This window comes from Aythya ferina (genome assembly GCF_964211825.1).
Source record: "Aythya ferina genome assembly, chromosome: 2".
Classification (NCBI taxonomy): Eukaryota; Metazoa; Chordata; class Aves; order Anseriformes; family Anatidae; genus Aythya; species Aythya ferina.
Genome location: NC_140297.1, coordinates 125,406,088 through 125,653,555, shown reverse-complemented (window position 1 = coordinate 125,653,555; position 247,468 = coordinate 125,406,088). Strand labels below are relative to the sequence as shown.

At 37.2% G+C, this 247,468-nt stretch overlaps 1 protein-coding gene and 2 long non-coding RNA genes across 3 annotated transcripts in view; 1 reads left to right on the top strand and 2 right to left on the bottom strand.

Moving 5' to 3' along the window:
• Positions 1 to 1,741: 1,741 nt before the first annotated feature.
• On the bottom strand, positions 1,742 to 6,789 carry LOC311432260. The gene is made up of 3 exons (XR_014689921.1): positions 6,286 to 6,789; positions 2,603 to 2,684; positions 1,742 to 2,516 (listed from the first exon to the last, which is right to left on the bottom strand). It is a non-coding gene; the product is annotated as an uncharacterized lncRNA (long non-coding RNA).
• Positions 6,790 to 17,062: 10,273 nt separating this feature from the next.
• Positions 17,063 to 200,243, bottom strand: PREX2 (phosphatidylinositol-3,4,5-trisphosphate dependent Rac exchange factor 2). Its single transcript, XM_084512072.1, has 41 exons — positions 200,087 to 200,243; positions 199,792 to 199,990; positions 152,471 to 152,542; positions 152,276 to 152,398; positions 151,121 to 151,225; positions 148,091 to 148,192; positions 146,178 to 146,339; positions 137,334 to 137,467; positions 135,545 to 135,648; positions 128,186 to 128,335; positions 124,770 to 124,914; positions 123,157 to 123,257; positions 118,685 to 118,788; positions 117,303 to 117,352; positions 116,646 to 116,721; positions 116,012 to 116,084; positions 114,684 to 114,826; positions 114,427 to 114,519; positions 112,882 to 113,030; positions 110,486 to 110,571; positions 108,558 to 108,694; positions 105,297 to 105,414; positions 104,252 to 104,436; positions 100,995 to 101,156; positions 97,863 to 98,085; positions 97,311 to 97,518; positions 91,038 to 91,217; positions 87,752 to 87,846; positions 85,661 to 85,743; positions 85,203 to 85,293; positions 83,530 to 83,658; positions 77,079 to 77,120; positions 74,158 to 74,375; positions 71,056 to 71,158; positions 68,693 to 68,836; positions 59,383 to 59,497; positions 47,054 to 47,120; positions 44,842 to 45,032; positions 32,554 to 32,656; positions 27,607 to 27,674; positions 17,063 to 22,164 (listed from the first exon to the last, which is right to left on the bottom strand). Exons 2-41 carry the CDS (start codon positions 199,930 to 199,932, stop codon positions 22,119 to 22,121), a joined length of 4,821 nt encoding a protein of 1,606 aa, XP_084368198.1. The 5' UTR covers positions 199,933 to 199,990; positions 200,087 to 200,243; the 3' UTR covers positions 17,063 to 22,118.
• Positions 200,244 to 245,059: 44,816 nt separating this feature from the next.
• LOC311432436 overlaps positions 245,060 to 247,468 on the top strand; it is a 3,216-nt gene continuing 807 nt past the window's right edge. The window contains exons 1-2 of the long non-coding RNA XR_014690066.1: positions 245,060 to 245,126; positions 247,432 to 247,468. The exon at positions 247,432 to 247,468 is cut by the window's right edge and continues 79 nt beyond it. This is a non-coding gene — a long non-coding RNA (uncharacterized lncRNA). The remainder of the gene's footprint in view (positions 245,127 to 247,431) is intronic.

Below are 247,468 nucleotides of genomic sequence, written 5' to 3'. Positions count from 1 at the left end.
TATGTTTTCTCACATACATGGCCTACTGAACAATAAGATAAGAGACCATTTTGGATATAGTCCAAGGAGCATGCCAAGCAGAGAGAAAAAAAAAAAAAAAAAAAAAAAAAAAAAGATATGAGCTGACAGAACATTAGGAAGTGAGTGATTGTGGTAAAATCAGACATAAGGTCTGTACAAAACACATGCTGCAAGAAGAGTTAGTATGCTTTTAAAAAGTGGATTGCAACTAGAGTTTCGGGAGCTCGTCCCCATCTACTCTGCCCTTGTGTGGCCCCATTTGGAGTACTGCATCCAGGTCAGGGGCACAAAGGAGAATGTAGATGTGTTAAAGCAGGTCCAGAGTTATTCAAAGTTTCTCAGAGGGCTGGAGCACCTCTTCTATGAAGAAAGTCTGAGAGAGCTGGGCATGCTCAGCCTAGGAAGACCTCATTGCAGCTTTTCAAAGGGGGCTTGTAAAAAAAGATGGAGAGCAACTTTTTGCTCAGGTAGTGATAGGACAAGGGGAATGATTTTAAACTAAACAAGGGGAGATTTAGAATAGATGTTAGGAGGAAATTTTTCACTCAGAGGATGGTAAGGCACAGAAAGAGGTTGCCCAGAGAAGCTGTGGATGCCGAGTCCCTTAATGTGTTAAAGACCAGTTTGGATGGGGCCCTCGGCTACCCGACTGAGTGGTTGGCATCCCTGCCTATGGCAGGGGGGTTGGAACCATGTGATCTTTAAGGTCCTGTCCTGGTTTCAGTTAGGACAGAGTTAATTTTCTTCCTAGTAGCTGGTAGAATGCTGTGTTTTGGCTTAGGATGAGAAGAGTGCTGATAACACCCCAATGTTTTAATTGTTGCAGAGCAGTGCTTACACCAAGCCAAGGACGTCTCAGCTTCTTGCTCTGTCCTGCCAACGGGCAGGCTGGGGGTGCAGCAAGAGCTGGGAGGGGACAGACTCAGGACAGGTGACCCAAACTAGCTAAAGGGGTATTCCATACCATCTGACATAATGCTAAATGATATATAGGGGTGGCTAGCTGTGGGAGGGGGGGCCGGACTGCTCGGGGTTAGGCTGGGTGGGCATCGGTCAGTGGGTGGTGAGCAATTGCATTGTGCATCACTTGTTTGTACACATTAGTAGTAGTAGTAGTATTATCATCATTATTGTTATTATTATTGTTGTTATTATTATTTTCCTGTCTTAACAAACTGTCTTTATCTCAACTCACGGGCTTCACTTTCCCATTTCTCTCCCCCATCCCAGAGAGGGAGCGGGGAGGGTGAGCGAATGGCTGTATGGTGTTTAGCTGCCAGCTGGGTTAAACCATGATAGGTCCCTTCCAATCCAAGCCATCTTCCTATTTTGCATTAGACTAGGCCACAAGACTGCCAGGCATCTAGTCTTTCAGTTATGAAGTGAAAGAAAAGCTTCTCCATACAAATTTCTACCAGCAGTTGAGAATGCATTCTCTATTCCAGTTCAGAATTTCTAGCATATTAGAAATCTTCCAATAAAGCTATATATATATATATATATATAAAAAAAAAAAAAAAAAAAAGAATGTTAGAACTTCAAACATTACAAAGAGGTATGTAATCATTATACATACCTCAAAGTTTTAGCCCATCATATAAGTTAATATAGCAAATACTTAAATACTTGCAATAGAAATATGCAAAACAAAATAGAGCAAAACAAAAAAAAATAATAATTAATTAAATCTTCATTTAGAGGAAGCCTAAAAATCCAAGACTTTTCAAGCAATACACCTTTATTAAAAGGCAATAACCTTTTTTGTCTACCCATGAAGACATTTATGGGTAGAGAAAGTGTCTTAGAAACTAAGGAGCATGGAAGAAAGTGCTTGCCTTTCACAGGTGTGATTATTACTGGAGAAAAACCTACTCTCTGCCTTATTTTCCCTTGTCTCTCTCTCCAGCTGGCAGTTAGTATGAACTTCCATCTTCACAGTGAACAGTTATACCAACAATTCATCAAACTTTCCTATTCCAAATGAGTGCCTTATTTTACAGCCTTTACCTTGTTAGATAATTATGCATATTTTAATATTTAATTAATACCTGTAATTAACAAGTCCTTATGGCTCTGCTTTGTATAAGATGATCATTCTATTCACTTTTTTTTTTTTTTTTTTTTTTTAAATGATGGCAGAAATGAACAGTAGTAATCATTGTTCTGTAATCTCATCAGCTCATCCAAACTAATTCAGGTCAGGCTGCACCAGGTTATGCTCTTCCAAAATACAAAGAGGGGCTATTGTAGGTTAAATTACTGACTTGCAACTTGACGATTCATCTGGTAGATGAGCTAGAGGACACTAGATTGTTGCAGACATTACTTGCGAGATAAAAAGTGAATTCCAGTTTCTGACCAAATTTTCCTTCCTCAGAAGTGTTTGTGTTTTGTTTTGTTTTCAAATTAATACCACTGTCTTTAACAAATGTAATAAAAATCCAGTATTTCCAAAAGTCCAAAAGTATTTCCAGTCCCGTAGAGATCCAAAATATCTGTTGAGAAAGATGCTGCCTGAAATAAGTAACGGTAGCAGAATTTGTTCCAGAAATGTAGTAAGATCTCTCTTTTAACCACTTACCTGAAGTACTGGCTGTGAGACTCAAATACTGAGTAATAACCCCTCAAGTCTGCTCTGTACACATGAAAGTCAGTTCCAGAACCTAAAAAGCAAGGAAAAAGAATAGGGAGGCCATATTTTGCCCCAAATCCTCAGTTCTCCTTTCTATTTCTGTAATGACTTAAATTTTCTATTTCACTGAAGTATTCTGAACTGCTGTAATGTCTGAACTTTTTTTTTTTTTTTGCTGCCTTTGTTTTGCTTAGGATTTTTTTTTCCCACCAGCTAAAACTGATCTTAAAAACAGAGCTTACTTCTTTGTTTGTTTGGAGGGGTGTTTGTTTTCTAAAGAGAAGTCTATTATTTCTGTAGGAAACAGGTCCTCAAATGTGAAATTTGCTCCCTAGCTGCAGCAGTCCATAATCATAACTGATATATTGAATGGATATAATATCACAACAAGGAACAAGTACATTTTTTTAATAGAATTGCAAATTGCAGCCCATCTATAAGACGTACAGCTCTACAGATCGTGTAAACATTGTTGAAGAATGGCTAAAAAAAAAATGTGATTGCTATTAGGAATTTCAGGATAATGTCAGAAAATACAATATAAAATTTTAAACAAAACAAGAACTAGCATATGAACTTGGATGAGCAGATTATAAGCATTATAAAATATAAATGCACACATGATAAATTTTAACAGAACTAATGTTATTAATGGCAGGTAGATTTCGTTTTGGTGGGTTTGCTACATAGTCAAGCCAAAAAACTGCTGAATTCTGAGGGCAAGTAATGCTTAGAAAAATAAAAACAAGTAAATAAATGAATAAAAACAGGAATCACAGAACATAGTAAAATCCTAAATGTATGTAGGTGAGAGGGAAAAGTCAGTAATTACTAACTGTGATTAAGACGGGAACAAGTTTTATTGGTCAGATAGAGATTTACTTCAGAATTCAGCATAGCTACAAACTCCTAGAGAAAGAGGGACAAATCATTAAGGCACACAGGTAGAAATTGCTTACTGCAATTCATTGACAATCTGCAAAGACTGAAAATGTACTGTGTAAGTATTCCCGATATCTAATAAGGGAACAGTAGGAGCACATAGGCAATTAGGTTAGCCTGGTTATAATAGAAGTCATAGAAACTATAAACTCAGTTAGATGCACTAGTCAGACATTTTTATTATTCACTTAATAATTTCATGAGTTTGGAGTCAGCAGGACCTGATTGGTCTGCTGCTCAGGAAACACGAGATCAGTTCACAGAGGCAGATGATTTGGAAAGCGGGGGCAAATACAAGTAAAAAGAACAGATTTATACATATTCATACATGCACACACATAGCATATACACATAGACATATAAATTAATGCCCAAGCAATGAAGGAAAAGAAGTAAGGAAGTACAAGATTATATGCCTGGTTATATGTGCCTTGAAAAGATAACAACAAAGTACTGTTGGAAGCTGTGGATATTCCAGAGGCTAGGCTCAGATGTAACAATCACTAATGTTTGCTATAGAGTGCAGGATACCAATACCCTTTCCAGTTCCTTTGGGTCCTGATTCCATTTTTTTTTTTCCCCACAGGTAGACCTCCCATATTTCTGTTTTAATCTACATTTTAGATTTATATATTTCATGCTACCCAATTTATTCAGAATAAAGTCCTGGTAAGTAGGTAGGATAATAAGAATCTTCCCCAAATCCATGGAAGCCAACAATTTTTACTTCTCTAATGTACACCCAGTTGTATAGTTAAGTGCTTATGAGTAGATAACCCTTCGGAGCAAACAGCAATGGTTTAATTGATCTCAATAATTTTGATTTGTACCAGTTGAAAGTGGGCATCTTCATGCTTAATTTCTGTTTTGCATAACTTTACATTATCACAAAGCAACTTAGCTCAAGTCTAAAATAGAAATTTTATGGTAATGGTTGCTTTTGAAGTAGTTTTATGTTTCTTCTAATTGACCAGATACTATCAGTTCCAAAATGTGACTTTGACCATTCAAACTAAAGAAAGAACTGTTTTCTGTTGGTGCCAGCAGATGTGCAAAACCGCAAGTGATGTAAAATAAATATTGGCTGTGTTTCATTATCAGCCTGTGGGTCAGGGCAAGCTCAGGTTCATACTAGAATGTCATTGAAACATTGAAAAATAGGGACAGTAAGGATTTTAAGAAGTCTTTTATGCTATTCTGTAGTCAAAAGGCAAAATCAACTACATCTATATCACTTGTGACATAGATTCGTTAAATATATTCCTAAAGACCTTCAGTGTGAGAGATTGCACACTTCTCCTATTCCAGCTCTTCACATTATGACAGAAAGCATTTCCTAATTTTCATTTGTTTTTTTCCCTGCTATTTTAGATCTCTCACATGAAAAACATAGAGGGGAAAAAATTATCCTCTGCAGCAGCTTTTGATATATATGAAACTCAGGTCTAGTTGAGGAAGAAAAACAAAAACAAACAAACAAACAAAAAACACTGTGAAAAAGATTTAACATAAAAACGTATCTAGAGTAAACCAACATCTCCCCCCAAATTTCCAGCTTTCTATAGAAAATCCAGATGGCTAATAGAAAAAAAAAAAAATGCTGTTTCATTGCAGGAAAGCACAAATTCACTCTTTGCTTTTTCTTTCTCTAATGATTCTTGGCTCTCTGAATCTCATTGAATCATTGTGCTGTCACCACTTGCTACACTAAAAGGATGAAAGCATGTATCCTTTATCATCACTATCTCTGCATTCTGTTATTAATTTTTCAATAGGTAACCAAGACCATTCCAAAAAGGGAGGAAGCAGAGTCTTCTCCCTTATGGGGAGACTATATTTTAACCAGATTTCCATCTCTGCATTATAATTCCATTGAGGGATCCCATTCACTGTTTTTATTGGCAGCAAAGAGAACCAAATATTCAAACATCTCTCCTTTTTATATTTATATGCATATGTTATCTTTTTTAAAACTCTATTTTAGGACTCTGTTCTCCATCTCACATCTAGGCCCTAAAACTTAAAAGATCAAGTCATAACTTTATATGCTCTTGGATTTATTTATTTATTTTTAATTATAGTATATATGTTCTGAATTAGTCAAAAAATCATGTTGTGTTCATGGTTTACTTACATTTTACTTTCAGTAACTGCCATAAGGTAACTGTTTGCTGGTATTGACTGTAGTTAGCAGTCTAGGACTTTTCGTTCCTCCTGCTTTTGCTTTTTCTAATGCTTTTTCTAACTCATTTCACTACAGGAAATGAAATTTCAACTCCAATGCAGGTGTCCGGGTTTATTTGAGAATGGTTGGAAGCGTGTTATCAATTTCAAGATGGCATTCACCCTTCTACTGTTTTGCTTCTTAGAAGAGTTTTATCTAGAAGTGATGAAGCATTTGTATTTCTTTGCCTTTCACCCAACAGTCTAGTGAAATTGTTGATATGCCCAACAGACATTTGAAGTGAATAGTTATAATCAGGAAAGTGTTATATAATCATGTTCTTTGTATGTAAAGAACAATAAATACATTATCTCATTATCTCCAAGATCCTTAGAAGTGAGAGGACCTTGTCATAAGAACCTCTGGCCATTATTTCAAGGTCAAACTCAAGACTAGTGTTTTCTTGAGCACACTGACTTTCACACTGCAAAGCAGCTAGACTGCAGCTTGGCAGGATTGCACTTACCTTGCATCTATTCATGCCTGCACAGAGATCTCTTTTGTAACATCATGCAGTAGACAACCAGAGGTATCCACTTATGCTTGAGTTCAGCAGTAATTACTACCTGCTGTTGCTGCTCTTGCTTCTCATGCTCAATAGCAGTGTATGCCAGGTGAAGCACATCTGGCTTTCCTTATCCTCCAGAACGACAAAACATGAAGCACTGATAGTCAATAGATAGTATATAGTCAATGCAGTGCAAAACCTGATGACTGAAACTGGCAGCACACAGAGGAATTATTTCAACAAATAACTCAAGCCTCTGACCACTGGACTTGGACTGTTCTAGCCAGGCTCCCTTATTAAAAGGAAGTTTCTGTCCAAGAGGTCAATATTATTTGGTGAGGACACATTGTTCAGTACTCCTGGCATGACCAGGCAGCCTGTCCAAAGGCAGGCAACTGTATCCAAGGATGCGGCTCACAACACCCAGAACCTTCAGGAAGCCTGTAGAGGCTACAGCCCTTATTTGTGCTGATCAGCTGGCAGTCAGCCTGGGTTCAGCATGCTTGTGGTTGAGATATACAGCTGGTAGCTGATTGATTCATCAGTCAGAGTAATTTAGGTCAAAGGGGATCTGAAAGCCATGCTAACTTCAAAGGTAGATCAGGTTGTTTAGGGTGATCTGATGATCACTGAAAATCTTTAAGGCCTAGAGTGGATTTCACAGCCTTCCTGGGCAAATTGTCCCAGTGTTTAAGGCTGAGGTAAAAAGAATGTTCTTTCCCTCAATGCTGGTCATGCTGCATTTCCCTTATTTTAACTTGTGATCATCACAACTCGTGATTCAGCTCTGCATTTCTGAGAAGAATTCTTGTTTTGTTAATGCAACCTCCTTTTTTTCCTGGCCAAGCAAACTCAGATCCTTCACCTTGTGCACCATGTGCTCTAGCCCCCTGAGTTCTCTGTGCTGCACTGAAGTTTGAGCTCTGAAACATCCTTCCGAGAATTGAATTTGCAGGAACCAGAATGTCTGACAATTTTGAAAACAGCGCAAAAAGGAAAGAGGATCTTAATTTTTTTTTCCTAGTTCCCTAAGAGGGGTGACCCCTGCAACTTTAAATGCTTCGTTGAAAATATAGGAACTCACTCCAAATGGTCACCAACAGCCCTACATACAATTTTAGTGATTTCAGTCCCAGCTACTTACCAAATCAAGTCTTTCAGTAGTCAAGTCCCTCTCTAATAAGGAAATTCTTAATGTATTCTTTATCACAGAAATATATATATATATATATATATATATAATTTTTCCAAAGGAGACAAAGCTATTTGGTGTTGCATAAACTCCAGTAGGAAAAAGATTTAAAAAAATAAATAATGTTGCAGTAAAGCAGAATCCTCCTCTTCCTGAAATTAAAGTTCTGTTCGCTATGTAATAACTCCCTGTTCTTCACATTTCTGTGGTGCTTAGTTTACTTCTACTTATTGCAGTCAAACCATACTGAATTTTCTACTTAAGTGTTCAGGTTGTTTCTTGTTAAAGTTTTACAGATATGTTGTTTCCTTCTGCACATTCTTCTACCACACTTTTCTCTTTGCAAATTCTGAAAAATTGTTTAAAATTAATTTTAACAAGTTTTTGGATACCAGGCAACCACAGCAAGGAAATCTCTGAAGGAATGAAAATAAACAGATCAAAGAAGATCAAATTTAGAGTCTGTGTATTAAATATATATATATATTTCAGAAATTCTGCACATAACTAAGAGGTAACTAATGCATTAATGAGTGTTTTTTTTTTTTTTTTCAAAAAAAAAAAAAAAACTATTTCACAACTTTTATACACACAAGCAGCAGTATCTAAAGCTCTCTAAATATCTAAAAAGTAGAAAGAATACTTTGTTACGTGTACAGATCATAGAGAGTGTTGTTTTTTTTTTCCAAACAAATTAAAGCTATTATGCACTTTAAGGTTCAGTCAAATCTACATGCCAACCACCATCAGCTTGGCCATCTGAGCCTGGAAGATGCTTCTGCACATTGATCATCCTCAAGAACTCTACAAAATATTCTCCAACAACAGAAAATGGTAGATAATTCCCACACTAGTTTTCTTCTCCTATGATTGTACGGGTAAGCCTGTTCCCAGAATTCCCTTCAGCATAGACAACACTACAGAAATCATGTAAGTTTAATACAGCCTCTGAGCAATATGAATGGCCAAATCCTCAATATCCTTCTTTGGAGAATTACAAATTTCAATTTATAGCTTACTCAGCCCAAGTCATAGTAAGACAACAAAGTTATATCAAAGTTACATAAGGAAATTTCACAAAGAAAATGGAAAAATATCACCCTGAATGCAATCCAAAACATTTTCAAATCTATGGAGAAGTGAATCAGTTGTTCCAATTTTTCCATAACTGTTTTTCATCCATGTAACAGTGATTTATGTCATGTATTAGAGTCTGTTTTTCCTGAATATACAATGTTCTATGTTCCTTTCCATCATCAAGTCCCCACCTGCTCTGAGATCTCAAGTTTGAAAAAATGTATATTGCCATTCTCATTATCCTTTTAGTTTCATATGTAAAAGAATGAGAGCTTCATCTGCATCTTCCCATTCAAATAAAGGCTCCTTCAAAGCCACCTGAGGTCAAAAAGAGCTTTTGTCATTAATGTTAATTGGTTTTAAGCATTGCCTCTATCTAAAGAGCTTACTTGTCTTATCAGCTTACTTATCTCCCCTTTCTTAGCTGCTCTCTCCTCTCTCACTAATTTAGGCAATTTGGAGGCACTTGGAAAAAAAATAAAAATAAAAAAATGTTTTGTATGCCCAGACTATGAGGACATGTTAAATAACGAATATACTCCTATAAATCTTGCTCACTATGTAGACAGAATACAGAAATATCACTGAACATGTTTTGTTGCAAATGACCCATTTCTTTTAATGGTTAGGGCAAAACAGAGCTAATTATCACCAGCAGAATTATAGACTCAGCAAATTGTATAGCTTCTCTTTTGATAGGTTTAGAATAAATACCATCCTAATAGTTAGCCTGAACAGTATTGACAAGGGCCTGACTGGGCTTGTCTTGTCTATGTAAGCCTTTATTATAGGAATAATTTATAGCAATGTGGTGAAATAATTAGGGTTCAGCTGTTCATGGAAGGGTCTGTTGGAAGAACCGAATCATTCAGTGCACCCAACTCACTCAGATGGTACTTCTGAAAAGGCATCCACTCTCCAGAAATTCCAGACATGAATCTTCCTCTTCCACTTCCACATAACTCTATGTAGTGCTTTGCTACTAGTCACATAATAAACACAAGTAGTCAACTTCCATTGGCTGGCTATACCACCTCACTCCCAAGGTTGTGTGAGCTCTGATCTGACATTCTAAGAAAACTCCTGCTCATAAGACGTGGGAGAATATCTACTTTGTTTTTCCCACAGAGTTAAATTATTTAATAGGTAATGAACTACTTGCTCAGTTTTGGAGATGCCAAAAAAAGCAGACAATTGACTGTGGAATTTTACAGGTGCAAATACCATGACTATAGAGGTTGGATGGTATTAAGAGGATCAAAAACTTGGATAATACAGATGCTTGTAAGCAGCAGTTATATCCTTTTATATTGAGAAAGAGAGAATAGAAAAAGAAGGATCTTAAAGGTTGAAGGTATAGTATTGTTCACATTTTACAGAAAAACAAACAAGATTCTATTCAGTACCTTTAATAAGTGCACGTTTGTGATTGCAAGCCAACTGTTGGAGTTCTTAATTCCTCACCATGGTCACAAAATGTCCTTCTTTCCTTACTTAGGTACAATCCTGCAGCAGGGCAGACGAGCTAAATATAACATTTCCATATGCATCTTAGAACAATGTAATATCTAAAGGACTGAACAGCACAAATATGATGACTGCGATGTGATAGCGATACTTTAAGGTTGTTATGGTGCCTGTCAGTTTCTTTAGGGAATACTTGTTGGAGATTAGTCCTATCCATACTGTTTCAACACTGATTTGCTCAAGTCCTGACCTTCCAGATTATGCACATTAAATATATATATATATATGTATCTGTGGATAGCTGAGGTACCTGGGAGTCCTTTGGTGGGACAAATGCGAGTCATGAGGTTAGCTGTTGGTGGGAGCTAGACAGAGAGCCTGTCATTATGTGTTTAGCTGAGACATTTTTATATTTAAGGACATTTGGAAAGAAGGTTAGGGAAGAGGAAGCTCTGAATAAAATCCAGGATTTCTGAATAACTGATCATTTTGCCAGCAAGGATTTAAATATAACTTGCCATGCACTGGAACTGGCAGTTACAGGGAAAGGTCTCTCTACAGCAGTGACTCAAGACAAATTAGACAAATAGTGAATTGAACTGCAGGTAAAAGTTTCTTGTTTTGGTAATATTAAATACTGGAGTTTCGTGTGAGTATGACTGGAAAATCATGAAGGAAACATCTGGATTTTTTATAAGAATTTGTATTTCATTTCTGTTCTAAAGAAAGTTTATCACACTCTGAAAATTCTTTTCTTCATCTTATATTTTGCCTGTGTCTAGATGAGCCTTTTAGAGCTACCTTATTACAAATGGTGCGGATAGCTTTGTGGGATTTACTAAAGCATTTTGATGCCTAACTGTCATGGAAATAATTTGGACTGGACTTTAGAAAGCTTAAGAAGTGGTTGTCTTCATGATTAGGTATCCAAATGTCTCTCACCCTTCAGTGACATTGGTTTACAAAGATATGTTTTTACAAGTGCCCCATAAAAAGGATTTCAGACATGCATGTCAGAAGAATTGTGTATTCATTGTAAAATTAACAGAGCTGGCTAAGGGAATGGGAGCATTAGTTCTATTTTCAGAAGTGATCAATATACCTAGACATTTAGCATTTGTTGCCAACAGTGATTAAATGAAGAGAAGCCAGGTTGCACATCAGAATTTAACTCCAAAGCTGGGATAAATCTATTGATCTAGATCTTAACCCCTGTTAAATATATGGATTCTGAAAACCCAACAACTTTGTGTCACTTTTGAAATATATTACTCAGTTTGTGATTTCACTATCTTAGATAATGATGTACTCAGTACCTATACCAGGACATAGAATCGTAGAACAGTTTGGGTTGGAAGAGACATTAAAGATCATCTAGTTCCTACCCCCCTGCATCAGGTTGCTCATGGTCCCATCTCACCTGGCCTTGAACACCTTCAGGGATGGGGCATCCACAACTTCTCTGGGCAATCTGTTCCAGTGCCTCACCAACCTCTGAGTGAAAAGTTTCCTCCTGACATCTATTCTAAACCTCCCCTCTTTTACTTTAAAACCATTCCCCCTTGTCCTATCACTATCTGCCTGAGGAAAAAGTTGCTCTCCATCTGTTTTATAAGTATTTTAAGTATTGAAAAGCTGCAATGAGGTCACCCCAGAGCCTTCTCCAGGCTGACTATCCCCAGTTCTCTTAGCTTTTCATCATAGGAGAGGTGCTACAATCCTCTGATCATCTTTGGGGAAGAAGATCAGAGGTAACATCAATGATGTAAATCATTGAGAAGATCAGAAGTACATCAGTGGTAAAGCCTGAAGATGTTATGCAAAATGGTTCATGAGTCTGCCTAAGCCCTCCTGATGACTCCCTTCTGGCTAAACCCTTCTTAAATGACTGTAGCTGTGCTGTGGTATGCCTAGGGGAGACAGGGAAATAGCTTGGTGCCTAACTCTCAATTGTGTCCCTCCAGAATGTGGAAACAAAGCATGCCTGGTCTCAGGTGAACACACTTATAACATTTAACACACACAAGACTGGGCCATATGCTGAAGGGATATCAATTCTTCTTAAGAGTTTTTGGCCTGGCAACCCAAAATTTTTAGTCCAGAATAAATATTTGATTCTCCTTTGCCTGGTTATCCCAAGGCCACCCTAGTGGCCTGGCTGTGCTCTAAAAGAGGATCAGTTCCCTATCCCTCCTGCTGAAGCTATACACAATGAGCTGGGGGGCTAACAGGGTACAAGCCAGAGGAGCCTTGGCATCATCTCTATTCTGTCCTCCCACATCTTCCTGCTACTATCCAGTTGCTGAAACACTACACACTGTCACTTCAGGATGCAGATAGCAGAATATTTTTCAGCAGACTGACCATTTAGACTCAGACTGACAAAAAGTCTTATTTCCCAGTGCAGCATATATGAATAGTCCTGGATGTAATCCAAACACCAAGTTTAACAAACGGAGAAATCACTTTTCTTCCATTTCATCCCACCTCATTCAGAACAGACCTGCTTCTGTGTATCACAACTTTGAAACAATCTGGCACAACTTGAATTTCTGTACTGCAACAGCAGACCTGCTCAGTGAAGTACATCAGCCCAATGCTGCATGAAACAGAAAATGGTTGTGGCTCGGCGCATTTGAAAAGCCTTTGGCACCTATGATTTTCTTTCCTTTGAACATGAGCAGAGTCCATTTTCCATGCTGTTTTATTCTTTGGCCTCCCTACTGAGTCTGCTGTGAGTTACATTCACAGGGATTATTGGTGTTTGGAAATAAGGAAATAGGACTTGGAGAGTGGAAGACCAGTAGAATGAGTTCCCCTGTTTAGATCAAGTTTTCTATTTGTAGAAATTTTTGTACTGTTCTGAACTTTACTGAAACTCTGTAATCAGGGATAAACCCTCATTCTTTTGATCTAATATGTCCTAAAGCAAATTTAAATATTAAGGTTACATAGGGACAAACTAGAAATTTCCACTTTTTTCTTTTTTTAATCCCCTTGTCATTACAAACTTTATTATTACTGTCCTAAAATGTGATATAAGAAGTTGCTCCACTTTTATTCTAACTGGTACAGAAGGTCTGTTTCTATTTCATTTAGATCATAGCTCAATTCCAACAGAAACGGTGTGCATTTTTACCCACGATTTTCACAAATCTTCAGGGTCCTCTGCGTGACTGTTCACCACAAGGCCAAGTGCATGTAGAGGAAGCTCCATATGAACTCTAACCTTCAAGAGAGATTCTGAAAGCACAACATGCCCAAAACATCAATGTGACTGGACTCATAATTTCCACTGTTCCTCTATGAGGCACTTCACCTGTCATGAACAAATCAGCTTAGTAAATGAGACAGGGGAATAAAAAAGGGGGGAGGTGGGAGGGGGGAGTCTTAGACTCCTGTTTAACACATTGTTTTTTAGCTGACAGTATAGACACTGGTTATTTCCCATGTTACAAATGAAAATAAGAGCTATGATTAAATATGGAATTTGTGGTTCTTTAAAGATAATTATGAAGACTACAAGAGACTCTCTTTCTTGTCATGACTGTTGTGTGATGAGCAACCAAAGACACTGTCGTTTAGTCCCATGCTACAGTTTCAAATATTAATGCTTTTACTCAAAGTCATGGGATGTAGTCCAGAAATGAAAGCCTACTATCTGTTCTGTTTGCATTGGGCCCACAAATGTACTTTAAAATTGGCACAATTATACTTATTTCCCTGTGTTTCCCAAGCTACCAGTTTTCCAGGGTGTGCTGTCAAAACTCCAAACACCTACTTTATTTCTTAACGTATAAAAACTTTATGGTTTCCCCTATTTCAGAACAGCATCTAGTATATTGCTAAACACCCATTCAAGTTTCACTCTGTCTTGAAATTGAATTCAACTATCCCTCAGTGTATCCTGAAAAGTACTACAGTACAAGGAAGCAGCACTGATCAAAATCAGGCAGAATTTCTCTCTCAATCTGTGTGATACTGTCATTAACTTTTGTGATGATGCAATGACTTTAGTTAATACAATACTGATGTTCATTTCTATTGGTTTAATCAGACCCACTGTAAGGCTGGTTGATGACAAAAAAACATTGATCACACGTGGTCTGCTTCTCATTTCCAGTCAAGCTTTCTGTATTGAGACATGAATAGTTTCATTAATTAGGTGATCTAAACACATTGACAAGCATTCAAGCTAGTCAGGTTCTGGCATAATAGTCCAAATATTATGGATTCATTCTTTGTAGTCGATGAAAATTTGGTTATTCATTTAAATGAAAGCAGAATCAAAACCTATTCATGTTCCTTATATTTGATTATGCTCCCAGAATATATATACAGCACAATTTCCTCCTACTTTTAGAGGCTGTTATGCTTCAAAAGGAAAGACACCAATTATTTAGCCCAGATGTTAAAAAGCCCGTTACATAAGGAAAATCCCTCCTTCTCTGATAAAGGAATCTAAACAACAAGAACAAAACATGACTAGTTAAACATAGATCTTTCTATAAAAATTTCTGGCTGTAAGTCACAATCGTAAGAATTCACATTGAGTTTTCAATAAAGGATGCAGTTGTTCAGCAACATATCAACTGTGCTAAAAACTTGGAAAAAAAAATGAAGCTGAATATTCAGGAGATATCATTGCTCTGTTGACATCATTGACACTGCATTTATCTATCTTGCATTACTTCTCAGCCACTAACCTTTTCTTTTCTGTCCTGTCAGGTTCTAGAGATGCATTTGCAAATCTTTTCACCAAATTTGTGCTATAGATCATTTTTGGATGCTACTACTCCTAGGTCCAATACTAAAATCAGTGGAAGAGGCTTCCCACCAGTCTTGTGACTGGAAATGGGCATTTTTTTTGGAATGGGCCCCCAGCAGCACTCTAATCTGCAGCAGCATGCCAACTGTGGCAGAGCCTGTACCAGCAGCAGGTGTTCTCATGGGAGCAGCAAGAGCAGAGCTGCTCCTCGGGGGAGAAGGAGACAAGAGCTGGGGGTGACCACAGTGTGATAGCCAGCCTGGGCAGAGCCAAGGTGATGACAAGCTCTGACAACAGCACAAGGCTCATTAGAGAAGTTGAAATATTCAATCACGTGTGGGGTACATCCAGAAAGTCCTGGCAGAAACATCAGAAGATGAGACTAGAGATAAGGCTACCCATAGTGCAGGTTTCAAGGATATTCCAAGGAATTTTGTGTAGAAATGTGTGTGTGGGGAAAAAAAAATCAAATAGCATCTGAGAAAGCAGTTTTAGAGAATTAAGACTTCTACAAACAAGAATGAAATAATTGTTAGCAATTTCACCTCGTTAGTATAAGCAAAGTGTATGCATAATCTATCCTGTTTGTGCATGACATAATGGGACACAGGAATACTCCCACTCCAATAACAATTAAATACGTAGTAAAAGTAAGTTTATGAGTAACATTTAAAAGGAAATAACTTTCAAGGATTAGCTGAAAAATATTTTGAAGTAATGCAAACATGCGTTATCTTTGAATTGTGGACTCACACTGTGCCTCATCAGACCTCTGACATGGAAGTATAGCAAGTCCCTTTGCAGATACTTTCAAAGTCTTTCACCTCATGATAATAATACTCTCACATGAAATCTGGGAAATTACTGGATACCCAAGTGCTACCCTACAATAACTGGTATCTGTCTCAGTTATGCCCATCCTCACTGACTATGAACATAATTCATGATTGGATTTTATTTCTGATGTAGACATGGTGGCAGGTGAAGACCACAGAAATGAGGAGCACTGAAATAAACAAACAAAACAACAACAACAAAAACTTGTATAAGATGGTAGAAAAGCAGGCCATATTTGAAATCATCTGGTCATTTCTGCTTCTTAATACTTCTCTGACATCCTGTGCTTCCATCCCCCAGGGAGTTACAGGGAAAGATTTTTTTTCTCCTGTCCTAAGTTTTCTTATTTTTTGAAGCCTAACCTCTCCCCAGGATCTTAATAGTAGCTAGGAGCTAGTTCCCAATCCATTTAAAGGATCAATCATTTTGTAAGTGTTTAATTAGCCTAGGGAGGGCAACACTCCATGATATGCATGTCAGGTTTTCCTTGTGCACATCCATAAACAGATGGTAACTATTTCAGTCCTCAGACCTGTCTTGGTTTGGGCTGGGTTAGAGTTAATTTTCTTCCTAGTAGCTGGAATGGTGCTGTTTTGGATTTAGGATGAGGATAATGTTGACACACCGATGTTTTAGTTGTTGCAGAGCAGGGCTTACACAGAGTGAAGGACTTTTCAGCTGCTTGTGCTGTCCTGCCAGCAAGGAGACTGGAGGTGCACCAGGAGCTGGGAGGGGACACAGCCAGGACAGGTGACCCAGTGACCAAAGGGATGTTCCACACCATCTGACAGAACATGGAGAACAATAAAAGTGGGGGCAGTTGTCAGGGGGCTGCCAGTGCTCAGGGACTGACGGGGCATTTGTTGTCTGGTAGGGAGCAATTTTGTTGGGCACCATGCCCTTTTATTCCTTCCTCCTTTCCTATTAAATTGTCTTGATCTCAACCCATGAGTTCTCTCCCCATCCCACTGGGGGCAGGGAGACTGAAGAGCTTTGTGGTGCTGAGCTCCCTGACAGGTAAAACCATGACACACGTGAATCCCAGAAACTGTGGCTGCTTTGGATCTTGGTGGAACCACTGGGCCAGAAAAACATTTTTCATACCTGTCTCCCTTCTTTCAGCCTTCACAAAATACAGCTCCCCAAAGCCAGGGACTACTGCTCATGGAGGCTTCAGCTCTCTACAGGGTTGTAAAGATACACTTCAGTTGTCAGCAATAAACCTAGATTAGGCTTGGACTGTTATTATAAACATATATTTCTAGAAGTTTTATTTCTATTCTCCTGCAGGAGAATTTCAAGAGCAGTTACACCAAAGGGGTTAAAGACTACCAAAAACAAACAAACAAACAAACTTTTTACTTGCTTAGAAATAAAGAAATGTGCAGTGGCCGTATTATGAATTGTTTTATTGCCATTTGACATTTTGTAATACATTGCTACCATTCCAGTCTTTAATATGTAGACTAAAAAAATAAATGTAGACTAAAAAATAAAGATCTAAAAGTACACAGTATTAGTTTAACCCATAATCAATAAAGCAATTGACTCAAAGTATGCTACATAGGCACTTTACAAAACAGGAAAAAGTATTTTAAATCCATGTTTCAAGGATAGTTAAATTCCAAAGGTTACTTCCAACAAATTCAACTACCCATAAGAACTGCTAGTTTGACTGTTTTCAAACGTAAGTTCACTGAGAGATTCTGTGTATGGATGTACTTACATATAATATTTCAAAGCAATAATGCTCTCTTGTGCTTGTTGAGACATTACAAATAATATATTCTTTGTTTGAAGAAGATGTGTGCAATACTCAATGCAAAAATTTTTTGTTTTCTTTTGTTTTTGTCTAACATAAGTATAACCAAATACGTACACTATTTACAGGGTGTTACAAAGTTAATAAGGCTGGTTATTTTTCAAAGTCTGACCCATTGTACAAACAGGACACACACAGAAAAAAGAAAATTGTGGATATTCCCATAGAAGTCCCTATCTAAGTATTTTGCAAAAATGTCCTAGTTAATTGAACACTCCATTGAACTTCCAAACTGAAGCAGAAGTTACTTTTAAAGTTGTTCCACTCTAGCCACAGAGGATTTCTAGCATGGAGCTGTGTCTGGAGAAGAAACAAGTATTTGACTGGCCTCTGGACAATCTGAAATTTCCCATGGGTGTTAACATCTGCATGACTGTGCACGCTGTATATTCATCTACACATACATAATGAGAGAACATCTTTTAGCAAGAAAAAGGAAACATTTCTAATAATGTATTTTCTTTAGGAAAACTAAAGGATATATACAGTGTGTGTGTGTGTGTGTGTATACATATACAAACCCAACAACAAAACAAATGTCAGCATACACAAATATGAGTTCAGTATCGTTTTAGACCTCAAAACCTAATGAAAAATCCAGGTATCCTGAGACAGGTATGTACTGTGCATCTAGTTTACCAACACCAGTGTACTGCTGGAGTACAATTAGAAAAGCACTACCTGTATTTATCAACAGTTACAGAGATAAAATACATATAGCAATGCATTAACTTGAGAAACTCTGGTTTTCATAACACTAAACAATAACGGTGCAAAATATGCATACAATGCTGGCAGACATACCCATAAAGTAGATGTAAATAAGAAGTACAGTAACAATATGTAAAAGTTACTGATTTCACTATTTAAATGAAAATAAATGAAAGATACTTTCCTTTCTCAAATATCATGCTTAATCATGATTTGTATACTCACTTTCAAGCAATTGTCTTACACACGTACATATATATATTACATTGACAATGAATTAATAAAAGAAAAAAAAAAACACTATTTTCTTATGAATTTCTCTGGCTAAAAGCAGATAAATGAAACTGGGTTGATTTCTCCCCCCCCCCCCCCCCCCCCATTAGGGTATTCTTATAAATGAAATATGATTACTATAAATTCTTGTTAACATGTTTACTTTTTGCCGCTAAAAGAATAGCAGTTCTGGTAGCTGCTGACTTCATTAAAAACAAACAAACAAAGAAACAACCTCAAAACTTGATGCATTTACTAAAACCCAGGAAAAACTACCCAAAAAGACACAGAAGATAGCAACTTTCTCAGTGGACATACAATTAGGTGATTGGTTCAACTGAAAGAAGAATATTTATTTTAAAGTGGATTCCTAAACAACAACAAAAGTTTGACATTTAGAAACTGGAATATATATATATATATATTATTTATTTACAATCTACAGAGATGATAAGCATTATGAAATACATAATTATGGGAACAAGACAGAATCAATACTCATTTCTTAAAATAAAATAAAATAAAGATTGTTTAGTGATGATGCTTACAAAGGTAGGCCAAAGATTGAGGCTCTACTTTCAAATTAAAATGTCAATTTTCTTCCAGGATGAACACTATGGCAACTTAAATGTTACTTGGCCCTTAACCCTCCTTTTCTAGTTGTTAAATCTCCTATAGACTACCCAGAATTACAGCAGTCAGCATTTGGTAACATACGTTAACATCCTTGAATTTATTCCCAGATCCTTTAATTTATTCCCAGAAGAATTACACTTGTCTTGGGTGAAAAAGCAAAAATTACATATAGAATGCTTTCCCTAAACCAAGCCAGTGCAACACATTCTCATAAAAATGGGCTGCATAATCTGTTGCAGCAGAGGTAAAGATTTCACAAGCTATGGGTGTTACACTTCTTGTAAATCACCACTCTTGGCCATCTCTTCCCATCATCTCTAAGTCTAAGAGTTTATAAAAGGATAAACATAGTGTGGACAATTGTGTTGTTTATTTTTTTTTTTTTTAAGTTTGCGCATTGCATAAAGAATATATACACCTTATTACCACCTTGTTACCAATCAGGAGAAATAGCTGTAGTCATGAACGTATGTACATTTACAATTTATGAATGAGCTTCTTATATGCCCATCCAATGTTATTAGAGGCCAAGATTTCTGTCTGATGCACACTCATGAATCAATAGGTGAAAAATCTGGTCCAGGGAGTGGCTCATAACTATTTGTCCCTCAGTAGTTGCCAACGTCAATTACCTCCAGCTTTCAAGAGCAAAACAAAGTAGACAATTGCCATGTTATACAGGAGATTGTTTTGGCATATTTGTATTTGTACAATTGCCAATGAGATAAAAAAAAGTGATACAGCCAATTACAGTAATGTGTGCATGCAGCAACTTTTATCCTCTAGGTTGTGTAATTTGTTCTATTATACAGGATTAGTAGCTCTATTCAGCCAAGAGCTGACTTGCATCATAGTAAAGAAATAAAATAAAATAATAATAAATATTCATGTGGGCAAATCTCACATCAAGATCTGAGCTCACAGCAGTGAATGACAGCACAGTTCAGACCACATCACCATCACACGGGGTCTGTGGCACCAACCTAGGCATCACCAGGTTATGGCTTCTGTGTACTTCTGATGTCTGAACAAGCAGAAACTGAAACATTTTTGGCACTTCTGCCTGGAGCAGGAGTTACCCTAGCCAATACTGCCTGTCTGAATAAAACACATTGAAAACTATGAGATTCTGACTGGAATAGCAATTCTATAAATCATGACTCATTCTTATGCATTAGGTCATCCTAGACAGAAAGGTTAAGTTATATTTTTTTTTATTTCTACACAAAAAGATTAAAGTCCCACTGCTTCCAACAAATACTAAGGAGTGTAAACTTCAAAGCACAAAGGAGAAATTGTTACTGAAGTGTTCATTATTGCATGTTTTTGTCACAGTTTAAGGAAAACATTCTATATTTGTGATTTGAATGGTAATTTATATGATTACATATGACTACATATACACATCTTAAAACTAAAATATATGTGCAGACATATATTTCTGTGGATATATAAAAATACTTATTTTCTTAGCAAAGTTAAAGTCTGTGTAAAAACATTAAGAATACTGAAAAAGGTAGGAGCCCTAATTCCTCCTTTGGAGAAAAGTTACAAGTCCCCTAGATTTCCTATGTAAAGAACACTCTTTGCAAGAGTACATCTTCTTCTGAATCATCACTTCATTGTGGATTAATATATTTCTTGAAAATTTCATAAATAATTAGACAATATGCAAAAATTTGGCTGTGAAGTGATTGCTATAGCATAACTATAGATGGTTGTTATACAAAAAATAAATTTTACTCAGGCAGTATATGCCCTGCTCTAATGGAATGTGTAGCTAGCTACTGCTACAAGTAAAACTATTTCAGAATATATTTTTTGCTTTAATATGTTCACACATGAAACCTCATTTAGGGGCATTTCCTCTGAAAATACTTGGGCTGAAAGAACAGCCAAATGCATATATGTATTTTTATGGGCCCTCTAAAACTCAGTACAGTTTTAAAAAATATATCTGTAACACTTATGGCCACCTCACAAGAAAGAACTGAAATGCTATACAGACCAGTATGACCAAAAGAAGGGAAATGGTGGACAAAGACATTAAAACCCCAAACCATATTTCAACTTAAAATACAGACATTTCCAGTTAAACATAACAACATTGTCTCATCCTCACACTATGTAGACCTGCTAGTATAATACTGTACAAGAACATACACAGCTTTGAAAAACTCTGAAATGCAGAGGTGCAATAATGTGAAACATCCACTAGACAATCTGAAATTCAATCTAAATATAATGGCAACTGAAAAAGGGTAAAACATCACCTCATATGCCATACATGTACTCCCTCCAAAAGAATATGACAATGGACTACTTAAGATGTGGCTGAGTTTACTGTGATTACAAGCAAACGTTTATAGATGCAGTCTGTAGCCATTAGGCACAGTTCAGAGATGAGTTTTAATCCTTCAACCTCGCTTACATTATATCCTTGAAACAATAATGTCATTGTTCTCAGAAGTTATGATGTTGACAGGAAAGAAAAAAAAAAAAAAAAAAGTATTATCAGTGCAAAGAGCCCCATATGAAGTGCATGCTCATTATAAAGCCTAGTTTATCCAGGCTTTTATTCCTTCCACAAGAACATATCCCATGTAGTGTACAAGTGAAGCCATTCTCTCTGAACAAGACATTCGTTTTGAAGCTGCTGGCTGTGTATGCCTATTGTGTGGCCGAAAAAGACAAATCAAAATGAACCTGATTCCAGTGTAAAATTCCCAAGGAAGACTCCTGTTCTACTAGCATAAGGCTGGAGTGCACAGATTCCAGAAATGCTTTTCGGAAGTCATTTTGCAATGGCAATAGAGAATATATATAGGGTATTTCTTTTTTTTTTTTCTTGTATCCTGAGTAAAGTTCTTTTTTTTTTTTTTTAATATATATATATATATATTTATTTATTTTTCATTTATCAAAGGCCCAGGCACATACTGCTATAGTGCAGTTAGACTTTGTCACACAGTCCCAGTGTTCTAAAAGCCATTATTTGATTGTTTTCCTCATTCTTCTCCAGCTGCTGGTGGTGGTTGGCAGAGCTTGTATAATCTGACAAAAAAAAAAAAGCAGTCATTACTCTGGGAGCTTGGTCATTATTAAAAGGAAGGAAAATGTAAGGAATATGAAGGTAAATTTAAGGAATACAAATTGGAATACAAATTAAGTCTTCTGCAAAACAAAATGTACTGAATTTAGTTTAGTAACATTGTTATAAAAACCAGTAAAATTTTATTCATGAGCATGAAATTGACATTGACAGTGATATTATTAAAACACACATCTATAAGTAATCTTATAAAGATATCCCAGTTTAGTCAAGTTTTCATAATACTACACCATAAGACCCCTGAAAGCCAAATTTCACTAATCCAATTACCAGTTGTTGCTGTGAATCTGTAATTTGGAAAAGCTGCATGGTTAATGCAATTGCCTCCACTTTGGTGTTGTGTTGGCATTGAATCTGAACTCAGTCTAACACAGTTTCCTATAAAAATTTTGTTATTCAGTCTTGATGCCCAAGAACCCAAGACAGTTCTCAGACACACAACGTCATTGTGAAGACTTTGTGCTCTTACCAATGCATTTATAAAGGCTTCTGAATTTCTATTAAAGCCCGTTTCATGGACTTAGTTGTTAGCAAGTGTTAGAAATGGTATACTTATGTTAGGAATACTGAAAGTGGCAGTCTTTCTGATCTCAGGCTCATTAAAAGAGGCATCTCTGTTCTATAAGTATAACCAGCATACAGTATCTCCCCTACAATAACAGCAATTAAAACCAGCAGTAGACATGATCTCCTTTGGAGCTTATATATTTTCCTCATGGAAAGGAATATCACCAAAGGCGTATCACGGAAGTATCACAAAGTAAAGAGACTGAGTTCAGTGTGGCAAGCAGAAAAAAAAAAAAAGCATCAGAAACCAAATGAAGAGACAATGATACAGCATGTGCATTAATACTTACCATGAAAAGTACTTGATACGGAAATGCTAACACAAAATAAATAACAGACTTGGTAGGTCTGGCTACAAGCAGGGTTATGAATCATCATCCACTGTCCTGGTGGCTAGAGATATTTAAGATGTTTGGCATACCTGAGTTTTCCAAGCATATTTTGCCAATTTGCCTCCTAAACATCACATTAATTTATATCACCAGATTTTAACTAATCGGGAATTTCAAAATCATACCACAAATCAAAGAAAACAAAAACCTGGTCATGTGGCTGAGCTCCACAAACAATTCAAGATCAACAGGCTGGTGCTTTCTTGGCATGACACTGCCACTGAAGGTATTTGAAGCACTGTCTGTATGGCTACCCTTTGAGAGTTGCAGGTCGTTTCAATATCGAGACACATCTTGTCAGATAAAGCATCTTGTGGCTATGCAAAAGCAGGGCAGGATAGCTGCTGTTCTCTGATTTCATTTTCCATGCAAGCTAAAACCCTTGGGACACTGACAACACACCACTGTGGTGGGCTACATAACTTTTATCTGAAGTCTCACTGGAAGCGATTAGCAATAAGTACTGTTTCTGGATAGTAAGAATGGGGAGCACCACTTCTGCCAGACAGCAATTGCAAACCTGCTTTCAAATCTCCAGCATAATGCATTCTGAAGATCTTTGGATTCTTCCCCACTGTCATATGGAAGATTCAGAAACATGGTTATTTAAGGTCACATAAGTGTTGATGCAGATGCCAATATATTTGTTAGGGGCTATATATAAGCCAACAGACATCACTCCTGTTTGTACACCAAGGAGAAAATGAGACGCCCTGATCTTTATGCAGCCAGGTACACAGAGAAAGGTAAAACAAGGCTTATTTGCGTTATTTGTTTCTATCAGCATAATAAAGTAGTAAAACTCAAAGCTAACGAAAGACAGATAGAACGACTGTCAGAATCTTATAAAGTCAGTAATTGTGACAGGGTTAGCTCCTGATGAGGTTTTTGCAAAATCTAACTTCTGTGGTACAGTGTGCAGAAAAGCTCAGCCTCAGGTACCAAGGTCTGTGCCTTCTTCAGGTTAAATGGTAATCATTAAGGTCACCTGCCTTCAGAGCAGGTAACACGGGAATTCTGAAGCAAACCAGAAATGATGCTGCATAAATCCCTAAAGATGGTATTGATCACAGACTGTTCTGGGTCAATATATATGGAGCAACTGTCTGAGATGGTATAAACAGATCAGCTGAGAAAAGACAGAAAAGTGGCAACTTCAGAGGACTGAGAACACTGTCAAGAACACTTAAATGAAGTGTTCTTGACACTTCACTTTAATGTGAAATGTCACCACACTTTAATGGCCAGCCTATAGGCAGAGTATCAAAGAATTGCAAAACACAGTATTATTGTGCTAATGACTATTCTGACATACTTGACTTCTCTCTTTATTAATACATTAAATGTCACAAGCCCTGAGGCCAGTGAGATATTCCAATGACATCGCTGTTGCTGCTTACTTGTGTGTTGGATTCATCCATCTGTTCTATGTTCTTGGAGCCATCTCATAATTTTCCTTCAACTTTTCATTGCTATATTGTGAGAGCATCAACCAGAAAGTGGTGATCTTTTCTCAACTGATGCAAAGCCAATAAATGTCTCACGGCCAACTGCTTCTATTTTTCCTTTTTTAGAACATAGATTTTCCCTTAATGACAAAAAGCTCTGTATCTTGATATATGCTTTCTCATTTATAGGTGAGAAAAGAATGAAACCTGATTTGAGATAACTCTCTCCAGAATTTTGTCATGAAGAAGGAGTATCATTAAAGCCAAAATCGTGTTGTTCAAAGAAAAGACTACAAGCAGCTTTTACTGCATAAAATACTATTTTACTGCCTTAGGTTCCCCCAGTGCAAGACAGTTGGTCAGACACCTGTGGTCCTGGATTACCTCCAAGCTAATTACTACCATGAAAAGGGATTCCCTCATCTACCAGTAAGGTCAATGACTTTATTGCTGACGATTTTGATCTAGAATCAGTACTTTTGTTGGACCTTATTTCATCTACCTGCCTGTAGATTTTGATGGAGAGCTGTCTTTTTGCAGCAGATTGCTGCAAATGCTGTTTTTCAGCATTGAGCTTGCTGGTTGAAACTACTGAAATTTTTATAATGGCATAAATGGACAAAAAGTGCTGGTACTGGTGCTAACGTTATTTGTTGACTCAGCGAAACATTAAAAGTGTTCTTGATATTTATTAATACCCATGGTCACTGCCAAAGTTTTGGTGGCCAGTGTGACTGGTTGCCTTGGTCTATCTTCTGTGGTTTGCATGGAAGTAGAGCATTAGTCCTGTTTGAATAAGCCTTTATATTATTGGTTTGTTTGTTTGTTTTCTAGCCATTGTTAATTACAGTCACTCAAGCCCAAGATAACCTGTACTGCTATTACATGTTTTCCTTTTCTTAACATGGATCACAAATATGGATCATCTACCCTATCTGAAGGTTAAATCTAAATTGGATCTGTTTGAAAAATGTCTGTAAATAAATACATGTATGTACAGCTTGAATTCTTAGAGTTTATATGAGAATTAGATTTCCTTCAATGATTTGTGAGGCTCAAAATACTTTTCAGAAAGCAGCTGTAATGGGTTTATATGGCAAGATTTTAGTGGCAGGGGGCTGCAGGGGTGGCCTCTGTGAGGAGAGTCCAGCAGCTGCCCCATCTTAGATATGGGCCAGTTTCAGCTGGCTCCAAAGGGACTCGCCACTGGCCAGAGCCAAGCCAGTAAGTGATGTTGTGTGTGCCTCTGTGAGAGCAGATATAAAAAAATGAAAAGAACGGCTGTGAAATAGCAGGTGGGAGAGTGAGGAATGAGAACCAGTCCTACAGACCCCCAGGTCAGTGCAGCAGGAGGGCAGGAGGTGCTCCAGGCAAGCAGCAGCAGTTGGAGGTGGAGTAGGCTTTCCCCCTGCAGCCCATGGGTCCCACATGGAGCAGATCTCCATGCTGCAGCCCATGAAGGGGCCCCCGGTGGAGCAGGCGGATGTGGTCTGGAGGAGGCTGCGCCCATGGAGAGCCCCCGCAGGAGCAGGCCCCAGGACATAGAAGAGGGTGGATGGGGGTGTTTTTGTGTTTTTGTTTGTTTTTGTCATTACTTTAATTAAATTTATTACCTATTATTAACAAACTAGTCTCCCTATGTTGAGTCTTTGTTGCCCATGACAATAACTGTTGAGTGATCTCCCTGTGCTTATCTTTCCCCTCGAACCCTTTGTATTGTATTTTCTACCCCTTTCCCTTTGAGGAGGGGAGTGAGAGAGTATTTGTGGTGGAGCTCAGCTGCCCAGCTGAGTAAAACCACCACAGCAGTTAAAACACGAATAAATATTTCCTAGAAGACTACTTAGCCCCTCAACTGTCAGGTTCTGTCTCACTGCCGTAGGTGCCAGAGGGAGTTGGAGGAGTCCATCTACTCTATTCTTTATGGGGCAAGCACGACACATATATGCCCTAACAAATGCTGCTATGCAGATTTTACTCATTATTTACTTGCACACTTTCACTTTAGGTATGCTCCCTTTCTAGAATCAGATCCAGCATGGTCAAGGCACAATGTGCAGTTACTTGTTATAAACAAATTATGAACAGTTGTCTGATTCTCTACTGGAAGAAACAGGGACATCTCAGAAAAGGGAAGCAAAGTGCATGAGAAAAAAAGTTCCCAAGTACTACTGGTCAGAATCCAGAAGACAGTCTCTCTGTGAGGTTTTGGATAGTACATACATTCATTCAAATGGTTATCTGTATAAGGTATTACTAATTCACTGTTTCCTTACTGAAATTTTAGTACCACAGTGAGTCTATAATGTATTCCGCATATCTGTTTAGTTCATTCAATGTGCTATCATTAGTCAACAACAAAAAAGTTTTAAATTGGTAGAATAAAAAGTTTAAATTGGATTAATAAAATCACTAAGATAAAATTCAAAACATTGTTTTGTTATTTTTATTTAAAAGTATCATGCTTGTTAAGAAACATTTCAGGTACCTACAATCCATCACAGAATTAAAAAGATGGATAAATATAGAACACACGCATTTTTCATTCTAATGGATGTTTCAGAAAGTGACAAAGAAAGATTACATCATCTGTAAAAGCAACTATAACATGGTTTTGCTGAGATATTGCAGTACAGTATTACATTAAAATAGTGTAATGGATTTCGTTTGAATATTTCCACAAAAACCACTAAATATCACAAATGATGAAGGACTTAACCCAGTGTTTTCATAATTAACATGAACCAGATTTCATTTTTTTTTCTAAAATGCACAGGTTTCAAAATGCTACATAGCCTAAACTTCTGCAACTAATTACTTTAATTAAAACTATATGTCTGAGAATGTAATTGACTCTATGTACATTAAAAGCAAAATCTTACAATTTACTACACAATGTAGTAAATAGTTATTGTCTGTCCTCTTTGAAGCTGAATTTGGCACAAACTAGGTCATGATCTAGTATACAATCAGTTACCTTGGAACAGATTGTGGCGTTCGATCCCTCACTCCTAAATTCTTGGCTGTGTTTTGTACTCTTGCACCCTGTGGAAAAAAAAAAAAAAAAAAAAAAAAAAAAAAAAAAAAAAAAGTAACAAGTTTGTTTAATTAATTGCAGCTCAAGTTGGAAAGTTCTCTGAACTCTCTAGATGAATTTAACACTTGATTATAACTAATCAATACATATTGTCAATGTCCCAGAATAACTCTCCTCTTTGGAAGTGACTATCAAGTTATGTCATTACTTAAAAATATATACAAACAAAAATGCGTGAAACCAATAATTTGCATCCAAAACTGAGCTGCACTGGTAACATGATTTTTCCCTAGTTTAATAGGGAAAAGACCATCAAATACCAAAAGTCTACAGCTAAAGAGGGAGCTAAATCCAGTCTCTAAATTCTCAGCATACAGGACAGAAAACAGGAGGTGTAAACTGTAGGAGAAGAAAAAAAAAAATACTTAAATGAGGCACCAAGTAAGAATACAAAGGATAAAAAAAAAAAAACAACAACACTGGAATAGATGGCTTGGAAAGCACTGTTCATCTCTTCCCTCCAGCATGTCAACCACACCACACAGCTTGGTGTCATCAGCAAACTTGCTGACTGTGTGCCCAATCCCATTGTTCATGTAACCAACAAAGACGTTAAGCAGCACCAGTCCGAATACTGACCCCGTAGGGACACCACTTCTCACTGATCTCCACTTGGATATTGAACATTGACTGCAACTATTTGAGTGTGTCCATCCAGCCAACTCCTTACTCACCAAACAGTCCATCTGTCAAATCCATGTTTCTCCAACTTAGAGACAAGGATATCATGCAGGACAGTGACAAATACTTTATATAAGTAAAGCTGATGGTTAAAAAGTTGGACAGGATGAGTTCAGACCCTCATCACCTTCAATGTCCTTTCCTCAGTCCCATAATGTAAAATTTTATCATAATAAAAAAAAATACCATGACAGACTGCTAGTGGCTGAGATTGGTATACGATTAACATAACTGAGAGCAAAAATATACATATAAATGGGAAAACTATCAAAATTAATCACAAGTTGATCCTGAACTTCAGTGCTGTGACTACCTCTAAGAAAAAAAAAAAAAAAAAAAAAGCCCGTTTTTACTTACATCACTCACTAGATAAATTTTAGTATCTTGCTCACATAATAAATCAAATGTGTTGATTTAAAAAGGAGCCTAGCTTTATACAACCATGTAATTTATAGTTTAGCAGGAGTACAAATCAGACCTTCCTTACAACCATCAGATTCTTACTTCTTTTGAAGAAAAGCACACAAGAATTTCTATCAACTTCCTACATGCCATCTCCTAGTTTCTATTGAGCACTATTACACCATTTTTATTTCAATATACTGCTAATTTATAGTCCTCCCCTATTATTCTAATACCTGTAACAATGTAAATATTGACACTGTTTGTCTCATGTATGTATAAAAGACTGTTCTGTTTCGTGGCAGAATGCTTTTCTCTGTGTACCAGTACTGCCAGACCGCTCATGAAAGATGTCATTAGCTCTGGGGAAATGCTACCATTAATCTGGACTCTTTTATAGGAACAAGTATTCTTATTGCCATGAGAAAAAAATAATAGGTTTATTTTCAAGCTACACACTAATTTAAGGATGGCAAAAACCAGTAACATAAAGAAAATAGATTCTCTTTATGGCACACTCAAAGAGCTCTAAATCAGCATCATTCTGATGAGAACTATTCAAAATGCGGTGCTATTATCATACTTCTGAGGAAAGTAATCTGGAGAGGCATGGAAAAATTCCTCACTCACTTAAAAGATAACACAATTTCTGCTAGCCTTTTCTGCTCATCAGCTTTTTAGTTACCTTTCTTTCCTATACCCCTGTGCCCTCCTGCAGTTCCTTTTCTAGGCCTCTCCATCTTTGACACTTTTTGGTGTATCCTGAAGACACACTTATGTCAGTGTGCTTTATGTAGTGTTTTATAGGTACAGGTGTTTATGTGAATACACATACATGAGTAAATAAAGTTTGTAAATGGTGGTTGTGATGTTAAAAATAAATTTTTTTGACAAAACATCAATTTAGACTGAATCAGCAAATGAAAAAGAGGAAGTCACTTAACTAAAACCATCCCACACACCCAAGCACATACCAACTCTCATAAGTTGGTCTCTTTTCTTTAGTTCTTGCAGAACAGGTGCTTGCAAATACCTAATTATAACTGACAAGGGCAATTACTTCAAAAATTGTTCCAATACAGTCAGGGCTATTACAAGTCTTTTTAAACATGACCATGACCTCATTCAATTTAAAAGAAAAACACACTTCTTGAGGTCATCCATTCAATTGGGTGTCTCCAGTTATTCAGTACTAGTGCCCCAAACTGGAAAAGATACCACTTTCTGGAAGAGAGAATATGCCTATGTGTAAAGTTGATGCTGCTAGGAACTAACGTTATTGGCTTCTCCAGAATACCAGATGAAATAGATGTCCTTTCATTTGTACCCCCATCTGGTTAGTCTCTCTTTATTCAAAAAATAAAATAAAATAAAATAAAATAAAATAAAATAAAATAAAATAAAATAAAATAAAATAAAATAAAATAAAATAAAATAAAATAAAATAAAATAAAATAAAATAAAATAAAATAAAATAAAATAAAAAAAAAATCAGGTTGTAAATGGGATATCAAAAGTCTTTCATAGATATATACACGCTAAGACAAGATACATGCATTGTCTTTACCTAGATGTTCCACAACAAACCCCAAGAAGTTTTTTTGTTATTGTTTCTTTTTTCCGTCTCCAAGTTTTATGGTCTGCATTACACTCCTGACAGCTAAATCCTACAGATGCTTTAAGCATTAAATCCAGAACGTTTCTAGAAAACACAATGGAGTGCTGTTGGAATTACTCCAAAACATTTAGAATTTAATGGAGGGTTATATTTCTACTACAGAACTCCAAGACTGATTTAAAATTACAACAGAAGATTATTACTCTATTAAATGCCATAGCAGTTTCCTGCAAGAGGAAGGATGTGTGAACAAATTCTGGCTTGATATACCAGCAGACTTTTACAGTGTCTGTGGGTGGTATTGAGATATTGGTATCTTTAACAGCTATTGATCACCTGCTGTTTTACTTCAGAGAATGTAGGCCCACTACAGGCTTTTTTCTACATCTCTTTTTGAGCAAGTCTTAGTACAGCTATAGCAGCTCTGAACCATTAGCAAGTTGCTTACATTTTGTCTTTCATTTTCATTTAGTGGGTTGCAGAATACCCACATATGAATCAGCATTTCTGATAACTTTCTAGAACTGTACATTGAAAATGTGCTGTTTGACAGAACACAAGCAGACATAATCACAACTCTATGTCCAGGTTCTTTCATTGTAAAATACCCAAACCTGATTTTTGTTTAGAACTTCAGGGGTAAACACATCAACATATAAATGCATGTTTATCCTTGTACAGCATTAGCTTCTTTTAATGTCGAGTTAAAGGTACAATTCCTAACAGACCTACATGACTCAAGAACCTTGAGGGTATTTATACACTTCAAAACTTAGTTTATGTACTAAATAAAGTGAAAGCCAGATACAAACAAGAATGTGTCTAATTATTCAGATGTACCCACGTTAGGCAGCAAATCTTACATATAAGATAAAAAAAAAAAAAAAATCTATGGCTTGAGATTTATCTCAACTAATATAGAAATATCTACATGATTGCTTTAACAAACCAAAGGTGTGGCCAGGAATACATATTCTTCTATGATGAGTTAGAAATACCATACAGTTGTTTAATCATTTCCATAACTAAACTGTGATTTCTGCACAGAATATATATCAGAACTTATGAAAATAATGAAACTAGATACAAATTAAAAGCCAGATATAATTAATCTTGTTTTATCTGTGATTAATTATTCCAGTATTATATTATCTTTTTTCCTTTTAATTCAATGTTGAATTTGTCTCTCTTTGACTTCTGCATCCTCTGTCTTGCTATGCCTTTGTCATACAGTTGAAAGTTACCACAGGCTGAGATATATGTTCCACATGCACACATACTGATTAAGCCCCCACCCACTCAACCTCTCTTTGATCAACTGAATAGGTTGAGCTCTTTAATCTTCACTTCATAAGGCTTGTCTAACAACCTCTGGACCATTCATGCTCCTCCTCTGAACTCTTTCCAAGACTCCAATCATGCTTTTGAAAGCATTTATCTGATAACAAGATATTCTAGGAGCTGTTCCATTATAGGGTAGAGTGTAATCTCCATGTGCAGTTGATATTTCCTTTAAATCCAGCATTTTTTGGTCATGCCTTTGCACTAAGAGGTCACGTTGAGCTGGTTATCCATTCACAACAGCTTCTAAATCCTAATATTCTCTTATGACAAACATGAAATACACAATTTGAAACAAGCACAATGTCCTTGGAAATCTTGCCTGCAAAGTTAAGAACCGCAGTATTTATCTTCCACTCCCATCCTGCCCTTTCCCTTCATTCAGAATAAGTAATTTTATTAACGATAGCTAATGGTCTTACGTTATTTTTATGGATGATAATTATTATAATAAAGATTCTCAGACTACTCTGAGTAACCATATCAGTTACTATACAAAAACCTTCAGTAAAATCATAACCCTGTAAAAATTATTAACCATTTACACATGCACAGAAAGCAAGCATCTGGTTAAAAACAGCCTGTTCCATCATGAAAAAACAAACAAACAAAAAACCTTTGAGTCAAAATTCAAAGAAGAGAATAAAACAAAATCAAAACACAGCAAAAATACCAAGCTAAGAAAACTCACACAGACAGTAACATAATGATAAGATGGGGGTTATAGTTGTTTGGTCAAGGATTGCTAGGAAACAGCAAAGTATTACCCACAGAGAGTGCCTTACCTGTTTGCGCATGACATCTGTAGCTTGCATGATATAGCGAGGTGGGAGCCCATGGCTCCGGGCCAGAATGATTGCCTGCTCCAGGGTAACGCTCAGGGTGCAGCTGCAAGAGAAAACTGAGGTCAGCCATCTGCTAGTAATAGTGTACTACAAATAATTGCCATACACTAATATAATTTAAGAATAATTTTATTTTTAAAAAAGTTATAAATAAAAAGAATAGACAGTAGACCTGCCCCCTAGTACTCCCAAATACTCTAAACCTTGCAAGTATTAGCCTGGACACAAAAAGTTTATTAAATGCAAAGATTTTGAGCATAATGTTACTGCTGAGTTTCAACCAAAGGCATTTGCATTTTTTGTTTATTAAAAAAATAAAATAAAAAAATCCCACAACGCTAACTATGGCTTGGCAAGCACATGATAGAGTGACAACCCAAATAGAAGAAAATTTTTTAATTGCAGAAATCCTTTTCCAGTTGACTCTCACGGAAGTTCTCTCAGCATCTGCTGCAGACCCCAGCTTTGGTGCCAGGGTCCTGATCTGTTGCCATGAACTGAGCTTGGGTATTCTCATGGCATGTTGTTACAGTGTAGTTTAAATAAAGAGATATTTACGCTTTCAGAAAAGAAAAGAAATGAATTCCTTCAAATAAATTGTCCTCTCCTACTTTGCCATCTTTTTCAAGTAAACACTTGAGGACAAAAACCTCTCCTGGGTACCACATCCTAGTGAAAAGGCTGTAATTGCTTTGTCAGAGCAACCAGGAAACTTTCAGAGCCAAAGATCTTTGCTGTAGGAAAACCTGTCATTGCGGCAGACAAGAAGGAGTAAGGAAAGTCACTTTGGACATGCCAACTGCCTTCAGTTGTCATGGTGAGAACAAGGAAGGATAGGCAGCTTCTCACACAATCAAACCAAAGCTATAGAAGACTTCAAGATAAAGGCAACAACACTGAGTAGGAATAGTCAGGTACTTTGTGAAAAGCACAACACGTCTGAGGGCTGCTACCATCCAAGTGCTGAGAATGGCTGCGTTTTGTACCAGTAAGCAGCTTGATGATTTTTCTCTTCACAGCCAAACAACAAGAATCAAATCCCTTTGAGCAGAAATATGAGGTGCATAGAAAATGATCCCACCTCAGCAGAACCTGACAAAAGCTGCATACTTCAAGTTCAAGTAATAAAAACTAAGACACATGGTTCAAACATACTTTTGAGCAGCCTTTTGGCAAAATCCTGACTAAAAGATTCTGCATAGCTTATATTATGCACACAGAACAGACAATATGTTTCAATCAAACACTCGTTTTGCTGAGCAGAAGATCTGTAGGAGGAAAAATGTGTCTGCACTTATTTTCTTACTGAAAAAAAAAGTCCACCATCCTGACATGTTTTAAAAACCAATAAGCAAATTTATGGACTGTAAAAAAAGTTTCCCAGTGTTTAGTGCAAAAGATATTTAATTTGATCTTTATCTTTATTAATGGTCTTTTGTTTAAAAAAAAAAAAAAGTATAAACTAAATGAGTTTCTTTGGTAATGCAATATTTTTTATTCCCTGGTTTCTTGTATATACTTACACCAAAGTTAACTCAGAGCAAAAGTCTATTGATCTTTTCTGTTATATGTTTGATTAAGGTGCATAACAGTTAAACATTAGACTAGGAATTCTCCATGTCATGTTTTCATCTTGTCTTTGAAAGGTTAAGTATTGCATAAATAAAGTACATGCCCATAATACTTACAGCACTAAAATCTGAAACATCTAACTTTCAAGAACAGACTGCAAAGGAAGCTTTGTCCTATTTAAAACTGGAAAAAGCAAAAGTAGCTGAAAACTAATTTGACAGATGTAATCTATGCCAGGCAAAAGTCTCTCTGTAGGTGTAATGGAGGTTAATGGGCTCAAAGTACAGCTTTCAACCAAACAATTATTGCCAACTTTCCCATAAATCCCATCTTCCTGGAACCCAAAAGACTGAAAGAACAAAAAAATCATGTTCTCCATGCATGAATCAAAACTAACAAAGGAACACTGTGAATTCTATGGATTATAATGAAGGTCAGCTAGAAGAATTAGACACAAACACTAATCTTGTAATTGGAAAAGACTGCCAAACTGTTCCCTATCCCAAACCTGAAGAAATGGCCACTGATCATGGATATTATGAGTTACCTATATTTTGATAATGCCAACCACAATTCAGAAACAAGGTTGCCAAACGTGCAAAGACATAACGAAAGTGAGGAAAAACATGGACAAATTATTGTAATGAAGATTTCTTTAATATGCTACTCTGATAGTCTGTTTATGTTTCATGATTATACTGTAGTTATTGCCAAACGCTGAAGAGCTCACCTCAAGGCACAAAAATAATAATTCTAAAAATAATATTAGCGTGTTATTAGAAATTAGCAGTGAAGACACTTAAGATGACAGCAATGATGTTAACTATTAGCACACCTCTTTAATAAAAGATTTTATATTCAAGGTTAAATTCTACAGTAATGCTGGTTAGATACATCCACTATATCTTTTAAAAACATTTTAATATACTTTAAAAAGTAAAAATGTCAAAATAAGACCAGTGGCATGATTTCATTTCATTATAATATTTCATCAGAGATTGATAGATTTTGTTTCTCTTGAAGCATGTAAAAGGTCTGAGGAATGGCAGCCCTAAAACCAGAATTTAAATAAAAATGATTGTGTATGGCTTTTGTCCTGTAGTTATGACATAAGTATACTACTTTCTAAATACAACAAAAACAACACTGAAATAGCTTTGTTTTGGTTGTAAAGTAAATCAATAAAACATTGTCCTCCTATAAAACGGATCATAAACCTTTCCACAGGGTTATGCTGAACTGACTCATGAGTAGATGAACATTTACATGCTGGTGCTTTCTCCAAGCTTTTAAAGTATAGTTTTTGAGTCACTACATATTCATTATCACAAATCATACTGTTCTGGAAACCAGCTGTAGAAGAAACTAATCCACACACAAAACATCAGATGGTAAGATGGAAGAGTCATAACTGGAGGTACCTCAGGAATAAGACTGCCAAGCACACAGAGATTATCCAAATGTAAATTTAAACCAATACAACTTGTACAATTTTATGAAAAAGTTTGAAAGCTGGGAATTCCTAATATGGTAAGACTGTCCTGGTAGTCTAGGCAAGGTTCAGTATCAAGGACTATCAGCAAATACATGCAATGTATAGTAATTCACCCTTCTCCCCCATTTCGAGAGCTAATAAGGAGATGGCATTAAAGTTTACAAAACAATTTGGAAGCATTTCTGACCATCACAAGTATCTGGTCATTTGCATGCACTCAGCCCAGCCAAACCAAACAAGGAAAATATCAGTTTAAGAAAAAAGAAAAAGAAAAAAAAACTAACTCCTTCCAATGCTCTCCTAACATTCTGTTACAGAAAGCATAAATTCCAAATCCATACCTATTTACACTGTAAACAAATCAAAATCTGCTTTCACTCCCTCTTTTTTCCTATTATCCCTTCTTTTATGTCAGAAAAAAAAAAAAAAAAAAAAAAAAGACCCAAATTCATTATCTCAGAATTCATGTCAGTCAGAATCAGAAATTCCCTGCCTTGACAGATCACAGCAGCATCACAGCACAGGCATTTGGCTTTTCCAGTGCAACTGGGCTGAGAGTTCCTCATTTCACCCATTTGGTTTCCAAGGGGGAACAGAAGGGGCTGCAGCTGCTCCCAGCCCCTGTCTGCTATCTCCTGTCTCTCTTCAGTCATAGTAATATTGATTTGAAGATTGCATACAAACTTTCAAGTATCTTCTGTATCAGACCATTCTGAATAAAAGATGTTAAACCATTTTCTATCACCAATAGTCCCCAGCAGAAGAATTCATTTGTGGTGTGTTTTTTTTTTTTCTTTTTTTTCTTTTTTTTTTTTTTTTTGGTTGGTTGTTTATGGGATTTGATTTTTACAAAAGCAAATCTACTGGATAGACATACACTGAAAAACTGAGTCGTAAAAGAGGAAAACAGAAAAATTTAGAGAAATGGATTATTTCATGACAGATTATTTAATGTCACCTGAAAGGAAAAATACTCAGTTCATTTATACCACCTACAGAGCTGCCACCAAGTGAAGTGTATATCTATGTTACCAGAGTTGAAAGAATTTAAATCATTCAGTTCATTCTCAGGTTTCAAATAGGATTCCAGCCATCCCACATCCAAAGATGCATCAGAGCATCTCTCAGAAAAATGCCTAAACAGAAAAGATGAAGTAAAATGAACTGGTTTAGTAGTTACCACATCAGTTACTGCAGAGATGTCAAAATGAATTATGCTCTGGCTATGTGAACAGAAAAGGAAAAGGATGCATGTGTGCTTAGTCTAATTAAAATTTAAAGCTCCTACTCAACATGTAATTTAATGTCATTGTTATACTTTTAATTAATTTTCTTTCTATACATCATAAGCTAATTACACCCACCTTTTAAGCCAGTTACACTATTAAGTATGGACTTGTTTCCGTTGTCATTTAAATTAATGCTTATATAGCAGCTATTATTTTAGGGATAATTCTCTATAATTACTAATGATGGCTGGGTAATGTATACTAATTTTGATGAGGAACCCAAAGAAGGAAATAGACCATGATAAACTAAAAAGGAAGGGAAATGCTCAGGATTATCGGTAATAAGCATAAAATCTGTAGATATGTCTAGCTGAAGACTCTTTATTTATTATCTTAGACTCAGATTTCTAAGCTGGTGTTATTGTGGGACTATGACTCCATACAGGCAAAATTTGAAGTTTCAGTTTTCTATGCCCATACACTGAAACTCTGGTGAACAGAAATTTATTTTTCTCACAGGGAGAGGAAAGTTCAGCCAGCCAATAGGCATTAGAGATAAAATGTGCATGAAGTTCTGTACAATAAACTATGATACTGCAATTTACAATTACAATAAAACTTTACTGGAGTTCAGGACTTATGTTCAGTCCCTTTATGAACCTTATAATGAAGCTGAGATGTTCCCAGCGTGGATAGATCACTGCTCCAAAATCAGGCTTGGACTGAGAGCATCCAATGAAGGTTTGTTCAAAACTTCTCATATTCTGCCAACATATAGCAAGACATTACCCTGTATGTGAAATATATTTGTTCCATTATGATGGCTCAGTAATAATAAACAATGCTTCAAAAAGTGACTCTGCGGAAAATACTACTATGCCAAAAAGAAATGAATAGTTCATAATTAAAGGAATGTCTGCCTCTTAGCTATTAAGCATCAGCATGTACAAGGTTCCTTCACGAGAGGCACCACTGTGATTAAGCAGTTGTGCAAACCTCAAAATAAATATATCCCAACTCCTTTGTTGGGCATACATCAACCATACCACAAGAAGATAATCAAAACCAGCTCTAACAGGTATTTTCAAACACAATTTATCAACAAAGTCCTGACTTGCTGAAGTAGATCACACAGGCTTAATCAAGCCAAGGAATCAGTCCTGGGAGGTAAGTATACATCAGCCATGTTTTAGACCTAATCATGGTTAATGGCTTCTTTTGTAGTTTACAAATATAGTTTTAATCAGGTTTACTAAATTCAACATTAGTCTTAATCCTGAAGCATGAAACATGCAGTAAGTAATGATGACTTTTTCTGTAGTTTATTTGGGAGATCACTATCTTCCAGTACATTTCGAGGAGTAACATGAGACTGTTCTACCGTTAAGATAGAGAGCTTTCTGAACAATAATGAAAAAAAAAGCACTCCTTTTCACCACACATCTGTCAGATTTTAAAAGCTACACAGAACATCTTTTCAGAAACACTCTTCATCTAAGGTCTTGCTACCTTTAATCAACTGGAAATGTTGCAAGAGGTCAATTATACCATTAATTACGTTTTTGTTTAATGAAAGAACAGCATTTCCAGAAGATTCAAAGTATCCCATGCCTTTTGGTTGCTTATTCTTAGTGATAATTCAAAAAAAAATAAAAAATAAAAAATAATCTAAAAACAAATGAAAACCAAACTTCAGACATTTCTCTTGTTCTGTACAGAACATCTTTCACTTTAAAGGTTTCTTCCTAAGTAGGCAAGTAAACCAATTTGCTGGAAAATTTGAATTTATTTCTTGTCTTGTAAGATTTTGGGTTATTCAGTTAACTCTTCCACCTCAGAATTAAAATAATAAAATAATAGTAATAATAGTAATAATAGTAATAATAGTAATAATAGTAATAATAGTAATAATAGTAATAATAGTAATAATAAATATTTGGATTATTTTGATTAAGTTTTTAATGCTAGATTGTTCTAGACAATTTGTTCAACTTTTGCTGTAATATTTTTTTTGTATGGAAGAATGAGATTCTCCCAAAGACCTGGATTGCAAGTAAGGCAATACTGCAGTAACTGAAGAGCAAGAGGATGTTTCTACATAGCAAAGTGATCATGTTGTGTATCAGCTCTATTGTTAAATGTCTATCCTGGTCTATAACATTACAAGGAATCCAAAAAGAAAAAAGAACACATTGAAATCCATATTAGTAACAAGTTAGATCCATCTATCTGTCTCATTGCATTTCTCTGCATTTTCAGATTGCATTTTAAACAGAATTTAAAATATGTAAGTGAACCCATAACTATAGTCCTTCACATACATATTAGAGATGAACAAAGCAAAAACATATAAGGTTGCCTATGAAAGGCATATACGGATCAAAATAAAATGATTATCACTGTAGAAACAATTTATTTGTGCTAAATGTCTTGTCTATATTATCTTAAGATAAATTTCTGCATATTGATCACACGAACTGTTTGCAAATATTAACCAGCATGATGAAATACTCTACTATCGTAAACAATTTTAGGAAAACAGAAATTTTGTTTATGTTTAAGTAGGCAAAGTATCACAAACATACACTAATTGCAGACAGGCATAATAAAACTGCAGTTAAAAAAAAAAAAATCTTTGCTAAATGGAAAGTTAGCAGGACTAAAAGCAAAAGATGGAGAGAAGCAAGAATTAGTTCATCAGCTCACGCTGACAGACACCTAAAAGTATCCTATTGGTCCCCGAAAACCTTCTTACTGTGGAGCTCAGGAGTTATATCTGCAAAACTTCAAGTAGATTTCTTTTTTCTGGCACAGAGTCATTTAGCTCAGAACTAAATTCCTACTAAAACTAACTAAATAAATAAATAAAAATCTGAAATAATCTAAAAGAAAGAATTCTTATCATAGAATGTCTACAATATGAAGTCAGCGTCCAGGGTTCCTATTTTTCACCATGTTTTATCTGATTCAAAAAAAGGCAGCTGGCCACAATGGACAGCTTATGGTGTTACTCTGCTTCACTGCGTGGAAGATGGAGCCAGTTTAGCTGGTTTTTGGGATCTGTGTCAGCTGCAAGAGACAGCATAATCAACGCTTGGCAAAACCTGCCTCATCATTCAGCTGAGTGCCTGCCAGCCAGAACCCCACCGCTTGAAGGATGGCAACGCTAAGAGACTTTCTGAAGGGGAAATTAAAATTCAGAGAAAATAAGACAGTGATTTTTCTGGTGGTTCATCAAGATTATAAAAGACTTCTCTCAATCCTTCAGGAAATGCAAAATTTTAAACAAGCATGGGATTTGTTTCATTTGGATGCTTTAAATGATTCCTTTGAGCCTGTAAGGCCTATGGTCCCTGAATAGGCTTCTGCAGCTGCTGCACCTAATTTCATTTTGGCATGGAAAGAGGCTAGGGCATGTCTGTGCTCTATAGTCTGCTCTTCTCCTTCAAGCAGGAGCTAACATCATGATTCAATAAAATTTAAAAGTGCCTTTCATCACCTACATTTGTACACAGTGATTACAACTTCAAACAGAATGAATACAAGACAGCAGAGCATTGTTTATGGGGCGGCAGCTGACTGGCAGGCAGAAATATAACTATGGATGACAGAAAAAAAAAAAAAAGGAAAAACAGAAATAAAAACTATTGATTTCTTAGACTACTTTAGAGTTCTCCTCCTAATGTTGAGTAACAAGGCATGTTCACTTATGACAATCCAAAAGGAGTTTGTAGTACTTACATCACTTTGGACAGAGAAGGTTAAAGAGACTTATTTTTTTCTCATCCTTGTTTATCTGGTGATTGAAATATATTTGAAAAGAAATGCTGTCTGAAATAGATATAGGATTTCAGACTCTCATATAAATTGGTAAACATATTGACATAGTAAAAATCAAAGCAAAGCAATCACTGGCAATTCAAAATCTCCAGTGTTATCTTGGATACAGGGATGAACGTGTGAACTCTGTCAAGATGTTTTAGCCTAGTGCAGTGTGAAAAGCAATTTAATATGGATCACAGAGAAGTTAGAAACCAAGAAACTGCTGATCCAGAGATCAGCAATCACTGTCAAAGCAGACAAAGCTGCTGTTTCATAGTGCTTGGCCTCTTCTGCATTGGGACAGCTAGCCAGCACTTCCCTTCAAGCTTTCTGGGATTTGCTTCCAGTTAGGAGAGGAAAGGTGACATCAACCCCCATTGTCAATCCATGACACCTAAGTTAAGAAAACACTGAAAAGGCTCTCCAATCAGTTCAGTAGCTGACAGATAAACTGAGTGAGGGAGTTCAGGTTTAAAGTATATTAAATAATGTAAACTGACAGATGAATGGTTTGCTCAGTTCCCACTCTCCAAGAGCAAAAGATGCTGACCAGCAGAGAGCCCTGAACTCCTCCACACTCAGAGATTCCCTTTCATTAGCAACCAACTACAGAAATTAGGCTGTGTTGGATTTTTTATTTTTATTTTCTTTTGGAAGCAACCTTGCAAGGAGTTCATTATTATTCACTTTTAAGCTGTCAAGAAGACTGATACATGAAGAACATACTTTAAAAGTTAACCTGAAAGCACTATTCACATCTTTCCAACATCTGCTTGCCTAGCAGTATCAGTAGATAATAACAGTTTTCAGTTCATTAAATACCTGTAGCATAGTGCTAAAAACTTCAGTTGTGAGCTCATTGGACCTACAGAACATGGATTTCTGCAATTGGTTGCATTCCAGAACTTCATAGCATTTAGTTTCTAAGACACAGAAGGCCAGATGTATTGCTGAATACAACCAGGAAAATATATCCTCTCTTACTAAAAACAGTAACATCAACTCTAAAAAGTTAACTTACAATTTAAAGAACTTTACTTTGTATGATTATCTGCTCTGATTAAATAATATTCCGTTAAAAAAGCAGAATTAAGCCTCAGAGACTGCAGGCAACAGGCAAAATCTTCTGTGTCTATGGGACTGGATCGCATCCAGCTTTTTATTCTTCTTTTTGTCCTCCTCACAGGACTTCATGATGCTGCAAGACAGTTTCACTCTACAAAGCAGCAGCAAGGGGAGTAGGTTCAGAAAAACACAGCACAATTTAGCAGCAGAAATTTCAGGAACAAAATTCACAAGCATGCGTGCAAGTTGGAGACAAAACAAGCTTTCTATCTGGGCAAAGGCAATTTCAGAGTGCCAAAAAGCAGAGGATATTTAGAACTGGACTGCAGAGATATGGCCTAGGGAGGCCAAAAAGACAAAACAACAATGTTGAATACAATTTGAAATGCTAAGGAAAGACTTTTCCATTCATCCTGTTTGTACGTACAACAGTAATTTCAGGAAATTGTTATTTCTTGAAAAGAAAAAAATAGCTTCTTCAAAATCTGTCACTTCAAATAAAAGCACAAGAGTCCCTTCCAATCTCTAAATATATGAGTTTTCTCCAGAACTTTCAAAAATTCAAAGCAAAAACTCTTTGAGTACCTATAAAATCTTAAGGAATACCTTCCTTAAGGAAGGCCTATCTTAAAATGTCTGTGATAATGTCAAGAGTTGATGGTTTTTTCCTCTGAACAGATGGTAGCCACAAAGGTAATATTATTGCACAAATGAAGTAATGGTATCTTGTACAAAAGCTCAAACAGACTCTTCTGTAAAGCAAAACTAGTCATGTTTTACAGAAAAGTGTTTTCCACATTTACTTTACGTAAATGGTGATCTTGAGCCCTTTAACATTGACATGGAAAGCCACACGTAAAATATTTAAACTCCATTCCCATTGCTTGTAATAGTGTCTTGAAATCCAGTGTGTGTTGGCTTTCTAATATTTTGTGTTTTTTAAATACACTTAACTAGACATCTAAAAGTTTTAACCTTTGAATTAGCCCTAGTTTTGAGCAGAAATCTCATGAATAATTCCTTCTCATCTAAGAATTGCTCATTTTTTCAATCAAGCATGCCACCAGTTATTCAGCTACTAAATAATTCTGAATGATTGTGATCCATGCACTGCAGATTAATACTTTATTGGGACTATTAAAATTGCTCTGACTTTATTCTTAAATAGTAAGAATTTTTGCCACGACTATATTGGCAGGTTCAGGATCCATGAAATCAAAAGAAAACTCAGAGGTAGGGTTCCTCAGTTTTATGCAAAATGGCAGAATCAAACCCATAGTCTTTTCTGATCATGTGAAATTTCTTTTATTATAATATAAAGGGAAGTCTTTGGAAGGATACTTGGGAATAAGGAATCTGTTCTTAAAAGCACAGGGCTTTGAGGAAATGGTAAAAATGGTAACTCATAGTAACTAACTGACATGAGGTCAGTCTAATTATTAATGACTTTTTTTTTTTCATTCTTAAGAGCTAATATAGCTTTCTCTTGTATGCCTTACAAAAGGCTGATTTCCCATCCCCCTTCATCAAATCTTATTCACTCTCAGAGCAATGTTTATAAGCAAAAATGAATTTAGAAATCTGAAGGTCTGACACATGTAGAGGGACTATCTGTATCAGAAAAACTTCTTGTGAAGCTGTATAAACAGAGATACAGAGACAGAGAAAAGCTATCTTTATAGTCTTCTGAAATGACAACTTCATGCCAATCTATGCCATAAAGTATTCCCATCTTCATTGGCTAGTATTCCCAGACAGTATTCCCACCTATTGTCTAGTGTTAAATAGTAGACTTATTTAGCAATTGCCTAAAGCCAAGTACAGTAAACAGCATGCTACATTCTCTTGTATCAATGATAAAGAGTAATACAAATAGTCTGTTGCAATATAACACTATTAAAATCTCTGCTAAGAGAAATGGCAAGCACTGTTTTTATATAATTTAATTGTGTTGACTGTATACAGAGCTTTTCCTGGTTCTCGTGCCCAATAGCATTGTGGTTATACTGCATTTTTTTTCCCTAAGCCTCTTTTAAAGAAAAGACATTAGTTAAAATTAGGAGAAAGCAACACTCATTTTAATACAAAGTATTAAATCAAGTCTGCTAAAATAAGGATTCGGATAGGTCATATCATCACAGAACATCCCTAGCTGATAGGGACTCAGAAGGATGATGGAGAGCAACTCCCAAGGAGGGTATTTTTAACATATTGCTAGCTGCAATGCACAGTTTGGAAATTTTATAGAGTCGTTATTTAACATCAGATTTTCGGTAATAGCTTGTTTTTGATGTTGTTTTCCCGCTCTCCAATTCAGTCTTTGTTTTTTTTTTGGTGTTACGTAGATAGAATTGTATTCTGTCCAAGTGGAATATAAATAATGCTGCCTTTGATAAATATCATTAAATACTAGTGAGCTCAATAATGATGTTACTGACTTCTTTATATATATAGACACACATGTGTGTCTATATATATAAATGTGTGTGTATATCTATAATAGACACATGCGTGTGTGTGTCTATTAAAATCTCAGAGTTGATGACAACAAAGCTCAGTTGATCACAGTCCAGTTCATTTTCTGGTATTGTGTTAATCATACCAGCTGTTCTACAGACAGAACTTCTCGTTATCATATGGTACACCTGCAGAAATGTATACCTCTTATGTCTCATTTATCTTTTCCTTGAAATAAGCTCTACCCAGCATACAAAGCAAATGCAAATTTCAGCATTTCTTGTCTGTATCAAGAATTTAACACAGTGTGTTATTCACCTAGGAAACATTCCTTTTTCTGCCTTAGCAATTAAGACTCCTGCATTTTACTGACTCGAATAAGGAACAATCCATCACAACTGCACAAAACAGAATCATACTACTCATTTCTGCCTATCACTGCAAAAATAGTTCTACTATTTCACCATAGATTTTTTAAGTGTATTAGATACTTAGCCACATATATGGAAAGACAGTACAAGAACTTTCTCCAAACTGCAATGTCTGAATGACTGACTAAAACAAAGGGAGGAAAATAAATTGCCATACCGGTGAACTCCACTGTTGCACATAATGACGTGACAAGCTCCAAGCCTGTTACAGAGTTCAGAAGAAACTGATAGCAATCCAACTCCAGAAGCACTGCAAGCAGTGTATGCACAGGCAGCGGTGCGCTTGGAACGGATAAAGGACCCTATGAGTCGGTAAAGTTCATCCAAGCAATTGAGAGGCCTCATCAGCTGCAAAAGGGAAAGAGAAATTTAAATATTTGCTACTGAGAACATGTGAAATGCTCTCCTGGAGTAGGTCTTCACAACTACGGGTTGGAACAGCAGGGCTGTCTAGGACAGTTAAAAGCCAGATTCTTTAACATGCATACAGATCACACAGTCTTCTGTTATGACTGAGGACAACTTTTTCAAACTTTTAAATTCTTACGGTCACTGACTTTCATTCCCAGTCCTGCCTACAGAGCTGTTTTTCACTTCATTAAACTGAACAGTTCCATCAGTGCCATTTCCATTAATGGTATTTCCAAAGAAGGGAAACCACAAAGAGACAACCTACAACCGTACACATATACAGGAGGGATGCCAAGCCTGGTTAATTGACTCACTGAGACAATCAGCTTATAATTAAGACACATTATCCTTTATTAATGCAAATGGCTGGTTCCTAACCCTGACTAACAACATGGAAAAAGAAAAATGAACAGGAATCGCAAAACATACTACAAAACTCAACATTACTGCATGGAAAATAAATAATCAACCTAGAAAAGGCAGCTTCAAGTAGAAGGCTGCTCTCAGAAGAAGAGCCTTCAAGAGAAATCTGGCATTGAAAAGTAACATCTCATGGTGCTTTGTGTAAAGGAGAGGTTCACAACATAGTTTTGCAAAGACCATAGTTCTAAATTCCCTTTATCTTTATTCCAGAGGCACTTTGAGATTCCAGCAAAACTCTTAACCAAAGGTTAAGTCTTTTGAAAAAGAGATTCATTCCCTAGAGACATCTTTAACTAAGTAAGGAAACATTAGCCTCACTTGCCCATTTATGGAGGTAACTTCACTCAAAAAAAAGCATACAGGTCAAGTAAATCAATTATAACAACCAGCATATTTAAATCTGGGCACAAATAAATTTAACCTGGTTTACCTCCTATTGATTTAACTTGCATCCATTTAAATTGATTTTACTTGGTGCCATTTACAAATGCAGAGCTATGAAGAACATAACAGAAGTCACGCCCACAAGCTAAGACCATGCACTAACTCTTAGCTTGCTCCAACTGCAAAATAAATGCACTATGTTAAATTAACATCCCTTGGTTACCTCTGGATTATGAGATGATTTTAACTTGCCCTTGGTCTTTTTACTAAAATAGACAGGGAACAGGTTTGAGGGTAACAAGCACTCTACATGTAGCTAATTTATCCTGTTGCATCTGTGACTGTTTAGAAAATTAAATTTCCTGACTCACCATGGAAGGAGAGGAACAGGCTCATCCTCCTCCCCTTCCAAGCGGTCCAGCACAGAGCCAAGAAACAGGAGCTATCTGTCCGTTAATGATTGTGCTAGATGATACGGTCATAAAATTTTAGTCTGTCATAAAGCTCAGCTGATGATTACTATATTTCTCAAGCCACAGTAACTCAATCACTTTTGCTTGTAAGTCAGTACAGACAAGACCTTAGGAATTTCTGTATTTTTCCTTATTGGTCTACAGTAGGGGTATTAACTATCCAACAGTAGGAGAGATCATTAAATGAATTTTCATAGCCCCTGGGATCTCTCAGTCACAGAGATTTAAAGACTGATGAAGGTATTTGGAGAAAGCTGAAATTAGGAGGTTCAGAAGGAAGCCTGAGCAGGCTGAAGGACTATTTAATTTTTAACAGCAATTCCAATTTTTGGAACAAAAAAATTCTGCCTGCATCTGCTCCCCCCTCACCCCTTGCATGCTCCTGGTGTGATTACATTGCTTTGACAACGTGGCGAAAAAGAAAAGCTATGGTTCTCTTTCTGAGACATGTTGGTGCCCTTCAGCCTCACCTGCGGATAAAGAACCACATGGCACCACATACCCCTAAAAGCAAGGTGCAACAGAAAGATTGAAAAGATTTCCTCCTTTCCTTATATCCAAAGTCCCTATAGCTTTGAATTCCATTTTTTGAATGGAATAAAGAACACCTCAAGAAAGGATTATAATAGCAGTGTGTAACATACAGAGTTTAATTATGCACTTAACATTTTTATTTACCTTATCTATGTAAGCTGCTTTAGATGTTGAATTTGCAGGCAGGTTTGACTTGTCCAGGTAGAATGCTCTGGGAAAACAAACAAAACAATGCAAAGGCTGTTAATTGTTTTAATTCTGAAACAAAATGTATGCAGGTGACTATTCTTAGACATCATCCAAAAATGTGTTGGTTTTAGTTTGTTTGTTTTGTTTTGTTCTATTTCCATGATAAGAGAGGATCAAGAATTAGTACAAGGGTAAATAGGCACTAACACCCTTTCTTTAAAGTAATGAGGACCATTTTTCTTGTCCTGGAGACAAACATTACCTCTGTCCTTTGACAGTACAGTGCAAAACTTTAATCCCTAGTTAGTACAAAAACTAGTTCTGAAAGTGATTTTCACCAAAACATTCATTTTCATCAATGAAAGGTTTGTGGCAACTGTCTAGATTTCAACAGTGACTTTGGGTAACTTAGCACGTAAACTGCACCTGAAATTCATGCACTGCAATGTTTTGTTTGTTTGTTTGTTTTTGTTTAGTTGGTTTGGTTTGGCTTTTTAATATTAGTTGTATATATCTGCAATAATATCAGAACAGAATCCCAAATATGAAACATAGTACTGATGTTGAGGAATACACATTCAAGCTCACAATAAAAAAAACAAACAAACAAACAAACAAGAACAACAAAAAGCCCTATAAGTGGTAAATATACATCATACAAGCAAAATGGTATTTGCAATGTGTGCACTCAGGCATGCATGTGTAAATTTAAAAAATAATAATAATAAAATAAATAAATAAAACAAACTGCCTTCCTATACAATTTCTGCATACTTCTTTGCAAAGGCATTGGTGCATGAAAGAAGAAGCTAAAGAAAAATGTCATTTACCTACAGAACACAAATGTGACAAACAAGGCATTCTTGCTGTATCAGATTTATGTACTTTGTAGTAAAGCTCTTCAGCCCATATTCCCCCAGTTTCTTCTATAACCTTTCACTTATCAATGAATGGTACCATTAAAAGTTTCCATAAAATAGACAAATGCTACGTGCACTGTTTTAAAAGACAAAGGTGGCTGATATTTTGTGCAGAGGACTTCCATGCTTCCATCCTTCTCTCCTAAAACAGGAAAAGTTCTCTTTTTCAACACCAGGAAGAACTTTAACAAAGCTACAGCATGGAAAGCAAGGAGCTCTTTACCCATCTCCTTTAACTCAGAAACCTTAGAGGCTTTTTATTTTTGCTGTTTGCCTTACAAGCAAATTAATTGCTCACTATTGATGAATTAACATTAAATGTTCGATAGGCAGAGGAAATATCTTACATATCACAGTCACAAGACCTCAAGACTCATTGTGTTGGTTGAAAAACTCCTGAAACTGCTGGGGCCACTGCTAACAGAAACATTGACTGGGATTCCCTGACTAGATGAAGCCTCCAGGGAGAATCATGCAACACCTACCCCTGCAGCAATTCTGGACAAGGTTAAAAACAAAACACAAATACGCACACACAGAACCAAAAACACTGAATATGGAGCCTTTCTAGATTTTCTGGTGGAAGCCTCAAGGTATGATCTGGCTCTAGTGCCTGTGAACAAGGAGTAGACCTGGCTAAAGGTCACAGCCAAGTCTTGACCCAGGCTGGAACTGAACTCCAGCTGCCCCATGGAATGTTAACCAAATTTTAATTGCAATAAAAAATGAAAATGTTTTTATCCACGAGCAAAGTTATTCACATGGTTTCATATCTGCAAAACAGAGGTGCAGACTGCAAATTTGCATAGCCTTTTACTATTCAACAATCTGAAATAACTGTACTGATTAAAAAAATTAAATCCATTCACCTTTAATTCTAGTAGATTTTGCTGCCCATTGTTTTGTACTTTTGAAACCATCTTCCCCCAAACTTAAGGTATGAATTAATCCCCTTTCAAAGCACAGTAAAGAAAACTAATCTAGTTCTGTTATTCCATTAAGCCTGTGCACAATCCAGACTGTACTCTGTGTCAGAGGAAGCTGGAGACTATTGGGAGGAAAAGAGGTTTGCAGAGAAAATTACTCATAAATCACTACGAGTGGCCACAGCACATAAAAGCTACCTCAGCAGCAACAGGCTAACCTTTTTCTTTGTTAACAAAGCTAAAACCAAAGCATCATCCTGCCATCCACTGAACATTATCAGACTAAAAGCCTCTACTGTTTTTTCCTGCTATGCTACAGGAAAATGTGCTTCATTCAGAGTCTGTTCAGCACTCCCATTCTCTTTGTGCTATTATTTCAGCAAATTCAGCTGCATTAAATGAAACCAAAAACCAAATACAGAACAGTACACACATTAATAGAGTACATGGAGAATAATCAACTCAGGGTACAAAATGAAGCAACACGGACACTAGAATAGTATATACAATTATAGAAATTACTATATTAATTCAGTCAGTTATTCATTAACCTAAAGAACAAACAAAAATCAACTATACACAACATTAATTTTATATATCAAAATATCCTGTTACCAATGAAACTATTCCCCCCACACAATCAGATAGCACTCCCAGATGTTTCTCAAGTGCTTTATTTTTATTGCTTTTCATAAAAACTGTCTTCAATATTTTACAGAACATGACAAACTGTGGACAGCATATAAATTTCCAGAGCACTTCACTTAATTACTAAATGCTTGTTAAGGTCCTTAATCATATTTTATGGGAAAAGTTAATGGCAATATTGGCATGGTGCCCAATTTGGACAATATTTTCTAATCCATTTGAAATGATCAAGAATGAAATCATAGTTCTTTGTCTGCAATTGTGATGCTGGTTTTGCTACTAAAAGCCTTACAATTTCTCTAAGTTGTAGTATAAAAACCTTTTTTCTACTACAAAGAAAAAAAAAATTCTACTAAAAAAAAAAGTAAAAAAGGTAAAAACAAGCAAACAAAAAGGTAAAAACAAGCAAACAACAACAACAAAAAAAAAAAGGCATTAGAACAACAGGGGATTATTGCTATGTTCAAATTTTAAAGACACGTCCCAATTTTCCTATGCAAAAATGTCAAATTAAGGGACAGAGATCTCAGAGAAAACTTACTATGGATTGAGGTACTAAACATCTTAGGGTTCAAGAAGAAAAACACTATCAACAAAAGGATTATTCTCTCTCTCTTTTTTTCCCCAGAAATTCTCCTGGAACCAACATACAAAGGAGATACTGAAGTTTTGATGTTTTTCTTAGTCAAGCATTTTACCTAGTTATCCTATCTGTCAATCATCCTTTATTTGAAATGTAAGAATAGCAAAGAATAATTGGGGGCAGAGGGGAGATAATTGGATTAAATAGCATTAAATAAAGGCAAGTTGGGCTGCTTTGCTGCTTTTCCAAAAAAAAAAGAAAAAAAGAAAAAAAAAAAACTATCTTTTATATTGTCTTCATAACTGTGGCATACATATGAAGAAATTCAAAATGCCTTGAAAAAGTAGAATGGAAATATCAGAGAATCACAGAATTGTAGGGGTTGGAAGGGACCTCCAGAGATCATCGGGTCCAACTCCCCAAAATATATTTGAATGCTACTTGATTTTCAGTCCCTTAGTCACAAGTTATTCAAGAAGCATGGTCAACAACATGGCAAAGGATACATCAATACAGAGGTGCAGACTTGGGGAGTGTTGGAATTAGTGTCTGTAATTTTCTTCTGCAGTTCTATACATATGTCTATGATATATTTAGTATCTCTGTATATGCACATAAATACACACATACTTATCTTTTTCTTTAATAAAAAGCTATATTCTGTCATCTCATTGTTAACTATAGATGCATCCAGGTGTACAGCATGCATATATATGTCTTCAAACATTTAGAAGCATATCTATTTTTATATATACATGTGTGTTTGTGTGTATATATATACATGCTTCCAAATTCAACTTTCTGTTGTATCAAGTACCCACTGCAGAAAACAATCTGCTGCCAGAGCAAACAAATGGCAATTGTAAATCTCAAAACGGTAAATCTCAATAAATAATAAATTACCAAGTATATCTACACTCTAAACCCACACAAAGAGGTGGTGATTTTAAGTCATTTACTTGACACCATGCATCTGAAAATATATTTTAAAAATTTTCAGCTTGCAACAGTTGATACCTTGCAATGATGGAGACCATTTAAACTGACAGTTACTTCAACACAGCATGATTCCTCTAAATTTTATTAGTGTTTTTACACTACTTTGCAGTATTTCTGTATCTCTATTCATGCTACAAGTCCAGAAGAAAGAAAACTGTAATATTCTATCACTATTTAGGTGCATAAGACAGGAATGGTTTTCATACAGAGATAATACGTTTAGATAAATCTACCAATTAAAGTCTCAGCATACTGCGTTACTCCACAGAAGTATGCACATATGAATTATCAGACGGCATAACACAAAGGACTTCCCACCTTCTGCATTACATATGCCTGGAAAAATACGTACATCAGCAAAAAGGGCAATTTAATGGGGCTTTGGTCTCATCATAAAATAGGATCATGGGATCTTATAAAGGGGATTCTAACCCTAACATCTTAATGATACAATCATATGTACAGTATTATTAGAGGTTTTGAGAAAGGTTTAATTATTAGAAAAAATCTTTGCAACTGTTTCACAATTTTAAATTCTGAAACAGCATACGTAGCAGTATTCTCACCATTCACAACTACTACTACGCAACCTGAAACACAGAACAGAAAATTTTAACACCGTATGGCTCTGAAATTACCTTGGGTAACTCATATATTTGATGTGTAAGCCCTTCCTGGGTAACCCAGTATGCCAAGCCTCCTGCCATCTACCTACTTCCCAGATCACTTGAAACCATCCTGTTTTACTAAGTGAAAGGGAATTTCTTGGGCCACAAACCACTTACAGCTGCCTTTCTGCCTCTCCCAACTGCCAATTATCCTAACTGCCAATTCCACACTGAACACATTAGTACTTACTAATTGTTTCCACATTTGCCTATCACAGAGTATATTTCCCCTTATTGGCTCACAATATTCCAGACATGGAATATACTGTTAAAATGATAACAGGACACATAGTCATAGGATGGTCAGCATTTCTATTACAGCTGTAGGCTTGGATTCATATCAGTAACCAGAAGTGAAAGAAAAAGCTTCACCTCTGACCACTGCAGATACACTTTCTCTACTTTTGCAGAGGATAAAGAAAACAGAATGAACAAGATGTCCACCTCAGTGAGCAAAGACTCAGTGTATGTGGTCATTGTGTTTTTTTACTGTAATCTGTCAAGATGCATAATTTTCAATTTCAGAACATTACATATAATAAATACTGATCATACTTTGTAAAAAGTCTGAAGATACAATGAATTTACACTCACACAAAGAGTATATATCTGGAAGAGAAAAAAAACACATATCTAAATTCAAGCCAGCTGAGTGTATCTTTTAAAACAGCAAGACAATTTAATTTACTTTGTCCAGCATCTTTCTATTCACTCTGGTCTTGCTTCACTTAGATGCAATGAATCTCAATTTCTGTTCTACCTAAAATGTTTCTCATTATGTTTGTCAGGAGACAAATTTAGCTATTATTTCCTTGTTATGTCCTTCAGAGTGAATGCTTAATTTTCAATCTTTCCTTCATAACGATTTTGCATTTAGAGAGAGCTCAGCCACAAACATCTAGTTCATTTAGAACCACATCTTAAAATTCTAAGAGGCATCAGTTTTCCACTTTTTATAGTCATATAAACTACATGATAAATTAGTGTATATAGCATTGCACTCTAGTTTTACTGTTGCATTTTTAAACACAATGCAATATACCAAATACCTAGTATTAAAATCCAGAAAATAGTATTTCACCTACTTCATAAATATCCCACTGAACTAAAAAGAGAATATTTTAATGCAGTCACTCTCTGAAACATGTAAATCTTCTCAGGTTACTATTTTCTGAATTTGATGGCTATAACTAAAATTGTAAATGAGCAAACCAGATAAACATTGGCAAAAGGAGAGAAAGACTAAAATCAAAGGACAATAGTGGGATGACAACAAAGCTTCCTAACAACATAAGCTTCCTAACTGCATGAGCAATTTGGTTTGGAGAAGCTCTCCACTGGAAACAGGGGGTGAAGAAATCTGCCAGTTTTGTGATGGGTTTTAATGCATTACCTACAGGGTTTGATATATGATCTTGTCTTTGTGATAATGCAGGCATGGTCTTGAGAATCTGTAAGCTCGTTCCAGAAACAAACCCTTTCTCTCACTGTAATTAACTGTCTCTAATTGGGTATGTCCTTTTTGTCATTTTTACCAAAGTAACTATTAGAGAATTTTAGTTCAGCCTGAAGCCATGAGCACCATCACGTCTATTTTCTGCCTTGACTAAATTATACAGCATACAGAAAACATCATCTTGCCAAGAACCCTGCAGCTTGAGAAGCTGCTGAGTGCATATACTCAGCATATATGCACATATAAATAAAAAGAAGTTATGTTCCACAGACATATTTTGTTCCATGTCCACAGAAATTCTAGGGGCAGAAATAGTTTCTTTGTCTTTAGAAAATAATTAAATATATATATATTAAAATCTTATGGATTATAACAAGATATCCCTGAATAAAGGATTAAATTAAATTTGCCGTCATTCGGTGGAAGGCAATTTATGCCATAAAATAGGTACAGGAGGCTTTAGAAAAAGAAATTGTTTGAAGTTACATTGTAAATGAAACACTTTAAAATGACAAATATTACGCTCAATGTAATCAGATGTTCAATGTAATGAGGGTAGTTAGCTAAATCATTTGTCATTAGATTCACTGATTATAATTGCTTCCTTAGCGTAAGACTTTCATTTACCTCCTAAAATTATATCAAAGAGAGCAGTAACATAGGATAAAGAAGAAAAAAAGGTCTTTTCCCTTTACTGCTTGCTTTAACTTTTTCTTCTGTTACGGCTGTACAGCAGGCCACAAAAGTAACTGCCAATAATGCTGGACACAGCTGACTTCAAAGAATAGTTCCAAATCACACAAAATGGTAGGCAGGAAGGAAAGAATGCTTTTTTTCACGCCTTTTTTGTCTATTGATGCACAGGCAAGTTAATTACTACACAGTGGTAATTATCACCCACACCAGTGGTGAGGATGGATAGCAATCCTCAGCTGCCTTTCCTGCAGCACGGTCTTATCTTTGGAGTGAAGAACTGGGTCATCATATAGTCAGTGATGTCACGAGAAAGTGCCATGCTGGGCATAAAAGAAAGGATAAAATAAAAGAAGGCAGAACGTCACCTTCATATATTCCCTTGATCATTCCTCTCTCAATCTTCCCAATTCAAGCCACCACATTATTGGGAACCAAATCTTAAAAGTGGTTAGATATCTAAATGTAAGTATAGGCGCTAAAGATTAATAGACATTTTAATGTGTCTAACAGCCAATGATTGCACTAATTTCTCATCAGCTAAAAATTAGCTGCATAGACAGTTCAGAACCCAAATGAGTATAGTGACAAGGCACATAAATTCCACTATGGTTTGCTCTTGGTATCAACATCATGCAGTGGAGCATACTGCAGCCATCTAACGTACTTGGTATAGCCACAGCCCTGCACCCCCCTGAACGATTTGTGCCCGCAGCATCCCTTCCATCTTTTATACACATCACTCGTGTGCACAGACCTGGCCCAGAAAAAGCTCTTAAGAACAGATGTTCCTGGACTTCTCTGATTAAGAAGCTGACCAAGAGTACCTGTGGAAAGGTACATTTTAATGGAAAGTTGAAGGAGGGACATACATTTTTCTCAGAAAATCATTTACAATGAAAGAAAAAATAAATCTGATCTGCCTGATAAAAAATGTTAAATATTTATGAAAAAGGAAAGACTGGAAGAGCAAGCTTCCTTACTATTGGAAGGCCCATCCTAGGCCATCAAGCTCAAACCTCTGACACCTCAAACAAACATTTTCTCAGTTCTCATTCCTATACTCATCAATGTCCATTCTAAAACCATCTTACTTACTCTAGTAAGGTAATCTAAAACCTGATTCTTACAAGGGTAAAAACAGTTCTCCTATCCAACTAAGGGTTATATCTTAAAGTCACTACTCAGTCCAAAGATTGGCTGAGTTATGGCCATTCAGCTGACCTCTATGTCAGGTTTGTCCCAGCTTCTAACAGGTCTGCATTGTAACCAAACCTTTGGTCCCAGTAATGACTATATGATTTATTTCTATGCAATGTAGTAATAAATACCATAATGAATCATACCATGCAGGAAAGAGACCTTTACCAAAAATAAAAATCATATTCATAGGACATAATGTATTTTAATTAAATAATTCTTAAAAGAGTAATATTTCAAAAATGATAAATTAAGCTTTCCCTCATGCTTTTACAGTCATGTATGATTCAAGATGTGCATTGGAAGATTTAACCCAACCAAGCAGTCCAAGTAATTATATTGCACTCATGAATTATCGTTATTCCTATCAGCATTTGTTGTAGTTATGAATTCAAATACCATTGTTCATTGTTCCCTGCTGAAGAGAAATGGTCTCTCATATCTGTAAAAGCAAAATGACTTATTCAAGATGGAAAAAAAAAAAAAAAAAAAAAAAAGCTATCTGAATGACAGGTAGTAGCAAAGGAGAAAGATGAAGGACAGCAAGAGAAGGTGGGAGAATGCAGAACACAGCCAGTTAACGTCAGCCTCTGTACAGGTCAGATGCACAGGTTCTTTCCAGTCCTCTTCTAAATTAGAAGACAACTGTAGAGCTATCAAACACACAGTAATAAAGATCTTTAAAAATCTTTGCTGACTTAATTACTTTCACTTGGTTGTACTGCATGTTTCCCCATTAGCAAACGGTTTAATAAGGTTAAATTTACAATGTTGGCACTTACCAGCATCAGCATAACTTGCAAATACAATTTGAGTATAGCCTTTTTTTCCTTATGAGTGTCAGAGAAGCAGAAAAGGTGAAATATAAAAATAAATGCAATCTAGCTGACCGTGAAAAAGAAATCCAGCACCATTAAGAATAATCATGGGCCAGATGCTGAAAATTTCCCTGCAGTTTCAGAAATTTCATAAACTGTTTTGTTTCTAATATAACATCATATTCAGAAAAAGGACTTCCTACATATTGCAGGGGCCTCAGGAACTGTAGAAAAAATCAACTCTTAGCTGTCCTTAGAATGAAAATTCCCCTATATAATTGATTAGATTCAAGTAGCTAGGGTTAAGTAAGTTAAAGAAGATGGAAGAATGTTCTCTTCATTCTGTATGTATCAAATTCCAAAACTGGTTTTCAACTTTCATGCATTTTCATAAAAATGATAACCTTACAATTAATATTTTGTAGTTCAGGTAGTACTTTCAAAAGCCCCAAAGCAAGAACCACGAAGAGAAGTTCTTATGACTGCTCAAGTGGGTGTCAAGGAGGACAACTTTGCACCTGGATTTATTATTTCACTTCTGATACTGTGGAAAAGCTGGTCGCAGTTCCTTAGTAAATAATGATTTTTACAAGAATAGCTAAGATTCAGGGGTTTTTTACTTAAAGGATAAAGGCTATCCTTTTTCCACTACTACTTCCATCTACTACTGTATCTCTTAATTCATTCAAATAAATAATTTGTAAATGAATTCTAATGTGTTCATTAGTATAAATTCCACCCCCCCACACACCAAAAAAAAAAAAGCATTGCACTCCTCAAAAATGTTTTATGTACTCATTCTTAACAAGTCTTGACTTACAATTTAAGAATTATCTAAGCAAGGGTACCTCACATTTATTAATTTTGTTGTCCCACTTGAAGCCATCACAAGTCAGGCTAACGTTTCATTGCCAGTGGGACCATACACAACTAAAATGGTCTCCTCTGGTTCACATTATGAGAATACTATTATTCAAACGTGTCTGTGGTAAGAGAAGCTGAACTTGCATTAAGAATTCTCATCAATGGATGATTCTGCTGCAGTGTCATGACCAACCAGTGGCTTCATTCCCACTCCCTCCTCTTCTCCCACTGACTACTTTTTCCTCTGTTGTTGCTCCCCATTTGCTTTCTGCTGCTGTATCAATGAAGATTGTAAAATGGTCATCAGGTGATCATTTCAGAAGCAGCAGTCTATTCCTTTTCTACAGAGAAAGAATGGTTTATGGATTGTGTGTGTCTTGAATGACTTGTTTTATTACTGATTAGGTGGTTCTACATAGAGGATTTCTTCCACATGAAGAGTTTAATCCAGTGTTATTACATATGCGTATGTTTCCAGGGAGTATTCAATTTCACTTTTATGTTTTTCTTTGGAGCAATTATCCAAATGTTAATAGCTTTTGCTGCTGTAGTTACTTTATTAGATTCTCCTGTCCAAACACCTACACAGGCTAGCAAATGGCAGAACAAGAACAAAGCATCTGCTTTTCTGTTTTTCCTCTTTTCTTCACATTATGTCAGTGAATTCCTGAAGCTGCTTGTGCCTCATTTAAGCAACTGGTAGAGCTCACCAGAACACAAATGCAAAGATCAATTACTGAATGCTCTCATCAGACATTAGAAGGCTGGAACAAATCCGTATTTTTCCTATTCTTTAGTCTGGACAGAGCAACCATTGGTAATTTTTGTTGAACGCTAACTTTTTCATAGTATCTTTTAGCAAAACTAGTCCTTGGAGGTTAGCAACTGGTCATACCTGTGAGTCAAAATACCAGTGCTATATCTCATTAGATCCACAGAATGAATGAAGGTCCTAACCAGAACACGTGATGGTAAATAGGATCAAGGAACACTGAAACAATGTCAGGAAGAATTTTAGGATTTTTATGGGGGCCAAATCAGACCTATTCATTTACTTAAAAAATGGCAAAAAGTTTCGCCTTGCACATCTGAGAGAAAACTCGTTCCAATGCTAGTTCATCTACGCCAAACACTGCCATGACCAGCTTTCAAAAACCTATTTGTCATATTTTCATATAAGATTTGTGAAAAAAATACTTAGGAGGAACTTTTTTTTTTCCTAAACATTAAGTGCTAACCAAAAAAAAAAAAAAAAAAAAAAAAACAACTTGGAAAACAGAATAAACAAATAAATACATAAATAAATACTACATTTGCCATTGGATAGAATTCCAGTGGCACAGATGAAACAAAGAAAGTAAATATACAGTACTCACTGAATACAACTGGCTTTAAAATTGTTTTTGCTAAAATATTGTTTGGATTAAAGCAGAATTTAGGAAATCCACTGCTCTGATAAAATATTAGAGAAATATATTTGCAAGATCCATGAAGAAAATATCCCAAAGACAGGAGTAGATCAACAGGTAAAGCAATTGGAAAAATAATATTGAGACTTTCACTTGTATGCTTGTCTCCACCTAGATACACTTAGGATACTTAAATATCCTCCTTCCTACTCTTTCATTTTCTTTGCTGTCCTTCATCTCTTTTTAGCTCCAATTCTCTGTCGTTTTTAACATGTCTAGCCAAATGGTACTATTTCCATCCAATTCAGGGATTTAAAAAGTGAAAAGATGTGATGTTACTCTTTTTTTGTTCTATTTGTTTATATAAATATATTTAAACAGGTGTTTTCCACAGATACAAGGAGGTGCAAGAGTGGTCTAGGTATTTTATCATCATTAGATATATCTAGGTATTATTAGGTATATCTAGGTATATCATCATTTTACTTTGTAACTAATAGATCAGTACACCAGAAATTCTGTCTTTATGTGCAACTTCTTTATTAATTATTTACTAAAATACACACCTGCATAATCGTTACTTATACTGGGAAGTACATACTCTGTAATCCACACATGAAGCTGATGCAAGTACCCAGAAATGTTCTTATTCCCATTAGTACTGGAAAAAAAACTACATTCACCTTTGAGGAAAACAGCACTATTTTATAAGCCCTATTCTGTAGAAATCACGTAAATATGATCTAAAAAATCAGATCATAATATTTAGAGATTCTGGTACACCAATTGTGATCATGTAGACAATTCTGTTACTATATGCATTAGTAAAGCAACTCTGAGGCATTTGCAGCTATAATTTTCACATGAAAATGATTTAGGAAAGAATATAATTTTACTTTTTTTTTTTTTTCCAATGTAATCTTAATAGTGCAGAAATCAAAAAAAAAAAAAAGTCAGAACCATGAGTCTTGGATCTTTTTCAATCAAGCAACAAAAACAACCACCATACAATACACTTTAGTTTAAATATGTGTCATAGAAACTGAGTCAAAAAGCCGAACTTGCTAAGGTAATCTCAGGAAAGTTGGTTTATTACCCACCGTAGTTTCTGGTTATACTGCTTTACTTTTTCTAGTGATGCTGCATTTATCTGAGCTTGAAATTCTTCTACTGAAACACTGTCTCTGTAGTAGTATCCTTCCATGCTTTCCAATGCTATGAAAAGAGAAAGAAGAACATAGAAGAGAAAAATCAGTATTAAATATTTAGTATTCACATTCTTTGTAGCTTTGTTCACAGACTATTGTATTACTTTTAAACCTTGAAGCTGAGATCCCTGTGGATTGCTGAGCTGTTTCTGTATGTCATTGAATTCATACAGATCTTTTTAAGATTTCATTCACAACAAAAATTATATTTCTGGCCCCATGGAAAATATAGCGTGAGTTCTGTTGCTCTAATTAAAGTATTCCTGCCCCTTGCATGTAAATGTGTTTTTTAGTTCTATTATATATACTGGGGGGGGGCGGGAGCAGTAGAGGAAAGAAAGGATTAATGTACACTTTCACAGAGGGAGACCTAAAAACTTCTTATGAAGTCTGATTAGGGGATATGGAACACTTCAGACTCTAGATATTTCCACTGATAATCTGAATGCCTTCTTCTGGATTAAGTAAAGCAAAATTCTCTGGATCTCTGAAAATGCCCTATATGCTGCTTTGCAGGGATCAGGTATGTCTCTATAGATGGACTCCTTGTCCATCTTTGTTGTATTCACTTGACAAGGATGAATGTTGCTACAAGAATTCAGGAACCAAAAGAAGATTTCCAGTACAGGTCACTGTCCTACTCATACAATCATCACACAGAAATTAAAAGGAGCATAAAAGGAATGCACAACCTTCCATTTTAGCATGTTTTTCAATACTTTTCAAACACAAACAAAAACACCCCACCCCTCCTTTAAATTAGATACTCAGCAAAGTTCAATCTTTTCTTTAGCTAAGCCACATCAAATGTTTGAAAAGTCTCAAACAAATTTGAACCTCAAAAATCACGATCTCTACATAACAAGAGCTTGTTAAGAGATTAACTTTATTATAACACAAAACACAGTCTCCTAGTGATATACATTTTTGGGAGAAGAGCATTAAAGATTTTACAGTTAGGAACATTGCTACTTTAATAATCCATACTCATTCTAAGAATTCATCACCCTATCAGAAAATGCATGCAATAAGCAGATCTCTGATGAAAGCATGCTGTAGTCTTACAGCTTCAGCTGCACACAGAATATTAATTCTGCTTGTACTGCTTAATATGACCAGCTAATAAATAATTCATTCAGTGTGAAAGAACATGCAAATTGCACTCCCCTTCGGTGTTTTCAAAGCTTGTAATTCTGCTTCTGTGCAAAAATATTAAATTTCAACAGAAAGACTTCTTAACTTCCTTGATGCTTTATCCCACCAAAAAAATAATAATAATAATAATGCAGAAATATCCACAGAACTCTCTAATACCAGGTTAGTGCACACATAGAGCTGACTATCTGTATGTCTTGTTTTACCTGAATAAACTTCAATTTATCCAGTTAGATCACCCACGTGAGAAAACAGTTGCTTCTCAGGACTGACTGGGGCACACAGTTCTGCTTCTACCAGCGCTATGGGGACCATGCTACTGGTTGTTGGCAGGGAATATCATAGTGTACACTTTAACTCTCCAATTTTTTTAAAGGATTTCATGTATTTCTAGCTATTCAATGTATTAGAAAGCTCTCTTGTAAGGCAAGCTTTCCTTACAAAGTGAAACATCTTCCATAGTATTCGTGAATCAATATTAGGATTTTATGGTCTGGATGAACAGATGAATGGAAAAAAAAATGGGTGGATGGGAAGGCTCAGAGTGTAGTAGGCAACAGGACACAGTCTGCATCAAGAGGCCCATTAAAAAGCAGGACACCATAATGATGTACATTGTTCATTATCTTCACTGACCTGGAGGAGGTGACAAATGCACTTCTGTCAAGTTTTTAGCTGAAACCAAAGTGGGGGACGCAGTGTAACATGCAATTGCAGGGCCACCTAGAAGGAGACCTAGACAGGATGGAGGAGTTGCCCAACAGGAACAATGTGAAACAGAACAAGACAAATGTCAAGTCCTGCATGGAGCCTCAGAAGAACCTGGGAGTCAGCAAACTCAACATGAGTCTGCAGTGTGCCCTGGCAAAAAAAGAAGGCCAAGAGCATCCTGAATTGTATTAACAGAAGCACAGTCAGTAGATTGACAGAAGTGCTTATCCTTCCTTCCTTCCTTACTTACTTACTTACATTCATTAGATAGCATCTCGAATACTGCATCCAATTTTGGGCCCCATCATACAAGAAAGCTGTTGATCAACTGGAGAGAGTTCAATAGAGTGTCACCAAGGTGGTCATGGCCTGAAACATTATGAGGAGAGGCTAGGGAACCTCAGCTTGTTCAGCCTGTAATTGATGGCTTTGGTGACCTACATGCCACCTAACTAGACTTAGTTAACAGGAGGTCAAGAAGAAGACAGTGACTAGTCACTAAAGACACCTCTTTACAAAGGTTCAAGGTTGCAGAACAAGAGGCTACGGACATAAATTGGAACAAAAGAGGCTGTAACTGGATAGAAAGGAAACACTTTTCCATGACAAGGGCAAATAGAGGAACACGTTCCCCAAGTGGCTGCTCAATCTCTGTTCTTGTTTAGAGATCTTACTTGAAAAAACCCTGCGCAACCCGGTCTGACCTCACAGCTGACCCTTCTGTGAGCAGGTTCTCCAGGACCTCAGGAACTCCCAAGGTCCCTTTCAACCTGAATTATTCAATTATTCTATGAAAACATAAAAAAAGAGCTTATATTATTAAAAGACTAAAGAGAAACTTTCAATAAATTGAATTTCAATTTTAAATAAAGTATCTTTTAATTAAGCTTATTTATTGCTGAGATCACAATTCTGATGTAGTAAATAGAGAATTCCGAATGCCAAGAGCTGTCAACATTAAATCATAGAATCATAGAATATCCTGAGTTGGAAGGGACCCTCAAGGATCATCAAGTCCAACTCTTGACACCGCACAGGTCTACCCAAAAGTTCAGACCATGTGACTAAGTGCACAGTCCAATCTCTTCTTAAATTCAGACAGGCTCGGTGCAGTGACCACTTCCCTGGGGAGCCTGTTCCAGTGTGCAACCACCCTCTCTGTGAAGAACCCCCTCCTGATGTCAAGCCTAAATTTCCCCTGCCTCAGCTTAACCCCGTTCCCGCGGGTCCTGTCACTGGTGTTAATGGAGAAAAGGTCTCCTGCCTCTCGACACCCCCTTACGAGGAAGTTGTAGACTGTGATGAGGTCTCCCCTCAGCCTCCTCTTCTCCAGGCTGAACAGGCCCAGTGACCTCAGCCGTTCTTCATACGTCTTTCCCTCCAGGCCTTTCACCATCTTCGTAGCCCTCCTCTGGACACTCTCCAAGAGTTTCATGTCCTTTTTATACTGTGGTGCCCAGAACTGCACACAGTACTCAAGGTGAGGCCGCACCAGCGCAGAGTAGAGCGGGACAATCACCTCCCTTGACCTACTACCGATGCCGTGCTTGATGCACCCCAGGACACGGTTGGCCCTCCTGGCTGCCAGGGCACACTGCTGGCTCATATTGAACTTGCTGTCTACCACGACCCCCAGATCCCTCTCTTCTAGGCTGCTCTCCAGTGTCTCATCGCCCAGTCTGTACATGCAGCCAGGGTTTCCCCGTCCCAGGTGCAGGACCCGGCACTTGCTCTTATTGAACTTCATGCGGTTGGTGATCGCCCAGCTCTCCAACCTGTCCAGATCCCTCTGTAAGGCCTTTACGCCCTCATTCGAGTCCACAACTCCTCCAAGTTTGGTGTCATCAGCAAACTTGCTCAAAATACCTTCTATTCCTACATCCAGATCGTTTATAAAAATATTGAAAAGTACCGGCCCTAAAATGGAGCCTTGAGGGACCCCACTGGTGACTGCCCGCCAGCCTGACGCAGCCCCATTTACCATAACCCTTTGGGCCCTGCCCGTTAGCCAATTGCTCACCCATCGTATGATGTTTTTATTTAACTGTAGGGTGGACATTTTGTCCAGTAGAATCCTATGGGAAACCGTGTCAAAAGCCTTGCTGAAGTCCAAAAAAATCACATCAGCTGGTTTTCCTTGGTCCACCATACGGGTGATCTTATCATAAAAGGAAATCAGGTTAGTTAGGCAGGACCTACCCTTCACAAACCCATGCTGGCTGGGACCAATGACTGCTTTGTCCCCCAGGTGCGCCTCAATAAGTTCGAGAACCATCTTCTCCATGATTTTACCAGGCACTGACGTGAGACTGACAGGCCTGTAATTGCTAGGGTCTTCTTTCTGACCCTTCTTGAAAATCAGCACAACATTTGCCAGCTTCCAGTCTACCGGGACCTCTCCCAATTCCCAGGATCATTGAAAAATAATTGAGAGAGGTTCCACGATGACGTCCGCCAGCTCTTTCAGCACCCGGGGATGAATCCCATCCGGACCCATGGACTTGTAGGGATCCAGGTGGAGTAGCAAATCCCGCACACGTTCAGGGTCGGTTGGGAGTTTGTCATCCCCACCGCCCCGGTCCTCCAGCTCAGGGCACCCTGGGTCCCGAAGCCCATCATCAGCATTAAAGACAGAGGCAAAGAAGGCACTAAGCATCTCTGCTTTGTCTATGTCATTGTCTGTGAGGAGACCTTCCCTATCAAGGAGCAGCCCTATGTATTCTTTAGTTTTCCTTTTTCCATTCACATATCTAAAAAAACCCTTTTTATTTTCTCTCACAGACACAGCCAGCTTCAACTCTAGGTGTGCTTTGGCCACACGAACTTTCTCCCTACAAACACGAACAGCATCCCTGTATTCTTTCCATGACACCTGGCCCTCCTTCCAGTAGCGAAACACTCTCTGTTTCCGCTTAATCTCCATTAGAATGTTCCTGGTCAGCCACGCCAGCCTCCTGCCCTGCCTGCCTGACTTGCGATATTTAGGAATTGCCTGATCTTGTGCTTCTAGGAGGCATCGCTTAAAGAATGACCAGCACTGGTGGACATCGAGGCCTTCAAGAGCAGTTTCCCAGGGGACCTTGCTGACTGGTTCCCCGAGCAGCCTGAAGTCTGCTTTCCCCATATCTAGGGATGAGGTTTTGGTGGCACTTTTCCTTCTGTCACCGTAAATTTTGAACTCACCCACTTCATGGTCGCTATGACCGAGGCGGCCACCAATCACCACATCTCCCACCAGACCCTCTCTGTTTTCTAGCAACAGGTCTAGGAGGGCACCTTTCCTAGTTGGCTCCGTTAGCACCTGCACCAAGAAGTTATCATCTAGGTGCTTCATGAACCTCCTGGACTTGCTCGTGTCAGCTGTGTGGCACTCCCAGTTAACGTCTGGCAAGTTGAAGTCCCCCATAAGGACAAGGGGAGTTAATCTCGAGGCCTCTCTTAGTTCTGTAAAGAATAATTTATCGGCGCTATCGTCCTGGCCAGGCGGTCTGTAATAGACTCCCACAACGACATCCCCTTTATTCGTTCGTCCCTTGATCCTTACCCAGAGGCTCTCAACTTTGCCATTGCCGACCTGAAGTTCCACACAGTCCAGCCCCTGCTTCACATACATCGCCACCCCACCACCTTGCCTACCCTGCCTGTCCCTCCTGAAGAGCCTGTAACCATCTATCGCAACACCCCAGTCACAGGACTCATCCCACCAGGTTTCGCTTATGCCGATGATGTCGTAGTTGCGGGACTGGGCCAGGACTTCTAGATCATCCATTTTATTCCTCATACTGCATGCATTCGTGTAAAAGCACTTCAGGTGCGTCTCCTTACACTCAGCACCTTGTGGATCTGACCGAAGGACCTCACTGGCACACAGCCCCTCTGATTCTAGCGTACCATCCCTTAGGTCTTCACCGGCGTGCCTGGTTTTAGCCCCTTCCCCCTTCGACTCTAGTTTAAAGCCCTATCTATCAGCCCTGCCAACTCCTGACCAAAGATCCTTACTCCTCTCTGAGAGAGGCGCATCCCATCCGGTGCCATCAGGCCCGGTATAGCATAGACCTTCCCGTGATCAAAGAACCCAAAGTTCTGCCGGTCACACCAGTCTCGAAGCCACGAGTTTATGTGAACAGCACGCCTTTCAGCTTCGATCCCCCCTATCGGAAGGACAGAGGCAAACACAACCTGCGCCCCTGATCCTCTAAGTAGTCACCCCAAATCCCTAAAGTCTCTTTTGATCGCCTTCGGACTTCTCGTTGCTACTTCATCGCTACCAGCCTGAAAGGCCAGTAGCGGGTAGTAGTCAGTGGGCCGTACCAGGCGCTTGACTTTCTTGGCAAAGTCTCTCACCCGAGCCCCAGGGAGGCAACAGACTTCTCTGCGGGTTGGGTCCGGTCGGCATATCGGTCCCTCTGTCCCTTTCAGAAGGGAGCCCCCCATAACAATAGCCCTTCTTTCTTTTTTGAAGGATGATGTGGCAATGCGACGTGTAGGTCGCCTTGTCTTAGGCGCCCCCTCCAACTGGGACGAGTTTTTATGTACTTTGTCATTCAGATTGTCTTGTTCTAGTCCTTCATATCGATTATTTAAGGGTAGATGAGAAGGTGAGGTGGGCAGAGAGAGGGCTCGCCTACCACCCCGAATAGGCACCTGCCTCCATTCCCCCCCTTGATCTAGGTCTCCTCCCGCTGCCTGGCAGGAGGAGGGAACCTCCGTCTTCTGCATAACAGGAGACGCCCGTGCTGTGGCAGGCTCGTGAGCCTGCCCCAGAGAGGGTAGAGTGCACCTCCACCAGTCAATTTCCCTCTCTGATTCCCTGATGCTCCCGAGCCTGTTCACCTCCTCCCGGAGCTCCGCTACCTGGCTGAGCAGTTCTTCAACCTGGGCACACCTCCCGCAGGCATACCCACCACTGCTGTCGGAGACCGACAGAAGGCTGGGGCACACTCTGCAGCCCAGGACCTGGACAGCTGCGTGTTTCCCCGAGCCCTCCGTCTGAGTAGCCACACTGGTGACCGTGGCTGGAGATGCCGCACGAGATGCGGAGGCCACGTTTTTCTGCCTGGTCGATATCATGGTCAGGTTCTACGCAAGCAGGTTACAAGCACCGAAGGGAGAGGCAGCTGCAACAGAGCGACGATGGGCCCCCCGCTCGCCCTGCCCGCGCGAACTGCCGCGCAAACTGCCGTGCCACGCCCTGTTTGCCCATCCTGTTTGCCACGCTCCTGGTCGCTCGCGCTCCCTAGGGGCAACTTTTAAACAGCCTGGGAGGGGGCGTTGCTGGCTCCGCCCGCGCCTCGTCAGCCTCCCTCGCAAGGAGTGCCGGGTCCCGGCGGCTTCCCCGAGTGGCCTCGATGCTGGACAAAAAGCCCTGCCCGCCTCGGTCCCCTGCTCCGCTGCAGAACATGTCTGCCCCGGAGCCGATCGCCTCAGCAAATGGCTGAGACCATCCATTCTCAGACCCCAATACTGTAAATCAGGACCCTTTGAATGTATGTATTTAAGCATATGTTTGTCCAAAACTATTCTTACAAGTGGAAAGATACATAATATAGCCTGCATAAACACTTTAAAACTATAAAAATGCCTGCAATCCCAATCCTGCAAATATATAGGCATGATTAATTTTAGGCATGGAACTATGCAACACAGAATAGAACAACACAGAGACTAGCTTGTTCTGTTGACAAACTATTCCATGAACACTATTTTCTAAATGTTCAATTGAAAGCATCATAAACCATTGTATTTTTTAGGCAGAAAATAGCTTAGCTGTGTTAAGGTTGGAAAGCAAGAATTTACTTCACAGAGGAACTTGCAAAAGATTTCTCTTCTCAAAGCTAATAAATTTCAGTTAAACATGGGGATCTACTGAGTTAGTTTGATGGCAGCTCATCCAAACCTTACAGGAATGAAGTAAAAACTGTAATCTCAATACATTCATTAGTAAGGGAAATATATATGGGAAATACATATATATATATATATATATTTAAACAGTGGGATTTAATTTCTTATCCAGGACTTCTAATTCTTGGATTCTAATGGACTATTTTGATGGAAGACAGTTGATAATTAAAGAAAATTGGTATCAGAAAGAAAGAAGACTTTCCCATTACTGAAAATTATTAAACAGATGTGACACTTCAATGAATCTTTGCCCTTTTGCTTTAGCTCACTGCAAAGGTTCTAATACTAGGACACAAATATTTGGGGCACTCTAGAAACAAAGGAAAAAAATTCTGCAGAAGAAAGTCTCAAGCACACTGAATCCCTGTCCACAGTCCTGTGAATCTAAAAGAACAGGTATTTCCAAGATTTTGTCTGAACCAAGGTATTTTTTATTCTCTTCCATATGCGTCTTTGTCTGCTTTCCGGAAATGATTATGATGCTCATTTTTCTCATTTCCCTCTATGACTGAACTCAATCCCTTCAAAATAAATCCAGTGAAGTTTCCTTTTTTAGTTTATTTAAAAGTCAGGCTCCAGGGATCTTATTAAAAAAAAAGAAGAAAAAAGTGTGGGTTAGATTTACAGTAAATTCTGTTATCTCTTCATGTATCTTACTGTTCATGATTTCCTTTTACATCCTCCTAACTTATCAACCCTCCTTGAAATCTTCATTTGTATGTCTTCTGCCTGTTCCTTATGGACCCTGGAAGCCTTTTGCAAGTTACAGAGTACTGTCAGCTCCTTCTGAAATGAAAGGTAGCTCAAGACAATCAGCACCTCGCATTTACCATTTCAGTGAATCAAATTCCGTGTTCCTGATGACTGTAATGACACTGCAGCTAATGCAGGCTGCCTGCAATTTATGAACAGTCTGAGCATCAGTGCCACCATGCATCATTTCAGTAATGTTTGCAGTCTCATAACTACAAAAGCCTGAAAAAGTTATTTAAGTCTTCATTAAAGAGACATAATTCTCAGGGGATAACAATTTAATCTGTACATTTGAAGTAACAGGAAAAGGTTACTATAGTATTAGGATTGCAAAATACTTCAAAAAGCAAGTTTCATGATCTGACTATCATCCACTAATAACCGAAAGAACAAAACAACATTGATGAAAGAGCATTCATTTTTTGGTGTTGGAATCACATAACAAGTATAAAATTAGAAATACATACCTGTATGTCTATTTTTCACCACAACACTCAGCATTTCTTAAATTCAGTTTAATTCTAAATTCTCAGTAAATGCCCATATTAAACAACTCAGTTAAATACAAGAATTATGTGCTTAGAGTTACAAAGGATTAAAGTTAGAGCGAGTAAGATGTGCTTTAGAGATTTAATTATTATTTGAAAGAATTGGAAAAAAAAAAAAAAAATCAAGTTACCTTGTGAAAAAAGTACTGGGTGGATTTTAAACCCCCCTCCATTCTTCAGTCTTTGAGGAAGCTGTTCAAAATGGTAACTATCAAGGTAGAAATAAACCTTCAGAGTTTGCCGGCTTCCTTCTGCTTGGTATGTGATTGGAACATCTAAGAATAAAGTCAGTGTTACTATTTCATTAAAATCAATGACATGTCCTTTCCCAGAAACTGCTGCACCCAAAATTCACATGATTAGATAAAATCTCCCCAGTCATAAAATGAATATGTGCAGTATTTTACATTTTACTCAGTGTTGCTGCGGTTACTATTGGCCTACCCATTTTCGGGAGGTAGAAAAACAACATAAATCAGTGGCTGTCACCTTTGCCTGTCAATGACAGCAAAAATATTAAGAAAATAATGTAAGCTGGCAACATCCTACATTGATTTCTCTGTAAATCTGAAGAAACATCTGTGTGCAGCACATGGTTTGAAACCACTGGAAGGATGGCTAGAGCCATATTTCATATGCCTTCCTGGGGTGCATGATGTATAAGGTCAGTGTGACATATACCGCTATCCTTTCCACAGAGTCAGCATCTCTTCAGATTTGTGTAGGATAGAGCACAAGTTTGTAATTGTAATTTGATAGAATATAAGAAACTGTAAGAACGCACTACATTACACTTTGTGAAACTAAATGTCATAATATGTCAATTTCTGTAGAGTTCAGTGCAACCAACAGTATCATTTTGAAGTTACATGGAATCCCCAGCACACATTTTGTGTATTATGCAAAGTGCTTAATGTGGAATGATCATTAACAAAAGTTGATGGAAATTTTCCATTTAGCTAAATCTCTCAGAGGAAGTCCATTTAATTCAGTTTATGTCTTTTTCCATATTTCCTGTTTAAGTATCATTTCCATGAATAAGTCTCCAAGATGAAAACAGTAAAACATTTAGCAATTTGCATTAATAATCTTATGTAGTTTTTATAGTGTGCATAAATTACTTTGCACCTAAATGGAAAATATTTTATAGGAACATTTTTCACTATCTTTGGTAATAAAATACATTTTGTATTGCAATCATTATACAGAATCATAAATGAAAAAAAAAAGTCTTTGGAAGTTCCTTGTCTTCTGAAACCACAGTCAGGATGACTGTGGCAGCAGCACTTAAGCTAAAAGGAAACACAGTTTATCACAATCCTAGAACACACGGGCTTTCCATTTATCTCTATTTTAGCACAGACACTTCAGTCAAGAGACACGGCAATTTGAACAGTTTATGACACAAGTATATGGTTAACTCCCCATCAGAAAGTTCTCCCATAACTCCAGTTCCATGTTGTTACCCAGCTTGGCATGGCTTCCTTTTAAAACAAACAGGCTGAACAGGATCCTTACTTGACTTACAAACGGTCTCATATAGGCCAGTTTCTAGCTGACCAGCAGCCTTCCATGTGCAAATTTGTCAGCACCCTATGGGTATGGGTGTGCTTATGAATGCCCCAGAACACAGGCAACCTCTCACTAGTAGTTTTGTGGAGGAGCTTTGTTTCTTCTGGTCTTGTTTATTGCATAAGTGCTCTTATGTGTGGTCTTGATCCAGCAAGGGAATTGTTTTAGAAAAGCTTGATGTTAAGCAGACGTGCTTTCCTCCCTTCCCAGGGGAGTTCCAAGACTTGAGAAAAAATGTGTTTGTTTTTTTCTCACTACACAAAATTCACTGCAGAAAAATCTCTACTGGCTGAAAACATACAATAAAGAAGTGGCTGGAAGAGAGTGAAGGGTATAGTGTAAACAGCAGACTGTGAAGACAGTTCCTTCCTACTAGTTGGACAAGTATTAGAAGGTGGAGTTCATGTCCCTGACTGTCTCCACCACCAGGTCTCAGAGGAACGTTCTTCTACAATTAAAGCTACCCTAACAGTGTTTGCTACCTCTTTTTAAGGAACTCTTCAAAGATATACTTTTTCATTCAGAAGGGATAAGTAACATTAAAAAGAAATGGTTTTAATATTTCTCCACCTTATCTCAGTTGCATTTCTTTATTATGGCCTTCAATCCTCTTTTATATGCAACTCTTCAATAGTAACTTGATCTTCCAAGGACTTATGCAGTCATATAACCCCAATGGAAACTTCAGTTAAGCAGACACTTTTCCCTGCTGGGTTGCTAACACCACCAGATAATGATTCTACATCATGGCTGATGTTAGCTGCATTTCAGGAAATCTTGGAATATTAGGAGAGTTAATTCTCTATAATCCCAAATTACATAACAGTTCCTACGGGATGTAGTGTTCTAAAAGACAAACATATTAGAAATACAGAGAATGTTTCTGAACAGTAAAACCCAGATATTAATTATTATTACTCACTTGCAACTAGTGGTTCTGGCTCTGATTGTCTGAAGTAAAAAGTAACTTTTTCCAAGTCAAACAGTGCAACCAGTGTATCTTCTAGCATGGCTTGCTCATCAGCCTAAAAAAAGCAAAATTAAAAAAAAAAATGGAATGTCCTTTCAGCCAGATGTTTTCCCTACCAGAAGTAACATGAGACCAGGATATGAAAATAAAATAAATAAAATAAAATAAAATAAAATAAAATAAAATAAAATAATAAAAAACTACAGAACATTGCACAAAGTTTCACTGATGCAGTGTATAATGTAATTAACTCCTGCATAACATAACTATATTTGAGCCTATAGGCACTTTCCCTTACATTACTAGTCCAAGATTATTAAAATAATGGTATCATTTCACATAGTAAAATAACGGGTAATTTATAGCTACCACTACTTCTCATGGCTTTTAAACAAACAATATTGTAATTATTCTTTATGTGAGATGCCAGGCTTCAACATCTTGTCCTTGAGACCAGGCCTAGCTTGCAAATTAACACAGGGCAAATTTGAAAAACAAATTCCTCTTTTTAGCAATTTTCCTTTAAAAATGCCCTAAGTTCAGTATTTAAAACAAACAAACAAACAAACAAAAACACACAAAAGTTCTTCTTGTCCACTCTAGGCATCAATAACTGAACCAGTAGCTCAGAATGAGTACAACTCAGAGTCATTTGTACCTCCACCTACAAAAACCTAGATGCAAATAAAGTACATACATGTAGATACTGCAATGTTGGAATTTGCACCAGTGGTTCACTCTCTGTGCTCCTGAACTAAAGAAATGGAATATCCAGTATCAAAAAAGCTTCAGGAAGTAAATTACTAACTTCTCAGGACAGCATACTCAAGCTTTAAAAAGAGAAATAGTAATCTGCAAGAATCTTGAGTTAAATATGCAAGTAATTATAGGACAAATCAATAATCACTCAAAGTAACTTTATTCTTTATACAACCCTCTCCTAGCTTCATTAAGCTAAATGTAAATCTGAGGCATGTATTTTTCTCCTTTAAGAAGTGAAAGGCAAAGAATAATCAACTAGCTGCCTAAAAAATGAGAACTACACCTTACTGAGTTATAGAAAGAAAAAAAAAAAAAAAAAAAAAAAAAACAAACACCATGGTTTTCCTTGATCTAAACAGTGAAATAGTATTCCCACTTGTATTTATGAAAAAGCACCTGTGCTTGAAATATTTTGTCTCCTGGTTCAATTTATGAAGTCTCTCCGGAGAAAGCAATGTTTTATCAGCAGAATAGTCTGAAAACCATTCAGTGACATGGGAAATCTTTGCACAACTATTCATTCTTTATTGAACTCTGGCCATAATAATTTCTTTCAAATGCCCTTGTTTAACATAACATGGACCATTTGTAAGCAAAATGGTCCTGAGAAGGTATTAAGAAAGTTGCCTTTAAATACTTTTCTCTTAGTTAAGAACAGTTATCACTGAACTCATTCAGAATTTCTGTGCAAATACATATACAGAAGAGACTAAACTTGGTAGAATTTGTTTGTTTTGTTTGTAACTCAGCAATGGATAGTGCTGGTATCAGACTACAATTCATGCTAAGTAGCATGGTTTTTCATTACAAAGGAAGTCTCCACAATCTTGAAAGAAAAAAACAAAAACAAAAACAACCAAAACAAAAACAAAAACAAAAACAAACACAGAAGTATTCTGTTTTGTGAAGACAAAAGTTATCTTGTGATAATACAACTAAGTGCATGTTAAAACATAAGACAAGATTCAACTGAATTTGCTCTTGAACTCTGAGGACTCCAGCACCAGAGCAGTCTGGTGCTGAATCATGCAATTACATATCCTAGAGACAACATGAGCAGGAGATCCCCTGTCCATGCTTTCTTCACATGCATCTCATGTGGATAAACAGACCTGACTTGAGTTGCTTTCAAGCTGCATACCTTGTCCTGACATACCCTGTCCCACACAGGCCCATGCTAGTAGCTCAACTGCTGGTAAGGTTGCTGTTCACACTAGCTCATGACAATGGTCTCAAACAACACCACAGACTTTATGACTACAATTTTAAAATATCTTTATTTTTATTGATATCTTCTGCTTTAAAAGTTGATCAGGACAACTCATCAGCAAATTGCTGCTGAGACAGTCAAGGAAAGATAACTTCTGATCATAATCTGTCATTGTGTGGGCTTCTATTCAATAAGATGTACAATTCTAGTTTGTGATGCTTGATCCCATGTCCAAGCTTAGTCAAGTAATGAAATGTTCACAAACATGGTATTAAATGGCCCTAAAGCTTAACAGTAAGAACACTAGCTCAAGAAAACCATGTGCCTATTATAACAAATGAGTTAATTTCATTGAGGAAATCTAGAGTTTGAGAAGACTGCCACAGAGCAGACTCTGCAGACTGCTTTACTCTTCTTCAGGTTAGCAGGAACAAGTCCAGTGTGAGAACTGTGAGAATCTCTTAAACAGCTGAAGAGATGCTTTGGATAGCTGGGGATTAGAGGACTATAAAGCTATATCCTTTTCTAAATTGTTTTGTAAGCCACGGCTCTTTTCCAAGCCTTATGAAGAAAGGAGCTAATTTCCTATTACTCCAACAGGCTACAAGGATTTGCCTTATGCCAGAAGAAAAGCAGACTAGCATATCTAGTCCTCCAATTAGTACAAACCTAGTTTTAGAGGGAAGGGATAATAAAAAACAAGTATCCAAACCAGGTATTTTATTTTACTTGCATTGCTGCTTATTGCTAACTCAAACTCTGGTTATCATCTAATTCACTACATTCACTCCTAGAGAACAACTATGATAATGGTGGGGAATCAGTATCTGCTAACTTAAAACAAATACTATCTTTTGTGGATAACTTATTTCTCATACCACAAACAAACATCTCCTATATCTGCAATTATCTGAACTGCAAACTTCCCTAATAGCAGCTAATTAAGTAACAAGCTAAGCACAAAGGACATAGAAAATACCATTTACAACAAAGACTGTTTAACCACACTCCTGGTTTGGGGAACAAACATGGGCTGTTCCCCCACGAACAGTCTGGAGGTTATATTACATGAAGGTTCTTACCAGGTTAGGCGACAGCAGTGACTGGAAATGAAGGAGAACACCCGCACTAGCTATCTGTTCCAACCACCTTCTGCTGGCTTCCATCGTCTCCATTTCATATTCTTTGTTGTTGTCAAACATCTGATTTAAGGCCACCATTAGCTGCTCTGAAAAAGCACAGACTGTGGCCACTAGACTTTGACAGAAGACCATGTCTCGCCTCAGTTGTATCTCGCTGTCTGTGATGGGTAAAAGCCAAAAGAGGAGAAGCAAAGCAGAGATGGAGCAGGAGATTAATTAACAGTACAGTAACTGGGATATAATTTTTTTCTTTAATTTAAAATAACTTGTTTCCTAGTCCAACTAAATCACAAGTTTACAGCTTAATGTTATTCAAGTAAGTAGCACTCTACAACCCAAACTGCCATTTTCCACTCCAAAAATTATTCTATAATTCTAAAATTATATAGAAATGTGTTTAAAATCTGGAATTTAAAGTACTTCTACATAAACAATGTATATTTATACTTCAGATTTTAATGTATATGCCATCAATTCCATGTACTTTTGGTATTAAAAGGTGATGTGTTTCAGATTTCTTTGCTGCAATGTAAGAACAAACTAGGCACAAAAACATTTACTTTCGATGAGAAAGCAAGGACAGGCAGAAGCTCTTAATATGACCATGTCATCTGGTCAATTTTACAGCTACCAGCTGGGTAGGGCAGATGAAGATTGCCTGCTACAAACTGCAGACAAGTGTGGCTAGCAGAACACAATCTATCCAAATACCATATACATGAATATGAAATCTACAGAGTAAGCTCAGAGCAGCAACACATATCCAGGAAGCAGTAGAGATTTATGGAGTCAGGAAAGCCCAAGACAGGTCCCTAGCTAGTCTATGAAACCGTTAGCAACAGATTTAAAATAGGGACTAGCTAACCTATCAATTTATTCTGGAGGGCACAGACATCTGATTAGCTAAAGGTCAAAACAGTTGGAAAAGGAAACGTGTTCTCAATAAAGCACAAAATCCTGGTGTAAAATATTCAGTGCTTCCTACTTCTCCCCATTTCTGAAGGTCTTCAAGTTGTTTTTTTTTTTTTTTTTTTTTTTTTTTTATCATTATGAGCTGTTAGGCAAATGTCAATCACAGATGGTACAGGTAGACAACATTTCTCAGTCGTGTCATCCATGACTGGATGACATTGAGGTCTTTTGAAAACCTAAACTCTGTCCCTTTGTCCTCAATTTAGATTCATTTGCCTCTAGGAAGATTAGCTTCTTTACCACATTTATATGGGGCTAGCAAGACTTTAGATGTTGGTTAAAATAATCCTGTACTTACAGAATTAATGTTAACTTTAAAACTATGTTTTTCTTGGACACCAAGTATTTGTGAAAGTTATTCTGTTCATTTTCCTTCTGAGATCTTCAAACCTTTTCTCAAACTATTCGTAACTCTAACCACTCTTTTACTGTTCCATTTGACAGCCTCTCAGGACCTCAAGAATATTTTTCTTAAATGGTCTAATTACTAATGCTTCTATACTGTGATTCATCCCTTGTTATTTTGATTATTAAAATTTCACTCTGTCTCCAGTCTCTCAAGTTATGCAGAATCCAGTGCAGACAGAATTTTCGTCTTGAAAAACTCCACCCACCTTCCGCTTCAGAAATCCCACTGGCTTCTACATGGTCACAATCTTTCCAATATCATAGCAGTACTCAGGGATTTGGGCCCAAAATGCATTCTTTTGTCTTGCCTTGCTCAATTTTATCTCTATTTGTCCAACAGCAGCTGATTTCAGTACCTTCCTCTGTATTGCCTGCTTCTGAAGCAGTTCTCTTATGTCACTGACACCTCATTTCCAAATCTCATCTAATACTACTTGAACATCAGATACTGCATACAAGAGCACTTTGGGCTTTTTCACAAAAAGATTTTTATACAAAATAAATTACTTTTTTTTTATTTATACAGAATAAATTACAGAAGATTTTTAAACAAAATAAATTACAGAACTTAAGAAATCATGCAAATAGGGAAAACAGCCAAAAGGGGGGGGGGAGGGGAAATCAAGCCTGGGTTATTTTGTGAGGTCACTTCTTATTTTAACTGTCCTGAGGAATTATTAAAATATTTTTAAAGTGTGGATGAAATTTGACAACGAAGAAACATTACACTCTCTTTTATAAAATTGTTGCTATGTGTCATAACAAAATCACTAAATAACACATTCTTATGGTGCTGTCGGATGGTTACAATAATCAGCTTTTATAGTGAAATACGACTGCTTACTTGGTCACTCATGCATCTACAAAACATGTACAGAATCTTCAACTATAATAGTTATTTTCTAAATACTGATTTAGTGACATTTATTTCACAGACATACATATTCTGTGCATTTGAGGCTGTATGAGGTGACGGTAAAGTGATACACAGAATACCCCTTCCAAAAAGCAAGTATTTAAAAATAAATAAATGAATTTATTTTAGCACTAAATTATGCTGCCTTAGGTAACACAATAAGGATAAAAGGAAAGATATGGGTTAGAAAAGCAAGGCAAGGCAAGAAAGATGGGGATAAGATGGGAAGAAAATATTGTAATTGGGGAAGATTACAAAAGAAGGAAGACAGAAGTACTTTGCACAAGCTCAGAGATTTGGCAGCTACTTCATCTGCCAACATCCAAAGTAAATAACCAGAGAAGGCATTTTGCGTTAAAAAAGTAGAACATTTGCTTTAAATGTAAATGTCTTTGGAACTGTGTCTTTCAGGAATCCTCACTGTAAACACAGGGGTAAAGTTACTGATTATTGGATTATCATGGTTGAGTTTTTACACCTTTCTCTGTTCTGGCCAAAATAAAACAAAAAGCAAAACAAAACAAAACAAAAGTTCAATCCCACTTATAAAAATAAGCAAAATTACCTGTATACTCAAGAAGTGCCAAGAGTATCCGTGCCTTCACCTCTTAAAAAAAAAAAAAGAAAATATATTGAGATCACCATTGTTAAAAGTGTTTTTACCAACATAATAATGCATTAGCACTTCTGTATAAAATCAGCTTCACTCTAAGTTTTTGTGTATGCCATCCTGACTTATATCTTCAAAACAGTAATGAATCTCAACTTCACTAAATTTTATATTTGACTTGATAAAAATTATGATTATCAAAAGTACCAACAATAAGAAGAACCCATCAAGAGGCTGCCTCAGAGTACCAGCTGGCCAATGCAAGTCCACATATGAACTCCAACCTTAAAGCTTTGTAAAACAAGACCTGTTTTCACTAACCCACACCACACCAATTCTTTTCTCCGCCCACCCCCCCCCCTTGTCCCATACTTAAAAATATCCAGTTATTTTCATTGTTCATGCATACCAAAGTATCCAGGAAAAAAAAAAAAAAAAAAAAAAAAAAAAAAAAAGATTTTGTATGTCTTTACACTGTTTTAATAATGGCAAAAACAAAGAAAAAAAAAAAACTAACACAGGATATTATATGTAAAATATCCCCCTCCTCTTTTTTTTTTCTTTTGCCTTCTCTAAGTTTTAGTGATAAATGAAGTGATTCTTCCCCTCTGCTTGGTACCAGAGGACAAATTTAAATGTGTAAACCATCACTGGAAGGAGCAGGCAGATAAAAAAACTGCCATAACCTCAGAATGTGTCAAACCTCCAGCACATCAGTTGTTCTACAGTAACTGCTTGTAGGAACACACCACTTCTCTTGCTTTCACATCGTGACAGCCTTTCTTTCACACATCAAATTTTTTGCGTAGTCATATTCCAGGAACAGGAATATAAGGGTTGTTGTGGAGTATATGGGACAAAGGACAGTTTGGGAATGTGTCATCTCCTACTGAAACTAATCTAATAGGTTCAAAATTCAAAACATTACATACATCTCAGATGATGGAGTACAAGAACCAAAATTAATGGTTACTCTTTAAAATTGCCTGGTGAAAAGTCTTTGCCTTCACCTTCTGTCATTTGAGAAAAACTTAGAGATTAATAACTTGGGATCTTGGAGACTAAACATTTGGCTTAGTAACTGAATACAATAAAGGGAAATATATTTTCTATCTGAAGAATTTAGACACATTGAGGCTATTACTTGCAGCTTGTTTTATATGAGATTTGTCAGATCTCTGAATTCAAAAGCATTTGAGGTATCTATAAATAATGATTTCCTCCTTATGGGAAAATTACAGGACACAGCAACTTGCCTTTGTCATTGCTAGAAGTCTTCTCCATTTCAAAATATACCCTCAGGCAAGAGAGTATTTTTAGGTTTTGTATAAGAAGAGACATACCTGGGGTTAGAAGAGAACCTTGGATGTCAATCATCTGTTTTTAAATAAATTCCAAATGTTACCGAAGTTTTCACCCCTTCTTGATACATGGCATATGGAAGGAAATAACTCCCTAGCAATTTCTCCTTAGATCATATGCTTTATAAAATGCTTTCAACTTTTTTTTTTTATTCTTAAGTATTCTTTTGTACTTTTTTTCCCCAACACAATATTCTGTTTTTTCCCAGTAACACTTTTCACTCTAAGGACAGATTTTAGATTTATTATGTTTCTCACATCTGAAGATACTTTTGAAATAACACTAAAGACTGAGATTTGTACTGCATATTTCATTATTTAAGTTGAAATACATTTTTGATGTCTTTAATGACTGAAGGCTCTTTCACTCCTTACTCATAAGTTAAATTAAAATAAGTGTGGAATTTCTCAAATGCATAGTATTTCCTGTTGATACTTAATATTATTGTGTTAGCAAAACAAATGCTCTTCCTCATCAAGTTTGCTGCCTATAAATTTGACATGCAAAACATTATTTTCTCTCTATATATATTTTAAGGAAGGTGGAGAGGGAAAGTGGGGAGAAGGAACATGAGAGATTTGCTGTGCTTACATCTTTCTGCTGTTACACCATCATATTGTGATTTTACTTTCCTTACGAAGGTTCTCTTTCTTTCCATCTGTCTGGCTAATTTTCCTGGTTCCTACTCTAGTCATCATTCATTTTTTCTTCCTGTGCTTTCTGTTTCTCATCACACATCTCACATACATTCAAAATCCTGTAGCTACATCATTCTTTCTTATCTATTTATTCTCTATTCATTATTCTCTATTCATCAGCTGTTCTGAATTCTTGCCCTGGCTACTGCTTTCTCCTGCAAGAAAATCAAACACTCTATCCTCGAACATCTGCCTCTGCCAAGAACTTTTCTTCATCTTTATTGGTCTAACAATCTAGTAGGCCCAGTCACTCCAAGAAATAACTTTCATCTTTTCTTTAGCTACTTAGCTGAAGATAAATCCTCCCAGAATCTGTATGCTATTTCATCAGAACTCTTCAAGTCCATCATCATGATTAGCCTTCTAGGGCTCACTTTCACTGTAACGATAGTAAACTTCTCTTTCTTTCTCTTTCTCTAGTGATATGGTAGGACAAATGAAATGAGACAAAGCAGTCTCCACATATGTTTTAAATTACTGCCAAGGAAGGCTTTTTTTTTTAATTGTGTAAAAAACCTTCATAGCTTTTTGTTGTTGTTCTCGCAATTCGTATACTAATAAAAAGAAAACTGATAGTTCAGAACAATCATCTTCTCATCCTCCAAGCATTCTGTGTTTTCCCATTTCTTCATACTTATTAAACAAATAAAATAAAAATAATCTAAGATCTAGGAATTAAACATTTCATTTGCGAGGCTTCCATGTCTCCGTCTTCATTAAGTTGCTAATCAGTCTGATCCTAATACAGCACGTTCTACAAGACAACAGAGGAGTAAATAAAAATTACAGTAGCCTGTGGTATATTTTTGAAAATAAAAATGAGTCAGTTTTCAATAAGGAGATGCATTCACTGAGAGCATTCGTCTTTATTTTAGCATTCACCAATAATGGGTAAATATTTATATAAATACTGGAAATTTTATTCACTTTTTTTTTTTCCATGGTGAACATAGTTCTATCTGCAGTTTCCTTTGCCTACTTCCTATAGAATCTGATGTAAAAGACAAATATATCTGCTTAATTGTTAAAACATTGCCTTTTGGTGGGAAAAAAAAAAAAAAAGAGAGAATTCTTCTAACGGCTTTGTATATGCCAAGACTTTGATCAACTTGCTAAGAAAGTCTTATGCCCAACCAAGCAAATTAGGGCACATATTTTGTTTTCTCTGCATTAGGCAAATAAGGAGGAAAACATGAAGGTAAATCATTGTACCATGTGTTAGGCTTTCAGCTAGAAACGGCTCAGGGCAGTACTCATGGTTCTTCTAGGTATCCTCACCATATGTGAGGACAATACAAAATGGCAAAAGTAAAAAGAAAACAAGAAGTGCAGATATGTAGGGAAAACTTAGCTGTTACAGTATTTTATCCATGCTTTGTGCTCATCTGATTTTAGTTAGATCCAGCTGCTGGTTTTGTCTCAAGTTTAATTTATACAAGCCTAAGCCTGTTTAAATGACAGCAGTCTCCCAAAACTGCCTGAGGGGTGCGTTTCTGCTCTGAATCTTTTCAACACTGAATTAAATATACCTGTCCAGACATGCCTTGTAAACTAAGGCTTGAGAAGCAATTATTCACTTCCACTGTCCTAATTCTCCTTCACGCTATTTTTGCCAGGGAAACTACAAGAACCTTGGCTTTCAGGTATCTTTCTATCACATGAACATCTTCGTCGCACAGGTAGATCAAAATGATAATGAAGATGTGTACCATGTTCCTCTAGATTCTCAGGAACAATATTAGTGATATCACTTTGGGGAGTGGAATAGGAATCAACTTAAAGAAAGAAAAAATGCCTACAATAGAGCAAAAAGCTGTGGAGACCATTAATGGTGAATAAACAGCTTCAGATGATAACTTTAAATGTAAAACTACTTATTTGGTTAAGAAGGTAGCACAGAAGCCAGTTGTTGGAAATCTCTGACAAATGCTTAGATGCCATGAATGGAAAGAGAGTCCAAGAATATTTAAAATTGGCAGATAAATTCCAAGACACAGTGATGAGTGAAGGTAAGTCAGATCACGTGTTCTCCTTGAACAGCACAGGAGTAATGCCTTTTACTGTTCAGGTCTCTGAACCACCATCATTTACAAGCACAACAGTTCCGGTAACATTAGCTACTGTAATTTATTAACAGAAAAAAAACTTTATTTATCCTAGTTTCTGAACCACAAGAAAAATGTTCCGTAAACATCAAGATTCTTTCTAACAAAGCATTATTACATTAGAGCAGTATTGTAAAAAGAGAAGCTTTGTATTGTGGAGAGGTGGTGAGACATTTGTATCTTGCTAAACTTTCCCTTGAAACTGCATGTTAGGTTTAAACAAATTCCTTCAAATAACCTTAGCCCAATATTAAAGGTGTAAAACCAATGTTGAAATAAGTTATTAATACTCTTTATGGGTGAATGAAGTATTATTGAATCATAGAACTATTTGGGCTGGAAGGGATCTTAAAGACCATCTAGTTCCAAGCCCCCTGCCATGGGCAGGGACACCTCCCACTAGATCAGGTTGCCCAAAGCCCCTTCCAACCTGGCCTTGAACTCTTTCACGATTGGGGCTTCCACAGCTTCTCTGGGCAACCTGTGCCACTGCCTCACCACCCTTTGAGTAAAGATTTTCTTCCTTATATCTAATCTAAATCCACCCTCTTTTAGTTTAAAGCCATTCCTTAGCATAGTTTCCAGGAGGTTCTACTCCATGATCTTGCTGGGCACAGAGGTAAGACTGATTGACCTTTAGTTCCCCAGGTCTTCCTTTTTTCTCTTTTAAAAAATGGGCTTACGTTTTCCCTTCCTTTCCCAGTCAGTAGGAACTTAACCAGACTGGACACAGGGGGAAACATGACTACTAAGGATAAAGAAAAGGCTGAGGATCTTAATGCCTTCTTTGCATCTGCCTTTACTAGCCAGACCACTTATCCTCGGGGTACTCAGCCTCCTGACCTGGAAGTCAGGGACAGGGAGCAGAACGCCCCCACAATTCAGGTGGAAACAGAGACCTGCTGCTCCACCTGGACTGTTAAAAGTCCATGGGGCCAGATGGGATCCACCCGAGGGTGCTGAGGGAGCTCACAGATATGGTTGCTGGGCTGCTTTCCATGATCTATCAGCAGTCATGGTCATCCAGAAAGGATGACTGGAGACTTGCTAATGTGATGCCCATCTAGAAGAGTCGTAAGGGGGACCCGGGGAACTACAGGCCTGTCAGCCTGACCTCGGTGCCAGGAAAGGTGATGGAACAGGTCATCTTGAATGCAATCACACAATGTATGTGGGACCACCGGGGGACCAGGCCCAGCCAGCATGGGTTCACGAAAGGCAAGCCCTGCCTTTTAAAGAAGCTAAAATGAAATGAATGCCAAATGGAAGAAGCTAAACACAGAGAAACCATTTAGAACTAAACCTGACAGACTAAAGGTTTTTGTTCCCACATAGACTGCTAGTACAAGTAGTTCTGTAAAGATTATTTTGCTCATTATTTCTGTTTCACTATCAAACAGTACAAGAAATAAAGCTTTCTTACAGAAGAAAGAGAGTGGGAGAGCAAGACAGCATGAGAGAAAGAATGAGAAAGAGCAAGAGAGAAAAAAAGATGGAAGGAAGGGAGGGAGGGAGGAAGGCAGGAAGGAAGGAAGACTTTCTTATGAAGCCAAGGAGCAAAGCAGAAACACCAGCCCAACCTGTCACTTGGTGGTGAGGAAAAGCAGAGTACTAAGTGACTATTAGACAATGGTGGGAGGAAGGTATAGGATGAAGACAGATATGGCATCAGTTGTGATGGAATGAGTGACTGAAAATCAGTGGAAGAGGTTTGACTTCGTGGCAGTAGAAGAAGAATGATTTCAGAAAGATAATGATTCCAGATCAATGACGCATAAGAACAGGAAATGGGACAGAAGTTGTCCTGCAGAGTCTTCATCTTTCCATTAAAGATAGTACAAAAAAAAAAAAAAAAGTGTTTAATTTAAAGGAAAGTCAAATTTTGGTGTATCTGTTCCATGAAGTTCTGTGATAAATAAGTCAAGCTCACTAGACTTCAGCAGTACCTGAAATTACCTAGCACATGCAACATATGGTTCATCTGGTTTAACTTGTCAGGAGAAACTATTTTCTCTTCAATACCTGAAGTCTATAGAGTGAGCATCAAGCAGCTTAGGTGTACTCTACTAACCTTGTTACTACAAACACAAACAAGTCCTCAAATTCAGGTATTTCCCATGGACATAATGGTGTTCTGCAAACCTTGCCTAGCAGCAACATGAAGCAGTTGTGTCTTTCCCTGTTCTCTTCCCAGGTTCTTATCATAAACTGTTTGTTTACAGCCATGTTGTACCTACTAACCTTCAACAAATTTTCTGATATTCTGGGCAAGACTGCGGACACTGCTGGGAAGGTTCCAAGGGTCTTGTTTGATGTGGAGTCGTAGCCTCTTTGGACAGCTAAGCTTCGGTTCCATTTCCTGCTGAAACTCTATGCAAAGACAAAAAATATATATATTTTTTTTTCTGTTTAAACCTCCTGAGAAAGTCACAGGAAGACTATTTCTTTCTAAATGTTTTCACAACTCATATAGGTTTCATCTTTTTTAACTCTAAAAAAGTTAAAGTTAGGATGAAGAGTCTAACAATTGTCTGAGCTCCCTACTTTATCAAAGGAGAGAGAGAGCAGCACTCCCAAACTCCCGATTCTTTCTGAATGAAGTATGTAAGATAGAAGGTGCCAGTCTCTCCATGGAGTAAGAGAGAGCCTAGAACTTTTAGAAGGAAATGTAGGCAAAATTAATCCAATCAGAAAACTAATTAAATTTTACTTGAGAAAAATTCAATTATTCCTTAACCTAGTCTCAAATCATCTGATGTTCCTCATACTGTTCCTGAAGATAGTGAAGACCAAGAGTAAAACATCCAACTTGTCCATATCTTGTATCTAATTGAATATTTATTAAATCGCTGAAAGGTTAACATTCTGTTTTGTAAGTCTGTCATGTACTTAACATGAAACAATGAGAGACTTAAGTAAGCAAGCACAAATGTTCTAGGTTCATTCTGATTATCTTGGTCCCAAAATTGGAAACAAAAGAAAGACAAGAAGAGGGAAATAGGAAGAGGAAGAAATTATGCTGACTTCCACACAAACTCACTGAAGGGTGAGGCTTCATAAGACCAGGTAATATGTATACCATAATTATGTTCTATTGACTTCAACGGGATTTTGGTGATCTATAAAAGTCATCTATAATAGATCCACCCTCTGGCCATCTACAATTAGTTTTCTTTGCCAAAAGATATATATGTGGGCTCAATAAAATCATAATAAAGTCTACTACACAATTATGCATACTAATACAAGTCTGTCTTCTCCTGTTGACTTTTTTTTTTTTTTAAACTCAGTTCACTAAGAGAAGTCCTTTGCATTTTTCATCACAATCTTATGGCTATCACCATTTGTTTATTTATACCCTTAGACTCTAGCAACAGTGTTAGCAGAGTATGTGAAATTACATACCGAATTTCTTTAAATAATCACTAACACTTAAATAAGTACGTATTTGATATAAATATGACTGTGACTATAAATTTACATTTTCAAATTATTTATAAATCAGCTTCAAGAATAAAACATCTACAAAAAATACTAAAAAATACTAAAACACTGGCATTAATATTAGAATAGATTGGAAATTGCTTTCTAAGTTGAGACAAAAATGTAATAAAGTATCTGAAAAAAAAAATAAAAATTCTGCTTCTTACTTGGGAAACCTCAGCAATTCTATAGTCAGTTTAGAGTCTACAATTTAAAGCTGACTTTCCAAGAAACCTGAAATTTTTTTATATGTTGTGCACGTTTTCCACTAAGAATATAACCTACTTGACAAAAAATCCAAAAATCTATTATTGTAGAATATGGCAAGAATAAGCAAAATCAGTTTTTTAATACGCAGCTCAAGGAATACATAGCCATACCTGTATACCTTTAAAGCTTCCTTTTGATTCTAATGACAAAATTAATTTTACCTTGTAGGCCTCGGCCTGGTGTGAAGTATTTTGTCTGTTCAAAGGCCCTCACCACAGCTGGTCCTTTCAGAAGATTGACAATTGAATCGACCTGTTGGGATTAAAGTTCTGTGAGAAGAATATTTTCTATAGCAAAAATTTGCAATTCTTTCTTTAAGAAACATGGACTAGAGAAAAGCAGCTTTGGATGCTTTCTTGGATGCTATAGTTAAAGCTCAAGGCTAGATAATGTTACTAAATCTAAGGGCCTGTTTTATATGAAATTTTGAACTATTTACAGAAAACAGAAGTAGAAGGAGTAAATACATACCATCCCAATAAACAGTGGAAAGCAAAAGTAAAAAAAAAAAAAAAAAAAAAAAAAAAAAAAAAAAAGTATCACAGAATTGCTATTTGCTAAAGACATCTTAGCTCAAACATGGACATTAGTATTAAAGCCAAGAAAAATCATCTCATACTTGACCAAAAAGATGTTCCAAACAGCTATGGAGCTTGTCTTGTTTATCATGAGAGATTCGAACACTTATGGGAAGCTCATCGCCTGAAAAATATTTTAAAATTAAAAATTGTTTAGAAGTTTCAGCATATTTTCCAAAATCTTTATAGCTTGGATAATCTGCTTTGCACACACACTTTTACTTAGGATTATACCCACTACGGTTCTAGGCACAGAAACACAAGTCTACAGTGTTCAGAATCCTACAGCATACAACTGTTCTCCCTATGTAATTTGCATTAAGCAGTCACTGAAGTAGACTCTTAGAGCTCTTATTCAAAACCCAGCTGGACATGGATCTGGGGAACATGGCTCTAGATTATTGCTTGAGCAGGGGATTAGATTTGATGATCTCAAGCAGTCCCTTCCATCTTCAGCAATTCTATGACCAGAACACAGGATTCTTCTGTGCTGGACAACACCCTAAACACCAGACTAAACATCTAAGGAGTGTGAAACTGTAATAATACATGAGACCACAAAGTCACTGAAATGCATTCATCATGAAATTTTTATAGGGATTGTACTGACACTTCACAATCTTAATACTCTTACTATTGAAATCGTTCTAATATTTTGGAATTAAAACAACAGTACAGTATCCAAATCTTGTATTTGATACAAAGATTTTAGTGGTACAGAGAAAACTATTTCCCAAGACAATACAAAGGAGAAGGACTCTCCTAGGTCACTGCCCTCAGTCACTTGCACTCTCAGACAACAGGTGATGCAAGTTGAACTTCTTCAAAAACTGTGAAAAATTGAGCTTAAAACTCGTTTTCCTCCTTGCTGTTGCAGTGACAGATAACAAGTAGCCACTTGATAATTTATAACCCGAATTTATTCATGGTCAACCTAGACTCATTTTTCTTATGTCACTGAAACACTTAAATAGCACTTTTATCTCCTTGCTTATTTTTTATTTTTTATTTTTTAGCTCCATTAAATGTCCTTACAGACAGCAGTTATAACCCTACACAGGATTTTAATTGTAACAGATGGAGCACAGTGACAAAGAGCCCTGATCTGGAGTTAGCCAGGCTAGTTTTGGAACTAGGAGAAAATTCTGTCATTGGGAGAGTGGGAGTTTCACTGAGTGACAAAATTAATCAATGTGAATGCTGTATTTGGACTTGGCTAGCAGAGATATACTTTTAGGCATCCCAGTACCTCATCTTGTTGCTGCATTAGGACATACTAATTCATTCATATCCTAAGTTAAAGACCCTGTGTTTCCTACGTTATTAACAGTTGTTTATGTCCTTCATCCTTTTCCTCTGTGTCTGCTCCAGTCTTTCCAATTCTTGAAAGTAGCTGACTAGAATTACATTATTCAGAAGGTATCTCAGATACCTTGGATAATGTCATTAATACTTTCCTATCCCAACTGAAAATTGATGTGACCAGTAATAAAATTTGCCTTCTTTATGGCCAAGTCTCAGTGGTGGCTCAAATTCAACTAATATGCCCTGTTCTTTCTGTTCCTAAATCATTCCCAAATGATAAACTCCCAGCTTGGAGCAAACATTTTTATTATTAGTCCCTGAGTATATGACCTTGTACTCTATGCAGTGAAATCCCATCTCAGTCCTAATAGCAGCTGCATTTATTTAAATTCAATTTGTCATGGCATAAACAAGAATGTGCTTCTATGTGGTCTCACATTCCTTCCTACAAACATACACAGCCGTATCCTGCATTCTGAGCACTGACGCAGGCTGGGAGAGCATTCTAGACTCACCTAAAATGCTCCTTACTCTGTGCAACATAATGCACTGTCAAGGTCAGGGCATGAAAGCGGTTAAAAGCAGCCACTCTAAGAGCTCTAACTAATTCAGTCTATTTACAGAGATGCTGGAATGTTGGCTGTCTTTCACAGAAGGAGTCTTAAGTGCAGCACTAGCTAGGCAGAAACAAAATGATACACTTCTATTACCAAGGAGGAAGCAATTTTTAAAACAAAAGCAGCAACAAAACTGCCAGGCAAATGAAAAGAATATAACTGAGTAAAAGGAACTGATGACAGGTTCATAGCTGACTTTTCTAGACATACCTGAATCCATTTCATCACTGTGAAAGTAAGAACTGCATTGACTGCTACAAATGCTGGTAAAGGAAGCAATGGAGTTCCTGTTGCTGTTGCAATCACTTGGAAAACGAAACGAAAAAAAAAAAAAAAAAAAGTCATGTCTTTTTACACAGGCTTTATATCAATGTTATGAACATTCTCTCCCTTTTCTCATTTTTACTTTAATAATGAGATGGTCTTTACAATCATTTATCAACAATAAAGATCCCTATACTTCAGCTATCATGTAATTTTCAATCCTAGTAGAACTCAGAGGGCAAGGTTTCCGGAATAGATGATTCAGTTGTCTCCCTTCGCCTTGCATGTGAACAAGTACTTGCAGACTGAAAATATACACTTTCAATTCAAACAACCAAATTTTCTTTCATGAGGGACAGTTTTTAATACCGTGGACTCCAACTGTTTAGTAACTCCACATTTAAAAAGTGTACTCCTAGTCCATAACTAATACAACATGATGAAGTACTCTGGTTTATGACTTGCAAACTACAATCCATAACAGATTTAGAACAGATTTAATCAATTTCAAATCCATCAAACTCAAATTACAAACTACTTTTCCTTGCCAGCCAAAATATAGTTTATAATCCCATTTTTTTTTTTTTTACAACTGTTCATTCTATGAAAGACGTATAGAATCATAGAATCATAGAATATCCTGAGTTGGAAGGGACCCTCAAGGATCATCAAGTCCAACTCTTGACACTGCACAGGTCTACCCAAAAGTTCAGACCATGTGACTAAGTGCACAGTCCAATCTCTTCTTAAATTCAGACAGGCTCAGTGCAGTGACCACTTCCCTGGGGAGCCTGTTCCAGTGTGCAACCACCCTCTCTGAGAAGAAACCCCTCCTGATGTCAAGCCTAAATTTCCCCTGCCTCAGCTTAACCCCGTTCCCGCGGGTCCTGTCACTGGTGTTAATGGAGAAAAGGTCTCCTGCCTCTCGACACCCCCTTACGAGGAAGTTGTAAACTGTGATGAGGTCTCCCCTCAGCCTCCTCTTCTCCAGGCTGAACAGGCCCAGTGACCTCAGCCGTTCTTCGTACATTTATGTCTATGACTTCAGTGCAAATTTTTAGGCATACAAAGTTTCACCCGTATTGCTCTACTAAGGAGATATGGGGATTAAAACTTGTCTGTTTTTCTGCTATTTTGTCTGCTGTAGATATTCTATTCATTCATCTCATCCTCTCAAAAATGCCCAGAGGGGTTGTGGATGTCCCATCCCTGGAGTGTTCAAGACCAGGTTGAATGAGGCCCTGAGGCCCTCATTTTAATTCAAATTCAACAGTGGATGATATATTCAATTCATGAAGACCATTTAGTTTCACTGCAGGAAATGCTAGCATAATTATCCAGCAGAGGGAGTCTTTAAAACCCTAGTGAACCCAAGATAATGTATAAATGTACCTAAAGTATATTTACATGTAATGATCTGGTTTTATGAATCAGGTGTACTATACTCCAAGGTATACATATATACACATATATATATTGCTGCAGTTATTCATGCATCCACAAATTCCCTACTTTTTTTTTTTTTTTTTTTTTTTTCAATAGAAGTTGTCTTTTATTAGCTTTGACTTACATTTTGGCCTTGTAGCCAGCTAGGTAAGTGAGTGGAAAAAATGTTTAATTGAAGCAATATAGCATTATTACAATCAGATCCAATAAATAGGTGAAAAGACATCAGTAACAGCATGTTCCTAACAGAGGGTGATCAGTCCCAAGGAGTATTAAGAATTTCTGGCTGGATATTAAGAATGTTTTCTAACTAACTCTATTCACATATTAAAATCTCCAAAGGGAAGATGAAGGTTATTTAAAACTGGATTGTGCCAAGCATGAGAAAATAAAACATGAAAATTAGAAACAGATTAGACATAACTACTTAGCTATATCATTTTGCATTTTTACCATGTTGTACTGCAAGGTTTAGAATGAGGCCCTACAACAGAGAATTAGGGCATTCTAACAGTTGAGATTAGCATACAAGTTCTTATAATGTTACTATGGCATAATGGGATCTCTAAATTTTAAATATTGTCTGATGTGGTTCCTAAACAAACAAACAAATCCAATCTCATTCTACCAAATATTCTAAACTCACAGATTTTGTGATTATTCTCCATATGAAATCCTAGATTTTATCATTCCTAAATAGCCAAAGCAGACTACAAATGACTACTATCAGAATAAATAAAATATTCTAAACAATTAGCTGTCATGTCCTAACTCACATGTTTTTTTCTCTACATGTAAACTCAGTGTCAACTGTGGTACTGCCCACTCAAGCAAGTGCAGGAGACTAGAGTTTGACATATCCCAGACATGCAGAAACCCCTAAAAATACTTCAGATGCAACTGTACTTTGCTTGTGGTTTCCCCATCCTTAGAATGAGATGGACTTGAGCTGTGTAAATTACCTCTACATTTATTTCTGTTTAAATTTATACCTATATTTCTATTTCTACTCTGACAAAGAGTTCCTATCAACTACTCTGCAGTAATCAAATATTAGCTTATGAAAGAGCAACACAGAGAAGATCTCAGCAACACAGCGTTCTGTAGAAAAACTATGACCCTAGTGAGATTCTACTTCACAAGCATAATAATGAACCATGATAATGAACACATAATAAAGCTTTATTTTACTTGCAGCTAAAATTTTAATTTAGATTTTATATCAAGTGTAATTAACCAATTCTCTCTAAGCATCAGAAGGTGGTGTTTATAAAGACCTATGCTTGCTATAATTACTCCTTCCTTTTCAAAATTCTTTGCATTTTAATTCACAGATTGTGATGTATTATGAATTCTAGATGTGGGATGATTCTACAATACTGAGTGGAAGAAGATAATGAAATATGTTGAGAATTATTTTTTTTTCCTTAAGATAAGCAAGAGCGATGGCTGTGGCATCTAGCTTTCTATGGCAGATATTTGGCTTATTGTTGGGGAGCATCATAACCATTTCTGTATGTTATGAAATGAGTAATCTAAAGAAAAGCCCTACAGCTCTGGCTGTGATATCCTATTAAGGTAAAGGATACTGAGATCTAATAACTAAATTGTGATCAAAAAAGAGTTTATTTTACACACCTTGTAACACATCTTGATGACAGTTATTCTTCTGTTAGAAATGTCAGAATCATTATATTTTGATATTCTTCATAGTCACTTGACAGTATACAAACCCACAGGCTTGACTTGGTTGACAGATGAACAAAAGTATTATTGGTAAAGTTACCTGTAAGAATCCCTGTTGCTGATGGTATCATGACCAGAATCTTCTTGTTCATCACCTGTCACACTGAAACAGACTTTCTTCCCATTCCTTTCTCCCTTTTCATTATCACTGTCTGCTGGTATTAAAGGCTCAGGCGTTTTACGTTCTGATTTGGGAGAATATGTTATTGAAGAAAGAAGGCTGTGAGACACACACACCAAAAAAAAAAAATCAAGATATGTTAATATTTTTCAGAAGTGAGATACCAACAGGCTATTTCTCATCAACATCCTTCAAATATTATTCTAAGATATGTGAAGGGAGTATCTTAATTCAGTCCATATCTATTTGAAACGAGGAAAGAAAGTGGAACATTCTGCTATTGAAAATTGTAATAGTTTATTCAATCACAGTTTAATCAACGAAACCCATCAGCATTACTAAATATTCAATCCTGTATGAAGGCAATATTCCACTTGGGGAAGAAATACAGTCTATTCTTGAATACTTGGAGTCACATTTTATATTAAAGGAACTGTTTTTAAGAATGAACTATGTACTTGTCAGCATAAATCAAGAAAACAAACCAAAGAACATATATTTCTTTGTGAAAAACATGTATTTTCTTAATTAATACTGTAGCAGATATGACAGCCTACATCACAAGCTATTTTACTATGGCGTATTACATGTAAGAATCGTTACTAACATGCCTGTGTATTTCCTCACATTCAAAGTGTCTAAGTCACAATCACTAGTAAAAGTGATGATTAATCTACAAGCTTATGTGAAAAGCACAAAAATGACATCCAGTCAAGAACAGCGAACATTACAAACTGCTGCATTTGGAATATTCACAGACATTGGAAGCAAAAGGTTCATATTCTTGAATGGCTAATTCATACTGGTAATGAGATGCTCTAATTTACTTTCAAGTTCAGAACAGCTAATACAGACACCTCTGCTTTAATTTCTATCACTCCAACACTGTTAGAATAACATTTTCAAACTAGTATTTGTATGGCAACATTTTTCTTGCTAAAACTACTTTCTAAATTGTAATTTTTATTTTTTTTTTTTGCTGAAATCAGAAGACATTGATTTATGCTTTTTTTTTTTTTCTGTTAAGTACTTAAACACAGTAGCAGGGTTTTAACTTAGGAGCTGTCAGAATGATCAACACTGCCAAATTCAGACCAAATGCATAGACGATATTGTTACACATTTTTACTTCTGAAGGGAAACTACAGGAGATGCATATTTTTGTGAATAAAAATGCTGCTTTTATTTTTATTAAAAGGTAGCATTCAGAATTCCTTCCTCTACACTAATTTCTCACAATCCATTATGAAAGGTGGGGAACTCACCCATTCTTAATCCTAACAAAATGACAATTTACTTAACTTTGTTCAGCTACAGTTACACTAGTAACAAACTATTGTCTTCTCCACTACTTTCACAAAGAATCTACCAGAAAACAACATGACTCTAAGCTGCTCTTGAAAGCTTCAGTTTCTGGACTCAGACAAGTGAATTTTTGCATACAAAACATGGACATTTTCTACAGTGTTCAACCACAACAGTTTTGAGAACACACAGTTTTCTGACTCACAGAGTCAGGGCAAGAAATTAAGAAATCATACACCTTGGAAATGCAATAGGGTAGACTATACCCAAAATGCTGTTTGTGTAATGTATAGCGATGAACACATAGCTCAAACAGCATATCAAGCTCTGTCTCACTGAAATCATGACGTGACAGATGTTAACATAGGGTTTGACATTCACTTGAAGGAAACAAGGATGGGAAACAAAGCTTTCTAGCAAAGTCTGTCATCATTTTTGTATAGCTCGCTTTTACTAAAAGCTAACCAGAGACAATTTATCCTACATAGGATAAATTATCTCCTTTCTTAGGAGGAAATTCTTCACTCAGAGGGTGGTGAGGCACAGGTACATGTTGCCCAGAGAAGCTGTTTATGCCCCGTCCCTCGAGGTATTCAAGGCCAGTTTGGACGAGGCCCTGGGCACCCTGATCTACTGGGTGGCATCCCTGCCCATGGCAAGGGGGTTGGAACTAGATGATCTTTGAGGTCCCTTCCAATCCAAGTCATTCATTTGGTCGCACACTGGAACAGGCTCTCCAGTGAACAGCCTGCACCAAGCATGTCTGAATTTAAGAAGCAATTGGACTATGTGCACTTAGTCACATTGTTTACATTTTTGGATAGACCTGTGCGGTGCCAGGAGTTGGATTTGATGATCCTAATGGGTCCCTTCCAACTCAGGATATTCTATCATTCTGTAATACATATAGGAAAAGGTACTGATCTGAACTGTAACTAAAATGTAGATAAATTATCTACAAAAAAAAAAAACAAACCATAATTCTACTGGATTTTAAATCCACGCATCCACTAGAGAGACTTATTTTGGGTCAGTTCTTCATACTTGTAAAACTGATTAGTACAGAATTTTCTGAATACCAAAATACGACAAGGGTTCAAAAAGGGATTAAATAAATTCGTGGCAGATCATTCTAACCATGCCTTTAAAATAAAAGGTCAATTCCAATAAGACCATATAGCACTGTCTATTAGAAGATGAGGTGAGATAAGAATGATTAATATATGCTTCTCTTTTTTTCTTATGTTCCTCTTATCATCCATTTCTAGGAAAACAAAATGGTCATTGGGTAGATACATTCTAGTAACTTCTTGTGGATTTTGTTGTTGCAAGAAAGTAAGCGAGAGTAAGAAACAAACAACAAGCATAATGAATTGCAATTTCAGCTCGTGAAAATATCTTCCCCTGAGTAATTATTTGTCAAGACACAGACAGACTATTATATCCTGTTCTTTTATGTGACTGTTTAGGCACTGCTGCCAAGATCTCAGTAAAAGACTGATGAAAGTAGCTGGAGCTTTTCCTAAGGGAGCTTTTCACTTTCTCCCAGCAGGCAAGCTCCATTTCTAAGGAAACTTTTTTCCTGAACTACCATGAACGAAAGCTGGAACTTCGGATAACAGTTCTGGATAACAGTTCTGGTGCTGGTAGCTCCTGAGGTCAATGAAGTGCTTTTAGAAACCCAGTACAGGGTGTCTAAAACACGCAAACCCAAACCTGGTCTCTTAAAAAAAAAAAAAAAAAAAAAAAAAAGTAATCATGCTTAAATAGACTTTTATTTTCTAAAGCGTTTCTTTTTTTTGAAGTATAGAATATGAACTTTATACTTTCTTTGGAGATGGGCTACCCCAAAAAAAATTATCTTAGACACATCTTAGAGAAGAAGCATGTGTATGAGCAGTAATTAGCAGTAACCAGAAAGTCCCTTTAACCATGAATAAAATTTCCATTAAATCAAGACATTTAAAACTTCACCAAAAAATCCTCATATGTGGAAGTAATCTTATATGAAACTCAACACAATTCTAAAAGTATGTCAGAAACAAACTAAAACCCATTATGGACTGTCTATGCATTAAAAATAGATATCCACACGCAGTAACAAAAAAAAATATGCAACCTCTCCTGAGTGGAAAATGAGGAAACATTGGAAAATGTTCAAGCATCTTGTATATTCCCAATGGACATCTTTCAAAAAAACACCTGGGATCGTGGGAGCATGTTGGTCCATGTGAACCAACAACACAACAAAGTCACAATATAAGAGAGCAACCGGAAGAAGCACTGATTCCTGCATAACACCTCCTGTTAATGGTGGGCATCTGGCAACAGTACTAAAGAAATATTGTGATAATATTAAGCTACTTGAATGAAGTCAGTAGAGCTTTGAGAGGCTGTGGGAAGGGAACAAATGTCTTTTTATGTGTACTTCTCTTTTTCTCTCCATCAGTACTTATTCAAGGAGCCATGATGGATGTTATGAAGATAATGCTAGCAGTACGCAATAGTCTCTTACATATCCTCTTCCATAATCCACAAGCCCTTAAAGACCTGCTCTTCAGGTGAAACACACTTCTTTTTTTAGTTCTCTTTCTTTCAGTAACAGATAGGAGAGGTTGGACAGATAACATTAATAAACACCTAGATTTTGGGGGTAGAGAAACAGCCCATTGCTGACCTCAGCACAGTGCAGAGACATCTAGTAACATGAAGGAGCAATAGTTTCTCAATGCCACTATTATGAAAGGTACAAAATAGTCTTTTAGTAGCCCAATTTCTATCATTTAAATTTAGAATTGTGCTACTGTGTTCTTATTTCCTTTTCTGAGAAAACTATAGGAATGAGCATTGCTTATAATAGGCAATTCAGGAAATAAAGACATGAATTTCATTGTTGTCCATGTTGCAAGAGAAAACAGATGTTCTACAGTCTATGTAAAGTTCACAGATCATTATGTTTAAGCATATGCTCTTAGCTGTTGAAGTATGAATATTTCTAATCAAACCACAGCTATTCCATTATTCTACCTTGATACTCTGTCTTTTGTTCTTAGTAATCCTAACAGTTCTCTCAGAAGTTAATTAGTAGCTATAACTGTGTTCTGATACAATACGCTATGTACTGCTTAACTGCTCACACCCAGATATTCCTGGCTTCCCTCTTTCCTGTTCAGCACTTTCAAGTAGGTCCCTTGGCTATCCCATTGCCTGTATAGAACTGCTTTCCCCCACAACAATTATACACTAGCAGTCCACTCAAAGTCTGTGAGGAATAAAGCATGAGAAGGCTAATCTTACAAATAGTAAAAAGTAAATTTGCTAAATAACTTTGTGTACCCTACTCACGCTCCACTCACTGTAAGTTCACTGTATTGGAACTTTATGAAAGAAGAAAATGTGAATCCTTGTGTTTACTTTCACAACTGTGTGACTCACAGAATGAATATGTATAGATATATGCTATACATGTACACACAATATGCGTGCGTGTCTGTAGACATATGTATGTCTGTAGATATACATGAGTACAAAGGAAAGGCTAATAAATTAATGTGCTTTTACATTACTAGCTCAAGGGAGTGGAAAGGAAAGGCGTGACAAACTGGTAGCTGGAGCTTCCTGAAATATTGACTGAACTTCCACATATATATATCTACTGACTTCCCTGAGGAGTAGTGACAATACAGGCTTTGTAGACAGTCATTTTCTTAGCACACGCAAACACTGAAATCACATTAAATTTAATTAACTAACTTCATCATGATAGTTAGCAGAACTACTTAAAGGCACATAAAGCAACTCTTTCTTTAAAAAGAAATAAAAATAATCAGACTATGCTTACTTTCATTCCTATTAAAGTATAGCCATACATTACATTTACTTATTACTGTGTAACTATTACATTACTACTACGGAAATAAAATAAAATAAAATAAAATAAAATAAAATAAAATAAAATAAAATAAAATAAAATAAAATAAAATAAAATAAAATAAAATAAAATAATAAAATAAAATAATAAAATAAAATAAAATAAAATAACTATGAAAGGACAAATTGTTTTAAAGTCATCAAAACAACAGGAGAGGCAATGACATACCACTTGTTTAAATTTATGACATTTAATGACATTAATTTAATTTAATGTCATTAATTAATTTAATGACATTAAATTTATGAAAGATGACTTTTAAACTCAAAAATGTATGTAATTTATATTTTCAAAAGAAATCATTTCTGATATTTACATAAGGGATCTTTCAAAACTGAAACACCTATTATCCTCCTTCATCCCAAGCAGTCAACTCACTTATCTCAAAACTGGAAGAGTAAGTTTAAAATCTTTGTCCTGAATTAGAACAAACTGTGATGTGACTCTGGGTGTCCCTTCAAGACAAGTGTCCTAATCACTCAAGAGTGGCTTTCTCTAGACCTAGAGTCCTTCATTAAGGCTAATTTGTTTTTGAAAAATGTCTATTAAATTATCTTCCTAAGGATGAAAAATACTTTGCCTATAAATTCATCTTCAGGACTATTTAACAATATCTGATGAGTTACGTAGGAGTTATTTTTGTACCTCTGGCCTTTGTTTCCACTCTGAGTGAAATTTTAGTTGACATGTGGGCCTCATATTTCTCTCACCTCAAAATTATTAGTCCATTCTATAGAAAAGCTATAAACTAATGTGGAAAAAAAAAAATAGGTGCACTGGAAAAAAAGCAAAAAATATATATATATATAAAATTAGCTACGCTTAAGTATTTTGCTATATCACAATTTTGTCTGTAGTCAATATTAATCCCATACTACAAAAAAAGGGATACCAAGATTTATCTGTATCTTCAATGGAAAAATTAAAGGCAAGTCCAGATGGTAACATTCACTTACTCATCTATCTGACAGACACATGTTTCCACCTCTTTCAGTGCAGTCTGTAATTTGAACAGCAATTTCTGATAGACATCTTGTGTTTCTAAATCTTCTTCTTTTAAGAGGTACCTCAGACCATGGCCCTCTTGCTGGCCAAGAGACTGTCCTGAAGGGGCAGCCATAGTAGTAATGGTATGTTGAACATAAACCATGGGATTCAGTTTACCTGGGAATAATACAAAGAAGTTACATTGATACCTTTTTAACATAAATTTTGAAGTTTGCAAAATGTAATAAAATTTGAAATATTCCTGCTTGAAACTTCGTGTAATTACTTAATTTTGCATTTTATTTTGCATATGAAAGTCAAGCTATTTAAGGAAAAAGTTGGTGTGAAATTATGACTAGCCCTTATTATGTTTCAAAACAAATCTAAGTCTTGAAAACAGGAGGATTTCATAAAGGCTTGTCCTTAATTTTAATATTTGAAACATCAACCTAAAACACTTAGATTTTAATATTCTGTATCAGAAGTACTAGAATTAGTTCCTTTATTCTCAACTGGCTTACCTTGATCAGTGTTTTTATTTTCTTTTTCATGAGAAGAATGTTTTCTGCTGTCTAACTGTACACCAAAGGCACTCCCAACAGAAGTTGAAGTTTTAGGGTAAGACACTTCCATCACATTGATATGGCAATTGGTCGGACAGAAATCACTGCTGTGAAGTGGTGAAATCTTTGACTTAGCTTGCTTGAAGGTAGGCCAAGCTCTGTTTTTTAATACTCTTGAAAACTAGACGTGAGAAAGAAAATAAAATTTTGATTAGCAGCTTTTGATATGTCAGCACTTAACTGTAAAAACTTGAGTATGTGACTAGAAAACAAAAGTTTACAATACTTCAGTCATCCTGGCTAGATTAAATCATAATTTCCATCTTTCTCTACATAGGAAAGATAAAATATTTTTCATTTTATATTTCTGAGGGGTAGATTTATTTATTTATTTATTTAAGTAAACAGTACCTTTTATGAATGTAAATAGCCTTGTAACAAGGAGATAGAATTTATTTTCCTGGGAACATAACAAAATATTAACAGTGTTACTGGAGAAGAAGTCTAGAACTGCTCTATGATCCAGTGCTGTACTTCACATAACATTTATAAACATCTGCTGTCACAGACATATTCAAGTGAATGTCTTGCAAGAACTTCTAAAATTTTAGCTCTAAACTATAATAGAAACAGATACTGTCTTACAATATGTCTTACAGCACAATTGTAAGCTATAAATTATGAATTTCATATACAGAAAGGATGTACCCTGATGGTATCCTGGGCTGCACTAGGAGCACTGCCAGCAGGTTCAGGGACGCGGCCCTTTCTCCTTGCTCAGCACTGGTGAGCCCTGAGAAGTACTGTGTCCAGTTCTGGGCTTTCCAGTACAAGGAAGGCCTGGACATAGTGGAGAAGTACAGAAAAGGGCCACAAAGATAAAGAAGAGACTGCAGAATCTGCTGTGAGGAAAGGCTGAGAGAGCTGGGACTGCTCAGCCTAGAGAAGGATCAGGGGGGATCTCATCAATTTACTCCAAGGGAAGGCACAGAGCCAGGCACTTTTCAGCAGTGCCCAGTGACAAGGCAAGGAGCAAAGAAAAGACAGAATATCACACAGGTCTTTGATGCTACCTCATGGAGCATAGCTCATGCATAAAAAAAAAATTTCAAAGTTAGGTAGAGGGTCCTTTTCTACTAAACAGCAGTACCAATTCAATTAGTCAGGCTTTGGCTAACACTTCAGATGAACAAAGTTATGTCCCCTGAGTAATAACATTACTTTTCTGCTGGGATTAAATTTCTGTTTATTTTGGTGTCCTATTACTTCAATCTGATGAACACTTTATTGATAAATTACATTCAAATCTTCATATTAGAACACGATTGGGAAGGTTTGAAGAAATCCAATTATGGAATTGTTGAAAGGCTGAAGAATGTACAAATAGTTAAGAAGGGCACTGAGGACATTCAACGATGAAAATGTTTCTGCAAGCAGTACATATTTCACATCTCAATCTCCCACACATCCTGCTCCAGAGAGACCAAATGCCTGGCTAAGATTTAATCAGATCATAAGTCAGGCCCAATTTTTTTTTTTTTCATACATGTGTTGAGAAACATCTGGGACTCATGGCACTGGACTCCAAGTTTATTATGAGCAAAATGTTCTGATAATAATAATAGTAGGAACTGCAGAAATCTATGGGATTTCTATTTATAGAAATCGAACTTTCACAGTGAAACCAGAAGCCAAGCCAGGCTCAGGCATTCTGAAAGTCTTCAGTAACCATGGTTACCTTTACCTTGCCAAGAAAACAACTTATCTACCCCTGCAATTCATCGCATTATTGATTGTCATTAAAAGCTGTAACTGTGAAACTATTAATTTTTGAACGAATAAGCTTAAAAGTGCAGTTTGTATCAGCAATGTCTGCTTCTAGACAGCATAAGCACAATGAAAACTTCCCTGTGGCTGTTCAATTCATATGCAGAATAACACAATAAAATTTAACTTACTGTCTTCTTGGCCCCCTGTAAAGGGACTGTACATTATTATCTCTCTCTTTTTTTTTTGTTTTGTTTTGTTTTGTTACAAAAAGGTATAAAATACTTCATGCTATTCAAACTCTAAATATGCTATTATTAATGTTCCAACTAAGGAATTTGCTTTCAAAATGATATATTCATTTTGAATCAGTTTTGAAAACATGGAAGTCAGGCAAACAACTGAAAGCCTGGATGTTAAATAATGCAGTAGCAGAATCCTATTAATGTCTTCTTCTATGACCCAGCTCCTGAGTTTATTCCATTTCTTAGCAGAGACCACCCTGAGAAGCCTCTGGAAACCAGCTTTTTGGCTTTCACGCCTTACTGAATTACCCTTACAGGTTTCCCTCCTTTTCCTTTGGAGAACAAAAAAAAAATATCATCTGCTCTTTTCCATTTAGGACAGTGTGAAGCTTCTACACTAAACCTCTCTCTTACTTGTTTAATTTTTGGACTGCTTAGCTAAACGACTATAGGAAAATGGGGGTAGCTAGAGACCATATACTTTAGTTTATTTGTTCATTTCTATCTCCTTAATCTAGTTCTCAGATGTATGAAAGTCAGAAACTTTCTGCTTATTTTGTGCTATAAAGTTTTATTAACACAAGTTAATCTAACAATTCACAGCACTCTTAATAGGCATGCTAGAAAACCTCATACCAATTTGAAGGGCAAACGAGATGAATAAAAGGATAACAATTTGGTATTTAAAATTAAGACAATTAAGAAGGAAAAAGTAATTTTGATGTTATTGCTTCATTTTTGGTTAACATCAGCAAATTCACAGTATTGGTCTAAAGCATTTAAAAGAATGCTAGACCTTTTGCAGGAAATACATAGTTGACTGTATCTACAACTGAACACCACAAAGGAGAAAGGATATGATTTAACCAGTGTTTAAAAAAGGGATGATAGAAAGCACAGTTTAAAAACTATTTATGCAATTACTTAATTTGGTCATTCACACCTCACTATAGCTAATCTTTCAGCCATATTTTGCCACCGCAATAAACATTTTGAAGAATGATTCAAACTATGCCGTTTTAACCTATTTTTCTCTTAAAAGAGAAATATCACAAAGCTTAAGACATGTTGGTCATACCTTTTTGTAACTAGAGATTCTTCGGTAGATATGCTCAATTTTCTCACTGCAAATGACACTGAATTTACTTTGAAGCTCAGTGGGGATCACTTCATTTAAGGAATTGAGGCTGTTACAGTTCTGCACAAAATGCTCATCACTTTTTGCCAGTGCTTCCAGAATCTAAAACAAAAACAAGACCATTACTTTACAAAATGAGGTGACTAAAATAATCCCTTACTTACCATCTCATATAATTAAAGCTGAACAGTCAGATAATCAGTTGCCTTTTAACATTACAGGCAATGCTGCTTCACAAAAATTAATGCAACCTGGGAAGCAATAATGGTTTCTTTAAATTTATCCCTGGCATAAGTTATACCCATAACAAGTACCTTCACTTGGCACCTATTATGAAAAGCAAGACAAAAAAAAAAAAAAAAAAAAGCATTCAAGAAAAACGAGTGTTATCCTTTTGTGTATTCTTTATATATAAAACAGGAAATAGTGAGCAGAATAAGCTATACCAGCCAGCAAAGACTGAAGATCCCTGGAGGTGTACAAGACCAGGTTGGATAGAGCTTTGAGAAACCCAATCTAGTGGATGGTATCCCTGCCTATGGCAGGGGGGTTGGAACTAGATGGTCTTTAAGGTCTCTTCCAACCCATGCCATTCTATGATATGATTCTGGTATAAGTCCTGTTATTACAGAAATAGCACTAGCAAATGATGGTGCCAGAAAATTGAAGAAGTAAAAAAAAAAAAAAAAAAAAAAAAAAAAAGTGTGTTAAACAGATGAGGGCAGTATATATCCCTTTTTGGAGTAAAATATTTATTTCAGGAACTGAAATTCACTGTGTCATGTAACATGGTATATCCCTATCATTGGTTGTGTCCAACTCTGAAGATATGTTTGAAAAGCACACTCAAAATAATATTATAACAAAGGCACCCAAAATCCAGATTAATGCTCCTAAATAGAAAAGGCTTGCACTTTAGAGATACTGAACTTTTCTTAAGCAGGTAATTTCTTTTAGGTGCCTACACTATCTCAAAGCAGTATTTCTTAAAAACTGGAAAAATTTTCATTACTGCAGTAGCTTAAATTTCTTCAGTGACCTAATATAAGAGATGTCTTTTTTAGCTGATACCAGACTGCTTCAGCCAGTCAGTCTATACAGCAATTTGACAAAAGTAATCCCATAGTACTAATATTACACCAGCTTGCAAAGAACTATGAACAAACAACACACACAGAATTAATCCATCATGAGAATTACATCTACAATTCACTTCTGCTACAGTTCATTATTCTTCTATCCATCACTGCAGCTGTAATATATGACTTACAAACCTGACTGATTTGGAAGAGTTTAGGAAAAAAAATGACAATCTACAGAAATTTTGGAGTGCAAAATCTCAAGTTTTTAAGAAGTCACAAACTATGCACGACAAGCTCCTGAGAGAAATTTTTCTCAGGTCTCCAGCAGGATGAAAAGAGGAAAACTCTTTGCTACAACGTTTTAGTATGGCATTAAAACAACAGAGTAACATTGGTTACACTTATAATTTTCAGGTTTAATTAACAATATGAATTCAACGATTCAAGACTTTTTTCATCTGTCCATTAAATTAAATGTGTTCAAAACTAGTAACTTTTGCAATACAACTTTGGTTACTTCTCATGGTAACACAGTAAAGCTTTGCATAGTACAGGAAAGCAATCCAAGATTACTTCCTTCACCTACTACATATGATGCAGAATAAATATGTTTAAAAATTCAAAGCAACAATAAATACACAGCAAGATGAGAGAGGAGGATATGGAGAGAAGCAAATTCATTATTGAAAGTGCTTGAAAGTGCAGAAAAGTTTATGTTTAGGGTATTGAAAACCATTTGCAGACAACTATAGTTGATAAAACATTACTACAGTTTTTATTATTGCCTTTGAGCAAAGGGTCCTGTTTTTTGGTTTTGTTTTTTTCCACTGGACCCTTTGTTGTATAGTATAGTCACTACTATACTTTTCTAACAAAGTCACATTATTAAAAAACAATACAGAGATGTAATCTTTAATTAATTAACCAACCTAAACCCTAAGGGTGATGACACAGCATTATTTATGGCCGCAATCTATATGCTGAAAGTACTTCTCTTCTTAACTTCTACTCCATATACAACAAGGGAAAAAGATTTCTTCAGCAGTCAGTAATTGATACCTCTAATATTTTATATGAAATTGTAATTAGAGCAAGAATTAACAACTTTAAAGACAGTGACTTTTGGCATTAACTTGACCAGTTCTTGCAAAGCTTGTCATGTTGTCATGTTGGTGCAAGAAGTTATTCCCTTGTTTGTCAAACTGGTCTGCTCCAAAGAGAAGTTAGGGAAAGGAAATATTTAGCTTCAGTAAAATACCAGTATTTTAGCTTACACTTCTGATGGAAAGGAAATAGAATAAGAAATTTGCAGATATAAATACACTTCCCCAAAGTATGGCTTTTCATACTTACATATTTTTAATACCCATATACGCATGAAAAGATAAAGAATACTTAATAAAAGGAGCTGTATTATTGTATTATTTGTCAATCTGACCCAGAGAACACCAGCTATATGCAAAAAACATTTATGAACACTTTCATAACAACTGCAGATTTTACCATTTGGAAATATTCACCAAGAAAAAAGCTCAAACTCTAAAGTAGCACTTGCTTTTTTTCTTCATCGGTGATTTTGCCAGTGTTTGCCTCCCATACATACAGAGCTTTATTTTACTTTAAAACATACACACACACACAAAAAAAAAAAAAAAAAAAAAAAAAAAAAAAAAACACAATTAAAAAAAACAGATATGATGCCACTTCCAGTACTCTCACTAAAAAAAAGAAAAAAAAAAAAGTTACACAGGCAATTTTGATGAGATAAAATAACGTTTGGAAACTACAGCCTGCCTTCACAAAGTTTTGACATTTCATTGAATCTTTGACTTTCTTTGCAACTTTATTTGATGATTAAGAAAAAAGAGAGAGAGGTAGGGAGAATGGAAGACTAAATTTCTTTGTTTGTTCAGTTTAGAAGCTCAATTTATTACTACACCATAATTTACTTTGCTTCCTGAGTACACAATCATCCTTCAAAATGTCAGAGGGATAAAGGTGACCAATTACAAGATATTAAATGAAATACACATAATCTCAAGAATAAGCAGAAGAAAGATGTTGCTACATTGGTATTCAGCCAAGTAAGAATTAACACATATGATTGTTTAGTACCTTTGCAGTCAAGCTGAAAAATCCCTTTGGTTCAATCATTTTTTCTAACACATGGCACTTTATTCCAGCTGTGCTGTCATACTCGTAAACCACTCCATACTCCAGGTGAACATTGTCAACAGTCAGGCTTACGTGATCTTTCTTCCCATCAATTATTGCCATAGTATTAAACTTGTCAATCACCTCTAGAATAAAGAGAGTAATACAGATCAGTTGAGGAGGGTTGGCCACTGAAAAATGAATTATAAAAGGGGGTGAAGGGGGGGGGACATAGGCAAACATTCTAGAAATACAAATGGTCTGCTCATTCTACTTGAACATGTACAGCACATAACCGAGCTACCAGTGGCTTTATGAATGCTAAAATACAAAATTGCTAAAGAAGCATGAATAGACAAGCCACAACAGTCTCTCTTTAGAAACAGTCATTGTTGAAAGGGACTAATTCAATTTCATTTAAAATCTAGACAGGTAAAATACAGTATCAACAAAAATATGAAAACTGAGAAATTCTAAATAAACCAGAAGAAAATTATCAGAAATGAAACCACTATGTCACCATTTACCCAGAGAACACAAATACAGTTCACATGCAAACCACCTCTTTAATTATCATCTTTGTACAAGCACACGAATCTAGATTTATCTAAATGTCAATTGCCTGAAAATAATCTGAAGGATAGCTGATTTGTTATTTCTCATGCAGTAGTCACTAACTCATCTAATTTAACTTTAAATGATTACTGGTGGTGAAAATAATTCAGGTAATTCCTAGGATTTCATATCCTATGAATGAAAATTGAAAAGATTTTCCCTGAAGCGTTCACAGAAGCTTTTTCTTGAAATGAGAAATGCAATAATTTTCAAGGAACAGCATGTTAAATTTACCTCCTTACAATACATAAAAAAGCAAATCCTTACATAAAGAACAACTTACTGTCTGCCTGCAATTTCATCTCTGAAAACAAAGCCACTGCCTGTATTTTCCTTGCTACTTACACCAACATTCTGAGCAACAACAAAATCAAAACAAGCTATCACATACCTTCCACTTTGCAGTCAAAGGCATCTCCTCCATCATCTCCAGAGGGCTTGGCATTTGTTTTCTGAAGATCTTCCTGTGCACTTTCAATGCTGTTGTAAATCCACTGTATAGAATCTTGCTAAAAAAAGTTAAAAAAAAAAAAAAAAAGGAAATCTTTACAAGCACAATTGATAGCAACTTATCCCACTGCTCTCAAACACATAATAGTTGCTTTAATTCCCTGAATATCATATCTACTGCCTTCTGAGCTTTGAGTTCAAAATAATGTTTTGAAAATTACAGAGAATTTTGGCTTTGGCTAGAATCATCTGAAGCATTTAACCTTTTTTTTTTTTTTTTTTTACTTTTTTTTTTTTTTTTAAATCTATCACGAGACAGTAGGAAATCTGTGGCAGTATGACATCCATCAGTTTCGTGTCTCTGCCAAAAATAATCTAAGACATTTCAAATCAAACTGCAGGCTGAAAAATATTTGAGACAAGAAATTGTGAAAAAATCAAGAGAACAGTTCTTGTCTTGCTAAATATGCTATGTGTCCACAAAGCTGGGAAGATTGCAGAATGCTAACTGATAGCATGGTAGTATGTCCACCTAATCTATCACCCATGTGTCACTGGCAAAAAATTTATACACCACAGCCTTCATTATTTGTATTTGTCTTTTTGATAGTTATTTTATTAGATCTGCTTTATTACACAGATTAGCAAAAGATGCTAAAAGGACAGAATCTCAGGCAAGTCCAGCATTTTATGTGACTGACAGACACGTGCATACAGGAATGGTAGCTTGGTCATACAGCCTATGAAGGAACCACCTGTAAGCCTTACACCTCATTTTCCCCCCTCACTTGTTTAGACATGTGTCCATCACATCCTCTTCGAAGGGCTATCAAATATGGCATCTACAGAATGTTCTTCTCTTCCTCATACATTTCAAAAGAAGCTTGACACTTCATTAATCACTCCCTCTCTAACTGCTACAGCAGAACAAATGGCACAATCATAATCATAAAATCATTCAGGTTGTAAAAGACCTCTAAGATCATCTAGTCCAGCCTTTAACTCAGTACTGACAAGTCCACTACTAAACCATGCTACTCAGTTCTAAATCAACACATTTCTTGAAGACCTCCAGGGATGGTGGAGGTCCTCTCAACCTCTTCCCTGGGCAGCCTATTCCAATACCACAGAACCCTTTCAGTAAAGAAATTTCTCGTAATATCCAACCTAAACCTCCCCTGGCATAACTTGAGGCCATTTCCCCTTGTCTTATTACTTGGTGCTTGGGAGAAAGGGTTCTCTTGCTTCATGATTTGAACTTAAGATGGCCTAATAGAAGGGCTACTTACTTCAACTGGAAGTCACTTGTTCAAAAGCTAACATAAGATATAATACTATATGATTTGGAACCATATTCTCCAAATGCATTACAGAGGGACACACTAAGCATAAATCTGTCGCATCATGATTAGTATCACTGCAAAGAAATTACATGGAATATCAGAAAGCAAAATCTGCTTTCAGTTTTAATTTTTCCAGACAAGACAACAAATACAGACATTGTCCAACAGAAGTTGCACAGTTATTCCCATTGCAACAAATTGAAATGAAGCTTCATACTCCAGGCAAACAGGAAGACTCCTCGCACTGAGAAGTGGAATATTCAGAACGCAGAAAAAGATCCCCTTTCAATTATGCAATTGCCAACCACAGGAGAGACTGACTGCAATAATTGTGTTAATTAAATGATACGCTAATTACTTACAAAATAGGAGAAATCCATAGTCATCTTACAAATAATTAAAAACCCACATTTCTGAATAGGAAGTGAAATTTTAGCTGTCTTGACAGCAGTGGGAATACTGTCATCAGTCTAGACTGTTATCTCATACCATTTGATAGCAGGTTTTCTAAGAGATTCTTGTCAACCCGGGGGTTAGTTATATGGGATTTGCGGAACATGATTAGCTACTTTTTTAGACTGAAATAATCTGCACAAGAAAAACAGGTATGTATTCCAAGATATTACACAAGTAGATGGAAATAAAACCAAAACAGTAAATTTGCATGTGAAGGCATTCATGCCAGCCAACATCAATCAATCCTTCAATTACATCTATAGAGAACTCCATGCTTAGAAAAGAGAGAAAACATGCCTGGTACAATTTTTTTTTTTTAAAAAAAGTAATCAATCTTTTACTCCATGCATTACTTGCTCATAGAGTACCCTTTCTTTACCAGAGCCCGTATTCCTTTAAAGAATAGGTGAGCTCTACCTTGATATGTTATGTAACAACATCAACTCCATACTGCAGTTAAAAAATAAACAAAAAAAAACAAACAAACAAACAAAAAAAAAACATCCAGACATTTTCATGAAGACAGTATTTGCATAACAGTTTTAATTCTTATAATTCTTATCTCATATCTATGCAGTAGGTATGAGGGAAGGATTTCACTCCTGATTTTAATTGGATTCTTCTTCTCAATTAACATGCACTGGAAGAGTCTGTACAGTTAATTAATGATACCAGTTCACAGTTTATGAAAAATTTGCAGGAACTTGGAAACATTACATTATATAATCCAGCTGGTTTTGGTTTTCTTCCATACAATTTATATCTTGCGAGCCATTAGATTTTCTCCTAAACTAACGTGAGAAAGATAACAAAACTTGGATGCTTATATTAAAAAAAGGCAAATTTTGAGCCCTTAAATTTATGTTGATTTCCAAGACTGGAATGCAATGGGAACAAAAAGAATGAACACGAAGACTTTTATAGGCAAAATATGTGCACTCTGCTCTCTATGTGCTGAAGTGTTACAAAATTCTGGAAGAGGGTCAGCTTTTTGAATTACATTCTCATGCTGATGAGAAAGCAGTGAACTGTGTAAATCCCTCTCCATCATGATGAGAATATACCTCAAAATGCTTTCTGCATAGAACTGCAGAAAAACTTGAAATAAAACTTTAAAAATACCATATTAAGAACTTAGCTATAAGCCTATATTTTTTAATGCAGAAATTAAAGAGACCTCAAACATCAGCAGTATATTGAGGAATGTTCGCCTTTTGTAATTCAACTGGCTTTCTTCCACTTTTATTCACCACTTGTATCCCTTTACCACACTCAATCGCAACAGGTGCATGGACAGAGATACATACCACACTGTTTACTTTGGTTGAAGAGAACATTTTACCAAAAAAAAAAAATAAAAAATTTAGTCAGAAAAATCTGCAAGAGTAACAAGTTAAGTGTACCTGCATTGGACGCCTATACTTCCTGCATGCCGTGACATGAGCAATAACACTTGCATGAGTCTCTTTGCTGACATTAATTCCATTCACTTTGATTATGCATTGGCCAGGGTGGAGACCAGCTGCAGCTGCCACTGTTCCTGTTAAAAAAAATAAAAATCACATAGTTGACAGGCTTCCTTTCCTAACCATTTCCTTTAAAGCTTACCGTCCAAAAACCCAAAAGCCTCTGACCACAGAGTGCTTCTGAAGTCAGTGGACTCCAAGAAAATAGAGTTCCAAAGACATTTCTGAGGATCCTATCCATGTTTTCATCTATTTTCCATTTCATTCATAACAGAGTGCCTTACAGTTTTAATTGAAATATCCAAAAATAACAGAGTAGAAGATCTAAGCAACTTTAACAATAATAACAATAATCTTGAGTAATATATATGTATATTGTACGTGCAACATAAAACACATGCTTCAGCATTTTCTTTCCACAACAGAGTAACCACCTTGGGAAAATCCTCTATCTACTGAAAAGGTACTATAAAAATACCAGCTGTCTCCAGGTCTTTTCAGTATGATTCAAGACTATTCCTGAAAGACAGCCTGCTGGACTATAACCATCTACCTGAACACTCACCTCCTTATGTCTCTCTTCCTATTGCTACAGAGGTGCTGGTGAAGTCAAAATCTGTTGCTTAGAGAATGCAACACTGAGATGAAGAAGTCAACTGTTAGAAAAGTTTAAACTGAATTTGCAGGGCTGACAAAAAGAAAGCCATGTTATGACTTCCAGGTGAGCATATTTGAAAAAGAAATAACAAACTATATATGTTTTTCAGTATTAAACAATATAAAATAAGGGTTTCCTTTATTTTAGGCACTATCAGGCGTTGGTGTTACTTAAAAAATATAAAAACTGCAACAATAGTTGCATTTTAAATCTAAAGCCAAAGATAGTCTTTGGAAATGATACCATTGCCAGCTATTGCAATTCACAAAAGTCTGGATTTAAAAACAGAAATAAGCCTTATTAAATATCTCTCAAAAAATATTTTTTTGTACTTCATGAAAAAAAAAAAAGGGTTCCAATTCGGCAGAGTATTTAAGCATATGCCTACAATCTTTCAGGTTTAGCAAACCACACAAGCAAGATGTACCTACTATTGAGGCTAATTGGAATAAAGTATGTGCTTAATGAATTAGGATAGGCAGTTGAATTGAGATCCAGGTGCAGAAATAATTATCACATCAGCTCAACAGTCTAGTTTATTAGACTTTCTCTCGAAAATCTAATTTCTGGCACCACAGCCAAGAAAAAAAAAAAAAGTTATGAAGCTCTGTTCAAATCTGTCTGCTTTGCAGATCAGTTCACTTTAAATTCCTCAATTACAACAGAAGGAGGAGGGGAAAGGACACAACTGCCCCACAATAGCTGAAATACAGTGGTATCTGGCTTTACCATTAACAGCATGCAACAGCAACAAAAAATGTTTGAACTATTTTTGTTGCCAGTGCAGCAACCCAGAATTTATCAAGTTAGGGATGGCAAGCATTTGAATAATATGTCACAAAACAGAAAAACAAACCAACCAAACAAACAAAATGGTATTTAGACAAGACATCTGCAATTACTGTGACAAAATAGGTGACCAGCACCACTGAAAAGGTTTGTGAAAACCAGACTCTCTGGAGAACATTTTCAGAACATTGCAGAACTACATGGAGACCTAACAAATAAACTTTCAGGAAAAAATTCCCAGCACCCATTCACTGGAGAAAGGAATTTTGCTTCTGTCAACTATTCCTCAATCTGTGAAGAAGTCACAGCCTTAACTTACCTTACCTGCTCACTGGAGCTCATTTTGATTTGTCTCAGCCAGGCTATTTAAATATGAAATGTATGAAGACCACTTGTGTTGACAGCTCTTATGACTTACCTCTCCCAACAGCATGGACAACTGATGGGCCAAAGCCCCGGATTTGGAATCCAAGTCCATCTGCAGAGTCAGGAATCTTCACTGTCCTGGTACAAGCAAAAATCCAATATGAACATAGCAAAAGGTAGCATATTGTTATTTAGCATAAAATTGAACAGCAATAAGTAGTGTGCTTTTTATACCAGGGTGTAAAACTTCACACTGTTAGTCAATTCACAATTTCAGATTCAGCATCATATTCCCAATACTTTGAACAGCTTACATCAGAATTAAGAGCAAGTGGAGATACTAAAACTAACCAGGGGAAGGCAAAACTATTTCACATAGAATTTCAGCATGCTAATTAAGATCAAAGCAGCACTGCAGCTTTCAAATTCCTCCCAAAGGGACTGCAATTCAGGTAAGTTGTTGTAAAATAGCAATGGAAGGTAGGCAGTCTATCAGGCAAGAGCACAGAGTCTCAGGATCACAGATCATGACAGGCCTTGTCATACGAGCTGCAGAACACCGTGGAGACAAGATCTATGTTAGAATTTGTCAACATTTAGTGAATAAAAAAAATTTGGCTGCAGCTTTTCTGAGCAGCTATGCAAAGCAATGAGTTCTGTAAGGAACTGCATACTACCGTTTATGCAGTTTATAAGCCCATCATGTTATGTTCTTGCTTGGTCTAAGTGCAACAGTAATATGAAATACTGACAACCATAACCAACAAAAACACTGTTCTGGTTATCAAAATTCACATCTACTCCTTAAAATGAAGCCCTGATCTTGCCCAAAGTAAGCTAACAGGATGTCAGCTCAGGTTCCAGAAAAAGCAACACAGCTGCATTAGCCCTTATCAAAGCTAGTTAGGTCATGAATAACACAGCACTGATCTAACTTTGCCGTCTTTACTTCCAGAGTCAGTTCCATTATTATTTAAGGGATCTTTGCGCTGGACTTCATGTGCTAGTGCAAAAGCAGACAAATCTAAATTGATGGTGAAAAGTGAATTTAAAATACATTTGAACTGTAATAAGTTGGATTTACAGATAGATTTGAACAGTATCATTGTTTCATCTCTTGTACTTTCAGTTTTTTTCTGGTATACAGAATGTTTAGCATTTGGAGACAATTAGAAGCACACATGAGATCCAAATCCCATTGGGGCCTATAAATTTGTACAGATTTGTACAAAAATGCATTGTGAACATGTTAATGAATAAACTATAACAGAACATCACTGGCAGTTTCAGCTAAGAAATTATGAGAGAATAGTTGTCTTCAGCCAACACAGTTGTGCTAGTAGCAGCTTCTGACAAAATGCAGGTAGTACAGGAAACAAGTTCTTAAACTCCTCTGAACTCCTCATTCACTAGATAATCTCTGTCATCCTTGAAATTCACCCACGTCTTCACTGGTGAGTTGTGAAGAAAATGTGATCAGAAATTGATCCAAGATCTGCATTAAAGAAATGCTAGGATATGCTTTTTATGTTTGCTACAATACTATCACCTACTGTGTTCTTGCTGCTGTTTGGTTTGGTTGTTGTTCTTTTTTGTATTATCAGTCCAGTTGATCAACTTTATGCCGTATTTCTTTCTTTGCTCTTTTTCCTGTTCTGGTTGCCTCTGCATTTCTCAAGCGATCTCTGCTTATTGACAGGAGAAATACATCTCTGTTCTGCTGCTTCAGTGGAGCCATTTCCAAGGCCCTCTCTCTGTGTGTTATCTAGCATCAGGATGGGTTCCTCCTTTCACTGCAAAACCTGATCAGAATTTCTCCCTACTGCTGTTTCTTATTCTCCTCTTTCTTTGTTACACAGAAACCATTAACAACTTTACTGATAGACCAATGTTCGTTAACATATCTACTGAACCCAGGCATTAGGCCTCACTTTGTATTTCTTTTATGTAACAAAATTCTACTCAGATTGCAGTGGTCAAATCATTGTGTAGAAATACAGCTGTTACAGAAAGATCTGGAGTTGTTTACTTGCTACTGTTGTTTACACAACCAGCACACATACCAAAGAGGCCCATTAGATCACAAAGTCCAACTTCTGCCAAACCAGGAACTAATCCCCAGACAGAGGACCTTGTTTAATAAACATAAGTAAGAGATAAGTGATCAAAACTGTCCATGTATTCAAAGAAACCTCATCTACACTTGCGGTTTCTTCATGTACTTAACGTGGCAGACCTGATGATCTAAGCACTTGTGTTTTGTTTTTGCTGACTGACAAATTTAATAAAACAAAATCAAAGCAGATCAAATTGCTTGACTTTACAAAGTGAGATTCGGCAAAGCATTTAAAATAACTTTACAATAGCGCTGTTTGAAGTTCCACTTGTCTTTTTAAATTCACTTCAATTGTAGTTTCTAAAAATTCCCGCAAAGGAATGACAACTTACTCCCGTGGTTTAGTGCTCACAAGAACCCGCAGGGGCTTTCTGCTGTTTAAACACGTTTTCAGGAAGCAATCCACTTCACTAAAGGGTCGCAGAAAAACCAGGTCACCATTAATGGCGAAGATTTTTTTCCCAACCTCCAAGCCTGCCATCTAGAAAACAATAACAGTTGTGTAGATGTTTGCCTTTTATAACCACCAACGTTATGTTTTCTTCTGCTTGCATGCAACCCCAATAGGAATAATGACACACACACTTACAGAAAATTCTTTATGCCTCCTTCACGAACTACACTCAAAAGACACACAAAAAATTGGTTCTGGAATTGGTTATAGTGACCTCAAGTGTACTGTAAACTCTCCTTCTGAAGAGACCTAATGACAAGTCCTACTGTCAGTCAAGATTTTATTGAAGTATTACAATATTAGTTAATATCTGTAATAATTAACACAATAGCCTTCACTGATCCAGTTGTTGGCTTTTTTTTTTTTTTTTTGCTATTATTGTTGTTATTATATTATTGATGTTACCTCATTTGCCCACATGTCATTCTCCAAAGGAGCTAATGCTTCTTTTGACAAGGAAGGACCTGATGACTATTTTAATAAGAGAATACCTATTAAGCTCCAAAATGGAATGGTATCCTTGAAAGTTTTATGGCCATACTTTTGAGCCAATGGTACAGCAACCAAATTGCATACAATCTTTAAAGAAGTCTAACAAGAAAGAAAACATTCCCAGCTAGGATGGCAGGAGTATACAGAACTGCTCAAGGCACATGCAAAGTCTTAGTGCCACCTGAGATCATGACAGAACCTAACTGCTGAAAAAGACCATATGGGATTATGCAAAGCCAACAGCAAAATATCTCTGGATATAGTTCTGCGGTTGTATTGTACTGTTTTTCTGTCGTATCTATTTTTATCACAATTTTTATCCCACAATGAGATGTGGGGCTTAGAAATAGAAGGGCTTGAAGTCCAAGTCTTTTTTTTTCCTGTCATAGAAGATATTATTTCTGTATATTTACACTTATAGAGACTCCCATACAATTCACTAGAACAATATTAAATTACCCAAATAACAACTAAAGCAATACTAACAAACTGAAAGGCTATGATTTATTTATTCAGATTTTTAAATTCTAGAATTGCTTGATACATCCTTTATTATGAAATACATCAAGTGCAACCTACAGACTAGAGTACTGTTCTATATTCATTTCATATTCTACTGAAGGATGTTTATTCCATTCATGAGTAGTGTAATCATAGGAATATTTTTTAAAGCATTAAAATAAAACCATTACTTTTTCAAAACTCATAACAAATTATCTCTGTATAAAATAAATGTTGCTAATGGTCATAGCTCAATTTTAAACAAACAAAGCAAAACAAAACAAAAAAGCATAATAATCATAGCTAACTTGAAAAGTTCTCAAATTATTGTATTATCATCTACTATCACACATTTTCTTAACTGATATATAAATCATACACCTGTGAGAAAGTCAATAAAACAAGAAAGATAATTTATAATGTTTAATACCTCAGCATTGGATCCTTTCTCCACCACTTTAATAATTGGCACCTTATTTCTATCTTCTAAACCAAAACCATAGGTGCCTTCATTAGATTTAATCTGAAAAATAGAATTGTTCAAAATTGTTCAAAAGATTGTTCAGGAAGGCATTTAGTAAATATAGCTCCATTAAAAAAAAAAACAATACACAGTGCTAATTTACTGTCACTAATACCAATTTGGTTTTAACTCATCAAAACATATGATAATTTGGTTTAACTCACCAATAATGACTTAGCTATGACATTTTCCACTACTTTCAAATCATGTTTCATCAGTCTGTGCTTCATATTTGACCCTTCCATTTCTTCATCCGCATAAAAACGGAACAACAGTGGTTCATCTTTAAATTCACTTTTCTCTAACACTGTATGACACAGAAACACAAACATTAATCCTGTTCTTCTTTTAAATTCTTGAATAGCATATTTTTTATTACCCATAATGTACTGAACATGTACAAATTAAATGCTAGCAAACTACTTTTTGTGTGAAGCTAAGGAAAACTTAATTTTTAACATTAGTAACTCTCTTTTTCCTGGATCCATTATAGGTAGGTATCACTAAGTTTATTTTCAGCTACTGTATTTAGATTTCACCAAGGTTAGGAAGACTAGCTTAGCCTCGTTTTAGTGAAAATGCCAAGCTTGTGCTTCCTGAAATTGGTTTAAGAACATGATTTTGAAAAGTTCTGTTGGACAGCTATTGGAAATGCTCACTAACAAGTTCTGGCACTCTTCAAGTGCATGAATGATGTACACCACGTTCAGTATTAGAAATGGGTTTGCTGGGGATGTGGAAGCAACTAGAACAGCAGACAGATGCAGTCTGTATGTTCAAAAATCAAAGGCAAAAGTGAACACTGTCTGAGAAAAAGTTAATTCTTCCTCCTTATCTAAACAAGCTGATGAGAAAATGATTTCTTTTTCTTTATTCCAGTAAATGACCCACTGCTTCAATCATTTCACTGAAATCTTCCCTCTGATGGTATTAAATGCAACCTGTTCTCATTTTTTGTACTCCATGTATCTCTGCTCTCCTCTCCCTTCTTCTTTGTTCCATGCTGTCTTTATTATTTTTTCTACATTTCTACATTTTCTATCATTTTTGTACAGTCCACTTTCTCTGGCTGTCACCACTTCACATATTTAAAGTCATGCTCCACAACACTTAATTCATTCCTCCAAAAATTATTCCTTTATTTTCCTACATATTTCCTCAAGGTCTATCTTCAGGCTCACCTACACAAACATGTATTGCCTGCTTAAGAATTTTCTTTCAATGTGGTTCACCAAAATTCCACCCCTAAATCCTTCGAAAGATGAAACCCTCAGTATATGCTTTAAAATTGACTGAAAATAATTTTTAGAGTATACAATACATATTTTTCTTCTTCTTCTTCAAGATTGTAGCATAGGTTTCTCCAGTGATATAATGAATGAATTTCCTATACTGTCTGTAATATCTTTAACAGTGCCTGCATTTCCTTCCTACTATGTAGATGGCATTAAACAAGAGGTATGTATACCTTGTATAGAATGTATTTACTTACCATGGTGCATAAACCCATTATCACAAAGAGCTACACCAAAGATCATAGCTTCCTCCCTGGTCCGGCAATCCCCCTGTTAAACCATAGCATATTTTCTTTATATTTTAATATATAAGTAAAATGGATTCTATTCACAGTGGTATAACCTCACTGGGCAAGTATAAAAGTATTGAGAATTTTTACTTCTATTTTATAAAGCTGGTACATGTTGACTGAATGAACAGGTTACCCCATTCTTGTTCCTGGTTTGCTTAAAATAAAACAGAATCATAACAGCAAATTGGTACTGACTTCCAGTTAGTAATTTAGGGTTTTCAGGGCCTATGCATTTCATTTTAAGCCTTGAAAAATATCACATGCTGAATTACAAAGCTAAGTCTCATTAAAACATTTAAAGTTCAATTGCAAATAAGGAAGATAAGTACAAAAGGGATGAATAGCATGGCTGTTGACAGCTGATTTCTGTTACTTTACTGGTTAAGAGGATTACACACAAATATGCGTGCACGCACACACGCACACACTGTTCTTATACAAAGTGTATGTTATTCCACCTAATACATCACTACCTTTCAAATCATAATTTAAATGCAATATTTAGAAAAGCACATAAATCCAAAAGGTATACACTTGCCTGTGCAATCAACCAGTCTATGAGTTTGTTAGCCATGACTACAGATTTGTAGGTTCTCAAGTGATAATCTTTATCCCTGTCCAAAACAAAAATATATATGTAGGTATATATATGAAGCAGAAGGTCAAAAGAGCCTAAACTAAAAACAACAAACAAAAAACACTTATTTTCTTTACAAGTTAGTATAAGCATGAATTGACCATTTTGTAGTGGTTCAGAAACAGAGCTTCAGAAGCTGCCTCTGGAGTAAAGCAAGTCAAACCTTTCAGTGTAGACAGAAAGGGGAAGGCTGACCATATCTTACTTTGTCACTGCAACATAAAGACAGTTGCCTTCTTGCAGCTGAGATTCTACAAATGAGTAATGGAACGTTACTAAAGAAGTGAGTATATTAATATCTACAGTAAGCATATAAGCACATCTATCAGGACCTAGATGGCTCTAAAAGTCTGGAAAAAAAAGATAATCTTGGATTGAGTTTGCACTCATTTTATGATGCAGTTACACTTTTTGTCTTTATAGCCCTTCAATCTTTTTTGATTTCTCCCCAAAGACCACTCTTAGAAAGGTGGGTTAGGTTCCTACATTCAAACACAGTATCTTCAGAATACATACTTCTCTTGAATGAGTCTCTAAGGATTTCCTAACTAGACTCACCTAATTACTGGGGTGAAGAGACTGTGAAGGCGACAGTACAGTCGTACACCCTGTAAAAGAGAAAGATGAGGTTACTTACGTGGATTATAATGTTGTTACATATTCACACCCCAGAGAACATGAGAGGAACGGACACAGTAAAAAAGCTAGATGTTTCACTTAGCTAGCAAAACAAAACTATTCAAATTTCTTTATGTGCCAAAACTTACTATTTCCAGATAACAATATTGACATAAAAATCATGAGACATAAATCATTTATAACCAACTGATACACATGAAATAAGGATCAGCTTTAAGGTAGAATTAAAAAAATAATAATTAAGGTATAGTATTTTGAAAAAAAAAAAAAAAAAGTACACAAAACTTGAAAGATAAAGTAATGGTCTATGCATTAAGGTTTTCCAAATCACTGATTGGTGCTCTACACACAAAGCAAGCAATTAAAGTAAAAAAAAAAAAAATAAAAATAAATATTACACGCATAAGTACCTTTTATATATATATACAAAGTAAAATTACAACTAAACAGCATAAAAATAAAAATGATTCAAAGATGTGAAAAGATGTAATACATTTTCAATTGAAAACAAAAATAGAATGCTTGAAGGAATTTAAGATACTACCATCAGAAAATAGCATTAAGAAAAACAAATCACATAAGCATTCCTTAGCAGACTATCAAAAAAATAATAATAATCTTTATAACGTGCACGACAAAACATATATAACAATAAAAAATTGTGTCAAAACAGGTTTCATTCTACATTGTTGTGCCTGCTAGAATTTGGTATTGAAGATTCTCCTACATATAGCTTACATTAACAATGCCAGCAGAAAGTGAGTGCCATTGTAATGCAATATCCAAGATACTGCAGTTTTCTATGTCAAAATCATGAGATGAGTTTAAAGGCAACTTTGTTCAATAGAAGTGTTACACCTAGTAGTGTAGATGGATACTAATACCCATGTTTAAACATCTATGTGACTCTTGATTTACTGCTTTGTTAAGACACTAATACAAGACACTCTGAATTTTATTTTTATTTAATCTATATGTAAGTTCAAATCTATTAAGATGGATTGAAAAATGCAATGGACTGAAATGCCAGCCTCAGAATTACCCAGAAACACAGGCAATGCATCCCACATATGAAATCATGAAGTAATTAAAATACATTTTTAATTCCATATTTAAAATATGTAACAACAAGGCAAGATCTTCCCTTACAAATGGAAAATTAAGTTTGATTCACATAAATATAAAGTCAGGCAAGCGTGAAGGAATGTTGTGTTCTAGCACAATATTTTATTTTATTTCTCAAGCAGAATCTCAATTTCTGGTGCATTCTTCCTAATAATAGCAAATGTTCCATTATGTACCTTAGAAATCACTTCCTGCATCTCGTTTCTTGGATAGTATGTTCCATCATCATATCGGAATCTGTACAGCATGTGTTCAGGTTTGAATTGGTGCTTATCTGTAACTAAATTAAAAAACAAACAAACAAACAAAAAACACCACATGTATAGCCAGGTTACTTTCTACAGAAATACACAAAAAGAAGGGCAAAGTCATTCCTTCAAATAATAGTCCATTACATGATAGATTTCAGACAGGGAGGGTAGGAGGCATGAATAAATCATCTGCCCTAAGTTCCTTTATGTCACTGATGATGATATTTCTCACAACATTTAAGTAGCCCACAGGAAACAAAACAATTTTAAGTAATGGGCAAAGAATAAGAACAACAAACAGCCTGGAACAGCCTAGAACATCAGGCATTTAAGTGTGTTCAGTGCATTTGCAACCTTTATCAATCAAATAGCCAAAAAGACAGCTTCTTTTGCAATTATCAATGTATTGTTTCACATTATTTCCTGTCCTAATTCTTGCTAAGGCCAATCTCAGATGAATCAATAAAGAACCCTTCATAACATATTTGAATAGTCCTGCACTTGAGAGCAAAGAAGGCCTGTCTTCCTCTATATATAGCCAGCTGAAGGTCTTCAGTGCAAGAGACTTGCAATCATCTGTTAAGTCAATATACATGGTCCTCGTCACCAAAGACCCCTGAAAAAGGATCTTAGCAGGTGGGTTTCCATTCAGCAGTTTTAAAAGATTTCAACAACAAACCTCACAACTTCAAATATTTCTTCAAAAGTCACATCATATGATACAAAACTTCTCATAGAAACAGGACTACAGTAAGGCCTTCTGAAAAAAAGCTGATTCAATTGATGGCTGAGGACAGCAGAAAGCACTGGCACCATCCTGGGATACTGTATTTATTATTGGTTTGCTTGAAAATTTAAGCTTTAATTTGAAAGGAAATTTGCATGCCATCTACTATTAAAGGAGGCTATCATAAGTTGAGTCTTATGAGGAGTGGCTGAGGGAACTGGGATTGTTTAGCCTGAAGAAGAGGAGGCTCAAAGGAGACCTTATTACTCTCTACAACTACCTGAAAGGAAAATGTGGGGAAGGAAAAAATTCCTTCTCAGAAAGAGTGGTTAGGCATTGGAACAGGTTGCCCAGGGAAGTCACACCTGAAGGTGTTTAAGACAGATGTGGGGACATGGTTTAGTGGGTAATATTGGTGGTAGGTGGACAGTTGGACTAGATGATTTTAGAGATCTTTTCCAACCCTAATGATTCTGTAATTCTTTAATGTCTTTGTTTATCAGAGTAACAAGCCTGATAGTGTTAGGTAATTCTTCATCCCTTCCTATACCAAGGAAGGAAGATATCTATTCCTATACCTACAATATCAATCCATTATCCTCTTCAAAAATGTAGTTGAGCACCACAGACTTTACATAGTAAGGTGTCTTCTCTAACCACTGCATCATTTTTCACACACTGTCAAGCTCTTCAGTATATCCACCAATCATCTGATACATGGACATAAAATCAGGACATCATATATACAGTGTTTTCACCAGTGTCATGCAAAAGAAAATAACTTCGCTACCTGCACTTGATATATCTACTGATTGTAAAGCCCAGGACATTACTCTGATTGCCTTGAACTCATGGTATGTGCTGAGGTGATTTATCTACAATGACCCCTTAGCTTTTTACATATCATTAGCTCCCAGTACATCAGATACAGACTACAAAATTCTCATATATAATGCCTAGCATAAGTATTGAAATTGATTTTACTGAACTGTGACCATTTAACTCAGGAATAAAAGATACCTTCTAGTTCTGTAATTGAAAATAATTTGTTACTGTTGGAGAAAAGATATATTCCAGTAGATGAATGTACATTAAGAGTTTTTAAAACCAGCAACTACAGAAGATAGAAGAAAAAAAAAAAAAAAAAAAAAAAAAAACACTGCCAGGATCATATTGCTTAAGGTCAAACTGTTCCTTGCTGTTACAGAGATGCACAGAGAAGGAACCATGACTGCAAAGCACCTTTCCATTCTTGCATGTCCATGAAGAACAGAACAGGTTCTGCACTCTGAAGAGCATTGCTTTGTAGCATTTGTAGTCATTTGTAGGAAACCAAACAAGGATGCTCCTGACTCAACTGCATTGTGTTACCTACTAAATATATTGAGGGAAGCTGTGAGAGAAGCTGTAAATCACTATTCATTGGGCACAAGGAGAGGCAGGTTGTTTTAGCATTCTATGATATAGATGTGATTTGGCTCAAGAGGAAGAATAGATTATCTATCAGCCACTAGTATCAACTAGTATGAGCTGTACATTTGCAAGTCCATAGTTTCAAACAGTTAAGTATGCTAAAATGCTCATTACTACATAAGGAACACCAAATTGTTTTGTGTGTCACTACCAACCATCTATGTGTACTTTGTTTGGAGATAAGTATTTTATAGGGCATATGCCAAGAAAAGAGAACTGATCAGGTTTAAACTGGTCTTTAATTTTTGCTTTTCTGCCACGGTAATATTTACTCAGATCAGTACACCAATCCAGGAACTGCGCAACCATGTAAATACGTTTTTATTTTAAATCATCTGATATTTAAAATAAGCTGATATTAAGATATTTTTGTAGCTACAAAGCTCCTTATTGCCTTGAGAGGAAGCTTCCACCTCTAACCATCAGCAACAGGTGACCAGACAAAGTATCTCAGTATATTGGCTGATTAATTTTAAGCTGTTTCAGATATAAGAGAATGCCACCAGGTGGATTTAGGATAGCAACATATAAACTGTTTTTTCCTTTTGCAAAACTGGAAAAAAAAAAAAAAAAAAAAAAAAAAAAAAAAAAAAAAAAAAAAACACGGAACAGCCATAACTTGCCAGAGTTCACACACCAGGAAGTAAAACAATGTCCATCACAGTGTGGGTCTTGCATGGCTAGAATGAAGCATATGCTAGAATATGCTAAATCTAACAAAGCCCCCTACAGCATTTGCAATGTGAGTAACAGCCAAACTTTCTTTCTCCCTTGCTCCCTCTATGAAAACAGATGGTTCATTCAACTTTATTTTAAGAGTTCTATTTTCACTGAACCACAGCTGGATCCACTATTCAAAGTAGCATGTCTGGCTCAAATTTCTATGCTCTAATATAATTACCCTTTTATCTCATGAAATTACACAATATTCATTTAACTCTGTATTGAGAAAGTCTATCAGTGTATTTGGGATGTAAATTACAAGATCAGGAGAAGAATCTTTGGCAACAGAATCATTCCATTGAAAACAATTCTGTGTGTGTAGTAAACATAATAGCATCTGACATTTGAATGATGGTTGAAGAAAATCATGTAGACTGACATTAAAGCATTAAAGACTACATGACTACTGATGAATAACTTCAATGTTTTTCCTCCTACTCAGTGTATATTCAAAATGCACATAGCCAAGTGGCACTCAGTTACTCCCGCTTTCCTTTCAGCCAAGAACACTGAAACCATGGTGGCAAAGAACGTACAAAGTAAGTATTGAATTAATTACTGGTTTAAGTATTTATGTATCAAAATGTAAATTATCAGTGATTCCTTCTAAATTTACACCCTGGATCTATGCCAGAACAGCACCTAACTTTGCAACTCTTTCACTAACTGATTTTTAAAGTTACTGAATCTAAGTCAAACATGCCTTAAAAAGTGGAAGCATCTTCACTTTGCTTATAATCCTGATGGATTATAACTTCCAAAAGGAAAAGAGACAAGAACCTGCTGTGGTAAGAAGGCTTGATATGAAAAATGCTGCCAATTCAAATTACCTCAAGAAATCAAACCTTTTTGGCTCAAAAACTAAACCATTTCAGTGATGCTTCTCTCCAGAATGAGCTTAGCACAAATAGTTGACTGAAAATTTAAGCATAAAAATTTGAATTTTAGCAACTCTACAAACCAGAGACAAACAGGGCCTGAAAATTCAAATGTTTAAACTTTTGTGTTCTAGGTTGGTTTTACCTGCTAAACTTGTAATTCCTAACAGAGGATCAGGCATATTTATCAGCAGCCAGCTGTAACATTTTTTGCTATCTACAATGCTAATTCAAATATGTGTCCCTAAAAGGCCTAGCCTAACTAAAAAGCTTAAATCCTTAAAAAAAAACTCTGCCCTCCTTTCTTCACCTCAAATTTATTTTTGGTTATAACAGAATAGCAATGTCTCTGTAGGTCCCTGTTTGCAACGTTGTGATCCCAACAGCACAGATCTAATCTAGTTATATCCATGGAGGTTATGCAGTAAATCTTCTAGGCATGGGCAAGGGCCCCATGAGGTCCCTGTAAGGATATAATGCAGATTCAACAAGCTGCCTTGCATTAATGAGACCATCATTTTATAAAACAAAATTAAGTCCACTCTAATTACAACAATTACCTTGAAAACAAGTAAGTTAAAACTAATTATATTTACCATGATGGATAATGCCATTCTCTAATAAAGCTTGGCCAAGATGAACGCCTTCTTCAGATTTGTGTATCTCTCCAATTTCCAATAACCAGGACACAAATTCACTGAATTAAAACAGATACAAAAAAAGAAAAATTGAAATGTCATTCCACTACATCTACTACATTTTCTTCTTAGTTGCAAGACAAGCAAGGTTCCTTACTTAGTAAGTGCTTCTTAAGCCTTTAGAATGACCTTTAGAATGTCATATCATCTTTTAAAAAATGATTTCCACTTTTTATCATTTAGATATAATACATAAAGGTTTCCCTTGACATGTCTTTTCTTTTCTGTTCAGAAGTTTTATCTAGCACATGACAAATATGCCTTTGTTTTCCATGATTTTCTAAAGTAGAATAGACATATTTGACTAGACAGTCAAATATAAGAAAATCCCAGGCACACCTACTGCACCTACACAGGGAAGATATCCTCTGAAGGCAGACCATAATTGCAGCATGACAGAACAGTAGGCCTGTTATTTCTGAGACGTCCTGAGCACATAAACAAAGCATATAGTGCACATCCAAGAAATACCAAGTTTATTTCACAGTAAATCTGATGCAGTTCAGAGATATCAATTTTATGGTACATAAAATATTTCCATGTCTGTTAAAAATCAAAATAGCAGTTTAGTGAGGCAGTGCAACATCCACATTAATGGGTTTTAACTATTGACCCACAGACAAGCAAAAGCATAGTTTGGAAGGATCCACTTCAAAGATGGAACAGAAAAGCAAACTTTTGACAGTCAGTTTAAATGTTTTACATGGCTCCATACCAGGAGCGTGTTGTTTATCTCCTTCCAACAGTCGCTCTAAGGAGATGATTCAATCACAACTCAATAATTAATCTTAATCCTCATTTCAACTCTCACCAGCTACATGACTTTGGACAGTACCTGAAAATCTCTTATTTCGTTTCCTCTTTTGAACACAGCAGTGAGGATCTTCATCACAATGTGCTTGTGTAAAACAATCACTGTACTATAGAAAAATACTCCATGCTAATCTGCCTTACAGTCAGATGAAATAAGGGATAAACTTTCTGCCCCAAAAAATGTTTTTCTGTAACGTATGTAATATCATGCTACCTATTGCTTTCTCCTCCTTGTGCATTCAGTCTCCTTAAGCCATAGGTACATTATGACATTCTAAAGATTCTCCTCTTAACAGGGTTTAATTTTTAAGCATATAAATTGCCTTTAATAACTCGATACCTGATATTCAGACAAGAGGAGAAGGGAACAGTTTTAGAGTCAGATTTTTAAAGTGGATTAAAGCAAATTTGACACTCTAAAATGCATCAAAAACAGTTGAGAATTATTTACCTAAAGAAACAATTTTATTTGATGCATTTTCTATGTTCAACATGCCTTTGCAGCCTTGGCCCTTTAAAAAGGTATTTTGGGATTTGAGTACATATCCATAAATTTCAGGCAGAACAATTTACATTTTGGCTAAATTCTGGGAGGCAAATAGTCCTAACAGACATTACAAATAAAGTGTGGTTTTCATAAAATCCCAAAGAAGATATAAAAGCTGCTTAAAAATCATGCTATAAAATGCATGTAATACCTTCCAAGAAAGCACTTGGGGAAAGTGGTTAATTTCCTCTTCCTGTCTTTGATGAGATTCCCTTGTTTGCACATCATTTTGTATAGTCTTTCTCCTTGCTCAGAGATCATCACCCAAGTGTCTTGTTCCATGCCCAATTTTAAACCTGTCAAAAATACAATAAAATTTTATGAAGTGATACCGTCATTATATTTCAGTCTTCAACAGAATAGACAATACTAATATTCTACATATAAAAAAGTAAAAGGAGGTTTTTCCATTATTTTGCTCAGAATCAAGATCTATTTATGAACATCTAACCTTCATAAAGCATAATCAAATGATATCTATAAATTCCTCACAGTGAAGTCAAATTGTTACTGAAAATGTACACCTATACTAACATCACTTTTGATATTGCAGTAATAAATATTAATGCTGTGATTTTCAATGACTTCAGCATATGAATGTTCAGAAAGAAGGAGTCTTCACAAATTTAAAGTAAAAGGTCCATATTTTACTCTTGTCATCTGATAATAAAAATTCTCACATTTTCACAAAAATTTTCACAAACATTTTTCAGTTTTTCAATGAACTGTAACTAATTATCTCTTGTATACTTGTTAGTTTCATAGAGGATTAATTTAGCCCTTTTCCACAAAATCACATGCACAACTTGATTTTTATTTTTGGGGGGACTTTCTCAACAACCAAAATCTATCGAGGGGGTTAGTTAAACATTTCTTCTTATTTTTTCCTGTTTTTCTTCTCAGGAAAATCATTACATTTTCTGAATAACAGATGATTGAAAACAGTTCTTGTTGAATTATGTATCATATTGGCCCCTCACAGAAGCTTGTTCTCCCAATGAATACCACAGACCTTCATAACCCATGTATTTTCTCTATAAACCATCTTAATTCAGGATAAAACCACACATTTCAGGAATGTCTTATATATATGTTCTCAGCTTCTCTCTAGATTTGCACATTTCTAAAATTTTAGCTATATATAATCAATATGAGTAGTAGTCTGCCACTTCTATAATTCTGAAGAAAAAAAAAAACATGGCGTAAGAAAAAGATAACAAATTGGTCTCGGATACAGAAGTGTCTCTCATTACCCACGAACTGGTTAGTGGTAATGCCATACAAACATAAAACCTGACTTATTCCCAGGAAAAGAAAATCTAGCCAGTATACTTCTTTTGGAGCTAATAGGACATTGATGTTTTTATTTGTACTGACTGTTTGAATCATCAGCAGCATCACAGCACCATCAGCCTTGAAAATGTTCACCAATTTAAAAAAAATCTAACCTTTTGAATGCTTCAGATGGTTACATGAAAGCCCCTAAACTGAAAGAAATACTTCCCAGCAAAAAGTTTCCAATTTGGCTTGATTTCTCTTAGCAAAGAAATAAAATCTATAAAGCGGTCCTAGTTATTAATTCAATTACCACTGAAATTTCTGTTAAAGTATTTCACCTGGGGCATCCTCTCCCTTCTGTTCAGCTTCTGCTTTATGAACTCCAAATAACGGCATAGGTTGAGCTTCCCTAAGTACATTGAATCTCCAAATCTCCCAGTACTAATGGTCCAGAAAGCTCCAGCTACATGGCATACTCAAGCTGTATTTCCATGATCCATATTCTTTATTTATCTGGTCTGGTGATAACTGCTATCCATGGTTCTGCCTGAGATGTGGGGTCCACGGCACTGCTGTGAAGGAATGTGTGGGCAGGTCCTGCCACACCATGCAGTAAGGGGGCAGTGACTCAAACAACACCCGCTCATAGCCCAAGAGATTTGTAAAGTGTGTACATTTGACTTAGCTGGTGTCTCACTTGCAAAGGAGACAAAGCACTGTTCTCACATGTGCAGTCACTTAGACCTCAGTGTAATTGTCTATAAATACATACTTGCATGAACAGGCTCCACGCCTTATTAAGTAAATATACAATTTAAGCATCTTTATGTTCACAGTAAATAGGAAAATGCTTATAGCTACATTCAGATACAATATTTGAATTCCAAAAATGTATCTGTTTAGTTCCTGAGTAATTTGGCAACTTGCCTGCAATTAAGTTGATACATCCTGCATTGTTTATACAGATGTTTTGAAAAATGGTGTCAAGCTGAGGCAGGGAAGGTTTAGGCTAGACATCAGGAAGAGGTTCTTCACTAAGAGGGTGGTTGCGTACTGGAACAGGCTCCCCAGTGAAGTAGTCACTGCACCAAGCCTGCCTGAATTTAAGAAACATTTGGACTGTGCACTTACTCACGTGGTCTAAAACTTTGGGTAGACCTGTGCGGTTCCAGGAGTTGGACTCGATGATCCTTACGGGTCCCTTCCAACTTGGGATATTCTGTGATTCTATGAAATCTGTTTGTTGTTGTTGTTGTATTTGACATCATCTCTAGCACATTGGTTTTCATTTTTTATTCTAAAATGTTGAGCTTTTAGACCTCTAAAGCAACTTTTTAGCTTTTCCACTATTAATTCTTGAAGGCACTGTTAATTAGCCAGGGCTCAGACATTCTAGTTGAAACTCTGGTCCTACAGCAGATGTTATACAAACATCCAGTATTCAACTTGAAAAGACCAAAGAAAGTACTCTTATCCTCCATTTACAACAGAGGCACAAAACAATGGCTACTGAAACAGGACACAGAAAATCTACACTAACCAGGAACAGAAACACAGATCTGACACCAAGGTCATATTTTCTTTCAGTACTGAGGCTCCATACATCCTCACTGATTAGGATATTTTAGCTTGCAAATGAAATTAGCTCCAGAAGATGATGATGCGTCATCTATTCTGTGCTGGGTTCACCTTCAATACACAAGGTTATTTGTGGTCACATTAGAGATCAGGATTATATTTCAGCCAAGTATTCTTCCACCTTAATTCAGTGATTCAAAAGACAGTTGTTTGCAATGGTGATTTGTTACTTTCTTGGATGGGGAGAATGGATCAAAGATGTGGTTGTGGGTGTATTCTGTACCATTTCATGTTGAATCATCTGTATGAACTTAGAAAATCTGTTTATTTCAGCGCTTCAAATTTCCATTCACAAAATGTATACAGACCCCAAAAGGCATTTAGGATAGACCCTCATTTACCACAAGCCACAACATTTCACAGGCCTCAGTAAAATTATGATAATATTTTCTGGTTGAGGATAAGCTGAAAAATCTTAGATGAAATCATCTTCCCATTTACAAAATGACATTCGCTACCAACACACATGATTCAAGTCATTATGTCCTTCCCAGTACTAGTTTGATTTATTTTTTTCCAAGCTGTTATTCATAAACCTTCAGTTGAACCTGATACCACAAGTTTGCCTAGCAGCTGTTTTGCTTTACATCTCAACATAAAAATACAGCATGGCTTTCTGGCACAGCAACATAAGGAAGTTTATTAACCTACCTTTTCGTCTCTCTCGCTCTTTCAAAATAGCTTCCAGCCATTCTTGCTTCTCTTCAGGTGTTTTTGCCATGCACACAAACCATTTGTTCTTTGCTGTGTTGTGGATCTTCCAGCCATTAATGACAGTGTGGCCACTGCTGTGATAGTCAGCTGGGAATAGATAAATTGGCTTAAAGAACAAAAACTCTTAAAAAAGAAATAGGTAATATATTTTAAGAACACCTTCTATTGTTATGCATAAAACTCATGAAATACAGAATAAAATAGAAAGGAAAACAGAACAAATATAAAGAATGTAAAATTATCTGTGCTGATTGTGAACTGTTATAACTTAATGAGCTATATTTTTTACTTCTAGTAAACTTAATGTGTTTTTTATAATGTGAAAGGGAATTGCCTGGCATATGGGAGCCATCAACCCTGAAGGTATTCAAAAGATGTGTAGATGTGGTGCTTAGTGATATGGTTTAGTGATAGACTCAGCAGTGCTAGGTTAATGGTTGGACTTTATGGTCTTAGAGGTCTTTTCCAACCTAAGTGATTCTATCGAAGAAGGTATGAATTCAGTACTAAAACAAGCTGAGCCCTCCTAAAAGAAAAGATCACTGTATTTAGAGTACTTTTGTTTGTGTTAAATAAATAATTCAATAAAAACCAGCATTGTGGTTTTGTACCTAAAATTATTCAGAGCTGCTCTGCTGATTGAATGATTTACTACTAAGTTTATAAACGGACCAAATACACAGTTACAGAAATGCAATTTTGGTTTGAAGAGTAAGCAAATCATAAATATTTGATACATTTTCACTGATATTTGATGCATTTTTACTTGCTATCTGAATAAAGAAATATATATATACTTAGTGATTACACAAGCTGAAATATTAAAAAAAAAAAAAAAAACAACTATGACTTCAAAAATATGCATAACCAAATGTGTAATTTTTGAAATATGTTCCTAACAACCCTAATTTCAGTGTGCATATAGTGAGAGAGAGGTAACAATTGCTGCTGATGTTCTTAAACTTAATTAAACAAAAAATCTTGAACTTCTGCCTCTTAGCATGTAAACTGCTATGCTATAAAAAGCAGACCATTTACTGCTTTTTACTCCTTCTTGACTTACATGACATTTGATTTTAACATGCTAGTCTATAAATCTTATTCAGAAATTAGCTAAGCAGACTTCCTCTCTGAAACTGACACCCCTGCGTGAATATCCTTCAATAGGATTAGATGCAACTCCTGGGGGAAAATTCATGAGGCATAAATGGCCTATGAAGCAAATACATTTTTTTGCATAAAAGACAGATTAAAACTAGAACTAGCAACTATTGTACAAATTATTACAAAAATCAGAAGGTCAGCATTCTCTCACCAAAAACTTTCATTATGAGGCAAGAAAGTCCTGGGGCCAGCCCTGAACTACTGTAATAGCTGCAGACCTCTTTACTTTGTAAATACAGCTTCATAATTCAGCCCTGTTTTGTATAATGAGATGGGATTTTCTGAAACTGAAACCCTTGCTGAAATGCCTGCTACAATTTATCATAAATCTCAGCAGACATGCTAGTATCCTTTCAATAACTCTGCATTTTAATAAGATGGAAAGCAGCCAAGTTTTGTACAGTGAGCTGGGAAATGTCAGGAACTACTAGAAAATCATGAGACTGATGGCTGATTTCTAAACCAACAAAATTTTCTCATACTCACAAGAATATAAGCACAAGCAAGTGTAAACTACCCATCATATCCTTCATGCACCCTCAGAAAACCAAAAAAAGTCAGTGAAAAGAAAGAAGCCTCAGACAGAAGCTATCAGCTGACAGATTGCAGCCTTCTGGAGATCAGAGGCAGGAGGGCTGCTGGAGGAAGGAAAGTTAAGGTCCCTCTGTATTATTTATGCATGGACTTAAAAACCTGGCAATAAAGCATTAGCTGTGCCTTTTTGTTTACTCATTTTTAAGTTGCAGGTTAATATGTATTAAAAATAAAATCCCGTGGTCTTTGTTTCTATGCATCTGTCATCATAACACCCTTGTTTGGCAGGGAAACATTATGATCACTAATGCAGAGAACCATGGCAGTTATAATTGTGGCAAAAGATGTATGTCAAAAAGTACAGCTCAGACTCATACATGGCTTTAGACACAGATATTTCATTCTGGACAGAATTTTGGTACTAACTTAGTTTTTCTCCAAAATTGGCTCATCTAGCCACTTGAATATCCCAGTGTACAGATGGCTTTTCAAACACATAGCTCGCTTGGCTGCCGAGGTTCTGTAACTGCATGACCCTGAGCACTGACAGTGTGATAACACGTTTATCTCGTGCCATTACAAACTCATGGAATTCTCTGAAAAGCCCGATTAGCTGGGTGCTAAGACTGCTGAATGTTACACAGATGGCAATGAGTTAAGGTGGATGAAAACTGGTAGCTGTCAGCAAATTTTGCAGTAGTAACCCACTATTGTGATGCCCCGGCTTGACTCAGCCTTTAACTACAACACCCCTGCTTTCTCTTCTGCTCACTGTGTTCCCCAAGATTACAATGCCTCAAGCAGTACGTCCTGCCCAATACTGCTGGCACAGTCATTTTCTGCTCAGCATTCCAGCATTCTGCTGCCATCCCATATGATCTCACACCACTTTTGGACTGGCTACTGGACAAAATCTGATCAAAATCTGCACAGATGTTGTCTGGCTGGCCAGCCAGGAGGTGTGCATGGGCCAGCTGCACAGGAAACACACACACTCTTCACAGAAAGGCGATCACATCTGCCAGTCAGGCTAAGGGAAGGATTTGCAAACCTGACTTTATGGTTAGAGCTGAAAGAAGAACATGAGACTTTGAGATGTTCCATGTAAAGCCTAAACAAGCATGCTTAACAAATCATCAAACTTCTAACTTCCCAAGAAAAGGTGATGAAAGATGACATCATCTTCTAATGATATTCTGTAATACATTAAAGCTTGCAATTTGAACTTTACTATGTTGTTCAAAATTCAAGACTCAAAGCTTTGAGGGATGCATACCAAGCAATTGGTTACAGCCATATGCAATAGAATTTGTTTCTCCACTTAAAATAAATAAATAAATAAATAAAAATAAAAATAAATCCATATTTAAGGACTTCTAAGTTTCAGAGACTCTGGGTTCTTAGGAGCACCAATGCTCAGGAACATCAAGCACACAAGCACATAGTTGCTGCATAATCTCAGTTCCTTTCCAACTCCTTACATTTTTTCATTCAGTTCCTGGTTGTTACTATTATGTTGTGTTTTTTTTCTGTTTCATGCTTCATTTCAAGACAACAGGGAGCAGAATTAAAATAGTATAAAATACAATAAATCTGGTATTTCCTAAGTCTCAAGTGCTTGTCTTCATAAACTTGATAACACTCATCTAATGACTGATTAATGCCTTCAGCAATACACTTTTCTCTCAAAATTAAATTTTAAAAACTGAATAAAGAAAAAAAAAAGATACCTAACAATACCATCAGAATATATGCACCTTTCTAATAATCACAAGTGGTTGTATAGCCACGTTGGCTTAAGAACACAAATAGTCTGCCCTGGTAATTAATATGCAATTCACTTTAATCAATGCAGTTGAAAAAGCAAAGTGCTTCATGATGTTGGGAAAAAAAAAAAAAAAGTTTTCACCAATTCACCAATTTACTGCTCCGACAAAGCTTGAGCATCAAAGCTTCTCCACCACAGAAATATTTCTTTTTAGAAAAACTTTATTAATTTTTGTATGCATGTCATTAGCATGACAATAAACCACACTAGGAATCTGTTTTCCTATCTCTACCTCTATCTCTTTTCCTAGCTCTACTTACTAGCTGCAGAGATTACATTCCTAGATCTATCAATGCTGACAGCAAACATACTCAGTTACCCAGACACCTGAAGTTCTGAGGTTCCTTATACCTAAAGAGCAGATGATCCCAAAAGTTACAGTAAACAACTTTAATGCTTACAAAAGCCCCATGAATAATACATGACAAAGGGTCATGCATAGCTATGAAAATATAAGCACTATGCCCCTAAGAGCTTGCACTCTAAATTAAGAATTATGGAAAATGATAGATAATTAAGGAGAGGAAAATACCAAAAAAGCACATGCAAAGCTAACATGAATGAGGCTCAGAACAGATTGCTACACTTGGGAATGAAATAAGGCAAAAAGAATGCAGCAGACTATTACTGGGTTACAGTTCAAATGTGAATGATTACATGAGATGAGAAACGACATCTGGGTGCCCCAAATGAGAACAGTACAGAAACCAAGACACAAGAAGGTTAAAAACGAGTATCATGGTATGGGTGAAAGAAGTATCAGCATAGAAGTATGAAGAGTGAATTTCTGGCTAAAAGGAAGGAAAACAGGTGAAAAGGGGGGGGGAGGGGAGGTATACCAGAAAAGCAAAGAAGGCTGCCACATACCAGTGAAATGACACAAATATTTCCATATTTTAAAAAGAACCACAGAAAGCAGAGACGAAGCAGCAATAATTACAATAAAATATTATTTTAGAATATTGGACAAACAGAAAATGAGAAAGCAGGAAACCTGGAGATGGGGAAAAAGAAGAGGTAAGAATAATACACAAAACAAAATAATAATAAAAAAAAATGAATTAATGTCTTGCAAGTGTGGAAAGTGTGGATTTTAGAAATGTTGCAAAAATCAAAGTGACAAGATTTGATATGATGCAGAAGAGGAAGTGGGAAGGAAGGAAGATGGCTTTCAGTATTGTTTTCAAGGCTGTAGGAAATGGGAAGGGTTGCTAAATTTCATTTTGCTGGAGGAAATTAGACTACTGGTTTAGAGTGAAGAAGGAGATAATTTGTGTTCAGCTAAATTTTACTTGAATATTCACTGAGGATGAAGATGAATGGGCAGGAATAAAAATGGACAAAGTAAACAAGACCAAGGAATGGAAAGCTAGAACAACCAACTGAAGAAAGTTACAGCAAACTTGAGAAATACAAGTGAAATGGAGGATGGAAGCAATATTTGCTAAAGACAATACTTAAAGCATGCCAATACGTGGAATTGGAAACAATAAAAGAAAATGCCATAAAGTCCTTCATTCATCAGGAAGATGGTCACTGCAAGTTTCTGTGGCCACAGTAACATCACCAGTTTTAAGTAAAGAGACAGCTGATTGGTTTTCTATGAAAAAGAATTTTCAAAGCCATAGAAAATTGGAAAGAAAAATCTGTTTTCCAGAAAAGATATATGAAAATCAAACAAGAATGGAAAAAAGTGGAAAATACATACTTATACATACATACTACACTATACTTATTCAAATACATACAACAAGTGGAAATGCATACTTATTGTCAAGTCTGAGAGAAGACCACATGCATATAACAACAAAATCAGAAAACCTAGGTCACATGGTAACGGAAACATGAAAACTATCTTTTATTTCTAATGTGCATACAAGGAAGCTGAAGGAAAATAAATGGATGGTAGTAAATAACAGGTGATATAAAAGACCAAAATATTCAACTGTCTTTTTTACATAAGCAAAATGCTAACTGAGGTTTCATATTTCTCACAAATAAGACTAACAACTAGATGGGAATACAAACTAGAAAATGGAAATAGCAGGCTAAATTATGTTCAAGTCAGTGAGGCCTGATGAAATTCAATATAGTCCATTTACAGAAACCTCTACTAACAATTTGGCCTGGTGAAGGACATAGCCCAAGCAGATGTCAAAGAATTACTGTGAAATTTGTTCTATAAAACAAGGAAAACCTATCAAGCGTGACCCTTGCTATACCTTTTATTTACCATTTTCCAGTAGTTTTATCGAGAAATCAAATGGTTTGTTTATGGAACCAAAGCAAGGAGAATTGCAAGAACTCCAGGGAACAAAGTATGAATTCCAAATTCCTAAGAAATTGTAGAAAGAGTTGGTCTTCAGTAAAATAAAATTTAGTAGAGGTAAGAAAGCAATTATTAGTAATTACCCATATACACTAATACAGTATAGAATATGATGGGATAGATAGCAGTACTGCACAAAAGGATCTGGTGGTACACTAGATCAATAAAGTATTAAAAAAAAAAAAAAAAGTGAAGCCAAGCCGTTGTGGGATTACTAATAGACAATCCATGTACAGCAACAATTATTCTGTAATTATTCTGTTCTACTTGGCACCAGCAAAGTTTCAGCTCTGGACACCATTTAATACAAAAGAGGCAGACAAACTGGGGGAAAAAATCACCAAAAGACACAAAAAATAATAAAAATGTAGAAAACATGGCACATGAGGCACATGACAAAAGGTTGAAAGACTTACAAAGAAGAGATGGAAGACAGACCTAAGAGCCTTCCAATAAATAGAATGGTATTCAGACTGTTCTCTATACAGTAGAGTAAGTGAACTATTTTGAAAACAAATAAACACAAAATTACTAGAAAAAAAAAATCCTCACTTGTAAGAAATATTTAACTTCTGTGAAGAACTGAAGCAGCTTATTTAAGCTGTACAATACTTGTTATTTCGGTTCATTTTTAAATAGAAGTTACTTTCATAAATGCTTGGGATCTACAGTAGGGAAAATGCTTGGGATCCACATATGGGGAAAATCTAATGCTGTTTTAAAATCAGGACAAGTAATAGATAACTTGCTGAAATTTCCTTCAGACATATATCTGCAACGCCATTACAAGTTTATTTTTCATTTTGTTTTACATTAAACAGCCCCAAATATTTCAGGCTTTCTTTAGTAATTATGAGGAAATAATAATCAGGAGGAAAAAAAGTTTCAGAAAACTCAAGATTATAAAATAAAAAGTAACATTTATAGAAATATTTGGGGTTTTCATTTCTCTAATGTTTGTCAAGACAATTTCAAGCAATCATATGGATTATATCCCTACAGCTACTTTGAAAAACTTCCTTTTTCTTAAATACTTTTATTACAATTTCAGCATTTGTAGTGTTTGAGGTTTCATTCCAACAGAGGTAACTTTCCCATCTGCTTGTACAAATACATCACATTCCTAGGGATAACCTATCTAGCAGTGCTGTAATGCTGTAAAGTGAAGTTAAATATACAATTTCAGTTCAGCAATAAATGTCACCTTATTTTATTACTCTGTTTATGTTGGTGTAAAACGGTCATCTATGACTGCCCAGCTAGTAAAGTATGGAAGCAGTGAAGTGTCACAGAAGCAGAGTTTTGATAAGAGCACTTTTAAAGTAGCATTTTATAATTTCAAAGTACTAGAAGCCTCCATCCTCAAAGAAACCATGAAGCTTCATCTGACTTATCACCCTGAAAGACTACTTTAGTAAATTAGCAGCTAAAATATACTCACCTGTTCCATCATCTACATTCTCTACTTCCATCACTTCTGTGTTTATTCTGCCCCGAAAAAGGTAACGATGGCCATCAGTAGATGCTTTGCTGTTCTTCAGTCGCCTGATAAGAGAAAGAGATGATGAGCAAGTCACCCACAACATTGTGTTATGTTTCTGTATTGCTACTTGTACATGTAGCATCTAAAGGAAACTGTCAAGGTCACAATTCATTTATACATGTCTAATCAAATTGTACCACTCCTGAATGGGCCACTGCTGATGCTAAAGCAAAGATGCCAACTCTGGCAAGACTAAGCTTCAAACTGGTAGATGACAAGAGTTTATCAGCAAAGCCTCGCTCTAAATGTCCTGTTCCAACACTTTGATACTTACATGCCACACTCTGTCATTAAAGACAAAATAATGCACTGGGAGGATGTGTCCTCCTAGCTGGTTTAGCCTCCTTATATTTATAAAGAAATTCAATACAAGATTAGCATGACTGAAAAAATGAAATAACACTTTTGGATGTAAATCTTGCCCTACACACACGTACATGTATGTTAGCCTCATATGTGGCACTTATGCATGGAAGAACTATGAACACATTTTTTCTTCCACACATAAAAGTTAACCAAAAATTGTACTTAAGAATTTCTGGTATTTTGGAGGCAGTCAAGGCCTTTTGAGACTCCCAGTCCTAAGCAGCTTTTCTCACATAAGATAAACCAGAGATGATTTTCTGTCCATTTCAGCCCATAATGATAATTAATACTGTATTTCAAACAAAAGTCAGTTCCTGAGAATTAATGATCATCTGAGTTCTGACCTTCCCTCACTCCAGAGAGATACTAATCTTCAGAAAACGACCTGCCTCTCAATCATTACTGTCTGAGTAACTCCATTATATTATAAGCTGCTTATTCAAAAACTGAATGATATATTTAAAAAAAATAGCAGCAAATATAAAGGTTCAGTATATTTTTTCTTTCCAAAGTGAGTTAAATCCAGTAATCCTAGAGAACATTTTATCCATGAAACCAAAGCTTAGTGATCCATGTTTATACATGTTATACAACTCTGCAGCAAAAGGATGTTTAAAAATTACATAAAATGTATTTTATTTTGGCAGGGGTATTAGAGAACATTTCCAAGGTCTATTATGTTTCCAGGAATCTACCAAGGATCTAGCAATATGCGTATTCAGTGGCTACTGAAAGCAGTTTCTGGATCAAAGAAAGAAACTCAAGCAGTTTAAAAAGGGACACCTGTACACAGAATCCTTATTCCTCAGAAGCGTAAGAGCACTGAATGAACATTAACTGCAGAAGGTTGTTGCTGACCTACAGAATTACTCCCTGCAATGCAGCAAGAAGCAGCATTCTGGCTCTTTTCCCTGATTAGAAATACAAAGACTTGAAACACTTGAAACTTTAGAGACTAATTTTACAGCATAAGCTACAATCCTAATGTGTTTAACTAAAAATTCAGTCTGTTTACCCTTCCTAGAAGAGCGTGAGACCACCACATAGTACCTGTTGTGGAAGTCTGATGAAACAGATTCCTTCTCCCTCTATTTCACCATTTGGTTTCTGCATTCCTACAAATTTTTTCCAATGTTTGAATTAAATGCAATTCTTACTGGATGAAGGGTTTCCTCTGAAAATACTTAGGTTTATATTGCAATTAACTACAGTAAACACTTTTGTATTGTTCAAATGTTGTTAAGAAAAAGCATACAGAGAACTAGTTCTACTGTAAGAAAAAAACACAAATGATTTTTCAAAGTATAAATGGACCATTTACCTATGCTTTTTTTTGCAGTAGACCAAAAGGTTATCAAACAGAAAAAATATCCGCTCTTGAATATTTCCTGCTGAGATTTTCAGAAGTAGTCCACTCCGCAGCATTTCTGTGCATGTGTCAGTGATGTTGGACCCCTAAAATTAATGGGAAAGTGATCAATCATTTTTGTTTTGTGTTAACTGAAGGATTCTGTAGTAAGAAAGGACAGAATTTCTTACGCAAACACAATTCTCTGAAAACACCAAGACTAAAACTTATGGTAATTTCTTACATTTTAACTAAATAATAATTTCTAATGTTTACTTAATAATGTTTAACACCAGCTTTGTATTCACCAGGTATCATAATTAACTAGGAGAAGGGTTTGTTGCTTTATTGGATGTTTAAGATTCATCATTAAAGTTTCCAAATTATGTCACTTCTGTGCACGAGATCTCTCATGACAAATCAGGCCAACTTTATAAAACAAGTCTTATCCTTTGTGATTTTAATATTTAGTAAGAAAAGTCTGCAAATGAGGCTTTGAAACACATAATCTATGCCAAAATTAATTTGGAAGCTGAGGTAACCTCAAACTTGAAAGTCATTTAATGTATGCTTCCATACTAAATTGAGCTAGACAGAATCAAACCAAAAAAAGTAAGGTTTAAAATTTAGGAAAAAATAATAGCGGCATCTACAAGTAAGACTAGCATACTTCTCCTTAACGTACTCTGAAGACCTCAGAATTTTGTTAATCTTTATATGTTTGGAATGAAATTTCCCATGCCTCATTATTGCTTGAAGCAGATTTATTTATTTTTTTTTTATGAAAACAAGGCAGGCATTTTCAACAAACTTAATCAAAAAAAAAGCAACTTTAACAAAGAATAACATTTTCCCAAAAATATTCCTATGACAAATTCCTAGCATTTCAATGCCTTACAAAGATGAATGAACCTCTCAAAGAATCCTGCCTTTAAATCAAGGTGCACTATTTATGAAAATCATAGAATCATTGAATCATTTAGGTTGGAAAAGACCATTAAGACTTAAGATCATCAAGTCCAAATGTCAACCTTACATTACGAAGTCCATAACTAAACCATGTCCCTAAGCACCACATCTAGACATCTCTTAAATACCCCCAGGGATTACTCAACCACTTCCCAGGGCAGCCTGTTCTAATGACTGTTCGAACCATTTCTTCACCCTTTCCATAAAGAAATTCGTCCTGATATCCAATTTAAACCTCCCCTGGTGCAACTTAGGGTCATTTCCTCATGTGCTATCACTTGTCACCTGGGAAAACTGACCAACACCTACCTCACTGCAATGTCCTTTCAGGTAGTTGTAGAAAGCTATGAGCTTCAGCCTCCTTTTCTCCAGACTGAACAACCCCAGTTCCATCGGCCACCCCTCTTGTCTTGTTTCCTAGTCCCTTCACCAGCTTTGTTCTTCTGTGAACACATTCCAGCAGCCCAGTATCTGTCTTACAGTAAGGGGCCCAAAGCTGAACACAGTACTTGAACACCAGAGGAAGATTACCTCCCAAGTCCTGCTGGCCACACTATTTCTGACAGAAGCCAGGATGCTTTCTTGGCCACATGAGCACATTGATGTTCCTGGTCCTTTTCTGCCAGGCAACTTTCCAGCCACCCTTCCCCAAGCCTGTATCACTGCAGAGGTTGTTATGACCCAAGTGCAGCACCCAGCATTTAGCTGTGCTTGTGCCATACAAGTCCATGCTCCTGTGGGACAGTGACCTTCTGTACTTGTTCTATATGAGTCAAGCCATGAAATCCTATTGATAATTATGCATACACCCATGGCTCAAGGAGCTTCCTAATTTCAGACAGTCAACATTCAACCTGCAAAACCTGCAAAAGGCAGGGCTTTCCTTTCATCTACACATGTTCTGAATGACTTTTACTTGCAGTCGCTGTAGTTACTTCCTCTTCTTGATCTAATCACAGCAGCCCAAAGAAAAATGTATTCAATTAAGAGCCAAGAAGCAATCTTGGGTTCCGTTCTCAGCTCTTCATCTTACCATACATCCTTTGTACGTCACAGTCCTGAATATTGAGCAATAGCTCAGACTCTGCTCTAAGGGGAAAGCAGGCTGTTTACAGAGATGATAAGAGAGATTGTACAACTATAACAGTGGAGCATAATTTGGGTCTCTAAATCAAGCAACTTCAGTATCAGTGCTAACTAACCATTCTTGTTTCCACTTAGGATCAAATGAGGCAAAAATGAATGTCATCTCTAGCCACTAAGACAGAATAAACACCAGAAGCTGGTATATTAATTTACAGTTTTATTTGAAACCAAACACTGAAACACCTTAGCACATTCTGTAATATAAATTAAGCATAAATTAGAACTGAATTTAATTCTTGCTGACTACTACAGAAAAGCAAGTTGTTTCTTTCCATTCCATTTCATAGCTTCTGTACATTAAAAAGAGTAATCAATGTTATGCTGCTTTTAAAATTTGTTGGCATTTACTTTTAAAAGGCTGGATTTTTAAAAGGTTTTATTTATTTCCTTGTTTTTACAGAAAAAAAAAATCAGCTGGAAAATTATAATTTTTCTATGTACACCAAATATTTCAGCTTAAGGCTTCAAAACTGTTTCAGCAGTTTCAGTTTTCAACAAAAGGGTGTATTTTTTCATAGAAAGCATTTCATGAAATCATTTCATCTCTTCTTATTGAAATAAAAAAATCATTTTCACTGTAGAAAAGTATAACCTTTTCCCAACAGTCCTATCGAGTTCTGCTAGTATGCCAGAATCATGTCTTAAAATATCATGTTCTATACATATGTTAAATGTATGTAATTCAGGTTACTTGAATTCCTAAGATTTACCTAAGTCATTATTTAAGTTCAGCATTGCAATATCACAGTAAGTATTATCTGTGTCACATTACTACCCTCTGCTATTGTTTTGTTCTTCATTTTCCTCCTGTTCTAATGCAAACTGCTAGATGATGAAAAAACCATTCTAAATATACTTTTTTTCCCTCAGAGACCTCCCTTCCAAACACTCAACAATGTTAACTTCAGTTATCCTATACCTTCTGACAAGATCACAACCCATGGTGGTATGGCCGCAGGCCAGTGAATTTTGTTATTGCTGTTGTATTTACTGAAGTCCAAGGGAATAAGATAACAGGATCAGAAGTCACATCTGGCTGTCCTACATAACACTGCCAGTGCCAAAATTTTTTTTCTTCTGGTCCCCCCACCATGCCTTATGTATTTAACACCGTGAGTGTCAGCCTGCTCTGCTCCTACAGTTTGGATAGGCATGGAGCTGAAAGGGACAAAAGAGGAAGGGTGTATTATATGGAAGTACTGCTGTCCCTACACCTGGGGTTAAGCACTCCACTGCATCCCCAAGAGGTTAAAAAAAAAAAAAAAGAATGACGAAGCAGTTAGGATGAAAGACCACCATATCCTATACAGTTCAAAGGAGAAATGAAAACTATAAGAACTTTTTAATGAAGGATGCATCCACACTTTGAACGTGGCTTTACAGCAGGAACACCCAAGCTACAGTTTATACCCAGAGCATTAGGATAACTCATTAATCCAGCAGCTGGAGGACATTCTCATGGGGAAGGTTCAAGGCTGCAATAACGAATGAGAGGATACTCTTATCCCTGAAGCAGGAGAGGCTACTGGCTCCACAGCTAAAAATGAACTACAATACCTACAAGCAATATTTTAGAACAAATATTATCAAAACCTTCTGAGACAAACAAGTTTTCATTAAATGCTTAAACTCAAACTACCAAGGAAATCTCAAATGTAAGCAATTTGAATCTGAAATGTAATTCACTTTTTTAAAGTTTTCATGAATACACACATTTATACTCATTGCTTTCACATGAAGATCATATAGTTGCTTAACCTAAATGTAAAAGTCAGTGCTACCAGGCTACAACTCATGTTTCTATACATTTAAAGTACCTGCAATTATAGCGGATGGGATATTATCAGTGAAACCAGAATTTATGTAATATGTTGATTTAAAAATTAACAATAATCAATAATTCTACAATAATTATTGTAGAAACAAAATGTTCCAACAAAACATACGGATTCAGTTGGAAAAAAAAAAAAAAAAAAAAAAGACCTGAAAAGCAGACTTCTACCATGAATTTAGACTTGTTTGTCCTCCATCTTTCCTACTGAGTCACTGAAGACTCCAAATGTCTAACTTTAGAGCAGTCCTTATCACAAAATAAATACATTTAAAATGCATTGGAGAGAGAAAATAATATCCCCTTCATCCTTAAGTCATTAAATACCCATCTCAGACAGTAAAAAAATGTTCTTCATTACCATGCAGTTAAAAGCAGTTATTTGTTCATTTCAGCTGTTAGAAAAATTACTTTTCCACATATTTTGGGCAAATTTCAGTCAAACATGGAGGTCCAAGTGTACTGATTCACTGGCCACCACTCTAACAGTAATAAAGGTTAGAAATTGCAGATATTAACTTACTTTTTAACTTACTCATGAACACCTTCATGTGTTTGTGAGACATAGACATAAACAGGGGAAAGGGCTAAAAATTCTGGAGTTTAAAATAGAAATCTGTATTAAAATACCATTTGATGATATGGTGGAATAGAAAGAGATGGAATACTCGATGCTACAGTTATTAAGTTGGCCTGTGACTCAACCTGGGTTGTTCTGTTTTCAGCTTACAACAAATGCAATAATTTTATTTTTTCTTCTCTCACTGAAACATCTACGCAAATTTTACTGACAGGCTCCTTCAGCTGCTGAGCCATTCTCCAGCTGAGACAGCCACCTACACAAGTTCTGAATTCAGGCCAATAAATTTAACCACTTAGGAAATTAAATAAGAAAGTCATTATATTCAAAATTTTCTTTCGTGAAGCAGATGTTCCATTTTTCCATGAATCTGTATTTTTATCATAACAAATGCAAGCTTCATTTTATGACACTTATGTACAGGAATTCAAGTCATGCTTTGAACAGATTCTAAAAATAGTCTTTTCTTTTTCCCCCTTTCCTCCTTCTAGTTGGGGCCAAGCAATGTGCTAAGCATTTCCTTCTGGAAGGAAATCTCCAACAAGTTTGTCTCTTTATTTTTAGGCTATGCAGAAAACCAGATGTTTATTTAATTAAATCCACTCCCATGCATCGCATTCAGAGATTTTTTTGTAGTTGTTGTTAGGATTCATTCAAAATATTGTTAGCTCTCACAAATGCTCTGGAATTCTTACCATTTCAAAGATGCATATATTAAGATCAGGGCAATTTTGCCAGATTGGGTACCCTGTGTCTGCCATATGATAACATCAAACCTGATCAGCTCAGCTACAATAAACACCACATAACTCTACTGAAAACAGACTATTTTAAGACAATGGCACTATTTCAGAGTTCAAGCACAAGTGAAATCCTAAAATTAAATCTAGGAAAAAAAATCAATATTGGAAGGAAATTACTATGTTATGGTTCACAGAACACATACAGAGCAGAGAGAGAATAAGTCTACGTCTTGCATGTTTCTGTCCATATTGGTTCCTTTGTCCCCCATTAATACATCTTCAACAGCATACATATTTTACTAGTGGATGTCTTCTTAAGGAGTCAGAGGAAGCTTAAAGCAGGAAAGTGGATTCCCTTTTCAGGGTTAGAACTTTGAGAACAGTCAGTTCTTAACCAAGTTACATGACTAATAATGTACTGAGTTAATCATACTGTAACTTTATACTTGAGTGTGTTCATTAAGATGTATTTGACATATGTATAAAACTCAAGGCACTGAAAGCAAGTAGAAAAATTTAATCACTGCAGCAGACTTAATTGAAAATCTGAAAGTAACAGAAGGAATAAAATCTGTGATAGGCAATAAGGATTATTTAACAAGTTTCCCTTGCCTTAAAATATTAGTAACATAATGGTTTTACTTGTTATTGCTTCTTCCATGAAGGTGTTGCACAAGCAACAACATGCATTTTAATGTTTACATGCCCTAATCTTTCCGAGATATAGATGATGGCCACAAGTTCAAGGTAATTATAAAAAAGAAACTTATTTTTACGTAGTCTAAACAAGCAGCTGTTAAGATATTTGCTTCTTTTGGAAGGTGTTAGGTCAAGTAGACTTCTCAACGATAACATTTAAAGCTTTATTTTATCCAAGTTCTTTCTTTTTAAAAATTCTGCAAACAATATCCTGGCATGACTACACACTCTATGTCATTTATTATTTGTCTTTAATGGCTTATTTTGAGACTGAGGATTATAACTAAAGGCAGAAAGGTTTGCCTGAATACAGACCAGCAATTATAGAGTTTTTGTACTTGCTAAGATTCCTCATCTTGAGGCACAGTGAATTTTCATGGAATGTATTGTATCAACAGTCCTAGAACAAGACTACTATGCTCTGAGTTCTGGAATAAGCAGATTTCTCCATTCTAAATTATACCTACCCCAATTACAGAAATGGAAGAGCAGTTCTTGAAAATGTTGTCACACAGGAAAAGGAAAAATACTGTAAGTATTTCATACAATGGATAAGATGTATTTCAAATACTACAAGTGTACTGAAGAAGCACGGAAAAAAATGATTAAAGTAAAATTAGTTATTTAATCCACATTTAGAATGAATCAGATCTTCCCATACTACTCAATTAATAATAAATGAAAGGTTTATTCCACAGATCATCAGATTACACATGGAGCAGATAGGAAAGCATCATGGACAGTATTTAGGGAGTTCTTTGTTTACAGTAATTTTTATTCTCCTTTCAGATAGTGGCTCTTCATTGAACCCTTCTGGAAGGCAGGGGGAGACTGAATCCTCTGCTGGACAAGCAGAGGGCAACCTTAGGCAGAGTAAGTTCAAGAAGCTGCAGGTGTAAGCACATGTACAATGTGAAATTGGGAAGCCAGAGCACAAGGACAGGGTACAGGGAAACAGAAGAGGAAGTTTCTGGGGAAGACCAGCAGGTCCTGTACAAAGTTTACTGCCACTGAGAAAACACTGTTTAGGATCATAAACCCACAGTCTTAGCAACAGCAGGGAGGGAACAGAGTTATGTATAAACTATTTTTCCTCTCTGGTGTCTCTATTACTATGAATGCTTAGTTAACAGCTGACTATTCTTGCCTATATTCTATTTTCTGTAGTTATACTTACTTTGGAACTCTGTCAGTTAAAGTTCAGGCAGGTCCATCTCAAAGTCTCCTCTGACTCAGGGTCCCACCAGTGTCGCTAACCCTTTCTTTCCTCTGCACTGTATGAAGCCATTTCCCACTACATAGCCGAAAATCAGATCTCAGTCTAACAGACTAGCATGCAAAAAAATAACAGTAATTTTTTCTTTCTATCTTCTCCAGCCAGTAAACCTTCAGCAAAGCAAAGAGTCATTGCCTATACACATCAGAATTAGCACAGGACTGGAGGGGAGAGCTTCGGAGGTTGCATTAGTCCTTACTTTACAATGAGGAGCACATGATCCACTCACTATAGTTTGCCAGCCTTCAGACTGGTCACCAATCTTGTAGACAGCAGTCAAGTTGTTAAAGCTTGGCAGGTAGCCAGCGTGAGTGATTAACTGAAGGTCAATTATCAGACTGGACAGAGATACAGAGGCATTAGGAGATGGAGTTACTCACTGGACCAAATGTAGATGCCAATCAATGAGGTTCTCTCATTATCAGTGGAGAGAAGCAGGGACATCCAGGATGAAACTCATCTCAGCTAAGTACTGCTCAAAAGTACGTCAGGTAGATCTTATCACCAAATAGCCTGTTTCTCTCTATTGTTTGAAAAGGACTCAAATTCAGACAAGATAAAACACCACTGGTGTTTGGTACTACTAAGATAAAATCCCTTCCCCTATTTCTTAAGCAGCTCTCCTAGAAAGAGGAGTAGAACATTTGAGTACAGTTTTCAGAAAAGCAAAGTACTTCCATGTTGAAATTAGTGTTAAAAAATCCTGTGGATAATATTCAAAAATGACCAAAAAAAAAAATGTTAACACTGCTTGCTTTACATTTATTTTACTGGGACTTCACTTGTGTTTACCTCAATCTGTGCAGGTCAAACATTTGGATACAAAACACCCAAAGCAACTTGAAGAAATACCTGTATCTGTATCTATATTTCTGTAGAAAATAATCATAGCACTCAATATAATGCAAAAGAAAGGTTTTGGCAGCACAACTACTTGATCATGTTGCTATTTAGGGGAAAGGTTGCCTCTTCTTTTTACTATTAAGATGTCTAACTCATGAGCAGACTTACTGTCTCTTCACAAAAATAAAATATTAAAACCATAATATTTGCTAACCATTTAAAAATGAACAAAACCAAACAAAACAAGACTTCTTACATAGAGTCTGCTTAACACATTTATGTCACCTTAGCTCAGCTATGTAGACTAGCTACAAGCTGTGTCTACGTACAAGCTGACAAAAAATAGAGATTCTTACAGAATGATCAACAATCAAAACATTTTTCTACCAGATAAACATTCTTAAGCAGGTATTGACAACAGTAGAGTCAGAGCAGCAGTTAGGATTGGGATTTATATAATGTATACATGTGCACACATATATGTTGATGTAAATGACCAAGACTTCAAATAAAACACTGAGCATTTGCCATCTTTCCTGAAAGCCTGCTATACAGCAGTGCTCGGTCATGGAGCAACACTTAATTTAGAGAACAGATACTAAATAAAAGCTGTAATTTCACAGAAGAGTGGATTTCACAGTACCTCGGGATCACAAAAACAGTGCAATACAGGCTTGTTGAAAACTGTTACTTCCTCCTTCATAAAAAGCAACACATCTTGTGACATTACCTCCCATCCTTCAACATGAGACTGCCATTCTTCCAGAAACTCTAATTTTTCCATTTGTCTCTTGGCCTCATTTATGTTGGAACAGACAGCTTTCATGGCCTGGAGGGCTTCCATAAGTGCTGCATAGTCACTGTGCTTCCTTGGAGTCCGCTTCAGTAACTCCTATGTAGACATTAAAAGAAAAAACAACTTGTCTTTGATCTCTAAATGAACATTACAAGAGGCTTAAATTAACTAGAATATAAAATCAAAACATGGGCAGACTTCTCTTTTACTATGTGGAAAAGAAAATAAACCCTCTAGTGCTGTGTTCTAGTAGGACACTAAAACTCAGAGAAATAAATTGCTATTAATAAAAATTATCACTACGTAGGAAAAAGTTGGCATTTCTGCTACTTTTCTTTCCCCGACAATGTTTCTTCATATTCACATTTGTGTTTTTTGTTTTTTTTTATTATTATTATTCCATGAGATGGAATTGTTCAACAACAAAGATAACAACTCTGCTTTAAAATGTTAGTTTACTGACGTCAAAATCCACACCTGCCTTTCCTGCAACTTAGGACCAAAAAAAAGTTTCTTTAGCCCCAGTCTATTGTTTAGTCTACTGCAATACACCAGAGAAGTGAACAATAGCTTAGGTGACTCACTGATTTTGGATGGTTATTGGTAATGGCAGCAATACTGAAAACCAAAAGCAGAGTTGCCAGTATTCATTGGAGATTTCCCATCTCAAACTACTAACTCCACTTTTACAGCTGGACTGACTAAATGCAGCCTTCAGTGAATATCCTGATGGAGGCTTGGGTACATTCTTTCTGGAGGCTTAGCAAGAAGCCTTAACCCTGTTGACACTACACCCTGTATTGATTTTTTTTGTACATAAATATCTTCATTTCAATGTGTCCCTGGTGTAATTCATTAGTCAATTTCCCCTGCTTTGTCTGTAGATCCTCTATTCAAAAAATAGAATATTAAAAAAAAATAATAATTGGCCAAGTGAACTATAAAACCACAGGTATCTGGGATGACTCAAACCTCATTGCAACTGTATCCTTTAACTTGTTTAAAAAAATCTTTATTTTAACATATTTACTTTTATGTTTTTATGTCAGTGCAATGAAATGTATATGCCTCATAACTGGCAATGTTTCAGATCTAAACTCACACATGCATTGTGAAAAATACAGTCTAACAATCATATTTCAAGTTGCTTCTAAAGCAGGATGTGCTCTTGCTTTTCTCTCTGTTTGAAACAATAAACAAGATTAAATTCAAATTTGTTACGCATAAATGCATTTTAAATATTTACTTTCCTGATCATTGTATTATTTTATTTCCTAACATTAGAAAATTTCAGTAACTTGGAGATTTGAATATGTAATGCTTTTTAGTACATTTAACACATTATATTATTTTAAGCCATAACAGTAAGATAAGCATAAACGTGCAAACATGCATAAAACCACATACAGCATCTTACTGTTATTCTGAAGTGTTTCTTTAAAAACATCTTCGTAAATATTTTTTATTTACACTTTGCTGATGGCAGATTAGACTCAGCAAAGCATGTTGGCAACAAGCTCTGCTATCCCAAGCCTTTTAGGCAAGGACATGGCCAAACCTAGTCTCATTAAACTCACTTAAATGGTTCACTTCAACTCAACAATCAGGAGGCAACCTCACCACTAGATGCAGAAGGGACCTAATAATCTTAATTGAGCCAGACTCCTCAGTCCTTTTGATACTGAAGTCAGAAGAGTTGACACTACCTTTAATAGAGCAAGTCTGGGTCCAGTATCTAACAGAGATTATTCACTGCATAGGGAGATTGTTCCAGCTGTTCTGAAATATTCTTAGTGACCAGTTTTACATAGCGATTATGAAATCCTGGATAAAAAACTCTTAAGTACCTTCAAAAGAAGAGGATACTTGCATATTCTTTGTATTGGCGTTACTAGATACCCCTCCAACGGCACATCTGTGTTCTTACGTCCTCCAAGGAGCATGCAATTCTAGAGTGCAAAAGTTCAACAAATGATTTAAAAACCCTGAGAAAATTACGCTTTCTCAAATCATGAATTATGCAAGAATTCAAGAGAGGAGTCTGTTACTGGTTTTAATCTCCATTAGATACCGAGTTTCTGTAACGTAAGCAGTTGCCATTGAAAATTATCAGAAATAAAGTGCATACACACACAGAAAAAATGGCTAACCTGTGTATGGATTACATGCATCTGTGTTAACTATGTGATGATGGAGGTTTGCAAGAACAAACTTGATCTACATGCACAGACAGGTACATTGGCTATCATCCGTGACAAAAAAACTGCAACGATATTATGCAGGCATCATGATGCAGGTACCCCTTCTTCATCCAATCTAACTAACAGTTGCCTTTTATTTAAATGCTGACAATAAAAGGCAATAAATAAAATGCTAAAAATATGCTTTTACACTTCAATAACAACAAGAACTCAGAGTGATCAGTACATATGTTGTTTGAGATAAAAAGTAGTATTAAAAATGGTTTAACCTTGGTTTCAGCAAGGCCATCTGAATACAATAAAGGTCTTCTGCTTACATGCTTCTATATTTAAACATGATGTGCAATGAATAAAATATACTTAGTCATGTACTAAAGAATATGTGAGTTTAGACAAGACTTTCAACCATCAAAGCAAGTAATACACTAAATTAAATGTATTATAATATAATTAAATGGTGGAAGCATCCATGAAAAAGCAGCTGTGAGAGAAAATAAGGGCTATTTGAAATAACCAAGTATGCAAGGGACATCACAGCAAATATTTGGAATTGCTGGAATTAAAGTGTAAGTACATAAAGACCTATGGTAATGATGGAAATTATTTTATCAAGAGATGAGAAGGAATTGTGATGCAATGGCATGAGATAAACTAAGGCTTCATAGATCAAGATATCTAAACCAAGAACATTAAACAAAAGTATTTTAACAAAGCCAGATAGTATCTTGACATGAGCCACAAATCTGGATGCAGACACGTTGTTGATGGAACAGAGGCTACAAAAGTGCCTGACCACTCTGCCCAGTGCTGAACACACAAAGCACATGCCCCATACACAGTGCTGCTGTGGGAGTCTGTACTCTCACCTTTAAGTGTCTGCTCTGTATTCCTGGTCAATAACTTTCTGTCCTATCCTAAAGGATCCTGTATCCTAAAAGATCTCATTTAACCTGCCAATCAAAAGCTTTACTAAAAAATGACTGACTAACTTGAACAGGATAATGGAAATGTGTGCTATACGTTCGTGTAATATTTGTCTTTATACTTAAAGGCTCAAAAATCTACTTTCAACTCCCAGCTATTTATAGATAACCACATCTCTAATGATCTCGACTGTTCTGTCTGGCTAGAAGGCTTCAATTTTGCTTTCAAATTGAAGAGTAAACCTGGAGAACCTCCTGTTCTCTACATTAGACTGCTGCCACTTATTCTACAGACACATCCCAAATCTATGAGGAACACAAAGCTGATATGGAAGCCCTATACCTGCTCCTGGGAATACATGACACCAACATATCATGAACTGCCACAGCTGCACACTTGGGTTCCTTTATCAGAAAGCAAGCTCTGTGAAATCTATCTCCAGAATATTTTGCTTTTTGTCTCTGTAGTCACCATTCACTCCTTCCTCTTAAGTCCAGCCATACTGCTTCCAAAGCTCCCAAAACAAGAACCATGTATGTGCCCATCCTCAAGTCTGTGTCAACTGCTGAGAAAAGATCAACTTTGAAGCTGTTTTTCACTATGAATGGAACACTGCTGAACAAGAAACAGTAAAAAAAAAAAAAGCAGATGGAGCTTTATGTCACCCAGTACAACCCCGCAATGAGGAAATTCCCACACTGCTATTAATTTGGCTGTAAGTTAATGGAGTTTCATATCCCCCAACTCGGCTGTATGTTAAGGGAGTCAAAACCAGTATCCTTCCAAAATTTAGTAAGATGCACTAGGATAATTTCACCAAGAACTGTGTCAACAGCAGTACTGAAAGCCTACTGCATGCTAAAAATTAATAAATAAATAAAACGTGACATTTTCAACCACATTTGTGATGTTTTGATGATAGTGACATTTGCTTAAGTTCACTCTTAGTCCCAAAATGCAATAATCAGACCTGATCACTCCAAACTTCAGTATCGTATCTGAGGGCACCTTCTCAAGTGTGTAAGTTCCAACACAGAAGGCCATGCATTTCAAAGCTGACCTTGTTATCACAGAATGCCATGAAGGAAAACACAAAAATCATTCCATACTAAAATCTTCTTTTAACAAATAATTTCAGCTATTAGGAAACTCAGTATTTGCACGGATTTTTTTTTTTTTTGCTGTAGAAAAACAATGAGGACTGTCATACTCAATATTTTAAAACTCCTCCTTAATTGTCTTGCAAAGTGAAGACTAATTGTGTAGCTGTTTTCTTTGACCTCGGCTTAAGCCAGTGTCTAAGATCAGGATGGCTACTCTACAATCCATAACAAAACATTTTTCTGTTTGGCACAGCTTTCACTACAGTACCAGTATGTGTACCATGTCTTCAGAAGCTCTGCCTAAACTTTCAGCTTCCTTTCTCTAATTTCTTTCCCCTACCACTCCTAACATATCTTATTCTATTCTTTTTTTCTTCCTACAGACACAGCTGGATTTACACCCTTATTTCTTGGCCAGCAAGATCTAGGCATAGTGCCTAATGCTGTGATAATGCAGGGGTCCAAAGGCAGCAGTGAAAATTCGATATACATAACCCTTCCTCTGAAAATATCGCCCCCAGCTGAAACGCCCACTGCCCACTACAAGCAGGTGTGCTCATTATTGTTGCATGGTGAAGACAACAGTGCTAACCATTCACTGCCCAGTCAAAAAATACCAAGCTAGAACACCAATTCAAAGTTTATTTACCAAAAGAAATGTCCGTACTGTTCTTATTTTGTTAAGGTCAAGCAGAACTTTCTGTGCCTTCTCGTGGTTACTGCAGTATTCATCGTAGATACGAAATTTCTCTTTCTGCAAAAACAAAGAAATAGATTGTTCTTCAGTTGCCATTTGGACTTTTTTTTAATTAAAAAAAAGAAAAAAAAAAACATGGAAAGCACAGTTTTGAAAGCTGAACAGTTAATATAGTCTTCATTTTGGAAGGCCAGCTATTCCTCCTACATTTATTATATGAGCTCCAGCCTTTCTTCTACTTTCTATTTCTGTTTTTAATTAGAATTATGAAGTTGAACAGTCTGGAAGCATCACTTGAGAATTTTCTGAAAAATTTCAGAGGTTGGGCTATCACCAAAACATGGGATGAAAAAAAATAAAAAGGGAAGAAAACAATTGGTATCTTATTTGCTGACTCATCAGCACTCCTGCGGGCCACCATCAGACACCGGTGGCCCAGTACAGGGTCCCTTCCTCTCCCACAGCCCCACATGCCAGCAGCACCCTAGCTACCACTCAGCTCTCTGGTGGCTTTCAGCAGGCCTCAGCAAGTGCAAGACCTTTGTCATTCCTTTTGCTATTCAGAAGGAGTCATAGGAAATGTTCGAGTTTCTGGCAGCCAAAACATTTAAGGCTATGCTTAGTTTTAAGAAAATACTTTTGACTCGCTGGCTGCAAGGGTCCTAAAGATGGGTTTATGTGAAGCCTCTGACAGCAGATACAAACTTACACGTTTGTTTGAAGGAAAATGCTATCACCAACAGGTTTAGTTTTTGTTGCATTTAAAATAAAAGAAGTCAGTATTTTGTGAAAAAGTATCCCAATTCATAGCTACAAAAGACATTACAGGCTACTTTGTTGAATATAAAAATGAGTAAATAGCAAAAGCTTGCCAATCTTACATGTTCTTTCTTTATTCTCACCCACCCCCCCTTTTTCTGGGCAATGGCAGTAACCAACAGATGACCTCAAAGTACTCTACATTATGCAATCAAGTCATATTTTGTCCTCATGACTATGTACCGTCATCATCATGACAGTAATTAGTAAAGACAATCAGAAAAGGAAAAAAAAAAGAAAAAAGAAAAAAGTGAAAGTGAAATAAGGCTGTAAGAGAAGATATCATACATAATGAAGAAAGCAAGTTCCAACTTCATGCTGCGCACTCGGTTCTGGCTGCAAGCACTCCTCCACGAGGGACAGGAAGTTTTTGTGAACTGCAAGAATATCTTCAATATTTGAAAACAACATCTGCAAAAGAATAAAACAGATAAATAAAACAACAGAAACAAAATAAAACACATATGCAATTAGCTGACTAACCTTAACTGTCTCTTCTGTAACATTTTTATCCACTTTGGCTGTAGCACATTGGATCATTCGGTGAAGGAAAGCCTGCATGAAACAAGACAAATAGGGGAACAGTTAATTCAGGAATACTTGAATAGCTTTTGGCATTTTATGCTTATAACTTGTTTCCCAAAACAACTTGTTTCTTATGCTCTGGATGCAGAGTCACATTAGAATATTATTCTGTGTCTAAAATAAGTACTTTATTTATAAAGCATTTAGGGGCTCTGTTATCCTAACATGATATAAAAGCTTATCTGCACAGAGTACAGAAAGAGTTAAACAATGAAATCTTGAAGCTGAGAAACTGAATGTTCTCTCAAATACAGCTTCCACCCTGCACTCATATTACAATCAAGCAAGAGCAAAATGAGTCACTTTCAAAATATAGTCCTAACACTTTACAAATTTACTACAAGAAAAGCCAAAATGAACCCCTAATTTCTAAATTAAAATTAGTCTGAAGATACTATTATGAAGTGCAACTTTTACCATAGCAACCACAAGTAAGATTTCTGATGTATTAATAATCAAATCTATTGTAAAGTAAATTGGTTTAAACAATGCAGTCAGCTGCACCTGGTTTTGCTTAATGACAGTGTTCACTCTCCCCTTCTCAGGAAAATCACCCTTGGGGATCAAATAAGAAGTAAGTAATATCACTAATGAAATTTAAAAAAAAAAAAAAAAAAAAAAAAAAAAAAAAAAAGAGTAAGTTCTGTTATGTTTCACATTCAAGAACTGGAAACGAGAAAAGATGTACAGTAAGTCATTCCCAAAAGAAAGAAATCACATTCAAGGTCCAAAGGCTATCAATAATTTTTATGAATTCATTCCATTGCAAAGACTTAGACACATTCTGAAAATATCCGCATACTGCAGACTAAAATCTTACACTAATAATCCTTCATACAGGCACACATATTCTTCAGTCATTAAAAACTGGCACCTCGAGAGCACAAATGTCATGTCTTTCACAACTGTTTAGCTCCAAGACACTGTGCATTGTACACTGTACACGAACTCATCTAAATTCTGGCGTGGTGCAAATTCCATAAAAGAGGCAATAAATAACCCCTGTGTGGAAGGATAGCCATCACAGCATGCCTTTTTTTTCTCTCTTCTGGGACTTAAATATTTTCATTCCCAAGCAGGGATCCTTTCTCTGCTGAAGAGGACTATGTAACAGGGAACATTTTTATTACTGACGAAACAAATCTAGTTATCCAAGACATAAACAGAATTAAGTTTGGATTATTGCCAGTATATTGCATGTTTCATATCACTTTCTACAATGATGTAGACCTTCAGCATTATTAAATCCCTCTTTTTCCTGACGATTTGTGCTTTCTTTCTAATGTTTTATTGATATCAAAATAGTCCATTAATTCATTTGTTAACTGTTGGTGGACAACAGCCCTTTATATCCTTCCTTGCTATGAATATCCACAGGGGTTATGGCAAATTTGTTGCATGTATTGCCTGTACAGTGCATAAACAATCCCACATATAGTGAAAGCCTGTTAAGCTCTTTGACTTGAAATTCATTTCTGAAAGCTCTCACTAAACCAATGCACGGTTTTAAATATAGTTCCACATTGAAAGGGGGAAAAAAAATCACAAGAACTACCTCTAAAAATCATGTCTACTTTTACTATCTGTAATCTCTCTCTGCTTGCATTATTTCCCCATAGACCAAACATACTGCTCATCAGCATTTATGTTATCCCAGAAGATGTTCATTTCCCGTAACCCTGAAGGTAGGTGAGTATTCAGCTGGCTGAAGAAGGTGAAACAGAAAACGAGCTGGGAGCTGGGGCATTAGTTATTCTTGAGCTATTCAAGATACTAGCTGAGAGTCATGAGGTCAACAAGAGTATACATCAACTGCAATAAACAGATTCCTCACTCATCCAAGCAGAACTGTCTCAGACCTCTCATCTGCAGAGGTTATCAGAAACTGCATCCAGGAAAATCCAAGCTCTCGCAGAACCCAGCCACAGGTCACTAAGGCAGGCATGGGCTAGGGTGACTTTAGCCCTTTCCAGCCACTTGGCAGAAGTCAACATGTTATGTTGCTGTCCTCATATGGCAGGGGTAGTGTAGCCACGACGCTAGTTTTTCCTAAAGATTTGCCAGCTCTTGTTCCCATCAATGCATCTTTGCTTCTTGAAAAAGTTTTAACACTATGTCCCACAAAGCACTGAATCTCTCTAAGCACTTACATGAAAGTACTAGGAAACCATACATATCTCAAAGCTATATGAATTATTGCACCGTTCCCAGAAGAGTGGTGAGATAGAATTCAGGGTACATCGAGTAGGAGACCTCCACCCATCCATCCATCCATCGGTCATCACTCATAATACAAAGCCTTGGAACCTCTGGCTTTGCCCCATTGATGCCAAATGCCCCCTTGATGCCAAATGCCCTTACCAACCTCCTGCCTGTAATGCAGAGACACCACTGACACTAAACCCTCTGCTCCATGATTCTGCTAGGGAGCACAGACAGCTCTCATCAGGTGGGAGGATGGAGAAGTAATTGCTTTTTGTTACAGTATAAAATAACCTTAAGCCCACTGTGTCCGTAGAAGGTAGTCAGTCCACCGTGACTATGGAAAAGTGCCTCTGAACTTGCATGATCACACAGTGGGTCTGAGAGAGAGATGACTATTCAAAAGACTCCAGCATTATTTGAACATCAAGTGAGGACAGCCAGGAACAGTTCTTCGAGATCAGTAAACAAATAAAAAGCAGGCCATTTGCAGACACAGCTTAAAGGAGGAACCCGGCATAGAAATAACAGACATGAAAAGAAAAATATACAGTGATGCCCAGAAACTACTAAGGAGTTGACAGCTGCCAAGCTAACTGAAAAGAAATAAAATTATAGACGCTTTTGAAGATACCCTACATAACACATTAGCAACCACTAAAAAAGCATGGGTAAAAAAAAATAAAGCAGAGTAAAATGGAGATCTCACCCAATTTATGACTCACTAAAGAATCAAGCACATAAGAAAAAAAGTCAGAAACTCCTGTGAGATAGTATTAACGTCCTGCCACAACTCAGGAGCTGCTGCTCAACGTCCAGACTCATTACTGAGCACCATGAAGGAGCAAAGCATTACAAATCGGGAGGACACAGCTGAATAGCTCCTGGACTGACCCAGCAACTGTAGCAACTGGAATACATGATCTCTATGCTTATAAAATAAAATCATCTCAAACAATGCAGTTCCATTTATCATGCACACGTCAGTAAATCATGACTCATCTTTGTTTCCTGGAGAATGCTGCGCAGCTTGCTGAGCTCACTTCAACACTCGTCAACATTAGTGTAGGTCTCAGCCCAACACCAAGCAGAGAACAACATATTAGAGCACATAAAGACTGAAAACTCAAATTCAAAGAAATAGAAAAGAATTTCTTTATTGTACCAAACAACCACTGATGTGTTTTTGCCTGTTTGTTGATCTGCTGCCATTTTGTGAAGAAGCGTGTCGCATACAGACCGCACAATGAGTTCCTGTTACGGGGATTTCACTTCTAGTCCTATCAAAATAAGAGTAGGGTGGTTGTTTTTTTTGTTTTGTTTTTTGTTTTCTGTTTTTTTTTGTTTGTTTGTTTGTTTGTTTTTCCCCTCCATAGCTGCTCTGTGTATTGTTGAAGGAAAAAAAAAAGAAAAAAAAAAAAGAAAAAAAAAAAAGAAAAGCACCACCACTACAGCTTGTGCAAGAAGCTGCCAACAGCACAAATGACTTCCCTGACATCTGGAATGGAATCAGGGAAGACAAAGAAGTCTGCTTGCAGAAGATTCCCAGGGCATGAAGAGGTTTTGCCTTCCTGACAGATAAGAAATTAAGTCCTAAAATTATGTCAGCGCACCTGGATCACAAAATATAAAACTGTTTTTCTAAGAGCAATCATTCTTCTTTTGTCAGGTTAAGAAGAAATATTCTTTTCCACTTGGACGAAGAATTAAAGAAAAAGTCACTTTTCCCTCAAACTGTTTTTAATATTGTTATAATTCTTAAATTTATATTATCACAGCAAAAATATACAAATATTTTCAGTAAGGTCATTTCCTGTATATTTTTACTTTAGGAAAACCAGCCCAACTGAAGCACCCAATCTACCACATCAAAGCCTGCTGAATAAAGCTAGCAAGATGTTTTGTACACTGAAGCTGAATAAAACTTTATTTTTCATACTGTCAAAGAAGAAACCCTAAAAGAAAGACACAACAAGGAAACTGTTCATATATTACAATTTATCCATGTCTGTGATAATTGGCTTCCCATCATAAATTCAAAAACACAAGGCTGAAATACTCGTGTTTTCTCTTTACGTGCTTAACATATCTATAAGCATGCTGGATGGTGGGCAGTATTTTGCTCTTTTTGTAATATTCAGAGTGATCCTGGGCAGAACACTGACACCCATACTTGGGAAGAGAAATGCACATGATTATAGCTGACTAGCCTATTTTCATATCATGCCTCATTCAGTTCACAAACATCGAGGTGGTATTTTCCCCATCAGTTCGAGTTAATTAACATGTGTCATATTCCTGGTCCCAGAAGAACACCATGCAGGTTTTGTTGAAGCACTTTTGCTTGATTTTGCCACAAAAATAAATAAGTTAATTAATTAATTAATTAAAAACAAGCAAAAAAAAAAATCAGTAGAGAAGACTCCAGCAGCAATAGCAGTTGTGGCAAGCGCCGTGTGCATTTCCCCTCCTCTTCCCATTAACCTGTGCCAGAAACAGTGGCAACAGCTCATCAGGCTGGCTGCTGCTGCCAAACAAAAGACTCTTCTTCTCTCTCCAGTAATTCACCAGCTGAGGCACCACCTGTTTCTCCCAACTTGCCTGCAGGACTGGATGAATCACAAGCAGTGCAGGGAACATCAGCCAAGGTCAGATAAACTGTTTCTCCCTCCTGTACCTACAGCTACTTTCAAAGCTGGCTTCAGATCCTACAAAGACAGAGAAATAGATGGACCACATCTGCAATACTTCCCACTCTAGTGCTAATTGCCTTCTCACAGCTGACCAAACTATTCCCTTCCCCATTCATACAACCAAAAGGGGCATCAATCTGCCTGAAAGAGCAACCCTGGCTCACTTCCTTAAGTAAACATGAATTCTTAGAAATATTTACATACACACACACGCAAATGTGATTGCATTGAAGAAACACAGATCTTCCTAACTAGGTCATACATGATGAATATGTTACCACATTTTGGGGTAATCTTTCTCTTTCATGTATAATATTTGGCTTTCTGCTAAAGTTGCTTTCTGTCATAGCAGAAAACTTCCTCCAAGAGCAAGAAAAGCTTTCCTCACTTTGTCCTGTATCTTGATCACCTTTTCTGCATTTCCCTTGTCACTGACATTTTTCAGCTTCTTTTTGCTGCCTATCTTCATCCTTTCACACCCACTGAGACTCCTAACTCAGTTTCCTCCCTTGACAAGGAAATGCCCCCTCAACTGATCTCCCTCACCTTTAAAATCTAAGCTATGACCGTGCCTTCAATTTTGATCCCCTCCTTCCCTTCAGCTCTAGAGCAGATGAAAGCACGAGATTTACAGTCTAAGTCCAGTTCTCCTCAGCCAACCCGGACATCAGATATCTCCACCCTCTTCCTTGTACTGAATCTCAACAAGATTTAGTGCATCATTTTCCTGGACCAAATCAGAAGATATTTGCTCCCTTTTCTTCCCAGATGTCAAGAATCCTGTCTGATATCTAATAGCTTCATCTTTGGAAAATGGTCTTCTGAGGACTAGCTATGGTCACGCTGTTCAGTACAAGTTTGTCTGAGGTATAACGATGGAGTTACTCACATGTTTGCAGTTCAGAACATGCCTACGGGAATTGCTAGATCAGAGGCTGGACATCAGGCTGGCTCACACATGCTGCTACGAACTGAAGCCACATGTAAAAAGCTGCTAGAAGATCATCTGATTTTTTTCTTGATTAAAGCACAGCTTAACTAGAACTTTAGAGAAATGCTATACACTGGCAGACATGATGAATGCCCAATCTGCAAGCTGAGCATAAGGCAGAGTCTAATATTTTTGGCAAATGTCGTATACAATGTGGGTATTTGGTAACTGGGCCTTTATCCCAGTAAAAATGCAAATAGGTTAGATTCCAATCTTAGCATCACTGAGTTTTTGGGAGGGCAAACAGACTGTTGGTATTTCAACAGATAAATAAACAAGAGGGGTCCATATGGATAAAGACTTCACTGGGTCCATATGGATAGAGACTTCACAGTTTGGCTCTGTCATTCAAATGGACCTTCCTCAAGCAGTGATAAGACATCATTTAAAAAGGAAAAAAAAAAAAAAAAGAGAGAGAGAGAGAGAGAGAGAAGGAAAAAAGAGAAAGTTTCCAGCATGTTTGAGAAGCATAAGATTAATTTTTATTGTATTTTGCAGATTTCCTGATGCAGAAAAAGGTACTCTAGATTGAAAAAGGTTCGCATGTGAGGAATTCCCTTTGACATACATTATATTGTCCTGTTGGTGGATTTTACAAAGGGACTAACATACTGCTAATCATGCAACTGATCTTGTGATACCCAAGTGGGAATGGAAAAGAAATGACGTCTACAAAGTTTACCTCTCATAAAAATTAGCAGTTTCCTGAATTTACAGAACACTCGGTTCTTATTGGTAAATCTCCACAAATTCAGCTGTGTTCATTACCAGCAAATCAAAACAAAAAACTAGGAAACCCCAGAGAATTGTAGGTCTCAAAGTAACAGTATGTTCCTATTAAATTGCAATCATAATTAGAAAAGAATCTAAATTTTAAACCTTTATACTTCACAGATTTGTGTTTTACTCCGTTTATGCAGTCGTGTCTGTTCATTATAATCAACTAAATGTTCATTTAACTTCTACTCCCAAAATGACGATTCTTTTAAACTTTTTTTTTTTTTTTTGTAGGTGAAGACCAGTTAGGAAGAGGTCAACAATTCCAAAAATATTTTGGAGACAGCTTCTAAGTTCTAGACAATGAATTATATTTCTTTTAGCTTAAAGCAACTCACTACGTGCAGAAAGTGTAAAATGGTCAAGATGAGAAATCCATATCACAAATGATCCATTTGGAGTCTTTAAGATTTTCTGATTCTATTTGAAGTGAAATCATTAGAAATCATGAAATAATACAAGACATAAAAGCCATTTTTGCTAATGTTCTCCCTTCTTTATCTTTCCAAAGTTCATAAAGATGTTTGAAAACAAGTTTGAGTCTTTTCTGACTCATAAATGACCTCCAGAATCAACAACCATAATCTTTATCAAAAATTATGACAAAGAAACCAGAAACAGCTTTCAGAATTAAAATTTAAAGCTTAGTTCTGAATGCCTTTGAATGGGGGAGAAGAACAGATTCAGCACCAACAAAAAGCAACTATTAAATCCTTAATAATTAAGACAAGCAGATAAATAAAAAAGCAATGTTTTAACCTAAAAACTGAGAAAACTTGAATCTAATGTGAGGCAATCATAATGAAAGCCCACCAAATCCTTATTACATGTTCAGTTTTCAACACATAACACACTTTTTCTAATACTGGATTGCTGAGTCCTTAATTGTGAATTTGTTTAATGTGGTCAGATGCTAATTAGGAATTAGAGTGTGTAGAAGTTCTACAACTTTTATTACCAACATTGCATAAATAAAGCATTCTTCTCAAACTATTCATTGTCAAGTCTGGCTACAAGTCCCTATTTGCAGACTTAGGTAAAGAAAAATGTGATGCAAGGAAGAGTGTGAAACAGCTGTTTTCCACAACAATTTCAATTCTTTGTAAAGCCTACAGGGAAGTCTCAGTACAGTATTTATAAAAAGCACCTTCCTGACTACAGAACAAAGAGCAGGTAAATCCAATTTAAACTCTTTTTCTAACCAGAGGAAATCAGAACACTTCCTTGCATAATGAAACCCATCTTATACGTGGGATACAAACCCCTAATTCCTATCATTTGTCATTCACATGTGTGTGCTAGCATGGTCAAATGGTACAAAATTAACAGAATCGTTAATGCCTTATTTCATGCAACCATCATTTGTAGCACTTCCAAGTCAACAGGCAACAGTCTTATTTCCAAAAAACTCCACAATAATGGTATCTACTCTGGTCTCTCCTAAAAACATACCAAACTCAGAAATGGCATAATCAAAGACTGTACGACCTATGATGAGGCTGGTAATTAAATGCTTTGTGAAACTACTTTTGTCTTTAAGGCAAGAAGAAAACAAAAAGAAAGAAGCAATAAGAAAACAGAATTCATTTAAATTATCTTTTGCACAGAGAATTAAGACACTTTTGGCTTCTGAACAGATTTCAGCCATTGGCTTAGCAACATACACAGTAGTGCATAATACAAACTGTAAGTCACATAAAGTCCTTGAAAGCATAGCAAATAATCCCCAACCAAAAGCAAGGCTTTACTATTGTCAACAAAGCTAGGGAAAACAAAATAAAACAAAAAAGAATAATGGAGCTCCCAAGAAATACGAGAAAAAATTAAAGTCATTTCACACTTAGTTATCCCAAACACATCACTGGTCACTAACGACAATTTATGTGTCTAATAATGTTGCTATCTAAGAATACTAACATTAGCATTCCCTGATTCATTTGAAATTATTTCACTAGAGAACTTCAAGTATCTCGACTTCATTCGTGTGCTTTAATCTTCTTTAAATCGTGAAAAAAAGCCTTACAACTACAGGTACAATAAACAAATGTCTCGCAACTCCAAGAAAATACTAACCTGCAAACTCTCCACTGACTTTAGATGCATAGCATTAACTATAAATCATTTGAATTACAATTTAGAAGTGATATATCAGAAACGCCAGAGCAGCCAGAGCAGCCAGAATAGTCATTGAAGTGGGCTTCAATGATAGCCCCTATGAGCAAAGTGGCTGAAGCATCTCTGTGAATGTGATCCTCAATTTGAAATCCAAGATTATATACACCACACTTTGGATCAGAATGATTCTGAGAGCAGATTATCTTAGCAGCAGTCTTCCTTCTACACAAACAGGTAAAGCAGTTATTTTCTGATGGAAATGTTCAAGGGCATATTTAAACTCATGCAGATAAAGAAAGCAGAAGCCCTGTACACCCACTCTGGTAAAATTAAAGGGTTTTGCACTTTTAAACCATTTTTTTAACTTGCTTTTGTAAGAAGGAGAACTTCTTAAAATTTCAATGGAAAACTGGATATTCTTCAGAAGAGAATTCAAACAGGCAGCAGGATCTCTTTGTAAATAGGTCAGAAAGCAGTTTTAGCTGCAATGTATCCTGCAGTAAATTTCCTGACAGGCTACTTTTGAAGATACTATTGTGACAGTGGTGGGTGTTTGAAAAAAACACAGAAACACACATGCCTACTAATACATTAAAAACAAATAGAGAGAGAATTATACTTATTTTTGCTGTACCATCACACGGTAGAAAATGTCATCATTAGACAAATATGGTCCTATCGTATACATTTTAAAAAACTTCAAATCTTTAATATTTGTTTAAATTCAAAGCTCCTGCTCTCTCTCCTAGTTTTAACACTTTAAAATTTTAAATAAAATGGAGTCCTGTCATATGAATGTCCCTCCACCCCAAATGAGGAAATGCCTCGTCTACAAAAGCCAAGCTACATTAACTGCTTCTGCTGCTTATGCCGCACTTGCACCTTTACCGTTTCTGTGAGATGCTGGAAATGAAACCAAGTGAAAGGATTTTCATTGACAGTGGAATCTTCTTGCCTACTGGTACACAAACTCTTCCCAGGGCAGCAAACAACACTGAACTCACAATAGCTGGTAAACAAGGCTGACCAGAGCAATTATTTCCAGCAAGGCTGACCAAAGCAGTTATTTCCTTATGGTAATTACTTAAGGCATGAAGGTCTGAAAAAAATGGTTTAAAAGGCTGAAACACAGTACTTTTTTCTGTAAGAAGCTGGCAAACTCTACTTTTCCTCTTTGAATATTTTGCCTCAATTTCACCCTCTTTTTCTCAGTCATGAGTAGACACAGATTGAACAAAGTAAACCAAACAACTGGCCTACTCTGAAATATGTAAACTGGCTGAAGCAGTAAACTGAGTTCTTTTAATTTTTGTATACTGGCACAGATCCAGCTCTCAGATTTGCAGGGACAGATCCCCAGCACTTCTGAATCGGGGTCCCACTGGAATCAATGACATTCAGTGAAAGTACAGGACTTTGATCCACTGGATATGACGGCACAGTTAAAAGATGAAATTCAAGCTAGTATTGATGCTCTATCAAATATATCCTGGTGGCAAGAAACGGACTTACAATTCACCTTGAAAAACCTGAAGTACTTTAATTAAAGTACTTTTGCTGAAGAAAAAAAAAAAAAAGGTATTTAATAAACACAGCAGTGGTACATATACACTTACATGATTTGTGACTTTAAACATTTCTGAACAAATATTTTCAAGTGTTAAAAGAAACTAATTCTTGTATCAACCAAGGAAAAAAAAAAAGCACAATTATACCTATGGGTATAATAATGGGTATAACCTGGCTTAAAAAACATATTTTTGACTTCATACCAGGACTTAAAGAATAAGATCAGTAAATGAGGAAACTACTGGCTTCTGAAGATTAGATGTTAATGTTAGTTGTTTTAACTCCATTCCAACAAGAATACAACCATACCAAAATTTAAATTACTTTCATCTTACACACAGCTTCATACAAACACATGATTGTTACATGCCCCTATTGCCTGTAATGAACTGGCTTTGCCAATTTCCATTTGCTTGCATGGTTATGAGGTAATTTCCATGGAAATGCAATCATTAATATTTTTCTGTCTTATATTTGACTCACGAATTGCTTCAAGTGTGTAAATGCCGAGAATATTTCATCTTTTATTACTTTATTGACTTGACAACTATCTGAAAGAATAATGATAAAAAATGCTTAGCTCTGACTTTTTATCTTTATGCTACTATCTAAACATCTGCTGAACATTAACTATATCACAGGATATTTACATGCTAATCTCAGTTTACATCCATTAAAAAGGTTTCATTTCTTGAAGGTTACAATGATCACGAAAGACAATTTTACAACAATAAAAGGAGAATCAGTAAAAGGATCATCTCAAATAGAGCTGCAGGAATAAAGCCATCCCATTTGAATCTGTCCACATTAGCTGGATTGCCCTAAAGCCAAATAAACTAATAATTTCACAAAATATGATCCTGGATTCTACATGCATGCATAACCCCCTCCCCACTCACAGACTTCCTTCTCTCACTGTTCCTTTCTTTTCCCCTTTCCCTATTCAAGTACAGACTCTTAGACTCTTTTTTTTTTTTTTTTTTTGTAGGTCTTATGTAGGTCTCCAGCCTGTCTTCAGTTTTGACGAGTTCCCAGTGTAATTGCACAATTTCATTGAACTGTCTGTGAAGCATGTGTTCTTCGGGAGCACAAAGAATGCATGACTTTTCTTTTCCCCTTTCATTAATTTTTCATAAAGGAACAGAAGACAGAAACCTGACTGCAGTACAATTTTAGTTGTTTTAATGCAACTGTTTGTTCGAATGCTGGGATCTTAAGACGAGAGAGCTTGTTATTACTTTTTCCTGAAATAAAGCCTCATTTTTTTTAGGCTATAATCCAAAGACTTACAACCATCTTCTGCTTGAAGCCGGGAAGATTTGGGGATTTTTTTAGCTATTAAGTCTGCAAAAAGTAGAAGAAGAAAAACTGCCACTCCCAATCAGTCCACGGGGACAGTAAGAGTGCTACTTCACTTGAAAAAGGCGTCAGCTTCACAGCATCACACAAACCACCCTCTTCACCCAGCTACCTGCAGTGTTAAGGCAGAGCATGCTGGTGGCAAGTGCCATCTGGTAACGCTCAGCCGGAGCTTGACAGCGCTGCATACTGTTCGTACCGGGACACGCTGCAGCTTACCAAGACACCCACATCGATTACACAAACAAACTGGAGCCTCCCAGAGTCTTTCCACACAAGGTTACCCAAGGATATGGAAGGCTAGTTGGGGATTTCTATTTTTTTCTTTCATTCATCAGTTTGCTGGAAGGAAGGTACTTTTGAAGCCTATTTTCTAAAGAAAAAAAGTGGTCTAAAATATTCAAAACTTCAGACATCAGACTTCTAGGAACACCACAAAGGAACAATGGTGCTGGTGGGATGAGGAAATCAAGAAACCATAAATAAATATGAAGTATTGTTTTCCAGCATCTTCAATACTTTTGAATCCTGCATTCCTTCCTCTGTGGGGGAGGAAATGACGCCACTTTAAGTTTCCCTCACATCCATAACAGACCACTATAGTTTGCTTTCCCTGCGTCTGAAGGCATTGAAACTCCAGCCAGTGAACCGTGTGCAGGCCCGTCCGCTGGGCAAAAAAAGCCACTGAGACCACAGGGACATTTCTAGACTTTTGCGAAGTGCCATTTTACTGATTTTTCCATTTTAAGGAGCAGGGTAAGGCTATGTCAGAGGACTGATCTATCCGTGGCACGTGACTGCATGAACATACTGGCAGAGACACCTTTGAAAATACAGGCAAAGTAGCTTTAGGAGAAATACCAGGGCTAGGGAACAGCTTTGGGAGGAGAGCTGACATCAAGAGCAAATCTGAACACCTTCAGGTCTATACATGACCCTCTTAAGAAAGCTCTTCATCTTCCATCTTCCCTTAGGCCCTGCCTGGAGGAAGGACCAGTGGCTGGCAGGCACGTGAGGCAGTGAGGCCAGGGCCGGATGTTCTCCATGAATCCAGGCTTGCGGCGTTCCCAATTTACCAAAAGTGAAGATAAAAAGAAAGAAAACTTCTGAAAAGACAGGTTCACTTTAAATTAGGAAGCACAAGCACAGAGGAGAATTAATACTTCACACACAAATGAAGCAGGCACTACCCTAACAAGCTGAAACTCCACCAGAAGGAAGCAAAAATAAAAGTAGATTGCTTGGTTTTCAGGCTTAATCTTCTTTTCATCAAACGGACCATTAAAAAGTTACTAATTGCTAGACTTTGATTTTTCCACTGGCATTTGAAAGAAAGTGGGATAAGTGCAGAGGAAAAGATGCCAAATCCACAGTTAGAAAATTTCCATGTTGTTGTTTTTTGTGTTTGTGTGTGTGTGTGTGTGTGTGTGTTTTGTTGTGTATTTGCTTTTGGTTTTTTGTTTTTTGCAAGTGTTGGAGTTTCATTTTAAAATATTTTTCTGGCCTCTTCTGCTGTGAAGACTGCAGTGCAATGATTTACAGAATGGATGCTATCTCTATAGACAAAAAGAAAAAACATCACTCCCAAGAGATTTGACCTTCACCTTCTATCCTAAAATAGTATTGCCAATTACATAGCAACAGCAGCCCACATCCTTAAAATATTTTTAACTGAATTATGACACTACGTGCTAGTCTAGACTTCTCAAGCTTTCTAGAGACTTAAACTAACTAGAAAAATATACCTCCAAAACAAACAATTATACTAGTCACAAAAAATTCCAGCGAGTAAATGGTCATTCAGTGGTATTTACTGCTGCATTTGTTGTTCTTGTCAAAAAATAGAGATCAAAAATGCACAAACCATCTTATCGTTACATCAACTTGAGCAGTAAACTACAAGCTTCCAGGAAGTTTATCATCCTGTTTGCTGACTATAATCTGGTTGTTGTGTTTTGATATCACGTTCCTGTTCCTTCTACTCATGTCCTCCAAACAGGGCAAGCCCTGGAGTTTCGCAGCCTGTATACCAAAACTTACCCTGCCCATAAACCTTCTCACACCAATGATGCTGCAAAGTGCTGTAGGGCAGAAACAGCTTCAGATCTTCCCTCAAATCTGAGGGAAAGAGCATGTTTAGCTAGAGAAAGGTAACAAAAAAAGCACCTGTGTGAAAAGTATCCTGAAAATACTGGATACTTACTAATGAAATACAGTGCAAATATGTAGATAACAGGATGCTCATCTGTTCATTTGTCACTTAAAGAAAAAAACACTGTAGGTCCCGTAAATAAAAAGATTTAAAGTTCACAATTAGGCCTCTATTTGATGGATGTTTTGTTGCATTTTTGTACTATTTTAACACTATTTTAATGGAATTCCCTTTGTATTAATACAGTACTTCTCCAGAATTACCATCAACAAATCATCTGCACCAAAAAAAAAAAAAAAAAGCAAATCCAGAATACAGACTCAGCCCTAAAATTGCCACTATCATTTCAACTTACTTTGCCACAAGAAACTTTTAATGACCAACATGGGATGCTGGTCACTACACAACTGGTACTGTTAAATGGTTTTCTGCAAATTCTGTGCCAAGACTGGAATAATGGTACTAACTCTACCACACAAGAGCTAAAAAGAAAAACTAAATCCTTATCAGTGATTCTGTAAGCCCTCTCTCAATGATGAACTCAAAAGCAACAACTTTCAATATACAATAGTAATCACAAAAAAAACAGAGCTCCCTTATTAATAAGATAAATCAGCTAAACAACATGAATTCACAAACTAGCATGACAGAAAAAGTGATTTCATATTAGGGAACATTTCCTTGTTTCTTCTGTATTCTATGCCACTATCTACAAAGCACAATAAGTGCACATCACATTTTACTCTGTCTAAAGAAACTTGGCATCCAGAACTAAGAAGACTGAATAGAAATCAAATTCCAAGGGAGTTTGGTAACACAGCAAATATCTTCAAGCTCTCCTACCAAACCCTGAATGAACAGGCATACCGGTCAGATATAGTAGAAAAAGGCAGAGAAACAACATCAATTATAATAGAAAACACTTTGAAAGATGCTTCCTTTTGGTATTAAGGACGATCTGGCAAGGTTTATTGCATAGAGCTGTCATACAGCAGGGTGGAAATTTCCAGATGCAGCGAGCTGCAGGGAGTTCACAGACACAGAGCTCCTGCTGGAAGCACCACAAGGCCCGTCTCATTTTCCAAAGGGATGGGTGACATCCAGATATTGTTTTTTCAACTATCCTTTTAGACGGCAACCACACTTCTTTTTCGTTGTCATCCAAAGAAACAGACCAGAGGAAAAGAGCATAATTTCCTGCCTATTTTGAAAAATCAGAGTTCACCTAAGGAACAAAGGAGGGTGGAGGCCCCACCACTACCAAATCCTTCTGAAACAGGGTAAGTGCTCGGAAACAGGCAACACTCACAGCGTGCTCACTTACAGCAACCAGATCACTGTCCAATAAACAAGCTTAACAGACAAATTATAGGGAAAAAAGATGTCTCCATGTGCAGAAAAGGTGGACCAAGATGAAGCCAAAGCCCCAGTGAAAACAGGGCTGTTCTTGGCTGAGCTGCACCCAAGCAGCTCAATACCTCAGCACGCCTTTCAAGGCAAATGCAGAGAAGATTTAGTGGCCAAATTGAAATCAGTGGCTAGATCTGAGTAAGAAGTCAAGTGAAGGTACATACCTGCCTGTCACACAGCTCGAGGGTGAGCAGGTACCAGCGACTAGCACTGCTTTACAAAAGTATCTACCTACACAACAATTCATGTTCCAGAAAACAGGACTAAGTCATTCTGTAAATACCCCACAACACTCTGTATTTTTATTTTCTCTTTCAAAGCAGGACATTGATCTGAAAAGACTTTATAACATGTCCCCATTCGTCAAATGGGTAAGAATATCACAAGCACAGACAGTTTATCCCACAGCACCTGAGTGTTTGTGTCAAATCTCTTCTTCATGTGAAAAAGTCCAGAAGCCAAGATCTGGATTTCAGCACTTTGAGAATCTGCTATGATGTGTAGACAAGTAGGTTGCCAAGTCCTGGCTTATTTAAAACTTTTTTAGAGTAGGAAATAGAATTTGTATGATTCAAAGTAACTGAGTCTGAAGGAGCTTAGCCCATTGTACTAGACCAGTGGGAGCAATGTTCCTGTGAAAGTTCCCACCAGAAGAAAACCACCAGCAGTTCCTTCAGGCCACTTGATCTCATGATTCCCAAAACTGTATGAATCTGCACCAGTGTATTTTTTTGTCTTGTTTTGGAGCTTCCTGGGCACTGGAGACAAGCCAAGCAGACACAACCCTCCTAGCTCTCATGTATATACTATATATATGCTTTGCAACCTCCACAAATACCAATGGATTAATTTTCAACCATGGAAAAAGTTATCCATGTTTACTGCTTGCCTCTGGTTGGATTGAGTGCAAAACTGCAACAACTTTGATAGGAAGAAGAAGCAACACCCATCCACTTTTGCCTCACTTCCATGAACCATCTCTTGCTTTTCAACAAGTACTACGTGCCAAGTCACTGATTTCAGTGAAAAAATGACTGTGAAAAGATTAACATTTTGTCACCTATTTTCAATGTTTATCTCGAGTTGACAGGTTCATTTATCGACCACTTTATGAATAACTAGAATCAGATTTTGCTAAAAGATGACTTTTCATTATGCCTCAGATTATGAGTACAAGACACACTCCACCGTGGTTTGCTAGCAGTCATCACACTCACAGATACAAAGCCAAATACATCAGCTGCTATCAGATCCACCGCCATGGTAAATAAAATCAACACATTCTATGTACAAAATAACACCAGTGTTTCTAGCAATTTAAAAGTGACCTGGGGTATGGCAGAAAAGCAACTATCTGGGTTAAGAATTACTAGTTTCAGAATTAAGCACTTTCTTAGAATTCCTTTAACTCTGTATAATGCATAAACACTACCTAAACAATCAGTTTGAATGAGCTTTCTAAAGAAGTAAATAGTACTGAGAGCATACGCAAAGGCTGATGTGTGGGACATTAGGTTGTGAATATAAAACCCTCTGTTATGTATTTTGAAATATCAAATTTGTTACTAAGTGGAGTAACTTCTCACCAGCAAAGCCACCTTACACAGAGGCTAGCCTGGCACATTATACAGATTTACAAATGCACTTACATGAGCAGACTCTACAGGCGCAACCAGTCAGTATATGATTAAATTGATATGCAAATGAGAGGATACGCTGTTCTAAGCTTGGGTATTGTTTTTTTTGTTTGTTTGTTTGTTTTTGTTTGTTTGTTTCTTTTATTATTTTTATTGGTATTGTTGACACTGCATAAAAGGTTTCTTCCTTTGTTTGGCCTTGCTAAAGAATGATATATTCTAACTGTATAGCTTTATAGGTCTCATGCTATGTGATGGACCTCAGGGAAAAAAAAAAAAAAAAAAAAAAAAAAACAGAATTCAGGCACGTATTTTCCATGAACACGTATGATATTAAACGAGGCTATTCTAAGCAAAAACGAAGTCAGTGTTGGATTTTGTCAGGATATTGTTACTTGCAGCACTCCATCAAGTATGGACAGAATGGTAATGCTTTTTTATAATTTGATTTAGATGGCCACAGACATTTTATAGCATGTTTTAAAGTCTCTTCATATGATCCCAAGCATTTGGCTAGGTATATACCAGGTATATGCTATATATAGTATATATACTGGTGTGTATATATATATATATATATACTGGTATATATTTCAGGATCAAGCTATTTTGCTTGGGCTTTTTAATTGGGTATACTATCATTCTTTTTTTTTTTTTTTTTTTGGAACAATTGACGCTCTTTCTGAAACTTATTCTTTAAACATGAACTTTCAGTCAAAGCCTAGGCAGGGCAAAATCCAGCAGCAATGTTTTACTTTTTTTCAGTTTATAATATTGTAGGCTGAACATACCAGATTCAAGTCTCCAAAGCTTGTAAATGTGCTAGTTAGATAAATGGGAGGCAATAACAACTGTTTTTCCACAGAACTTAATGTGGCAATTTGGAAAAGAGTAATTGTGGATGAAATGTATTAATTTAATTTGCAACAACTGACTTCTTGCCTCTTTTTTCCCCCACCACAACACAGTCAGGTTGTAGGAACTTACAACGTCCATCACTTTCTTCTAAGATCTGTGAAAAAAAAGCCCCAAAGAGCATTTCACTCAACTTCCTTCAGAGAGAGAAAAAAAAAAAAAAAAAAAGCAGGAGAAAGCAGCCAGAACAGTAAGGATGTGCTGATGCAAGCAGGAACTCAAACCTTCTTTTGCATGTCAGAGGAACACCCCTCTGAACAAGGCATCAATCAGGTCAGAGACCTCAAAGGTAAGAGGGTGGTAGTTAATTCCTGTCTGAGACAAGGTCAAGGACAATCTCTCCCTGCTAAACTAGAGCACTAATGCCACATACACAACATCAGGGCTTTAGCACCCATATCTCCTTCAATGCATTAACCAATTATTTTTGCAGTTACGTAGAGTTGTGGACTAAGTCTTACAAAATATCCAAGTTACATCTTAAAAGGAAAACAGAGTTTCAGGGGGGGGGGGGGGGGGGGAGGAGGGGGAAAGAATCCTTAAATCACGTAGCAGTTACAAACAGTGCTTTCAGAAACATGCTGACAACCCAGAGAGCTAAGCTTGAGGTTCTGCTTGCTGCAAGATGCTTTTCCTGGGCTTTGCTACACTGCACTGCCCAGAGGGGGGCTTGGGGAGCTGTTCTAAGGTGTCCATCAAACAGAAAAGAGCTCTGTGGTTTCCATTCTGAATGGACCCCAGGAAGTGTTCAGTAAGTGCTACAATATAGATTCCCACATTGTATTTATCCAGTGGTTACTGCAGACTTTTTTTTTTTTTTTTTCCCCTTTCCTCCTACTCCCTCTTTCCCCTTTTAAAAAAAAAAAAAAAAAAAAAAAAAAAAAAAAAAAAAAAAAGGCTTCTCAATAGTTGGAGAACAATAATTTTGCCTCTGTACCGAGGCACATTCATCCAGAGGTACAGAAGCACTTCACAAACAACACTTGCAGCATTAAATAACAACTTCTGCACATCATAGCTGCAGAAACTAGAAGAGAAAAGGGATGCTATCTCACATGTGCAACAAAGCACAACTTCCATATATCTTCCATATATATAACCAGTTGGCATTTTTGTAAAGAAAAGTGAGTTCTGAAAAGATACAATTATAAAGGCTTAATTTCCATAAAGGATAATTGAAGTTGAGGGCAATAAAGCCATGTAATTCAGTAAGTCCATGTATGTTTAACTGGAATACTTACTAAGGCCTGCATTCCTGCAACAGACCTACGTAACTGTAAGTGGACCCCAACAGGAAGTCCTCAGAGCCTAATAACTCAACTGGGGCAGAACACAGGCAAGACTCTTCAGCAACATAAACGAGAAACATCACGCCTATTCACCTTCCTACACAAGTTTAACACAGCTTCAAGAAAACACAGACTGGGACCTGACAGTACAACAGACTGTCACGCTTTGGTGTAAGGGTTAAGATGGCCACTGCTGCTCCCTAGGCACCAGTCGGCTCCCTGCAAGTAAGAGTCATCAAATTAGGTCATTTAAAAAAAAAAAAAAAAAAAGTATCTCAGAGCATTGGCAATGGTTGATGGTTGTACAAGAAGCATTTCCTGATGTTCCTGCAGGAAATAGGGCCCATCGCCGTCTCGGTCACCTTCCGCTTCAAGTGCGGAACACATTCCTCTGATTTCGTCTTCCTTTAATGAAAACATAGCACCAAGAATACTTAAACAAGAAAATCATAGCCACCCTCCTGCAACAAAATGCTCAGCTGCACATGCTTTTTCCCCTGCAGGAAAGATGAAAGAGCAAAGACCATATGACAGATATTAGTCACATCACTTGGTGCATAAATGGAAGACACTCATAATAATGTGCACAATGTAGGAATTTACATCGGACTAAAAACTTGAGAGCACTCCTACTACCCTTTATGGGTATTTTTAGCAAATGCATTTCACAACAGATGAACACATTGAACTTCTAATAGCGCCCAAGCTTTTCAGAAGCATACAGCTTTGAAGCTTTCTTTTAAAACTTCTTTAAGTGTACACGCATTAAAAGCTGGAAGAAGTCCATTTTGGAAATCCCTGAATTCTTGCATCAGAATTAAGTTGGTTGTATCTTTTTTCTATGTATGTGGTTATCACAAAATCTACACTAAGTCTAAATGCAAAACTTGTCAGTCCACTTCTTACCAATTGCTTACTTCATCCTTTAAAATCCATAAGAGGATATAAAATAAGAATTCTTGCATTTAGTTTTTTTGTTTTAGAAATAGGAGTTTTTGACTCTTGACAATTCTCATATCATTGACTTGGATAGATTGTTTTTTTTTCCCCACCAATAACTACTAAGAAGTTGCAATAAAATAAAACACAGCTGTGAAAAGGTGTCACAGTCACGAACCTTAACCACATTAGCAGTTACCTGCTTTCATCGAATTGTGGTAGCAGTGCACAGAATGGTGTGCTCTTCAGGAATTTACACCATCACACTGTCATACAGACAACAGTCCACTGTGAAATATGTATAACACATGGATACGGGAGAGAGAAACACTATGTAAATCTAAAGGAAAGCAACCAGTATAACAATTTTTCTCCCATGTATAACATATTTGATGTATGGCCTTGCAAGTCAGGCATCATATTAGCCCCACCCTTTATGTAAAGATCAAGGGAACACGACTGGATTTTCATGTTTTCCTTTCCTAATTCATTTCCAAAACATCAATAATGCATGAAACTGGATTTCTTCAAAGGCTATTGCTTCCAATAGCCTTCTTACCTATGCAAAACTGAACTTCCCAGAGCAACATCAAATGATGGCTGCATCATCAACTGCATTGTAAAAGGTCAATATTTGAGAATTGTCTTAATCTGCCTCATAACAGTAAGATGTAAACCACTTGTAAACCAACTAATGGGGATGACCAGAACCAGCCAGGACCTGGCTAAAATGATGTTTAGCTTACCAGAGATGATCTTTAAAGTCTGAAGACAACAGCAGCTGCTTTGGGTTTTCCCCGGAGCAGCACAGCCAGCATCATCAAGTACTAATAGTCCCAGTTTCTTCCAATACTAATGAAATCTTTTGCTATATGCCATGATCTCACATGTACTCCTCTACAGTAGAGCCCACTGGCTGACACAGGAGGCCAGTGCTGGCCTTTGTGAAGAGACTATGATCTCTCTCTGCCACATCTCTCAGTAGCAAGCAGGGAGATTGCTATAATAAGAACAGGAGCTGAAGGCGTTACTGCTGCATGCTAGTAATTACAGTGAGAGTAATTTTCATTACTTCTTAGAAAACTCTATCATACTTCTACTGCCTTGCAAGCTGAAGAAAACATCATAAATCGTTACCACCTCAAACCTAGAGGAATTTATAATAGCATATTTTTAAATAGCATTTCTATCAATGTCTACTCAGTAAACGTCTTGCTTCCTAATATCACTAACATTTGCAGTATGTACAGTTAATTGTTTATGAACATCAGACTATTAGTAAGCACATATAAACCAAGACATTTCAGAGCTGGAAGCACGCTGCACCAGCCTGGAACAGTAAACGAACCACTGAAGGAGCTATGTGATGGAATTTATCCACTGAGCCATGTATTTAAAAGCACTTTTAGTCAAGAAAAAAACTGAAAGAGAAGTTGCAGAAAGATTAGGACAGGAAATAAATACTTATGAATGTTAATATTCTGCCTACAGAACAAATTCCAAAGATGATTAAGTTTAACCATAAATTTGGACTCCCTTCATTTACTACAGCATGAACTGATCCCCAAAATAAAAATATAAATCCCTCTCTCTGAGGTCTTCTTCAATTAACTGAATTGATTCCAATATTTTATTTTGGAATTATTTTTTCCTGTGTGCATTGCTTTAAATAGCTAGAATTTGAAGATTCAAAACTTTTCGCAGTTATTACCTCTCTGACTGAAGTGTCACCTAATGCAAAAAAAGATTGATGTAACAACAGAAACCCAACGAAAGCACACCTAGTGCAAAAAAATACAGTATCAATATTATTGCAAGTATCGGAGTTTTTTGTTTTAAAACAACTTACAGCAGAAAGAACTCAATACTTCAGTTGTGATCATCCTATGCTTGTACCAGGCAATAAATGCTAAATGTAAACTCATCTGAGTATCCTGACTCTATCTTATTACAGACTTCCACAAGTGAATTACATTTTAGTATAACTTAAGTATAACATTTGAAGTATGATTTCTTGTGTGACACCTTTTTAAAAATCATTGCAGAAGCAAAAAAAAAAAATGTTCAGTGTTGAAGTATTACAGTATTCTTAGCCTCTCCATTTCCATGTACATTTATGGGACTGTGGAGTAGGACAACAGAGAAACAGTTGGGATTTTCAGTGTTTTGTTTTATCTGGAAATAGCATCACAATGAAGTCTGTATCTCAGATCACTGAGTTTGGTACATGTAAAGAGCATGAAGATCAGGAGTAGACTGCACTCCTAATTGCACCTACTCAAAGATCATGGGACCTCTGTACTGGAGTCATCTGTTAACAATTTTGTTTAGATAGCACACAAATGCTTGAAAGTCTTCCTGCTGGAATGTCAGACACTTAAGTGGATCTTATCTCTAATTCAGACTAAATTTTAATGAGACACAGTCTTCAGATACTTGACCACCTTTGAAAAACTCTAGGCTTCACACAGAAGCATTGAGGGTTAATTTTGTGAATTACAGTATTCCTTTTATAAAATAAAAAATACAGTACCATTATCAAGAATAAACAATATATGTTCTGTCCCTCAACTTCATTGGTGCTCCACTGAATGTTTCAGAGATCGAAAATCTTTACAGATACTGAGAACAGCCAAGTTTGTTCCTCATGTATAGGTAAGAGGCCAGTTTGTGCACTGCTCTAGTCTGTGCACTGCTCTAAGAATGAGTTTTTTCCTTTTGGAGCATCACTAAAATAATGTAGCATCAGAATCTGTTTTCTTTTACTTCACATTTGTATATGTACATTTTATTTTGCATTGTACGTGTATACATAAATGAAAAAATGGAAATTATTCTCCACGCATAACAAAGCAACAGAAAAAAAAAATCCTCAAACAACTCTGGTTTTATGAGGCATGATTTTTTGAAAGTACAAATAATGGTGACATTCTGCAACTGCCTGTTGGATTTTAGAGGGATAAAGAATTCAAGTAGTTTTCCTGACACACTGAGCTTCACAAGACAATGCATGTGATTGCTGAAATCTCTGATCTTCAATCCAAGATCAATGGAATGTGAGGTACAATGAACTGCATTTCAAGTATATTAATGTGTTGGAAGCATCTTTAATGCCTCACATCTGAAAAACAAAAACTCCTGTCCAATTCATATCCTAAACTTTAGTGAAGGGACTGGAGAATCACTGCAGCCCAAATTGTGTCTCAGAAAGGAAAATGACAGAGTGCAATTATTTTTAATTGGGTCCCACCAACAATAAGAACGCTTCTTACTACTGGAAAAATAAGGCAGAAATATTAGTCTAATCATCATCATCCAGGGCACTGTTGCAGACACTGTTTTGTTTTTGTACACATTTTGGGGTCCTTTTTTCCTAAATGTCTTTTCTATAGGGTGTAAATAATTTAAATACCACTCAATTGTGCTTCATCACAGTGGCCTTCATTTAAAGACTAAACAAAACAGCTCCACGAACATATCATTTCTGAAGACTTCCATTTTTAACCATCATAAGAAACTACAGACAGCTTCGTGCACTAGAGAGGGAGAAGCATGTCCTCAGATGGCAATGACAAACAAATGCCCTTTTGTTCTGGTCAGACCTAGTAACGATTGGGCACCACAGTACTCAGCTCATCCTATGAATTTAGATGACAGAGATCTTTTATTCTGATTCATCATCATCTTTAATTCCTTGAAATACTTATTTTTTTCCTCATGCACTGAACTCATAGCTGTAGCATTACTTGAACGTTTCTGACCATGCTGTTTGAAAGAACTTTTAGGACCTTTGCCTACCAGCCAGGACAGAAATACTCTTGAAGCTGTGGTCTAGGTTCATCCATACACAAAAATGCATCTACTCTAAATTGTGTAATTTCATTTTACAAAACAGCTAAGACCTAAACTAACCCAAAACCTGACTGCATACATCACACTGATCATGCTAAACAAGCCACAGAACTAGAAAAAGACAGTCTCTACAGAATGCCTGTTACTCAGGCATTTGAGTAACAATAGGGAAAAATTCTGCTTAAATTTATCACGCTGCAGACCTATTCAACCCTATCCCAAGTGTTAAATTACCAGAGAAGATTTGCTCCACATATTTCAAGATCTGGTAAGCAGATTTATTTTCTAAGTCATGCAGACTACTTTCATCTTCAGATCCTTAGTAGCTAGTAAGTACTAACGCTTCTTGCGATATTTTTCAACTCCCCACAGCATTTGTTGTCCTTACAGGAAACAGTTTTGTGTTCCAATTAGCAGTTTTCATCCATTAACATAACTTGAAAAAAAATAATAAAAATTATACAATTCTAATGAGTAACACACAAAAATGTTACATGTGAAAGCAGGTATGGATAGCTTTCAAGGTTAAAAACAACACAAGCTGATCGCAATCACACCAATCATTACAGCTTTATTTTATTCAGAATTCTCCACAGAGTTTTTGTCTCTACAAAAACAAGGACAATAACACAAGCATCACTGCCCATCCTCCAAACCGAAATCCCATTAATTAGCTAGGCAGCAAAGTTTCAAAGCATACCAACTGCTTACTAGAGCTCACAATACTATTGTGTCTAACTTTGAAAACAAGTCATGATTAGGGAAATCTACATGGTAAGCATACTTCAGCAACAGAAAAAATAAAAAAAAAAAAAAGAAAAAATAAAAAAAAAAAAAAGGTTTTAATCTGCCTAGAAATTGGCAACCGCTCGACGTGTTTTCTATACTTTATGTTATGTTTCGCTGCTCACTGGAACGAATTGGCTGCTATGAATGAAAAGAAACTTTTGCATCTCATCAGCGGCATGAATTTCGACTGAAAGCTGCTGTGCAGGACTTCTATGAAGAGTCTGGGCCCGGTGCCATCCTTGTGCTTGTGAATGAAGCGGCATGAGCCACATGCCCTCCTCCCCCGTGTCTCCTCCACCCCCCAGCCGGGGCCATCACCATTTCCTTTGGGACGGAGACTGGGGAATCAACTGTTTGCTCGTGAAACGAACATGACCCAGAAAGGCATTCAGGGCGATCAATGCGCTCGCTTGAGAGATCTCAGCTGTGCTTTCCATCCTGCTGCTTTCACTCCTGTTTTCTAAATCAACTTGTGAACCAATGGTGAGGCAGCCCCTGTGGCTCATTCACTTGATAAATAGGCCCCTAAACTGATCTTTGACCTCGCTGCATACTTTTCCTAAGTTACTGCTGACCCCAGAGACTCTGTACCCTGCTGCCCATACAGGTTTTCCTTTGCTTTGTACCAGGACATACTGATTGAGGAGAAAAACCAACCAAACAAGAAACCTTTATTACTGTACAATTACTCTACCAGCAAAGTCATTATTTTTCTCTTCACCTGTAAGAACCACATGTTTCTGATTAAAACACTACAGCCATCTGAGTGTACAGACGATACAACATGCTACAAAATCTATTCAGGCTAATGGCATTTACATTTGTTTCAAAAATAACAATAGAGGTAGTCCCTATTTAAACAACCAAGTTCATAACCAGCTAAATTTTAGATGTAAGATACTGCTGGATCTGGAAAAAGATCCAGCTGATATCATGTAACTCATTTAATTAACTTAAGAGCTGAGCCAGGCTCCAAGAAGAGGCTATTAAAATTTTCAAAGAGCAAACACAACGTCTGTTTCAGATATGTATTTGCTTAGCTCTCCTACAGTCTTTAGCTACGCTCAAATAACCTTACTTAGAACAAATTCAATAAGGGACTCATCAAAACAGTTTCATATAGACATACTTAAAGCAGTACATCTATAATATACCTCCATGTTGCACAGAATACCATATTAATTATTTTGTCTCATTTAAAACATGGATTTAACTAAACTTCCTAGCCTGCAATTCAAGTTTATCACTTCAGTTTTCAGAAACTACTTGGTATAACATCCAAGTTTTCCTGTTCCAGGAGAACAGTTCTTTTTATGCCTCTACCCAAAGAAATTACAGTTATACTTCATTTAGTAGCACTAAATCCCTGGGCTTTTGTCTTTTTCAATAAAAAACTACTTTGCTCAACTACTCATAAAAGCATCCCAGTTTCCTAAGAATGTTTACTCTAGTGGAACAAAGTAACCCTACACTAGCAGTAACATATGAAGACCACAACAGATATATCCAAAGTGTCAATAAATGTTCTGGCTTCTGGTGCGAAGAAGGTTACTGTTCTCCACAACATGCCAGAAAACTCTTGCAAGCACAGGGCCATGTGTGAGTCCAGAGGTAGCTTCCCTAATTGCCTCTCTCCATCCAGCCAGGTGGCTCTTTGTCTCATAGCCAAAGATGGGATGGCAAAATGGGAGAGCAAGGGTGAGGTACTTTGACAAAAGCTGAGATATAGGACCCAAAGCTGTATTTAGAGGAAGGTTTCGCATTGGAGGATGCACTGTAAAAGCAATGGACTTTTACTGTGATCTCTCCCATGCCTCATCACACAACAGATCCTCAGTAAAACAGCTGTTCTCTGGTTGCTGCAAGAACTGGACTGGTCGTGGCAGGATGCAGACTGAAAATTAGCATCAAAGCCAGCTGGAAGGAGAGAGCAGGACTGGCATTGTTGCTTCCAGTGTCACAACACTGTTACACAGCCTATGTCTTTATCTACCTATGTCTTTATCAATATCAAGTAGATCCTGGGAAAACAAAAAGTTGTTCCTAAGATGAGAACAATAACTAAGAAGAGCAAAAAGGTTAGCAGAACTTCAGCAGAAACCAGCAACTGGCATTGCAACAGAGACTGGTCTGCCCTGCTGCCTCTGCCCAACTCGCTTAACATGAGCCGAGAAGTATGCTAACTTCTAGTAATTGCTCTAAGATCTTTTTTTAAACTGGAAAACATACATTCTTCCATGTAAACCAATACTCTCCTCTGCATAAGTCATTAGTCTTCACATTCAGAGCAGAAATCTCTGCTAACTGGTAATAATAGTAGATGAAGTAGTCCTCAGAGTTTACCAGAGCAAGAAATTGCACTTGCCTGGTGTTTCACAACTATTTCCAAATAGCCAAGGAGCCAAGGAGTAAAAAACCTAGGAACCCGGAATTTCAGTCTGAGCTTTTTAAGCAGAGTGCACTCAAGTGTTCTTACATACTGATTTCTGCTTGTAGTTTATTGGCATTTCCCACCTATCCCCCTGCCCTTGCTCACCGCTTCTACACCCATCACCCACCCTGGTCTCCCAGTTCGGATGATTTCTGCTATCATACTTCTCCCTGACTCTGCATTTATCAACACGCACTCCAGCCATCCTGCTTTAAATCACCTGTCTGCTTTATGCTGTTTATTCCTCCCGACAATGCTTCATCCGAGCAGTTAATCACCCCTCTGAGCCAGCGCGATGCATCCCTTTTCTCTACCCCACATTCTGGAGAGTAGGAAAAGAATAGGAAAGTACAGGACGACAAAGTCTTTCTCAACCCAGCTTTCAGGTTTGGTACCAGAGGGGTCCAGGCTGTCAGAGATGTAACTGCTGGGAAAATCCCACTGAGGCCAGTGTCTGGGGGCTGAAATAGGCTCCGCGGCTGTACAGAGATGGCAGACGAACACTGGGATCAGTGCAGCGGTGTGCAGGGTGCCAAGAACACCGAGTGCAAACGGAGACTATGGGCAGAGACGGCGCAGGCTTCCAGCAAGCCTCCACCGAGTGCTTCCAATCTTTTCACTTGGTCATACTGACTGCATTTGCACTCAACAGGCAAATGTCTCCAATGTTAGGAAAATAACACCGCCACTTTGCCTCCCTCTCCTCAAGTTTAATAAAGTTTTATGAAACATGCAGGTGCCAGTTTCCTGACCAGACACATACCGAACTCGATTCTTGCATCAAATCTGTTGATTAAAAGCAAATGTTGTGTGCTTTACTGAGTCGTCCATGAAACTACAAAGATAAACTCCTCATTTGTGTAGAGTGCTTAAAAACATGCAGAATGAAGTTACCACTCAGTGTGCTGTACAAAGTCATCATCATTGTGTTTTCTCTCTAGTATAAATTAATAAAATATAAAAGCTTTAAATCCCTCTTTTCACCTTAAAAAAAAAAAAAAAAATACTATGTCATGAGGTCTCAAATGAGAGTTGTTTATTTACACTGAAAATTATTGAAACACTATCAAGCTACCTTTTGCTAACACGGAGCATACGGCACCGGTTTGTATTTAAACTATGAACACCTGAAGCACTCTGTTTTCTATTTCCCCAACTGTTTTCTCTATATTACCTTCAAATTAACCAGCCCTCTCCTTTTTCTGTTGCCAACAGCATCTCAGGATTCCAAAGCCTACTGCTCTTTCCCCTAGCAGTATTAACAGTTAGATTCCCTCAAACTAGTTATCCTGCTCAGCAGGATGGCAGATCAGCTTTTCGCATTCATATTTTCTTGCACTATGGCAAGCCTTAGAAGTAGCTACAGATTCAATATTTCAGACTCATCAGCAGGAGACAGATAAATTCACTCTCCCTGCTATTTCCCTAAACAAATTCAGGAAATTGTATAAAGCTTCCAAAGTCCATATGCACACCTTCAAACTTAAACTTACCCATAATTATAACGCTCAAGATAAGAAAATGAAATCCCAGACATTTAAGTCTCTTCTTTAGCAACTTGGTACTGGCAGTGCTGGCAGCTGCCACATCATTCACCAGCCACTTTCTCTGGTTCTTCCATGGTTCATACAGCAGCAACACCAGATGCCAGTCATCAGAATACCTACCCACAGGAAGAAGTGGCACCACTGACAGGAACAGCATGGTTTGAGTTCTCCTCATTGCAAATGATCAAAGCCTAAATGTACCAGAAATAAGATGCAAATCTCAGAATTTCTAACTGTGGCATTTTGAGAACACTTCCTCATTATGTTATCCAGCACTATTATCAGAGTACACATCTACAATACACATTAACAGTTTTTTTGGCTAATGTAAATTTGGACTTTCAAAGTAAATATTTATTTAATCTAAGACAAAGCACTTCCATTATAACACTGGAGTTCCAAGAAAATGTTAACTTCTTAGTCCTTGTTTGAGCCAGACGGACATACAGTAGCTCCTGTGAAAGCCTTTGGAACCACAGACATTAAATATTCTCCCAGGAGCAGCTGAGGGAGCTGGGCTTGTTCAGCCTGGAGAAGAGGAGGCTCAGGGGTGACCTTATCGCTCTCTATAGGTACCTCAAGGGAGGCTGTAGCGAGGTGGGGGTTTGTCTGTTCTCCCACGTGCCTGGTGACAGGACGAGGGGGAATGGGCTTAAGTTGAGCCAGGGGAGTTTTAGGTTAGATGTTAGGAAGAACTTCTTTACAGAAAGGGTTGTGAGGCATTGGAACAGGCTGCCCAGGGAAGTGGTGGAGTCACCATCCCTGGAAGTCTTCAAAAGACGTTTAGATGTAGAGCTTAGGGATATGGTTTAGTGGGGACTGCTAGCGTTAGGTCAGAGGTTGGACTCGATGATCTTGAGGTCTCTTCCAACCTAGAAATTCTGTGATTCTGTGATTCTGGAAACTTAAGTATTTTATTCATGGTCACTTAATGAATTCACTTTTGTGGTTACAGAAGGGAGGTGATAAGAACTGTCATCTTTTATCCATACTAGAGACACAAAGAAAAGAATGAAAGAAAAAAAAAAAAAGAGTATGAATAAATGAATTCTTAAGAATAAGAACAATTTCCAAGGGAAATAGAAGTATGAAAAAACTATAGACAAATCTGAAGGAAATCTTGGCTGCTGAAGTAACACCAATGAAGAAAAATGGATCATATAAAGGAAAAAATTATTGGTCAGAATTAGGAGGGGTATTTAACTTAGTATAGTAACTGTATGAAAAAAGAGACAAAGTCTCTGAAGTGCTCAAAAAGCATCGCAAGGTGCTCTGACTTTGTCTTTGAGGCAATTTGTCGTCCCCCATTAGCCACCTAGGTAAACAGCTCCTAAAGAGGCCCCTCTAGTAGATGTCTCAGGGTAAAACAGATCTGTTCATATATATTCATATCTGCATATACACAGACTACACAACTATAATTCTCTTGTTATTCTGATCTAGCGTTGCCTTGTAAACCTCTGTCTAAAAAGAACCTGGAGATAAAACTGATATTAAACAGGTTGGGATCAGCAGCCTGTTACCCTTCCCGAACCCAAAATCTAAGGTAACTATTTTCCTGTGATTTCCAGTCAATGGGACATTCTTAAGTATGAGCGTACAAATTCAGAAGTTTATTGTGCAGAAGTTTGCTTACAGAAAATTAGGAGCAATCTAAACTTATCTTCAGCCTTGCAGAATCAGAGTACTGATCACTGAGGCCATTATTTCTCATTAAGGGAAAAACTGGACACAGACTTTTTAATTAAAAAAACCTGAGCCTCTGTGGGGTAAGAGCAGCAGTATCTATTTCCCTGAGGCCAGATGATGAAGTACTGAACAGTAGTTATTAAAATAGCATAAAAATAATTAAAAAAAAAAAAAAGAAAGAAAGAAAATTATCTAGTGTAATTACACAAAAAACTTCAGATGAAATATTCTGAAAATGTCCTGTCCCCATGTGAGTAGCACGAGTGCTGTCAGATGAACCACTTTCATTTTCCACCAGGAGCATTGGGGACCTGAAGAGAATCTGAAAATTAACCAGCAAGCTGGTTCCTTGGGTCTTTGCCTTAGCCTAAGCATAGCCCCAGGCTATGCAATACTTCATGTTAATTATCCATTTTTACTATGATATTAATCATCACCTAAAAAATAGCAGATTCACACGGGCTACTAACTTCTCTGTACCTGGACGCAGCCCATGCAAGCTCTGACAGGCACAGCAGTCACTTACAGCAGGTCAGAGGAATACAAACCAGCAGCATTATAAAATAATATACAACTTGAAGGGATAAAATGGAAGACTTAAAATTTGATTTAGTGGTACGTTTCTGTAACAATTAAAATGTGATAAACTATATCTGTATGTGAGTTCTGATCGTGAATCATCATAGCTTTCCAACCCACGTAATATTTTGGGATAAAAAGGGGGTTATTGAAATTAAATTTGTTTTCCTGTGCAATACAAACAGGTGTGCCTATCCAGATATTTCTCTAATACCGAAAAAGCAAGATTGTTGATTCTATATGCACTCTATTTTTTCACTCTTACGCTCTGTAAATAAAAATATGCTCTTATTTGAGATCATCATCACTTTAAATCAGCAGTACTGTAAGGGGAAGCCAGGATCAACACATCTTTTGGTAAGAACCTGAAATATTCTGATCTTTAGGAGAGCAGTACAAGATACATAGGAAGACTTAAACATACTAAATACAACTGAAAGGACTTTTGCCCTCGAGATGTAAAAGCAACAGCACCAACAAAGCTGCTTCTGAGCTATTAAAAAAAAAAAAAAAAAAAAAAAAAAAAAAAAAAACTAGATCCCGATACATGAGAAGATGGATTTCTGGCACTGTCCCATCACCTGCATGCATGTTTGCTTCCTGCTTCCCATTTTTCCATTCTTTCACAGTTCTATTTTTTCCTAGGCAGAGAAAATTGGAATGAGCTCCACACTAGGGAAGGCCTTAGCCCCAAATAAAAATCTCCACTTGAGAAATTCCCTGCTAAGAATTTAATACCTGAAGTTTGGTCAAGTCATGTTAGACATCTCTGTGAAAGTTCAAGAAGTCCCCTAAAATCTTGGGTTTTGTTGTACTAGCAGAGGTATTTTACTGATGAAAAATATTGTAGGATTGTCTCTGCAACAGTTATACTTCATTTTCTCTCAAAACTGTAGAAGTGAATTAGGTTTAAAATTTGGTTGCCTGTGGCAAGTTTGCCATGCATTTACATTTTTCATTAACCAGAAAAAAAAAAAATCCCAATTTTTTTTCACTCTGAGAGACTTCATATTGCAATAGGAACACTTGATACGCAAATACTTGCTCCTCATCCATACTGCTGCCCTATTGCCACTGAGCGGTGCACCTCTCGGTTAAGTCTATCAAAACCAATATTATCTCCTCCAAAAGATAAATAGGTGAACAAAACTTGATGCACCTATCTCTAAAGTCCAGTTAAGAACAGCACCATCTTCTGCAAGAGAAAAATAACAAAATTTGAATAGACGGAAGAATAAAGGGTCAAGTGCAGTGATACACTGGTAAATTCCTTTTGGAAGTCCATGGAGTAACTACAACGAATGCTTCATTCCATTACTACTAGCCAGCACACAAGAAAAGTTTACTGTGTAAAATTAAAAGGTTTAATATTAAATGGATGAGTTGGAGGCTGAGCACTGTATTAGCCCAGAGCTATTTGGTGGCTGCAAAGAAAGAGGAAGCAGAATGGAATAACCATTATGGCCTTTATTGGACATTAAGACAAATGTGCAATACTGTATACAAAGAACGGTCTAGATGCAAAATAACATTTTCCCCAAATCCTCTTTTACACCCAACAATTCTTGCAGTCAAAAATCAAATTATACTTGACAAGTAGGTATGGCCATTTTTTTTCAGTACAAAGATGCATAACATGAAAATGCATAGTATTAGCAGTGGCTGTCATTTTATTTTTTTATACTGTAATACCTTTTTGTCCAAGCCTAGATATTCATTTTTTTATTAGTAAAAGTTACAAGTGCAAAAATTCCTTGTTTTCAGCACTCGAGGTTGCTGTAATACAGATGAAAACTAATTAATCCAGTATATTTCCAGGACTCATTTTTCACAAGATGCACAAATTAACCTAATTTTTCATGATACAGCAGTTGCCAGAAGAAACAACGTTAGCTCACGCATCCTGTACAATAACCTACATAAAGTCAGCTTAAATGTCAGGGGCAGGAAAAGAGTATTTTATGTAACACCGCCGTTGATAGCTGTTGTAAAGTGGCATTTGTATATAAAATGGGTTTGACAAAGAGCTGGAGAAGCTTCAGAAGATAAAGGATGTTTCCTTTTCAATGATACACCTGAAAATTTTGACGCAGACCCAAGAAAGTGTCTGAAGGGATTCTACTAATGAAAACACATCTTAGTGAAGAAGTGTCCTACAAATGAATTTGGACAACCTATATTTCACTGGATTGTACATATCCTAATTTGACAACTGCATTACAAAATCTAAGAATTTGCAAAGATTGAGCACTAACTAGTCAACTTATTGACATAAAAATTGATATTGTAGCAGGTAATAAACTACTATGAAATAGAATTGTACTTTTAAATGTTTTTTTTTTAACTTAGAAAGGTTTCTTCACTTGGTCTATTGAACAAAATGATAAATTGTACTGTTATTACAACTCCTGTCAAACTTTTCTTTCATGTATTCCAACTTGAAAGAAAAACCTTTAATCATGGTTGAAGGTCATTTATACAAACTTACAATAGTGTTTCATAATATTCATATAGGAAATTTAAGGATAAAAAATCCCTTATAAACTCATCAGGCTGAATCTTGACTTCAAGGGCTTTTGCACTTGCTCTTTGGTAATCAGATCATTTGTCTTTCACTACCTATGGAAAAACACAGCAGTATCAGTGCTTCATCCTCACTTTCACACAAAACTGTCTTTGTCGTATTTGCCATGTCACTGCTTCACTAGCTTTCCGATTTTTGTCCTGGCATAGCACACCAAAAACAAGGCTTTTTTTTTTTCCAGTTCAAATTCTTTTTACTATTCTGAAAAGATTCCAAGCTTCCTATATTCATATTCTCCCCTGCTTCCCTTTTGAGGATGTCAGTCATGCTCATAGTAGTCACACAAGCATGAAGATTATTGAATGTAACTATTTCATCAACTATGCAAAAGCATTTTAACCACAGCATAATCTATTTGAGCATTCATAAAAAGGGAACTTTAAGCTTTCCCTTCTGAAATTTACTATTTTGAATTGCAAATAAATGATGAAATGTAAACAGGGTGGGTAGAATGGGCAATAAATTGCTTGTAAAACATTTAAGAAAGTGAATCACTGCTTTTTGACAGAGACCACAGCAACTTCATACACTAACAAAAAAAAAAAAAAAAAGTTTTTTTTGCATTCATCCTCAGAATGAAGAAAGCTTTACCTTCCTCAGGACTGAAGAACTCTTCAATATCTGCACAGCCACAAAACAGGAAACTTTCCTTCCCTTTGTTTCTGTCCGGTCTGACTATTGTAACAGTTCGGAATAACTAAACATGGGAAAAAGTCCCTTTATTTCCTGTGAGGGCAACCTCACAGCATATGGGAAGAAATTAACACACTCATACAGAATATAACTGCCAACTTCCAGGCATTATTCTTAATAAACAGGATCTCACGCAGTGTCAAAGAGATAAATGAATGAGGAATAACCTTAAAGTAAACAAAAAATAAAGTTATCCCTATCAGGACTTTACTATCCTTCTTCTGCCCACATAAAGAATGTTTCTAGGTGTATTGCAGTGCATTTAAATGTGGCAATCACATCCATTCTGTAATTTCCATTCGTTAGTATTATTTTTAGTGGTAGTTACCTGTTGTTTTGTACAACTGAACTATAACATCAACATCTTATTAGAAGAAGAATCATTCTACTTAGAGAAAAGGGCAGATATAACCTTTCTACAGATACTTCTAGGAACTATTTGCAGCACTGTTAAGAAATAAACGAATTGTAACTTTCAAACTGTTAAAGCAGTCACACCATCTTGAAAACACCTTTTACTTGTCAACTTGAGATTATCTAAAGACAGCTCACACTTTGCCCCCCTTTAATTACAAAATGCTCAATTATCTCTTGATAATTATTGAAACTCCACACTGCAACATAAAATAAATGAAAATAAACACACTAGAAACAAATGCAGAGATGATATTTTCACACCTCAGGCTGACAGTGTATGAAGATGTCCAAGCAACTGCATTTCTGCAGTACTGGTAGCCACACTCACCTTAACCAACCAGCAACACAGGTAATTCATGGAACCTTGAGTAGCACCTATTTTAACACTGCAAAAGACAGCCAAATCTGTTCTACTAACACAAATACTATGTTAGGAGGAAATGTCATCTCATACTTGATTTGTTTCAAAGGTGGTTTTCTTTTTTTTTTTTTTCTCCTCATTTTTATTACTGTCACTGGCTGCCTCTGTGCTTCACTGAGGCCTCCTACACCATCTTTTCCCCATATACAGTTTCACACTGCAAATCAGAATGGTGAGGAAGAGTAAACAGCCACTAAAGCTCATACCTCAAGCACCATTCCCAATCTCTAAAAATACTGCTTTTGGTACTTTAACATAAATAAAGACAGGAAAGTAGGGGCCTAAGTAAAGTGCTAACTACACTCTGACAAAAAAAAAAAAAAAAAAAAAAAAAAAAAAAAAAAAAAAGGTTATTAGAATTCTTCAACATGTTTCAGTACATGACAAATCATAATTCGGTACCTTGATCATCTATTACACACATTTGGTTATTTTATTCTTACCCTTTCAAAACTGTTGCCAAAAGATTAAGAACAAAACCAGGGTGAAGATCAATGATACCGACACCAAAGAAATTCATCCCAAAGGATTCTGATAGACGATCAAAAGTATAAGAGGATTTATTACACTTGGATTTTCAACAAGATAAATACTGACACAAGTACTTAGTGAATTTTTCAGGCAGGACAATTCTGTCAAAAAAAAAAAAAAAAAAAAAAGAGTGTACAAACAAACCAACAAAAAAGTAGCCAAACTCAGAGATTATGTCATTTGCATCCAGGTCTTCCATACACAATCTGCAGTACCGACAGCCCCCAACCTCTGATGCCTGAAGATGGGAAGAATACGCCCTCCTTAAATAATACTACCAACCACCATTACAAAAAAAATGTTACTGTGATAGACCTACTATGAAATGCACCACATTAATTCACAGATTCCTTCCAACATCTCTCATTTTAGGGCTTTACACTACATGAACACTACAAGTTCAAATGAACACTACAAGTTCATTTTTAAGTGGTAGTGTGTAAGCTTTCAAGAATAAAAAATGACAGACACTGAAGTGGAAGGAAGTAGCTATGATTGTAAGTTTAGGTTGGCCATTTTTACAATGGTATTTTATGAAACAGGATGTATTCACTGCCTTCCCACTTTATATGGCTTCTGCCAATATATCTCTCCCACAGACAATAAGAATAAACAGGCACTAATCAGAGAGGACCATTTTACAAGACACTACTAAAGTGACAAAGACCAACTCTACAGGTATGTGCCACTATTTCCCTACCCTCTACCATGTAAAGTTTTGGCATCTTTGTAATGAAAGCACCGCTTGTACACTACAGAGCTTCAGTTGCTTTCTCATCTGTTTAAGTCTCAAATGCCTCTGTGACTTTTAAAACAAAGTCCCCTGACCACACTCATGCTATAGAACCCAAGGATGTCTCAAAGCATCACATCACAAACTATTTCTTCTAGGCATCTGGATACACCATATGCTTAAATTCCTTGGGTAAGGTAACTTAGCACATACTAAGCAATAAAATGAAGTGATTTTCCAGTCTTGTTACACAAATTTATAGCATCCCAGAGATCAATCACTTGGTTATACAGTATATCGTTTCAACTTTATAGCTTTGGGCTTTTAGTGCCCAAGTCTTTCCAAAATGTCACAGTAGGGATTACGAAGTAAAAGCATGGCCAATTAAGTTTACAGAAGAACCTGAGAACATCCTGGAAGTGTATTATAGGACAAAGAAGAGACATCGTGTTTTCTATTCTCCCATTTTGCATCCAGTACTTTACAGTTTATTTAAATAATGTAAAATAGGAAGTTCCTGATTCCCGTGGTACCTTTTTTGAAGAACATACAAACTAATTAATTATTTCAGGGGTTGCATCACATTTTCTCAATCTGTAATTTTTAGCTTGTAACGGCATAAAAACAGCCTTGCTTTGGATACACATTCATCATGTTTTAAACTGCCATGATTTGGGGTGAGGAATAATGAGGACACACATACAGCCATCTTGTCCACTTCACCAGGCTGGGCTCATTAGAAGATACTTGAAAACAGATGCTTGGCTTCCACACTCACCCTTCACTGCTTATCAGCAAAGTTTTCATGAACAAGCCCCAAGATACAGGTCACTGAAGGCTTTCAGAAAGCACAACTTCATTAAGTTAGTACAGCGAAGAATTAGGCTTTTCAAAGAACTGGACACTTACATTTCCAACAAGTATAACAATTGTAAACACAATTCTAGCCCAACTGAGACAACTCTCTTAAACTAAACTTTTTGACCTACAGTTCTTGAAATTATGTCTCAGCCATTTCAGCTGTGGACTTGGAGGTCACAGCCACATGTACATTCCAAGTGTCACCTTCAGAGCTGTTTCTCAGACTGTGGAGTGTATGACACTAGTCACTGCCCATCAGCCAGCTACACCTGCCCCACCCATAGGCTCTGAATAGCTGCTACCCAGTTATATCTTCTTGACTGCTTTTTGCAATGCAAATAAAATATATCCTTAGTATCTATCAAAAGGCTGAAGGCCTAAGCGCAGAAAGTTTCCAATGGTCCAGCTCACACCTAACCAGTTACAACATGGATTATCTGCATAAACCCAATGTGTAATTCTTCCTGCCCTAGATGTTCTCCATGTTTGCAGCCTATTTCTCCTTTCCTATTCAGCCTGCCAACCGATGGCTCTTGCCCAATCCACACTACTTATATTGATTTATATCCCTGATGGAGCTCTTAATATTCCATATTTAAATATACAGAAGACACCAATTCACTCCTAGCAACTCAGCTGCCCAGTACATTACCACATTTCTGTTGAGGTCACCTAGAACACATTAATTACGTGGCTACCTGGGAGGGCAACGAGTTATTTTCCAACACTTGTCTAAGAGCAATCTCACTCCACCAATGCTCCTCCATCATATGCTCCTCATATCCTGTTTGATTTAGGCATAAGGATACTGGGACTGTTGAATCAACTTGCAGGAACATATCCATCCCTCTCTCTAGGAAGTATTCCATTTCAACAGCCTGAGAAACTACCAGTATATTTCATAGGGAAAATATATAAAAACTGTATTTAATGTAAATTCACTTGTCAGTTGATACTGGTCACTTTCTCTAGCTGTTATAATAGACAAAACTTGATCGCAAATGTATCAATACATATAATGAATTTAAACTTCAGATGCAAATTGCAGCAGCTACAACCAAATTTCGTTTTAAATTGAGAATTCATATAAAACTTCCCTAGGTCAAGGGGTGGATTATTTGCTCTGCTGCATCCAGAAAGATATAAGATACTATCAGTTTGTCAGGGGGGCTGAATCACAGGCATGGAAAAGCCACCTTACTGCATCTTATTACTGTTCTGTCCACTACTGCTTCTTCTACCCATTCTGCCACACTACACTCATGTTCTTCAGACTTAAAAACCACAGAAAGCTCATGATGCATGCCAGATGACTTGGCAGCCAGGCTGCCAAAAGCACAAGGGAGAATCAGGAGGTCTCACAGGATCTAGAATTATTTATTGAGAAAATAAGCATCAACCCCTAATACCTCAGTTCTGCCCCTCCAAGAGGGTAACTTGAGCTGTGAACAGTCTATGAGAGAATTACAGGAGCAGTAAAGCTTGCACAAAATGAAGCTGAATTTGTGGAGTTAGCCTTGCAGTTTCTCAGACATTTTAAGCAGACATCCACTCGTCTACCATCAATTATATATAAAGGGAAAGGACTGTTTTGAAGTCAAAGTACTGAAATGGGAATCAAGACATCAGATTATATTTCTGGCTCTGCCACAAACTTCCTCTGGGACTCAAAATCAAGTCCTGTCTCGAAGTTTCCCATTTGTAGTACTACTCAGATTTGATTTATTAATGACAGTAATGCACTGAGAGATCTCCGAACAGAAAATATTACAGAAGTGCCAGGTTATCTGTCCCCTGAACATAGATAATTTTCCCACTGTATTATATATGTATCTGAGTTTTCTCTTTGATTTTGAGTATTTGCTGAACAGTGTACCCTGGCCATTTGCACTGCAATTTCAGACAGGGGAAACAAAGTAGAGGTGCCAACCAGAGAAATATTTTCTTCCCTGAAGAGCTGAAACTTCAGGACACCGTCTTTTTCCCTGTCACACCAATAAAATCCAAAATTAAGGATTCATGTAAGTTGGAAGGGATCTCCAAAGGTCACGTAGCCCAACCACTTATCAAAGCAGTGTCAGCTAGGACAGGTTGCTCAGTCTTGCCCAGCTGAGCTTTGAAGAAAATATAGATATTCCGCAGGCTATGGGCAACCTGTTCCTCTGTTTTACTATCCTCACATTAAAATATATTTTTCTCCACACATCGGGTATGAATTTCCCATTTTCCACCGTCTCTTCTTTGTCCACTGTGCACCCCAAGAGGCGTTTGGCTCCACATCCTCCCATCAGGGAGCTGCAGACAGCAATAAAAATTCCTAAAAATTCCTTCTATTCCTAAAGTAGAAGAAACCTTATTCTCTCAGCCTCCCTTTGCAGGTAGTATGCCTCAGGCCCCTCTCCACCTTGCTGGCCTTCCACAGAACTTGCTCCAGTAGATACATTTCTTTCTGGAACTAGGGAGACCAAAACTGGACTCACCAAGTTCTCACAACTGCAGAATACAGGAGAAAGAATCACTTCACCTGACCTGATGGCAACAACCTTGCAGCAACAACCCAGGATGCTGACTGATCTGTGCACTATGAGGGTGTATTCATGCTCAAGTTCCTCGGCACAAGCACTCCTTGAGCCCCTTTAATGCTGCTTCCCAGCCCCCAGACTATACTGGTTGGCAGGGTTATTCCATTCCAGGTGTAGGAGCTCTATGTTTGCTTTCACTGAACTTCTTGAAGTTCCTACCATTGCATTACTCTAACCTGCTGAGGTCCCTCTGACTGCTGAAAGTGTGCCTTCCCATCCCACCAACCAGGACATTACTGAAGATGAGATTTGATGATGAAAGAAAGGCCTCACAATAACATCGGCCAGCTCCCCCAGATGCATCCTGTCTGGTCTCCAAATTCTGTATAACCATTTTCCTCAAGTACTTCATAACTGTGCTTTCTTCTACTGAAGGCAATGGCACATTCCCACAAAATCTGGAAGTGGGCTTCAAGATGATTATAGGAAACCATTATCAGTGAAAACTCCAGGAGGAAGACCACAGAGAACCTCAGCCTACTCTGGATCCGCTTTTCACAAAGTCCTCTTCCCACTGAGCAGTGGGCACACATTTTCCTTAGCCTTCCTTTTCCTACCAACATAAAGTCCTTTCTGCTGCCCTTCACACTTCTAATTTCAGTGCCAACTGAGCTCAGCCTTTGCTGTCTCCATTCTTACATGGCTTCATATTTCTCCTGAACAGCCTGTCCCTGAGCACTCTCTTGGGTCTCACACCAATGCATGCCATCTATTGACCAAAGACAGCGATGACCCTGCTCGGTACAAAAGAGAAAACTGGACAAATATTAATGCAGTTTAGAATTAAAGTAAAGCCAGAAAAATAGTTAAACAAAAATACTGAAAAAGAATATCCATGAGTACATATGTATGCAAATGTATTTAATATACTTAAATAAAAAGGTAGAGCCTAGATTATTCTAATTATTAATTTAAATGATTATCTTACTCAACTTTATACTTCATTCATGGGTAGCCCAATTCCTTTCCAAACAGGGACATATACTTAACATACAGACATATATATGGTTAATAGCCTTTCACAGACTGGCAAGCTGCCCCCACCTGTATCTTAGGTCAACTATAGCCAGTTTGGATTTGTTTATTTTGGCCAAAATACAGTTCCTTTTGGTTTCCAATGTGAAGAACTTCTCAGTTCCTCCTATAGTGTAATACTGTTACTAACTTGGAATTCCTCTGCTTTGACAAAATTGTTCTTCATGCTAATCCTACCAAAAAATACTAACCCTGGAATGCATAGTTTCAAAGCACTTGCTGTTTCAAAATGGTGACAAAAATTGCTTCTGAAGAGGTTTGAAAAATATGTCTCCATAAATATTCAAAATCACTCCAAACAGGATACCATTCAACAGGATGAGGCAGCATATAGTAACTTAGTCTGGATGTATCAATTGATGGTCCCTCCAAATAGTCTCTTCTAAGTTAGTAGCTCACATTACAATCTTGTGCAATTTATGGACCAGGACAGTCAGGACTGAGATATAACACAGAGCAAAGGAATAAAGGGAACACTACAAATACAATATTTATAAATACAGATGTGTAAATATAAATATTTATTGTGTAAATATTGTCCTCTTCAGCATGCTACATCTTACAATAAGTCTTACAAAGAGAAGAGCTAATTAAATGCTATGAAACAAAGATTTCTCTTTTCTGTATTTACATTTTGCACTGAACAGATTAAAAACAAATAAATAAATATAAACTCTTCCTTAAAAAGCAGCTTTTCAAAATACAGTCCAAGTACATCTGAGAGCAGTAAGGGGAAATTCATTGAAAAGTATGAAATACCCATCAATAGTGCTGTATAATTCCCTACACTTCCAAACAAGATAAAACACATGCTTGAAAATCTTTCTTAAAAATGTCTGGCTTTTGCCATTTTGCCTACGCAAGGTTCTATGCTCAGCTAGTAGAGACATAAATAATCTTTTCTTGCTCTCTTTTTCTCACTCTACAAGGCGAGCGTTTGATGTTGGGGATGGGGTTTACAAAGAAATAAACAGCTTTTAAGTAGTTACCCTTACTCTGATAAAGACCACAGGTGGTGCCATTGATATAGCCAACCAAGCCAAAAAAGAATAGAATACCATATCCTTTTTTTTTTTTTTTTTTCTTGTAATGCTTAAGCAAGTTAAAAACAGCAGAAATTGGAAGTGAATGGAAAAGATATTGGCTTTCTATGGTAATTGTGTTTGCACTTCCTTTTGACTTTTTATGATGAAGTTGCCATAGAATGTTGCTTTTCTTTTCCTGAAGAGAAAGGAAATCACAGAAGCTTATCAAAAAATGCAGCCAGCTGAAACCCTTCCCTTCCATTCATTTAAATCCCTTTTACAAATGTAATTATGCAAACCATTAAGAAGTCACTAATCATTACTGTAATTGAGATATATATAACATAAATAACCTGTATAACATATATTCATACACAATGACACATACACGTTGTTGTATCAGACTACAGCCATAAAAGTTCATTTAAAAACAGTTCTTCTGTGGAAGGCCCAACACCTAATTGGATCATCCAGCATAACCACTTGAGGAATTTCAATCTAGGACACAAATCATCTATTGCTGATCTGGAGTGGTAACACTGGATATGACTAAAGTTCACCTGGAGTCTCAATTAATCACTTGTCCAACTAATTAGTCTGCACAACCACCACAATGAGCCAAAAGAAAGGAAGGGTGCAGGGTGGCAGGGAAATACAGGACACGAGGAGTCACACAGCCACTGAGAAGGTTGGGCAATAAACCTTATAAACATTTATTTATGCCCATTGAAAAGCAAAGATTCTGCTTGCCTTAACAGAGCACACATTTACAGCAAACTGAGCCTTTTTTTTTTTTTTTTTTAAACTTTAGTAAAGCGGAAGGGAGAAGAGAAGATGATACAGTAGAATCTAATGGAACTGAACTTGGATTTGAGAGTTAACAGGCAGAAATGTATGTTTATTCACAGAAGAGACTCTATAAACCATACTATATTCTACATAATAAACTGGCTGTCTTTTCCTTCCAGCTGCCTCAGGATCTAACAATTCGCCCCGGCTTCGGCCATGGGGGTTTGGAAGGCTCAGGCGAGTGCTAACATCTGCTTCTATTCCCATCAACGTCAAATTTGTCAGAACACAGAACTGCAGCAGAAAAACAATCTCTGACAAATAAAAATAAACTCTACTTCCACAGCTATCCCCTGAAGTACCAAATGCAGCAGATCTATTACACGTCCAATTTCTATTCTAAAATAAAATTTCTTTCCTTAAGTGTATGTGTGTATATATATATATATATATATATTTTTTATTATTATTATTATTATTACCTACTATTGTATCTAGCCTGTATCACTGCAGCGTACCTGCCTCCTAAAGCTCTTTGTGGCTTCATTTGCCTTTTCTGGCCAAATATCAGCATGATGCAAAAACATAACTAAGCTTTAAACCAAGTCAGAAAGTGACAAATTAAGCCAACCACTATCCTGAAACTCTTTTTACTATTAACTACTCCCAGTTTTACCAGTCTCTTTACTACTAGTACATTGAGCATTCAGATGAGTACCCTGATTTATAAAGCAAATGAAACCTTGCAAGAACACATTAAGCTAATTAAAAAAGAAAGATTAAACATCCATTAAAAAGTCAAGTGCATTTCTCAGCATAAAATGCAGGACCAATGAGAATCTTGGAAAGGTTTACTTAGTTCTACCCTAACTAGTTAATCATGCTACTTCTAGAGAAAAACAGGAAATTTTCACCATGCTTACACAGAGCACATCAAATATATACACTTTTTCATTTCCTGGAAAGAATGAAATAAATAAGGTATATACTGATAAATCACAAAAGAAAAAAATAAATAGCATCTTTACCATGAATACTCAATATAGTATTAATTACTCAGTTACACAGTTGGATAACACGTAATTATTTTAGAGAGAGCAAGTATTCACCAACTGTTGCCTTCACTTCCTTCCAGCAAGAACATTTTGGTGAAAAAAGATTCTCCTCTTACTCCTGCAAGTACAGCTTCTATTCCACTGGAAAACACAGCTTGCTTTCTTGTAAAATAACATGATCACCCGAGAAGTATGGCCCAGCAGCAGAAAAATCCCAACAGCTGATTTAGCCAGTAAAGAACCAACTTTGAAAAAGTAACCTCATGTTGTAGCTCACAGTGAACTCTATCTGTAGATATGATTTTTGGAAATATTTTAGTTCCTTAGGCAAGTTCTTCTATCAGTAGATTGAATTATTTTAAGAAACACTAAATGCCAACAAGAACAAAAACTCTAGTATTGAAATGAAGCTCCAAGTGTTGTAAGGAAAAATTCAAGCCTTTCTTCATAATTTCCTGTGCCTACTCCCTCTGACATTGCTGAGACTACTGGTGGGCTTATGTTTATCCACCTCATGTACGTTTATATACCTCACTGAGATTGGCACAGAATTGTTGTTGCTCTGTATTATTATATCTCAACATACTGTGCTACCATAGTTTATTACTGGAAGATTCAGGAGATCTGAAAGAGTAATGCTAACACAACCAGACCTTTCCATGCAGATGTGATCTGTGATGATACCAGATTAAAAACAATACATTGTCTTTACACAGTGCAAAGGCAAGAAGAATAGGGGAATGAACTCATATGGGAACAACTACTCAGGTACATCTATTTAATCAAATAATGAACCTATTAAATCTGCTTTGCATTTAATAGCCTTGTAGAGCTCTGACAGAATACACAAACCAAGCTACTTCTCACCGCACTGATGATAATTGAAGAAAGAGGAGTCACAGAGGAGCAGGAGAACAAAAACACTTTAAATTACCAGTGAGAAATTTGTCCTTGGTGAGACGCACTTTAATTCCAACATAAAGTGAAGAACCTAAATAATTCTAACACATAATAGGCATGGCTCCCATGCAGGGAAACCAGCAAAGCATTTCCCACGTAGATACACACTGGCAAAGTCACATCCTCCTTATAATCTCATTCTCCAGCCAGCCATAGGCTGTAGCAGGTAAAACACCATTTCACCAACGTGATCACATCAGCAACAGGGGTCTCCTCCTCCCACCACTCAGTTAAATCAGGCTTACACTTCACTTCCACACCTGTTTATGTTACATACTACCCATTGTGATAACTTAGTTTTGCCTCAGCCAAATGGCTAGGGGTTGCTATCAATTCACTCCACAAGATGCACAAAGTACTCAAGAAAGAGAGTTAAGTATGATATGAACATTATACTTCCACACAAATCCCACTTAGGTACCGTCCCTGTCCTACACAAGAATGACTGATGGAAGAAACCTGAATTTTTGTCTCTTAATATTAACTGCTTCTACAGTGGGGCATGAGCACAAGATGAAAGGTTCAGTCCAAACTGGTGAAAAGTTAGCTCTTGTCCACACAAATGCTAGTGTACCTTTCCAAAGGAACCATACATCATAAAACATGGCATCCTGTAACTCCACAGAAGACATAAGCTCTAGTCCTGAAACCACGGTTTGTTTCATTTATCTAAGTTAATACCCTGTTCCTATAAACTTCAGTGAAAACTGCATGTACTCCATGTAAACTGTTAAAAAGACTACAAATGGCTCCAGCTTTCCATTCATAAAGGAAACCCAGTTTCTACCAAAATGAGCTCCACTGACAGTGTCAGTGAGACCTGGAAGCCAAACTCTTAACTTTCATTATAATTTCAGCATCTTAGGCTGTCTCTAATTTAACAAGGAATCCTGCAAAACAGAATAGGGTTTGGACAGAGAAAATCACTGCTGGGACCCCACACTGTTGCCCCATCCAGATATGCTCTAAGAGAAAAATTTGCAGTTCACTTTCATCCAAAACAAACTCAGACTTTGTGCCCTAAGACAACCTCATGCTGAGAAGATGCAGCCTCCAGATCAAGAAGCAGCCACAGGAACAAGCGCAATGCTGATATGTAATAAATGTGATTGGTCTCCATACTGGCGCTAGTCCAGAGCCATCCTCCTCATAAAATTCACCACCACAGCCACTCCCAACAGCAGTCCTAGCAGACAGGCCAAGGGAAAGCTCACAAGTTGTCTCCTCAAACCAAGGACAAGGCACAGTTAAAAAGCATGACGTTTCCCTGTGAACGGTTTAGATCTCTGAGCTATCACTTGAACATTGTTCACAGACATTAATGAATATGTAAAATTTGACCTAGAACCAGGCATTTAACTCCAGTGCTCCTCCCTTTCTCCACGTGATTTATTTAGATCATCTCAATCCTATTTCTGCAAGACTAATTACTGAATTCATTACTTGTATGCAACTTGAAGTCTGCACAGTCTGCTCTTCAGAAGGAGCACTAAGTGCTTGAACATCAGTACCCGTTATGTCTGAAACTGTGGGGCCCAAAATTAAAGACAATACAAATTCTTTAAACTTGTTAAAGAGACCTAAGAATCTGAAATACACCAAATTTGAGGCTTCAGATGAAATATTGAAGCATATTCCTTTTTTTTTTTTTTACAGTAAGTAAAATGTGATTGTTAAATGGAAACAAAGTAAAAGGCACTCACACAGCCACCTTCTCAAGTATACATCAAATATTTTTTAGAAACTGAAAACACATTGGACCATTTACCATTTTTCAAGGTTCTGCTGAGGATAAACATATGGAGAAAATAAGCTACTCTGTAGATCTTATTTCACTCTCGTGTCTGTGCTTTTATTCTCCCTGTCACAGCCAAGTTGAGAATTTCCTCTTTCATGATAATAAGCAGAAAGTTCACAGATCTCAAAGCAGCAAAGCAGGAAGTTTGCAGTTTGAAGGATTTCCCCTCTTCAATGGCACAGGGGAGGAGAGAAAAATACGTGGGGGCTCCTGTGAAAGATCCTCAGCAAAATCAAGCAGACGAGCTGGACGCGCTTATCTCATCGGGGTCCTAGAGCGATGCTACCGACACCTCGTGCAAACGAAGCACGGCACAGCTGTGCTTAATAAGAGCTGTTCCTCTGACTTTACCAAAGAGAGCACCCTCCTGCCTTTTTTATCAGGGATTAGGGTGTTACCTGGCACGGGTAATCCCACCCACAGTGCCAGTCAGGTGTGGAAGGAGGCTCGCCCGCTGCAGCACAGCTCTGGCCGGGGTCAGCCTCCCCAGGCGACCCCAGCACCCACAGCAGAGCCCAGCCTCCCAGGTGGCCCCAACCTCCCCAGGTGGCCCCAGCCCCCCCAGATGACCCACACCAGCCCCCCTCAGCGCTCCTCCCCCTCGCCCCACCGCCCTTCAGGGTCTGCCCCCCTCCCCAGCACCCCGAGGGGCCGCTGCCCCTCCTGCCCAGCCCCGCGGGGTGCCCCTCGCTGCAGTGCGACCCTTGGGGAGGGCTCCCCGGGCAGGGCGCCCCTTCCCCAGCCCCGCAGCCCGGCTTGCTGGGATGCCGTGCCGAGCCGTGCTGTGCCGAGCCGCTCACCGACACCAGGAACTCCAGCGTGCCCACATAGTCCCGCTCGGTCTTGAGCAGCTCGTTGAGGACGCAGACGCGGAGGCGAAGCTGCTTCTCCAAGTCCTTGCCGCTCTCCCCCTTGCCTTCCCCTCTGCTCTCCTCCGTCATGGTGCGCGGCGCGGCGGAGCGCTGCCCGCGGCCCCGCTGAGGCGTGAGCGGCCCGGCGCTGCGGACAAGGACAACAAAAGAGCCCGCTGGGTTACATAGCGGGCCCGGAGCCGCACGGGTGCCCTGCCGCCGAGCAGCCTCTGCCCCGGCTCACCCGGCTCCTGCCGAGGTCCGGAGGCGAGCGGTCCCCCCCTCCCTCCAGCGGGCTCCGCTTTCCCGTCAGGAAGGGGACGCGGCCCTGAGGAAGCGAGCGGTCACTGGTTCCCAGCTCGCCCTGTGAGCTGGGAGGTTGGAAAGCCGCCGCCGCAGCACAGACTTGGACATTAATCAAAAGCTTTGTATCCATGTGACTCCAACCCCTTCCCCCCCTTCGCTAAATCTCAGGAAAAAGGAAAGGAAACAACTTCAGGGAAGGTTGCGTGCCAGCAGCTGCCTGTTTCGCACACAAGCTGCGAGCTCCGGTTGGAGGCTAATTGGGGATCTCCAACAACACAGCGCAAGAATTATAAAAATGTCCCGGCAAGCTGGCCAGGGAATCAGCGGTTGGGTTGTTCTGTGCTCATCGCCAGCAAAAGAGCCAGTGCAGCTTCCCCTTGCACACCTTCCTGAGAGATATATGTTACACACACACCAATGTGCAACAGGGTATCACAAATACAGGCTGTGACACTCATCTGAACAAGGACCGAAGTAAGCACGTCCCTGTGCTGAGCCCGTACTACCAGCATATTCTACAACAGGTTCAGAAAAGTTCCTCTGAGGTACATTTCATCGTAGTTTTCTTTATTGAAACACCGATCTATAAATCCCTGGGATATAAAGTTTCCCTGTCTGCATTGGAAGATGTGCACGTTAAAAGAGTAGAAGAAATGCAGTAACCTTTTCAATCAGTGAGAAGTATATAGCTACCTGATACAAGAGGAAATGCTTTCTTGAATACTGAAATATGTCAGGATGTTATCTTGTGAATTTTGAGAGCACTGATGAAAGCTGAAGGTTTCTCTGGCTAGCTCTTCGGTCTGTGACTGGAAAGAAAATGCAGGTGCTCAAGCTCAAGACTGATATCAAAGTAATCCTTCTAGACCTGTAACATCCTAAAGGGAAGAAATTACATAGAAACCGCACAATGTAAAACTCTTCTACTGCCACAGTGCAAGCTGAGGCAGCAGGAAGAGCTCTTACTGGGACAGAGTAGGGAACGGCATTCGTATTCTGATGATGAGAAATCCCCTAGCAGTCTGCCTCATACTTCTGTTGGCAAATAGCAAACACAGTTTTCACAAGACGTTCCTCTGAGAGCTGAAATGAAAAAGCCTTTTTCTTTCAGTGTGTACAACTTCCCTACATTTTGTACCCCTTTCCGAACACATACAGCACCCTCCCGTGATACCTAGGCAAGAAGCACTAGTTGCTGTGACTGCCACATGTACCCTACTCAACCATCATGTGCATGCAGACTAGCCTGCAAGCTTGCCTACTGAGAGCAGAGTGCAGCTCTTCCTTCAGTGGGACACAAGTGTGGGACTCTCATTCCAAAACCTGCCACTGATTTTCATAAAAATCACATCTCTGTGGTGTTGAGGAGATTGCTCCCATGCCAAATCTGGTTTAACTGGACTAATGGGTTCAGAACAGACTGGGCCAAAAAAGCCAACGCACTCTAAATATTGAAGTGTTTTTTTTCCTCAGGAGAACAGATAACTTGTCTGGTTGTTACCTTTCTCACTTTCTCAGGTGGACTCCACCACTGAGGTGCAGAATTGAAGTCTCAAAGATCTGTCTCACATGCCCTGGACATGTGGAGAGGATGAAGTGCTTCAGGCTTTCTTGCACTAGCACCACAAAGGCTGATGCTATAGTGGCAAGAAAAAGAGTGATCTACTGAGCCCCATGACTTTTCTCAACTGATAACCATCAGAGAGATCTGAAACTACTGGAGAACACTAAGCCACAATTTTCTCACTCCTCAATACGTGCAAGTGCCCTTTCTCAGGCAGTCCTATCCAGACGCCTCAAACTCATTTAATCTCATATCACCAAGCACCATCTCTTTCCATTGGGAGTACAGTTTCTGATTTTAGACATTCTGTGCAAAGACCAGAGCAGCAGCATAGTGTCTTTTCCTTCTCCATCACTCATAGCAGGAAGAATTCCTTTCCTTCAAATATTTGTCATCGCATTCCCAGGATCAGTTAAGCCTAAGTGATCCTTGTCCTAATTTACATTCCTGCAATCCTCACATATCTGATTCTTGTTCCTTAATTCAGGTAGGCAGCTCCAGATATTTGGGCCAGCAAAAGCATTGCTGACAATTCAGAAGAGAGTTTTATGACTCATTTAAAGGCACTGAACACAGCAAAGCCCACAACAGGTGTACAATGACAGGGAAAGTAGTTTTAAGTACCAGATGCAAGCTATGGAAAACATACATGCATGCAAGCTTAGCCAATTTTCCTGACAACCTGCTTGAAGTACTAAAGACAAGGACAAATTACTCTTTTCCCCCTAGTTTCAGGAAAAAGATTAATTGCTCCATTTTTATTTTTTACTATGCCAAAATTGAAGGAATAAAATAAAATAAAATAAAATAAAATAAAATAAAATAAAATAAAATAAAATAAAATAAAATAAAATAAAATAAAAAGAATAAAGATACATAAGGAACAATATATATATATTATATACTGTAATCTAACAGGGAACCTGACTAATAGATAGCACTACCTGTATTAAATGCAGAAAAAATTCAAAGACACAGAGAAACACACAGGTTTGGAAAAAGTGCCAAAACCAGATCCTTCCCTTTGGACAATGCTCCTCTTTGGAATGCAACAAGAATTATTTTGGTCCAAAAATACTTGAGGCCCAAGATCTAGTTTATTTAAAGAGTCCTTTTGAAAAAATATGGCACCACACAACTTTTGGCCTATTCACAAAATCACATAATCATTGAGGCTGGACAAGACCTCTCAAGACCATCTAGTCCAATCCCCCAGCTCAGGCAGAGTCCCCTACAGCAGATTGCACAGGACACCAGTCTGTTTTTTTTGTATCCACTCTGGGCAACCCATGTCAGTGTGTGACCAGTGTTCTACAGCATCTCCTCTTGCATTCAAATAGAATTTCATGTTTTTTTAATTTGTGCTCTCATCCTGTCAGCAGGCACTACTGAGAACAGTCTGGCTCCTTCTACATTCCATCCCATCAAATGTTTCTAAACATTGATAAGATTGTCCATAAGCTCTTCTCCAGGCTGAACAGTACCAGCTCTCTCAGCTTCTCCTAATATGTAAGATGCTTCAGTTCCTTAACCACCTTCATGGTCCTATCTTATGACTAGGAACAAGTTTCCAGATAATAAAAGCCTTGTTCCTGAGAGATTGCAATAATTAAACATCAATGATCTGCCATGATAGTTGTGTACTTTATAGGAAAGCCACATGTATTTGTTTCTGTATTACTACTTAATGATGCTATCTATGCAAGACAGTTCAAGGATCCCAAGTGAATAAAATCAGACATTCTTCAGGCTACTTGTATCACAGTGCTGTAAAGAAGGAGTCTTCACTCCATCTGGAAACTTCAAATCATCTTCTCTTCAGAGAAAGCTGAAATAACTTTCTGAAGCTGTATCAATGGATGTGATTGCTTATTTTGCAGGCTGCTCACCAGCACTGAAGACTTTTCTCTCCAAGCTTAGCTTTCCTGAAGAACAGAAAAAGAGGGGTAATCTAACACAAGCCAGACATTTCTACTCCCCTTGTAGAAGACAAGGGGTTATTTTTCTCCTGGTAATCTTGATAATGTAGCAATTTCTACCACTGTGACCTGCTTGAACTGTCCATGCAATGCAGAAATTGCTATCGAAGCTAAAACTGGCCACTTTTCCCCTAACACTACCAGAATTTACCAGAATTAAAAATACATGCAGATTCTTAATTGCATTTATTGGATGGGTCTCTTAACGAGCAACATTTTAAAAGTTCATCTGAATAAAAAGTTTGTTTACAGGTGGGGCTCTAATGCTGTACTAAGCAATGAAAAGGTTAATGTCTAAGACACTAGCTGTAAACTGTTATGAACTCAGTTCAACACACTGCTGTCTGCTCATTCACCACAGAGTTTATACTAATGCATCTTTGCGGCCGCAGGTTTTGAAAAGAAGTCATTATTTGTACATACTGGACCAAAATAATCAGTTTTGTAATCTTCCTTTATGGTATTTTTGAAGGACAATGTAGGTACTTTAACCACAAGGGCATTTAAATGAACCCAAGCACCGTCAGTTTGCTTACAGTGAGCTCATATATATAATCAAAAGATTTCGTCAAGTATTCTGACTACCAGCTAGTCCTCCCCCAAAACCAGACTTTTAACTCCAAACTGCTACAATCCAAGCATAAATACACTGGCCTTCACAACACAGATTTTCCACAAGCCACTACTAATGGTACATATTTGTATGCATGGCTTTCAACCATTTTATTCCATCCAGCACAGGGGACGCAGAAAACATCCATAACAAACACAAACTTAACATTCAGTTTTCCTGAGCGTATAACAAACTGCTGCATAGTTCAAATCTGATTTATCCAAAAATAAACCTAAAAGGATACATTTTTAACTCTTAAGGAAAGGTGTGCTGGTAATTCACTTGAAGAGGTGTATTTGACTTTCCTTGTATGAATCAATTGTGCCTTTAAGAGATACAGCAGCAAGAAACTGCATAAATCTTATAATGGCAAGTGATAACTACAGATGCTTTTTCTTGAGAAGATGTAACATAAAGCCAACATGTCTCCAGGACCTCAGAGTAGGAGTGATGCAAAATTCACCTTTGAATTTTAATTGGTAGTAAAAAAAGAACATAGAATCATAGAATCATGAATTAACATGGCAAGATCTCCTAAAGAAATTCTATTAGTTCAGGAAGAATCTGACATTACATGAAGCCAGCATACCAAATCAAAGATCATCTCCACTAGGTTCAACTCCAGCCTGGTGCACCTTGATGAAAGCTCTTTAAACTAAAACTTCACTGTATGTTGTACCTTCATGGAAGGACAGAATGGACAGCTGGGAACAAAAACTTGTTGATATCTCAGTTTCAAGAGGACATCTAATTACAGCTTCTTCACACTAGACATTTAACAATCTCTTCTAAATCTCATATGAAACTGAAAGAATATTAATTATAAACCATGCAAGCTGAAATAAACTGAATGCAGTTTACCAAAGTAATCTCAAAAAAAAAAAAAAAACAAAAAAAAAGTGAGAACAAAAAAACTGAAGAGTATACAAGATCTTTTATGTTGCTAGCCAGATTTTTATCAGTCTGGATTCTTCATGGGAAAGAAACCATAACTGATCAATTAAAACACCTTTTTGATCTTCTTTGTGTCATGGGAGCTCTACAGAATAAACAGAGACTGAGGAACAAGGCTTTATATGGAAACTGACAGAAAAATAACTCAATCACTTTTTTGACTTCAGGAAAACGGACAGTAAAGCAAAACTTGAAGGAAAGTGTAATGAGTTTATATTTGATTTTCTTTAGGGTATAAATAAAAAACTAATCTAATAATAAAAAAGATAATTAAAAGCTTTCATGAGAAAAAGTGTTAGCTGTTTTTCAGTTACAGCAAAGCATCACAACAGACATTTTAAAATTCCTCCTTGTTGGGCTGCTCGTGGCAGAAACACAGCCTTGAACTATTGTTTAGAGAAGTAGTGCTTAAAAACTTCCCACCAAAATTCTCACCAAAGTGGGAGCAGAGCTGATGATAGAGTTCTCCAAAGACAATAGTATGTTTCTTTGTTTATAGTTAACCAGAGAACAGTAATCCATAAGTTTCCAGCGCTAGAGGTAGCACCATTATGAATATGCCCAAGCATTCTGCAACACGTAGGACATGGAAACAACATTACATTCATCAGCTGGTACAAGCTATAAGATAGATGCATCTGTATCTGACTTTCACAGACTTCCTTTATGCCTTAACCACTAGTATGTATATGTATGTACGGCTCGTGGACCAATTGAAGGCTCTCTTTCACTCAGTTTAAAATACCCTTAAAATGTCTTAATTTTTTTATATCTTGCTTCAATTGCTGAGTGAGATGATACTCTTTGTCGTAATACATAATATCAGAGACTCAAACATCAATCAGTTGAAAGCCCATGACAAAAAAATATATATATATAAAAAAAAATTTAAAAAATCCCACTTTGTCAGATATTATTTTTTTTAATGCTAGTAAATGTGTGTTTGCAGTGAGGAGGACAAGGAGAGTTAACATAAAGCAGATGTTGAGAAGCAAGTTATACATACATGTAAACTGAACACAAGTCACATTGGTAACACCAGCACAAACAAACAGAATTTGATGGGCCCCTAAGTTTCCATTTTGCTTTAAGTAACTGATACTTGCACCGTATCTCTTTGCCTTTACTAAAGCAAGAGTAAATACAGACTGCTCAAGTTATGATGTGCTATAAGGTAAATGGCAGTGAAGTTTCTTTTTCCTCATAGTTGCTTTTGTCATGCAACAACTTGCACAGATAATAAAAAACAGCTGAGATACTGAGTGCACTAGTTAAAGTTGAAAGTACAGAACAAACTGCCATTATACACCAGAGACTTAATGTTGATGATACCCAAAGCAGATATTTTTTATTTCCAACCCTCCGGAGAGTACAAGAGTGGAACAAGGAATATTTTGAAACCATTCCAAATTCTAGCAGGACCTATCAATCAAGAAAAGATAAATTTTAAATTACACTGAAAAATTAATTCTTATTTTATTATGGTTGATCCATTTTCTTTATTAAGGAGATGAAAGAATGTAAACTACCACAGAGAAACCTAAATATGTTCTTCCTTTGGTAGGATTTTTACTGTCAGAAGATGAAGATTCTGCCAAAAATGAATCCTTTAAAAATCTGTTTTTATTAAAGGTTATTACCCGAAAAACAGAGTAAGATTGGACATGTCCAGAAAACATGACTAAGTACAGCTGATTACTGCAGAATCCATTTGGTAAAAAGTTTTTATATGAAGAAATTAAACAGTCCACTTTGTAAAAGCAGAATTTTCAAAAAATCTGAATGGTATATTTACAATAATGACAGCTTAACTTTTTATAGCAAGTTATCTTATAACTTGCAAGATTTGTATGTTCTGATGTTTTCTGTCCATTTGTCCAAACAGGGAACAAGTCAAGGCTCCACAGCTGAAGCCATGTGCTTTCACCACGAAATAGGAAGACACAAGGTTAGATTGTTGGCTGACATAAATCACCATAATTCCATTAGTTTAACTGACCATTAAAGACTCAAATGAAATATGGACTAGCAGTCTAACCCTACTTGAACTATAGCCCATTCATTTCAGCCACGTAAGTGCAAAAAGAACAAACATATTACCAGGGAGTTGCAGTAGTTATTTGGAGGCAGAAATGGTGCTATTTTACAGCATGTTCCTAACAGGCTGTTCTCTGGGAAGGTAGGAGAAGGACAGAAACCAGAAAAACAGAAAATCACTACCCCAAATTCTATGAACTAAACAACACAGATTCCTTCATAAATATACTTAATTTTTCAACTATGAAAGGATTACACATCGACACCAAATGTTTGTAGAACACTTTAAATATAACATGACTTGCTCTGAATTACTCACTTTTTAACTTTCCCTTTCACTATTACCTATCATAATAACTTACATGACCCTATCAATATATTTACCGCATTTGACAACAACAGGCTACCACATTTCAACTTCACTAGTAGAAATGCAGTAAAACTTTTCTTTCTGGCAAGATTGATTGAACAAGGATGTACAACAAAGACAAATTTGTTCAATCCAGCTCCTTTCCTAGTCAATAAAAATTGACTATTTGCTTACAAAAGTGAGTATTTCAGCTGGAAATATAAAGCCTGTTTTATACACTGGAAAGTTAAATGATTCAGGATAATGCCTACTTCTACCTAAGTTTAACCTGAACACCTAGATCTTGCACTGCACACCGCTGAGGAGACTTTGACTCTTTTCTATACCCTCCCACTTAGGGAGCTCTAGAGAGGAGCACCAGCTCTCCTAGCCTTCAACTTAAAGGTTAAACAAACCCAGCTGATTCTCTCAGTCCCTCCTCACATACATCATGTTCTACAGCCCTTTAAGCTTCCTGCTTTCCCTCTGGTGGACTCATTCCAATATGTCAATGTCTCTCTGGTACCAGGGAGCTCAAAACTGGGCACAGTGCTCCAGCAGCAGTCCCTGAAGAGCTAGACACAGAGAAAGAATCACTTCCCTCCACCTGCTGGCTACACTCTTGTTCATAGCCCAGTATGACATCCATCACTGAGTAATGTCTCCTTAAGAAGTGAATGCAGGACTTGCTGACTATGCTGATTTTAAAACACTCTTGTTCTGCCAAGAAGCAATGCAACTTGAAACAGAGCCAAGTGGTGTCTCAATATTGGTCTCTTCTAGGTTATTAGCTAAGTTTAGCATCATTCTATGGCTAACAGAAGTGTTAAAGGTCAGCAGCAGTATAATGCTGCTCAGAGACAAAGCCCACTAGCTGCAGGATATAAAAGTGCCTGCCAGTGACAGCACACTGATTTATAACTGCTGAAAAAACAGTAATTTGAATAAAAGTTACATTTGGAACAGCAACCATTCATTAGCATCCATAAAGACTGTGAAGCAGTAAGTGTGGTAAGGCAGCCATGGGAATGGATGATTGGGAATTTCCTGTGGAAGTGGCATTTTTTTCCACAGTAAGAATTCCCACTCAGTCACTATAACATTGTTTGGAATCTAGAAAGTTTCCTGCACAGGTGCTCCTTGAATGCTGGAAGGAACTGCAGAAATGTTTGTGGCTAAACAGCACACAAACACATTCTTTCAACAACATGGAATCACAATTAAAAAAAAAAAAAAAAAAAAAAAAAAAAAAAAAAAAAAAGAGAGAGAGAGAAAAACTGAAAATAAAACAAAACAACAACAACAAAAAAAAAAAAGAATCTGGAGTTTACCACTAATTTGTCATGTAAACACCATTAAGTCATTCCACTACATGCACCTCTGGGTTGCTGCTGGCTAGTTGCTCCATTTACACACACTGACTGTCACTAACCCTCAAATTATCATTGTTTTTTGTTTAGCAGCTGTTATGTTTTCATAGCTCTTCATAACTCACACTTCCTTGTTCACATACTGTTAAAAATACCTGGGGGTATTTCCACAAATTACCTGCTGCTGAAAAGAGACATTAATTTGCTGCTGTTGTAAGCTGGAAGTGATAATGAAGGACAGCACTCTAACAGGAATTTCACCATTTCACTAAAGAGTCCATCCATGCAAATCAATGGAATTTATATTTGTTAGGTTTTTTTCCTTCTCAGACAACAACATTTATTCTGTTAGAGTAATAAAGTCACCTCAATATTTATCTTTTTCATTATTTTTCAAATTATTGCAACACATAATAACACATTTTTTCACCAAAAAAGACAGGAGGGTTATTGTTGTTGGTGACTCGATTCTTAGGGGAACAGAGGGCCCTATTTGTCGGCCGGACCCTACCCGTAGGGAAGTCTGCTGTCTCCCTGGGGCCAGGGTCAGGGACATTGCCAGGAAGCTTCCTAAGCTGGTACGCCCCTCTGACTATTACCCCCTTTTGATAGTCCAGGCGGGCAGTGATAACATCGAAGAGAGAAGCCTCAAGGCTATCAAAAGGGACTTTAGGGGGCTGGGTCGGTTAGTGGATGGAGCGGGAGTGCAGGTGGTGTTTTCGTCCATCCCTATGGTGGCAGGGAGGAGTTCAGAGAGGACACGGAAAGCCCACCTGTTAAACACGTGGCTCCGGGGCTGGTGCCAACGCAGAAATCTTGGGTTTTTTGATCATGGGGCACTTTACTCAGCACCTGGCCTGATGGCCGCAGACGGGTCCCTATCTTTTAGGGGAAAAAGGATCCTGGGCCAGGAACTGGCAGGGCTCATTGAGAGGGCTTTAAACTAGGTAGGAAGGGGGATGGGGCTGAGGCTAGGATTGTTGGGGCTGTGCCAGGGGGAACAATGGCAAGGCCGGAGGATAAGGCAATGGCCCAGCTGAAGTGCATCTACACCAATGCACGCAGCATGGGTAACAAACAGGAGGAGCTGGAAGCCATCGTGCGGCAGGCAGGCTACGACTTGGTTGCCATCACGGAGACGTGGTGGGACCAGTCTCATGACTGGAGTGCTGCAATGCCTGGCTATAAGCTCTATAGAAGGGACAGGCAGCATAGAAGGGGTGGTGGTGTGGCTCTCTATATTAGAGAGTCTTTCGAGGCTGTAGAACTCGAGGTTGGGAATGACAAGGTCGAGTCCCTTTGGGTTAGGATCGGCAGGGACAACAAGGCTAGTGTCCTGGTCGGGGTCTGCTATAGACCGCCGAACCAGGATGAGGAGACGGATGAGGAATTCTACAGGCAGCTGAAAGAGGTTGCAAAATCATCAGCTCTTGTACTCGTGGGGGACTTCAACTTCCCTGACATATCCTGGAAGCACAACACAGCCCTGAGAAAGCAGTCTAGGAGGTTTCTGGAGAGCGTGGAAGATAGCTTCCTGACGCAGCTGGTTAGTGAGCCTACCAGGGGAGGTGCCCCGCTAGACCTTCTCTTCGCAAACAGAGAAGGACTGGTGGAGGACGTGATCGTCGGGAGCTGTCTAGGGCAGAGTGACCACGCAATGGTGGAGTTCACTATTCTTGGCGAGGCCAGGAAGGGGACCAGTAAAACCGCTGTATTGGACTTTCGGAGGGCTGACTTTGAGCTGCTCAGGACATTGGTTGGTGGAGTCCCTTGGGAGGCGGTTCTGAAGGGCAGAGGGGTCCAGGAAGGCTGGGCGCTCTTCAAGAGGGAAGTCTTAATGGCGCAGGAACGGTCTGTTCCCACGTGCCCAAAGACGAGCTGGCGGGGAAGAAGACCGGCCTGGCTCAACAGAGAATTGTGGCTTGATCTTAGGAGGAAAAAGAGGGTTTATAAGCTTTGGAAAAGTGGGCAGGCCACTAAGGAGGACTTTAAAGAAGTAGCGAGGCTGTGCAGGGACAAAATTAGGAAGGCCAAAGCTCATCTGGAGCTCAATCTGGCTACTGCCGTTAAAGATAACAAAAAACGTTTCTATAAATACATCAACACAAAAAGGAGGACTAAGGAGAATCTCCATCCTTTACTGGATGCGGGGGGAAACTTAGTTACAAGAGATGAGGAAAAGGCGGAGGTGCTCAATGCCTTCTTTGCCTCAGTCTTTAGCGGCAATACCGGATGTTCTCTGGATACCCAGTACCCTGAGCTGGTGGAAGGGGATGGGGAGCAGGATGTGGCCCTCATTATCCATGAAGAACTGGTTGGTGACCTACTACGGCACTTAGATGTGCACAAGTCGATGGGGCCAGATGGGATCCACCCAAGGGTACTGAGGGAACTGGCAGAGGAGCTGGCCAAGCCGCTGTCCATCATTTATCAACAGTCCTGGCTATCGGGGGAGGTCCCAATCGACTGGCGGCTAGCAAACGTGACGCCCATCTACAAGAAGGGCCGGAGGGCAGACCCAGGAAACTACAGGCCTGTCAGTTTGACCTCAGTGCCAGGAAAGCTCATGGAGCAGATCCTCCTGAGAGTCATCATGCAGCACTTGAAGGGGAAGCAGGCGATCAGGCCCAGTCAGCATGGCTTTATGAAAGGCAGGTCATGCCTGACGAACCTGATCTCCTTCTATGACAGAGTGACGCGCTGGGTGGATGAGGGAAAGGCTGTGGATGTGGTCTACCTTGACTTCAGCAAGGCTTTTGACACCGTCTCCCACAGCATTCTCCTCAAGAAACTGGCTGCTCTTGGCTTGGACTGGCGCACGCTTCGTTGGGTTAGAAACTGGCTGGATAGCCGGGCCCAAAGAGTCGTGGTGAATGGAGCCAAGTCCAGTTGGAGGCCAGTCACTAGTGGCGTCCCCCAGGGCTCGGTGCTGGGGCCGGTCCTCTTTAATATCTTCATCGATGATCTGGACGAGGGCATCGAGTGCACCCTCAGTAAGTTCGCAGATGACACCAAGTTAGGTGCGTGTGTCGATCTGCTTGAGGGTAGGAAAGCTCTGCAGGAGGATCTGGATAGGCTGGACCGATGGGCTGAGGTCAACTGCATGAAGTTTAACAAGGCCAAGTGCCGGGTCCTGCACCTGGGGCGCAATAACCCCAAGCAGAGCTACAGGCTGGGAGAGGAATGGTTGGAAAGCTGCCAGGCAGAGAAGGACCTGGGAGTGATGGTGGACAGTCGGCTGAATATGAGCCAGCAGTGTGCTCAGGTGGCCAAGAAGGCCAACGGCATCCTGGCTTGTATTAGGAACAGCGTGACCAGCAGGGCTAGGGAGGTGATCGTCCCCCTGTACTCAGCTCTGGTGAGGCCGCACCTCGAGTACTGTGTTCAGTTTTGGGCCCCTCGCTACAAGAAGGACATGGAGGTGCTTGAGCGGGTGCAGAGAAGGGCGACGAAGCTGGTGAGGGGCCTGGAGAACAAGTCCTACGAGGAGCGGCTGAGGGAGCTGGGCTTGTTCAGCCTGGAGAAGAGGAGGCTCAGGGGTGACCTTATTGCTCTTTACAGATACCTTAAAGGAGGCTGTAGAGAGGTGGGGGTTGGCCTGTTCTCCCACGTGCCTGGTGACAGGACGAGGGGGAATGGGCTTAAGTTGAGCCAGGGGAGTTTTAGGTTAGATGTTAGGAAGAACTTCTTTACAGAAAGGGTTGTGAGGCATTGGAACAGGCTGCCCAGGGAAGTGGTGGAGTCACCATCCCTGGAAGTCTTCAAAAGACGCTTAGATGTACAGCTTAGGGATATGGTTTAGTGGAGGGCTGTTAGCGTTAGGTTGGAGGTTGGACTCGATGACCTTGAGGTCTCTTCCAACCTAGAAAATTCTGTGATTCTGTGATAAGATATTACTTTAGGAAGAGCTTTATACACAACAGTAGCACAGCTGTAAGATTTGCCATCCCACTTCCAAGATGCAGCTTCAAAACCCAATGCCTCCACTCCTTTTGCTAGAAAATATACTTTTTATTGTGTAATTTGTTAATACAGGAACTTCATCTGTTATCATTATAACAGATAAATATATATGAGACTGTTTAGCCTAGACTGGAATTGTTTAGCCTAGAGAAGAGAAGGCTCAGGAGGGATCTTACCAAAGTATATAAATATCTGAAGGGAGGGAGCAAAGAAGATGTTCAGTGGTGCCCAGTGACACGACAAGAGGCAGTGGGCACAAACAGAAACACAGGAAGTTCTGTTTTAACTTCAAGAAGCAATTTTTTACTGCGAGGGTGACCAAGCACTTGCCCATGTTGCCCAGAGAGATTGTGGCATCTCCATCCTCAGAGATTATCAGAAGCTATCTGGAAGTGGTCCTGGGCAATCAGCTCTAGGCAGCTCTCCTTGAGCATGGGGGGCTGGACCACATGACCTCCAGAGGTCCGTTCCAGCCTCAGTCATTCTGTGGTTCTATGATCCTATATCCAGGTTTGAAATGAATTATCAGATTGTCTTCTCAGAGACACTCTTACAGGCTTAGGCATGTTTCCTTGTTGTGACATTTCCCAGAATACTTCTGTATCAACAGCAGCTTACCCTGCTGATTCTGCTCTCCCTTAGTGTAGGAGTTTATCAACTTTACAGCATAGCTGACAGAAAGAAGAATAGGTGTGTTCACCTTTTCTTTGCTAAAAGTCACAATCAAGTTCAGTGATCTTCAAAAAGTAGTGCACAAGACAATTCACTGGGTTGCAGGAAGAAAACAATTTAGTAGCATTAAAAAAAAAAAAAAAAACACTATTGTTAAAATAATTCTATTTTCTCTTCATCTCATGCTTTTTAAAATTCTGTTTCAGTGTATGGTTAATAACTTATGGAATATTAGTACAGTAGTACATGCATATAGTTTATACATAATAATATACTGGGTTTGAGAGCTCAAAGGCTTTTTACTGCTAGAGTATGTGATCAAAAATGTTTAGAGATCATTCCTCTAGTTTACTAGAAGCCCAGACTCTCAACCCCTTCTCTAAAGAAAATATAAATGTATCTTACCTTTTAACAGCTTTTCAATAAGACAGTGACTTCTTAGGACAGAAACAGATAGCTAAAGAGGAACATCACAAACCACAAGTGTGAAATGAACTGGGGTTCAAATGACAACATTATTGTTCATGCCTGCAAAAGTTTTTTTCACTACCACACACAAGGAGAAGTATTTTATAGCCTTCATTAATCAAAGTAAATATCCAATCTATAGATATTCAGATGTGATCATCTTTAAGTTTGCTTACTACCTCATCTCACGATGGAATTCAGTGACTAAATCTCTCTCTAAGGCTGGAAGTGCCTGAAGGTGAGTAAGAGACTGCAGAGACTTAGAGAAAGGCTCTGCACTCCATGTAATTACGTGGTCTATGTAGTAAACCCTAGCAGACCCAACACTCCTTGAATGTATTGTTTAGTATGTCATGGCATGTCAAATACAGTTGGAGAACACAGAAAAAATATCTAACTGATACATGATAAAGAACGTAAGAACATGGTAGTTAATCCCCAGAGGGGATCGCCATAGAAAAAAAAAAAAAAAAAGCAGTTGTGTAACTATGCACCTTGTATTCAAAAAGCTGAGAAGAACTAAACCTTTAAACAAGCAAAGTAGGGGAAAAAGATAGAAGGTACCCTTACCTCTTTTTTACCCCCCCATTTGCCTCCTATTCCTGTACGGCACTGGTAATTTTAGCTTAAGTCATGGTTAATTTAAAGGTTTAGTTTTTTTTGGTAAGAGTATTTTCTACTAGTTCAAGGTGCACATATAATTGGAAAGCAAAAAGGAAAATAAAAACAAACAAACAAAAGATTATTCAATGTGCATACTTCAATCTGTAAAGGATTCTTCAAAAATACCTGAAGAAAGGGAGCAGCTGACAAAGTAACTTCTCTACAATCCTCTTCTCTACTTCCTCTACAAAGGAAGACTAGAGAAAGAACAGGAATAGCTGTTAATCACTTCTTACTGTGTTTAAAAAGGACGAAGACGTGGAGTTTATCAAAGATTGTGATTTTGGCTGTGGCAACAAACATTAGTAGCAACAATTAAAAAAAAAGTTTAAAAGTTAAAAAAAGGATAACACAACAGACAATGCAGGAGTTCAAAACAACATGCAGAATACTTGTCCAGCATTTGGGGGTGATAATTACAAGAAACATCCGTAAGGTTTCTTAGAAATTGGTATTTTATCAGCAACACATACCAATTTGGAATTCAGTACTAGACTTTCTTTAATAAAGGATAATTCTGCAAGAGTCTATTACAGTCTATAGGCTCTCATGATGAGTTCATCAACTAGTTTATACCTGGCCTGTAAACAGTATGATAGCAAAAAGTATTCTCTGAAGGCATATTAATAATAATATAATTACTGAATTTTCTCCAGCCTGGAGTCAGCTCATTCAAAACTGTCATTCTGTTAATATTTCAAATGGTCTGAAGTTCCCGAGATCCTACACAATTACCTGCACAGAATTTACTATAGATTCTGAAGTCTTTGAAGTCTTCTGGTGATGACTACTTCAAGCAGATGCATCTACCACTCATCAGGTGAGTTTATGTTTCAGCATTTGAAGAGAACCAAAACACTTAAAAGCAAAGGGTCGTATAATAGACCCCTGAAAAAAAAAAAAAAGTTTTAAAAAAATGTCAAGGCAGCTCTCTACCATGTAGATGGTTAAAATGAGGTTTGGCCTGACAAGGCATTGAAGATAATGCCCAGGAAGTTGTGATTCAAAAAAATGAAAGGCAGTGTAGGATTTTAAAGATAGAAAGAACTGCCTATTAATGATATCACATACCAGAGATTGAATAGACATTACAGGAAAAATGATGAAATAAAACTAGACCAAAAAAAAAAAAAAAAAAAACATGCCACAAAGATTTTCTGCACTGAATCAAGTGCGAGAGAGATAAAAAGGAAATCAGAAATTTGACTTTTGCACTCTAGTGAGACACTGTGTGTTCATTTTAGCATGCGGAAGAGATGTAGAGAAAAAGAGGGAGGTGAGCCCTGAGGACAAAACCCCAGATTTCACCTCTTAAAAAGTCTTCCAGCTACTTGGATCATTGCTATTTGAAGGATATGGTCACTCCTCAGTGATTCCATGTCTGCCTGCAAGCTGGAAATGAGACAACTTGCAGACCACCACCTATTTATCCTTCCTGAAGTTTCCCTGTATTCAGAAAATGAGAAAATAGATATTAGGCCAAGTTGAAGAGTTCTTTATCCTATAAAGACAGAAATGCAACAATACAAAAGTAAATGAGTATGCTGACAAAGATTTTAATGAAATAATTTTTCCATTGAGGCTGGGCTTTCAGATTTGTGAGAGAGAAGTACATGATGAATTTTCTGGGGCTTCTACCTTCTTTGCATTCCAGAAAGAAAATAGTCAAAAAATCTCCAGATCTAGAGGTTGGTAAGGAACATTCTACTAACTAGGTCTTCCAAATCTGATCAACTGGCTTAGCAAAACATGTTCATGCCCTGATAAAGCCAAGAACATGTATTCACTATATTACTGGAACTGCTTCCTTCTGTTTTTCCAACATAACATTATTCATTATCTCATAACATAATGGAAACAATTAGTTATGAATTATAACTAACATATCTTAAAAAAGGGTGGAAATGTATCTGAACCTTTGGATTGTCGTTATGGATTCATACAACTACCCTATTTGCAAAATGCCTATACTAAGATATCTAAAGTGAACTAGTACATAGCCTCACTGTAGCTCTGGGGAAAATTACTGCTTCTTTAACATTTTGTAGCATGACCTCCTGCAGCTGTCAGTATAAAAGAAAACAAAACAAAACAAAACACTCAAGGTAGCCTATAACAGGACTTCTTATAGCCTGTGACATCTGCAGGAAATCACAGGTTTCAATGATTGCTGTCCCTGCACCAGAAAAGCATTCTGCCCTGTAGCAGGATTCTTAGGAGTTCCACTTTGATTTGGTGTAATTGTAAAACACCCATTGCTCTTTTTCACCTTCAGCATTAGACTGACATAGACACAGTGAGAGACAGTGTTTCTGTTGTGCTCCTCAGAGGACGGCCAGTAAGGGGGAGAGCAATTCACACAGGAACTTCTGCTTTCTCCACTGCTCGACGGCAGGAACCGTAGCAACTCCAGGCAGTACTCCCACACAAGGATGAATTTAGACGAATACAGATGTGTTAGGAAGTAAACAAGACTGCGTTCCTTCCCAACGAACAGCACATACAGATCTAACACAAGATTTCATTAGCTCCAGTCCCATGGTTAATACTGTGTCTGCCAATGTAATTATTTTAACATCTCTAAGAAAAAAATGCAACTTTCAAAATAAAAAAAAAAATGGTATTAGAAGAATTATTATTACTCCATTTAACAGAACATCTTGCTTGAGAAAATAAATCCAGACTCCTCATGCAAAATAGTTCATCTTGAGCATATACAGAAAAATTAAAGAGCTTAGGTGAGTAGACTGTGCATGATGTCATTTCTGAGCTGAAGATACTAATGTAGTACTGCTTAAGCTAGAAGCAACTACATGTAACTTTATACATGCAATCATGTTTTTCACTGTCATCACATTGTTCTGTAACTTTCACATTAAAATTCTCAAACAAAAGCAAAAAGTAGTTGAATATGTACCTTTTTAAAGCAAGATGCCACAGACTCCCCTTTGACCAAGACCTTGCCATAAATGATCCACTGTCAGTTCATTTGGAACTAAGACCTCAAACAAGTAATGTAACATCATGCTAGTTACTGGAGAAACACAATACACAATCTGATTGTAACCTACTGACACATCTATTTAATGTTTAATGCCATCACCAGCATGTTTCAAAGGCCAGGTGGATGAAAGAGCACATCTGAGACATAGAACAATGCACATTTCACAGCAGCAAAACTGAAGACCTACAGAATCAGCCAGCTTCAACACTTTTCCTACACTTCTAATCAATTTTATCTGCACTTTCCCCACTCTCCTCCTTTCTCTTCAGTATCTCTGAGCTGCCCTGTGTACATGAGCTGGAAGAGACTGCAGAACAACGACAACAACAACATAAAAAACTTCTGTGCTGAAAACTAGTAAGAATGTTTAGGTTTCTCATCTTTCAAACAGCCATTTAACACTTGCAAAAGGAAAATTCTGGATTTTAAGAAAGATAGCCCTAGTGAGACAAACCCTATTGCATAAAACTCCAATACTGATTCTTGGTTCCAACTGGCACAACTTCTCGCATCACAAGCAACAGAACGGCTTACAATGTCATCAGCTCCTTCAAAGACAGTAAGCAAGAATGTCTGCTGTTTCCAGTACTTATTCGTTTGACCCGCAACATTCAGCAATCCTCAAGTAGACCCATCTAGCAAATGTGTACATGTGACTCAAAATATATGCGATGGCATTGAATATAGGCTGTGTCCTGATCCATACAGGCAGAAATCTCTTTCATGTTCTCCTACCAGTAAATCAGATCTTCAAATCAGTGCTTGGTTGCAAAACTATTGGTAAGTAAAGCAAGTATTTAACACATAACATACAACACTTATATGATTTCTCTCAACATATCTTCTGTAGGTATTCAATGCCAGCAGGCTAGATTTAAGAAAACAAGGAACGTACAGCTCATATATGAAGATCCTGGACTCTAATCTTAAACAGACAAGTTTCTAATGTTTCCTATACTCTTGCAGCACCTGCAGGGAAATACCAGCACAAAAGAATATCCTGCAAAAGTTCTTTTGTATTCTGATTAAGGTGTTTTTTTTCCTCCTTTGTTTTCTTGGAAAGGAAAAAAAAAGCACAAGGAAGTTTGTTGTGTACCCTTCAACAGCCAAAACTTCTCCAGCTCCCTGTAAAGTCCCCAGGTCTACACAATTCAAGATGGATGTCCAACAGCTCTCTTCAGCACTTCTTTTGACAGAAAGAAATAAAAAATAAAATAGAAAGGAATAGAAAGAAAGAAATTACTTATCTTGTCAAATAGTCTGGATTACCCTTCTTCAACAGGTATCCATTCCATTTTTGCTGTCATCCAGAAGTCAATATTGAGACCAAATTTTCAAATGTTATGTTTGAAAGACAGACAAGTGTAGTCCCTTTCAAGGACAAAATCATACAGTCACAGAATCACAGAATCTTTAAGGTTGGAAAAGACCTCCAAGATCATCTGGTCCAACCAATGCCACCCTGACACTAGTATCACCCACTAAACCATGTCCGTAAGCACCACATGCAACCTTTCCTTGAACACCCCCAGGGATGGTGACACCACCACCTCCCTGGGCAACTTGTTCCAATGCCTGACTACTCTTTCTAAGAAGAAGTTTCTCCTAGTTTCCAACGTGAAGCTCCTCAGGCACAACTTGAGGCCATTCTTTCTAGTCCTGTCGCTGCTTATCTGCGAGAAGAGGCTGACCCCCAGCTCCCCACGACTTCCTTTCAGGTAGTTATAGAGAGCAATACGGTCTTTCCTGAACCTCCTCTTCTCCAGACTGAACAACCCCAGTTCCCTCAGCCGGTCCTCATAGGACTTGTGTTCCAGGCCCTTCACCAGCTTTGTAGCCCTTCTCTGGACATGCTCCAGGGCTTCAATGTCCTTCTTGTAGTGAGGGTCCCGAAACTGAACACAGTACTCGAGGTGTGGCCTCACCAGCCACCCAGACAATTTTTAACCCAGACAGTTTTAAACCCAGACAGTTTTTAAGCAGTTAAAGAGTGTACCTGTTGAAGCCATGGTCTGCCAGATTCTCCAGGAGAATACTGTGGGAGACTGTGTCAAAGGCCTTATCTAGTCTAGGTAGGCTACATCAGCAGCCTTTCCCTCATCCATCAGGTGGGTCATCCAGTCATAGAAGGAGATGAGGCTGGTCAGGCAGGACTTACCTTTCATGAACCCATGCCGGCTGGGCCTCATCCCCTGGTTATCTTGCACAAGCTGTGTGATTGCACTCAAGATGATCTGTTCCATAACCATCGCTGGTACTGAGGTCGGGCATGTAGTTCCCCGGATCTTCATTACGACCCTTCTTGTAGATGGAACCCAGCCATGACCTCTAGTCCTTCTCCTTCACCTGGGTACTGTGGGATGGGTGCAAGCTGATGAGGCTCTTGCTCTGCTAGCCATGTCACCTCCCTGATGGCACCCCCCCAGTTCAACATCCCCTGGGCTGCAGCCAGGCCATGCTGCTCCCTGGCACACCTCAGGGCTTGGAAGTCCAAAGCAAAGTTTCTGTCCAGCTGTCCATGGCTCTCAGGGGCTCTGTGTGCATGCATTTCATAATAGGCTCACACTCTCTCGTTATCTGCTGCATTTTTATTCCTGTACTCAAAATATTACTGATACTGCCACTGCAGTGTGTTTTTCATGTGCAATTGTACGTTTTCTTGAAAAGTAATCACTTCTGGCTTTTTATTCTCCTCTAAGTAATCTGCGTATGCTTAACAGCATTAGTCCAGATCACAGAAATGGTACTAGAAAGTGCTTAGAAGCTTCAAGAGTTGAGCAGTATGTGAAAGACTGCTCAAGTTGAAAGGCTCATCTCCCAGAGCTTTTTTGCTTCACAAGTGGAAATGTTTTTTTCTTGATCACCTTTCTCCCAAGCTTATTTAACCTGACGACTCAACTTTGTTGATAACCATCTTTCAGCTTCCAGAAAACAGGTGTTTTTTCTTCACAATCATTGTTTCACCTGTTACTTGCACATCTGCTAAAAATGGCAACATTAAACAATTTCCCACTCTAAAAATGTCATTATATCTTTTATTTATAAACAGGCAAATGTGTTATTTGTCAAATTAAGATTTTTCCCTTAGGCTCTGCATAAATACAGCTATGCTGTGTACTACTGTTGTTCTTACACACAGAAAATGGGAGAAAACAGGACTGTCACTTAATGCCAACACAGCTTATCCTCCAGATCTCAATGTTTTAAAATAATGAATAAAAAAGACAGAAATAAATCATACTAAAGAAAAATATCAAAGTTATAAATCAGTCCTTGTACAAAATATGCAACCAAGATTCCTTGAAGTCAGTAGGGACAAAGTCATACAACCCTTCTTCCACACTGAAGTCAACAAGAGAGCTTTATGGTAGATGTATATCATTCATCTATCAATCAACATACGTGCAAGTACTTTCCTAAATACATTAGGTATTAAATATATCCTGGAATGTTTAGTTAGTATCACTAGGATAAAATCTTAAGCATTTCTTGAAGTCGTTAGAGTCGCTGCCTTCAAAACAGAAAAAAAATGACAGTATCACTATCATGTGATGAGCATGATTGTAGATTACTTACTAAGATCAATAATGTATTTCTTATAAGGCATTACCAAGATAATTTTTTTGCAGTCATCTTAGGGTTCCAGAAATTTTGCTGTGTTTTACTGACATATACCTATCCAGAGGATATTTCCAGGGGAGAAATAGAAAACGATTCAAACATTGGACAGTGTTATGTATTGAAGAGTTATATAAATTAGTCTGTATTGTCATAAAACTGTGGTCTATATTAAAAAAGAGTTATGCGGAATATGCTCGTTTTCATTTCAATGAAGTTTTTGTCCGGTTTGGGGGGGGGGGGGGGATGGAGAGGGGAGGCAGGGCAATATATTTTCTTTCACAGGATCAGAGAATTACAGAATTGTTGGTTGGGTTGGAAGGGACCTCTGAATGTCATCCGGTCCAACCCCCCTGCTCAAGCACAGCCACTTAGAGCAGATTTCCTGCAACAATGACCAAACAGCTTTTGAATATCTCCAGGGATGAAGACTCTACAACCTTTCTGGACAACCTGTGCCATTGCTTCAGTTACCCTCCCAGTAAAGAAGCTTTCATATGGTGCATAGCATAAGAATTATTCTCTCTAATTGAATACTATTGGATCATTATGTGGATTAATTTTTATTTCTATTTACCAGCTAATTGGCAAACAGCACTTCTGATAATAAAATTATTTTTATGCTTATTGAAAGATTAAATGTAACTCCCTTGTGTGCAAAGAGTGTCTGGAAGAAAGCAGAAGCTCAGAGATTCCCATGTGGCAGCAGAGACTGAGAAAAGTGTAGATCTGAAACAGAAACAGTTGTCATGATCACCACCAGAGTTCACAAAACTAAAAATATACAAGAACCATCAAAAATGTTCATGAGGAACATTTGAGTAAATCACAGAACAAGTTGAGTCATTTTGTGGAACACAACTGAAATAACAAGAGCTCATTGATATGCCACTGGAAAATATGTCTTAAATGTAGATGATCCACTGCCAATATTGTAATATTGTCGTAGCAACTCCAATTAGGACAGAATAACATTTAAGAATATACGAATATGAAGTACTAAAAATGCATGAAGTGGAGATGGTGCCTCTCTCTGGTCATTAGCTGTGTATCAGATACTGTTTTGATCACACCTTTCATAGATTCCAGGCTGCTTTAAACTATATAGGAATTTGACCCACAACATTTTAGATATCTATCATCAAAGCTCTTCAAAATGTATTTTAACATTTATTTGATTTCCCAGTAGAGAAACGGACACATCCAGTGTATTTATAGATCATCCAGAGCTGTCTATTCTGGGAAATAAACCCTCTATTTAAAGTATGTATTTGTTTTGGTTGTATTTCCAAACTGATGACTGAATCATTTTAAATACCTAAATAATAAATAAGCATTTTTTTGACATTTTCTCACAAAAAAGCCCTCTCTGAGATGTGTATGAACACAAATTGTTAGCATCAACAGCTGAAGATCAAGTAAGAATAGACATGCAGATAAGAAATTAAAGCTGCCCAAATATTATTTGCCATATTCTTCCATATTTACAACAGAACATAGCTTGTTGTCTGTAATCTTGAGTTAAGTCTAGTCTAAGTTCACACTTCATTACAGATAACAGTTATGTTTTCAACATAAATAAAAGTATGATCTCACATCTTATTTATTTTATCTCTTTTTTTTTAACAGATTGGCTATAGAGTCCTTATTAAGAATGGAAATACACATTAGCTACTGTGTTGTCAGCTCCATCAACTTTTACAAGTGTACTGGATCTAGCTGGGATGGAGTTAATTTCCTCCATAGCAACTTATATAGTGCTGTGTTTTAGACTGGTGATCAAATAGTATTGATAAAAAAATGATGTTTTTCCTAGTGCTGAACATTTCCAAAGTGTCAAGACTTTCTCTGTTTCTCACTCTTGCTCTCAGTGAGCAGGCTGGGGGGAGGTTGGGAGGGGACACAGGCAGGACAGCTGACCCAAACTGAGCCAAGAGATATTCTATACCATATGATGTCATGCTCAGCAATAAAATCGGGGGTAAAGTTTTCCAAATATCCGTTGCTCAGGGCAATCTGCTCATGCTGGTGAGTGACTGCTTTTGCATCACTTGTTTTCTTTACATTTCCCCCCTTCCCCTTCATTTATTATACTGTCTATATCTCAATCCATGAGTTTTTGTCTCGCCTTTTCTATTCTAATTCTCTCTTCCATCTCTCTGTGGGAGAGTACACAAGCAACTGGGTGGGGACTTACCTGCCAGCCATGGTCAGCCCACCACAAGTTTCACATCTCATTTTGTTTATTTTTTATTGTCCAGTGCTTCCAAGGATAGAAAATTGCCAAACTATAGTTACATAATTCAAGGACATTCTTAAATTTCAGAAAATCCAGAAATTTAGTCAAATATTATTTTTTTTCCTAATTTTCATAGGCCATCTTTCTAGTTCTTGACTGTTGAGATATCATAATATTACATCATACAACATTGTGCTTTCAGTGTGAGCCAGAGCAATGAAGTTTTCTTCCCATAGTTTTAAGCTGCCCTGTTTTATCATAGGTTCACAGAATATCTGGAGACTGATGCTCTGACTTTAGGCACCTATACTGAGTTTTATATCTACCTAAAACAGTAACACCATTGATTTTAAAGAATACTACTCATATCAGTAAAGTTAAACAGATACATAATCAGTAACAGATATCCATTCAAAACAATTAATGTACAGTAAGATATATCTCCGTGTAGCTTGACAAGCTACTTGTGCTCTTATGCAAAAGGGAAACAAAGCAATGAAAACAGAGAAAGCCAAACACTCATAACAAAACCCAGTTTTAATAATTGTAAGTGTTCAATATATATATATTTTAATCATACTTTTCAACATTTACCCGTTAATTATTTCAAAGGAACCAAGGACAGAGATAGAACATGGCAGCTCAGTTTTGTGTACAAAACTGAGACTCCTCACTCATATAATTGTTTTTAAAAAATAATAAAATTAACATTCCTTGGCCAAGGATGGCATTCAGCTCTCTGATCCTAAGTTTTTAACCATTTCCTTTGAAAAACTTTTCTTAAAATTCTGAAATGAAGCCCTGGAAAATCATGAAACAACAGAGATTGATATCTGACCAAGTTGGCTATGTTTCTATGTGCTGAGTTGCTAGCCATTAACATTAAAAGCAGAACTCTGATTTTTTAGTGCTTTTGGGAAAAGATGCTACTCAAATAAACTTGTACCCATCTATAAACACAAAAAACACAATATATTCACCAAGTTCTTTGCTAACCACATTAAGAATTTTTTTTAACCTTTACAGTCTTTATTGTAAGGCAAGCGTTCATTCATCCCAATAGCTATAATTCATCCATTACACCAACAAAATAATACGAGCTTATCCAGTAAGACAAGACATAAAGCTCTAGACAGTGCCTGTACCAGCACTAACTACTTTATGGCCATTACATGCATCTGTAACCACATGATACTGTGTCACCTGGGTCTTTATACAGATTTATGACACCACTGATTCTTTCAATCCAATATCTCTTACCTCAAGTGAAATGTGCTCAAATTTACATCAAACTGTCTTAAGGTCACAAACCACAGAAATAACAGCTAGAGTTAGATTTGTCTTGCTATTTTCAAACACTATTCACTTCTAGAGCCACCGACAGAAACCTACACTCCTGATGCCCAGAAAGGCACAAGCAGAAATATGCATAGCTGGAAAGACAGCTCCATTCAGGAGATAAAATTCACCCTTTCACACATAGCTGCTGCAGAAAGGATTTGTCTTATAAATCTGAAAGAAAATGTCTTCCTTGAGGAAAGAAAAAAAAAAAAAAAAAAAAAAGTTTTACATATTTAGTACAAGGGCCCCTGAGTTTAAATCTTCAATTACATTACTCTGTACCTAGAATTGAATGGAATTCATCATAGAATCATAGAATCAAAAGGTTGGAAAAAATGTCCAAGATCATCTGGTCCAACCATCCACTTACCACCAATATCACCCACTAAACCATGTCCCTATGCACCACATCCAACCTTTCCTTAAACACCCCCAGGTGACTCTAAAAGTGGGCTAAAAGTGCTGTTCCTTTCACAACAGAGCAAGAAAGCTGAGGAAAAATCAGTGTGCCTAAGTAAAGAACATTACCTACATTTTCCAACCTTATCAGCTAGTCTAGTTCTCTTTTTCTTCAAACATTGATGCATCCTGAGGTTGTGGTCTCAATCTTCTCTCATTCTACTGTAGAGATTCCCTCCATCTCTACAAACACAGGATCTGCTTTGGTTTACTCTGGTTATTATTCTGTACTTTTGTCTTGCTCAGTGTATCTCTTCCACCTACAGAAACCATGACAAAAACAAGACTGCCACCTCTATACAGTCATACCCAGATACTAATTTCTTTACTTACTTCAAATAGGAATGACGCAGAAAAAAAAATATATAATAATAATGTATTTCTTCTGGAACAGTTCTGTCTGTTTTTCTTGTACTGCCAACAGTGATTAGAAGAATTATTTTTATGAATGGTCTGCAGCTTAAAATACATGTATCAAACTCAATATAATATTCTTTTTTCATTACTATTTTTATATGATTTTCATTAGAACTTCTTACATTAACTTATTTCTCCTTTAATGATAAAAGTGTGCATTACTTAATGTCACTTACATAGTTATTGAGGAGAAGGAAAAAGAAGTCAGTATCTTACATAATTTACAATTTCTTTTGATTAATCATATTCTGTAGGCAGAACTGCTCATCTTTCATGTAAAAAGTTGGGTACATTAGGTAGTTCTACTATACTGACACCATAGAAAAGCTGCTGATCAATTATTCACACACAGATTAAAGTGAATTAAAACAGCAATCTTGGAACATCAGGAAAATATAGAATGACCGAGAATTATTAATACAAAAACCTTCAAAAGAAGTTATGAAAGTCAAATTTTCAGCTACAAGCCTACTGTTACATTTTTAGTCAAAAAAAAAAAAAAAAAAAAAAAATCAAAGAAAAACTGCTTTTTCCTTTCTTATATGGTCATTCATTCTTTCACAGTTTCAATTAGTTCTGCAAAAAAATTCAGAGAATCTTGTTCTTTTTAAATTAGACCATTTCAGAGGAAAAATTGAAAATGTAGTTGACAGGATTGGTTCAGAGTTTCATGCTGACCTCAAGACCTATGAGGTCCTTTCAGGGTTAAAAAATTCTGAATCTAAACAGTTCCTTCTCTGCTCATAATGTCTAAGATCCGTAACATCCCCATCTTCAGTTCTATGTCACCAATTTGGAAAAAAATAAAATAAATGGTAGTGCACCCAGCATTGTGAGTGCATGTGATAACATAATTCTGTAATAAGAGCTCCAAAGAGTCAAGCCTTGCCTTTTTCAACTCAGCATTAAGTTTTGGCACTCATTTCAGTGGGGCTGAGAATATCATTCAGAAAATCCAGATAATACACAGTCCGCCTCTCATCTGCCAAATAGTTTTGCACAAGGTCTGCTATGATGCCAGTAAGAAAGGCACTCAGATTCTGCAAGGTATCGTTTGAAATGCTATTTGATAGAGCTAACACTATAAGGAGAAAAAAAATAATAATCTTATATTCCTTTAGATGCTAGAAACTCCAAGTGGTGTAGCATCAAATGAGGCTCAGATCCACATGCAGCACATTGTATAGACCCTGTCCGTAGATGTTCTCCCATTTTGCTCATTTGAGCTATTATGGGATTTTATTAGAAGAAAACAAGTCTATTCATCATTTCTAATTGTCAAACAAAAAAAGATGCTCGCATGAGAACTTGCTGCACATTCAGATAAAGGCAAGGCCATGCAGGTGGCATAATCGCCAGTACCCAGTGGGAGCTGCCTGCAGGCTCTTCTCTGACAACAACCTGGCTGAGTCTATCGTGCAGCCAAAGGATTTGTGCAGCACAACACAGGCTGTGTTTGCTGAAGGCAAAGCCACACGTGCAGCATCGCACAATACAGCACAGCCCAGGGCCTGCTCAGGATAACTGCTTTGTGGATCACTAACTCCTCCATGTACAGTGGTCTTCTGGGCAGGATCACTATACATACATCCCTCAGTCTGTTTCCTCTAGAACATTTTTACAGCTTATGCTGTGTTTTCTACAGAGGGAGTGCTTACTTCCAAAAGTGATTTACATTTCACCCCACAAGCTGAATGCACCCATCCTCAAGGCTACCTCTCTCACAAATGCTATCCGACTGCAGAGAGCGGAGGTCTCCTCATGGAGTGCATATATGACCAACAAAAATTCTGCTTCCACTGTCGCTTCTCCTTTCCTGTAACTGTGTAGCATATACATCACACATAAATTGTAAGTGAATGTATTTGCATGAGCACATAGCTAATTCTTTCCTCACATACTTGTTCAGTGGCACTCAGCACTTACACTTCTGGAGCTTTTTATTCATTTTTAGCCTTTCCATCCACTCCTTTGTCAAGCATGACACACTCCTTATTTCTACCAGCCATTTCTAGTTGGATGTCCCTCCATCTATCCTAGCTTGGCACAAACACAAGCTTGTGTGCATGCACACCTCACATACTCACAGCCCATCCATCTGAACACTCATCCTTCTTCCCTTCCATCTGCAAAACAAAGTACAGAGAGCATATGGCGTTGTATGTGTTTGTATATATGCATCTGTGTGTGTTATTGTGTGTATTTATCTACAAGGGCACGCACACATACACATGCATTTGGATGGGTTCTGGAGTGGATACAGATAAGCTCAAAAGGACACAAAAACACGTCCCAGCAGGGAGTGAAGGAAACAGAGTTGTTTCTCCATTTGTAAGCTGTGACATGGAGGATCCTTATCACTGCTGCAGAAAGGGCTGAGCAGAGCTAAAATCCAAGCATAAATTAAACCTTCCAACAGCATAACCAAGGTCTGGGAATAAGGATGGGTGAAGTCCTGCACCCAGAACTCCCTGTACAGGGCCCCAGGGAGGATGAATTTGATATCCTGCCTATACCGGTCACTGTCTCTTGTACTAATATTCAAATCATAGAGCACCAGAAGCAGCCATAGAGTAAACACTGCTGAACTCTGTGCAGAGTACTTATAAACAACCATGGCCACACTGCAGCTTGCCCTGCCTTGGACACTTAATGAAGCCACAGTGACTGTTGTGGCATTTGCATACGAGAGACCAGCACAGGGTAAAACTACTGCACAAGGCAGACACATCTTGCTCAGTCCACGGAGAGAAGTTGTCAGAAAGACTAAATTAGGAATGTCTGGCTGGAATCTATAGCTGCATTTGCATACCCACTCTCAGTGAAAGTAAACTTCAAGCCTAATTTGTCACAAGTGAGGTATGACATCTTTTACTATGGAAAAGGAAAGTTAGAGGGGCACACAAAAATGCATGTTACGTCTGCAAAAAGCTTAAAAGACCACATGAGATTTTGGCTTAGATCTTGTTTATTTAGTTTGTTTAGCTCATTGACTAAGTAATATTCAGAAAGTCACCTTCTATAAAGGAAGAAAGTGAAATATTTAGGTCTTAACTCACAGATAAATTTCAATCCATTAATACTCAGTATTAAAACAATTCAATCACAAATTCATGCTGAATTTTTATTTTTTATTTTTTTATACATCAAGTACACCATCACCATTCCATCATCAACACATTACAAAGCCAACATGTTATTGCCGCAAGCATAGATGGGTTAATTTTTAATTAATGTAATGCTGCATTCAGAAACATAGCATGCCAAGCTTTGTGGTCTAAAGGAGAAACCCCAATCAGGTTTAAATAGTTCAGATTTTCCAGTTTCTGCAACAGTCTTTGAACTCATGTTTTTTAATAAGACAAGAAACTGTGTACAAAACCATGTAGCAACTTATCAGTTGACTAATTCTTCATGCTATTTCAAGCCTTGAAATAGCTGACAAGTTTGTGACGCTTTTATTATCATTAATTTTCACAATTTTTATTTCACTACATTTTTTTCTATTACAGCCACAGCACCTTTAGTATAATGATTATTGTATTAATCCAGTGTTTCCATCCTCTTTGCAGTAAATATAGAGCACTTGCAGTTGCAAAAACAGGTACTGAGGTTAACAGCAGCCTCCAATGTCAGAAGACAAAGCTCACCTAAACAGTAACAGTCAGAATTTTTGCAGACTCGACTCAAGATTTTTCTAAGGCTCTGCGAGCAATTTTGTGTTCCGGCCTCATTCTCTCTGATTGCTTGGGTGCTGCCTGAGGCTCATTGCAGTAAGAACCATCTGCGTTTACCCTTGCTGTGTACTGCCCTCTCGTGGATCTGCATCAGAAAAAAAGATAAGAAGAGTATACACACACGAAAATGTTTTCCCAAACCGTTTAAAACAAGCTTCAATCACAGAAGTGGGTCCACCGGAATTCATATTTACATATATATATATGAATTTACAGAACTGATCTCTACTTAGGAAGGGATAAATATATTAAAAACACTTTGCATTATGTATACTTAAATTTACGTTATAGCTCTTCATATCATCAGTGAATACTTATTTATGGTTTTTACATTAAAATGTCTGATAGATTTGAACTTGATTATATCTGCCACAAAACTTTATGTTTTGAGAACTTTTAAATGAAAACCATTATTATTATATTATGAAAACTGTTATTATATATATATTTGAGAAATCATAAATGAAAAACATTATAATTGAAATGTGTACATTTTCAAACAAAACTTTATAATTGAAACATATTCATCTAAAGAAGGCCTAACCTACTTCAGAATCAAGCCAGGAATTTTTAAATTGAACCAAAGTCTGCAAAGATTTTGACAGCTATTTATAAGTAATTTATAGATAATTTATAACTCACAAAGATTTATTATATACATTTTTTAGGCCAAGACTGTTAAACATCCAAATTTATACATCTTTTGTAGTAGAAACATTTATGTAAACTGCAGGAGAGTTATTTAGATGCATTGAGCAAGACAGGTCTGCAGATATTCTCAAAAAAAAAAAGACTGAACATCAACATTGTCATTCACTCCATCTGAAAATATGAGTTACTCTACAATTCAACCTAATCCCCCAAAATCACAAATTCCTGTGTTATGTTTGTTTTATTTTGTTTTGTTGTATGTTTGCTTTTTATCATTCAAGCTAGATAAGTAATTTATCTCTGAATATGGGGTTTAATAGCTAGCTGAGCTGTCTTTTAAGGCAAAAATAGTATGTACTCAAAGAGATGCCACAGAAAGGGTGCTTCAGTATCTAAAATGTATGACTAAAAGTCATTTGTCAATAACTACATTCATCCCAGTCAAAAAAAAAAAAAAAAAAGCACATTCTCCTCCACTTCCTACACCAATTAATTGGTTTGCAACTAACTGAGAGTCATAAGGAAAAAGATCACAAGCTCCTAATTAGTATGGCTTACTATACCATGAGAAAATAAGCCCTGTCACTGATCAAGGAATAAAACACATACAATGTTTAAATTATTCTTGGTAAATTCTTGGTAAATTATCCTTTATTTCCCCCCTATTAAAAAAAATAAATAAATAAAACTCATCCCATCCCACAAAATATTCTTTCACAATGGGCAGATGAACATTTGACAGGCAAATATAATTCTCACAGTCTAGGTTTTAAATCTATGCAGTCAACTCTGTTTCCAATGAAATCAAGAAATCTTGGCAAATAACTTTGATAGCAATAAAATCAAGCCTCTATTACAGATGAACCATTTTTGCATGACAGCATTGCATGACTGTCTCCAGACACGAGGAATAACACAGTTAAGAGTTCAATGCTGTAGTGAAACGGAAGATTCAGCGCACAAGCTAGACACATTGCCAACATCTAAGGGGCAGATCAAGGGTATCAATTGCCTCATGCCAGCAGCATATCCTTCTTTACAATTATTATTGCTACTGTGCTGCAAAATGCTCCACTAGAGCTCTCCTGCTACTCAGCTGAGTTGTGCTTCAGTACGACTGCCTCATTCTTCTGAGTCCCAGGAACCAGAATAAGCAGTGTTTTTCAATTGCTTCATTCAGGATTTAGCTTTTGTGGCATTGCCCATTTTTAAACACACATCAGGGAACAGATGGATAGGATGACAACTTTGCATGTCAGTTGTAGTACAATTCTTTATGGAGCAAGCTGCCAGATTTTAGTATTTGTAATTTACAAGAATGCTTTTATACCTTTCATCAGCACCAGCCATTGAAGCTCAAATGTAACTTTCAGAAGCAGCTAGAAGTAAATAACTACAGAGTTATAATGGGTAGAAGAGGAATGTACTTCAGGGAACTTCGAATTCAATAGATGTCTATTTGAGCTTTTGGTTCTTTTATCCAAGCACCTTTTAGAGCCAACTAGGAACGTTTCAGAATGGGCGCAGGAAAGTTTTCCCTCCCCAGTAACCCAATCAAACTGACTAGGTCAGCTTTAGAAAGGAAAGTGTTCTTCTGTTTCTCTTTGAGACTCATACCCAAGCATTGATGTGATATTCTGTTTTGTGCCTGTTTTCTAGCACAAGAGGACCAAGGCTCAAGTATACTGGTCTTTTGTTTGATCTCCCTCACAGGAGTAAAATCAGAGCAAAAGCAGGGTTCAGCAGAAGAAAGGGTCCATAAAGAGCTTTACAGACTTGTGGATTCCACTGATTTCCATGGCAGTAGAAGAAAACAAGATCGACCCTATTCAATTTCCTTCCATAGTGCATTGCTTCATTCCTATGGTAGATGGCACTAGCAGAACCTATTATCAAGCTTACAGAACACTTCCCACCTAAATTGCTGGGTTTAATTGTTGATGGCTTTGCCAAGTACCAGTGGTTTGCCCGCCCTTCTATTTTGTTTTCAGGCCAAGTACCATGTCAGCTTGAAATCTGGGGAGGAGGGACAAGAGAAGGAAAGGAACAGATTTCAATAAAAATAGGTTAGCTAGATAGTCAGAATTGGGGGGGGGGGCGGGGGGGGAAGGGGGGAAGAATGTGGGTTTGTCTATATTAAATATATATATATATACTCTGTTGTTGTTGTTAAAAGTTCTAGCAATTTGTTCTTTGAAGTAGGGACCTGAATTTCAGGTGGGAAGCAGGAAGTGCCATCCATTGAAGGCTCTGAAGGAAATGGATGAGGATCAGGGAAAACCCAGACTCAAAGAGAAGTGCAGAATGAGTATGAGATTATGGGATGATCTGTTTTTGGGCAAGATAAGAAACTCAAATTTTCAGACCCCTCAGGGTCTGAAAGCTGGATTTAAACAAGCACAGGTGCTAAGTACAGTGATACATACACGTATCTCAAGATATTCAGACAGCTGTCACTCAGTATTAGAGAGAAAAAAAAAAAAAAAAAAAGATTGCTTTGTCACCAAAATGTTTGCAGTGGAACAGTGGTATAGCACCGAACAAATAAAAGCCTTTTAACCTTGCTTTGATACGCGAACAATGTTGTCTTCATCCTTTCTCCAGTAGTATACTGTTACTGACTAGCTAACACCAAAAGCTTTGTATTCATAGAATCACAGATTCATAGAATATCCCAAATTGGAAGGGACCCACAAAGAGTCCAACTCCCAGGTCCCCAAAGGACCACCCAAAAAATCAGACCATGTGCCTGAGAGAGTTGTCCATTTCTTGAACAGTGCAGCTCAGTGCTGCAACCACTTCACTGGGGAAACACATTTTCTTTTTAATTCAACACACATTTTGTTTTGGACCCCATTTTGGGGTGCTTGATTTTCATGTGCATTGAGTAAGAAGCCTCAGCACATAACACAGGCCTGAGAATTTCATGAAGTGGCAGCCAGCCAACAAGGGAGCTGTTCCCACATAATGTTAAACTGACCAAGTCTTTTTGTGGATACAGACTTGGGTCTGAAAGGGAGGAGGCACACATACATCGACAATGACTGAGAAGGATACCATCTCCAGGTAGCAGAAGGGACACATGGAACCAACAGATAAAGAAAGCTGAGATAGAGCAAAGAGCCAAATTGCATCCAGAGAGTGCGTAGGACTGAGAACAGATGAGGAGCAAGACTCAAACACTCTGAAAGACAGAGAGGAACAGACACTGGCAACAAAAATGAATCTGATTTGGAGATTGGGTACAGAGAAAGGGGGGAAAGGCACTGGCTGAACCAGTTCCATCTCCAAAGCTGAAGTATCCACTATTACAAGTACTGATTTATTTTCTGAACTTTTTATTCATTTTCTCTTTATTTTAGGGGCAGGTGGGCCTGTTTTTCACCCTCACTGAGGTGTACCACTGTCCTCTTCACAGTCAGGGAACCTTTCCTCTGAAGGAAAGGAGGGACTGGCAAGTTGTACCCACCTCAAGTCTGTAGGCAAAGATCAGAGAACAGCACTATCAAGAAGAAAAACAGCATCTGCCATTCTGTTTGAGATGTGTGAGAGCTACATAGGACAATTTTGTAAATTCAGTTAAGCTTAACATGGTGCCAAGGTGAGATGCCACAGTTGGAAGCAGCAACTCTTTTCATTTCAGTCAGATGAAAAACCTCAACCCTTATTTCCAAGCAGATGCTACTTACCAATACTGCTCACATTGCTTTTAAGAAAGCCCTCCTGCTTGGAAGCTGCTTTTCAAACACTGCAGTCAGTATAAATGCCTCCAGCTCTTCCCTTGCGGTTCCTCAACATTAGTACTTTGCACTGATAGGAGAGCAATAAACAGTCTCAGCTTGTCTTTTGAACATATTTCAAAACACAAGGAGGCACTAACTACATTCACTGGCCTATTCCCTGATTTTATTCATCAAGAAGAATCCTGTTACATATGCATACCTTTAGACACATTCCTTGATTGGAATTATGTACTTGGGAGCGAATGTTTGCTAGCATTTCATCTGAGACAAGGAAAACTTGGAACATCTTCAGTAGTTATAATATAATATAATATAATATAATATAATATAATATAATATAATATAATATAATATAATATAATATAATATAAAGTGATTAGAGTAATTGTGTAAATCTAACACATACGATTCTTTATTTCATTAAAAATGTATGACATATTATGTGTTGCTGGCATATAAAACTTAGTGGGGCTCCCATTTTTAAAGAGCTGTTGCTCTTCTGTTGTAAACATGAGCAAGCCTACATATTTGTCTAGCAATACTGCTCAGAGCAATGAGACCTGCAGCCTTGCAAGGAAATACTGAGTCTCACTGAGGTGAAAATATGGCATGGTAAAAATAACTGCACAAGTGCCAGTAAATCAACACCTATAAATGATAATCTGAAAAGTGAAATGCATTCAAAGGGGATATTTCACAGAAGTGATGGAATAGTGATCAAAATAGCAAGTAATGTTCCCAGGAGTTTTGAAAAAAGTGGGCTGTGACAAAAATCTTGAGAGTACTTTGCTCAGATGAGAGCTCCAAGCAATTTGGAAAGTGACAAGCAAAATATGAAAAACAGTGACTAAGTTCTTTTCTCCAAAGATGAAATAAACAAGTTCATCAGAAAAATGAGGTCTACAGATCTACTGAGACTATGCATTGCTGGAAAGTTCTTTAGCAACATCGTTAGATCAGCAAAGGTTTTATACTGATGGCTCTTGAAAGTCAGGTAAACTATCTAGGAGTACTGCTGACAGGTTCAAAGAACCACAGAAAGGCTGAGACTGGCAGGGATCTCTGGAGGCCATCTGGTCCTCAAGCAGGGCCACCCAGAGCAGGCTGCCCAGGATCATGTCCAAGCAGCTTTTGAAAACCTCCAAGGAGGGAGACTCACCCTCATATTGAAAAAGTCTTTAGTGATGTTCAGACAGAACCTGCTATGTTCAGTTTGTGCCCACTGTCATGAATTAAAATTGCCATGTCGAAGTCACAGCTTTATCTTCAGACAAGTTCCTAGGGGAGAGCAAGGCACAAAAACAGTCAGGCGGGCTGCTGGCTCACTGCCCCTCACTAACGACGGTGCAAGGAAATGTTGTACACTCCCCAGTGCCGGGTGTGTCCCATTCTCCCCGTTGCCTTTCTGTCTTTTGTCCCCCTGGGGACGAGGAAAAGAGAAGAGTGTGGCAGCAGTATCCCCACTGAGACCTGACATCAGCCCTAGGTCAACACCTTCACTGTCTCTTGGCTCAGGAGAACCTCAGATCTCCCTGAATGCTGCTATACCTTTGTTGTGGATCAGACTTCAACTCCAGCTTTGTTTATTCCTCCAAACCTAACTCTTCCATGCTGATCTGCATCCCAGAAGGACTAGAGAGAATGGCAGCTACCCCTTATGCCATATCAGAGAATCATAGAATTGCAGAATGCTTGAGGTTTCTAAGTACAGACCATTAATACTGTAGGTTTTTTCCTAGTGTTGATTGCACCTATAAATCTAAGCAATACAAGAAGGAAAAGAAAACAAAAAAAAAAAAAAGAAAAAAAAAGAAAAAAAAGAAAAAGAACAACTTCATTTGAGAGTTAGAAAGAAAATGTAATATCTAATATTTATGTTTATTTTTTAATTTATTCAGAGCAGCATGCTCAAGCAGAACCATAATTAACTAGCTATATAGAGAAATACAAATTAAAAAAAAAAAAAAAAAAAAAAAAAAAAGAGCACAATGTTCCATAGGGATTTAGATCTTATGCAACCAGATTTATCAGTGATTCAGCACACAGTGTGAATTAAAAAGAGAACTTTGCCCAAAATACTTTTTTTTTTTTTACAAGGAGCACTGCAATTTAGTACATACTCCAGATAATACTGTATACTCCAGGTGTTTAAGTCTACAAGGTCAATGATTCAGCTACACTGCCAGAAGTCTCCCTTGTGACAAGTCACCTTGTTCCCAGATGGTTATGAAACAAGATCATTGACACTCTGTCAGGAATCTCTTGGTTTTTTTTTCTCTCTCAGTGTTTAGTCAAGTTAGAGATACAGAACAGTGTGCGAATGACAGCCATGGTGATTGTATTCCTTTGTGAATTCACAAAAAGGTTCAGCTTGAGCAGAACTGGCACCAACCTCCTCAACTGTCTTATCAAAATCCATCAGCCCTGGCCTGCTGTGACCTCCTCCAGCAGTGAGCTTCTTTTAAACCCAATTCAGGCAGTGGTTTCTGTGATGGCAAAGGCTTGCAAAGCTGACTGCTCTGTTACGTGGCCAACTGAATTAAGATCACCAGCACATTTCACAAAGATCTCCAATCAGGAGATAGATAGAAGTAGCTGGTCATTGTCTATCTAACCTTGACTGAGTGATTAACTCATTTTTATGTCCCTAAGGACTTTTATGATCATCTAGTTTAGAGTGTTTTTTGAGTCAACTCAGGGAGCTATTCTTAGCTCCCTGTTCAAGCCTTTATATTAATAGATAAATTATTCCAAAAAGCAATTAAAACTCTGCAAACAGCAGGAAGAAATCCAGCAGGATTGCCTAAAACACTAAAATTATCTTAGGACTACCCAATCTGAGATCCTTCATTCAGCAGTGAAAGAAACATTTTCTTGGAGGAAGTTCAACATAAGGACTGACTTTACTCACCCTGCATCCTCCTCTACAAGAGTTCCAGTGGAAGCTCAGGATTATTTGTTTTAAGAGGCTTGAAGTTATCAGGATGTAAAAAAAAAAAAAGAAAAAAAAAAAAAATTAAAGGAAATTCACACATTAAAAAACACAGCAGAGGCATTGACTTTTTTTTCATCTGATTGATTTTTATTTAATTTTTGTCTGCTCAAAAATATGCCCTAATTGTGAAAATACAAATGTATATATATTTATATCCATGAATAACACTACCAAACTTCTTACAGTAGAAATTTGTAGGGAAAGGTGTTACTTTTTATTGGATGTATGCCAGGGTATGATGTCCCTGTGACTTCCTCAGCCATTTTGTCATTTCTCCAGGCCTACCTGACAACAGCTGTCATTTCAATTTGACAGCCCAACACATCTGCAGGGAAACATGTCAGCAAGAAGAAAACATCCATTTTGATACAACTACCATATAAATAAATTTGCAAGGTCTGATATCTGCTTATGGGCATAATAGGTATATACCTACATAAACTGAAATCTTGTGTGGAGAACAAAGAAAAGGAAAAAAGAAGGACATTATGCCTGCCTGCACTAATCTGGCATATCACTAATTCCTCAATTATACCGCAGGCACTGTTGGGTTCCCCTATTGTAGAGATACATGCCTAACCTGCTTTTATTATTGTAATAAAATTCTACAAGAACTAATATTCTTATATCATCATAACTTTAGCACCATATATTGGGGAAACAAACAAACAAACAAACAAAACAGATCGGAAGTTATCAGTTTGAGATGCATTTAATAATATGATAATGTATAAAAAGTTTATTAATTAAACACTTTACAGTACTAAAGTGAAATATGTTAATTAAACTTATCAGTGACCATTTCATAATTAGACATATATTATTCATAGGGTTGTAGTTATTGCAAATACTTGAGATACATCCCCAAGCCTTACCCTATTTTTTTAATATTATAAAAATGCATTTTCTATTGCAAATGCTTGTAGATAAAGAAATTAAGCAAGTTACAGAAAACAAAGGAGATATACTGATCTTGAAACACGGATACTTCTGGTACATAACTGACAAAAATGGATGGAAACATTTATAGTAATGTGGCTAAACACTGGTAGTAGGCTGGATCCGGAGCCCTCCCATTATTATACCCACAAGAGCTCACCCATACAAGCCATGGTGGAGTGCTAGCACATCCAGCTGCTCTGCACTACACATGCATTGTCTTCAGGCACCTTAATGATTTCTATGAAGAAATCTGGACCAATACAGAACCTGAACAGCACTTACTGCAAAGTAAGCAGTATAAGATATGAGGGTATGCATGTGTATAGTAGTCCTGAATGAAATCCAAGAACTTTTAGCCATGGTCTGGGCAATTTTATGGTAATGACAAAAGTATTTACAGAAATATAAAATGCTTGAATTCAGAGGATTGTCTTAAAGTATTTCCGTGATGCTTAGAATCCTTCCGCGATCCTTAGAATCCCATATAAATCGCAGTTTAGATATTCTGCAGTTGTGAAGAAGTTGAAATGATAGCCTATTATACATCACAGACTGAGAAACAACTTTAATTGGTTCTTTATAAAGAGACATTCTTAGCCTTTATCTATGATTTGTGTTGGAATTCACTAGAAGCAGCCTAAAGGGAATTTTTCTGTTATTTTTATCACCATGAGTTCATTCAGACAAAGTCTCTTTTCAGATCAAATGAACAATACTATCTGGTAATATTCCATGCCTTTCATCTCAGCTTTCTAGACAACTGGCTAGCTACAGTGGACTGGAAATTTTTAAGGCCATTCCAGTGTTCTCCACAGCCTTACCAGAATGTAAGCAAATGGCACACCTTTAACAGCTTTCCCTCATTTGGGTTTCTGCTTATTCTCCACATGGAATAAGGGGATTCCTAAGATCTCTTACACATTAATTGCTCATTTTTTTTCTTGCTTAGAAGAATTTAGTGTGTAATAACATCTAGCTGTTTGCTAGCTATTCTCTTCATCAGATTCTTTGAACTGCTTAAACAGCTTAGCAAATAGATTCTTCATCACGTTCAAAGCTGAGCCCTACTCCATCATGTATTATCAAAGAAGATTACAGAAGTGCCAACACATTAGTGACCTCTACAGATCTCTTCCATTCTTACCTTTCTCTGCTACTGTGTTTGATATCTCTGCAAATTCCTAAACTTCCGTAATAGTGCCATTTATTCTACAAAAAGGTCATATGTAACCAATTATAGTCTAAACTCGTGTTAATCAGTGTGGTGAAACAGTTGTTTCAAACCACTGGCAGGAGCCAAGTCCTGTTCCAACAATACAGATGTTCCTTAACTCATTATGTCAGGGTTCATAGTTGCTATACAAGTCCTACTAAAGCAACACAAATATCCTTTTTAGAGACTACTTAATTATATTAAATTATAAAATAATATTAAATTACCAACTGTATCCTGGGCTGCATAAAATCAAGAGTGGCCATCAGGTCAAGGGAGGTGATTCAACCCTTCTACCCTTCTACTCTGCTCTTGTGAGACCCCACCTGGAGCTCTGGGTTACCCAGCACAAGAAGGACATGGGCATATTAGAACAAGTCCAGAGGAGGGCCACAAGGATGATCAAAGGGCTGGAGCACCTCTCCTAGGAATACAGACTGAGGGAGTTGGGGTTGTTCAGCCTGAAGAGAAGGCTCCAGGGAGACCTTACAGTGGCCTTCCATTATCTACATGGGGCCTGCAGGAAAGTTGGGGAGGGACTCTTTGTCAGGGAAGTGTAGTGATAGAACAAGGGGGAGAGGCTTTAAACTAAATGATGGTAGGTTTAGGTTAGACATTAGGAAGAAATTCTTTACTGTGAGGGTGGTGAGGCACTGCTACAGGTTGCCCAGAGAAGCTGTGGATGCCCCATCCCTGGAGGTGTTCTGGGACAGGCTGGATGAAGCCCTGGGCAACCTGGTGTGGTGGGAGGTGTCCCTGCCCGTGGCAGGGAGGTTGGAACTGGGTGATTTTTAAGGTTCCTGCCAACCCAAGCCATTCTATGATTCTATGATGTTTCCCCTGAGAAGATAAACCAAGCACATAGGGATTTATGCAACCACTCTTTGACAATGCTTTCAAAAAAGCTAGTAAATATTAATTTCACAGATATCCAAGTGGTCTAAAAGTAGTATGATGCTGTTCTGTCATGAGTGTCATCTTAGATTCCTACAGCAGTTCATAGTGTGATGTCCAATGGAGTTTTGGCACTTTTTCCTTTGTTTTTGAAGAATTTCTTTTTATTATCATAGGACTACTAAATATTGCCTAAGAAGTAGATGGTTGCCAGAGCTAGAGAAGATTACTGCAATTCCAGAAAAACTTGTTTTTTCAATTTATTTCTCACATGCTAAAATCTGAATGTAGCAAATCAATTGTACATATATAGAACAGAAACCACTCTTCTGCTTTAAATTAAGCAGGGATTTAATTACACAGAGCCTAAATTAGGTGCTAAATACTCTCATATGCTATAATTCTAATTTAAGAGAAATAGATTTATCTGCAGGTGCTTGGAAATTAACTGAAAGATTTAGTGCTGCCTGGTGAAAAGCTCACTATGCCTTTTCCCCAGAATTTATACAAGAGACACATGCTGTTTCTAAATGTCAGACACTATCTATATAATGAATGGGTCACTGTAAATATCTGTTTATATAAACAAGTTGGGTAGAACACACAAAAGGAAACAGAGTTCAGGCTACCTACTGTCTTCCTAGACCAAGGAAATGTACCAATGCAGAGATCATCCTATTTTCAATGGACTTTGTGATTTTGAGGTTTAATTTAAACACACGTGTTTACTCATTTGCAGTTTAGCTAAAAGAATAGATATATGGCAAGCACAGATTAAAGTGAGCCTAAAGGACTCACAGGCTAGGAATATCAAACACAGCAGTGATCTTGTTTTTCCTACATTGCAATTCCCAGATTGTCTTTAGACATAGTTCTGAGAAAGGAGATGAGCGTGTACTGCATTGTCCAACAGCAGCCTGAAAAAAGACTCTGTGGCTTAGTCTAGCCACAAACCTCTTCTAATTTTCCCTTGCTAAAGAGGAAGGAATAATTTGTGGGTGACCTCTGTCCATTATGCAGCACTTCTGTGACAAGTCTGGGAGGATCCAGAGCTCTATTACTTCTCTGATTTCCTTCCCACATAGCTTCCTTGACAAAAGAGTACATTGGCATCTAAATACTCATCACAAGAACCTTACTAACCAGCATAAGTGTTAAAAAGTAGTCTTAATCTACATGTATATATTCATTTACATATATAAATGAGCAAAGTTAGAAGGGGGGTAAATTAAAAAGGAAGTAAATGATATAATATTTGCCAAATAACCAGGGTGGGAAGATGCCATCCATGCAGTAATACTGTGTTTATGGGAGTCTGGCAAAACTTTACCTCATCACAAGACATCTTGTACCAAAATTAAACCTTATTCTTCAGATAAAAGTCATACCATGTTTTGATCTTGAACACTTTGAGTTCAAGTAAAAGTGAAAGAATAGTAGCAAATTTGAGAGGACTGTCAATCCAAAGCCTAGCATGTACACAAGGACAGGCTGAAATACTTCTTACACAGAAGTGATACCTGTCTTTGGGGATGTCATAGTCCAAGGGTCTGAAAAAACTAATCATTTTTTTTCTTGAAAGTTTGAGTCATTTTAGAATGACATTTACAACATGGTTAGATAGTGGCTCAGGATAATAGAGGGCCTCCAATCAAGCTAAGAGCCTAATTCTTCTACTTCATTCACGTCTTAAGCTAAATTATTCCACAAGTCACCACCCTTGAGTTCCTGGACTTTCCTGAAGAATAACTGACACAAACAATGTTCATATTAATATCACACACTCTCATGCACATATGACAGGATTTTTTTTATTACTACATAAGGCTGAGGAAAGATTCGTCATTAACAGAGGTGAAGATCACCTTTTCTTAAGCAATTGGCATTTTAAATTTATAATTTATAATTTAATAAAAAAGCATTTATACAGTTTATGAAATGCAGACATTTTTTGCAAGTACACACACACCTTGCTCACCATTAAAAATGGAACTGTTTTGTAGTTCTGAGTTAAAAATATCTTTGTCAGTGTACCTGAGAAATAGGTACATGGAAAAGTACAGTTAGTCAACTTACACTTTGTTCTCAACAAATAAAGGTTAGGACTTACTGCCACCTTACTCCTCTTTTTTCTGGGAAGAAGGGTTTGTTGTTCATTTGAAGACTCCACCCAAATCCATAAATGTCTGCATAAGAAAGTAATTACCCTTGGGGGGGAAGAGGAGGGGAGGCTGCACAAAACTTCTTATTTGAAAACAACAGCAAGAAAACAATGTATGAATTATAACATTTCTCACTCTTCTCCTCCCTCACACATCTTTATATTAACATTTCTTGATACAGTTGCTAGTACAATGGGTATTGATCTTGTTTAGGACCTCTAATGCTAATAATACTGCAAGGAAAGTGAAGAAGGTAAGGTGGAACAATGACAAATTGTACAAGGAATTAAAGGTTAGATTAAAAAACTTGTTGGGAAAAAAAGTTGTCCATGGACCATATGAACTATCCCTACTATAACTGTAGTTAGAGTTACTGTCTTGCTACCATCTTGTTTCCAAACCTTACCACTTCAAAACTCCCTCTTTCCACTGCTATCACTGGGACTTACAGATTGAGCCAGAATGTGACTGTTACCCAAAGCAGACAATTTATGCTTGTGGTGTTGTACCTATGCAACACTAAAATCTCTGTAGTGCTATCATTGCAGTAGTACCCAAGATAACATGTTCATACACCTCATTAATGAAACATACTTGACATTGAGTTTAACAGGAAAAAAATAATGTTCTGAGTAAACATAAACAGAGGACACTTAACTAAATGAATCCCCCTTCTCTTAAGAGTATTGCACAGGTTCATAAGAAAATTCAGGTTGCGAGGGATTTCCGGAGGTTTCTAACCCAACCTTCTGCTTGAAAAAGGTATAGCTGTGAGATCAGACCAGGTTGCTCAAGGCTTTGTCCAGTCAGATATTGAAGCCTGAGGAATAGGTAAGAAAAGGCAGGGAATTAAATGGGAGGAGGGAGGGAAAAAAAGGAGAAAATGCTGTGTTGAGGCAAAAGCAATCACAAGAGGGTGAAAGTTCAGGAGGGAACTGGAAAAGTCAGGTAGCTTAAAAAATAAAAATAAATAAAAATAAATAAAAATAAATAAAAATAAATAAAAATAAATAAAAATAAATAAAAATAAATAAAAATAAATAAAAATAAATAAAAATAAATAAAAATAAATAAAAATAAATAAAAATAAAAATAAAGAGATTGCAAAGGAAGTGCTGTCAATAGGGAGGAAGAAGGAACAGAGGAAGATGCAGTCATACATAACTAGAAGATCTGGAAACTAATGGACAAGTAGTGTGAATTAATAGACTGAGTAAAGGATGGAAAAATGTAATAGGATTCACCTCACTATGAAGTGAGCTTGGAGTCAGCTCTGTGAAGAGTTGGCTATACCAGAGTGCCTGGGGAAGGCCCTACCTGCCTCCCTGTCTTTATAGCAGCCCAGTCTGTCGGTGTGGGAGTGGAGCTGCTGGCAGCCAATGGATGCAGTAGCCTTCAGAAACCTTCACCCAGGCTTCTGCAGCAACAGACTGCCTCAAGACACCTGAAAGTCCTCGGAGAAGGTAAAAAAGTATATCTTACTGACTTCTGAATAGTATATTTCATATTACCCTCCAAAGTATTTGCAAAAATATGCATGCTTACTTGACTGATCACATAGGATTTTCTTAAATTAAACTATGCTCACTTCCACACCTGCACCTTTTTTCACTGCCAAACACATTCAAAGGCTGCAAATAAATGTTTAGTGCTTACATCTGAGTCAGTAAGGACAGAAAAGATCTTTTGTCATATACACACACCTATTTTTGTTGCGCTAAGCTGCTAAACACAGAAGAAAATATAGCTGCACTATTACTCGCAGTTTAAAGCTGGAAGAGCATGTGAGCAAGTGTCACCTGCTGGAGCTGCAGCTGCGGCTCTGCTGACACTAGATGGCAGGAGATGGAAATAAATTAGTTCCCGTAGGTCAGCCTTGCCTCCTTAACGAAGCGGTTTTACAAAACAAATCCCTGCAGTTTTGTAAATCAGGTAGTAAAACCACGTTGAAAGATATAGTGAGGATTCTGAAATGAAGTAGAACAGGTTTTTATGTATTTAAGGCTAAGATGCTCCTTGGAGAATCACTGTCTGTTCACATACACCAATATACTCGCAGTAATTAGATGGGGCTCAGCACGGTTTTAAAAAGAGATGGAACAGATTCTGTACACTTCAAACCACAGCAAAGTTTTTCCAGATGTGATTAGAAGGCTCTGGTGTGTTTAGGAACTAAATTACATGTAAGAAAGTTGTGGAACCCCAAACCTCCAAGTTAGAATGAGAACACAGGATGGAATTTAATGAGAGAGACAGACTATTCCACACCATGTAAAGGCTGCTTCTTTCTTCTGCTGAGGTTCTACCAGGCACAGCTAAGGGAAGCAATCTGAACTAGAGGGACTGAGGTCCTTGTTGGCACTTTAAAGAGGTTCATACCCACCTCTTGCTCCCTTCTAAAAGTTTATTCTCCATAAGGTCTGGCTTAAACCTTCATTAGTTTTGGACAGAAATCATATGAGCACTTTCTTCAGTGTTGTCAGTGCAGAGGCACCTCCATGCAATTCTTACAAGTATCCATCATCATTTCTTACAGTGTCATTTTCTCTGAAAGGGACAGAGTACTAAAACAGCCTTTTTACAGAATAAAATTTTTACCCACCCCTTAGAGCAGCTTTCACTTCAGTACTGGACTTGCAAATAGGCAGTGCCTCCTCCAGCTTTTCAAGCCCATGAGGCAGCTGTCCTGCAGGAAAGCTGGAAAACAATAAATATGTGGTATATCTTATGAGTGTGGAATCTTTCTCTATGGGTTTATTGATGATAGGATTGTCTTTGTTTTCAGGTTTATACAAAGGTGTTGCTGTTGCTGGCAATCAGATCTCAGGACAAGCAGGAGAGGTGCTTATCTACAGGTTTAATGAAAGAGATTATGAAAACAGAACATGGTATTTTTACTGAGAATTGTTTGGATTTGCATTCAACCACTAAGTAAGTAGTAAGTAAGTAAGTAGGTCTAAGTAAGTAGTTACTGGTCAAGTGCCAAGAGAAGACACCAAAGCTCGGTCTGGAATTACTTATCTCATTCTACAAGTGATCTGTGCTAGCTAGAAATACAGAACATGTCTTTACAGCTATATGGGGTTACTATACAGAAACAAAACAGTGAATCTTGGTGATTTGTTGTCATTCTACTTCCTTGATTTTGAGAACTTTGTCACTGAATGCTTGGAAAGATCCAAGACCCCAAATGACACCTTTACTTTTCCATTCATTAAATGTTTTGTCAGTCTGTTTCTTTATAAGAAATATTTTAAAGGTTTTACTAACTACATCTACCACACAAGTCTGTAGTTAAGATAATACAGAGCTAGTAAGACTGGCTGGCACTTTTCGTTATTCATTAAGTTCTTTCTCAAAATTGGTGAGCATCATTATACCTCTTCTAGACAGGGAAACTCAAGCTGAGGAGGATGATGTAACTTGTGCAAGGTCATCAGCAGGCTAGCAGCAAGGTCTGGCCAAAAGGTTAAGCTCATCAGACTCCTGGTCCTGGATTCTATCCCTTGTAAATACCCATTAATAGGTTTTGGCTACCTTCGTCATCTAGAATCTTCTGCTTTCATATTGATATTTGATAGGTAGCGGGTGATAAGGAGATCAGCTTACCCCAGTAATGGCAACTGGGCTAGTCACTGTGCCACTAAACCACCTCAGTTGAAGGACCCTTCCACATTTAATGTGGATCCTATAAAATACAGGATATTTGTCTCAGATGTTATATAATAAACATCTACAGACAAGAAAATCAGGTCATACCGAACTTAAACCATCCAAATAACCCTCTGTAACTCATTTCTCCTCTGTTCATTGCACTGGTTGAGTTTCATTTGTAAGTAAATGCTTTCCAGTAGTGATTTTACATTTACTTTAAGATCACTGATGAAAGTACTAGATCAGATTTGGTTTTAACATCTGTGTAGCCCTGCTCAGATGGTTCCCATTAATTACAGTTTCCTAATAATCACAACTTCCTGTATTTATCTGTCAGATGGTTCTTAAGTTGTGCTTCCACACTTTATTAATATTGCATAGGGTTATTCCTGATTTGTTCTAAACAGAACATTATGCTATATGAAATCATTTATTGTACTTCTCAAAAGTCTGCACCTATATGGACATCTGCACTAACCCAGCTCCAGGAGGGATAGCTTATACTTTGTGAACTAATATCAAGCATATTTTATTTAAATCATCTGAGGTAGCTTACTTCACAAACTGTACTGACTAACATTACTTTCACTTCAACCCTCAGACTTTTTTTTCTAATTCCAGCCTGTATAAACCAATCCTCTGTCTTCTGTAGGGCTTTTCTCAGACCAACAGGTTTATGTTTACTGGGAGCAGCCACTTCACCTTTATAATACATAATATGGAACAATATTAAACTTTTCCAGAAACTTTTCAAAAAATTTATTTAAAATCATGAGGGGCAAGGATACAGCTCCTCTTGTATAAGAACATGACATTGCTTTTTGCTTCCTTCCAAACACAGAACAGATTTTCCTATTGAACACTTCTGCTATTTTTGCATTATTATTAATGATTTACCCATCAAGCAGTGGCTCTTTGCCACTGCTAGGATTTACACCATACCCAACGTATTTAAATCCCTTTAGTTCTAAGGCTTGCCAGCCATGAATTTCTCCCTGATTGTTCTATGTCCCTTCATAATTCATAATTTATGAAGTGTAAAATTTGAAATATATTTCTTCTCTCTTATTATTATATATTGGTTTTGTTGTTGTTATTTAATTGCTGCATATATTTCACTACTGAACAAGGATGGGCTTTTTGCCAATGCCATCCTATTTCCTGGGAAACAGAAATTGTTGCATGGTGTCTTCAGTCCATAAAACAATCTCTTCTCAAATAATATTTAATTCAATGCAGTCTTTTATTTTCATATGTTAGGGTGTTGCCTAGGAAATGACTTCTCTTTTTAACTTAGCCTGTAACAAACCCCCACCAGTACCCTTCCTGGGCTTTGTTAACGTGTTGATCCATAAGCATTCAAGATCCCACAATTCTTTCTTAATGAATTTTCAAACAGGTAACAGTGTATTTAATGTGAAAAGTCTTAGTGTCATATGATTTTTAGTCTCTCCACCCTTCCTACATCAATTGAAAGCAGTTCCTCTACAGTAGAGTAACTGGCCTTCATAAGGTGTTATAGAGGAAGATTATTACAGCTGTTTTACCAAGGAATGCCATAAATTATCTGTATTCTTGATAGGTAACTGAGAATACTGACAGAACGTACAACTGCCTCT

Excerpts from the sequence above, each read along its gene's own strand:
- PREX2 (XM_084512072.1), bottom strand. The coding sequence starts at position 199,932 with ATGACGGAGGAGAGCAGAGGGGAAGGCAAGGGGGAGAGCGGCAAGGAC. Across the intron at positions 148,193-151,120 it reads CAGTACGGACATTTCTTTTG|AATTGCATGCTCCTTGGAGG; the intron begins GTAAATAAACTT and ends TTTGCACTCTAG. Across the intron at positions 137,468-146,177 it reads CTCATGTTGAAGGATGGGAG|GGGTCCAACATCACTGACAC; the intron begins GTAATGTCACAA and ends CATTAATTTTAG.